Source organism: Larimichthys crocea, chromosome XVI (genome assembly GCF_000972845.2).
Source record: "Larimichthys crocea isolate SSNF chromosome XVI, L_crocea_2.0, whole genome shotgun sequence".
NCBI classification, from domain to species: domain Eukaryota; kingdom Metazoa; phylum Chordata; class Actinopteri; family Sciaenidae; genus Larimichthys; species Larimichthys crocea.
Window position 1 is genome coordinate 7,896,230 of NC_040026.1, and position 205,969 is coordinate 8,102,198.

Sequence of the window (205,969 nt, forward strand, 5' to 3'; positions counted from 1 at the left end):
TAAGAGTCCATAACACACATTTCTGTACCAAGCCACAACTCGGCTGCTGAGATGAGGGACTGGTAAAAACACAAGGGAAGTTAAAGCTAATGAGATGGTTTAAAAAAAACTAAAACACGAGGCGTCTGTGGGGAAGAAGACAGAAAATAAACTTCAGCATGAAGCCAGCTCAAGGCGGCCTCATCATAAATACTGCATAGTTATTGTCTTGTCTGAGATTCTAACAGCTGATACTATAAGCATGACTTCAGCGCTCTGTCAGCACTTTGTAATGTAATATGCCCCTACATGAGGCCTCTATTTCTCTTTACTACTGTAACATCTTTCTCCTTTTTAATGTGTTTTGGTTTGTCAGAGACCAGACTACATAAAGACTCTATAAAATCTTAGTGTTGGCAGACATTTAATATTTTCTTATTGCTTTAGAATGTGGGACCAGGACTAAAGGATGTCTGTGTGAAAATAAGTTATTGTTGGTAAGAGAAACGATTTAAGCCATGAACATGCACTGTCTTGGAGAGCAAGATAGATGAAACCTTTAGTGGTGTTTATTGCTTAACATAGCAAGGATACTGTATAATGGTGCAATATCAAGACGTTTCAATATGCTCAAGGAGTCTGAAGTCCTTACATGGTGCATTTGAGATCTATAAATTATGGCTCCCCTGACTCTGTATGTGTGTGTTTGTTAAACCCTCTGTTATGTCTGCTACTGCATTCTTGTAGAGCATCTGTCCCAGGAGCGCTCTCAGTTTACATTTATAATTCACAGAGAAGGCCTGTTTTAATATCCCTGTTCATGGTATTATACAACAAAAACAGACCCTGTATCAAGTGCACACAGACAAACCATGGACTGTCTAATCTATACAAATATTTATATAAATTTGATATTTTTCTCTTAGAGTGTAAAAACAGAACAAAATATTGACTTCACGTGAGAGTTCTTCACAGAGAGGTTGCTCAGACCTCTCACTGCGCTCACAGCTGTCAGTCTGGGTTTGTTTGAGTCCGCTGGCTGTCAACCAGACACTGAGTCAGAGCCCCGTTGGCTGACTGGCCAGCCTGCTTCTAACAGCTGCACACATCTGGGCAGGAATACACACTGCAGACACGGTTATGTGGAGTCAGAGAATCCTTGTCGAACAGTGGTTGCACTATGGTCTTGAGCCCATGTTTTTTTTCTGGTAAACAGAGCGACACACTAACATCCTGACCACCGCCTTAAACCAAATCCTGCTAGAAGTGCAGTAAAGCCAGCTTCAGCATTAGCCGGGGACAGTGACTAATACACTATTGTCGTATATCAATTCATGCTATCTGTGTGTTTAAAATAAGTTAGTTTTGGTTTTATACTAAAAGTACATGTGCACAAGGCAACACATGCCAGTCAGGAGTTAAAAGAAACTGTCAGACCATGCCTGTAATTATTTGTCTTCAAGATTTCTGAAAACCATCATGACGACATGTGAATGCTACTGTGTGGGAGGTCTGTCTAGGATATCAATGTGTTTTATTGTGTGTTCTCTAAAGATTTATAAGTAAATATATAAATTGCGTGTGGCTTTCAAGCATAATGACCTCTCCACCCCTCGACTGTTTAGTACAGACAGTACATTTTCCAGTCAGCACAGCTGTCAGCCACAGCACGCACCTATAAAAGCTGTTCCCGGACAGGGACGTCTTTTAAACCGGGCATTTAAACAATCTGTGCTAACAGCTTTGTGGGGCTGTACTGGCATAATGACAGGCCTAACATGTTGATGTTTAGCAGGTACCACACTTATAATGAACGCCACCTTAGTTTTACGTGTTACCTTTTGAAAATGTACTAAGTAGCACTAAACGCAAAGTTCAGCTGAGCCTGATTGGACTGTCACAGGGGACATTCATTCATGTTTCATGGAGAGCATACAATTTGTCAGGATTCTTCTTCTGGGGATCAAGAATGTCTGTTCCAGTGTCTAACATCTAGGTGGCTGAAAATATTGATGTTTTTGTTACATTAGAACGAGCCTCATATCCAGATGCTGCAGGTCCTCTTCTAATAGTCCAAGTTTCTACAGTAGCCCAGAATGGACACTAATTTCTCCTTCTCGCTAAGAAGGCAGAGGGTCAAGTGAGGGAGTTCCAATAAGCTACCCCACTAGGTACCACAAAATCCGAACACTTGACCTTAAATCCATCCGGTTTGTATTTAAATTGAGATATTTAAATCTGGACTAACGATGGTGGACCCTTGGAAGTGCACCCTTCTAGCTTTGAGGCCAGTTTGACATAGTGACCAAACATGTAATGGTGTCAGTCAAGTGATGCACACTGGCTGGCCCAGAAAGACTTTTTCTTACATTGTGAAAGAAGCGACTGTGAAACTTTGGATATATATTTTTGTAAAACAATTAGTTTCACTATGAGAATTTGATCAATTTGGTCCGATCACGTTATCCACATGCAAGTTAAGAGTAGGGCTAATCTGGAATTAATTGCTCGGCTTGCACACAAGTCTGTAGTGTGCTTGCTATATGGGAAATAACTTTGACTTCATGCGCCACTGAGCCCCATCTCCGAAGCTGTATCCAGTTATGTTTAGACATCCGTGTGGTGAACCAACAATCCTCCAACGCTGGTAGCATGGCTAAAAATTGCCAGATGTAATTTATGGGGTAAGACTCTTTACATGCATGTAAAATCAGCAAAGTAAACACAAACATCCACAATTATTGCATCAGTTCCTGCAGAAACTTAATTTTATTCCAAATGAGATTTTGAAGTTGAAGGATCAGAGAGAGAAGACACATTTGTTACCAGGTGGTGAAAATTTGGACTGATGGTTCGTCAGCGGCAGCAGACGTGGTGTGTGTGTTTGTAGAGAAGCCAAGTATGTGAGAGGTCTGGGTGGGCTGCGGGGTGAGACATTAACCTCTCCTTGACCCCATAAGAAGAGGATTTGGACTTAAAGTGAGGAATCTATGTGAAAGGTGAGATATCTTTCTCTTTTTTACTCGCTTTTCTTTAAATATACAAGGGGCCACTCTTACTCACCCAACTGTATGTGTAGGCTGGCACCATGGAGACTGAAACAGGCATGAGTAAAGGATGAAGCTCACTCACAGTTTCCATCATCTCTCTCTTTAAAACTGGCACCTCTCTGCATGTTGAAGTGATGTCATATCTGTCATAAATCCATTCACGAATAAAACTGAATGTAGTCCGCACAGGTTGCATGTTGAGCTCTATTTGCACAGGATACTATTAATTTTGAATCTTGCTTCAGATCCAAAGTGCCAGCAAGAACTGCTCTTAAAATCAAACATTGAATGATTTATGTCTGAAAGTGTTTTTTTAGCTTAGCATGTCTACAGTATATGTTTCCATGGTTCCACTGTTCAGACCCTCTTCAGGGTCAATTTTTATGCTTTATGGTGTATTTGATGTTTTTATGTAAGTGACTTCTGTCGTCTTCTACATGCAATATTTGACGCAACTAAGGACACTGTGTAAATGTAATAAAGTGCCCTCTGTTTCCAGAGGAACACATTTATTTATGATTTGCAGCTTTGCATGGTATTAGAATTAGCCAACATGAGTCAGGTAGAGTCAGGAAATCCTGAAAAAGTCGTTATATAGTCTGTATAAACGATGTAAACCATGACAACTGTGTCTTCCCTGAATCCATCTTGTGCGATGCACTGTCCAGAGTTCATCAGTCAATGTCCAATCTGGTGAACTCCCTCTCTTTGCTTCTTTATCTCTCTCTTAAGTGTTAATGTACTTTAAGTGGCCAATTATTTATTTAGTTAGTGTGTGTACACCTTGGGTGTCTCCCCCATAAAGTGGGGGAGGGTCTGGAGAACAGGAGCATCCATGAGCAGAAGGAGGGGCGCCTCAGACCAGAGTGTATATTAGACCCTCACAATCAGGGTACGTTACCCACTCCAGATCATCGGCTTTGCTCTCCTTATTCTCCTGCTGGGTCTAAAACATTCGGGGCTTTTTTTCTCCCCCCCTCTAGGTCCACATGATGGGACAACTACTGCTTCAGAGTGTGGTGATCCTTTGGCTTGTGCAGACGGCACACACAGGAGGTGAGTGAATGCAGGTGAAGGCCTCTGCTGGGAGACAGTCATATCTGAAATAATCAGTGGCGGACGAAGTTTCCAGAGACTTTATTTTTAAGTAATATCGCACTGTAAAAAATCTGAATGAAATGTAATGAACATCATTGCATTGAAAATGTGTAGTCAGGAAAATGTACTTAAAGTTTAAAAGTGGAACAAATCAAAGATGATGTCAAAGGATGGCAGCAATCTTTACTTTTGAGGTTGATTATAACCATGACATCGTCAGAAAAAACACAATGAATCAGTTATCAAAATAGTTTTTTGGCAGTCAACTTAATTAAATAACTGACAAATCATTCCATCTGTAATTTTAGATGCAGTTGGTAAGCTTAATTTGTAAACTATCTAGGAACTACAGCTGTGAATTAATTGTAATGGAGTAAAAAGTACCATGAAATTAAAATACTCAAGAAAAGGACAAGTACCTGTACTCATCTTATTATAATATAGACAATAATGTAAAAACTATATCATCTTGGTGTTTCACATTAGATTAACCTATGTGGGATGTATTTTGTAAATTAAATATGTGAACTACTTTCATGACTGAAGCCATGAATCAGTAAATTTAAGATAGTCAGAGCCTTGTGGAAATGGTTTCAGAAACTAAAGTCAGCATGTTAATTAAGTCAAATTGGCCAATTTAAAGAGGAAATTCAGCTCTGTAGTGTATTTCAGGGATGGAATGTGTATCCTTTATGCTCTGTAGTCACTGTGGTCAGTTATGTCTGGTGAAACACAAGTTATGAGCTGACATACGGCCAACGATAATTATTTTGTCTGTTAGCTGGCACTGAGCTCTCTGTGTCAGTGTAGTTCTAGTAAGACTTAAATGATGGCTCTGTGTTGACATACCATGTTTCAAAATGTTTTACAGGATTATGTCAGAAAAAACAACAACAAATATACAAAATATGCATCCCTGACATCGCTTTAATTGAGAATGTCATTGAAGTATCAAAGTGCAGAAATCTTTGATTCACCAGCTGCAGTACTGTGTGTTTCTGAAGTATATTATAGAGGTTATATTAAACTACAACATCCAAATTAATAGCGCATTATCATCATTTCTGTACTAGATTACTCTTTTAATGAAGGGCCCTTTCCAAGATGTTTCATTCTCTACTCTAATAATTGATCATATTTATACAAGATTTTAAAATACTAGAACTGTTGAATTAGGAAAATGATTACACTCCCCTCTTAACAAATGTGAGTATGTTTCAACAGAACAAACCGTGCAAACATGCAGTGTATTTGTATATTATGTATATTGTTAGGGTTCTGCATGAAACTACATGCTCCAGTCTCGTGCAGTAAAACAACCGGCTGAGAGTCCTGAAGAGATGAAAAAGAGATGAGACAAATGTCTTTCAGGTGCTCGGGTTTGCCTGTCAAATTTCAAACGATCATGTTAAACTGAAATCTTAGCAACGCTCGCTGCATAGCTCTTACGGACGCTCGACCCTCTACCAACTTTTCTTGCGATGATGCGAAGCAACTATATGTTCTCGGTTTGTGAAATCAAAGGGAGCTTGACTTTGGTGGCAGCAGCAGTCTAAATTTAACATCTGTCTGTCAGAAGGAAAGAGAATAGTTTTACTGCTTGTACACAGTCACTCCATTGACTTCTGTAGATTGAAGGCTGGGTACTTCCCAAAAATGTTCACTAGACTCACCAGGAGATTGGACTAAGTGTATATGGAATGCATGATTTTAATTTGTATGAAAATTATTGAGGTATGGAGCAGGTCTAAACTTAATGTTTCTCTTTTTACAAAAGCAAGGCCCCTCCTGAGTCTTATTAGCATATTCTTTAGACCCTATCCCTGACTTATAAAAAAAATACAACACCTTCTCACCAGTATTTAAAACAATAAAACCGCTTTGGTACTTTGGTTTTTTTTAAAGGCAATGCAGAAATAAAAGCAGAGCAAAGTAATAATTCTTATGTTTTTACAATTATACAGGAGCTTAAAAAACACATTTTATTAGGATTATATGTGACAAACTACTCAAACTTGAAAGTAATAATTTTCACTAATCACCACTGTGCACATTATAATTGATTTATTAATATAAGATTTATGAAAAATATAAATCTCCAAGGTCCTAAGGTCAGACTATAGTTCCTTCAGCAAGAAAATAAAAACACATAACCATCATCTCTGCTGATACTTTCCTGCTAATCATTTTTGTACAGTCCCTTAACAAACTCAGGCAGGCCTCCAGGGTGTTTCTATTCTTTCATATAGGACTTAAAAAAGGCACATGGCTTCTGTGGAGAAAAATGCATTAGTAAGTAGTGACGAGCACAAAGCTCTGAAACAACAGCGAGTCGGTATCTTAAATACCTACAGTCCATCTGCTTTTGCCATGTCCCACTTTTGTAAATCATCAATCACTGTAATAATAGAAAAATGCATCTGAATATCTATACACAGCCTCTTAAGTACTCAACACTTTATCATAGGCATTGAGGGTTAGGGTTACTACATTTAGGATATTCTATATAAAGATGTGCATCATCTAATGCATGCATAAATGCATCTATATACATCTATGATCAGACATCTGAGAAGCTTGTTATTATATTTTTTTTTATGGGAGCTATGTTGTTGTATGGATTTATCTTTCTGAGCAAGATGATAAACATTTGACTTATAAAACTATTTTCAGACTTCATCAGTGTTTGTTTGTGGGATTATTTTGTGATGACTGTAGATCCTGTTTAGGTAATATAACTATTAGGTTGAGGAACTCAAGGACAATTTTTTATTTAAATGTCCTTTTCGATATCCTTTTATTAATATGTTGCAAACTTTTTCTGTCCTATATAATAATAGTACCCTGACAGTAGTTTTAAATGAAATGTTCTGTGTTTTAGGTTACAGCGCTGCCTCCGGAGTGTCCAATGGACACGGGCCACAGCCTAACGGTAAATCCACCACAATCGACACACTTTATTATCTTTGTCCTTATATTTACATAAAAGCATAATGGGATGATGATCATATGTGGGATTTCTACACAAGCCAAAGCTGTTATGGTCTCTCTTTTTTTTTTTTAGGAGGGAGACCTCAGAACGGTGGAGGTATAGGAAGAATGCTGATGCCATCAAAAGGTAAATTAACAGCAAATCTCTCCAGGCCCCCATCCCTGGAAATATTTTGTTATTAATTCATTCCTTTCTAAGGTGTGGGTCAGGCAATGGGTGCACAAAATGGATACGGTGGATACCCCACGAAAGGAGTAGGTGAGTGATGACAGAATTTAAAACATTTAAATAATCTCCCATACAATCAAATTTAGAGGTTATTCTAACTACAATTTATTTCTCACCATATATTGAATCTTTTTAAGGCTATGGAGCAGCTGCTGGTGTGGCTAATGGAGGAGGGGTGAAAGGTAAGTTTAGTCTATTTTAGCAAAATACCATTTATCACTTAAAGAGATACGATACAGATTTTTGGGTTATGTTTTCTCATCTTGTTTTTAAGGCTATGGAGCAACAGCTGGTGTAAACAATGGACAAGGTGGCCAACAACAAGGTAGGTCACTATGTTGACCTGACTTTACTCTAATATCGCTCAGCTTTCAAAAAGTACAAGATGTATATAAGATTTATGTTTGTAAGTTCAGTGTAATATCTGCGATTAATGAGATTAATGTAACATCTACCATTAGGGTAGATGTTACATTAATCTCTCCACCGGTTTACATCTGTTGTATTAATAATTCTGAGTTAACTTAATGATCAGAATCATAGTAATGCTATATAGTCATTGATCAATATAGTCAGTGATCTTTCTTGCAGGTTATGGTGCTCAAGCTGGTCCAACCAATGGACAACAAATTAAAGGCAATGGTATGAATCACATCTTCTTATTGAGGACACACACACACACACACACACACACACACACACACACACACATACTAAGTAACAACTACACTGTTACATCTAAATGTCTTTGTTTCAGGCTACGGTGCACAAGCTGGTGTATATGGCGGACAAGGAACTAAAGGAAATGGTAATTTAGATCTGAAGATGTAAAGATGTACCTGATGTGTGAATTTTATAGGCACCTACTGTTCTGTGTGTAGATTCATTCAGTTCCTCTGTTTACTAGGCTATGGTGCTGCAGCCGGTGTTTCTAATGGAAATGGAGCTAAAATCAATGGTAATTTCTGAAAAAGCTAAACTTTAAATCACTGACATTTACACTGTTCAATTTAAATATTCTTTGTGTTTCAGGTTACGGCGCACAAGCTGGTGGATACGGCGGACAAGGAACAAAAGGAAATGGTAATTTAGATGCGATTTATAGATCAGAAAGATGAAATGTTTCAAAGTTTCCAAACCATAGAAATACAAGTTCAGACTGACATACCGTATTTATTTGACAGCTCTTACTGCTGGGGTCATGAAAACATTGGGTACTAAAAATGATCATTTAAGAAAGCATGCAGCAGATGCTCACACAGCCTCTTTAACCTGCAGGTTACGGAGCTCCAGCTGCTGGAGCACCAAATGGAAACGGAGGCCGAACGAATGGTAAGTCCAGAGTTTCAATCATTTTCAATCAAGGCAGATAAGCTGCTGTATGCACAGTACATGAATGCCGGAAATGAGGTCATTTTACAGTGATGCTGCAGAGTCTTGATGTTTATTTCTCAATTTTGTTTTTCAGGTTATGGTGCAGCAGCTGGTGTTCTGGGTGGGAATGGAGCCAAACCCAATGGTGAGCAATCACTGAACTGAAATTATTCTTTGTTGAGGTTAAGGACCCTAAAACTGATCTTGAGGTCTGACTGTACTGCGCTGTGTGTGGATTAATTAAATTCCTCTTTTATAAATAAAAAAAAGTGGATGTTAACAATGTTTTTCTTCCTTCATGAATGGTGAAAAGTTTTTATTAAAACAAACTTTAAACGACCCCAACATACAACAGTATTAATATATCCTCATGTCCCCTGTGTGTTTAGCATGTTAGTGAAGTTTGTTTGGACAGTGAGCATACACGTTACAATAGATGGACGGCAGCAAAGTGGAATATGCTGTTTATAAAATGTTTAAGTCAGAATCATTGTTTTCACTAACTTGACTTAAATCTCTGTATGCAATGTGTCTAATCCAGGAGGAAATCCAGCAGTTTTACCCGGTGGAAATGGAGCTAAATCTAATGGTAGTTTGCATCTGTTGTACAAGTTATTTCATAAATATTCACTATAATGAAGTCATGCTGTGATCTTTTTAGGATATGGTGCTCAAGCTGGCCCGACCAATGGACAACAAATTAAAGGCAATGGTATGAATCACATCTTCTTATTCAGGACACACACACACACACACACACACACACACACACTAAGTAACAACAACACTGTTACATCTAAATGTCTTTGTTTCAGGCTACGGTGCACAAGCTGGTGCATATGCCGGACAAGGAACTAAAGGAAATGGTAATTTAGATCTGAAGATGTACCTGATGTGTAAACTTTATATGCACCTACTGTTCTGTGTGTAGATTCATTCAGTTCCTCTTTTTACTAGGCTATGGTGCTGCAGCCGGTGTTTCTAATGGAAATGGAGCTAAAATCAATGGTAATTTCTGAAAAACCAAAACTTTAAAACAGTTTTTTATTTAGACAAGTAAATGTGATCACATCGTACACGTTATGACATTAACATTAACTACTCTTTAGGTCAAGGAGCTGCAGCTGGTCCATCCAGTGGCAATGGGGCAAGACCAAATGGTAAGAGATGGAAAGAGGTTACATTGGACAGCCTGAAACTTTTTACATTTTTGCATCTGTTTTTACAACCTCAGCATGTCTCTGTGTTTAACAGGACAGGGCGGAGCTGGAAGTAAACCTATGAAAGGATACGGCAGACCACCTTATGGGGCAGGTAACTCATCTTCTGCCACCTTGTTGTCCCCGTAATCATATTCACTTTGACACAACATTGATACATGATTCTGTGATTTATGGTCCAGGCATAGGGATTGGAGCCTCCAGAGGTCTGGGAGTACCTCAGCTTGCTAGAAACCAAAGGATGCAAGGTGAATGAAGGACATGACACATTACTGAAGCCTCCACTGAATACACCAGTAACAGTAATGTCTTTCTTCTTCCAGCATATGGTGGTAATGGTTATGGAGCTCAACCCATGGGAGGTGAGTCAGTCATTGCTATCACTTATTGTTTAATATACAACTTATGGTGTGTGAATTTATACATGTACACTGTATTTATAGGCTACAATGGTGGTTATGGTAGTGCTGGTTTGGGTCTCGGATCTCGGTATGGAAATGGAGGGATGAAGGGGCCAAAGCCAGGTAGTATTCTTACTGTGACAATTATATATCCTTGAATTTAATTATCACAGTTCATTGAACCGTTCTGACAACTCTTAAAATTTCAGGCAATGGTGCTGCAGCTGGTGTGAGCAATGGACAAGGTGCAAAACCCAATGGTAAATCTATAAATTATACACAATACAATATATCACATCTAATAAAAAAAAAAGACTGACAGGCCTCTGTTAAGATCTAAATTTAAAATAATGTGTTGTAAAATTAAAAGGTTATGCTGGAGCCAGAGCCCCTAATGGAAATGGAGCCTTACCGAATGGTGAGTAAACATACAGGAAATCTGTTATTTTTTATCTCATTTACAGAATGTGGTTAATTATTCTTGCTGTTTGTTTAAATATTAGGTTATGGATACCCAAGTGGTGGAGCCAACAAACCAGCAAAATCAGGTAAATGTGTGGACACAATTATTACCTTCTCAGCCAGGTGAGCTATGGCCAATGGTAATAGTCAATGGACTGTGCTGTAATATAGCACATTTCTAGTCTTCTAGAAAAACAATATGTGACTTCAATTCAAATTAGAGAGTGGATCTTTTTGTGTAAAGAAATTAAAAAGTCGTCAGCATAACATCTTTACTTTTTTTTTTTAGGTTACGGAAATGGGTACGGTGCCAAACCCAATGGTAAGACTGTCTTGTTCAAATTGTATTTATGATTCAAAATATTGTTTTATTTCATCTCAGTAATTTGATGGATGGGTTACAGGATATGGAGCCACCAGAGGAGGCGCAATGAGACCCCAACCAGGTAATACCTGCAAACATCACAAAATGGAGTTATTAACACAGTTACAAGTATAAATGTAATATAAATGTTTTTGTCATGATTTGTTTAAGCTCAAGGTTATGGAAATGGAGCTGTTCCCAACGGATATGGAACAAAACCCAATGGTAACTAATCATATTTTGCATAAAAGGTGTCTGGTCTGTTTCAGTGGTACGGTATATTTATGTAATGTTATGTTTTACCCAAGGTTATGGAGCTGCAGCCGGAGCTGGAGCTGGTGTTCCCAAAAGTTATGGAGCCAAACCCAATGGTACCAATCTGTTAAAATAGGCACCTTGTATACAGTAATACATACGTTACTACTATTGAATATGGAAGATTTGAAATGCCCAAATTAAAATTGTTATGAGTTAGCTGATTTTTTTCTTTTTGGCACTGAGGAGAGGCTCTCCCCCCTCCTCATGAAGTCTTTATGTGCTGCTTTGCCTTTAGTCTATACTGTCCTCTGCTGGACAACACTGAAATGCAATACGCCTCTTTATTTTCTGTATTGTGATTGGATGATTTTATGTGTGATGGAAATTCATGGCTTAAGATACGACTAAATAATTGTCCCAGTAACATGTGTTTTTCATTTAATTATGACCGTGAATTCATGCCTAAAAAGGAAATATAGATAACAACATGTATTGTATTTCACTTTACATCTTTTGCACCGTTACTCATTACTTGTTCTATTTTCTCTGAAGGTAATGGAGTTAGAAATGGTGCCACACTAGGAGGATATGGAGGTATACACCTTGATAAGTTCCTACTTTCTAATGTCAAATATATTATTTATTATTAGTCCAATTTGTGTCAAAGTTAATCCTGTGAGGCTATTGTCACGGTCAATATATACCTACCTTTAACAGTGCCTGCAGGATACGGAGGGCCAAACAGAGGCTTAAAACCTCAAACTACCAAAGGAGTTGGAGCAGTGTCACCTGGTGAAGGTGCTAAAACACTCAGCACTGGTAAGAATGATACATAAATACGTATGACACATGCAATTTTTGTGAATAATGATTACAGGATTTAAAAGTTTCTTTATGAAAATGTGTTTCATAGGTTACAGTGGTCCTGCTGGTGTACCTAACGGACATTTGGCCAATACTGGTAAATGCTCCTGTACATGTATTTGTTTGTGTCAGCTTTATCTCTCATATGTCGTTATGTTCTCTGTGCTTTTTGATTTAACATTTTCGCCCACATATTTTTGTTTCTTAGGTTACGGCATGATGCCGAATGGAAAGGGTGCAGGTGCGTCCAATGGAAAGGGCCTTAAAGGAGGAGTTCTCTCTCTTGAGCAGCCGAGTGCAGCACCAGTGGAGGGTGCTACACCTCAACAAGCAACTCGAGGTGCAGCACCTGCTGCCCCAGAGCCGACCAGTGGTATCCTTGTTATGGTGACGCAAGAGAAATATCAAAAGCTGCCTTCACCTGTGCCACAAGGAAAAAGCTACAAACAGACACCACTAATCCCCCAGGCTACACCAGAACCAGCACCAGCTCTTCCTCAAGGCAAAGCCCTAAAGCCTGCACCGGAGCCCACACCAGAACCAGCATCCATGGGTTCAAGAGCAGCCACATCTGGATCTGCATCAGGAGTTCTCCAGGTTAACCCAGCACCAGAGCCAGCAGCAGCTCTACCTCAAGGCAAGTACCCTGAACCTGAATCTGTACAGTGTTGTGCAGTTTGTCTAATCACTGGTTCCACTATTTAACACTAGTGGAGCTTTACTTGTTTGACCATGTCGTCTTCAACCAAATCAATTAATAACTTTAAAATCACTGTTTGATTGTCCTTACTTTAAAAGATCGCTCCCCTGATGAGGTGAGAGAAAAGATCTGCTCTGTTAGACAGAGCTGCATGTATGTATTTATATCATAGTAGACAAATAATGTTTGTGTCCAATCATAGAACAGATAAATACAAACTCTTTGTTGCTAGCGACAATTCAACACTTAAAAAACATGTTTTAATTCTCATTGGGGTTTTTTTTATATAATTTTCTCTGTCTTATGGCTTTAAATAAAATAAAATAAAAATAGCCAGACACATTTAACTTTTAGTCGAATTAAATTCTTAGTTTTCAATGGAAAACATCAGATAATACTGGGTTCATATCTCACCGACTGTAGCAACAGAATTAAAATTAGTATACAGAAAAGCATATGCACATTTCATATGCACTTAGTGAGTGTAGTTATACTCTGTATCTAGATTGCTTTGTTTAGCATGTTTTGCACTGTTATAACGTTAAAATGAAGTGGCAGAATGTCACTGTACTGTTGATTGAAATGTAAAAATGAAGTGTGTACTGTATGTTTGCAAACATCTCTCAAGTTTGTTTGCTGCTTTGCTGTGTGTCACTGAGAAAGTAACCACTGTATTACATATTCATGTTTTATTTTTTGATAACAGATATTGTAAGATATCACACTAATGACTCTGTGGTCTGCAGCTGAAGGCGACAAAAGCCAAACTTTCCATTATAAAGTCTTGGTAATTTCCACAGCATTAATGTGGAACATAATAGAGAAAAGTGCTGTTCTCTTGAAACATAAAGCTCAAATGAATGTTTTTATGATTTTTTTTTCCTGCTGCCGTAGTTTCATAGTGTTTGAATCTTTAAAATATCAAGAATACAAACTATTCCGTTTTCAATCACTCGGCCTCTCAATGCATAATATAATATATGATATGTTGCTCTTGAATTTGTACTGTAAATGCACTTGTACATGCACAAACATGTTGAATCTGAGAAAAAAGAAATTTAACTTGGAGGCTTGTCATGTGGGTATTGTGTGTGTATATATATGTAAATGTTCATGAAATGTATGACCTCTAGGTTATGTGACTGGAAGCACTGTGCCTGAGCAAAATGGTGCAGAGGCAGATGTTCTTTTTGGGGTAGACAGCACCAGTGAAGGGGATGCTGCCCCTGAGAGCACCAAATCCCTGAAAACCAAAGCTGTTCCAGAAACAGTGGCAGCTAAAGGTATGGGGAGCATCACCCCTGAAGAAACACTGTCTGTAGGGGTGCCTGAGGTTGCACCAGAAGAAGCTAACATCAAAAGTCAACCTGAGGCAGGACCTGACAGGCTCGGGGTCAAAGGTGTCCCTGCAGGAGAAACTGGTTCTACTGGTAAACTAAATGTTCATCTGGGTGTGTCTAATAGTGTTGTATTGCATGGTGATGATGATGACTCAGTCCTGTGTTTGTCCTAACTTTAAGTCTGTTGCAGAATTGTGGACATGATCACTCAACGTGTCTTACACTGCAAGATTTGTGTTGTTTTAATGGCTAGGATTCAGTCACACTTTTAAATGCATTCTCACTATCAATATAATAAACTATCTAGACCTATTAAGGTTGATCATGGAGGCATAATGACATAAACAGAGTGAGAAATGCTAAATGTCAACTGGGGAGTGAATCCTAGCCAGTGCTCCTGGTTATATTTGTCATAGCTAGACAGATTTTTGTGTAGTTTTGTGTGTTGCATGCTCTCTTCAGAGTCGTGTCATAAAATGACCATTAACTTGTGTTCACTTGTGTTTATCTCTAATGTTGAATCTCTCACCCAACTTTGTCAAATTGGCAAATAGGCTTATTTGCTAAGAGTTGGACAATAAGATTAAACCACTCTCACATCACAACTTTGTCGTTTTTACACTTAAAGTTTTGTTTTCTTGTTGCCTTTGGGCCGATCCATGTAAGATGTCCCCCACATTTACAGTTTTTATGCTAAGCTAAAATAAATGTCTCCTGACTGTAGCTGCATATTCACCTGACAAATATGAGAGTGGTTGATCTTCCCATCTCAGCAAGAGAGCAAATCAGCGTATTTCCCAGAAAGACAAACTATTCCTTTTAACATTTGGAGCAGGTTGAGAATTAACCAATTCACAATTTGTCTTTTTCTAGATAGAAGTGTTCAGTGTGTCACCTTGTCGTGTGGTCCTTGTGATGAATATGATCTTCTATTCCTATGAAATTCAATGTTGTGTTGTGTGTACATGGCTCATTTTCAACAAAGTCTTGATCTGTCAGTTTGTCCCTCTGATTTTCAGAGAGTGCAGGAGGAGCTACGATCTCCAAAGGACAGGGAGCTAAAGCAGCCAAACCTGGTAAACATTTGTCTTTTTTTTCTTTGAACATGAACTCATCTGAGAGCTGAAGGCCTGTCTCAAGATGAACTTTTCATGTCGTATCATCAGTTCACAATTTTATTTATCCAGTACTTCGGTTCCAAAACTGACACTGATGAAATATTTGCATGCCAACATGATGAACTCATCTTCCAAAAAGGTACAAACAGATTGGAAGAGTCCAAATATAAAGCAGCTTTTGTTAGTAGATTCAAACACAAAGTTTCAGGAACATCAATAACACAAACTCGTGTGTTTGGTGGTTGATTGTTTGGTTGTGTATTTATGTTTGTTTGCTTTAAAATCTTGATTTTTGCATGTTTTCATCGGTTTGCTAGACTGTGGACCGTCGGGAGTACCAAATGGACAATGGATGAAAATTCCACGACCTGGTAAACTAAGAGCACTCTATTTGAATACTGCTGATGTGTATGGCCTTTAAGCCACCATGTGACAAAATGATTAGCATAGTTTCAGTGGTCTAATAGCATACAAAAATGTGAATCTGTACTTTTACTACACGACAATGTTTTTTTGAATTGAAGGAAGCAAAAACTTTATCCACTGATTGTAGATTTGTAACATTAGCTTCATCACTACCTTGATTTGAATATTAAACACAGCAAGTCAAACTAAGTGTACACATTGTTTTGTCATTTAAGGTTATGGAGGTTATGGTAATGGAGGTGCTGGAGCATCCTCTGGCACAAACACAAAAGGTAATTGTACACTAGAGACTCCGTTCATGAAATAACAATGTATTTTGCGTAGATACAAGAATAATTATTGTTTATATTATTTATGATTGTTTTATTTGTTTTGAGGTCTTGGAGCAGGAGCCGGTCTTCCAAACGGATATGGTGGTAAACCAAACGGTAAATCTTCATTCTCAAACTTCATGTGTAGGACATGTTCACAGTGGAGCATTTTGCAGATGATAATTGAAGCCTGCGGCAGATTTCATCATTATGAAAATGCAAGAATAAATGCAGTGACTGCAATGTGATATTGTGTCACTGTTTAGGATACGGTGCCAGTGCGGGAGGATATTCAAACGGAGGCGGAGCTAAAGCAAACAAACCAGGTAATTGATTGTTTGAGCAGTTTTCTTCTGTTGTCATCAACTAGTTTCAGAACATACTGCTGAGACCTTTGAGTAAAGCACACATTTATCTAGGCACATAACATCTTTACTTTGATGATGTGCACTGACACAGACGAGAGAGTATAACGTCTGAAGTCCATGACGTAAAACTCATAATACTCCAATAATGCCACTGAAACTATTGAAATGAGATGGTAATTATTTATTTATATAACTGTGTTTTACTGTACTATAAAAGTGAAGGTAAAGGCCTTAATGAAGTTCCGTTTATTCAAAGGTTATGGAGCAGGAGCCTACCCTGTCCCTGGACTTATCAATGGATATGGAGCTGGTAATCTTTAATATTAACATAAACATAATTTACAGGGTTACAAGTATGTGTTTTTTTTTTCAGTTTCATTCACATGTCATTAGATTTTCAAAGTACATTTGGTTTTATGTGTGCAGGATTTGGATATCCTTATGCAGGGAAACCTCAGCAACCTGGTAAGTCTTTTTTTTTTTTCTTTGTTCATCTTCATAAGGATCAGGAATAATTCATAATAATTTGAAGTGTGGAACGTGCTTTAATAATTGTTCTGTATGCTCTCAGGTTACGGACAAGGAGCTTACCTTGGAGCTGGATATGGAAATTCATATGGAGGTGCATTTCAAAAGGATAAGCTTTAAATATTGTGTTTTAATTCAACATGTAAGATGATAGGTTAGGCCTACAGTAGCTTTGTGAATTCTGATTTTAGACCATCAAAAGTTGAATTCTGTCATTTTCTTCAGGTAATACAGGTCTGGGTGAGGCAGGAAAGTCTAAATCAGGTAGGCTTCAGTGTTTACACTAACTTTATTAAAGAGTTCATAAATCAATATAACACATTGAGTCTATAAATTATATGATATATTCCTGCAGTTGCCACTGTGTTATTGTAGCCATTTAGCTCAGCCTACTACTTTAGTTTATGTTTGGTGACGATTTATGTCCTTTCTGCAGGGTATGGAAATGGTGCTGCTGTACAGCCTGACTATGCAAGTAAGTATCATTAGGACATTTTATTCAGAAAATCTCATTGGTAACAATTTCATTCATGTGAATGTCATTTCTGTTTTTTTCAGGTCTTGGCCAGGGTGTACCTGCTGCCAATGGCAAATCAGGTATGAGACAGGGAGCAAGTGAGGGAACACATGGGTGAAATATCAGACATAAATAGTGACACAGCAAAAATAATCCACCATCATCCAACCTACTGCTCATTCTGCAGGTGGGGCCAAACAGACTCCCTACAATGGCGCACCGATCGTTCCTGTTGGTTTAGATGGTAAGACAATGTCATCGTATAAAAATATGATTTTAAAATGTGTGAACAGTAAGATTTTACCAGTAAGCAGAATCATCTCTAGTGAAAAAACAGAAAAGTAACACTCATTGATATTGGGTTACAGAAATGTGTTTTGTGTCCAAAAACAGACATAAATGTGAAAAAGGGGCAAAGTAAGAAATTAAAAACTAAAATAGGATTGGTTGAAATTTAAAATGCTGGTATGGAGCACATTTTGAGCTCCGTGCCTTAGGCAGCAATAAATCATGTCAGTCTATTTTAGTGCATCTAAAGCAGCAACTAAGGAGTAACTCATAAAATTCGTTGAAATCATCTTGATATTTCAGGGCCAGTTTGTTGGACTATCAATGTGTTTGCCTTTTAACTTCACTAATATGATCATTCTGATTTCAGCCTTGGTCTCAATACTGTGAAGATGTTAGCAGCATATTCATCTCAAGGTGTAAAAGTCAACAGATGCATTACACAAACATTTCCTTTGTGCTCATGTAGGTGTGAGCCAGTTTGAGCCTCAGTCTGCTGGCCTTGGTCCAAATGCAAAATTGGGCAGCAAGTATGGTGGTATGTAGAACTGTGTCTTTCAAATCTGTAATACCACTTGGCGCAGATAAGAAAACATTTTGGTTTGTATGGTTTTTCTCTCTCAAGTGCTATTCTTTCCAAACTCCTTGTCCAACCATCATTGTTTGATTCTGCATTTCAAGAATGACACAGAAAGGACAAGAGTCCACCCCCGTTAGTTGCCCTTTTTTTGGCACCACTGGAGAAAATGATGTGCGTCTAACTCCAATCGAATGCTGCACACTATCCTTCGCCTGTCCTTTGTGCAATACTACTAATATGAAGGGCAGCTGCCATGCCCACCCACGCTCAGTGGTTGAGGGACATCATGTGCTGTCTAGGCCTTAAAAAAATCCGATGTAGATGTAACTCAGACAAGAAGTGTGAGGATCTTTCCTGAAATACAAATTGAACACTTCTTTTCTTTTTTGTCTTTCTGTTATACAGTCTGAGCCAGTCTATCAATTTCTAAACTCACCTTCTTTTATTTATTTGATTACTTATTCATCTTTCTTTTTGTTATTCTGTACAAAACCTGACTTCCAGCAAAGTCCTAAAATACTCCAGGAATGACTCTTTTGGAGTTCTGGCTTGTACATGGAGCTGATGAGGAGGAAAGGATTATTGAGATAAGACTGCAGGAAGTGCTTCTTTATCATAGATCTCTGCAAAACGCTGTAAATCGTTCTATATGTTTCACACTTTGCAAAATGTGGACATTGTGTAAAGAATGTTTGTGTATTTGTGCTTAAATTAAAGGTTAACACAAATATTTAAAGGACAAAACAATGTGAAATGCAAACACACCAGAACAAAAACTGTCTTCGATGTTACAGGAATGGGCGGTTTGCCTTTTGGTGGCCAGACACTTGGAATGGGCGCAGAGAAAACAAACGCCAAGTACGGTGAGTGCTTGTCGATCGTATCATTCCACTGTGAGGTAGCATGGGAAGTAAATTATACTGAACATTTATGGCTTTATGAGTTTCTGGCTAATAAAATCCTGCCTCACATCGATGTGCAGAACATGTGCCATTTAAAATAGAAATCATAAACTGGTTGAAGTGAGTTTATTTCTCACTCAGGTGCCAACCGACATTATTCTCTTCTCACTCGCTGCTCACTCTGATTTAGGCATTGGTGGGCTGCAGTTTGGTGGACAACCCCTCAGTACAGGGACGAATGGTGCAGGACATTATGGTATGTCTGTGTCTTATTATTGAATGCTTTCAGTCTGTTTTTTGTGGACACTGTATGTAAGTCTTCATCAAAACTGTAAGTTAATTTATTTGTAATCTATGTGTGCTGATTGGATGTATAACCAAAGTTTCTGCTTATACTGTAAGGCTCATTATAACTCACAAAGAATCATTACAATCACGTGTGGCCAGTTTAATGAGTCCATGTTTCCCAACTGTTTGTCTCACCTATCTAGGTCGTTATGGTGGAAGCCCCTATGGTGACGGCAAATCATCTGGAAAATATGGTGAGTCATAGAACAAGCAGCATGTTGCATTTCAAAGTAATATGAAGTACCACAAGTAACATTTAAGTGTGTTTGTCCAAAGTGGAAAGCAAACCATCTAACCCTGACACACTGATGCACTGAACTACAAGCTAAAGCTGTTGATGATATTAATTAAAAATACTTGCAGGTGGTCTTGGTGCAGGCACGGGAAGGGATGCTGCAACTGGAACATATGGTGAGCGTTTGCTGTGTCTTAGCAGCCATTCTAGAAATGCAGACTCTGTTTAGGGTCCATTTTGAGAGGTCATGTCATCATTATAAACTGTTTTCCCTCCATCTCTGCTCAGGATATGGTGGGTTCCCCAATGGTGGGCAACTTGTTGGTCTTGGCGGTAATGGAAATATACCTGGCAAATATGGTGAATTATTAACTTTTATTATCTGTAGTTTATGATTTGATTTTTACAAACAGTTCTTCTCTTTAACCTTCCTCTTTCTCTATGTCTTCCTCTCTTCTGCAGGTTATGGAAGAATGCCTCATGAAGCTCAACCAGCTGGACTGAGCCCTGAAGCCAAATCTACTGGCAAATATGGTAATGACCTAAAAAGTTTCACATTTTACTACTGGCAAATATGGTAATGACCTAAAAAGTTTCACATTTTATTTGATAATTGCTCTATACTAAGTTAAGTTTAGCTGGTTGCTGATAGTAGCTTCATATTTATTATGCAAGAAGGCTAATAAAATATTGGAAACTGCTACCCTCCGTCCACCGGTAGCAAATCCACATAGCAGGAATTAACATGTTATATCTTGTTAGTTTAGTCTGTACAGGAAACAAAGTGTAAAAAGGACATATCACCATTTTATGAGGGTCATTCATGTGCTAGACCAGTGGACATGACAGGAAGTTATTCCTCAGCCCAGAGCCAAATGCAACAGTGATTTGTCTTCATGCTAAGATAAATTACCCAAGGATGATTTCCCAAAATGTCGAACATTTCTTTCAGTGATTTGTCCATGGAAAAGTAACCATACTTTTCTTCCAGGTCTGTCTGGCCTACAGTACCAGTCTGAATCTGTTGGACTTGGACAGAATGGAAAATTAACAGGCAAATACGGTAAGATTCAGCAAACATGACACCTACCTTCTAACTGTCGTTTGTTCATTTATTGGGTTTAACTTCTCTTTGTGTTTGCCAACTGCTAAGCTGGTGGCGACGTTCCCTATGCACCACAAACTCTTGGTTTTGGGAGTGAAGCAAAGTCTTCTGGAAAATATGGTAAATTCCATCATTTTATGTGTTCTTTTCATAACAATCATATTCTCTCTCTGCATTTAATCCTGTTCACTAAATGGTTTCACGTCAATCTCTCAACAGATAACCAGGCGCAGCCCCTTGAATCTGCATCTGAAGGCAGATCTGGTGCAGAATATGGTATTTTGTCATTATTGCTTCTAATTACCTGACTAGTTGGATTAGAAATGTGTAAATAAATTGTACATCCATCTATTTTTTTGCCTAGATACAGCTGGTTTACCTTATGAGCCCCTGCCTCTTGAGCCGGATTCAGCTGGAAAATCCTACGGTGAGTCAGGGAACTGTTTAATGTGGTAGTCTTTATTTCTGCATGGTTGTGTTTTTTGTGTGTGGCTCCACTGCATTCAAGCAATGTTTCACTGTCACTTTCAGAAAATGTGGGCTATATAAATGGACAAGTGCAGCCAGAAGGTAAAACAAGGAACATGTTTCATCCCAGAATTTAGACAATAACACTGAAATCATAGTTTGCAGTGATACAGTTTGTCTTTTCTGCTCTCCCTCCCTAGTTGTTGCATTTCCTGCAGCTCCCAATCCCAGCTCCACCCTTGCATACCCCTCTGACCCATCCTATCTGCCTGTGGAGTCCTCCTTTACACCTGATGTGGCGCCTGGTGCAGGTGTGGAAGACCTGCCTGATCCTGTGGGCACTGCCAGCCTCACCCTTGACTCCGCACCCGCTACAGGAATAGGGGGTGTGTTTGAGGCGCCTGAGCAACCTGATGACTCACTTCAACAACAGCTGCCACGTCAGATACACATTCAGCAGCATCTCAAGCTGCATTTTCACCAACAAGGCAAGTCCTGGGGAGGTTAAAGTACTGCTATTTTATTATCTAGATAAAAAATTCACTAAAGGTTGCACAATCTAAGGATAGCCGGATATAGCTGGCAGGGTGAGGACGTTTAGGTGTCATGTTGTAAACATGTATGATGTGCGAAAAGGAAGATTGTCTCCTCATAAGAACATAACTTTTTTTCCTTTAAATACATTACTACACATGATTTACATTGTTTACATTTACTGTATACTGAAGTCCTAAGTCATGCATTCATACATTTTATTTCCTGTTTGCTCGTGTTATTTCGAGTAATGACCTAAATAAGTTAATATAAATAAAATGTATGAATGCATGCCAGAACTCCCCTTCAGGTTAGTTTATCGTAGCCCTGAAAAATAAAGAAATCACCCAGCAGATTTGGAACTCTGCAAGAATGTGAATGTTTGTATTTCCCAAAATATAAAATTATTCCTTTAAATTTATCATGTTGAACATAAAAATCCAGGTAGGTGAATATAAATGAGATAGATAGATATGAAGTAAAGCGTGTGCATAACAGCATTGTTTCTTTTCTTTCTTTTCAGGAGCAAAAAATGGCAAATATGATTTGAATGGCTTCCTTGGAAATAGTGGCTATCAAGGTGACTGACCGAGATAAAAAAAAAAAAAAACTGACATGATTTTCAGTTTGTTATATTTTTCTCAGCCATCCTACTCATGTATTTACTGCATTGTTTTCTCCACACAGGTTAACCCCGCCGACAACGACAAGCATAATCTCTATTTCTGCCGTTGTATATTATTTTTGGTTGTACCCTAATTGTATATTATTTTTGTGTTTGTAAGTCTAGCGTAAAGACAACATTTAGACATTGCTGAGTTGTTAGGTTTTCTGTTTATGTACTGTATTATGTATATTTTAATGCCTTAACCGTTTTTGTCCTGCACTTACTGTTCGCTGTACAAGCAAAGAATTTTGTTTGGATCAGCCAGTTTTGCCTGATGTTATCAACTCAAAAATAATCCTGTAAAACTAATTTATTTTGCATGGGAAAGGGTTTTTTACTACTTGTAGCAAGCATCAATTTATGATTGTACAGTATTTGATTGAATAAAACCATCACTGAATACCAACAGTGGAAAGCTTTCTTCCCCAGATCGGTTATGCATGCACATAAACAAACATGGGGAATAGGAACAGTCAGTAATAACATAATGGGAAATAAAGAATACATTCACCATGACTTTGAGGTGTGAACTAGTTATGAGGCATGACAAGGAGCAGCTGCTGTAGTGCATTTGGCTTTTTGTGAGGATTACTCCAGCTTAGGGATAAGAACACTTTGCTGATTGGTCCAACTGAAAGCATGCCACTTTGCCAGTTCAACAGGTTGCTTGCTTGGAATTACACCTGTCCAATGATGGGTTCAAGTACCAGAATTTCCGGCTAGTTGTGGTCATGACTGTGCCACAGAGTACAGAGCGAGCGTGCCCTGGTTTAGGATGTAAATAGTGAGGAACCTGCGCCGTCAACTAAATGTAAGGAAGTTGTGATGGTGCTTTACAAAGGACCGCGGCTGCTGGACTTTGCAAAGACTCCTACGCACCTTCAGTTCAACAAATATGTCCTGACAGGTTACAGACCTGTGTCCACGGTTCAGGAGTGCCTCTGGAGCCTCTTCTACATGCACAATGAGCTGGGGAACATTTACACCCATGGTAAGTCCAGAAATCGAGTGTGCATTGGCCTCTGATTGCCTTGCTGTTCTTCATCAAGGAATGCACTCTAGTAAGTAGTCAGTCTTATAGTCTTAGTATAGTAAAATATATCTTCAATGTTTGTCGTCTTTTATCCATTTAACTCATGCTGTGTATGTACAACCAAAACAGGACACACATATCGACTACTCTCACTTATGGCCAATTACAAGCATACTTGCCAAGAGTGTGTAATGAGGATATGGGGTATTAACTGTAATCTGTCCCGGGAATCCCTGCCCTGGAAATATCCTACTGTTAACAAGGTCTTTAAAGGTGTGTAGTTAGCTGACACTTTGCTGTAACTGCCCATATGTACATCAGGTGAAATGCATCCTATAGCTATTTAGACATTTGTGTGGAGAATAATGAAAATATGTAAATTATAAAATGTGTTCTTTTGATATGAGATTTACAAATCAAACCTGATTTTAAGTTGTACGCACAAGCAAAGATGGAAATGTAACGCATGCATACTTTGAAACACCTTGAACTGTTGAGGGCATCTTCTCCATGCTCCATTTTCACCTTGGCTAACCCATAAGTTCATTAAGACTAACACTCTTACGAAGGGGAAGCAAAGGGCATAAGCTTCAGTGTGTTGCTCGGGTTTCCTCATGCACGTAGTCCACGTTTCATGTTGTTCCTCCTAATAAAGAAACAAATACAGGAACCACACACAGGCAATCTAATTCCTCATTTTGCTCTGCATAAGGTGAAATTTAATTGAACTTGCTTACTATGAAAACAGATCATAAACCTACAACATGCAGGCAGCATCAGCCCTACAAACCCGCAAACCTTTGGTCATACTGAATGAGTAACTGTCTCTAACAATAAAATACTCGTATGACCATTCATTTTAATTTCTTCCTTTAACTCTTCTCATCTTGTTTCTCCCCTATCCTCTTTTCTTTTCCAACTTCCAATTCTCCGCTCACCTCAGGCATCCCCTTTTTCCTTTTCTTGGTGCTGCTGCCTTTTAGTATCCCCTGGATGGAAGTGGACAGCTTCTGGATCTGTGTGGTCCACTACCTGGCCTGCCTCTGCCCCACCATAGGCTCTGTGGTCTACCATGTGTTCATGAACCATGTGGGAGGCGAACATGTGTACGACACCCTTCTCTCCCTGGATATGTTTGGGGTTTGCCTAGTTAACACCCTGGGTAGGTCGTTGATGCTATGTTGTCTGTTTTTACCTAAAATTTTTAGATTTGTCACTGAGTGCAACGTCTTAAGTCCAAGTCACAACAAAATCATCTTTACTCTATACTTTCTGGAGCTTTAAACCACAGTCTTCATTGGTTTATGGAGCTGGCTCAGTTGTCACTACATGATAGAAAGAAAGCTTGAAACAAGCTAGTGGACTAGTGGAAGGTTCTGTCAGCCTACTTTTGCCAAAGTCAGGAATAAACTTTCACACCAGTGTTTTTTACATCTGTTGAGGAAAGTCAAATCTTCATAAACAAATTACAAATATTTCTCATCTCTCAACTGTTGACCATTAAAACGACGATTTGAAAACCATTTGAATATTTTCCTTTCACAGCTACCTTAAATGAATAGTTTGACATTTTGTGAGTGAATTTGATGTCTTGCCAAGAGTTAGATGAGAAAATTAATATCACTCGCTTATTTGACCCTTCAATATGAAGCTGGAGTCAGGAGATTGGGGAAACGGCTAGCCTGGCCCTATTCAAAACTATAGAGCCCCATGTATCTATTCTTATTAGCACGTATCTCGTATATCTTGTTTGTTTGATTTGTACAATATGTAAAGTTTAAAAACAATAAATGGTTTTACCGGGGATTATGGGACTATTTTTGCTGGCCTGGAGCAGTGACTTCCTGAAGTCTTGTAACAAACACTCCTCAAGGTCACAGCTTTCAGCCAATAAATAGTCAGGCTTTTGTTAATCTTGGATAATAATATCCTTGACAACAACCAGGTCAATAACATCTTAGTTTAAGCGACATTATCATTAACCATTAATTAACCTTCTCTCGTCACCAGGGGCACTTCCCATCATCTACATAACTCTTCTTTGCTACCCTGTCGTGCGACAGGCTGCCTTGCTGGCCTACATCCTCCTGTCGTCCTACGGTATCTACTGTGCAACCACAGCCCGGACCAACGTCCTGCGCCTGCGAGCTTTCCTCTGGCAGGCCCTGTTCCGCTTCACCCTCTTCCTGTTCCGGGTGTACGGTAGTGGGGTGGGCAGCCCAAACTCCCTGCGTCTCTTTGTCATCATGGACTCATTGGCTGTACTGGGAGGGCTGGTCAACATTATCCAGGTCCCTGAGCGCTTTAGCCCAGGCTTGTTTGACAACTGGGGCAACAGCCACCAGATAATGCATGTCATGGTCATTTGCTCAATTATCTATCTGCACTGGGGCACACTGGAGGATTTAGCCTGGATTAAAACCTACCAGTGTCCTACAGAGTGAAGTTCATCAAGTACACACATCACACTCAAGACTACGCTGCTTGCTGATAGAGATTTAGGATTCAGTGAGGCAGGAAGACTAAAGTATGACAAGAAAAAAGGCGAGCTGTTTCCAAATGCACTTTAGTCTATCTGCTGAAATTCTTCGCAAGGGAAGTTTGCAATTAGACATTTTGCCAGAGCAGAATAAGAGGAACCTACAGTGTTGTAACTGTGGGATTAATATATTAAATTAAAAATCCTGAGCATACTTGATTTTTAGTTTGTTGAAATGCAGTAGTTTTGGGTCATATTACCCGTAACCAAAATAGTTTTTAAGTTAAAATATTGTATGTAATAAATGATATATTTTTTATATCTTGTTTTAACTCGTGTTTCATTCATGTGATGATGGTTCATGAGACAAAGTAAAATAACACAAGAGGTTGAATGCTTCTGTTGTTTAATTGCAAGAGATACTTTATATTGTATATACACTTGAAAAGAAAAATCACATTTTTTTCTATTGCTAAATGTCAAAATTGAACTTATCATTTGGACTTGGCAATAAATGTTACATTCCTTTTTATTGGCATTCAAGAACTTAGTGCTTTCTGGCATTAGCTTAACCTGCACCTTTCAAAGACACCGTCACCTTCAAACCAAAAGCATAGATTAGAGCCTCAAAGAGGTGTGGATGTTGCAGAGTTGGAATATTTAGCTTGTAGCACAGCAGCAGTCAATGCATTCTTGTGTTATCTGAAACACTGGACGAGCTTCCTTTTCTTTTCTCCCAATAAGAGCCATCTGATTCGTCTCTGGTCTCTGTGGATCAGTCATCGTCTGAGCTGTCGTCCTCTGGCTCTGATAGGTCGGCGATGGGAAAACGCAAGACGGCAGCCACTCCGCTCAGCTGAGTCAGTTCTAAGGAGGTCAAGATCAAAGTTAAGGTCAAAAAGGTGTAGTGTATGTAGGATTAACAAAACTCTCAATGGTTTTATGACTTACGTTCACCAGACACATGAAGGCTTGAGAATATTCTGTATGAGAAGAGAGAGAAAGCTCATGAGACATTCTGACAATTCTCACTGAATGTTAACACAGTCAGTCTTTTGAAATGTAGTTATTGCTACCTGACGTTGCCGCCGTTGTCTCTCACGTTGTCCACCAACCGAACGTAGCGACTCCTTGTGGGGACATCCTGATGTCTGGACGTGGAGACAGAGAGCAGATTTGAGTATCCCTGACTGTGTTTTTACATCTTAAGCAATCCCTTGTCTGAGGGCATACAAACAAACGTACCTGAACAACAAATCGCTTATCAACAAGGTGTCGATGGCGAGGGCGTCAGCAGCTCTCTCCACATGAGCCACTCTGAGAGAATGCAAAGATACAAAGGTCGTTGATTATCAGTCCAAGTGAATGTGGACTGACTGTTAGCAGTTCAGGACCGCCATCGCTCACCCATAGAAGGCTCTGTCAGGCTCATGCTGGAGCATCTTATAAAAATCTTCCAGGGCTTTCACCTCTCCTGCTGCCTGAAAGACAAACATGAATACTAGTAAAACAATAACCGGATAATCGAGAGCATTTGTTAAGAGGAGGATGAATACAACAAGCTGTATAATTACCTTGGTATCGGAAAGTCTGCTTGTCACAGTTGGATCAGAGAGGATTTCTGCAAAACAACAAGAATTTCACTGGGTTTTCACCTCGTGATGAGATCTAATTGTTTTAATCTCAGAGACCATCCATCAGCTTGTACCTTTGAGTGAGTACTTATGACCTGATGATGAGTGAACCAACATGAATTTGGGTCGATTCTCCAGCAGGAGCTTGTTGTCCTGTCGCACCGCCTCTTTATATAGGTAGGTGATGAACTGGTCCTTCACAAACCCTGGACTGGCAACCAGGATGCACTTTACCACTATTAGAAGGCAAGGAAGAGAAATCAAAATTTAAACCTTTCAAATGTTTAATTTAATCTCTTCAAACAGAAACAGTTGATTATGTGGCAACAATAAAACCATAAAGGCAAATTAAAAAACAGAGAAGCATCTAACACAAAACAGGAACATAGTGTATGTGTGTACGTGTGTGACGGCAGCACTACCATCAAAATTGATGTGGCGGAGAATCGCCTGCATCACGGCCTCGTAGAACCTCTCCAGCGCCTGTGAATAGAGGAACAGATAGTTTGACATCTGCCCACGTTATTCTTTTCAGAGTGCTTCTTAACCTTAAGTCTTTATCCAATAACATGTGTTGCAAAAGGACGGGGGTCATCTAATAATCAGAGGTCTCCGGGCCAACACACAACCTTGACTTCACTCTCCTATCAGTCTATCCATGATACATTTGTCACTTGTTATGGCTGTGCATTTACATAAAAAGCTGACCTACCTTCTCGTGCTGAGTGCAGCTTCCTCTTCTTTTCCGAGGAATGGTGACCTCCACTTTCGCACGAAGCAGAGTCATGGCGGGGGTTACCAGCACCAGGTTGGCAAGACCCTCCTGCATTACCACAGCTGCCACGTCCGCCTTCTGGGTCGCATCACATGCCTGCTCTAAAGGGTAGATGAGGCAACGATAAATAGAACGTGTGAGGTACTTTGCGAAGTTAGCAACAAATCTGTTATCACAAATTTTGAAAATTGTGAAGGAATTAGTACTTAATGCCTGCACTTGAGTTTTTGTAAAACCTTTAAAAATCTAAATTATTGCAGTGAACATTACAGCAGCGATGATTCAAACATATAAACCCCATTTATTAGTTAGGACACACGTACATATCATGATACTGTGGCCTGCAGTTAAAACAACAATTGTAAAAGAGTCACTGGCCAATCCCAAACTTCCTTAAATTACAGCTAAACAGTACACTAAAATGTGTTTACGATGAGAAGATGCAGGAATATTGATTATTATTTGATCAACGCAGCCTAGTTTGACAGTTTGACCTGCAGATGCAACAACCAATGAAAGCAGCGTATAAAACTGTCCTCATAGAAACTAAACGGTTGTGATTAGACCGACCTGATCCAGGACGGGTTGGAATTCAGTTAGAATAGAGGGGAGGCCAGACTTATCGACCAGAGCAAATGAAACATGAGATCAACAGATTCGTCTGGTTCCCAGCCCGGATCCAATCTAGGATTCTTACAGCAAAAGAATTTAAATAACTTACAAACAGCTTTTAACCTTTAAAATGATCTTAACTCTTCAACATCTGTAAGCAATTTTGTCACATTTGGACTTGGCTGTGTTGTTTGAACCACATTGGCTCACTTCACAATTTGACAGAAAGAGGCCATGGTCTCTGTTTTGTCAGAGTGAAAACATGCGTATCTATTTGTCCGAATGCTGAAGTTGTTGCTGTTAATAACAGAATCAAACCTATTGTACAAAACAAGCCATGTGGAAAGTGACGTACATCATCAAAACAAGCAAACTTCTCCAAACATGGAAAGCTTTGTTTGAACACTAGAGCGCTCGTTTCTATGGTCTGAGTCACTGAGTCAGCAGAGAAACATGCTAATCACACTTTGGTGCTCATCATATAACCGCTTTCAGGGGAAGTGTTAGCAGTCTGTTTGGAGTGTGAGCAAATCTGAATCAAATAAAAAGGTATGACCCTAACATGCAGTTTTATGGATATATGCTCAGATTTTGGCAGCTGAGTGTGCAGTCGCTGAAGCCTGTGAAATTCTGTCTGGTAAACAGAGCACTTATGAGTCAATCTGATTAATGTTTACAAGTCCTGGTTGGCGTGTACGTGGGAAGTGTGAGGTTAAACGAGCCAAACACAGGACTGAGACAAAGTGAGATGTTCTGCTGTGATTGTTCCGAATAAAACAAACTGAAATCTCAGTCCGATGTCAACAGTAGAACCTGCTTACCAATTCTATCCAGCACAACACTGTCCCAGCTCTTCTTAGCCAGAGTAAACTTCCTGTTGAGCTCAAGCTCAATGGTGTGGTAAGCCCCCATCTGATGAGCGAAGAAGAGAACATGGTCAGCTACTTGTGTTAAACAGAAAGTAATGAGACAAACTGAATCACTGTCAACTTTTCACTGGAGAATAAAAATGACTCCTGATTAGAGACGATCTACATGTGTAATGATCGCTAATCACTCCAAAACATTACTCTAGCCCTTCTGCTCTACTATAAAATGTCAATAATCAGAAATGTGACATGACTGCAAATATCAAGTTGCTTAGACATCTCAGACCTTGACATACTGGTTCTCCTCTAAGTTAGTGCCCTTTACTCTCAGCTGGCAGGCCTGTGAATCAAAGTCGATAGTTTCCACACATAGAGTCAGAGTCGTCCGAATTCTGGAGCTGCCCACACTTCCAGTAGTGGACTCTGTCTGCACCTTCCTGTGGGAAGAAGGGAAAAGGGACTTTGGTAGCGACTCTGATTGACAAGCTCTCGAAATACAGAGTCAGAAAAAGTGTGATATTTACAAAAACAGATTGCTAAAGAGCTTTACTGGGGTATTGGAAACATTTCCATACAAGCTTTTGTGTCATGGAAAGGCATTGATTGAGCTACAGTTCAATTTAGAGTCCTTAAGTGCTAGTTTTTTTTTAAACAACATAGCATCTGTGTGTGTTGGGCACAAAGTAAATGTGTTACATGTAAATAAAAATTTCAGTTGCAACTCTTCCATTTGAGATCTGTCAAGTTACCGCACAGTCAACCTGTGTAGCCGGTTGTTTACGTTAGGTGTGTTAAAATCTGATCAGCAGTTGTAATGAAGCTGAAACTTGAGTAGCTTGAACGAAGCAAACAGGCCCAGAAATATGCCACAAATAAGCCAAAAATCCTTCTCCGTGAGGCTGGAATACTGTCAGATAGTTGGATGATGTGCGCTACAGGACTTCACGGCCGTCACCTTTATGCGGCAGTAGCTTGGCGGTTACCTGATGGTGGAGGCTCTGAGGCTGTCCCCTACTTGCAGCAGGTTGTAGGTGTGCCACATATCCTCGGCCTCCTCTGGCATCAGAGTCACCTGACTGAAGAAGTGTAGCCATTAATAAACCACCCTCTGAGTTCATGTTAGTGATTAGAATCAGAATCAGAAACACTTTATTAATCCCCGCAGGGAAATTGTTTTTGTTACCGCAGCTCCCCGAACGGTAAGTGAGATAGTGAGTGGTGGCAAGAAAGCAACATTAAGAACAACAAAACACTATATACACATGTATAAATAACAGTTAAATAAAACCAGTAACAGCAAAATAAAAAAACAAGTAACAGTGAATGCAATATGTAAGTCTAAAACCTTATAAAGAATTTAGTCTTTGAGAGACTGTACACAGAGAGAGAATAGACACTGCATGTATAAAGTGCAGTATGCATGCATGAGAAAATTGCCAGGTAGTCAGGTGTGGTTTTGCTTATCCCCCCTCAAAGAAAAGTTGTCAAACTTCTATTAAAAAAGCCACACAGATGGCACAATAACACACTGGAGTGTAGTGTACAGTAACACACAGTTGTGTTTACTCTTGGGGGGCTTCTCCTGCTCAGTGAAGTCACACAATTTAAGCTCGTACAGCTATATTTATGTTAACTACAAATAATCTAATCTTAACATCCCCTACGTATCTACTGCTCAGCTGAATATAAGTCACATTTACCAGGACTAAGTTGACACATGTACAGTCAGCTGTAAAAATAGCACGCTGGTTAGCATGTTAGCATTTAGCTATCGCCAATCACTCACCCGGCATTATCTTTCTCAATGTCTTTATGGAGCAACTTCATAGTGAGGCGTCTGTATAATATTAACCAAAGCTTTATGAACGTAAAGCGGGTACGTTAACGTTGTATCCGAGCCGGAATCATGTTGTATCTTGGTGAATTAGCGAACTAGCTAAGCCATCTTTCAACTTTGAGAATGAATCGCTCGCTGCGTGTTGCCAGGCGATAGGACATTGCGTCATGCCGAAATACGTCGTCAACTCTCCCATCTTGGTCACTTCCGTGGGTGTCGCTTTTACTGCGCAACAAACACAGAGTGACACAAAGACGTTTATTTGAGTAAATGTGAACAAACACGGTTCATCTCGCATTATCTGGTGAAATATTCAACTTAGAGCGAGCGAAACATTAGATATACCCGACAACGGTTGCCCCCCTTTTTTTTTTTTTTTACATTGTGGTTTGAGATAAGTAAATGCTGAACGACGTTTGAAACAGCCAATCAGAGAGGAGAGAGGCCTCCTCGATTACCGCCTTCTTGGTGAAAGCAGCCAATAGGAGCGCGGCAATCTTCTACCCTCTTCCGCTCGAGCTTGCTTTGAGCTAACGCTCGTCTAGCCCTTTTTTTTTGGTCGATGGCATGGTGCTAGCAGCTACGGCAGATACGTTTTTATCAGCAGAAAACACGAAGGTTTAAAGCGGATTAGGGCATCTAATGGGAAATAAGTAACCAGAGCGATTTTCTAGACGTACACCGACAACAGTTCAGTTTTTTAAGGTTGCCAATTCTGCCCCAAGGTTAGCTGAGCTAGCGGGCTAACGGTAGCCGATTAACGCTAAACTAGTCGGAGCTGACGGTAACTCGGCGGTTAACAGTCGCTAACGTCTTCATTTAGTAGGGATTGTTAGAAACCGATCGAGATATACAGGAATAGCATGGCAGAAGCCGACAAGCTGAACATCGACTCCATCATACAGCGCCTGCTGGAAGGTAAGGCTCGATATTTATTCACCGAGGTAGCCATTTTAGCTAACAGCGGGCAAGACAACGATAGCCGCCGATGCTACGTTAGCCCGTTAAGTTCATCTCTCTCTTTTTTTTTGCCTCTCGCCGACGAAAACACCGGATTTAATTTAATTTAACCGCTCGGTTATGTTTGAGCTCGTTGCAACAAAAATAAACCTTGTATCGTTCCCGCTCAACCCCCCAAAATTAAACACTTTAGTTCAACGTTGTGTATTTTGTTTTACTCTGCCCGACAAAGTGAGAGACGTATTGTGTCGTTAACCGGGAAAAAACGACGGAGAAATGCATTTCTTTAGATACATTTATCGTCCCCTTTTTTTAAAAAGAAAAATTGGGAATTAAACAAGATTTATTTTTCGTCCTAGCCGAGTCGAGCCGGGTGTTTTTGGACAGTAAGGTCAACATGTAAAATAAATGCATTTCCAGCTGTAAATATGATTGTATAGAAAGTATTTCTGCTTAATATTTACACCTAAACGAGTTATACTTGCAGGGCGGGCTCAGATGTGTACTTTATTTTAAAAAAAATTTAAAAGTCCACATTTCAAGTGAAGTTTAATTAGATTAACGAGTGCAAATTAAACATACGTTTTATTTGTGTTGGGATTATGATCTCTGAGATGATGGAGGACAGAGTTCATGAAACACTCCATACTAACATGTCCCATTTAAAACATGTAGATGTTTTACAGTTGCTCTATCTTGCTCAATTTCAACACATTTTTATGAATTTTCTTCACTCTACTACTATAGTAATGTCTGCTGTGTTTCTGGTTCTTTTGATTTCAGTGTGATATATTTTTCACTCCTTGCATTTTCTCTCTCTCTCTCCCCCTCTCGCAGTGAAAGGCTCCAGACCTGGCAAAAATGTTCAGCTGACAGAGAATGAAATCCGTGGTCTCTGCCTCAAATCCCGGGAGATCTTCCTCAGCCAGCCAATCCTGCTCGAACTTGAGGCGCCCCTCAAGATTTGTGGTGAGGCTTACGTGTGTGTTCTTTAGACCCGAGGGAATTCTCCAGTCCGGTTGCATAGCATTTACAAACACACTTTAAAATGGCTTGTTGTAGCTTGCAGTGCTGGACTGTTATGAGAAAGCTTACCATTTTAAATTGTAGCACACACACACACTCTTATTGCAAGATGCTAAAGGCAGTTCAAAGGATAGTCGATTGAAGCAGTTTAAAGGGAAGTGTGCAGTGCACGGCTGTGACCTTGCCACATAATTACAGAACCATGAGGATAAACTGGTAATATTGGCTTGCTACGGCACTGGCATGCTTGTTTTGCACACCCAGGTCTCCCTGGAGTTGCCCTCCTGTGTCATACTGCTGATGCCACTTAATGGCATAATACTAGTTTAAAGAAACGATCTGCACATTTGAGGAATTGCCCTGCAGCGAGAATAGTGTGTGAAAAGTGTTGTTTTTAATTTGCAGCCAAGTGTTGTTGTACCTCTATCCAAGTCCCTTAGCTTTTGTTGTGCACGCACACAACAGCCTGATAATCGCACCTTTGACCAACAACGTCGTTTCCATTCTAATGCTGTTTGTCTCTCCAGGTGATGTTCACGGGCAGTACTATGATCTGCTGAGGCTGTTTGAATATGGGGGCTTTCCACCAGAGAGCAACTACCTGTTCCTGGGGGACTATGTAGACAGAGGCAAACAGTCCCTGGAGACCATCTGCCTGTTGCTGGCGTACAAGATCAAATACCCAGAAAACTTCTTTCTGCTGAGAGGAAACCATGAGTGCGCCTCCATTAACAGAATATATGGCTTCTACGATGAGTGTAAGTCGTGAGGAATGCATACGAATAATGCTGCTCTACACGGTCACCAGCACTTTGCTTAAAATGGAGTCCCGGCCTGTAGGAGCCTGTTGGCTTTTGATGGTGTAATCAGTGATGTTCATCTAGATGCTTCAAATATAAAAAACAGTTTTTAAAATAAGTAGACAAAAATTATTAAAAAAACGCACCAATGTTTTTCTTTTTATACGTCAGTCTGTGTCGACTCCAAGCATGCAGTACATTGTTTTTAAGATCCCAGTCATTTTATGACGTCCGTATTGTAATGATTGTTTGATCTTGCCTGATGATAATCAGCTCGATGGGCGCGTTTCACAACATGTATTTTGGAGTGAAGACATAGACGCTTCTCTCTTTTTATGCGGACCACACTGTCTAACCAAAATAATGCAACATGCCCGCTAACCATCTGTTCTGCCATCTGTGTTTTTTAAAGATAATCAGGGGGCCAGAAACTAAGTTATTGTTGTTGGGCTGCATCAGTCCTTTACAAGTTTGTTCGATTTGTGTTATCAAACATAAAAAATGTGCCTGTCACTTAAATTATTTAAGTGTAATTATTTAGTGTGCTCAGAAAAGCAATGCAAACGTCGTTAACAAATGAATCCGAGAGGGAGCTGTTTCTTTAAACCTGTTGAGGAGATTGAGTTATTAGTGTTTTAAAAAAACAACAACAACGTAGATAACCTCTCAGTACACGAGGCTTCAGGCTAAGAAGCACGATCAGGCACTAGTGATTAATCACATGCCTCTCTCAGCTATGCACAGATGCAGGATTATGTAAAAATTTGTGCCTGAAGTGATGCAATACACGCGGCTGTTGAGGGTTTATTGGTCTTAAGATTAGATTGTGACTAACGTACATGTGTTTTTTTTTCCTCCCACAGGTAAGAGGCGATACAACATAAAGCTGTGGAAGACCTTCACCGACTGCTTCAACTGTTTGCCTGTCGCAGCCATTGTTGATGAGAAGATCTTCTGTTGCCATGGAGGTATCCTCATCAAACAGTTCATTGGGCTCCTATCCAGAGCGCGCACACAAAGTCGCCTCTTCACTGTTGTTACTGTCAACACAATGGTCACAGACCTGCAGGACTGTGTGGGATCTTAATTTCTCTGTTAAAGTATGTTTATATATTCCTGCTGCGTCCTGCAGCCATTGCTATAGAGCACATTTTTATTTCTCATCACACCTGTAAGTGGAAAATAGTACCAGGCGTTCTGTCAACACATTTAGTTGTTTCTAATCAAAAGTGCACAAGATAATATAATGTATGTGAGCCGTTAATACAACCAGAAATTTTACTACTGCGATTATTTTTGCCGTTCTGCAAAAATGGCATCATAAAACAGACACATGTGTTCAGACAACGTGACACCAAGAGCCAGCCAGTTATCTCATGTCTATGAGACCCACTAGACAAAATATGTAAACACAGGCGCTGATAATCATGAGGGGCAAACACCACCTCCCACTTCGAACATATAAGATTACGTAAGACGGAACACACAGACAAAATATATTGTGTGTTTGCTAGACTTCTATCTGCTGAGCGTGTTGCGTTCACGTTAATATAACTCTACAAATATGGTTGGTTTATAGATTAAACTTTTTTCAAACATTTGTAGGTCTGCCAGTAAGGATGATTTTCTAATCAATCTGCACATTCTTGTTTTAGTTTTCAAGCATGTCAGACAACAAAACCGCAAATCTCCATATTTTAGATGCTGTAAATGTGGAATATTTGGAGTTTTTTAAATTAACTTTAGAATAACTTTCTGTAAATGAATCGTTTTACGATCGTTAAAATGATCGCTCAGGTTTTCTTCTGGGTTTACAAATGGCACAAGTAATCTAAATAATATACTTCTCTGTACTAAACATAGGTTAGCTAATGTATTTGAAAAGCTTTTTTTATTGTTTGTTTAAATCAGCGTCTGTTGCTGCCGCCGACCTGTAATTATCCCGTTCAGACGTTTAATTTGGCCTGAGCTGCAAAGAAACTCATACTGCAATCATGCTGACCTGCTTTATGTCAGCACATGTGATCTATCATAATAATAGTAAATAATTATAAGCGACACGGATGCAGTAATAGCCCAGTTTTACACATGAGATACAGAAGACTACAAATGTATAGCAAAAATAATATGATAGACATGCTCTCGGGTAGCTTGCATCTCGTTTAGCTCTAATAAACCTTAGAGAGAGGCGGCTGTGTTTGTGTTTAGTGGGTGTTTTTCTGTGAAACAACAAAGACACTGAATTACAGTTCCTCTGCCGTCATTAACATTGACCTGTTCTACATTGAACCTCTCCAGGCCTATCCCCAGATCTCCAGTCTATGGAGCAGGTCCGAAGGGTCATGCGCCCCACTGACGTGCCTGACCAGGGCCTCCTCTGCGACCTGTTGTGGGCCGACCCGGACAAAGACGTGCTGGGCTGGGGAGAGAACGACCGCGGTGTCTCCTTCACTTTTGGCGCCGACGTGGTCACAAAGTTCCTCCACAAACACGACATGGACCTCATTTGTCGGGCCCATCAGGTCAGTGCACAACCTTGATTTTTATAGACAAAGATGTTTTTGCAGTAGAAGTGAAGGGCAGTAAATAAAACGAGCTCCAAGCCCTCTCAGCTTTACACCTGGGGCACATAGCACACACTCATTTCTATAATTTCTAATAGATCGTCAGCACACGCTGAAACGTTGACTGCATTTGCTGTGTGAACAGCCTGGTTTATTCACACAGCCTGTCCACCGCCTTTGTGTCCATGGCGCAATAGAGATGATGACCTAGTTACATTAAAGAGGGCAAATGGTTATTAGGTCTTTCATTCTGGCTTTATTCTGCACTATTTTTGTGTTGTGAGGTGTTTTTTGTTGTTGTTTCTCATTTTTACAAACTCCTTTTTTAGTTAAAGGAGGGTTAGCACAGTTATGAAACAAGGTTGTCCAGCTGAATATGAATATTTGAAGAAAAGTCTGCTGAAATACTCGGATAGCCCTCTGCCACTTCAGCACAGTTGGAGTCGGCACAGTTTTACTGAGGCAGTTTGAGTGTAGAAATGTTTTCATGATGCATTTTCTTGTCGTAAGCCCTTTTTCTAAATATATAATACTCTAAATGTATTGCTCTAATTCTGCATCCAGTTCATTTCATTCAGGCGAGAAAGGAAAGTTTTTCAGGAGAGTAATTCACCCTGTCTTTGATCTGTTTTCAGGTGGTTGAGGACGGATATGAGTTCTTTGCTAAGAGGCAGCTGGTGACGCTGTTCTCAGCCCCAAACTACTGCGGTGAGTTCGACAATGCCGGAGCCATGATGAGCGTAGACGAGACCCTCATGTGCTCATTCCAGGTAAGCAAGAGATCAAGCCAGACCTCTCCTGAAAAATCACAAAACAACAAAACGTTTCCTCCTGTTGAATTTTGCCCAGTTTCGTCATCTTTGTCTCCCTTTTTTTTTTTTAAACAGATTCTCAAACCTGCAGACAAGAAGCTGTTCTATGGCGGCAGCGGTGGCATGGGCTCTGGTCGCCCAGTCACCCCCCCAAGGAAAGCTAAGAAATGACACCAGTAGTTTGCCCTCGACCTCCGAACCCATCCCTCCTGCCCTCTCTACCTCTCTTCTCCTTTCTTTCACCAAACAGCCAGAAATCAAACCTTATACCCAGGGCTTTTTTCCTTTTTTATCTGTACTTCTTAAAACATTTAATGTTACGAATTGTCTGAGTGAGTGCGTGCGTGCGCGGATGACAAACTCGTCTGCCGGTGAGCATTAAAATCATGTGTGCACGTGTACATTTTGTGTGAGAGTATTAGAGGTTTATACTTTCCCCTCTCTCTTACCACTCTTCCCGCGGAAAGGTTGAAACCACAGTGTCTGTCTGTACAGTAATTTTGACTGAAATGCAGGGTTTTGGGAGACAGTGGGAGATTGCTGGCATAATGAATTTAGCAGCAAACCCCTGCCAGCAGGTGATATGTGTGTGTACTTGTGGAGGGGGGGGAGTATTTTGTTTTCCCTGTCCTCTGTACTGTAAAATCTCAAACACAGGTGTGTGCATGTGTGTGCGTGCGCCGCCTGTGCGTGCAGCGGTCTTGCCTACCTGATTGTGGCGTGTCTCGGTATCCTCGAAACAGGAAGGAGTACGTCAGAGCAAGCACACGCTTACCCACGCACACACATACACACACGTGCGTATGACTCTTCAGATTCATATGAGCCAGAGCTGTAAAAACCCCATACAGTTTAGGTTTGTACAGATTTGATTACTTGAAAGAGATTTTTTGTGAATTCGTTTTGTAGTCTTTCATCAAGTTGACCAATAAAGCGAGAATCTGAGCTACAATGTCTGCTAGCTGTTGTTATTGTATTGTGTATCGTGTAAATGCAGATTTGTAATGAATTCCCTGTAAATAACTTGTTTATATATCTGGTTATACCGACCCTTCACGGCACAGATGTAGCCTGTGATTGAACAATTTATAGGTTTGAATTGAACAAACTCGGTGCGTCATTATTAAATCTGTTTACTTCCTGTTTCTTTTCACAATGATTTTATGTTTTCATAGCAATTTTAGATAAAACGTGATGAAATAAAAACAAATGACATGAAATGAATTCAGCCATTATTAAAAGTAGTATAACGAAACTATTTTAGAATAAGTTGATTTCTCAAAATATATTTGCTTTTTTTATTTTCACTTTTGGTTAAGCTGTATATTTTGTCTATGTAGTTATATGATCACTATTTAAATATCTATATACAGTATTTAATATTGTACACTTTGGGTCTCCACAACATTTTTAAATTAATCAAATGTTTTTAAATACATATTTTGGTCAAATTCATAGAATGGAGTTTGTTGGAGTCAGTGTTTAGTTACGTAAATTAACAAAACTTGATATTTCTAAGTTAAAACTCCACATAGGAAAACTTTCAAACGCAATAGACAAGAATTTCTTAAAGAGATTAGTCGTGTAAATTACTTTAAAGAGCTGCCCTGTCATACACCGTCACTAATTCATCAAAGCTTCAGTTCAAAGATCACTAAAATAAGACATTTAAATGTATAAGACATTCACCTTTCCTTCTCAAACAAAAAACAAACCAGCTACAGTCATTTCTGTCATTTATGTGAAGTCTCTGTTGGATTTGTTCGACTGTCCACAGGGAGGTGCTGTTGAGCTCCTTTGACTCCTCCGGTCAGGTGATCCACAAAACTATGAGACAAATACATTGTTGAGCTTTGGTTAACAAAACACTCGAGGTTTTACGTTGTGTTATGTTTTCCCAGGACCAGAGTTAGAGTTTCATAAATGCTGCGATTTATGGTGTAAAACAAAAAACAAAAGTTATAGTCTATTGTTGCATTAGCTGTGTGTGTTGTGTAAAATCTTCAATCAATAAGTTGGTATCAGATAAAATAATGTTTTAAAAAAATTAATGTCCAGCTTATGTTGCTACACAGTGACTGCTGAAAACGCTATGTACCTTTTATGTTCCTCATTCTATTTTTATCAAAATGGGATCCTGTTTCTTTCTTAGGCATTTCTCTGGCTCTTTGCATTCATTCGTCATCCTGTCATCAACACCCTTCTTCAAGGCGCTCTGTCTGTCATTTGCTTTTTCTTTTACAGGACAGTTAAGGGGTTTGAGTTTCAAAAAAAAAAAGGGAATCTTTTTTTATGTAATCCTCTGTCCTGTAGGTTCATATGAACATCTCTGTTTCTAACAACATTTCAGAAGAATTTAAGAAAAAGGAAATTATGAAACTGTTTCATATCCTGATGCAGAAACCTTTAGTTTACCTTTACTTACTCTCTGTGCTTAAGATGATGTGGTTTAAACTGAAAGATGTTCATGATGCACAAATATGTAGGCCGTAACTGTGCACCGCTTCTGACAGAAACCACATTCTCACTGCACAACTGCTCTGATATCCGTCGGCCTTCGGCTGCCCGACCTTTCTGATTCTGCAGCCCTCTGCACATTTATAGCTTAAAGCACTTAAAAGACTTAAAGCCACCCTCGATTCTCACTTCTCCAACATTATTTGTTTAAATTTAATATTGCTCAGTGTTTCTTGAGGGGCTCAAATGTGACCTTGTGTCTGATGTGCGTGCAGGTTGACTGTATTCAATACTGTTAGAAAATACTCCAAGTCCATTTTTGCGGTTGCAACACGCCTCTCAGACATAGCTATCAACCCAAAAATAGCGTCTTGGTTAGATAAGAGTACTCCAAATAGACAAGACATTAAAGATGTAGGATAAGAGTTCATCTTTCAGATGATACTAAATACTGTACATACTCCTATACTCCTATAGCTATGCTGACCTCTAGTACCTCAGTTGACTGCTATAATGAAACGGCAGAAGGATTTTGTTCATGTACAGACCTCTAAAAATACTGTGTCAAATCTGTGCAGCCTGTCTTTTTGGAAAATGTATGCAAAATGTTTTTTATTTGTAAAGTATAATCCTATAATAAAAGATTTATTGCTAGAAAATCATGAATATGTTTTTATAAGGGTGGAATCACCTGAAAATAAGAATAGCTGTGTGTTTGTTACCTTTTATATCTACAGAGGGAGTGGGTCCTCCTCCAGACTCTGTTGTTGCACCGTCATGTTTCTACAGTAGCCCACAAAGGACAAACTAGACACTGGCTCTGGATACGACCTTGTGCAGCCACCGTAGTTCATCCTTCGAACTAGGCAGGAGAATACGTGAATGAGTGTTAAGTTGGTTGCAGTGTGCAACTTCACCTCTAGATGCCATTAAATCCTACACACCGGACCTTTAAGGGATGGAACTGTGTCAGTAGACTTAAAGTGTGGCCTAGAGTTCTCATGGTTTGAGGGCTTGATTTTATCAGACATGAAAGAAGGGAACTCAAATGATTGTGAAGTATTTTTACAACCTAAAAACAACGACTCATGTAAAATTACTCATCCAAAATAATTACTTCAGTCAGTAGCTACTGAAAGAGGAAGATAAAGGTAAATAATTAATTAGTTTTACATATTCATCTATTGATTAGATGTTTAAATGTACACCATGACAATTTTTTTTGTCTTTTTAGTATGCTAATGAAATGTCCATGGCTACATCGACGTCATTAAATGAATAAATGGATCGTGGCAAGACAAATGCAACTAACTAACTAGTGTAGGGGGTAAAAAGTATGCTGCATTAAAACTACTTCAACTAGTAAACCCCTTATGTAACAGATCAAACATTGCAATTTGAATATAAATTCTGCTGTTATGTGAATGCTGAGTCTTCAGCAAACATCTCGTGGATGTCTCTTAAATCTACTGTGCGCTGATTGACTCGAAGCAGCTGTAAGTCAAATCTGCACCGATCTGAGTTACCCAATAAAACGTCTTCCGTCTTTGCCAGTAAATTAACAACACTGGCTTCTAAAAATGCAGAGCCAGCCATGTAAACGACACCCCCATCAGTAAAATGAAAGCCACTTTTGATCAACGGGTTCACTTTCTTCCCGGCTCCCCCGTGGCTTATATAGTACAGCCCTAAGTGTGTGGAATGGTGTGAACAACCAGGAACTCTTTGGGCCTAAAGTACCACATGGATACTGATGACGCTGTGGAGTCAAATGTGACCTCCAACACATCTTCTTTTCTCCCGATAGATGAAATTTAGACTTACGAGCCTGAACTAAAGGTCCAGCATTCTGAAATAAAAAAGCTGCAAAGCTGTCGTGGTGCCAGGCCCAGCAGCACAGTGTCACCTGCTCTATTTATATCTCGTGAGGAATTCTGGATTCAGAGACTCAGCTGCCACTTCTATTATTACTATTAGCTAATGCTGTAACAAGTACCCAGCTAACACCAACACCGTAGCTCCTTTATCCAAAGCCTTATTGCCCAGTACTAATTATGTCCTCACTGTCAATAAAACATGTAGAATTTATGTTTGGGTGCTCTAATTTATTTGGCAAGTGCATAAAGGTTTGCAAGAAATCTCCAGATTGTGAATGCAAGACGGACTTGAAGTCGAGTTAAGATGGTGCTCGGAGCTGGATGGATGATGACAAAAGTATGATGTAGTTCAGCAGGACATCCTGAAATGTGCAACCACCAGAAGGTGCTGTTAATGACAATAACCTTCTTTAGGAAATATGCCCGTCTTTCCTGGCTCCACGGTTTTAAGTGACAAATGTCGCCTTGTCCCTCTCACTTTGCTTGTGCCGTGCAAGTCAGCAGAGACCGACTTAGTTGTGTAAGATAGGCGTGCGTACGGCCGCATTACCGTAGCACTTCACACTTGTGCAGAACTGGGAACGTGTACAGAGTTCACAAGTGGAGGAAGGAGGGCTCAGTGAGTTAAGTCTGCACATGGTGATCCCCCAGCCTGGCACGAGGGCGTGGCATGTTAGCGCCACGGTTATAGCTGCACATGATGGGTGTCCCAGCTTGCAGGGGTTTACACTGTAGTAGTTCCATCACCCGCAGGCTACTGACACTTCAGAGATAGACAGAGGCGGGAGATGGAGGGAGAAACCTTATCCTTCTGGGATATTGAGTTAAATGTCACTGCTCTACCCTGAGGGAGACACTGACAGGCCGACCCCTATCACAGCCCCCAAATCTCAGAGGTCAACGGCTGCACAACAGCTGAGGCCCGGAGAACGGCTGGGTGAAACAGAGATGGGGACACTGGTAGAACAGAATAAGAATAAATGTTTCAGCAACATGTCCGGGAACAAAAAGAAAGTTCACATAACATAAAGATAGTGCCAAATTTGACTTGTAGCTGTTGGGCAAATTATTACTTTAAAGTTAAATGAAGCAGCATATCTACATGTTTGGTTGTCGTGTAGCTATTTTACTAACTGTAGTGTGAATTGTGCACGCTCATCATCACACTAATCATTCTCTTACCATCAAACTAACTCACTATATACATGTACACACAAAATTAAAACTTCAAATAAAAACATGTTATCATATGCAGCCTAAATGTTTATATAATTATCCAAACATTATATAGATTGTACACAGCTTAGTTGGTTTAGTGCCATAAATCTGCTAGTGCTTAAAATATGCATTAAACTATCTGCTCTGGTTGGTTACCACTCTCTTAGATAATGTACTGTACCTTTTGGGAAAGGAATTGACCCCCCTCCAGGAGGCCACGGGGCCAGGGTCAGTTGGCCACCAGCAGCTGATTGGAAACATGAAGGCTGCCACGAAAAACTTTCCTATTTTAGAAATTCCCTGTGTGAGAACAGCAGAAGCTCGTGTTTGTGTTACAAGGAGCTAATAATGTACATACTGTAAATATGCACTCATAGTCTAAACGGTTATTTAACAAGTGTTGCAAATATCTGTGGTTTAGATCACAATAAAACTAACCATGTCCTATATCTATCAACATTTTAAACTAGACAGACTCGCTTACAATCCATGAACGTTCTAGTGACCAGAGGGTCCGTCCTTCAGCCGGGCGACCTGAGTTAAAGCCCCCCTGCTGTCCTTGAGTAAGTTAGTGAGTCTGTTTAAGGGATGCTTTTATTCCTTTATCTATATTTATTTATTCTTTCTGTGCATGCAATGCCAATCACAGGACATCCATTGATATTGTAAAAAGGTACAAATCTTGAAGAAAGCAAACAGGCTTTTTCATATCTGTCATCATAACAGAAAAAAAAACATTTTACATGTGATGAAAATAAATCATATCATGTCAAGAATTAACCATCAACAGTTCTTTAAGCTAGTGCAGGGGCGGTCCCTAAAGCTCACTTTATGGTTGTTCACACCATGATGTGAGTCACTGAGGTCATGTAAATCATTATGTTCACAGGGCAGTTGTGAAAATCATCACTTGAACTATGGTGTAACTTTGTGTGAGCAAAATGCTTTAGAATTTAGGAAACATTTGAGGACCAGATGTGTTGTTATTTAGATGCCCAAATACAGTCAGTGTGCTGCGGGTGTTTTTCTGTCACAACTCCCTGAAGCAATCACAGGACATTGCAGAAGGTCACGTCATTAATATGTCTCAGTAAAGTCATATTTGTCATATTTTATTGTTACTTGTTGAAGTATAGATCTTCAAACTGTCGGTGAATACACTGTATCTCAGAGAAAAAATTCTATTGTCTTTATTTTTGTGTTTCGGCCAAGCAAACTTTGACGGTTTTTTTTTTTTTTTTACATTTTCTCCCCATCAAGTTTGTCGCTGCCGGACACATTATAAGTGCCAGTGACATCCAAATGAAATCTAATAGCGAAACCAATCATCAATGTACAGATGGCTGACACAGAAGGATTTTTTCTTGGAGCAGTTTGACCAAAAATAAACTTTTGAGAATGCAACTTCTTATGCAATAACTGCCATTTTTTTGGAGCAAAGCCTGTTTCATACTAAAAAACAAATTACACCGTGGCAATGCACAAGATAACAACACATGGCAGTAATAAATAGATTGCAGCAAAAATGTGTCCTGTAGCTGTCAATCATGATGAGCAGTGACCACTGCTGTTCTCATGGCATCTTGAATTCCTGTCTACAGAGGACTCTGCACCACCCAGCAGTCTGTTTACTGCGGTTTACTGCTGTTAAAACAAATAATAAATCAACACAGTTGGTGTTTGATGTTATGTTTTATATTGAGTATATTAAGTTTTTACTATATGAAAACTTAGTGGTCTGTTGTTGCCAGAAACACAAAATATTCAGTCAAATAAGAGAGAGAGAATAATCAAAAATCAAGTTACCACACAGATTTTCGGATAATTCAAGTTTTAAAATTCTATGTTCTTACTTGTCAATAACAAATTTCAATGCTCTACATCCACCACAAGAGGCCATTGTGCCTCACTCAATTACAATTTGTGGCTGCATCATGTCGTGCATCCACATAAGCTGTGCCATATTTCCCCGCTGTCTTCTCTTCCTCATAAATAAAGAGAAATAAAACTTGATCCTCCTGGGGCTTTTCCTCTGTGGTGCGATAGGGTGTCAGTCTGGCTGTCCCTTTGAGATTCCTATCCCCTAGCGATCATTCCTCTACTGCACTTTCTTCTGTCTTTTATCATTGGCATGTCTTACTTAACAATGTTTATCATCAAGTCTGGTGTTTCCCTTAGGATAAGTGGTTACTGGCTGTGCAGAGCTTTGGCTAAATATGCACATGTTGGTGATGGTAGATGATGCAGTTCTGATTTCAGGTTTTGATGTGAGAACTCCATGTCTAAATGTGCCGACATGCCTGCCCCACGTTGTCCTTGTAAAGACGCCAGCTAATTCTTGATACTTAATTATTGGTTCACCATGTCCCTTCTTCAGTCTCTCACTCTGTTCACTCCTCTCTCTCTGGCTTGGCCACCTTCCTCAGCAGAAACCAGTTGAGCCGTCACTCAATATGCTCCCCCCTCCTCCTCCACTCTAGATGATCTCCTGTCTCACTCTCTCACCTTCTCCCTTCGTCTTATTCCACTGACCATGCATGTTCCAAAAACAGATCTCATTTTCATCCACAGTGCGACCCCCAACCCCCTCCTTCCCTTAACCCCATGTAGCCCCCTTGCACCACTCTCCTGCATTACCTCCTTTCCAAATCCAAGCCTTGTCCTCAGCCCCTGTCCAAGCCCACCATCTCACCTCCCCATTGCTCCACCTCAAGCCCTACCCGTGACCACCCGACCCCCCCCCCGCACCCCCCCACCCCACCTTGTCCTCTCATGCTGGAATTTGGAGGCGTGTGTCAGTGGGGTGTCCACCAATCCTGAGCCCTTTGCTGGTATAAAACCCTGAACATGTATGCACTTATTCGCTCTTTCTGTCAGACCAGCACTCTTGATAAGGAGGGTGCCACACTTCTAGGTGAGGGTGGTGGACCAAGGGTAAAAACTGCAGAGAACATCCAAGAAGTAAAAGAGCGCGGATAGGTACGGTTAGACGGGAAATCCCTTGTCTATCCAGAAAGGATGGAGAACGCACACACAAAGCCGCCGGGAGATTGCCTGGCTTACTTCGGGGTGAATGAGAACACTGGCCTCTCCCCTAACGAGTTCAAGAAGAACCTGGAGAAGTATGGCTTTAATGGTGAGAGAGCGGGGCATCTGGGAAGGGGTAGGGGGTTGGGGGGCTACTGAAAAAAGAAAGACTCACAAAGTAACTGTTTGGTAACTAGGCCACATAGAGAAACTTCAGTCTTCACAGTTAAAGAAAAGATCTGAGTGTTTGCAATCAACCAGGTACTTTTGCTAGGACAGTTCCTCCAAGTGTTTTCCTGAGTCAACACCAGTGGAGTTGATGGGATACTTGTTGGGTCAGGCTGGGTTGAGTTTTTTGCATGTGATGCTTTTTTAGAGAGGAGTTGCAACAGCTGGTAGAAACCCAGAGACATTGAGAAGCAGAGACTTTGAGGGCTTTGAAGGGCTATTTAAAGATAGCCAAAGAAGATGGCTGGAGAGCGAGAGAGACAGGTGATGGCTCAAGAAGCTTCCTGGGTGATATATGGGGTGGGGGGTTAACAGGAGAGATGGATAATTTTAGGCAGGGTAAAAAGGGGAGGTCCTTAGATGGATTATGACTAAATGACCCGTGATATGATTGCTAATCAATAACCGGTGGAATGGCAAATTAGAGCGCAAAGGCTCTGTAATATGGTATTATAGTTCAAAAGCAGCAACATTCTTGTTTTCGCAGCGATGTCTCTGTTGCCTTGGATCATTTTAATGAGCTGCTGTTAAACATAATGTTTTATTTTGTTTGCAAATTAAGGAATTCGTACTCTGCGTTGAGGGTTAGGAGGTTAGAAGTCAAAGGAAGTTGAAAAGTGTAAAAAAAACACACAGGCCAAAGATCTTCAGGTTCATTGTAACTGTTCTTCCAAAGTTTTGTCGAAAATGCTTCTCAGTGAGCGCCATCTTGCTTTTGTGAGCATTTATCAGTTTAACTAACCATTCTTTCTTCTCTCTTTTCTGTCTTCGCACCCTTTCTCCTCCGTCACCTTTGTGTCCAACTCCAGAGCTGCCCGCTGAGGAGGGTAAGTGTTTATCCTGCCACATTTACAAAATATGTAAAGAACTTCCAGACAGCTGATTTGACCCAGATGGGAAGACTATCGTTAATACTTTAATCTGCCCCTCATCTACAGAAGGGTTGTAATAAAACATGCAGGCTGCCTTTTGATTATATGACACTCACATACTAATGACAGTTTAGATTTTAACCATCATCTTTGGCAACAAAGATCACAAATCCATACTATAAACACTTCCCTTTGCATAATCACATTTATATTTTGTGATAAATTATCCACTGATTCCTATTCATTCTTTATCTCTATGTCTTTGTCTCTCTTAGGTAAGAGCATCTGGGAGCTGATTGTTGAGCAGTTTGAGGACTTGCTTGTCAGGATCTTGCTGCTGGCTGCCTGCATCTCTTTTGTAAGTAAACAAGTGTTAAAAAAAAAGAGAAAGCATCAGTAATTTTAAACTGTGGTTATTTCTGTCATGTTCGTTTTAAACTCAAATAGCAGTAGTAGGATTTGTAGTAGACATAATAGTAGCAACAAATTCCACAAGACGCAGACATCACGTGGGATCAGACACTTCACCTGACCACAAATCAGTTTTCTCACATTTACATTTATGCCACAATAATCTCTGGCTCTTTAAACATTCTCGACTGCCATCTTGTAACAGTTAGTCAATTGCATTCAACTTTAAAAGTGTGCTTCATCACTTCTGTCTGGTCACTTTGTCCAGATAACTTAACCACTCTACCCCTCTATGTATTTTTGAGGACGACAACTTGAGAGGAGGGAGACAGATTGCGAGGGCTTGTAGGAGGTGTATTAATTCCTATGCCCAGCTTTCACCCCTTCGGGCAGCTGTCATGATGGCCTTAGAAGGCGAATATTGAGGAGCCAGTGAGAGATGGGGGTCAGGGAAGTATAGGGGGGCTGAAGGGTAAGGGTTTATTTTAAGGAGAGGAGAAACTGAATCCTTCGGGAAAGGTCAGGCCTGAAGGAAGGAACGAAGGACCTCCACAGACAGAGGGTTGAAGTCGGAAGGAGCATAGAGTTATGGGACACTGAGATCAAGTTTATATCAATTATGTAATTATAATATAACGCACAAAAATACCATCAAAACAGGTGTTAACACATCTATACAATCACCATACCTTTTTTATTTATTTTTACACGTTATTTTCTACTGTGCTATGTGGCATGGCAGCCTGCACAATCCCTAAAAAATGTCTCTTATTATTCAAACTTTACACTTCATATAGTCTTTTCAATCAGGCACAATGCAAATATATAGCACAGTGTTAGTGTATTTGACATACATTGAGCAGAGGTTCATGTTGTTTCTCAGGTCCACTGTCACTGATTTGCTCTGTTCCACTCTGACTTCAGGTGCTGGCCTGGTTCGAGGAAGGTGAGGAGACCGTCACCGCCTTTGTGGAACCCTTTGTCATTCTTCTTATCCTCATCGCTAACGCCGTTGTTGGAGTGTGGCAGGTCAGTGACCAGGCTCGGCACGTTGCGTAATTAGACATGATGACAGAAAGCACACAGGTTCCAGCTAGTGTCATGTTTTCTACACAGACGTGGTTGCACAACTGTAACACTATCACTTTTACAGCTTGGAAGCTCAAAATAGTTAGTGGGCCCTCTAAGGTTGCTGTTATAACAGAGAATAAATCCTAAATAAACAACATTATTCATTTAACTTCAGTTCCAGAGTATGTAGGAACTATTTTAGCACTTATTTGCAGGCTGAGTTTATGTTTTGACTGCAGCGGAGCAGGTGATGGATGATTTACATCATGCAAGTCATGCTGTCCTACATGTATTCCTTTAAGTAATTGGCACTGCTGTCAGGCATCAGTATGCCAACATTGTTATTATCACATCCTCGCCAAGTGTCAAAATCAGCTGCTTCGTTTCTGTTTTTATTCATCGACAAACAGAACTGACTTTGGCAACCTGCTATTGGAACATTCATGCTGTGCGTCCCAGATCAAATTTGATGATCACAGCATGTACTTTTCCCTCACTTTCTATATGAACATGTATATTTATCGGAACAAAAAGACAAAATACAACATTTGGTATCTTCAGATGGAATAGCGCCCATCAGATCATAGATCTGACCTACTCGTGTGTCATCAGTAGGTTGTGTATCAGTGTGCAATGCCTCAAAGCCCACTAGAGGACACTGCGAGTGCCAGGCCAAGGTCAAAATGAGTATGGTTTACATTGAGCCAAGGGTAAACAAGCGTTGACATCAGTTTGTTGTACGTGTGCGTTAGATTTTTTTCATTTTGTTATTTCAGCTGACGCCTCTTTATTTATTTCCGACCTTTTAATGACTGTGTCTTTCCCTCTGTGTGTGACACAGGAGCGTAATGCTGAAGATGCCATCGAGGCTCTCAAGGAGTACGAGCCTGAGATGGGCAAAGTCTACCGTTCTGACAGAAAGAGTGTGCAGATGATCAAGGCCAGAGAAATTGTCCCTGGAGACATTGTGGAGGTGTCCGGTAAGAAATGTTCAAACAAGATTGTTCATTGGTTGGTGTCTCTGTTGACTAAAGGAGAAGTGAGTTACTGTTGAGGGTAAAGACAAACAGACACAAATTCAGGATATTTGTGTCTGGTAAAGGCTGATAGCAAAGCCTTGTGTCTTTTTAAGGCAATGTGAGCATGGCGAGATGGAGTAGCACTGCTGTGAAAACATGCTGACTGGAGGAAAGCAAAATCAGGAGTATAAATACCCTCACTAGCACCTGCCGCACCTCTTCTCCCCTCCCTGCCATTGCCCACTTCTGTTCATTTGTCAGTGTACACCTGTTGCCTCTCTAGCTGGCTGTCCCCACCCCCCGACCATGTGCAGTTTACTTTCATTGGGCCGTGCATGTGTCGGTTTAGGCTCTGTCTCATTATGAAATACAAATGGATTAAGAATAGAAAGTTATTCTAAGCATTTGACTCCAAATTTGGAATAACCTCTTTGTTTAATGAATTCACTTCAATGTCATGGAGGTGCAAAAATAATTAAAAACAAGAAATTTCCTTAGAGAAAGTAGTCTGCAAATAAACACGGCCACCATAGCTGCTTTTATTTAATGTTTTATGAGTAAATAAAAACAATATTTATGCATTCTAAAAATAAAAAAAATAAGGATTTATTTTAATCATGACTTTTCTTTGATTTCCACAGTTGGTGACAAAGTCCCCGCTGACATCAGGATTGTTTCCATCAAGTCCACCACCCTGCGTGTTGACCAGTCCATCCTTACTGGTGAGCTTTCAAGAAAACTTAAATCTGCCTAATGTGTGTTTTTTCTGTCTTTTATCCTTCTGCAGTTTTAAGTTAATTTACTGTTTTGTCTCTCTCAGGTGAGTCTGTCAGTGTGATCAAGCACAATGAGGCTGTTCCTGACCCCAGAGCTGTCAACCAGGACAAGAAGAACATGCTTTTCTCTGTGAGTGCCTTACAAACATCAATATTTTTATTTTTTTCCCCCACTCCTTACCTCATTTTTCTACCAATAACTGTTTTCTTACCTGTCTCTTCTTCTTTTCTCTGTAGGGCACCAACATCGCTGCTGGCAAGGCCATTGGTGTTGCTGTGGCCACCGGAGTCTCCACTGAGATTGGCAAGATCCGTGACCAGATGGTCGCCACCGAGCAGGAGAAGACCCCTCTGCAGGCTAAGCTGGACGAGTTCGGCGAGCAGCTGTCCAAGGTTATCTCCCTGATCTGTGTTGCCGTCTGGGCTATCAACATTGGCCACTTCAACGACCCCGTCCACGGTGGCTCTTGGATCCGTGGTGCCGTCTACTACTTCAAGATTGCTGTCGCTCTGGCTGTGGCTGCCATCCCTGAGGGTAAGGGAAGCACGCCATCAAACTGGAAAGTGACTCTTTGTTCCTCCGCGGCTTGTTCATCACGCTCACAGTTTTCACCAATGTCTCTCAGGTCTGCCCGCTGTCATCACCACCTGTCTGGCCCTTGGTACCCGCCGTATGGCCAAGAAGAACGCCATTGTCAGAAGCCTGCCCTCTGTGGAGACCCTGGGCTGCACCTCCGTCATCTGCTCCGACAAGACTGGCACCCTCACCACCAACCAGATGTGTGTGACCAAGGTGGGTATCAAAAGTTATTCACACTCTAAAAGGAAATTGTGTTGTCGACAGTTTGTCTACAAAACTACCTTGGACACAATTAAAACTTTCTTCCTTTCCTCTGCCACAGATGTTCATTGTCAAGACTGTTGATGGCGACCATGTTGACCTTGATGCCTTCGATATCTCTGGCTCCAAGTACACCCCTGAGGGCGAGGTGTAAGTTGTTTTGTCCTCAATTCAAATCCAGCATCAGTCATAAGTGCACATGATGTACAAGTCTAATTTTTTTGTAATTCTCTGTTTCAGTTCCCAGGGTGGTGCTAAGACCAACTGCAGCGCATACGACGGCCTTGTTGAGCTGGCTACCATCTGCGCCCTGTGCAATGACTCCTCTCTGGACTACAACGAGGTGAAGTCATAAAGACCTGCAGTATATGTACTACTCCAGAACCTTGAGGCCTTTGCACAATTTAACCAATTCTTTCCATCGCCCTTCTTTTCTCCAGAGCAAGAAGATCTACGAGAAGGTTGGTGAGGCTACTGAGACCGCCCTGTCCTGCTTGGTTGAGAAGATGAATGTGTTCAACACCAACGTGAAGAACCTGTCCAGGATTGAGAGAGCCAACGCCTGCTGCACTGTAAGTTTCCTGCTTTTGTTGCCACACGTTTAGGATAATGTGTTGTTGTGTAATGTGTTTAATTAAAGTCAGTTTGTGGTGAAGTGAGTACCTATCCATTTAAAAAAAAAACATTTATCTCTTTGTTCTTCAACAGGTGATCAAGCATCTCATGAAGAAGAACGTCACTCTTGAGTTCTCCCGTGACAGGAAGTCCATGTCTGTGTACTGCACTCCCACCAAGGGTGATGGTGGCGCCAAGATGTTTGTGAAGGTAAGTTTCTGTCTTGCTTTCCTCATTCTCACAGCCTTTGGTCAAACACTCTGAAACATTCAACATAACACAAAACAATCGTCCCATTTTCTCTTCAGGGTGCCCCCGAGGGTGTGATTGACAGGTGCGCATATGTGCGTGTTGGCACCACCCGTGTTCCCCTGACCAATGCCATCAAGGAGAAGATCATGGCTGTTATCAGGGACTGGGGTACCGGCCGTGATACCCTGCGTTGTCTGGCTCTGGCCACCCGTGACACCCCACTGAAGATGGAAGAGATGAACTTCGAGGACTCAACCAAGTTTGCTGATTACGAGGTGAGAACCTGACAGACTTCACAATGAAATATGTGGATACAGCTAGTGAAACCTTTGATTTAAATGACACCATCATGTTTCTCTCCTCAGACTGACCTGACCTTTGTTGGCTGCGTTGGTATGCTGGATCCCCCTCGTAAGGAGGTCACTGGCTCCATTGAGCTGTGCAGGGCTGCTGGAATCCGTGTCATTATGATCACTGGTTAGTAATATGAATGGCGTGAATCATTTGTATCTACAGTATGCAAAGTCTAAAACATTATTCCATGTGGTGCAAAATATTTGTTTTACACGTCAGCAACATCAGACCAAACTTCCGTATCTCTGTATTTCAGGTGACAACAAGGGAACCGCTATCGCTATCTGCCGTCGTATTGGCATCTTCTCCGAGGAAGAGGATGTTTCTGGCAGAGCCTACACCGGACGTGAGTTTGATGATCTGCCTCTTCACGAACAGTCCGAGGCTGTGCGCAGAGCTTGCTGCTTTGCCCGTGTGGAGCCAGCCCACAAGTCCAAGATCGTGGAGTTCCTGCAGGGTTATGATGACATTACTGCTATGGTAAGCATAGTGTACAACCAAAACTTGCCATAATACATGTAGTACTGCATGTGTGGAGTTTGAGAGCGATTTAACATCCTGTTCTCCCACCCCAGACTGGTGATGGTGTGAACGATGCCCCTGCCCTGAAGAAGGCCGAGATCGGCATCGCCATGGGCTCTGGCACTGCCGTTGCCAAGTCTGCCTCTGAGATGGTCCTGGCTGACGACAACTTCTCTTCCATTGTGGCTGCTGTTGAGGAGGGCAGAGCTATCTACAACAACATGAAGCAGTTTATCCGCTACCTCATCTCCTCCAACGTCGGTGAGGTCGTTTGGTGAGTGGCGTAACATATTTACGCTCTGATCCACACTTAAACGCCATCTTCCTTTCTGTGTCTAACCACGGCTCTCAACGCTCTCAACAGTATCTTCCTGACTGCTGCTCTGGGTCTGCCCGAGGCTCTGATCCCCGTCCAGCTGCTGTGGGTCAACCTGGTTACTGATGGTCTGCCCGCCACTGCTCTGGGCTTCAACCCCCCAGATCTGGACATCATGGGCAAGCCCCCACGTTCCCCCAAGGAGCCCCTGATCTCTGGCTGGCTGTTCTTCAGATACATGGCTATTGGTGGTATGTAGAACTGAATTTGTGTGTTTCAGATTTTGTTTAAATGCAGAAAAAACACTTGCCTACACTGATGCCGTTACCTTTTCTTCCAGGATACGTCGGTGCCGCCACTGTTGGTGGTGCTGCCTGGTGGTTCTTGTACGATACCACTGGCCCCCAGGTCACCTACTACCAGCTGGTAAATAACTGTCTCTCTTTCATTTTGTCCTTCACAAACATTCACATGCAGACAGTGAATAATCTCACCTTTCCTCTGTGCAGTCCCACTTCATGCAGTGCCACGATGAGAACGAGGACTTCGCCGGCCTTGACTGCGAGATCTTTGAGGCTTGTGCTCCCATGACCATGGCTCTGTCCGTGCTGGTCACCATTGAGATGTGCAACGCTCTCAACAGGTAATTTATTTTGAAATGACAATAGATTGGGCCACGAGTTCTGCTTTTAATGAAACACCTTAGGTAGCACAGACATTTATACTCAGAATTTCCTTTTTTCTTCTTCAAGCTTGTCTGAGAACCAGTCTCTGGTGCGCATGCCCCCATGGAGCAACTTCTGGCTGCTCTCTGCCATGACCCTCTCCATGTCCCTGCACTTCATGATCATCTATGTTGATCCTCTGCCCGTAAGTCAGACACCAGTGCTCCCTACAGTTTGATTTAAGAGCTGCGTGTGTGAATCTCCCGGTTCTAAAGATTTTATTGAAGTATCGTCCTAGTTTTTGTTGTAGTTGCTTTCCACTGTAGTTTCTGACTCCCACTCTTTTCCTCCCTCACCAGATGATCTTCAAGTTGACTCATCTGAGCACAGATCAGTGGATGGTAGTCCTGAAGCTTTCCTTCCCTGTCATCCTCATTGATGAAGTGCTGAAGTTCTTCGCCCGCAACTATGTTGAGAGTAAGTAGCCTTGCAGTTTGGCACGTTCATTCTAACATATTAAAAAAAACAATGATGTACCTTATTTCCTAAAAAATGTAAATCAGTTTGAATCACTTTTGATTCAAACTTTTGATTTGAAGCTGTAATATAATTTGAATGTAATAGTGTCATCTTCGTTTTTTTGTTTTTTTTTGCTAATTCTTCATTAATATTTTAACTTGTAATCTTCCTTCATCCTGTCATTTCATCTCTTCATCTTTCTGTGAATCATCATAAGTTCCTAATGCCTGTTTCATAATGCCTTGATAATCATTCATCTCTCTCTCCTCTCCTATCTCCATCCATCATTAACTTACTTAACTCTTTTTATTGATTTACAGACTAAATTCAGTCAACCCACCAACTTTAGCCTGTAACTAAAGCAAGGTATACTGTCACTATCACTGTGTGGTTTGTTGGTTTTGTTATGTTGCGTACGTTCCTACTGTATTTCTGATGACTCTCCTGTTGATGTGGAACTCTGGGTTCTCCCTGCTACATAACGATGTAATTTAAAAAAAATTTATCCAACATCTGCCACAAATTGGACAAGGTGGCACGATGACTAACAAACGGGGAGATCTCTTAGTACTGCTGTCCTCCTTTGAGCTCTCTGTTTATTGTCATTTCTGATGTTGTACCGCCTCAGATGGTAAGTTAATCATCTCTGAGCTGCTGCTGTCAGTGTCAGTTGTTTCTGTCACTTTAAATGGTCGGTGTCCCACAAAACACTTTATTTTAACCCTCCCATTTAGGATTAATAAGCAGCACATACATACACTGAGAAACATATTATATTGTAGTTGTAAGCAGATAAAAACTTTTCAAGTGTTTGATGTAGTTATCAACAGATTTAACTGTTTACCTGTGAAGCAACCATAACTGGATATTGATAAAGTAGAATAGTATAAGTAGATAGTGAATGACTACATAATACATCACAGTTGTAATTATCTAAGATATGTCTTAGGAGAAGTTAGAGTATATTTGAAAATAATGTACATTAATTAAAACATAAAATATCTTTATATTGGCTTGTAACTACACTATAATGTGTTTAGAGTTTATTATATGTTTGCATACAGCTTATAAACGTCGTGCCATGCTGTTCATACAAATCAAATAGTTCTTGCTGGAAAATTGTGTTTTCTGTAGAGGAATCTAATTTTATTCCATTTATTCCATTAAACTTACTCTTTATTTTCACTTTGAGGGCCGGGTAGTTACAGTTTATCCCATTTAATGATCTTTATCACTGGGATTAAATTCCATCCTGTGAATAACACCCTACCTCCCAAAAAGTTAAAAGTACTCTGTAGCTCTAAATTTGAAATTTCCCAGACTAGTTTGACCCAGGCCTGAGCTCTTTACATGTTCCTCTCATGTAAACACAACAATAGTATTGCATTGCTCCTCAACTGCTGCCTGCAGTTAAAAAGCAAAATGGCTTCCTGCTGTTCCACTACTGGCAGTAGCTTGCAGTAGTAGACAAGCGTCGGCTAAATGACTAAATGTAAATGTAAATGTTGATGGCATCATGCTTTTTTATTTGTGCGTTTAGTTCCAACGCGTTTGTTTAATTTGTCAAATGGGTCATTGTGTCATTGTGTTTCCATTTCTGAAATATTTTTCCCCTTTATGATATCAATTTTCTCTTCACCAGGTACAGAAGCTAAATAGACATGTAGAAGAGGATCTTAAGGGTTGGAGAGAAAGAGGCGGCGAAGAGAGGAAGGAGGATCAAAACCAAAGAAGGGAGTTTCTAGTGAGCCAACCAGTAGAAGAGAGGAGAAAACACAGGAAAATGTACAAAAAAATATATAAAAAAGAAAACAAAAAATCTACATAAACATAGCCTCTATATGGGGAAGGAGATTGAATTAAAATGAGGGGTAGTCTGTCCCTGTCGATAAAGTATTAAAATATTTAAGATTTTATTCTAAGAAATAAAGTATGTATTAAAAGTGATTTTTTGTTAAACTTGGATATCCTCAGCTGTTGTGTTTTTGTGTCCTCTGTCCATTTTCATATGATTGACTTTCCAGCTCATTATTTTTATTCTAGCCTTTGTTGCTCGTGTCTCGTGCAGCCTCCCTGCTTTGGCTGGGCTCTGTACAGTGTGGTGTAGGGTTGCAAAATGACTTCATATGGGCAGAAACACCACATGCCTCCAGCTGCCAGCGCTCTCTATAGGCTCTATGCAGTCAGTAGACTCTGTTGGAGGTCTCATGACATAAAATGGGCATGTCCACTCAGTCACAACACTTTTGGTCTTATATATTGTTTACTTGATAAGCTGCAATAAAGTGATGATTACAAACTAATGTGTTTGTATTGTGGAGCACATTTGTATTGATCATTTAATGGTTCTTCGTATCCACACATTAGGTGATTACAGTGATTACAGTGAGTCAAACAAATTCATCTTCAATCATTTGGTTTTTAGCTCAGGTCAAATATTCAGACAGCATTTCTGCCCTCACAGTGTCAGTTTATCAGTCTTTGGTTTGCAGAGCTGCATCAATTTGTAAATCCCAAAATCCATTAGATGAGGGTCCTGAATGGTATGTTGACATCTTTCATTTGCTCTTCATAATCTTCATCAAACATCTTTGATTGCTCGGGTGTGAAATGGTTTGTCCAATCACCTACTTCACCTGTAAAGAAAGAAAATACAGAACAATGATTTATAAATTCACAACATGTTGTAACTAGAAGGTTCTTAAAATTATTATTATTTTCCCTAAAAACATCAACTTGTTGAACATTGAACTTTTTTTTGATTTCACAATTAATAAGCCAATAATTTTCTGATTATTTGATTCACAAAATGTCAGAGAAATGCCCATCATTATTGATAATACTACAAAATTAGAAAAACAACAACAAAGACAACAAATTAGGGACTTGAATAATTATTTAAAAGATAAGACAAATTACAGAGGCAAAGGCAAGGGAGCCAGGAACCTCTAGGGGGCGCTACTGTACTGTACAAAGTGAAGTTTGACAGAATGATTGATTGAACTGTTTTATTATAAGACACTGATAGAGTTTTGTCAGTCCTCCTCTCTGTGTGCTGTGAGTGAGATGAGATGTGACACTGTAAATCACTCAATCCACATCACTCATCCAACATTTGAAACCTAGAGCTGTGATGATTTGAATCTTTTGGACAAGACTAAAGCAGATTGAAGCACCTTTTCTCATGAAGGGTGAGATGGAGTGATCAAAAACAGGTGCTGGGACGCAGGAATAGTTGGCCATCGGGTTCTCCTTCATGTTCTTAAATGACGTGAGCTCCACAATTTTATTGATGACCTCATCGGAGACTGACAAGTCCATGTACTTCATGATGCGCTCCACTTCACGCCGAGGATTCTTGGGGGAGTAAACATGATGACAGGAGTTTTGCACAACATACTTACTTACTTACTTGTAATACTGTATGTTATAGAAAGGTCCACGGGTTCTCCTTACCTCTTTCATGTCTTCATAGAAGAGATAAAGGATATTCCTCTTCTCTCTCTCCACCCAGTAACCTTTCACATGGTCATACCAGGAGCCCCATGACACTGCATAAAATTCAAGGAACTTTAAAGGAAACATTACTCCCAAACAACATTATGTAAATCATCCATCGTTTCTTAAATCTTGTTTACAGTCCACATAGTAGGTGGTGGAAAATGCCTTAATAGGATTGTTAGTGAGACAATTGTGTTATAAAAAAAATAGGATTACACACTTCTCTTTATTGATGTTTTACCGAAACTGGCAGGGTAAGGTAAAGTTCAGGTTAATGTATAAATAGAGGGATTCCAGAACAGAACAATGGTCAGAAACAGGTCAGAGAGGTGACATCTTGATTGGGGACATACTGGCTACGTCATTAGGGGATATGTTGAAGAAAACTGTTTAGAAGCTTTATATGCAAATTGTCTGTTGACAATTTACAGGGGTTGAGACAGCCCATTTTTAGAATATGTATAAGAACCAACTGTCAGAGCTCCTCAGTGAGCCTTTTTCGTAACAACTTGCAATTAATGATTACTCTACCAGCACGTACCAGGAAAATATCTGGCTCTTTAGTTGCTAAAGGCTCCACTATGTTAAACAGATCTGAAAAAAGCTACCTGATGCAACAAAAAATGGCGATATGAACCAAAAACAATAAAGTTGCTGTTGGAAAAAAACAAAACAACGAGCTGAAAGAGGCAAAAAATGTTCTGCAGAACTTCAGCTTATCTCTAAATTTACTGCTACTATTTCACAAATCTGGCAACCCAAAAGATGTTACAACTTATAAACAGCCGTATCACACAAGTTTGATATACTTCCTAAAACCTGAGCTTTTGCAAAGGGTTCTCAATTATACAAAAAACAATATACATATATTAAAGTCTCAGCACAGAAACCCTGAAAATGCCTATGTAGCAGCTGGTTTATTGATGGAAATTAGACACCAAAGAAGTATAAAAATACACCAGTTGAAAATCTGAAGGAACAGACTGGCATTACCATCACGTTACAGCAGGGTGCTGCTAATTTTGTCATAGTCATCATGGGAGAAACTCATTTCTCTAAGGTGCATTTCACTTCTTTTTTTTTTTTTATGTTTTCATGGTTAGCAAAAATACACTAAAACCTCTGGCTGGAAGAAAAGATAAACAAACAAACCAAAGCTGGTTAGACGCTTTGTCTAACAGATAAAATTGTTTAATTGGGGGTAAAATGACTCTCAGGAATGTTATCTACTTACATTGTCCTCGCATGAACTTTTCGATGTAGCCGTCCCAGGGCCCTGGCTCAGGTTGAGTCAGATTCATACGATCAAAGTGGTAGTAGCTCACCATGTTGTCTTTGGCATTGCGTGCCACATAGATCACCTATGGCGGGGTAATATATAAAAAGGGATTTAAAAGAACAATAAAGAGAATGGATAAGCAGTTGTATTGCATTGTATTATTCACCTCTTACCTAATTTACGTGCATTGTATCACAAACCTTTTACCCTATTAACATCATTTACTCTTCAGTGTGCTTAAAATTCACTGCAGGATTTTGCTCTCAGGTGACACATCGAGTCTCACCTTGCACTTGTTTTCCCAAAATCCAGGAGGCACCAACTGAAAAGGAAGATGTGTCTTTATAACTCTTGGTGGATCCCTAGTCTTCAGAAGATCAAGACCTAAAATATGAGTTCAGGGAAAAGAACATATACATATGAAAGAGTTGCAACACATGCCATGTTATGCTTATATATATCCCACTCTATCTAATTCACCAACTTTGTAATTTCCTATTCCAGTTACTTTTTGAGAGCAAATATCTGGCAAGTAAAACATAGCACAGACATCCGCCCACCTGGAATACAAATATGCAGGTTACATCATCAGGGTGTAACTAGAGTGGACTGGCTGTATGGCAACAAACCACAGACACAATATTGCCAGAGCCACCACACTGAGCTTCACAACAGCTCTTCAGGGTGACGTCACAGATACAAAGTCCATGTTTTTTATTGTCTATGGCAGGGGTGCCCAAACTGTTCCACAAAGGGCCGGTGTGGCTGCAGGTTTTCCTTCCAACCAACCAACCAACCAACCAAGAGCACACAGTTTGACCAATCAACTCTTTGAAGACTGAGATCAGTTGATTAAATAAGTCAAGTCTGGTGTGCGGCTGTTTGGTTGGAAGGAAAACCTGCAGCCACACCGGCCCTTTGTGGAACAGTTTAGGCACCTCTGGTCTATGGTGACCACAAGACCCCAGGAAGTCACTAGTCCTGGCCAAGATGCTTTTGTTTTGTACAGATGATATAATATGGTGAGTAGGGTTTAGAGGTGGTGGTCGGAATACTTTGTTACCATTTATTTGGACAAAGTTAAGCCAGCTGCTTCTTCCTGTTTCCAGTTTTCTTTATGTGAAGATAAATCGTTGCTGGCTGTCAAAATGTGATACTGTTTCTTTAAGTCTAAGCTGCTTCCCTCAACCCCATAGGCAGCCACTTCTAGGAAAATAACTGATAAACCAAATGACCGCTGCCCAGCACCAAACAGCAGAATGACAAAGTTAACGATTAGCTAAATACAAAAACAGTTAAACAGAATCATGTTGGAAAGTGTTTGTACAAGAGGTGTTCAGAAGTGAATTTTCTATGGTTAAATACACCCATTTACTTATTCTGATATCTTTTTTGCAGTTTGTCCTCTTATGTGAAAATCTACATTGACTTTTTGATTGTTTTGTTTTTTTCACCCATGGAAACTGCAGTCTTTACACGGTGCCAAATTTAATCCGTCACTCAGGCAATTTGGCACTGAAGGAAATGTTTATGGGTTAATAGCTTATTGACCCTGATTCAGGCTGAAGAAACAGGCAGTTATGAAAACATTCTTCCAGGAAAATGGATTTGTGTGTTCTGACATTGCTGACACAAAATGCACTCGAGGTTAGTATTTTAGTAGTAGTAGTTAGTATTTAGTAGTATGTATGTAAACTTGTATACACACCTGAGGGGATGGGTGGGGGGGAGCATATCTCTAGGAAAGGAATGCGGACTGGTGTCGGGGCTCGTTTGCAGACCTCGGCATCTCCGTTGTGAAGAAGCAGGTCAACTATCTCCTGGGTCCATGTGGTCCCTTATGTCCCCAAAACACAAATGAACACTGAGTTGAATGAATAGAATATATTCCACGTTTTGAATCTAACCAGATTTGAGGAGAAATCCCAATCTAAACTTGCACCAAAATGACCAACACATTAACTCAAGCCCTCAAGAAAAGCTCAAAAACTTTCTGTTAGTTTTGTTCATACTTATATCTTAGCATGTTCTCATCAAGCCCACTTATTGAGCCCATTACTGTTTATTCTACCACCTATTCTATTACTGTTTATTTACCACCATGCACATGTACATGACTCTGCATTTTGCTTCTTTTTGCACTTCTGGTCAGATGCTGAACTGTATATTGTTGTTCTGCAATAAAATGAAAGTTGAATCCAAACTAATTTTACAGATATTTCATATATGACCCACTTGGAGGGTGTTAGTTTTAGTATAGTATTATATTATTATATCATTATGCACCATATTTTAGATATGATTATCACTCAATGTATGCAACAAAATATCTTCAACTGATATAAAGAAAGTATACAAAAAATGAAAATGAATGAAAGTAAAAAATACATCAAATTATCAAATTTGTACTAGTGTAAATGTGCCTAGTTCTCTGAAATGGACAGTAACAGAGCTTCAATAAAAATACATGCACACACAAGAACATTTTATGTCCAAAACTGATCTGGAAGCAGCTGTTTCAATACCTGCTTTGGGGTAGGTGGCGATGAGCAGGTCTGAGGGGTCAGGACAGAAAGCCCAGATGGAGTCCCAGCTATTGGCGATGTAGCTCATGAGAGGAACTCCTCTGATCGGGATGAGAGGAAAGCGAGTGATGGAGGCACCGGCCTTTTCAATAGCCTCGCTGTAGGTCAAGTCTTCCTTTGACATGGCTGACACTGTCAAAAGTTTACTTGAAGAAAATCAAAAACTGGAAGGCAAAATGTTGTCTGTGAAATGGTTCAAGTGAGACCAGTAAAGTGGTTTTCTCTTGGATGTCCTGTCTTCTGCAGCTCCTCCCTCAGATGGCACAGTTGATTTGCTTTTGTACACTATAAATTCCAAACTGTGCAAATCTCTTCCCGCTTGATTGTCAGGCCCACAGTCACTGTGTATACATCCTCATTAGTCTTTCTTTATCTCCTCCTTATGTCCTTAACTGCTGCGTCCAGGTTTCCTCTCTTCTTTGTCAGACTAAATCCAAAAACAATCCTTCCTGAAGTCCCAGCTGAAGCCTGAATGCTTCAGTGACTCTAAAATGTGTTTCTTTTCTCCCTCTTTCTATCTTTGTAACTTGGCTTGTCTGAGTGCTTGTACCAGGTCCTTGTCTATCTGCAATGACTGAAAAATTGCACAGACAGGACCTACACTAAAGTGCCCTTACGTAACATTCCAAGTTACGTATGAATTCCACTTTTGCTCCCAATACCATCCTGTGCTTCTGTAATGTGAGGAAGGAACAAGGGCGGGTCTTAAAAGCGCTCTACACACACCACAGAGAGGCAAACTATAATCACACACAGAGAAGAACGACAGGGGCTGAATGAAAACAGTTTCACACATGCTGTTTCGTGTTTTTTGCTCTCTTGCCAAAGAATATATTTGTATCACAGTGAGAGGCTTCAATTTCTTTATTAAAAATAAAAACGAACTTTTTTGGGAGAGATTGCAGAAACAGATCTTTGGACACAACAGGAAACAGGACACAAATGTTTAAAGTCAAACCTAAACGCAGTAAAAGATTCAGATTCACAGGCTCCTGTTCTGTATGCTGAGTTTAACCAGAAACAGATGTTTAGGATTTACATTCCAGGATTTCCACACTCAATATCCTGCGAACAGCAGAAACAATATTTTCACTGAAAATAAGCCCAGCTTGACTGTTTCACATACAATGACGCATTCAACAATCGACAGAGTCCTCTTTATAATTCAAAGGACTCTTTGAAAACCTGTCTGCACAAACCCATTGTTAAAGATATTTCAAGCGAAAGAAGAAAAACAGAACGTTTAGACTTAAATGTGAACGTAGATTAGAGGGTACACAGTGTCCTGGTGTTCAGCTTTAACAGAACAGTAATGACGTGAAATTACAAGAGTTTTGTAAGAAGAATGAGCAAGTGAGATAACATGACCACATAAAGCTTTCTTCACTTCACTGAATCATGAGTTTGTTTGAGGATAAAGTACAAAAGGCAGGTTTTATAACGTTAGGTTTAGAGTTTATGCAGCATTTACATCAGCATCCTCTAGTTGACTGATTAAGAATTACTCTGCTTTATTGTTGCTCTGGCTCAGTTATTTCACTAATTATTTTACATTTCTTCTTCTTCTTTTTTTTTAAACATAATGACTGTTTTATTTACTTAAATTGAAAACTGTTAAGTGCCACACAAAACCAAAAGAGTAACTCTCGTACAGACAGACCTAACACTGCACTCACTGCTGTGACTGATGTGCTTTTAGCTTATATGAATCTTCTACAGATACGTGAAAACCTTTGTTTCCAACCAGTAGTCCCAGACCTGAGAGATACCAACACACAGAAAATAAATGTAGATTAATTCTTCAAAGTGAATGGAGAGGTTTTAATTATTTCATATACATTATTCCATCTGCACTATATACATTTTTATATTGTTTATTTCATTTGTGGTAGCTATATCTTTACTGAGTGATAAATGCACATATCCTCATACTGTCTGTCATAAAAAAAATCAGGGTTACACAGCTATTTAGATGTTTTAACTTATACGATGTTTGTTCCTATTTTTTACATGTCTTGAGGGCACTTCCCTTTATTGCTGTTTTACTGAGACTGGCAGGGTAAGGTAAAGTTCAGGTTAATGTATAAATAGAGGGATTCCAGAACAGAACAATGGTCAGAGAGGTAACATCTAGATTGGGGACATACTGGCTACTCATTAGGGGATATGTTGAAGAAAACTGTTTAGATGCTTTATATGCAAATTGTCTGTTGACAATTTACAGGGGTTGAGACAGCCCATTTTTAGGAAAATGTATAAGAACCAACTGTCAACGCTCCTCAGTGAGCCTTTTTCTCTGTAACCCCTTTAGGGGGTTGCACTGTGAAACGCTCCTCTTGTACAAGAACAATAAATTCAACTTAAACTTTGATGTTTTGAATCCGATCCTCCTTATTTAAGGTTTTTTCTTTAAAATTCCCGTAACACTGTCAAAGAGAAGAGTAATAATTCTAGTATATTAAGGATTTGAGGAGACAAACAGTCCCTTGTGTAGCTAAAGAACAAACTTTAACCCGACTGTGGGGGTAACTATGTGACACAACATGTACTAGGCTGGTTTGACCAAAGTGCTTTACATTTACACTAATACATAATGCTGGGCTGTTCATTTGCCTGACTGAACCATACATCTATTGCTGGGTTAAATATTACCCATGCACTTATATTACTAATAATAATTAATGATTAATGTACAATAGGTGTATTCTATAGAGGGTTAGGGTTAATTATTACATTGTTACACAATATAAAGAAAAAGGGGGCACTGTAAATGTACATGTATAGACATTTTATAAGTTAAGTTACACTTAAGTAAAAATAAATATTCTGTAAAACACTTTTTTTTTTTTCAGATTATAGACATTTTTTACAGCCCAAAGCAACACTGGATTTTGTAAATCTCAGATAATCAAAAAGCAACAGTGATTTTCTGCTCAGATCTAATGTGACTCACAGATTAGTTTTCAGTATGGCCAATATCATATAAAAAGGAAATGTGATACATCTGGCATTCTTACCTTAGACAAAAACAGGTTTACCAGGTTGTTTTAAAAAGCATCAAGTGTCAAGATACTTTCTTTTATTCACCTTAAGCATACAGTGACCCTCATACAGTATTTCTGCATGTCGGTATGACTGTTTACGTGTTTATTAATACCAGTAAATACATTTTTATGATCTGGTCAATGGAGATATTAAAACTTTTCTAGTAGTCATGCAGCCACCAGGGGGCATTTTACAGCTGCAATCTGTATAAACGGTTTATGAATAAACATACTTATATGCTATAATAATAATTGGTCAGTGAATTAATCAGATAAAAGCTGTGACAAATGCTCAGTTTCATAAGTGGCTTTAAATTCTCCACCTGTTCATACAAAGAAAACTACAATTAATTATTATTTTTACACATAAAGGTCAGTTTGCTTGTCATGGTTACTCAGCTTGTTTTCAAATGTTTGGCAGGAAACTTGCATTATAAATGTGGAGCAGGGAGTTTGAAAGATGAAGCCATTTAACTTGCAGCGAGTAATAAATATAATATGTATAATTTATGATTGGGAAATAGCTTTTCATGTGCATTTGATTTGAACATGTAATAGGATGTTTATCACTTTCTCTCTCTATCATCATGTCCGGTGATAATTTATGAAATCCCTCCGAACCACGTTTCTTAAAGAAAAACCTCAACTACCAATATATTTAAGACCAGCTGAACCTTCATTAATTCTATATACTTTGAAGTCATTAGTTGATGAGTAGGAATACAATTCATATAAATAACATAATTCTGGTGGAAATATGGCTCGCCTCGTAAATGAGAGGTAACAAAACCAAAGACAAATCAAATTATTCGATGTGACATCTGAAGGAACATTTTGTTCACCTCTGATTGGCATTCACTGCAGTCTGCAGCCTTGCAGGGTGCTGCTAATCTCATCATGGCCACTGAGGCATACTAAGTATCCAGTGAGGAAAAACAGTTAAGTCAAGAAATCAATGTATTTATTCACAGTGTCATGGATCCCCAAAGTTTTATACTAGAGGCATTGTACAAGCAGGAATAATATGTTTGATTGAAGGTAAGATGACACCCAGGAATGTGATTTACTTGCACTCTCCTCACATGAACTTGTGGATGTAGCACTCCCCCTCAGGGCCCTGGCTCAGGCTGAGTAAGATTCGTACAATCAAAGTCGCTCACCAGGTTGTCTTTTAGCTTGTACGCCATGTTGATACCATTTAAACATGATCAGGGGATTTACCCAAACTATAGTGAGAACAGGTCTCTTTTTTGTTGTTGGCATTGTATTGTGAAACTTGATAACTCTCTGAGTAACCATTTTATTCAGAGGATTAAAACACAATACATACATGTGGGTGCATGGATATGAAAGGTTGTACATTGACTACACAAGAGTCGCTGCTTTTCCATCATCATACACACTTATATTTGTGCAATTCGCACCTCTACGGAGTCCAGAAAAGCACACAGTATCTTAGGATATTTACTGTACAGCTAGCAGACGTACAACGTTACTCTGGATAAGATACTCTGGGGAAAACAGGAGTGGAATAATGTATGTTAAAAGCAAATAAATGCACTGATATATACTTAAGCATAACCACAGACAGAAATACACAAGTGAGGGGATGGTTGGTGGGGAGTAGATCTTGAGGGAAGGCCTGTGGAGGAGTGTGGGGGCAGACATACTAACATTTGTATATGTCTTTATCTTTTTTAAACCATAATCTTTCAATAACTTCTCCAAATGTTCTTGTATCCATTGTATTGCGCTCAGTTTTATGACACAAATATACCACAATCCAGATGTTTACACATGAGGAGAAAATAAATATTTCAATTGAAAACAAGTTCAGTTGTATCAGGAGGTCAGTATTTCTGCAACAACTGCTACAAATTATGGCACCCCTCTGTGCAGAGAGAGGAGACTCATTCTGTGTACACACATAACTTGCACTGACAGACCAAGATTGCACAATGTACATTTTTGCACAAGTTACTGTTCAAGTTACTGTACAGAAATCTATCTATCTATCTATCTATCTATCTATCTATCTATCTATCTTGACTAATTGTTGGGACGAATGTCTTTCTTACTTTAAATTTAATTCACAGGGTCACTCTTATTCAACCCGACAATCATTAGAACTTTATCCTCTAAGGTTTCTCATGTGCAGAGGTCAATTTACTATCAAATTTAGGGGTACTTATGTAATTATTATAATAAATAATATATAATAAATATCTATCTATCTATCTATCTATCTATCTATCTATCTATCTATCTATCTATCTATCTATCTATCTATCTATCTATCTATATTGCTAATATTGTTATTGTCATTATAACAGGTTGTTGATGTTATACACATGTTTTTTCTATTATCAGTTTGTTATTACTTTATGTATGTAGTTATATTATTCTCTGTATGCCAATTTTATGTTCTTTATAACTGTGAACTTTCAACTATAGGTGGAGGCTTTAAATAAGCCCATCTGGGTTTTCTGCCTCTCCCTGCACTTTACATTATTTGTTATCTTTGTCATTTTTATTTATTTTCATTTTAGCTGTGCAAAATAAATAAAACTAAAAAAAAAATTAAAAAAAATCTCTTTTATAAGTTTTACGGTATTTTCGTCCTAGAAACGGAAGTAGCCATGACAACTTCCTTGGCAACGACAAGAGGCTTGCTCTTCGTTGTAATCATATGTAGCATGTTTAGCTGAAAGTATACATGAAAAACGCTTTCTGAATCGCTTACTCACATTTATTCGTTATTTCTATTTATTTATTTTGTCGTTGGACGCACTCGTCGTTCTGACATTGTAATGAGAAACGTTGGAGGGCTAATACGAGCTTAAGTTTGGCAGCCAGGCGGTCAACATGTCTCCTTGACGAGATGAGTTGGTGTCTTTCACTTCAGGTATTTATCGTGTTGTGTGGATGTCTGGCAGACGCGGCCACAGAGTCAGGGGTAACTTCAAGCTCTACAAATGGGGAGCCTTTCAGCTCAGCAACCCCTGCTCCGGGCGGTAGCACCGCGGACTCCGCCGGTGTGGGCACCACAGAGGCGGTCACTCTGGTCTCCACTCCGGCCTCCATGGAAACCACGATGCTGACTGTGACCGAAGCTCCCACTGTGGCCACTGACGCGCCCTCAGCAGCCACCGTGCAACCTGTGGGGACTTCAGGGGGTAACATACATCTGCCTCTTGTGATTTTGTTATTGGAAACAGCTTCATGAGCTGAAACTCACCCTTGTTTCCACTCTGCAGCAAGTCAGCCTGGTGCCGAGGTGCTAATGTTATTTACATGAGCCCTGAAACTGTCTTCTACTGTTCATACAAGGGGTAAACTTCAAATCAAATCAACTTTATTTGTATAGCCCAAAGTCACAAAGTACATTTGCCTCAGAGGGCTTTACAATCTGTACAGGCAGTGACACCCTCTGTCCTTAGACCCTCGGTTTGAGTGAGGAAAAACTTGCCCATAAAAAACTTTTAACAGGGAAAAAAGGTGGAAGAAACCTCAGGAAGAGCCACAGAGGAGGGATCCCTCTCCCAGGACTGACAGACGTGCAGTAGATGTCACGTGTACAGGACAGATCAACACAAACATATCGTACAATTACAAAAACTTGTCATCCTAATTTATATTTTTAGATCTATGGCTGCCTAATCCTATTACCTATCATTTTTAGATTTTTTTTTCTTGGTAATGTAGAAATAATGCTTTTAATAATATATCTATAAAACAACTATGTTATTCCTCAGGCTTAAAGTAGTTTGCTTTTGACAGTCGCCTACTGTAATAGCTGCTGAATTTAAGATGCATATATGGGACACTCTTAATTAGAGTTTGTTTAAAGTCAGGTGCACTGAAAAGGTCAAAACATAAATATGGATTCAAGCATGCAGTCAGAACATTTTGGCTATTTCCAGTTAGATCGAGGTTGTTTCCAATCAATCATCCCCAAAAAATGTGTACACACACACACAACATCCTGTTATTTTACACAAACTAAACTTGTCCTGACTAACACAAGCATTTTCTTTCTGTTATCCAGGTTGTCTCTGTGATTTGACCCCTGATTTCTGTGACATCGGCTGCTGTTGTGACACAGCTGATTGTGGTGTCGCGAACTTGAGCACTGTCTTCACCGGATGTCCACAGAAAGCCATGTAAGTGTGGTGCACATGCTCTACATTTATATAGCACATTAAACACACTGTTTGTTCCGTTTGTCTGTTTAAATTCTTATTTTACAGATCAGGAGTTTGCATTGAGAAATGGCTGATGTTCAGGGCTAACGTGAATTCATCTCTTGTCACCGTGACTGACTCTTTGTTTTGCGTCCAGCGTGAAGGTACGTAGATGTAATGAGAGTATATTAATTTAAAACCACTGTAGGATTGTTCTTTAAAAATCAGTGCTGTCACCAGGGGAATCACTTATGATGTTAAAATTAATTCTACGAGAGTGACATGTAAATTTCCTCCACTAATGTTATACCTCTCACAACAGATAATGTACCCCGGTCCCTCCCAGCTCTACCCAAGTATCCAGCTTTATCGGACTCGTACCACTTCTCACCACCAGCACCTCCAAGCAGCAGCCACAGCAGAGGTTTCTACAGGGTAAACACATCACAGTATTGTATCTAAAATATTAACAGTAATAACTTTCAGGATTTTAGAATACTAGACAGTACCAAAACGGAAAAACTCAAATGCTTATAAGTCTCTTCGTTTTTGTAGGCTGATGATGTCATCCAGACATATTTCTCCAACTCGTCTGTGCGTGGTCTCCTTCGTCAGCCATCTCCAGGAGCTGCTGCTGCGTTCTGTATCAACCGCAACCCTGCAAGTAAGTTCTCACCAAATAAAACACAGATACTTCCAGGCAAGTTTTGTGTCAGGAAGCCCCTGTTATCCAGGTTATGATGCCCTCTTTTGTTTATCTTGTAAATATACAACCTGTGTTACCATAAGTGCAGTATATTATGCTTGAATATCACAATCATATTAAACACTTTGACCCATTTTTCTTCTGTTTTCCTCTGCTTGCAGAGTTCTTGAGGTCTATGTCTCTGTCATGTACCCGCATGCTAACTCCTCAGTCATGCACCACGGACCCAAATCTCAACGCCGGCTCCTACTTCTCCAACATGACTCTGATCAAGGTCAGTGTATCCGTCTGCACAAAATGCTTTTATGTAGATAATCGCTGGTGAAAATCTCTCAGCAGATCGGCTAACGTCAATATTTTTTATTACAGGTTCCGATAGTCGAGACGGCACAAGTGACTTCTGACTTTCTGGTAAGTCACTGACAGCTCAAAAACACACGACATTAGTAAAAACACTGTTGTTTTGTCCTTCAAATGCCTCTCCATCTAACAACATCCATTAAACAGTATGAAAAACTATCTGTAGCATAAAAACTGTACTTGTTAGGTGTCAAGGCCTCTGTGAAGATAAAATAAAAGATAAAATAAATGTAATTTAAAGATAGATGTGTCTTTTCTACCAAAATAAGAAGGTGAACTGACTCTTGTTTCAGATCCCAGTTACTCCGCTGTCTGAATGGTCTGCACCAAGTGAACGAAACAGCTCTTGTATCAATGTGGTGGAAAAGGTGAGTAGATGAAAAATTGGTGATTTTTCCTTGATTCCTAAATCACAGATTTATCAAATTAATCTTTTCCCGATTCTTCCACAGGTGGAGTTTGTCATAGGATACACAGGCAGAGGGGAAATCACTTATGCAACAGTGAACGTGGTCTTAGCTGATGTGAATCCAAATCAGCTGCTGTTGCAGACGCACTCTGTACAGTTTCAGGTAGCCCGCTAAAGCCACAGATGTCATCACTAAATGAGCTACAAATTCAAACACAAAGATTAACGTAGTTTCTCTCTCCCAGCTGGCAACACCCAACCCCACTCCAGCAGGTCCGATCCCAGCAGTCGGACTTAAATTGGGATCTCCTGTGCTTGGTCGCTTTGATGAACAAGTGAAGCCTGTATCCTCACAAACAGCATCATGAACTTCTCTTGAAGTCAAGTCATTTAGCATGTTTTGAGTCCATCATACATTACGGTTCCTTGACAGCGAGTTAGCTGACAACAATGGCGGTGTCACAGAGTGGGGAGTGTTCGTCTGACCCCAGCAGACGAGCACCCATCCTCTTCACACACAACACCGTCACTGGCTGCACATTCAGGTGAGTCTACACTATTTTGCTTCATCTTAGGACATTTCTAGTTTTAACTGATGAAGATAAGTGATGTAGTAGTGAGTTTATTCCATCTTTCTCTCCATGTGCTGTTTAGTTCCCAATCTAGTGACTGTTCAGAGCTGCGTTCCCAAATTTACGGGGTCTTGCAGGGACTTGCTACTCCTGATGTGATCGCTATGAACTTTGGCTCCCAACTGGACTGGACTAGAGTCATTACCCAGGAGTGTCCTGTCAGACTGCAGGTACAGCTAAAGTACTTAAGAAAGAAAGTTTAAGAACTTTGAGTGTCATGTTTTTGGGTTATCTTACCCAGTGTGAACCGGTGTACAATAGGACTTGAATGTTTTACAAACTATATTTGGGTCTGCAGGTTTTTTGAAAGACTTTTTGTTCCCTCTCTCAGGAATCATGTGTATCAGGCTGCGTCCTCCCGAAATCTCTCTCTATTCGGGTACTGTGGGCTCGCCAGGGTCTCATAGACCTTCCCCAGAGCTACATTTTGGGGGCTAAATACCTTTTCCAGTGTCAAAATGTCAAGGTAAGCCAACTTTATTAATTCTCTGTTCTGAACACGTTTCACCTCTCTGAAAATATCTTTGTCTTTGTCTTTTTTTCCCCCCCAGTGTCCTTTGTCCTCTATGGTTCTAACCACTGAAGTGACATTTGTCGACACTACAGTTTACCCAAAACCACCCAGGGGCTTGCCTCAGCCTAGCTGGAAGTTTCCATTTGGTTTCTTCACTAGAGGCACTGCTGAGCTGGACGGGCACATTGTAATTAACGGAAGTAACAGTGAGAAGGTCACATGGAGTTTAATGCTGTTCACAGTAATGTTACTAACAGGATTAGAATTCTTCACCAGGTAGTCAGATCGCTAATAGTGGAGCCATTAGGGAACCTTTGAAGTTTTATGGGTTTTTTGCTAAGCTGTAACAATTTAAAGCACCAGCCAAGTTGAGCAAAACATCAGAATGGTAAAACGCTTTAATTTATTCTTTTGTACATTTCCAGGAATAAACTTTTACATTTTTACAAGACATTTTACGAGTCATCATTTCACCGAGGTAAAGATGTGTTTCTTGCACGCGGCTCCTCGTCCTCCCTTTGGTCTGTTCGATATCTGTGCGGTCGTCTCTCCTTTTGTCCCGTGTGGCGCACATAGTTGAGAAGATGGACGACTGCAGCTGGAGTGATACCTTGCAAACGTGTAGCAGCTCCGAGCTGCATGATAAAATACAATATTAGTTGCATATTGATTTTGTTCTTTTATGTAACAGCACAAAAGGGTATTGGTTTTGAACGTGCGGACTTACAGTGCTGGGTCGAACTCTGTCCAAAATCTCTCTGACTTCTTGAGACAGAGACACCGGCAGAGAGAGATAGTCTATGTCTTGAGGGAGAGACATGTTCTCCTCCCTTTGAATTCTCTCAATCTCTTTCCTCTGTTGCTCAGAGTGAGGCCTGTACACAGCTAAACAACAAGATAAATGTTTTATTGAGAGAACATGAACTGTTAAGGCAGCTTAAAAGAGACCAAAGCAACATTTAATACCCTACCCTCTATTTTGAGTCTTTGTGAGAACTCCATGTAAGGTGAAAGGCACTCTGGGAAGGCAGATGCCATTGTTTCAAAGGACACATCATTGTACTGCAGGATATCCATACCACTGAAGAAAGAGGCTGCATATAGTCAGAACCACATATAGATTGCACTTCAGATTGTACCCTGACATAAAATACTGTCACTCACGTTGGTACGTTGTTCTTGGTCTCGCTCATCGGGATATCGGGCATCTTTTTCCTCCAGATGGAGGGGGACAGAGCGAGAGACTGAAGGGCTGCCAGTGCATCCTGCAGACTGTCCCTCACTCTCACGGCCTTCTGATAGCGAAAGGAGGAGACACATCCCACCTCCTCAAACCCTGACAGGGGGGAAAAGTTTATGAGAGAAGACCTTACATGACTCCACTGGCTGTCTTGCATCCTGATCGTACAGCGTTGCCTACCTTTCAGAGTGAGGCGAAGGTCAGCATTGTCTGGCCTTAGAGTTGTTCGAAACTCTGCCCGGCTGGTGAACATGCGGTAAGGCTCCGTGACGCCCCGACTCACCAGATCGTCGATGAGAACACCGATGTAGCTCTCCGTCCGAGACAACGCCACTGCAGGCATGGAGAGCGCCCAGCGTGCAGCGTTCACCCCCGCCCACAGGCCCTGCAGAAACAAGGTGACCTCAGGTTTGACGAGTTTCAGTTGTGGGAGTCTTTATTATGCAAATTAGTATAAAAGGGTAGTGACACAACTAGATCCCGACACTTACCATGGAAGATGAATACACCTCACCTCACCTCCAAGTGCAAACAGCAACTACCAGTAAGACAACCAACTCCCCACTCTGTTACCAGAGTAACGACTGCTGCTCAATTAAAATGTGATTAAGACTAAGATTAACATATCACTATTCTGAAGAGGAAGACTAAAAACTGGGATAAACAAATAATGGATATAAATCTACCTGTGCAGCAGCCTCCTCGTACCCCGTTGTTCCGTTGATCTGACCAGCCAGAAAAAGACCCTGGGTGCTCTTCACCTGCAGGGCAGGGCTCAGCTGAGTGGGACACACAAAGTCATACTGCACGCCATAACCTGGAAACCACCACCGCCCCAAGAAATAAGACGCATTTAGATAAAACTTTACTGTCAGATCTGTTAACTGGAGGCAAACATATATATCAGGCAGTGTACCAGGTGTGTGGATCTCAGCTCTGTGCATGGCGGGGATTTCTCTAATGAGGCGGAGCTGCACGTCAGGGGGCATGGTCATGGACAGACCCTGAGGGTACAAAAGGTCAGAGGTCATGCCTTCAGGCTCCAGCCACACCCGGTGACTGCGACCCGGAAAGCGAAGCACTCGCGACTCAATGGAGGGGCAGTACCTGTGAGAGACGACGACTAGAGTTATTACTTTTAAGTTTCGGACCACACTTCAACAATGTCTACGTTTATATTGTGCATGTGTTCACCTGGGACCCTTGGTGTCTTGCTGTATGTGACAGTTGAGATGAAGACTCTCCTTCACCACTCTCTCTACACCAGGAGTAGTATAGGTCAGGTAGCAAGGCAGCTGCTCCTCCGGCTTAAGAAGATTCAAAATAAAGCACTCAGTAAGATTTCAATTAAATGATATAATGTAGAAGTCCTTTCCATTTTTTCACAATTTATACTGCTGAAACGATGAAGCTTTTCTGCTTAAAAAAAAAAAGTAAAGTCACATAAACTTTACCTTGCAGCGTGTGTGTGTGTTAAGGAAGCTGAACGGAGTTGAATGGCTGTCAGGGGGGTGAAGCTGAGCCAGGGAAAGGTCTACAGAATCCTTCACAATCCTGGGAGGGGTACCAGTCCTCAGCCTGCCTGTCCTCAGTCCCAGCCTCTCCCTCAGTGTGTGGGACAGTCCAGCACTCGACGGGGCATCTCCAATCCGCCCCCCGGGAGATGTGGTTTGGCCCATGAAGAGGGAGCCAGAGAGGAAAGTACCAGTAGTAAGAATGACGGAGCTGGCTGAGATGGGGTGGCTTTCATTTGCTGAGAAGATGCAAAGTTATAAATTGAAATTTGTGCATTTTTCAGTAACAAAGGTGCATTTCACTGATACATTTGTTAGAAATTAACATGCAGATGGTTTGGTTTTCTACTCAACTGACTGAGGATACAAGTAAAGACAACTTGCCACGATTTTTAAGAATTTAGGATAAAAAGTTATTTGTCCCCTACCTAAACGTATCCCAGTGACTCTGTGTTGTCCAGGCTCCTCTGGGTTTGGTTCTGTTACCAGCAGCTCCTCCACTGAACCCTCTAACACTGTCAGCCTGGGAGTGGACAGCAGCTCGGACTGAATTGAGTAACAGCAGGCAGACACATGGTTAATGAATGATTTTTAATGCATCCAGAGGCAAAAAGTCTGTTATTCTCTTTTAAATCTGTGTACCTGAATAAATTCACGGTAGCGCTGGCGGTCCAGCTGGGCCCTTGGGCCCCACACAGCAGGTCCTTTGCTACGATTCAGGATGGAGAAATGGATCCCAGCCCAGTCTCCTGCTCGACCACACACCCCATCCAGGGCATCTATCTCCTTCACAAGCTGGCCCTTCCCTACTCCTCCCAGAGATGGGTTACAGGATAGGGCACCTAGAAAGAAATAAAAAGTTCTCAGTCTAATTGTTCACATCATTATGTGACCACAACTTTGCACATCTCAAAATAACTATTGAGATGGACAGATTGCACAAAGTCCTCTCACCAATGGTGTGTATTTTCTGTGACACCAGGAGTGTCTGAGCTCCCACTCTGGCTGCTGCTGCCGCCGCCTCGGTGCCCGCGTGTCCGCCACCGACAACAATAACGTCATACTGCTGTCGGGCAACATGACTGGCTCTTCTGGAAACCTGCACTAAGAAACTCTGCAGAGGGGGGAGCTTCTTTGTCAACATGTGAGATGCACACCTGTAGACGGAAGATACAGAAATGTGGATATGATGGCTTTTTTAAGTTAAGTGGAACTTATGTGATACCACGATCAGATATTACTCCAGATTTTATATTTAAGGTGCTATTGTACCTCATTAAGAAGGGCAAAATAATGTAAAGCAATGAATAAGAAGCCGTAGAGGTTGCAGGATTAATGTCTCAAGCAGATATTAATATATTAATATTACATATAACTTCATTCATAAAGTTTGGTTTACTTTACTAATGTGAAAACTGCTGTATAATGTTGTTTTTGTGACTTAAAAATGAAAAATGAAATTAAAAAAAACTACTAGTTGGATTGTGGGAAATGTAGGCTTGAATGTTCCTGAAGCTTGATTCATAGTAAGGACTAAAAGTCACATGATTTGTCATCTCTGATGCTTTTTGTGAATCCTCCAACTGTACTCCAACTTTAATTTATGAATGACCTACATTACATGTTCTCTGGATTATCAACGTGTCACTAAAATCCAACATAGTTTACAAGAATTCAAGTCGAGTCACAGCTGTGGGAGATTTTGCAACAGCGTGTAACTCACATACTAGATTTTGTACGCAATCAAATCGCCTCAAATATTGAAGATACTTACAATTTCGCCAGCTGACGAACGAGGTGTTGTGCTCAATTTCAACGCTGCTGCCAGAGAAGTGAGTGAGATTTACGGAAAGAGCTAAAAATCCTTGAGAAAACACAGAGATGCTGCTATATAACACAAACGCTCTTTGTGGAGGCTGCCATGCTGTCTGCAGCTTACAGCCGTAATAGGTGGTGTATAGACGCACTGACAAAGTCAGGGTCAACTCGGTTGCTTGGTGAGGCATTGGCTCTCAAGTCGTAGATGAATTCATGAATGAAATTTAAAAAAATAAATAAAAACAAAGCAAGAAACAGCATGTACATGCGTAAAATAAAGAAAAAGGTGATACTTTGTAAACAAACCACTATTGGTGTTTTGTGTGCAGACTGCCACGTGTACAGCAGAAACCACGCATTTCTCGTTCACATCAGAGATAAATCAGGATCAATTAATTATCCATTGAACGCACATATTACTCCACGTACGCGCGCTCACTAGTAGGTCAAAGGCGTGCGCGCACGTCAACGCCCCCCTCCCCCCTTTCCAGCCGGTTTCCAGTCAGCCCCGCGCGGATTGAGTCAAGTGAACCTACCGAGAGGTGGTGTTGACCGACCGCAGCAGGTTTTCTAGCAAGAAACCTGAACAACAAACAAAAAAAAATCTAACTTCCTAAGGCAACTGACAGTAACGCTAGGACCTTTATTTTTACACGGAAGGGTCAGCGGTGCCGGAGTTTTTTTTTTTTTAAGGCGACGCGGCCGAGAGAAGAAAGTAAATCCCGGAGGGAGAGCGCCAGAAGTGAGCTAATGCTAACTCAGCTAGCTGAATAATTATACCCGAAACTCGTGTAATTTTATGAGTCGCTTCATTTGACACAACCACTGTGGTTACAAAGTAGGTAGTTAGGTGGCATCTGTTGTGTTATATGCTACGTTTAATTAAAAAATACTGAGGTTTTGCCTTTACTACATTTTAGGCCACAAGCGACTCACTTAGCAAGATTAGCTACAATAGCCGGTCTTATTATTGAGGTTACACCGGCTCTGCGCTGCTTAGCAACATCACATCGAGAGGTGTTAGTGTTTTATAAGTTAGTTTACTCTTGGTACTGTCTAAGCCTTGTGCTTCGCAATGCTGAAACAACAGCAGCAACCCGGCTCGGGCGGGAGAAAAGCGTCTAACGGAACCTCGGGCCCCGGTGGTATGTCTTCCCCAGTCAGCGGCATCAACAGCGGCAACAGGACACCGGCCGGGAGGTAAGCGGGTTGTGTGTGTGTGTGTTGGGGGTTCCCTGTCAGGATAGTCCGAGGATTGTCCTGTGACTTAGAGGCCTACCGGTTAAAGCGCCGTATGCTCAGTGGGTGTGTCTCGGAAATAAAGTTTATCTCCAGGCCAATAAGATTAGTCTATGCTAGATTGACACTGCTCGTAAGCCAATCACAACCCCTTTTAAATTTGAGGACAACTAACTTGAGGTGGGTTCAAGTTTGGTGGAGGCAAATGAGCCGAGAAGCGATACAAAGTTTATCTGGCCTGTCAGTGCAGTGATGTTTAAATCATGTAACATTCAGCGATAATAAGACTTTGTAGCTACAGTAAGTTTAATATAGGAGCTGTGTGACTAACATGGAAGAGATTTTATGGCCACCACAAGGTCATATCTAAATCTGTGAGATCAGTGTGTGTGTGTGTTTACTGAAGTCTAGTTTCACTCTTTGTTTTGTAACCGTGAGTGTGACTGGAAGTGACACCATCACATGTGCGCAGGGTACATTCAAAATCCAGGTTGTTCATCTAAAAAAATGATGAAGCTGTCACTTTTGCTTCTTTAATAAATGAGATAAAAATGATGTGATCCACTTTTAAATGTGTTTTTGAGATGTTTGGAAGTTGCGATATTGAAAATTATGCCACATAATTACCTCACTGAATATCAGTTCACATGCCTTTTTAGCTCAAAGCCACAAAGCTGGAGCCTGACAGGATCTGTACAGTATAAATTCATCCACGATTGATGATTTATGCACTACAGATACATTTTCAGTGCTGTAGGAATGTTGATTTGGGCTCTGAGTAAGCCTGTCAACATCTTTATAATCTGGCTGGATGTGATACTGCCTTGACAGGCTTTGAAAACACGTTATACTCCTTTTTTACTTCTAAGCTGATTAACGTGTTTCAACTGTTGCTTTTCCCCACAGGAATCGAACTTCTGCCAAGCCATCATTCCAGTCATCTCCTGTGAGTATCAGTGATCACGGAAAGGAAACTAACACACAGCATTTTGTGTTTATTGTTAAAACCTTATGGGTTATACCAAAATATATTTAAATCACTTCACCTCTTGCCTGTGTATTTAGGGTGCAATGACAAACATAACTGTAAGATGAGAAATCAGCGTTTTGTCTCAAGTGATCATGATTTTAAAACGTGATGTTTTAATCCTGTGTAAAAGGTTCTGTATAGAAACTTATCGTGTGTTTGAAACTGCAATCAAATGAAATCGGGAAGCAGGAACGAACCTGTGACATAAGTCGATATCATTATGAAACAAATGTTGCTTAAACTTGTGGTCAGGAGAGTGCGTCATATGTTGTTTCCTGTGAAAGGATGCTTTAGGAGTTTTCTGTAAATCAGCTGCCTTTTTTCATGTAGTGGTTACCACAATATCATAATAACCTTATCAAACCATGTTCTTTTTAAAATGACACTATTTTTCCCGTCTGCAGGTCTTTGAGGGTGTGTACAACAATGCCAGAATGCTTCATTTCCTCACAGCTGTCGTGGTAAGTCATTTGGCTTGTTTCAGTGGTTCTTCTCAAACCAGGATGATTATTCCAGAAAACCATGAATCACCCCGTTTGACATGACCCATAATGATATAGCCTATCTAACTTTGCTACTGTACAGCTACCTTTAGTTAATGATCTGCCGAGTCTGTCACAGGTAGGGAAGGGTTAGGGCAGCCAGCCGAAGGTCCTGGTTAAAATCCTTTTTCCACCTGACTGTAAAACGAGCATATATATCACATTTGTTTGCAAAGAGGTAGACTGCACATCCTGTGGCTATATCTTTGATATGAACAGGATGCAGTGTACAAATTATGTCTAATTAATCAAAGATGCTGTTCCCATTTTGGATTTATCCTTGACCTAGTTTGTTTCTTACTCACTTTTCTGGGTTTTTGACAAAATATTTCTTTCTTTCTTTCTCTCTCTCTCAGGGTTCCACCTGTGACATCAGAGTGAAGAACGGCAGTGTATTCGAAGGCATATTCAAGACTCTAAGTTCTCGGGTAAGAAGCTCCTGTTGAGCACACAGGCACGCCCTTCCTTCTTCCAATATAATAAAGTAATGCAGCAATCCGGTCACTATACCGGTAAACTTGTGTCAAGGACTTTTCTTCAGTTGTTTCTGTTCCGTCCTAAAAATTGCTGCTGCCTTTCCAACGTTTTTGTCCGTAGTGCGAGTTGGCCGTGGACGCTGTACATAAACGCAGCGAGGACGAGGGTTCTACGTCGGCTCCGCCGCGGAGGGAGGACATTACAGACACTATGATCTTCAGTCCCTCAGACCTAGTGACTATGATCTGCAGAGACGTTGACCTCAACTATGCTACCAGAGGTACAAACACACGTCGGGGTCGTGGGGAAAGAAAAATAACTAAGTTCTTCACAGACCTGCAATGTATTTGTAGCAAAGACAAAGTTCCTCCTGATGAAGAGAAGCTGGCTTTGTGTGAACGCTAAGAGCAAGAGATTGCTCGATTGACTAGCACTCTTGATTTGTAGTAAATAGTCCTTCAAGTGCTGTAAATGATGACAAAGTGCATGGTTCATGTAACAAGGAGTAATGTATCTGTGTTAGACTGTATGTTAGACTTGACTGGTTTGTATTGCCCCATGTTCTCGTGGGAAAAACGGAGAGAAAATCATTGATTCCAAGTCCAGGCTCCAGTTTAATGGTTAAAAAAAAGCAAATGATGGTGGATTTGTTACGTAATTTGATAGTTTGAAATCTGGCCCAAATGCAGGCTGCAGATAAATCTTGCCAAAAGGAAATAATGTTTTTTCTTTCACATCTTTTGTATCAGACACCTTCACAGACACAGCCATCAGCTCCACCCGAGTCAACGGAGAACACAAGGAGAAGGTTTTACAGAGATGGGAGGGAGGAGACAGCAATGGAGAGAGTTACGATCTGGAGAATGATGCAGTGAGTCGATCTGTCTCTCTAACTCGCACACAAAAACGGCAACAACAAAATCTAATTATATAAATACCTCTCAGTTACTGCATCACTTATTTATTTGATTAATGAAACCTTGAATAATTAACTGTTACTGTACTAATAACAAACATTTGTTTGTGTTTTTCTTCAGTCCAATGGCTGGGATGCCAATGAGATGTTTCGTTACAATGAAGTGAAATATGGAGTTACGTCTACATATGATTCCAGCCTTTCCATGTATACGTAAGTTACCGTATGGATGCTTTCAGAAATGATTGATAAATTATTCTGACTAAGATAAGACAGAAATTGTAGAATTGGGCTCACGTGGCTTTTTATTTGACTATTTCTGTCCCTGTCTTTAATTTTAATTTCTCTTAATCCCGCCTTCCTCCTGCTGTCCAGCGTACCGCTGGAGAAGGGCAACTCGGAAGTCTTCCGGCAGAGGGAGGCACGTGCTGCTCGCCTGGCCAGTGAGATTGAATCTAGCCCACAGTATCGCCATCGTGTCGGCCTGGAAAATGACGAGGGCAAAAGCGAGGAGGACAAGTACAGTGCTGTGGTGCGGGACGGCGGCGATCGTGAGAGGGGCCGCGAGAGTCCTCGTGACAGAGAGCGCGAAAGGGGGCGAGACAGTCCCGGAGCAGGAAACAGGTAGGAGGGAGGGGGGGCATGTAGACAGTAATGTTAGTCAAACTATTATGCAGCAATGTGAACAACAGGCCTTTTTTCAAAGCATCACGGTGAGTCAGCATGATCAATACCACTATCCTGAAACTAAAGCATCTAACCTACGTGTGATATGTGACAAAAAAGACCATTCAGTAGCCGTTTGATTGGATCACACGTTGGCTGAGTCGAAGATGTTTCAATTTAAAGTTTTCGTAACACTTTGAAAACTTCTTGCCAAATTTGACTTTAAATCCGTGGCTTCAAGTTTCATTTTTGACTGAAACCGCAGTTGACTGAACAGTCTAATTTAGAGGCTGTTAGGGAGCTTGCAATCCTTTCACATAATCAGTTCAAGTAGACAAGTTCAATCTGCTGAAGAACATTGTGTGATATGATCAGAAGCTCCAGGACTAGAGAATTAGGGTTACTAAAGGGACTTTAAAGTGAGATTGTCTTGTCTTCTACTGTTTCAAAAATCAGGAATGAACTTCACCAGTCAGTTTGGATGGTGTAGTATTTCTTGTATCACCTATACGTTGCCCCTGTGCGATGATGAAGTGATGTATCCTCTTCCTCTTTCAGGGAGGGCAAGTACATTCCATTACCTCAACGCCAGAGAGAGATGAACCGGGAGCGGGAACGAGCTGAGAGAGGTCCTAGCGGGCCTTCACCCCACAACCGTCTAAGCGGCGGTTATCGCTCCACACCTCCATCTTCCTCTTCCCCCAGACCTCCACTGCCTTCTGCTACTGGGCCCCAGCCCGGTGCCTCCCCCTCAGAGAGAAACAGCCCGTTGTCAGGCCGAGGCGGGGCCTACGCTCCCCACCACCCCCAGGGTAGCCCAAGCCCAGGCCCAGGCTCTGGCCCTGCAAGCCCGTACACACCTGCCTCACCAGGAGGACCGGCACCCACGTCAGCCTCCACTTCCGCTGCCCCATCCCCAGCCAGCCCTCCTGCCTCACACGGACACACAGTCCCTCATTCCCACTCACTCCCACACTCGCTGTCTGAAGCTGGCAGGCCTCTTAATGGAGGTGAGTGTGTGAACGTGTCAGAAAGAGTTTTAGCAGCATCTGTGGGTGTCTGCTAAGCTAGTATGAATCGTGAAACACTATATAACACTTTTTTTTTTCGTTTGCCTTATAGTCTCTGCCAGAACATCTCCTAAAGCCCAAAGACCCCCACAGTCGAGCAGAACAGTCCGCGCTGCAAACTCTCACGCTCAGTCCGCAGGTACATTCAGTCTGCAGCTGTCATGAAGTCCTCTTTATATTTTCAGTGGATTTTTCCTAAAACTTTTGTTTTCATGTCCTTGCAGCTACTCGCTCTCCTAAATCAGGCCCTTCCCAGGACACGCCTTATTTGGACACATCGTCCGTCTCCCTGCCTCCCCAGAAGACGTCTGGCCCCGCCCCTCTCTTCCCAGTCGATGGTACGCTCTCACTTCTCACCTCCCTGTTGTATCATTAAGAATTTGAAATCCAAGTCAAAGTAATTGTTTCTGTCTGATAAGGAGTCATGTAGTGAAGATCTAATGAAGCGCTACAACTAATTGGTTTGTCGTTTGTCTCATGTTTACAGTGAATGAGATCCTCGGAGCAGCTGCGATCGAACGCTCAGCCGAGAGCCCGAGCAGCACGGAGGAAAGCAAGAATAGTAAAGGTGTGAGCTAAACACTGGAAATAAGTCTTTTAATTTGGACACCTGCATCAAAGGACATACAATCCGCTTGTGCTTTTTTTGACAGTGTGCGCCGAGTTCACAGTTTTCAAATGTTCATTAACCTTTTGTTTCCTCTCTCCTCCACCAGCTCCCTCAGTTCAGCAAAGGTCGCAGATTGAAGAGCTGCGAAAATTCGGAAAGGAATTCAGGGTAAGAGTTCAGCTGGCTTTCCATGAAGCGTGAAATGAGAAAATCTGTGACTAATCAAGAGGCTGCGACCTGAGACATCACTGATGTTAGATGACTTCCTACAAAAAAATCACTTATGGCTAATGCACTTGGTTGTGACCATTAATGTTTCATATGAAATTAAATACTAATTATTGGGTGCTGATGTTCAGCCAGGACGGTATGCTACTGAAGGGGTGTACTCACTTTTAATCAGACATTGCTACTCAAGGACCTTTGCATTGTGGCTATTGGTCCCTCACTAGATGTGGTGTGGTGTTTCAATCTTTATCTTCCTCTTTTTGTCAGCTCCAGCCAAGTGGAGGCAGCTCGAGCTCTCCCAGCTCTCCAGCAGGAGCCACCCCTCCTGCCGTCAGCGAGAGCGTCCCACCCAGCGCGGCCAAACCCTCTCCATCAGACGCTCACCCCGCTTCAGAGCCCAAACCTCAGCCTCCAGCTCCCAGTCCTTCCCAGCCCCAACCTCAGCCTTCGCCAGCACCTGCAGAGGACCCCACCAAGGACGCAGCAACTATACCTGGAGCCACAACAGCCACCACCTCAGCACCCATTTCAGATAGGCATTCACCGGCCGTCCCACAGCCAGCCAGGACCCCAGGAAGCGACGACGCCAGGTCTGACACGACGGAGCGGCCGGAGGGCGTGGCAGAGTGAGTTTCAGAAAGGATCATTGTAAATTATTTAAATTCTGCTTACTTATAGCAATATGATTGTTATTTGTAAACATTGTTTTTCTCTTTTTTGGTCCCCTAGCCAAGTGAAGAAATCAACCTTAAACCCTAATGCTAAAGAGTTCAACCCTATCAAACCTCAAATACCTATGGTAAGCCAGTTAATTCATTCAAGACATTAATATTTTATCTTTGCACTCTTTGCTACTTTACTAAGTTTCCCTCGAGATATATAAAGGTCTTAAAGTTAGACTGTAGTACATAGAGAGCCCTTCAGTAATGTGATGTGTAGATCATGGAGTATATTATAGTAGAGCTAGGGTAAGTAGATTGTGTAGAGAGATGTGGTAAGTGACATGCAGATTTACCTCTTACTGTATTACCCTACAGACGAAGCCCAACACTGCGCCCACCCCACCTCGGCCAACTCCTCCAAGCCCAGTGGTCCTTCAGCACCCAGGCGGTCAGGGCCCACTCTACAACACCCCCTACCTCTCCTATATTCAGGTACATGAACCAAAGCTCCAAAGATGCTCATATAATCATAGAATACCACAAAGAAATCTGAAATTTGTAAGATTATTCGTCTTGAAAAATGATTGAAATAGTAAATCAGTGATCAAATTGTACATGAATTGTTCTAGCTTCAAATGAATCCCTCTTGTCTTGTGTTGACTTCTTGATTTGTCTTTCAGACTCCACAAATGTACCAGTACACCATGGCATCAGTCCCCCAGGGGAAATACCCCAGGACCAAAGGTACCTGCACCGTTACTTTTCTCCAGTGCTGTATGTCTGTGGACTTGTTGTAAATTGCTTCTAAATGAGAATCTTTTATCAAAGGCTTGAAATGCACCTCACAGTACGTATCGCTGACACTAAAGCTTTTCAGTTTCACTTCAACATGCCTTTATCATTGTCCCTGTACCAAGAGGTGTTGTGTATTATAGAGGTGTCGTACTACAAAGTACCAGATTCCTGTAACTTTCAACAGCGTAGTGACACCACAGTGACTTTACAAAATAAAAAATAAAAACATCCTTTCGCTGTAACTGTATCTCTGTTTTTACCTCCATGTTTTTGTCGTCTTGATAATTCTTTGCGTCCACCAGGCTCAGTCGTGGCTCAGCGGTCTGACCATGGGACTTCAGCGACCCCCATGTTACAAGCTGCAGCGTCAGCAGCTGGCGCCCCGCTGGTAGCATCCCCCTACCCTCAGTCCTACCTGCAGTACACCCCACAGCAGTACGGCCAGCAGCAGGTCATGGCCATGACACCCTTCACTGGACAGGTATGATATCTACCAACTAGACCCGTTTATAATCAAGGTTTGAAATGGTCAGCAAAATGTTTGCCGTGGCGTAACATAAGGAAGCTTCCACATTTAAATATTTAAAAATTGTCCAGCAGATGTACCCCACCATGGTGCAGGGTGGAGCCAGGATCATAGGTCAAGGTGGGGGTCCTCACCCACCAGCTGTGGGACCTCCAGGAGGCCCCCAGTTCCCGTCACAGGGGGAAGGACCTCAGGGACCACAGCAGGGCATCTACGGTAAGTCAGAGAGGTCAGACAGTTATCAGTATAATATAATATTATAAAAGAGTCACATGTAACATCATCTCTTTTTCTGTGTAGCTCAACAGTCCTTCTCCCACCATTCGGGTGCAGTTCATCAGCCCCAGCCCTCCAGTACCCCGACAGGCAACCAGCCCCCTCCCCAGCACGCTGCACCTAGCCCTGGACAGGTAAGAACACAAAATACACCAAGACACTTTATTTTTTCCCCGAACCAGAGGCGAGATCTGACAAAGTATCCAGACTTTTCTGGATGAACTACATAACATAGAAGCCTCCACCACAACCAGACAGCTGAAGTTAGTTTGCCAGTATTTGTAACTGGTTTTATACTTGAAAAACAGTTTTACAGTGTTGCTTGCTTGTGGACTGCAAATGGAGTCACAGAGTGCAGAAACGCACAAGAGGATGTGCTTGTTTAACCCGGCCTTCAGGTCCTCTGAAGGACTCCTTTTTTGTAGGAGGGTATAACCTCTGGGGCACAGGTTTTGTGATTTCGTTTATCTCTTAACATTTTGGTGTTGTGATCTCTTTCAGAATGCCCAGTCAGGCCCACAGCCCCAGCCTTTGTACCACTCAGGTCCCCTGTCAGCACCCACCCCACCCAACATGCCGCCTGGCCACACGTCTCCACAGGGCTCTTACATTCAGGGCTACAGCATCCACCAGGGAAATCCACTAGCGTATCCTCTGGGACAGATGCAACAGGTATGGATCCACAGTGCTGCTGCTGCTGCTGCTTTTCCTCAAGTATTTCTCAAATAAAACTCAAATTTTGTGTTATTTGGAAACTCAATTAGTCAGTCAACTGTGTCACGTCCTCCCCAGGCCCACATACAGGGAGCCATGTCAGGTCCGCACCACTCAGGAGGCCACGGTCAGCACCAGGTCATGATGTTACAGCACCCCCCTCAGCAGGGCCCAGGCTCTGTGCCTCAGCACCCCCAGCACGGACCTCAGCAAGGAGCACACCAACACTTTTACATAGGACATCCACAAGGTACGAGACATAACCCCACATACCGGTGACTCATATTCACTTCCTGTGATGTTGAAGTATAGCATTTATAGATCTCGTTGTTCTTTTACCTCCCACAGCAATGCAGGTAACACACACTGCTCCCTTCCATCCGCCTGGAAACTAAACTCCATCTGCCCCCTCCCCCCTTACCTCCCAAACTGTACCCAGGAATGAGCCCCAACATCCCCACTGCCTGCTGGATGTGAGGCCCAGACTGAACGTGACTCATAGAAAAAAAAAAAAACATAAAGCAAATGGACAGGATCGTGCAGAGGAGAGAAGAGGACAGGAATAAAAAAGTCTCACAGCACCTTATGCTTCTGCTGTATTGTTCATCTGTAACAAACCTCGGCGTCAACCCCAAGACGAGGACCTTTTTTAATGCTAATGATGAAGGTGGCAGACGACAGCAGCAGCGTATCGCCCCACCCCCCCCTGCTGCCATCCTGCTCTTCTCTCCAACTTCTCCCCTTTTCAGAGACATGAGGCACCTCGCTGGGCGGACCAGTCGGAGAGGAAAAGACACGGATGAAAAACAGCAGCAGGCACTTTATCTTCCAGCAATGTGTTTTTAGCCTGGTGGGGTTTTGTAAGTACCATGACACAAATGGGAAACAGACTCTCACGGGATTCTCATGAATACAGCATGAATGGAGGGATTTGAAGAGGAGGGGGATTTTTAGCAAATCAATTTCTTTCTTCCTTTTTTTTTTCTTCTTTTTTTTAACTCGATCTTGTAGTTAAAACCACCCCCTTTGCTTCTCTTCTCTTCTGTAGAAAAATATAATTAATAATAAAAAAAAATGGACAAGACAAAAAAAATAATAAAAACAACAATGACCAAAAAATAAAGTTTTCAACTCAACTACAAAGATTTGTTTGTTTAAATTTATTGCAGCATTAATTGTGCTTGTAAGTATCGCAGTCAGTTCTGCTCTGCACTGCATGAAGTAACAACTACAATGAGACACAACTTTTTATTTTTCATTAGACCATAACGAGCGCATTTAATTTGAAGCTCGCTAAGCAGCTGCTGTTATGTCAGAGAGACAAAATGAAGTAATTGAGTCCCAGGGGACTTTTTTTTGTATTCTCTACACATTCTCATTAGCTTGGATTTGTTACACTCAGTGGTTTAAAAAAAAAAAAAAACTGCATGTTCATTTAAAATGGTCACTAGGGGGACCCCTTTTAATACAGCTGAGGCTCAGTGCCAATATCACAAGGCACACAGTTCTTGTTGTGGCAGAATGACTCCTCTTTGGGTTAGTGGGACACTGCTTCACCTTCAGGCAAGTATGACACCACGCTTTGCTTATGTGACAGCACATTAATATCGATGTACTACCAAGCGTACCAGCTAGTCTACGTCATTGTGTCAAGAGTCCACGGCCTAGTTTCCCCTTCACTGCAAGTTGTTTGGACACCCTCTGTCAGTACTGCAGGCTTTGACATCCTTCTCAGTGTGACAGGGCGTAGAGCTGCTCTGCGCTACGCTCCAGCCGGTCTCTGTACTCCAGGTTTGAGTAGTTGCCTTCAGGGACCCCCTGGGTGCCGTAGAGGAGACCCCAGCAGCAGGCGGCGATCACTGCTGTGCTGTCACTGTCGCCTGGGAAGGAAGGAGATGAAACAGAGAAGAGAGCAGCATGAGCTTAACTCCTTTGATGACGCGGAACTCCATAGTGTTTCTGTGTTTAATTAATGTAGATCTTTTTTTAGGTTTAAAGCTGCTATAGTCTCTTTCTGTGCACATCCCCTCTGCTCCAGAGCTTCTTCGTATCTTTTGAATTTATTTTGGTTTTCCAGCCTGCAAACCTGAATGTTTTGGTTCAGTCTCTCAGTGTTACCCACTGCACACTCTAGATGCTAGATGTTTTCCTCAGAAATCAGTTAAAACCAAAAAGTTAAGAGGATAAATATTGGACTTAACATCCATCAATGAAAATACTAATGAACTCCGGTGAGTTGCTTTGTATCTATGCTCGATGTGTAAATAGGCAACTGGCCGCTAAAAAGTTGTTCTTTCAAATTAAAGTGAGACTAAGTGACTTTTAAGGAAGAAAAATATACAATACAAAAACACTTTCATAAGCAGAACTATTTTTTTTTTACACTTAACCAATTAAAATGGTCTGGTATGGCCAGTAACTTTTGTTAGCTATTGTAAATTTAAGAAAGATAATGCGAGCATTTGTTGGCTGTTGTTCAGAAAAGGTTTTTATGGTCTTGATACTCTCGTTAAACATCTATCATGACGTGTTTATGTAAGTTAGGAACTTACTTTCTTTTTGCATTTAAATTTTTTGTTACAGTAAATGACACGTGTTGCACATCAGTACAAGTTCCCGCCTTGCACAGATAGAGCTGTCAACTCAGTTTTTTGCAGAATTTAACCTAATGACAAAAAGTGCGTATTAATCACAATAACTGAAGCCGTGGACAGCTCTAACACTTGGGCCAAATCAGAACATCTGCTAGGATGACTTCAATTTCCAAGGTTCATAAGAAGATTTTTTAAAATGTCATCCTTTGTTGTAACGACGACTTGTTCACTAACAGCCGCATGAACGAAGTATCCTTTACACTTCATTTGTGCCACCATTGCAAAGCTGCTCCTGTCCTCAATGACAATGACGGATGGAGACCAATTAGAGTTTGGACCATTAGTCCATATGGCTTGCCTGAGCAGGAAGTGGCACGACTAGACGAGAAAGACTTTGGGAAGACACCTGTGTTTAAAATAAAGAGATGAATGTATGCAAAAATGCAAAAAGATGTGAAAATATTAAGTCCACCTATGATATATGTAGACATGCCAAACCTGAAGGCTGGGTTTTGGCAAAGGACTAGGCCTAATACTAAATCAGCCTATATTTAGGTATAAAGTTTATAATCTTTAGGAATTAGAGATTTGGTAAAGGTCTTGTAGAATTAAGGTTAAAACAGACTTCCCTGTCAGCCTATAAGATCCATTTTCTGACCTCCATGGAAGCCTGCTCTGCTCATCAGCTCTTCCCAGTCCGAACCGGCTCCCAGCAGGGCGTCGAGCGCTATCATGGGAGCGTCGTGTCCGCTGCGTCCCGCCCAGCCCGACAGGCTGAAGCTCTTATAGGCTTCATCTCTCTCCGCTGGGCTGTAGGAAGAGGGAAAAACCGGAGGCCCTATCCCGTTAGAGATGCCTCTGAAATCCAGGTACCTGTGGACGGAGGTAAGAGTTTCTCCTGACATCTGCACTATCCTCCAGAGTAATGTGATTCTCCAGGAGTGACAGAAGCAATGAGTCATTCCAAGGTTTACAGACATCCTGATCATATCATATCATTTTTACAGTAAATATCAGGTGAAGACAGCTGTGTATGTCAGTGATTATATATACAGCATGCGAACACACACACGAGCTCAGTGCTGCTGACCTGATGTGACATTTTAGTACAAGCCTCCTGTCATCATTGATGGCTTGAGACTAAAATTGCTGATGCTGGGAGCCTGAATTTGAACAACAAGTCTGATTTCATACCACTGCCACTTGTCACAGAAGTAGCCCCAGTCTCTCTCTGTCTCCTCGACAGCGTAGCCTCGACCTTGAACAAAGTTCTTCGCTATTGGACAGGCCTCACTGAGCAGGCCTAGACCCCACGTCGTGATTGGCCTGCGCTGGATGGCGTACGCTGTAAAAAGGGCCGATGCTACCGCTCCCAGGAAACCGGTGGGGTGAGGATGGGTCATCCTGCCTGTCTCCACGGCAACCGCCACCAAAGACAACAGCTGGTCAGGCTTTGGATACCTGGTGAGAGCAAAGTAATTAAGTCATATTTAAGGAAATAATCCTACAGCTGAGGAATTTGTTGAAGCATTCTGCTGTAGTACAAACAATGTTTACAGTAATTACTAATTTTTATGCTTTAATTGACGCCATGCCACGCCATGATTTATTTACTGGCTCCAGCTAATGTTTTCACTCAAAAACTCTGTTATTTTTTTTATTATTTTCTGCTTACTGATCAAAGAATGTTATTATAAATTATGTTTGGATGAGAGCAGCAGCTGTAAATTAACCGTGAAATGTTCAATGTCACGTTTTCTACGGGTCTCTGGGTGACCAAAATAAATTGCAGCGCTGCCACTGTTTTGTGCATCAACATCCGAAGTGATCCAGCCTGAATGTTTGTTTGTTTTTTTACTACCATTCAGAAACAAATGAATCCCAGAAACTAAAGCTTGTTTTCACTGTTTCACACCATTAGAAATTGAATATCTTTGTTTTTTTTTGTCAATTTTTGGACAAAACTAGATATCTGAAGGTGTCACCGGAATAAACAATAAATCTGGAAACCCTCATTGATTCCCTAATTTCTTTTTGTGAGAACTTTCTGTGGGAGGAAATGCGTTCACACACAGTTACTGTCTCTGTTCCTACCAGATCATGGGCGTCCCTCCCTACCTCCTCTCTAAGCACTACCAACAACTGGACATGCTAAACCATTCCCTTCTACTGTAGACCACTTGAACTTTTTGCTGCACTAAGATGTCTTTGTCGCACTGTACCGTGATTATATCCATTTGTTGTGAAATTGTAAAAGCTAAATGACTAAATGAAATACAGGTTAGGAACTTCAGTGTTATTTTGGACTCTGCCCTTAACTTTGAAAGTCAAGTTAGTAACATAAGAAGGGCAACTCTTCTTCACTTAAACATAATGAGTGAGAGGATTTATATATTGCCTAGAAGTGCCTTTATTTGTTAGGACACCTAATATTTGATAGAAATTGATCAAATATTGCATAGATTTGTACCTGTACCTGCTCAGAGACGGATACTACAAGGTCATTGACAATAAAAAATGATAACCACACTCATGGAGAGCTCAGGCAAAACACAGAACATTGTAACTGGAATGCGTAAAGGATGAGTTATTATGTATTTATTCTCAGGACAGGTGTCTTACCTGAGGCCAATACACATGGACCTCATGGCTGCTCCACAGCCAGTCCCCTCTGGGTTATAGGCCACTCTGTAGCCCCCTTCCTCTCCAGGCTTCAGCTGGGAGACTCCTAAAAGAGCAAATGAAAAGTTAAATCTCTGCCATTGCTACAAATTAATGTGATATAATTACATGTCTCACCCAGCATGCTCGAAGGCCCTGGTTTCCTCCCGTCCATGTCTTTCATACCCTCCACATATCGTGCAGCCACCTCATGCAAGAGCTCCTCCCCCGTCTTCCCTACGATGGAGACAACATGTTCAAACCGCAGACGATTAAGTCCGTATTAAGGTTTTTAAAGACGTAACACATCTGTTAACAAGGCTGGTTGTTTGCTTTGTCACAGTAAAGGTCAAGTGGAATTTCTACCAATTTCCTTCCACTCATGCGGAGTCGTAATAGAGCAGCAAATCAAGGCAAGACTGGAGATTAGATTTAACCTTTAGTTGGAGCTCATGAGAAGGGGAGGGTGTGGTGCGTGGCCTGATGAAGCCTCATCAGAACGCCACATCAGATAAATTCAATCAATTCCTTATTTGGAACGAAGGAGAGAGCGAATGGGTTCAATGTCATTTGAGCTCACCAGTTGCCAGGCCTTCAGCCGTTGCCAGATGCAGAACCGTGTCATCACTTACGGGCCAGTCTGGGAGCTCAGCCTTGATGTTCTTTAGACCGCCGAGCTCCTTCAGCTCCTGCAAGAACAGGAAATTTTAAGCTTTATCACAAACTTAACCCATTAAGTTTTATTTAGCATAGGACTTACTGTCCCACAAAACCCTATACAGGATCCCTGAAGGCCAAATTTTGTAGTATGACCTCTGTTTCTATGTTGGCCCTCCACTGACCTGGTGAATAACAGGTCCCGACTCATTGTACTCCCACAGCTGGTTCCTGTATCCTAGAGCATCACCAACACCACTCAGCAACATGCCTGCCTTATAGTGCTCCAGTGTGGCAGATCTGCTGAGGCAAAACAGGCAGAAAGTGACTATTATCCATGTGTTAACAAATATTATGCCACTTTCAAAGTGCTTGTCAGAGCCATAAGCAAAGTAAGCAACTAAAAGAACCCTCAAACCAGAAAATTACTAATGCAGATGCATTTTTTAACGGCTCATAAACTGCTGAGGAGAATCTGTTTTATTAGATTTAACAAGATCATTTATATTCTGTACAGTAATTTCAACCGAAGCTGTGGAAAAACAACAGTAACATCACTAATGATGTCTTTCACTACTGCTCTGGATGAAATTAAAGCATACTGTGTGGTTATAGGAGGCTCAACAGCCTGATCTGCTGCTGACACTTTGATGTGGGAACTGCACTGAGGTAATATATAATATTCTGGAAAGGTCTCACAGTGGGGGGAGATCAATATGTTTAAAGGAAGGCTTTTATCATTTGTTGTTATTAAAGTCTTCATATTTGCAGTTGGGGATCGAAGATACAGTCTAAGGAAAAGTAATAATGTTCAGTCCATGAAAACAGCAATAGTGCACTCTTATATAAAGGTATCCACCATTTCTGGCCAGTTTAATTTGTAAATTTGTGAAGTAATGTCAACATGTTCTGACCATAAATGTAAAAAACATATAAGCAAGTCAGCTTAAGCATTAAGTTACTTCCTGGCTTCATATATTGAGAGTTCATTTAGATAAAACGGTGCATTTTGCTGCAGGAAAAACCCTCCGTGCATTTGCACCCTCACCGGTTCATTGCTGGGCGTCGTTCCCCGAAATAAAGCTTCACCAGGCGGGCACACGCTGAAGTTGACACCGGGGCTGTGAACTGAAACGCTGCGCACCAGATTTACTCTCTAACCTCTTGTTTTGTTGCAAGTATTAACTCGGTCCCAGCTTAGACAGAAGCCTGCAGTAAACAAAAAAAGCAGTGTTTATTCACTAAAGTTATTTCTACTTTCCAAACTTAAGGCAGCAGGTTGGACTGTCTGAAAACAGCGGAGGCTAAAAAAAGACGACCAAGTAATTTTAGACTTTTCAGCTGCCAAGATGGAGACACAACAGGACAAATGGTCAATCTTTACTGAAACACCAGGGTAATTATTGACAGGGCTTTCTGTCTGGAACACAGTGTAAACATGTAACAACAAACTTTGTCATTATTTATTTAATTATTAAATTAATATCATATAAAGCTCTACAAACGTAAAACAAAGGTATATGCTCATACTGATGATGAAAAACTGAACAGCTGATGTGATGATGGAGCCACATGAAAGTACATCCATCATTCATCCTATGAATATGAATGTCTGCCAGATTTCATGGCAATCCATCCAATAGGACGAGATATATCAGCCTATACCATACATAGTATAAAATATAGACGGTGCATTGTGACATCCCATATGTTTGGTCTTGGCTCTGCTAAGATAATCTAAAAATGGACAAAGATGTGGATCATCTAGGGCGGTTGCTTAAACAAACCACCTGTTATGGCAACCATAGTCAATTAAAGAGGGCACGCTGGTAATTATGTATAACTTTAAACCTTAATATAACCCGAACAGGAGAGTTATATAGAAATTCAGACTCGGTACAGTTGTCATGAATGAATGAATTATCTATAGAGACCAAAGCAGTTTTTTGTACCATCCCATAAACATGTTTAATTCTGCTGTGAAGCACTTTAATATGGGGGCTTATGGAGATGACTCAGTCTGTAGCCAGCTTCAATTGGCCGTTTGATGAACTTCATGGAGTCCAGTGTTCATTCTCTGAAACATTGGTATGATCAGCATCACCAGGCCTCAGGTTATATTTGCCATACAGCTCCATTCTAATGTCACCATTTTGAGTCTTGTATAATATCTATTTTCCTCACTTTGTTTCCAGTTGTGCCTCTTGTAGCCTTTAGATGTGTCACTTTTTCCGTTAAGAAGATTTCTTCAGCGATTATTAGCCATTAGTCCTTTGTTGTTGTTGGTGCAACCTCCACCCAGTTCCTTGTAAAAGCTTTTTTACTTGGTGCTAACACTATTTTAACCAAATATTTGTCACGTCCCATTACACTTTTTTCAGAGAAATTATAGAGCTAAAGTACCAAACAACTCTCCCAGCATTTTGGCATCATTTTTGATGTCTGTGTAACTGCGTACTTTCAGATTTTTTCAGTAGAATTTCCTCCATGTCTGTGTGTTGGTGAATTTATGGTATCTTCCACATCTTCATCTGAAATGTGTATAGTAAGCTATTTTTTTTTCATTTCTCATTTTCATTCTCTCAACTCTCTTTCTCTCTGTTGTTATTCTGACCAGATGTTGAACTCTGAACACTGTGTAACTGGATAATCCAAAGCAGATCGCAGCCTGAGTCGAGTCCCTCCTCTGCTTCCCGCTGTTGTCATCTCTACACCCAGGTGAGATCAATACACTTTTCAGTCCAAGTTCAACATGAATCTGATGATGATTTTATCCAACAGAGGATGTTCATTTTGGGTTTAAAAATGTCATTGTGAGGGCACTTGTCATGCAAAGAGGAATGAACCTTTAGCTAGATTTGAAATACTGGTTAGGACTGATGCATCGTTGGTGTTAAATAAAAACATTTGAATTGTTTTTTAAATGAAGTTCCATAACAAAAGTTCTAGAGCTACAGTATGTGTCACAGAATTGTGGATTAATTTTTAATGGACGGATTAGCACAGATCAGGTCTCATATTACAACACATTACAATAATTCTCTGTAAGGTAAGTCTACAACCCTGAACATACACTCCCATTCTTTCCCAAAGTAAAAAAATCTAAGACTGCAGACTTCTTCTGTGCGCACAAATGGTTTATTTCTCTCAAATGTATTCAAAATTGTGTTAGTGAGTATTTCTCCTTTGCCAAGATAATCCATCAACCTGACATGTTTGGCATATCAAGATGCTGATTAAACAGTGTGGTTATTGGACAGGTGTGCCTTGGACTGGCAACTCTAAAATGCAATTTTAGCTTTAGAAAAAGGTTCATTTATCTGGCGCTGCACTTTACCTATTTCACATAGGACACATAGGAAGCCAATCAGAGGCAAAGTAGAGCAATTGGTGTCTGTAGCCTTGTGTGAAATACCTACGTACAGGCAGTGTAGTATCAATCTATTCTATAATGTGTATAATGTAAGTAGTAACTTTACATGTTGTCTACTTAATTAGCCACACAATTTTCTACTCTTAATGACACTTAATGAGATGTTCAAAGATTGTTCACTCTTTATTATTCTGCTGAGATTTACAGCCAACCTTGATATAACGTTAACCTATTTAACCGGTGTGGCTAAAAAGACAAAAAGGTTTTTGTTTAAATCATATTTGTTCTTGTTCGCAAGGAACGATTGAGACTGTTTTTGGCACAAATGTGTGAAGCTTGTGTGAAAACACGAGAGACATTGTGGGGACAAATATCTGTTCACACAATGACATTATAGTGGAACAACATCAACGCTTCCCGTTTGGGCACGAAAAGCCATATTATCAATGTCAACCATTACATTTCAGAGTCAAAGAGTTTTTTTCTTTAAGGTCTGGATAAGTACAATAAATACAGTGTTACAGAAATGTGTGCGTGTGCTCTCCCAAGATTGTGAGATCTGACATGAATACACTGTACATTTTATTGTAATCAATTAAAAACAGTCACTTTCAGAATTGAAATGTAAATTTTTGAGGTTGAATGTTACAATATTGTGATATTGTACAATAACTCTTGATTTCTTTGATCTGTTTAGACAAAATGGACGAAAGAGGAGATGGAGTGCATGTCGGTAGAAATCGTAAGTACTTCCTTGGTTCATCATTGGTTAGTTCTGATTAAGTAATTTGATTTGGACGAGGGTCAATCCATAAGTGCTGATATAGAGAACACCAGCACCGGGACGTTCTACTTTACAGATGTTATGAAACTGTGGAGGCCTTAAATAGCTACTCACTCCATGTAAGAAGGAACTCTACCATGTGTCCATCAGTCCAACAGCTGTCAGACTCTTTAACAGCAGCATGACTTCATGACTTTCTTCAGCATGACTTTTTTTTCTCTATATTTCTTTCTTATCAACCTTTTGTATATGAGCTACTGAGATTTGAGTGAATTTCCCCTGAGTAGGATCATCAAAGTCAATCTTATCTTAACATCACTTCCTCTCATGTGAGGTTGCTTAAATCCAGATCTCACTGATTTACATTTACTGGGCTGATTTACAACTTAATTAAACTGAATGATAATGTTAACTGAATTCTCTCACTGATCTTGCAGGCCCATACATTCTCCTGTATTTTAACTCAAGAGGGGATCAAGCAGTGCCCAATGAGCGTCAAGCTGGACTCCCTGTCTGGTTGGAATTTTTCTTACGTCATGATTTGGAGGAGATTGTTTTAGCTATGGTCAATGAGTTGATTAATGAAGAAAACAATAACAACAACAATGAAAACAACGTTGACAATGCTGGGAACAATTAGAAGATTGATTTCTACAGCAAGATAAATGATTTGTTATGACAAACTTGTTTGGATTGTTTGGACATCATTTGATACAGATTTAATTTGTTCTGACATATCTGACACTTTGTTATTAGGTTATGGATTTTTAGGGTTGGTATGATAGATTTATTCAATATGGACTATGAGTTATTAGTAACGTTTGCTACGTTTGTTAAAATACTGAAGTCTACTTTACAGGAATAGTTTAACATAAAAGAAATTGGCAATTGGGGCAAACAGCTAGCTCGCTGTCCAAAGGTAACAAAATCCACCTGTTAGCACCTCAAAAGCTTACTAATTAACACAGTGTATCACATTTGGTTTAATATATACAAAAACTAAAGCTAAGGTAAACAACTGCTTTTGTGTTGTGTGTGTGATTGTTAATTGTTAAATTGGCTAGACAATGAATATTTGCTTGTTTACTCATTTTCAAATTTGTTTGTTCACTTATTATTCATTGTATTATCTTTGCCCCACCAGACACTGTTTTGGTCCACTCTCCATGCGACTTTAACCCCTACCAGGAGCCTGCCAGACTCAGATTTTGTCTTCCCTGGTTTATGTGCTTCTAAATATGTAAATATGCTACGTAGTTGAATTGTTTCTCTTTTAGCTGTTTTAAGGATCAGAAGTTTTATTTTTCAAATCGACCGGATTCTCTGTAGCGATTCTTCCATGAATCTAAATTGAAAACTAGAATTGAAAACACTGATTAAACAAGTTCATTCAATCGTCATGTAATGATTCACCCACAGGCAGGACAGCCTGCATGGAGGGTTATTAATTACCATTGAATCCAGAGTTCAATAGGCCCTTTCCCTGTGCCAGCGATTACAGATTAGATAGCCTGCAGATTAGATCACAATCACACCTATGCAAGGCCAAATTTCTTCTTTCGACCGAAATTTGGCCTGGTCAAGGTCTACATACAGAGGCTCTCACATATGAATGTTGTGGAAGATTAAACCCACTCATGTGCCTCATTTTTGTATTTAGCCCATAATTACATATATATCTGAAAACTACATCTCTGATTTCACATACATGGTGCAGGTTGCATCCACGACATCTGTTTTATAGTCCCCTGGGATCCACATGTGATCTTTGCGTGACACAGAAATTTAAACTTAACCGGAGCAGTTTGTGCAGCAGTTTGGCAATGTGAGAATTAAGACCATCGTTCCACCAGAGGACACAACTCCAAGTTGTAATGTCGGCAGGCATCCATCCCGCTAACATGCTCTCGAGCGAGACACGGCTGCTTTGTATCTGACCCAGTGCTCTGACCTAAAGGTGGAGGGAGAAAAGTGAAAAGAGAATTCTCCTCCAGGGATCAATAAAGCATTGCATTACATTAAAATCAAGTTTTGTATCCATGGCTGGTATTACATGGCTCCAGGATCTTCCCTCCACAGGGTGGCATGGTTTCCCTACAGCACACAAACAGTGGCTTTGAAACAGACTAGATGATTGACGCTGGCAGCTGGTGGATCCTGATGCCAGACTGTGATTCCCAATGGCTGATGCGCACGGTCAGTCTTCGCTACCAGATGATTATCATCAAAGGGAAAGTGCAGATTGTGGAGGGAGCTGAGGTATCAGGAGAGAGGTGGCCTGGAGGCTATTTGTCACATGAGTTGTCTAAGGCTATAAAGGCAGATGGCGTGTAGAGCCCGAGAGAGACACATTGGTGTAAGTGGTGAAACAAATGGTCCATGTGCAGATATGCCTGGATGGGTGGAGGAGTGTGGCAGTGCCTCACTATGTGCGGTTGAGTATGAGTGCTTCAGAGAAGATGAGAACACGTATGACTGCATCATTAATTTCAAATAGATCTCACACTGAGGCTCTTGGCTACTGACTGAAAATCTCACTCCAGGTTGCTCCGAGCCATATTGATTACCTGCTAACACCCTGAATTAAAGAAATAGTTCAATATTTTTGGGAAATTTTCTTTCCTTGGCTACAGCCAGCAGCTGGTTATCTAAGCATAACGGACATAACAGCCAGCTCTGTCAAAGAGTAAAGAAAATATACCTACAAGCACCTATAAAGCTCAAAAATCAACACATTATGTCTTTTTTTCAGTCTGTGCAATAACATAAGTGTACAACCAACACATTGTAGCTTTTCCAGGTTGTTATGTGCCCGATTAAAGTAAACCTTGGAAGTCAGTTCGTCATTGTGAGATGAATTGATGGCCCCGCTGCAAGAAATAGTACAACACATAACTTCCCATAAAACCTGCACAACCTGCCGATTTTTCATTTCAGCCTTTGTAAACAAAGTAGCTGTCAATTTGTGATGGACAGACATGAAATAGGTTTTATCTAATTCTTGTCAAGAACACACACAATGTTTCCTAAAATATGAAACATCTTGCAACTTCTATGCATTAGATTAGTTTTTGTTGTGCCTGAAATCAGCAGGGCTGTTTAGTGTCAGCTTTCACACTTACACCTGGAGAAAACACAGTTTCACTAAAAGCTGCTTGAATTATAAATGCATGTATTTCCTGACTCTTGAAAGTATTCCAGAGTCAGCTGGAAACAGGATAATGAAGAAGCCCATTATGCTGTTGCACTGCAGCCAAACCAAACAGCATCAAAGATATCTCGCCACTGCTAATTATCAAGCCAGAGACATTTCTCCTCATGTGATTATAATGTTTTTTAAATTGCCCCCTTCGGCATGGTTGAGCTTCAGTGTGCAGCACTGCTTCTCCAATGGGGTGGTTAGTTTAGTTCTGCTTGATGACAGGAAGAAGGTACAGTAAGCTTGACCGACCCTGACAAACTTGCTCCCAGGTTGCCTCTTAGTGATGAGAGATGGTGGTGGGGGAGTATATCACAAGGGCGGTGGGGTGACGTGTTGGCAGCCTCGACTGCCTGGAAGGAGGATGTGAGATGCAGCGTTGCAACTAAATCTAACTCCTTTCTCCTCACTGGGTAAGATTCTCAGTCCATTTACTTTTTCTCCAGGTCTTCCCAGGTATTAAAACATCAATTTATCTTTGTTTAAAGTAAAAAATGATCATTGATGAATCATTTTTTTAATTCCCAAACATCCACTTTTTCCAGCTTTTTTCTATATTTGAAGAAATTTGAAGACATCACAGTGCAGTCTACGAAATGAGTGCCAGTGTTGATGGTGTTTCTTTTTTTGCTGTTATATTTCTGTTTTTTATTTTTTATATTTGAAAAATGTTTAAAGTATTATATAAAATAATAAAATACCAGCCCTAATATGGTTAAAAACATTGTGATATTTAGTGATCTCTGCACTTTCTTTCCTACTCCTACCCCTACTACTGTCAGAGCATACTGGACAAAGAAATGGAGCAGACATCTTATCATCTCTCCCTGTTGTCCTGTCCCTCATCTAGCATCATAACCCCTCCTGTAAAGCGGCTCTTGTCAGTAATGGCATTACTGTTTACTGTTGGGTCCCATGTCAGTTAAAGAGATGGTTGGGTGGTCAGAGGAGGAGTGAACAAGTGTCCATCAGAGTACAACTTGGAGCTACCAGCGTCATTCTGCTTCCCCCCAGAGGCTCCCTCTCAAAAATAAATAAATAAATAAATAAAACCCTCACAGCCTCTTCACCCGGCACCCCCCATCCACACCCTCACCCCCCCCCACCCCACCCAAGACGGGCCATGATACCCAAGTGCTATTACAAGTTCCAGTGTTGCCTAGCAACTGGCTGGTGGATTACAATTGGTGATGTACATGGTGGAGATTTAACACTGTTTATGGGGGTGTCAGTGTGTGCATGCATGTGCGCGTGCATCAATTTGTGTGTGTATGGGGTAAAAGGAACTGGTGTGTGTGTGTGTTTGCGTGTATGACGTGAGTATGTGTGTGTGTGTATGTGTCACCAGTGCCCTATTTCCCCTGCAGCTTTTAAGCAATAAACTGTAAACTTGCAGTTTCACAGTAGTGATTATGAGAAAATAGATCACCAGGTGTCTGCCCAGTAAATCTTTGGGCATATTCAATTTCCGTGCTGCTGCTGCGATTGCAGGTTGATTTCATTGGTGATACACTTTAAAGCAAAAGTTTGGCGTTTTGGGAATTGCACAGAGTTACGTGAGGATATTGATACTGCTGTTATATTTGTCTGCTGGAGATGAAGCTACAGCCAGGAGACAGTTAGTTTAGCTTAGCATAGAGACAGGATACATGGGGAAACAAGGTCTCATGAGCTGCCAGTGCTCCTGCACTCGCCTCCTCTGTCACACTGGGATTCTTTACTAATGATAGCCTAAGGCTTATTATATTTAGAGGCCACTAAAAGAAAGAAATATTGACTAAACTACAATATTATAGAGTTTAAAACATATACTAAATATAGACAGTCAGTTATAGATATATAGATAGGCATTAAGCACAGTTACAAATATCTATGATATCAATTTTGAATGAGATTTTCTTTCTTCTGGAACAAACCCCAGAAGTTCTGGTTTCACTTCAATTCTCTGTGGGGGGTTGTGTGTTCAATATTTCCTGGCTCCGAGTCATTGCCAGGCACTCAGCTGATACTCCAGGATGTTATCAGTCCCAGCCAGGAAACAGTCCGGCACATAACCCCTGTAAAATGATGAATTTTAGTGTTTTCACTGTGTTGTTTGGTACAGATCAAAAACACGAGATATAAGGTCTTAATTAGTGAGCTTTACTGATGCTGGAAGGAGGATTTGATGCTAAGTTAAGATAAACGTCTGCTGGCTGTAGCTGATATGTAAGACTATAAAAACATGAACGTCATATCCGTGACGTCACCCACAGGTTTCTGAAGAGTCACATGTGAAGTTCTATAAAAATTCAACCTCAGTACAGTTGTCATGAACTGGAAATTAGCTATAGAGACCAAAACAGTTTTTTGTACCAGGCTGTAAACATGTTTATTTCTGCTGTGAAGTTAAGCATTTAAATATGGGAGCTTATGGAGACTGACTCGTTCTGCAGCCAGCCTCAACTTTGGGCACTTGCACGTTGGCATCGTTCACAGCCATGGAGGTTGCCGCTTATGTGGGAGTGATATCAATCTTCTCATCTCTCTGCCCGAAAGTAAATCATTTTCCTCAGATTTTTTTTTAGCCATCAAAGAACATTTATTTGTTTTGTCAGGTCCTCCAACTTATTGTGACATTAATCCTAATTTATAAGAGCACTGCTCTTTATGTCAGTCTGACTCAGACATTTGGGAGCTGCTTTGAAAGCAAACAAGTGCACTACTGTATAATGAAAGGTCACTCTTGAAGGTAATGTTCCAGGCATCACTTAGTTTTCATCTGACAGACCTAATTCAGTTGTTTTTTAAAAAAAAAAAAGCCATTACTGCTCGGACTGGAAAATTAAGAGTAGATGGTGTTTTGTTTTATCTTACTCTCACTTCAGACGTCCTATTTTCTCACCCTAAAATTAGACTCTCAATTGTTCATCCAACAGATGGTTAATAATAGATGAGGGTGAGGTGTAGATGCAAAGGAAAGCTGATTGTGCAATTTGTAAGGAAAGGTGTGAACGGACGGGCTGCAAATCTTGTCGGTGAGGAATATAATTTTCAGACGGCTTTATTAGAATATTCATATTAATGTATGAAGAAGATTTTTAAAAGCATTGTGAGAGTGAAGGAGGTGTCCCTGTCCCTGATACGTAAAATCAATATCTCAACAGAGCCGGAATAACTTCAACAGTCTTCCCAGTGATTCATTCCCTAGATGATCTGTTTTCTGGTGAGGGCCTCTCTTATTCGTACATGCAGTCTTTTTCCAGAGATAAAAAAGACAATTTAAATTCCCTGAAACGACTCTCGGTTTCTGAAACGGTTATTGACAGCCCATCTCTTCTTCTTCCAGTCCCTCAATATTCACACTTTCCTTTCCTTCCTCCGTCTGTTTCTTTCTGTTATTCATATTCATAATTCATTAACTCTGCACTTTCAAACACTTCAACAGCGGTGCTGGTTACAGCCCTGAGCATATGTCATATAATAAAGCAGACAAATGATTAGGAAAAGCAGATCATCTCATGCAAACATTTTGTTGATGTTTATTAATCATGTTTTACATAATTAGCTTCCTCGCCTGTTACTCTAGAGTCTGCCTGCCTGCGTTTAAAATTAGCACGTGTCTGATATTTCCATATTCATCTCATCTGATCACCTTCTGATTATAGCTTCAAACTGAAAGCTGTTTAAATCCTCCTCCGTTATCTTCAGTCATACAAATAAACCCAGACATGAATATTGTTTTACTTTCCAGATAAAAACGCAATTAGCATACATGTGGTTAATGAAAAGTTTATAAAAAGCTGTGCTCGGCCACGAGCACTTCAAGTTTTGAATCGTTTCCAGTGTCGTTTGAAATGATACAGCTTGAAGACTGTCACAGTTTGAGAGGCTGTTCGGCCGTGGCAGACAGCCACTTTTTATATAAAATATTCAATAAAACTGTTTTTTTCTTTTATAGCCAATCGCTCCTATCGTACAATGACATCATGAAGACTGCAAACCAACATTAGCCTAAAAAAAGAAATCTTCATTTTCAAATGCCCTTTCAAGCATTTTTGCATATCAATGTACTTTTAATAGAATTCAGTTGTGAATGTGGCTGGCTGCACATCACCTGAGGCTGGATATATGCACTTTTGAATGGAGGGGGGGGGGGGGGGGGGGGCAAGTCAATGCCATGCTCCCGTTTTTCAGGGAACATTTCAGCACTTTACACTTTAGCTCAGATTTAGACATTGCTGACATGACAGCTTGTCAGCTTGCATTTTGTATGCGAATGTATGCAAAACTGTGTGAGATTTAAACGAAGCAGGACTTGAAAAACCTCCAGAATATATGAATATCATGACTGATATGTGAAATACATGATAATGATACTGTTAATCTTCATTTTATAGTGTTTTATTATAACTGCAGGGGCTAAATGACATTTTAAACAGAGCACTGACGCCTTCACGACTGCAGCTCGAGGCCATTTGGAATAAAACATCTGTGCTTAGGATGTAATCAGCTACCAACATGGTTATACTTTATATATATTTTTAAATGTATATTAATGATTGAAGAGCATTTTTAAAAATAAAACATTTTAACAATTAAATGCATTTGCGCTTCATCACTCTACAGCTGTGTCCCATTAAAATTAAAACTACTTCTTTATACAGGTTTAATATATCTGAGTTGTGTGATAAATATTTAATGATCCTCACTTAATATTTTAAAATCTTGAATTCATAAAATAAAGGATTGTTAGAGAGAAAAAAATATCACCACGAATGAACCATGGAAAAAAAATAGTTAGACTCCCTCCTCTCTGTAAAGCAGGACGAATATGAGCACTGCATGACTCAACAGGTGCTGAAATAAAATAACAACCTCTCTGAGAACACAAAATAAACGGCATGGTGAGTCCTTCCAAACGTTAAATGTTGTAATGGCAGTTGATAGCAAACCAATGACAGTAATAAAGAATGGACAGAGCCTGAGTGACGTCACCCGTAGGTTTCCAAAGCACCGTTTTGAAGCTGAAAATATGCCATGTTGGATGTACTGCTTCTCCTGCCTCCCAGCTAAGGCCTAACCTAAGCCCGGCCGAATGATAGCTGGGTGCTCAAATAAGCCATCTGTTGTCAATCAAGCGGCCACACTGTTAATTATGCATAACTTTAAGCCTTAATATAATTTGAACGGGTGAGTTTAAAAAACAAAAAATTCACCCTCAGTACAGTTGTCATAAACAGGGAAATTAGACATAGAGGCCAAAACCATTTTTTGTACCAGGCTGTAAACATGTTTATTTCCGTTGTGAAGTTTGACATTTTAATATGGGGACTTATTGAGACTGACTCACTTCTGCAGCCTATGTCAATCGGCCACTCAAGGAATTACAGTTTTTAGCACTTCTGCATTGGCTTCATTTCCCAGCACCGGAGGTTGCCACTTGTACTGAACACTATCTGTTTTGAATTGATGCTAATAGGCACCGAAGGCGCTGACCACGAGTCGCTTAACAGTGAAGGACTAGTGTGTAGGAATTAGTAGCATCATGCTGTATAGTTGCAGATTACAACCTCCTTGTATCCCCCTCCCCTTTTCTTTCTAGCCGTGAAACGCACAAAAAACACAAGAGGCCCAAAGTAGAGCCAGTGTTTAGTTTGTCTGTTCTGGGCTACTGTAGAAACATGGTGGACTTGATATAAAAGACTCCAGGACTCTTAGATTAAAGGGTAACAAAAATATGCTTCCTATTTTATTATATACTAATGAATTTATATTCAATGTCACCCTTGCCAATGTCAGTCAGTGATTGACTCAAAGTAAAATAAAAAGGGCACCAACATGCACAAAGTCATGGTGCATTTATGATGGAAAGAAAACCAAACCCTTTTCTAGTATGGAGTGAAGTCTATATGGCACGTTGGAGTCAACGTGATGCAGTGCAGTAGCCTGTAGACTGCCCTACATACTGTCATTGTCCCCCCAGCTCACCCAAGAAGAGACCAGTGAGTCAACCTCTACCATGGGAAACACCAACCCAGAGGCTTGAAGCTTAAGTGAAATATTTATATAGCTCAGTATTACAAATCACAGATTTGCTTTCACAATCTGTACATGATAGGACACGGCCTATCTTTATATCCTCTATTTGTATAAGGGAAATCTTTAAGGTGTCGGATTTAGTGGCATCTAGCGGTGTAGTTGTGGATTGTAAACCCTTCCACTCACTCAAACATGCATGAAAAAAGCCCTATCTAATGCTAGTGTTTGGTTTGGCCCTTTTGGTCAACTGTAATAACATGGCAGTTCAACATGGTGGATTCAGTAGAAAGAGGCCTTGCATTGTCTGTAGCTATAAAAGAACAATTTTTATTTTATTTTCACATTTCTGCCATATTCTGTGAATACTCTAGACCACCCTAAATCTCACACACTCGACCTTTAACCTGGAAAAAATGGTCCCAGGACGGACAGATATAGATGTCGTGTCCAAAAATGTTTTATTCCCTTTTAAAAACTGAAAGATTCACACACAACAGATGTAGAATCATCCTCAGGTTTCTGTTGTGACCTCTTGGTGGTTCTCGAGTTTCAGGTTGGACAATACTGATAAATCAGAGTACAAAACAACAAACAAACCTTTTCTTTCTAAAATCAGTGTTTCAATGTGTTTTAAACAGACAGTTATACTAGGTGACTATGTAATAGTTTGAACTTCAGTCATTTGGGGGAAGGTGAGATGCTATTACTGCCCACTAAGGCGGGGGCAATGACAATAATCTTTAATAGCTGCCTCTCCTCAGTAATTTCCTCATTCAGTTCAATAAAAAAATTAACAAGCTGAAACAGCCTGTGAAGATTATGTTATCTGTCACAGCCTGTGGGTTTGTATTAGGGACCTCCGTGATATTGATTTTGGTAATATAACACTTTATCTAATAAGTGCTAAAAATGTGTTTGCTTATGGAAGGTGTATTAAGACATACAATACACTTACACACTGCATACGTAAACATACTACACACTCACATCCCTTTAGCGTGTGCACATCTAAGCGCAAACATGCCTGTAGTGTGGATGTAAACATTATAGGCTGCAGGGTTCATAAGCTGCTGCACACTCATCTGCACATGTCACAGTCGGTCATGCACTCATGTAAACTTCTCCCTGCCCTCCATGACTGTTCCAGCTGCTCGTCTCCATATGGCAACCAAGGCCACTCGCTGAATGACTCCGCTGACAAACATCTCTTCGCCGCGTGTCTGCTTATCGCCGGGCAACATGTTTTCCTTGAGGAAATAAATAAATAAATAAAAATAACTGAAAAAGTTATATATTACATTTGTTGCTGTCCTTTCATTGGAAGCAATTGCAATATGTACTTGCATGAGTGGACATCTAATAATGTCTCCTTTAGTCAGAGACTGTCGTGTCTCCGGACATGAAGCTCCACATGAGTTCGAAAAATAGAGAAGGTAACTGGGACAACATCCAGGATGATTTGCAGTGAGTAAAGTCACATTCTATATGTGGTAATATAATACAAAGCTCATTTTGATGTTCAGTTAAAAAAAAGCACATGCTTCAGGCTAATAAAATCTACTGTTTCCATTTATTGTTTCACACTGTCTGTCTTGACTGGACTTATGAAGCAATATCATAAAAACATGTCCGTGTTTTTGCCTTGAGCGTTTTCTTACTCTGTATCTTTATGAATTATCTAATGATTCGATGAAATAAACAGTTCCTCAGGTAGCCAGGATGAAATTATAAATTCACTGCTGCGTACCCCTCAGCTTCTTACAGACTGACTAGATTCTCTCAAGTGATAACATTTGAGTGAAGTGTTTGGTTAAATGAGTTTTTAATTTTGAAAATGAACACAACACAAACACTAGAGTCAAGATTTTAATCCACATGTTCTTGTCCTCCTTTTTCAGACTTCCTTCTCCCTCATATACAACTTTAATATTTGTTCTTTGGATGCACTTTTGTCTTCTATCTGTCACTCCATGTTCCCCTGCGTTCCCAGTGTCACTACAGCTGCTGTATATCTTTCTTCAATGTTGCTTTCATTTCTAACATAAAGGCGTGCTAAGATTTCTATTTCACATGTTTATGGGCCGGTGAGTCATGCATTGCATCAGGGGTAGCTCATCTCAATGAGTGATATATATTGAAAAAGTGGTGTAGTAGAGTGCAGTTGGAAGCTTGAGTCCTTTTCATTCCCATCGGTACATGATGACCTTGCACAGAGCTTGCTGAGCTTTAAAGAAAAGAGGACCTTGGAGTTCTCTGATTTCTTTTATACTGCTTGCTTGTGCTCGGTGTGTTTTTACAATTAGAGGACGATCTAAAAAGCACAGGGAAAATGTAGCATCTAAAAATGTGATATTCTCGTTTCTTCTTCAGTTTTCTTATCCATGATAAACTGAGCTAATAAAGTAATATTTAATTAATAACACTTAAATATGTGATTTAAATGTAGCTTAACTATGTAAAATCATCAACAGATGACAGTTGTTAGTTGAGGTTAGTCAGTTAATGTTTAGCAGGACTATCTTGTGTGGTGTTCCTTTTCTTTCTCCATTATGACAACATTTGGCCACCTCCTTATTTATGCGATAAATAAACTCAATTACTAAGATGATTTTTCAATTTCAGTAGCTGCAGGCTGGTAAAGCATTCTCCCCAGCTAGCCAAACTGTTTTTTATATTTTTCTTGTGAATTTTTTATGATGTTTTTCCTCCAAAATTACACACTCTAAGGTATAAATATCTTCAGATGTCAAAAAGTCTGATTCTGGTCGGTTTTTGTGCTTTGGCTTGGTAATGTAGTTTGGCTAATACGTGCAAGATTTATTTAAGGAGAAAAGTCAATTTTAACATATTAAGTTGGGGGTCACAAACGGTTAATTTCCTGCATTCTGGTATATTTGTTTGCACCGATTTGTACCTTTTCTGCACATTTAAGGTGGAAATATTATAATTTAAGGTAAAGGGTGTCAGAAAATAATGAAATATAATGTAGTAAGGCTGTCAGGCATTCTGTATTCTTCTGTAGATAACTGAGTCAACACACAAAGGTAGGATTTTCTCTTGAGTCCTAATATTAGACCTCCTCCTCCTTTTCCCCTCTGGCTCCTCCATAGTTATCAACCATGCGTCGCTGCTTCTTCTTCTTTCTGTTTTATGTCAGTTTGCCACCATTGCTTTTGAGGTTGCAAACTGCCTTAGCTGCCTGTCAAAATAAAAGCCCTGTGCTACTTTTATAAGAAATGCACATGTTCTAAATAATGAGCCCCCTACACCCCTCGAAATAGTGTATATTGTAGTTACTTTGCACCCTGTTGATCTGCCTGGCTCCCAATCTTCAACATGCTGTTTTTGTTGTTGTCTTCTTAGTGTATTAATGTATTTTTGTCTTTGTAAACCTGTTCATCTTGCCAAAGGAATGCAGTTCATATGAAATCTGCGTGAAATTGGCTATAATCATATAAGGAAACATAATAACATTGCATATACTGCATTTATATTTAACCGAATGCATAAATTGCATGTGTGACATCCATTTTATAACTGCTTAGAGAGAGACCATTGCTGTCAGTGTTTGTCATCTGTGTGCAACCAGGCCGACTGGTCATTTGCTGATGTCATTTGTTCTTGTCAGTGCCATTGTGGACCATTGTGTTGTGGTCAGCTGTTTTCACTGAAGCACTAGCACCCGTCCCCGACATAATTGGTGTGGAGAGAGCACGTAACGACTATGCATTTATAATGAGGAGATTTTCAGTTCTCATAAACAGGAGGCAGGAGAGCAGAGATATGGCAAAGAGGAGGAGGAGAGGGGAAGAGGGAGGGAATAGGAAAAAAGCCCAGAAAGGTGAAATAGGGATTGAAGGGTCTTTTGACAGAGTTGGCGGAGTGGTGGCTTTAAATTGCACTGTGTGTGTGTGTTTGTGTGTGTGTGTGTGTGTGATTGCGTAAATCTGTGTGGCATGAGCTGTTTGTATGAAGAAGTGGGAGTCATCTGTCTCTGGAGGCTTGTGTTAGTTATACTGCTGTGTTAATGCATCCATGCATGCCTGTGCCATGGCATCAATTTAATGGAAACAGAACATACATGAGGGTGTGTGTGTGTGTGTGTGTGTGTGTGTGTGTGTGTGTGTGTGTATTGTGTGGCAGAGAGAGAGAGAGAGTGAGAGCTCTGGAGAGGGGGGCATGAGATAAGAAAGAAGAGAGACATGAAGAACACCACCGAACAAAGACATCAGACAATTTTTGAAGATAACACACAAAAACAGCAACCAGTAAGTCTCTTCAACAGCCTGTGCTGTGTGACAGCTCCCTGACTCCTCTTTTTTTTTTTTTTTTTTTTGGATAGACGGACAGTTTTACAGAGTGTGGACTCGACACTGAAAGAAAACAGAGAGAGGGACAAGTCAGATAAAAACAGTCAGAGACACAGAGAGAACACCAATTTTGTCCCTTCAATAGACCCAAAGGGGAAATAGCATGTTTCCCCTTGTCTATCACTGACTCAAGAACCATTAGCTTAATTATATGGAGGAACTGAGACTGAAGAGACTGTGTGTCTGTGTGTGTGTGTGTGTGTGTGTGTGTGTGTGTGTGTGTGTTTGAGATAGAGACAAAGATTTAGACACACTGTATTAGTTTGGAATTAACACAGACAGAAAGATGGAGAGATTTAATTAAATGCCATATTTTTTTTTTAAACCTTGAAATTAACACAAACTCAGACTCTCATTTCGGGGACACAAAGCAGGTCCACACAAGGTAAACCATTTCAAAATGTTAGGGTGAAGGCTTGGTGATCATTAGTGTTAAAGTAATGTGACATGATTAAAGAATATTTCAACATTTTGGGTTGATACCACTCTCATGTCTGTGCATTATTCATTTATTCATATGCAGCGAGGACCAGGAGGTAATTATCTTAGTTTAGCATAAAGACACATTTGAGAGTTGAGTCTACCTTACTGCTGGAGAAGAACATCAGTATTAGATAGTGCTGCTTAAACCCTCTGTTAAATGTTCAAAGCCACATCTGGTCCATTACCCAAAGGGCTGTAAAGGAAGCTATGGGCTGGAACTATTTAGTGCAGTAACAACAGTTTATTCACTCAGCACCTTTTTGCAGCCTCTCGGGCTATTAGCTTGTTCAATATGACCGGTGAGCATTGGTTTTGGTCTGTAAACATGATGGTACCAATACTGGAAGACTTCAGGAAGCTGGGCACAGTCCCTCCCTCCCACTGTTGTTTACCAAGTAATAGATCTAGCTCATCTCGACTCTCCATAAAATTGAGGAAAATGGTTAATTTATGGATTTTAAACAAGCAACAACTTCAATGACTGTCAAATCAAGACAATGCAGAACTGCAGTTCCTCAAACGTCCACTCGAGGCTGGCTACAGAACGAGTCAGTCTCCATAAGCTTCTATGTTAAAACTTCACAGCAGAAATAAACATGTTTACAGCTTGGTACAAAAAACAGTTTTGGTCTCTGTAGCTAATTTCCCTGTTCATAACAACTGTACTGAGTCTGAATTTCTATTTAACTCACCTGTTCAAATTATATTAAGACTTAAAGTTATGCATAATAAACAGCATGGCCGTTTTGATTGGCAGGTGGGTGCCATTACAGATGGCTTAGTCCGCCCATTATTCACGTCTTTCAATTAACCATGAGGCATAAGAGGCAGGACCACCAACACTGAGGCTGCCAAAGCCACCACACTCAGCGTCACAACGGCTCTTCAGAAACCTGTGGGTGTCGTCACTTATACGGCATCCACTCTTCATACTGTGGGTGGTTTCAAACAATTTTTTTGTCAATCAGCCTAATTCACACAACTCTGGCAGAATATTAAAAGCAAGAAAACCTTTCTGAAGCAGTGGGTGTAACTTAATTAATTCAGTTCAAATAACCTAATTTGCTGCTGCTTCTGTTGCATATTTGTAGCAAATGAAGTAGAGCAACCTGCGTAAAGCAGATTTTAATCAGATTAACTGAGTCCATTAGTGTAAATATTGGATTTCATTTTGGTGTATCATGAAATACTTGGTTGGTTGGGATTTGTTGACATGAAAAAAAAATGTCAGCCATCAGCCTTTAAGGTCAGAAATGAGTGAAAGACAATTTATTGTCCTCCTAAGTGACAAAAACAAGTGTTTGTGTATGTGTGTGTGTGTGTGTGTAGGGTGATGGAGGGGTGATGTGGGGGAGGGTGGGAGGCGAAACAGTCACATGCACAACAGAATGTCAAGGAATAACTCCCCTCTGCCTGTCCTCCCTCTCTCTCTTTCTCTCTCTTCCTCTTGACTCCCTCCATCCTCCTCCTCATCTTCCTCCTCCAGCATGCCGCTGTCCTCTCTCCCTTCCCCTCTGCTCCCTGTTTTCATATCAACTTGAACTATTCGTGCATTTAATTTTTAATGATATGCGTGGAGCTCTCTCTCTCTCTCTCTCTCTCTCTCTCTCTCTCTCTCTCTCTCTCTCTGGCTCTCTAGTTTCTGCTCCTCTCTTCGCCACCTGTTAGTTAGTCTCCCTCTCCTCTCCGTGCTGGAATCCCCTCTTCTTTTATGAGGAGTTTCACACTTGCGCTATCAGTGAGGTAAGACAAGATCTTTTTTTTTTCCATTATTTCATCCTGAAAATCTCTTTTGTGATCTGTTATATTATTATTATTTTGCCCTCCTTCATTTCTCTGCATGCAAAAACACCTTCAGGCAATGTTTCACACCTCTTCTTTTTAAAAATATATCCCTTCCTTCACCTTCAGTCTCTACATTTCTATCATTAGATCATCACTTTTCTTGCCTGTTTTGTTCATGTGTGTGTGTGTTTTTTTTTTCCTTTGTTAGCCGCATCAGAGAAATTAATAAAAAAATGAAAAATGCAGCAAAAATCAGGCAGTGAGACACACAGATTTATTCTGCATCATTCTCACAGAGGAGGCAGGTGCAACACGTGGCAGTCTGTTTTTCCATCTTTTTACATGCTCTTTCACTTTTTTCTGTCACACCTTTTCGACACGCAGACACACACACACACACACGCACGAGACACCGCCGCTCACACACACATGGAAGTTTACTCATCCCTTCGCTTGCCTGAAAATAACTAATTGACAAGTGCGCACTGTCACTGTGGTTAGCTATAAATGATATGCTGACTGTCAGGCTCTAATGAGTAGCTACAATGTGCTGCACTGTACTGTACCATCTGCCTGTCAGCCAGTAGCTTGTTATTTAAAGGTGAATGGAGCCAGCCGCAGGGGCCCCATTGTATATAGGACACAAGAGAAGAAGAAGAAGAAGAAGAAAAGCAGCCGAGAGCTAGATAGGAAAAGAGAGATGCTCACATGCCTACAGGTGGAATCATGGTGTCTGAGGAAAACTGACTGAGTGATAATGACAGAGAAATAGAAGCAAAGAGGTAGATTATTGAGCTGGAGATGAGAAGGTAGAGGAGCAGGATTGAGGGAGGAAGAGTCCATGCTGTGATGTGACTCTAATTTAAAGTGAAGGAGCCGAAAGAGGAGGAGGGGAGGTCGCATAACGTACAAAGATATTCCTGACTCCCGGCTCCTGGCAGCTTCTTCCTCCCTCTTAAAGCTGGAAACATATGTAACCTCACAAATATATGTACAAGGGGGGCATGCAGGATATACTGAACCGTATGTGGTTGCATAACTAACAGCCAAGGGGCTACTGTATGTAGGTTCTGTGGACAAGTTGTGCCATTATCTTGTAGCTTATAGGAATTATGTAAAGTTGATCGGCCTTGTGCTCCAAGCCTATAAAGAGTCATGTATGTAAACGAGGTTCAGCACGTACAAATCTGTCAAGTGCGAGATGAAATCTGTACCTTATTATTTCAAGTGTGTTGCCACGATGATGAAAAGAGAAGATGAGAGAGCTTCCAGCTGGCAGCATGAGAGCGATCAATCATGATCTCACTGTGAGCTCCTGATTCCCCCGCGAGCTGTGAGCCACCAGGCCTGTGAGGCTCTACATGTGCTGCTACTGCTGCCGCTCCTCCTGCTGCTGCTGCTGCTGCTGCTGCTGCTGGTGCTCTTGCCTGCTCCAGGACTGGGAGGCGACATCTGCCAGGACTGGGAGGCGACTGACTGACTGCGCACATCATATCAACAGTCATTCGCTCACGGGCCTGCAACAGTTGCATAGTGGAAGCGATGAATTAATGATCTGACAGAAGTGTGTATGCGCGTTTGCTGACATGCTTGTGTGAATGTATTGATCATTCGTGTGTGTGTGTGTGTGTGTTCTTTGAGGGATTATGCGTACTCAGAGAAACAATCATTATCACAATCATCACAAGTTAATTAATCTTTTAATCAATTCTGGCTATAATCATCTCATCACAGGGAGTTTCATTAACTTGTTTTCACCTTCTCTTTAATGTGTTGCCATCCTCTTAATTTAAGATTATTTCTTTTTTTATTGTTATATGCCAGACTGGAGTGATTTATAGCTCGGGAGCTGTGATAAGCACCACTTCATTCCCTCTCTGTCCACCTTAGATTTGAAAAACAAGAATCACTGTGTCTTGTCCTGAAGTGCAGGAGTCTGAGGTTATCTATGTGCTACTTAAATGAGCAGTGATGAACTCTGACCAGTTGTTCAGTGCTTTAGAAGTCATTAATTTCGCTATTGTGGTTCTTAATGGCACCAAAATGGCTGCGGCTGATTTTCAAAAGGCAATATGTCCATTATGTTCCATTCGATAGCCAATGGTCTGTCAAAGTCCTTTCAGTCAGATGAGTCGGGGAAGTTTGCAGGCTGGCTGGCACACTGCGGCGGTGTTTCAGAAGTTTGTTTCATCTCCAGCCAACGGAAAGCTGGATGAGCTGTGGTGTGTATCAGCCACTGTTGTGTTCACAGCAGAAAGACTGGACCAAACATGACAAATGACCCTGGCCGGCTGTAATTTTGCTAAAGGTCAACAGTCAGAGGCAGCAATTTCAGAGCAATGGGCGTCATATTGACTTTACCCTCATGACTGAAGGGTAGGAAATTAATCTATTTACAAGTTTTGACCCCACAAACAGAAGTGAGAGGAAAAATGAGAAGTAATTGAGGTTTATGGTACAGCGGTTTATATTTACAGCCATTAGAGGAGGTGATTTAAGAGAATGCAGATGCAGACTAACATCAGCATTCATGATCACACATTTTGAGCAGCTTAATATCTACAGCAAATGTGATGCTATTGCCAAGCAGCAATCTCCTTTTCTTGGAAATGAAGCTAATGCGGAAGTGCTAAAAACTGTAATTCCTCAAGCTCAACCTCACAGCAGAATGTTTACAATCTGGTACAAAAAATGGTTTTGGTCTCTAAAGCTAACATCCCCGTTCATCAAAATATTCACCCCCAACTGTGATTCTTGATTTACATCTTTGCAAATTAAGATTAACAATTAAATTTTGGGTCAGTCAGGCTCTGTCCTATCTTTATACTGTCATTGGGGGGAAAACAAACAGCCTGACTCTGTCCAAAATCCACATACCAACACTTCAAAATTTGACATCTTATAACTTGTTTTTTCTTTTAATCTGCACAAGAAATGTAAAAGCAATTTCTTGGCTGGTGCATCAGCTTTGTTAATTAGTTTGGTTGTAATTACCTGACAGACATTAATGAGGTATCAATCTTTGAGGTATAAAACGTTGCACGATTTCATCAACAAAAAATAGATCTAGGATCATCCACTCCTCGAATGACTGGATAAACATTGTTTGTGGGGATTCATTTCAATCCGTCACCAGAATAAAGTCAATATGGCTGCTATCCATGACTGTTTATTTCAACCTCCCTCTCTGAGTGCTGAGGTTATCATCATTTTGATATTTCTTCATTTGATAAACTTCAACTTAGAGACAACACAGGGGAAGTGCAAATATTCACAGTGCAAATATTCACTTCTCAGTTTCAATTGATTAATGCAGAGCGAGCAGAATGGTGAGGGGGGGGGGGGGGTCTGTTTGGTATTGAGGACACAACGCCCCCTCAGGGCCTTCTGTCTTTAGAAAACAAAAGATGTAAGATATTTGTAATCCACCCCCCTCTTTTTTGTATTTCGGGAAGAGAGCAGACACATCAGCCTTGTGGTTAACGCCACTCCCAGCTACCACAACTTTATATAATCAGGACTCCTCTCTCTCCATCCAAATGTACTAAAAAGTGTTTCAGCCTGTAAAGACGTCATCCTGTAATTACTTGTCTGTCTACAGAGGATTGTTAAGCACTTTAGATGACATGCATGCCTTGATGGCACACACACACACACACACACACACACACACACTTCCATTTCATCAGGGATGATTAGGATTCGAGGGAGACCCCTTATTGTCCATTATCTTTATCCTCCCGGATAGGCTTGAGTTTATTCAGATGTATTCAATTGAAATGCAAATTTGTGCACATCCTCTGCTGTATTTTGTCGTCTTATGAGTAATGTCTTTCTCTTTAGGAGTTCTAATTATGTTTAAGGAGGTTTCAGTGTGAGAGCAGATTCAGATAAATGCTTCCCATCACAAGTTCTTCTTGGTGTGGTGATATCTCAGAGGTTGTCAGACATAAGAAAATATCTTATGAATCGCAAAGCATCTCAATAGGCTCACCTTGTTTCACTTGAAATAACAGAGGTGAAACTGACAACAATACCGGTAGAACAATGATAGATGTATTCTGAAATTTCAATTGCTGTATTGCAGAAACTCTTCCTAACTCCTATTCCATCTATCTCGGTCTCTTCTAGCCCTATGACTGTGCGAAAAGGAAAAAGTTTAGCCATCTCCATCCAGGAGCACATGGCCATCGACGTATGTCCGGGCCCAATCCGCCCCATCCGTCAAATCTCTGCCTACTTCCCTCGCCTGTCGCCCACTTCCTCCTTCTCTGAGCCGCTCTCCCCCAATCAGATGGCAGCTCCCGCCACGCTCAGCCCCAGCAGTGCAGGTCAAGGTGGCGGGGCCGCCGGAGGTGGAGGAGGAGGAGGGGGAGGGAGCAGCAGCCTGTTGTCACCTCTGTTACCAGGGGCGGCGGGCGGAGGGGGCTCGCTGTCCGCCATGAGCAGCATGGACACCTCCATTGAGATCGACAGCTGTGACAGCGATGATAACAGTGAGTCACCTGGAAGTAATTACCTGGTTTGACAAAAGCTGATTTGACTGGAGAATGAATGAATGAACACAGATGTGGATTTGGGAGAAAAGGCCTCAACGCTCAAAGAGACCAAAATTGACCCTTTCACTATGATACTGCCTTCCAAGCTTTACGTTCTCGCAACAGCAAATATGCAGCAATGACAGTGACACATTTACCAGGTCCAAGATTTACAGAATATGGAAGAAATGCCATATAATATTGTTGTTTTTGTAATCTTAGAATGAGGCAAACTAAACACTGACTGTAGATGGCCTCTTGCATTTTGGGGCATTTCTCGGTCACCATAGTTTGTCCTTTATTCTATGAGAGAGTGTGTGGTGAGGGGTTTGCAATCAGCAACTACATCACTAGAGGTCCTTTAAAAGGAGAAGCTTTTAAAAGCCACTTTAAAGGAATAGTTCTTATTTGCTTAGCAAGAGAGTGAATAATATTTTCCAAACTGTTCAAATGTAATTGTATGAGTGTCTACATTAAGGTTTTTTCTGATAGTCCTGACATCATTCTGTATATAATGTAATTAAGACATTGGCTACAAGCAACTACCAAAGTAACACACACATTTTTATCATCTGTCCTCCAGCCTCCTTGGGGACACTCGAGTTTGATCTACTGTACGAGAGAGCCACCAGCTCTTTACGCTGCACAGTCCTGAAAGCAAAGGTAAGGTACTGTTTGTTGGTCTGTTCATCACTTTAGGATGAAATTATCAACAAGTATTTGATGGATTGCCATAAACATTTTGTAGACTTCCATGGCGTCCTCATGTTTTGTAATGAAATGTCTCGATAATATTTATACTTTGTGTAAGAAATGAATTACCAGTAACCTAAAGCTGCGTGTGAACAAACTTATGTACTCAAAACAGCAGGGGTATGTATGGAAGTATGCACCTGATTGTGAACACAGCACATAGTAACATTATATCGACTAAATCGCTGTAGATTCTTTAGTCTTTTTTTTTTACCTTATAACATCATTAAATTAAACTTCATTTAAATTTTGTAACTATATACAATCACTAATTAAAAATAAAAGCATGCTGGCCATGAGCCAAAGAGACCCAAATGATGTGATGCGCGGGTTGATCCAAATTGAGCGGGTTCCCGCGGACGACCGTCACGAGTCACTAAACAATATTTTAATGATATTCGGGTCGCGGTCGGTCGGATCGTTTGAAATAAAGATGCCGAGTAAAGTTTTGTAATTTATGTAGTAGACAAAATTTTCTGTGAAATACACAGATTTTATTGGCTGAATAACTGCCGCGAAGAAACTGCATTTTAATAGGCTACTTTCAAATGAATATAATAACTCAGTAATGCCAGTTTTAAGTTTAAGTTAAGTTTAAGTCGGTCGGTGCAGGTCGATCAAACATGGACCCGCATATCACTGACCTGTTCATATGGCAGGTAACCATGAAAATTTGGTATTTTTTGCTCAGTATTCAATCTGCAGTTCCACAGCACAAACACAGCTGAACAGCTTTTTGTTTCACCAATTTAAAACAACAAACTCTTGATAAGTAATAGTGTAGTGTGTAGTGTCACTAGTCAACCGAAACTGTCCAATTAAAAGCCATCACACTTCCTCACTGCCACTGTGCATGAGATTCAATTTGTAAATGAACCCTTCACCTCTCAGCCTTGTAGTAGTTTAACAATTCATTACTGCTGTTGGCAGCTTGCACAATGCTGTCCACCAATTATTTTATGTCCCTGTCTCATATCTTCATCCGCCTCCGTCTCTATCAGGGTCTGAAGCCGATGGATTTCAACGGTTTGGCCGATCCTTACGTCAAGCTGCACCTGCTGCCGGGAGCCTGCAAGGTTTGATTTTATTATCAGAACTTGGTTCTGTCCCTGCATTTATTCAGTCACCGTTGCCGAGGACTTTTAAGGGAATATTTAACTCTAGCTATACTTTTGAACTGCTGTATGAAAGTGCAAGTCGAGACCTGTAAATCTGCACTAAAAGAAAACAACCTTCTAGCCAGGAATAAATTAGTTTTCCTGTTGAGTTTGTTTGCTGTTTGCAGATCTGAGAAAAAAAGGCTTTGAGTTATGTTATTATTTTTCATCTCCTCTCTGCTTTGATGCACAGGCTAATAAATTGAAAACCAAGACTGTCCGCAACACGCTGAACCCCGTGTGGAACGAGACTCTCACCTACTGTGGAATCACAGAGGAAGACATGTACCGTAAAACACTCAGGTAAATGTTTGCTGTAGAGGCTTTCTTTCTATTTCTGTCTCCTTCACTTCCTTCCTCTGTTCTGTCCTGCCCATCAGACCCTTGCTTACAAAAGATTTCTTATCATCTATCTCAATCACAGAGTCTTTTGCTCCGGTTTAGAGGATTTTATCCTTTCTCTGTATCACTCTCTTTCTATCTCCCGTAATCCTTTGATCCACCTTTGTCACCTCACTTTTGTACCAGCCTGTCCTCACAGCTCTCCTGTCCACTAGGATCACAAAATATCTCCCCTCTCTCCTCCTAAAACGTCCCTCTTTCTTTCTCTTTCTGTCTTTCGCCCTGCCTTTCTGTACAACTTGCAGTGACAGATTGAGGTCAGACTAAGCACCGCGGGGTGTTTTAATTTCATTGACCCCCTCCAGAGGTGATGAAAGCTGCGAATTGTCTCTGCCTGTGACTAAAACTTTGCCACGACACACGTGGGAGTGGGATTTAAATAGGATCGACGGTTGATCTCTCCGGGGAAATTAGAGAAACTGGTCCTACAACTGGCCTCCGACACTGTGTTAAATCAGCAGAGGCGTTTAAAAGATCAGAAGTTTAACCTACCAAAACGTGTAAACACACTGATGTCATTTGAAATGAAGTACAACATAACTTGACTATGTTATACATAAAGTGTATATTTTAAAGGATTAACCATAAATAATATTGCTTTTCATTCACTTGTTTGTTGTTCTTCCTTGGCACAGTCATTTTAAAACGCTACCTCTAGTGTATCTTCAGGTTTAAGCAGCAGAAAATATTTAAGATATCAACAGTCCAAATTTGGTGTCAGTCCCTCATAATTTAAGCGAAAGGATTTCTTTCCCAGAGCTGATTTGTTACTAAATGTCAACACATAAAATATGGGCAGAAATCCATCAGAGAAAAGGAAAAGTTTTTTTTTTGACAGCACCTTATTTCAACCAGAGCTCCTCAAGATAGCAACCAAAAGAAATAGCACATTTTGAAAGGACAGAACTTTTTCAAAGGTGGAAAAACTCCAACCCTGTTATTGATTCACCTCCAACTTCAAACAAGCAGCTGCAGGCAACAGAAGCAGGTCTCAGAAAGTAAATTTATATGTTGCAGTTGTGTATTTATATTTCTGTGTGATGACAGGAAGTCATGATTCAAAGTCCTTTTTATGTATTTTTACTAACAGTGTATACGCCATTGGCAATTACCTTTTGTACAATAAGAACCAAAGTCTATGGAAGATCATTCCTGCCAAGAAAAGAAAAACAAAATAGATAAAACTGAGATCAAATCTATGACTAGGCTTGTCATGAATATTTTCATTTTTTATCATGTCTATTGTTTCTGGCAGAAATGAGATTATGTAAGAGCCAGTATAAAAGGTGTCATCACCCCAATTTTCCCATTGAGGATAAATAAAGTAAATCTTCTATCCACCTGCCCTGCAGTGGCAGTAAAGCATATAAATGGACTCTTGAGCTGCGTACACCATCAGAATATGTTTTACATGTCTGACATGGACATTTAAGTCCGTAACACCAGTGTGATTAAATGTATTACAATCTTTTTGATGTACTAGGAGATGTAAGCTGTCACACTGACAGTAAAATATGTACATTACCGCAGACTGTGTAACGACAGCCTTCCATCCGTTTCACAGTATAATGACTCTGTGCTTCACACTTGACGGTTTGACCTATTGTATGCTCACTTACCACTCCATCCTCAAGTCCTTTTGATCATCGCTGTCCTTTGCTCATCCATCTTTCTCAGCTCTCTCCTCTGCTTTTTCATCTTTTTTTTTTTCACCCACATCCTATCTGGCTTTCATTTCTTTCCTATTTTTGCTGTTTTTCTTTTTTTTTTTTATTCTGATGGTTCAGTGCTGATTTTGGCTAATAACCGGTAGAAATTACCTCTTGTGGGAATGCCAACACATCTGGTGTCCTCAGGCAACTGGCCTCGTGCACCTTCTACATTTCTGCAATACAGTGTTTTATTACCGTAAATTGAAGACAGCAGGTGACCACGACGTTTCAATCCTGCGGTTATGAATTTGAAAGTCAAAAAAGAAGTCAGCGTGGTAGTATCTGCACCTCTGACAGATTGCATTTTGTAGCTTCCTTTTTCTCATTGCATGTTTTGTATTCACATTTCGCAAAAAAAAAAAAAAAAAAGCAGAAGCAATCACACTGGATTTCAGTTAGCTTGTAGCATACCAATTTTCCATTTCTGCCTATATGCGTGCGTAGATGCATGCATGAATGATTCCTCGCGGGTTTAAATAAATTCTTACATTTTTATCTCTCCCTCGCACCCACGTCACTTCATCCGTCACTCGGCAGCTTTTGCTTCCTCCTTCTCCTCCTCTGTTTTGCGGCCACCCACTTATGCATTTCAGCTGACGCTGTGACAGGTGTAAATCTTTGCCAGGACCATAAATATGGATTGAATTAACCTTTCGTGATGCACTTTCACACTGTATCAATTCCCCTGAGAGTGAAAATGGTAATTACTTGTACACTATGTGTATACAGATGCTGATTTATACACAGGTGATTCTTTTGACTGTGTGCTCTTTAATTCAGGTCGAGTTTATGTCAACAACTTCCTCTCCTCATTATAATGTTGCCACAACATTAGGAATGATTCAATGAAAACTAACTCTCTCTCAGCCTTATTATTCACAGCTTATTCATGTTTCCCTCTTTCTCCATCTTTGTCTCTCACTTTTACATCCCCATCCTTCTCCTGTCTCTCACTCCCAGGGTGTCCGTCTGCGACGAAGACAAGCTGACACATAATGAGTTCATCGGGGAGTCGCGGGTTGCCCTGCGTCGCGTGAAGCCTGACCAGACCAAACACTTTAACATCTGTCTGGAACATCCACCCCCTGTGAGAAGAAGGGAGAGGGGGGCTGCAAGAATAAAAGGGAGGCTAGGAGAAAAAAGACTAAAAAGGATTGAAAGAGGAATATGAGCGCGTATTAGAGAGATAAATGACTTGATGGCACAGTAATATTCAATATATTAAGGCTTCCGAGAGGGATAAAGGAATGAGGTGAAGAAGGAAGGCAGGAAATTGTTGATGCCCCAACAGGGAGGCGTTAAAATGACGATATTTAATAGACATACAACACACCTGGGTCTCACATTATATAAAACACCAATGTGTCTGTGCCATCACTGTAGCATCGTTAGCAAAAGCGATGTACAGTTAACGTGACATTTGAGAGCAAACGGCATTTTTTTACTGTTAAATAGCCACATAATCATTTACAGCAGGAATCCCTCAAATTATGGGTTAATACAACATAATAATTTAACAGTTAATGGCACTGCTGAGGCTACCTTGAGCTTGTCACCAAACCCTTAACTGCTCCCAGGGTGCCGCTTCATAGTTGCCCATCACTCCACCATCTTTCCACATTTGGCACAGTCTTTATGTGCAGAAATTAAGAGCTTAATAGCTTAATACTTCTTCTTCTTCTTCTTCTTCTTCTTCTTCTTCTTCTTCTTCTTCTATTTTCCACCATCATCATTTTCACCTTCTTCTTGATCAGCCAAATAACCTTTGGGTGGTGAATCAGTGGTTGAGGGAGGATAAGACCAATTATGTTATGTAATGACCCTCTTTAGCCCAATGGTGACAAGTTCAATCAAAAGAAATTACAGTGTATAATGTACTTTATAAAGGACAGACATCACATGGGAAGAAATATGTGGACCCTCAAACTAAAGTATGTAGACCCTGGAGCATAACGCCCAGATGTGGTTGCTGAACATGTAATTCTGCTGCCATGCCAGCCTCCTCTCTTCTAGGAAATATTTTCCACCAGATTTTAAAACCTGGCTGCAGGGATTTGCTCATATTCAACCACAAGCTTTAGTGAGGTTGTGTGCTGCTGTTGAGCGATAAGGCCTGGCTCTTCGCCATTCAGGTTCATTCAAAAGAAGTTGGGTGGGGTTGACATCAGTGCTCAGAGCAACCAGGATCCTCCACACACATCTGGAAAAACATGTCTTTATGTATCTCATATTGTGAACGGCTACATGTTGTGCATGAACTACGGAAGTAAACAATATTCTTGCATGATGTGGCATAAAACTCCCTTCATTGAGACTCACCTAACAGCCCCAGACAAAATCTGCCCAAAGGTCAGCGGTGTCCAGACGGGTCCTCTGACATAACTGAGATGATTCGTGTCTGAGAAGACACATTAGGTAAACAGAGGGCAGAGTATCACATCTGTTCTTATAGACCACAAATAGCTTTTTGTGCAGGCTAAATGTCAGCTGGGTCACATGTGGAAAAAGAGTACGTAGAGATTGAGAGAACAAAGGGAGACGAGTAGAGGGGGGCCGTCGATAGACAGAGAGACCAAGTGAGGGAGATGAGAAACAAATGGATTAAAAAATAAAAGTGGTGGAGAGCAGGGGGTACTTGTGTGAAAGAGAGGTAGAGAGGGTGGAGGGTTTTTGTTCTTTATGAGTTGGAAAGGCCTGTTGGTATTAGATTGGTCCTCTGAGGCTGGTGGCCACTCTGCGATCAAACACTAAAGCCCCTCTGTCATCCTGCGAATCAGACGCTGTGTCAGGCCTGTCATTTTCAAAGTGGTTTCACCCTCGACTCGATACATTCATCCCTCTCTCCTAATCCTTTGCTCCTTTAGCTTACTTCTACAGCTTTTCTGTCTGTCATATCCCCTCACTCTTTTTTTTTTTTATCTCTGTCTCTTCTTTGTGTCTCCTCCGCCTCCAGCTGCCTTCACCAACTGCGATGAGCACGGCCCTGAGAGGAATCTCCTGCTACCTGAGAGAGGTGAACTAAGTTTTTATACGTTGGTCAACATGATCCTCACTCTGTCTGTCTGTGTGTCATTATACTGTCTTAACCTATATGAAATTACATGGCTCCAAATAATATCCTAAAAGTCTGAGAATAACCCTGTTATTATTCATCAAGTTTGAAATTAGCTTTACCATCCTTCATTTAGTAAGTCTATGTACATGCAGTTTTTTCCAAAATACATTAAATTGGTTGAAAAATAGTTGCTGAAAACGTGTGAAAAGACTTTAAATGATATATTACTGAAAGGTGGAGTTAGAGGTTAAAACTGTTTTTCACCAGTTTTCAGTCCAGGATTTTGTGGGCGGTCCTAAAGGGTGGCTTGATGACACGTTAAGGCCACCCTGAGCATACCCCTGCACCTCTAGCAGAGAGATAGAGATTATTTTATCTTGCTGTATTTCAAAGTTAGTCATGTCATTTTCTAAACTCACCTGACACGTTTCAGTCACTTCAAAATTGCAGCTCGACTGCTCCCACGAGTGGACATGGCTTCAGCTCATTCAGCGGACACGCCCCCACAGTCCCGGAGCTGAGAATACTGCTCATTTTTACCTGATTTTGACACCTAATTTCATAAACTTGTCGATATTTTTAATCATCATCAATTTAAATGACAACAACTCCAATAATTAAATGAATCATTTAAATTTGTCAGGCATAACCAACATTCACTGGTTCTTGCCAAATGTCAGCGAGGTTTTGCTCGTGAAAATACAATTTTGCACTGTCATTTTATAAACTAAATAATTGCTAACTTCTAATGTCGTCTCTTCTTGAGATGCACGTTAAGATGTGTGCGCAACAAAGCGTTTTGTTCAAGGCATCTTTAAGTTTCCATTTATTTCCATAAGACATGAAAATCAATAAGCAGCCTCGCTTGAGTTATGTAATCAATTTATGCTGACACTAATTTGTTGTTGTGAGGTTATTAAATGCAGCGGGCTACATTTCAAATCAATCGGGGATTAAACAGGATAAGTGAGTTTGATTTGATGGCCGTCTTAATCTAATATATACTGTTTGTATTTATGTCTTCACGTAATTCTACTGCCTCATGACTCACTTAACTCATCTATTGGTCATTAACCTTCTGTATTGCTTTTTAAAGCCTATGAATTCGATCTTTAAATTGTAAGAGGAAGGCTTTGAGATGTATTTCTAGTATTCATTATTTCTTTAAAGCCCAGTCTCAGAGATGTTCTCAGTACCTCCTTTTTTTTAGACACAGTGATGACTTTTGAGCCAATCCTCTCATTATATATTGGATAAATGAACAAAGAGGCTAAGATGGAGTCCTTCAACTCGATTCAGATAGTGGCTTCTGTGTTTCTCACCATAGTCGCGGTTGTTTAATGCGTCTGCAGATCGTCTTGGCAGTTCTCTCGTCTTGCAAACACACCCACAAATTTATTCCTTTCCCTCTCGTCTGTCACTGTGTGTGGCTGGCTCCACATTGATGTCTGTTTATTTCCACCTCCTTAATGAGTTGTTCTCTATCGATCTGTGAAGGTCTGAGCTGTTTCAGTAGCAGATACCTGGTGCAAATTATCCTCGCTAATTTCAAGTCACCTACTCATTCATGGCAGATGGTGAACGGCCCCGTTGGCAGTAATGATGATTCCAAAAGAGGAAAAAAAAACACACACAGACTAGGAGGAAAGAGGAAAATAGGGAAGAGAGAATTATAAAAAAAGAAAGGTGGCAAGCTGTTGAGACAATTAGAGAAAGGGAAGGCGGAGCACGGAGGAGCGTGGAGTATTGATCATCCTGGCTGTGTCCACCTCACGCCTGAAGATAAGACTTAATGAGAGATGGAGAGATACAAAGGAGAAGAGAGACGTTAAGTGAAAAAAATACAGTAGAGTGGAGTGATGGAATCCTTTTCACATTAAAATTACATTGGAAGCAATAAAAAACAGAGCCTTCTTCCATTTTCTGTGGTGAGAAACATTGTAGAAGACGCACCTGGAGTGATGAAAATCCAGAAATAGCAAACGTGTGCCTTTCCTATAAATAACATACATGTATTGCTGCTGTTGGCCATGAGAGTGAGTCACGGTCCTGTGAGAACATTGTCTTCCCCTTCTTCACCCTCTGTTGCTGCTTCGTCGCTTTCTTTCATCTGTCACTTTGAATCTACTCTGTTGTTCCGCTTGTTGTCAGATGCTTTGGTAACAGTTTGATCTTGTCCACGGAAAATACTTGAGCCACGAGCGACAAAGTGCATTAATATGACTTTAAGGTTCGACCGAGACGGGTCTTTGCCATCGGATCGGCTGCACTCATGTTTATAATAATGTCAGCGATAGCTGTGTTTGTCTCTGAGCTGTGGCAGATGAACTTAAATGTTAGATGAAAGACACCGAGCTCCTTAGGTGTGTACGGATCTGAGAGAAAGAAGAGAGATGAACTGCAGCACAGAAAAGGACACAAAGTGCATTTTAAATCTATTTTGTTTAACCTTCATTTAAATGGGCAAGAACAAATTCAAGCAAGAGCGTGTAACTAATACCCATAAACAATAAAACTCACCCTTTCTCAGGTCAATGCGGTCAAGGTTTTTTCAGCTATAGTCTTAGTTGCTTTGCTATGACCAGTAGCTTTTAACTTTTAGATAGATATTGCTGCATAATGGGCAGTGAGTCATTTTGCTGCTTTCCTTGACAACTCCTTGACTCCTTAACAGTTATGCTATTAGACCAAAACCAAGAGGTCTAGATAAAGTGTCACGTTCTGGCAGAGTTTGAGTTATTTTATTACATACTGATTATGCCATTTGTCTGCAACATTGCATGTTACGTGTTATAATCAGATATGGCAGGTGAGTGAAGATCCCTCTATGGGGAAACTTTTATTTTTCCACACAAGTTTTACATATATAGGCCTGGTATACAACCACACACACACACACACACACACACACACACAAATGTGGAGACACAAATGTGGAGTGATGGACAGCCACGTGGCAGCACCCTGGCAGCAGTTAGGATGTGTGTGCTTTGCTCAAGGACATCTCTGCAGTGCCCAGGAGGTGAACTGGCACCTCTCTATCAGTCCACATGTGGAGCGTGGACTGATAGTTTGAACTGTCCAACCTCCTCCAAGTCCTTATAAACTGAGATAGTTTTGAGCGTTCACAAGCTTTTGGTCTATAACAAATGAAAGATAAAGAGAACAGTAACAGTGGTTGGGTCTAAAAAAAAAAACATGATGCCTATGGACTCAAAAATTTTACGCCCTTGCAAAACTCTACTAGTGTTACTCGGCATCCATCCTGTCTCTTGTGGCGATAGTGGGTGCTGTTAAGCAAAAGTTATATGTGTTTGCTTTGATTTTTGCCGTGCTGCTGTAGGAAGAACAGCACTGTATTATGTATTTATGTATGCATCAATTGATCTTCTGGCCTCAGTGAACAGCATTGACATATCGTGACTTTATTAACTTGATATGGTGAGCGTGTTAGCAAGCAGCTGTAGCTTATATAAATATCGAACAGACACAGAGCAACATTAGCATTCATTTAAAGTTGTGTTTGAGTTTACAAGTCCAATACTTCTGTTCTCAGAGTAAAACAGTAAATTTGTGGGTCATAAAGCCAAAAACAATATGCTGGTAGTGACTAAAGAGCCTCATAAAATTGAAGTGAACAGCAGGGTTTGTTGATAATCCTCTGAGGGCTCATCACTCCAAGAAACGTCTTTTACATTCAGTCATTAAATCCATTGGTGAGATAATAAATATTGATTACAGCAGCTTTAAAGAACAACTTGAATATGATTGCCTCTTTCATCAGCAGGTCACGGCCTCTAATGCCTCATTTTCAGACTTCCATTTAACCTCGCCCAGTTAGGGGACCCTGGGGAAGCAGCAAAAAGCATAAAACACTGTACTAGTCACGTAACATTACAGTCATATTGCACAGGAGAAACTCTGCTACAGTGCAAGCACATATAAGTCATATTTACACACAATAACACCAAGCAAAACTAGAAAACTGCATTTCCTGTGGAAAATGCGGTGTGGATGCCTTCTGCTGAAATGCCTGGTGCAAAAATATGAAAGGAGCTGAAAAACAGTAGAATATTGTGATAAAGTTTGAAGTTTGAATGAAGTCTGTAGCTATTTGAATGTTTTCTGGAGCATAAAGTATGTGGGAGTTTGAACTCAATTTTAAAAAAGCATGAATGGTACAAAATTATTCAAATAGACCTTGTAGTTGCAGAGATATACTCTACTCATTTTGGGTATGTCGATTTCGAGCAGAGGCCTAAAAAAAGAGGCTGAGGCTTAAGAGTCAAACAAGTCAATAATCTACTAATGCAGCTCACAGACCTTTTTTCCTTCCCTCTTGTCTCCCCTCTTTTCTCTCAGTGGGAGACTGAGCAGCAGAGAAGTCTAGAGGAGAGAGGCCGTTTGCTGCTCTGCCTGCAGTACCTCCCCCCGGCGGATGATGGCGAAGTGAAGGGCGTGTCCAAGGAGAGGGCTCGTGGCGGGCTATGCGTGGGAGTCAAACGCTGCGCCCACCTGGCAGCCATGGACGTCAACGGCTACTCAGACCCCTACGTTAAAACGTGAGGATGACATGCCGTGGTGTTTTTTTTTTTTTAATTAAATAAAATGCAATAATTTTGCTATAATTGGGCACATTTTTAAAAATTATATCCACATGACCTATCCATCTCCATCTCCACCTTAATACCTGTGTTGCCCATTGGCTCATATTGACCCCATGAATCACCTTTTGTCGCCGCTCATGAGTGACAAATGGCTGGAGTTAACCCTGCATAGGGTAATGGTGACAAATGAGGATAGCTTTCACACAAGTGGAAGCAATTGTGATATATATATATATAGCTCATTTATCACGACAATGGTAATAGTGTGTGTGTGCGTGTATTGACAGCCTTCAAAACGGACTGAAAGTGACATGATCTAATGTTATGGGCGCACTGTATCACTGTGGAGACGGAGTTGGGTGCAATTGTTAGTGTCATAGAGGTCCTTTGGAGTTTCATTACTCACTGATGAAAGAAAAGCAATATAGTGTGTGTTACTGTGTGTGTGTTTGTGTGTGTGTCAGGGAGGGCAGGAGGGTCCCTGCGTTGAATGATGCCCTGTGACAGAAACCGGACAAATGAGCTTTAAAATCCCCTCTTCTTCACTCAGCGCTCGACTGATTTCTGGTCCTGGCTATAGGGTTTTTTGAGTAAAACGCTGAACAACATCTCATCACACACACATACAAACCAATCTCCTGTCTCCTTTTCCCATCATGCGTTAAACTCAAGTTTTTTTTTTGTACAGAACCTACGCATACTTCTATCACACATCCACACTAACACACATCACGCACCTTGTTTCATTTTGGATGCGTTCTTGTGTCTTTGCCCTTTGGCGGGAGATGTTTCCCAGATGCTTTGTTGTGTCTGAGAGCGTGTGGGAACATACGCTCTCCAAGCTGTGGGTGGTGGGTGGAAAGCAAATGTGAATAGAGATTTTGCCACGCTCCTTCCAGCTGGCTTAAAAATATCCTGAGAATTTAATGACACCCCACGAATGGATGCTGAGCTTTTTCAATCTGTGCTGTGTTGGTGAAGGATTTACTGATCTGTCCTCACTCTCACACATGGTCCATTTTTACAAATAATACACATAAAACCTTCATGGGAATAGTTTGACATTTTGGAAAGTACGTTTAGTCACATTCCAACTTGGAGATAGATGAGAAGATGGATCCTCCTGTCCTGTCTGCACAGTAAATATGAGGCTAAAGCACCGACATCATATCTGTGATGTCACCCATACGTTTCTGAAGATCTTTTCTGAAGCTCAGAGTGTGGTGGTTCTGGCCGTCACTATCTTGGCAGTCCTGCCTCTGCTGCCTCCCGGCTAATCCAAAAATGCGCAAAGATGTGGAGCGTGGGTGGACCTGAGGCGGGCTGAATAAAGCCTGGTTGCTCAAACAAGCTGCCTATGATGGCCACGCTCTTAATTATGCATAACTTTGAGCCTTAATATAATTTGAACGGTGAGTTAAAAAAGAAATCTGCCTCGGCACAGTTGTCATGAACAGGAAAATTAGTTATATAGACCAAAACTGCTTTTTGTCGAAAGCTGTAAACATGTTTATTTCTGCTGTGAAGTTGGAGATTCTAACATGGGGGCTTATGGAGATTGACTTGTTCTGGAGCCAGCCTCAAGTGGCCGTTTGAGGAACTGCAGTTTTCAAGGGAAAACAGCTAGCGTGGCTCTGTCCACAGGTTAAGTAGTAGACTGATTTTGTTACCTTAGGATAGAGCCAGGCTATGCTGTACAGATATGACTCTCAGCAAGACAGTGAATAAACTCATTTCCCACTATATCAATCTACTTCTTGAAGTAAATACTCGATCTGAATCATCCATCAGTGAAGAAGTCACTAAGAATGAAGTAGAAGTCACTGAATCACTGAATCTATAAAGTATTGACAGAAATTCCAGAGGGAGCATAATGATTTTCTGTATGCATGAACTTACTCTGACCTTTGTGCAGTCATCACCGGTATTTGCAGTTACTGTACCATTAGTGCTTTACTATTCCTTCCAGCAGTACCACAACCTGTGAGCGATAATGTGACGGTATCACATCCCTCTGTCTCAGGTACCTCAAGCCAGACGTTCATAAGAAATCCAAGCACAAAACAGCGGTCATAAAAAAGACTCTCAACCCGGAGTTTAATGAGGTAAGTATCCATGTTTGTGTATGTGCATGTTGCATAACTGTGGGAGCGGGAAGCATATTCACAGCGCTTGAATGTAAGGAGACAGCTCATTTAGTCCTCACAGACACTACACTGCATGCAAAGTCTCTGCAACATCTTTGTAAGTCAGTCAATTACCGTTTGCATATAATTATATGCTGCCTCATTAGTGAGCTCTTTAGAGGTTTTTAGATGAAGCAACATATCCGTGTTAGGTGTGATCTTCTGACCTTTGCTCTCTTTGTTTTCACCCAGGAGTTCTTCTATGAAATCACCTTCTCAGAGTTAGCCACCAAGACGCTGGAGGTCACGGTGTGGGACTATGACCTTGGAAAGTCCAATGACTTCATAGGTGAGCTGACAACACAAACACGCTGGCAGCTAATTATTTCCTGCCGGTGCTTTTTGGGATTACTGATTAGCTGGCTGGCTACTTTATTAGCAGTCTAATAATGTTGTACCCCGTGACAGATGTTGCAAAAGATATTTTAAGATGCTCTCTATTATCTGCTATCATCCGAGAGCAGCACTGCGTGTAATTTGCTGGGTTTAGTTGCCAAAAGGGTGTCAGTGACTAAAAATGAGCTTTATAATATAAGAGAGCTCATTTGCTCTATGGGTGGGAGCATATAATTACATCTGCTCCTGTTCCACTTTAAATAACTTTTTTTTTTTGGTAACTTTACTTTTTTCTGGGATCTTTTAAAGTTAAAGTTTCTTACAGTAGAAGAAGATTAAGTCTGGTGTTATATATATATATATTTTATCTTCAACAAAAATCAACAGCGAGTTAGTTCATCTCTCATAACTGCCACATGTGCTCTTATCGGCACTTGCTTGCTACTGGAGATCTACTGTAAATCTTTGAAAAACAATATAACGTTGCTCAAACTGGAGGATATAGCACATTTGTGAACTTCTCTCTGTTGTGGGTATATACACATTTTATGCTCTAGTGAGTATTTCTCAAAATAAGCTGGTTATGATGGAACATGTCACGCAGTACAACAGCGCGGCTCGCTCATGTGTTTTTGATTGTTTTGGGATAACAATGGATAACTCTGTGACACAGAGGAAGCGTTGTTTACACAGACAATACTTGTCAGGTGGATGAATTTGTTGTTGATGTTGAAATGGGATTTGTTGACATGTAGAAAACATAGAAACATCAGCACACTTGGCTAAGTGTTTTATTGAAAGAGAGTACATGCTTCCTTTGAAAGAAATCCTTGAAAACCTTGAGAACCTTGAAAGAAGAACATAGGTAACTGAAAGTGCTTGAATTTATATAGTTTGTGCATGAATAGAACTGAAATTCTTTCGATAATTTCTTAATGTTGGCTACGTACTGCTGTCTGCATGTGTCTCCTGTCTGTGTTAGTCCTCATTGTAAAAGTGATCAGCATAGTATCAGTAATGGTCCTTGAATTTGAAGGGAACAGGGCCTGGAAAGTCCCCTAAAAGTCCTTGAATTTAATGTTTAAGAAGGTGTAAAACCTTGGTATTCATAAATGTTCATGAGTAACTGACACTGGAACTGTGGATTCATTCATTTGTTCATTTTAGTCTGTAATTTTCACTTTTCCCTTCTAAACTAATCCGGTTTGAACTAATAATCTTATTTGAAGGTCCAGTGTGTAGGATTTGGTGGCCTCTAGTGGTTGCAACCAGCTGAATAACCCTTGCCTCACCTTCTTTCAAGGCTGTATGAAAAGTTTACAGTGCCTTTAAAAAACATGAAAGTATTTCGTCCGTTCTGGGTACTGTAGAAACATATTGGACTCTGTGTAAGACTCCTGCTCACTCTAGATATAAAAGATTTATTCAACAAAGATTTAGCGATTAAACTACTACAACTAATTAAATACCTAAACATATTCATATATTAAAGTTGTTGTTTTTTTTACTTTTATCATTAAAGGAAATTAACATTCTTAGCCCTTTAGGTCTTTAGCCCTCATTTCCATTTGAAACTAAAATTAATTTCTGTCTGTAAGTAATTACACTAGCAATAATGGAAAAAACAAACCAACCCACACAATGTAGAAGATTTTCTATAGACCAAAAAGGTGCAGCTGATTACGCCTACTCTTTTTTACAATGCACAAATGATTCAGCATCAAGAGTAATATCTGACTTTGTTTTTTGTCTCTGTGCTGGTTAGGCGGTGTGTCCTTAGGGTGCCACTCACAGGGAGACACTCTGCAGCACTGGATAGACTGTCTGAAGAACAAGGGCAAGAAGGTGGAGCGCTGGCACACGCTGACCAACGAGCTGCCCGGATCCTCGCTGCAGGAATGAACTGATCCTCGTCCACTGTTCTGACACTGGAGAGACTGACCTGACGACTCAGGATGAGAGACGTTTCATCGCATGTTCTGAGGATTTTCTGCATGAATATGATGGATTCATAATCCTGCTTACTTTGTGTCATAGATGAGACCATAATTCATAACAACATACGCAAAAGGGGTCACATTCAGAGATCAGTACTCTAATCTTGGATCTAAATAGACCTGATGCAAATTTGGGAAACCGTCCCTACCACAAAGCTGAGAATTTTCATAATCATATTCATAGGGATCCGTGTCCCTTTTGTGGATTTAATATCAATTTAAATGCTCCTCTGCGCTGCTCCAAAATGGTTAGATCTCAATCAACAAGAAAAACTCAAATTGGGCAAAAGAAAATATAATGAGGGAGAAAGTTGAATCATTCTGCAGCTTGTCCGTTGTGTCAGGTTTTCTTGCTCTCATTACATTCAGGCCTGTTATTCTCATTAACTGCTAACATTAAAGCTCCTCATCCGTTATGACCACATGACCATCTCACAGCGCACATACCTCTCCCTCGCAATAATGTTTTGCCTAATGCTTCCGAAGATTTCCAAGTGGTCTTACTGCTGTCAGACGTTTTGTATCTATTGGTCTGATGTCCACTGGATTGCCTGCAGACAGCACAACCTAATAAGTTAATTGGTTCTTCCATGTTGTTTCTTGCATGTTTTGGTGTTGATGGAGCTAAACTAAAAGACAAATGTGTACCAGGCTCTGCTGCAGGATGAAATATTCATCATTGTGTTGTTCCCAATTCTCCTGAGATGTCTTGCTCTGATTAACGAAGAGATTGTTTTATTTACTTCAAGGGTAACAGTTGTTTTTTTTTTTAATTTACGTTGTTCACAGTTGTTTAATGTGTCAGCTCTGATATCACTGTGTCAGTTTCTTGTCGGTGACACGTTGATGAACCTAATTTTCGCTTCACCATCCCTAATTCTTATGGAAGAGAACAGAGGTGTAATTAGGAGCAGACTGCGTCGTGGCGAGCTGTGCATGGTCACTCAGTAAATAAAAATCATCAGCCTTTTGTTGAATATCTAAATTACAAATATGAATGGTGTATAGAGCACAGTGTTGTCTGAACTCTCCATGGCTGCTGCTTAGCTGTGGATTGCATTAACCAAGCCGCAGGTTTTTATCTGTGCTCGGTCTCATGTGGTAAAAGAGGCATGCTGAAAATACCAGTGGTGTTCATATGTAAATATATATTGTGTTTCACTTGCTTTGGATGTTTGTCTTTTGGAACTTGAAGTGTGCATGATTGTTTCTTTTTTTTTCATAAAACATTCATATTGATTGATTGTGTGCATTCTTGAATTTCTATTATATTTGCTCAGTGGTTCCAAAGTGGCCTCTTCCACTCTCTGTTTACATATGGCTCAGTGGCAATAAAGCCAACACTGCCACCTAGCGTTCAGAAACTACAACTCCAACCTCTTCTCTAAATAATGTGAGCAAAACAGATCCAGCAGGTGTGTCCAAGGAGCTCAGAGACACAGGTGAGAGAAGTGTTGGTATAACACTTGAACCTCACACTTTCACTGTTGTGTAAACACCAGATATATGATGCTGTAATTGGCCAAGGCCAGTAATGGCTTTAATTTAAACTCTACTGAGTACATCATGTTTAAATAGAAATGTCACATTTATAACATTGACATATTTTAATCTCTACAGCTATAATTGATTTGGTTTGAATTCCTCTCTGTGAAAACTTCAGTTGGTTATTTTGAGCGGTGCAATTTCACAAACTGGATTAATGTTGAAGTCAGATAAAAAAAAATAGAGTGTGCAAAAGTACAAAAAACTAAATTAAATTCGAACTTACTGTGTTAATCAAACTTTTTTTTATTTAGACACCAAACTTCAAGATGAAAACTTCGGGACTATTTCAGGCAGATTAATTCAGTTAATTTAATTTCAATTTCAGCTATCATTCCTTTTTTATTAGATTTGAATGTTCTATCTCTATCTATCTATCTATCTATCTATCTATCTATCTATCTATCTATCAGTGAAGTCAGAGGTCAACATCAGGCCATCAGGATCCTTCTGATAAACACACTGCTGGTCGTCAAACTGCGAGGCTGATCGACAGAGAGTCTGAGTCAGAAGCGTCGGGACAGAGGCTTAGTCTACATTTTAAACAGAAGGAAAAACACATGCAGCTCTTTGCAGCTGTGCAGTTTCTGATTATTGTGCATTTTCTCGTGTAGCCCGAGCGGGAAAGAAGCTCTTTGTGAAATCAGAGAAGGCTACTACTGTTTCATCTTAGTCACTGTTTGTTCTCCCTGTGCTGACAAACACCATAGACGCCTGTCCTCTGCAGGTCCTGTCACTGGATTAGCACGTTTGATACTGGTGATAATACTGATACAAATGCACCTATAATGATAATGACACTTTTATAGAAATTCACTGCACTTCATTGCACAATATGAATTCATAATATTACAATACAGGTAGCATTAGCGATAAAACACAGAGGTCAGTCAGTGTGTGGGTTCACTATTTTGTTCCACAGGGAAGACATTCATGATCCCCAGAGGATGACCCCCGCTGACTCTGGTGATCCTCTGACTTTTCCTCTAGCGCCACCATGAGGTTGACATTTGTGATTTTGAGTGACATATCTTCACAGCTGTAGCAGTAACATCCATGCCTGCCTCAGGATGAACTGTAGTAACTTTGCTCGTCAGTTGTCTTTCATCCGTCTAATACTAATAATACGTCCAAGGCAATACTAATACGTTATGACCAAAAAATTCAAAACTAACATTCCCATCAGCCTCAGCTGTACTTGCCTAGTGCTAATTGGCAAATGTTAGCATGCCTCATTCAAGTCTTAAAGTGATCATTTAGATTTTAAAAGTTCACAGTGAGAAAATTTAAAGATGCTAAACTGGGATTACACACATACACACACTGGCTGAAACTTGTGAAAAGTATGTGGTTTTGTGAAGTCATTTTGAAAATACAGAACATTGCAAAAGTCCAGGTCCAGATGTAATAAAAACATGTTTTTGCTGATAAAAAAAAAAGATCTAATCTTTGAAAGCTGCAGGACTGTTCGAGGATCTAAAGTGAGATCTCTGTAAAAAAAAAAATGAGAGAGGACATTTAAGGACAGAGAACATTCATTTATCAACCTTTCTGAGGTGGATCTGCATCTAAAAACAATACAAGAGATAACCAGCTAGTGATAAAAATGTTTAATTCAGCCATAATAATCAACAGTCTCAAGAGCTGGACTAACATCCAAAAGAAGATTTATGAAAATGAGACAGAATAAGATGCAGACAGACACTAATATAGCCATCAAACAAAACAACAGTTGTTATTTTCGCTCAGGGGGGATTAATCTAAAATCCAGTGGTTTAGCAGCTTTTTTATTTAAACCCAAGCTGTGTCTGTATGCAGGGTCATGCGCCAGCATCGCTGCTGAATGAGAAAACACATAATGAATAGCGATGCAAGATACCGAGAGCTCACCAAAATGGTGAATCTCAGCACCAACCTGTCTGGTTATGATTCTAATAAGCACTTATTGAGCTACTGTTAGTGACTCTATTAAAAATGTTCTTTTTTTTTTCAAGCAATAAAACTGGCAGCTTAGTAAACAATGAAAATGAATGAATGAAATGAAAGAAAGAAACTGAAGATAAAAAGAGGACTAAAGACCCCACAGCATGGAGTCCCTCTTGGATACACAGACAAATTAAGAGCCTTTATAGAAATATTATAGTGATATTTCACCTAAGACGGACAGAATCCACCCTGTGGTGAGCAGACTTCATTAAAGAGCCGATAATGAGCACATTACTGCCACCTAGCCAGGACTGTGATGAAAAGGTAGCAGCTAGCAGGGGTTGCTGAAGTGTGGCAGTAGGTCTGTACAGTAATAATGGGCCAAACATGAGCCTGAAGCAAACTTCACGTTTCAATTAAGCCTCATGCAAATATTATAAAGGTACTTAATTAGAACCCAGATCATAAGTAGATTCATGACTAGATTTTCTAACTTAAATTACTTGTGACACATTTTCCACATGCTCATTAGTGTGAACACTTAGTCACAGTTAGCTCATTCTAAAGTTGGTAAAACTGCATTTTTTGGGGTCACACACACTCTAAGCTTGGAGTGATTTAGGACACAAACTTCATTTGGAGGCGTTCCAACACAAAATGTAACACATTTTAAAGATTTTAACATTTTTAGTTAGTCAAACTCTTTATTTGTTTTGCCTCTCAGGTCCAGATCTCTCTTGTAAAAGAGTATGAAGGGACACACATCCATTCACATCATTATGTGTATGGAGAAGCATCACAACTGTTCGGTGGCAACAGTGCATGCTAATTACTAGATATAAAGCACACTACTAACAATGTGTTGGATTTTACAGGTATTTTAGAGACTTGACACTGGACAACACAACCATACCACAGATGTTTTATTATAGATATATTTTATATTTTTTAAATATTTATATCCTTTGCAAAAGTCTGTTCTCTCCCAAAGATCTGCTCTCTCTATGGGCCCACCCACCGCACAGGCCGTAGAGGATCTGCACTGCCTGCACAGTCTATATTTACACCCCTGCAACTGTTCCTTATATATACATAGATATATAAATATATGCTTGGTAAACTCCCCAACTGACCTCATTTTTGTGGTTCTCTGATTGTGTAATTTATCAACATCTATGCAGTATGTAAAGAACTAATGTGATGCTGGTCTAAAAACAGGTCGTGCTGCACTCGGATGAACTTGTTGCCCATTCAGGTGTTGAGGAGGATTTATGAGGCGCACGGTAAAATGCAGTTAACTTAACATTGATACGTTTTCATGTAAAAAATTGCTGAAAATAAATTATTTATCATTCATTTGTCTGTCGTTATCAAAGCACTCAATGGCAAATCAGTCACCGCTGACAGGTTGCATTAAATATTAATTAAAACGATTTAAGAAGTTTGATGAAAGCCTGGTTTTACAGAACAAACACAACATCCTGAGTGAAAGCAGCCAGCGAGGCTCTCTGCTAGGGGTGCAGGGGTATGCTCAGGGTGGCCTCAGCGTGTCATCGAGCCACCCTTTAAGGACCGCCCACAAAATCCTGGTCTGAAAACTCGTGTTTTAACCTCTAACTCCTCAATGTATCATATAACATCAAGTCTTTTCAAATGTTTCCAGCAATTCTTTTCGAACATATTTAATGTGTTTTGAAAGAAATCTTCATGTTATTACTAAACCTATGTGTTTTCTTTCCCTCTATGACAAGTCAAAATGTCTTCGCCTTTCTATAACAGACATTTTACCTAAATTCATAGCAGAAAAAAGCACAGATAAAAAAAACTTCTGCTCTATTTAGGCTTTTAAAGCTATTAGTTCCACCTGTGCTTTTCTTGCTATGACGTGTTAAAATGTAAACTGTGAGTGTATCCCAGTTTTGGCTGTTTCTGACAACTAATGTGTCAGATTAAAGTGACGGTCACAGAAAATAGTCAGTGGATTTGATGACAGCAAATGGAAACAGCCTCTGATTGTCGAATAGTAACTGTGTTTACCACACAGATGTTACTAAATAGAGTTGACTAGATTCTTGAAGTGAGACTTTATTTCATACTCGTTCTCTGATCTTGAAACTTTCACTGTCGTATTAAAAAGAATGTTGTTGAGTTTCAACAACAACTAATTCTTCTCTCCAAAATTGAAAATCCACAATAATCCATCCGAGCATTCATTCACACAGATAATGATTTTCTTTCAGCTCGAGCTCTCTTTCCAAATTAAACAGGCACTAATAGAACAGCATCGCCACAGGTCAGTGTATCTCATTATGCTGTTACTTGCTATGCGGACTGACAGGGGTGATCATGATGGATTCAAACGCTGCCAAGTTGACTCATAGCCTCAGTGTTTGTATGACCCAGCTGGATAATCCCTGACCCACTTACGACATCTGGATGTCACCCTGTCTGATATGCTGATCCCCCGACCGAGCCATACTCTACTGTATAGCTACTGTTAAATTAGCTGAGTGCAAAGAAAAATACCTTTAGCTGTCAAAATGCTAACATTGGTGAGGAGGAATTTGCTGGTGTCAGGCGTTCACTTCTGCTGCTGTAGTTTTATTTTTTCACCGTGAGCTCTGTGTGATATTGTCATGTTTATGTTATGTGTGCAGTATTTTATGAATTTATTATTACAACAGAGCACTCAATTCACGTCTCTTTATTCTTTAGCAAGCTCCTAACACTACTTTTATTATCATTTATCAACGATGCACATGTGGCTGTTATTGGGACAGCGGTTAATGATTATTGTCTCCATTTATAAGTTACATATTTGATCTATTAAACATCAGAAAACAGTGTTTGAAATGTATTTTTTTTTTCTGAAATGTTATGTTTTTACCATTTGGGCCACCATACTCTTAGAAAATGTACTCAAACAATGAATCAATTATTGAAATAATTGCAAATTTTCTGTCTTGACTAAGTTATGGTGTTGTTAATGTATGAGTTGGCCATTGCGGTGCAGAACATGCAACACTGTTAGAATCACAAAACAACATTTAAATGTTCATCACTGTCAGTTTGGATGTAAAAATTAAAACTACTAACTTTTCTTTTTCTTTTTGACATTCTGAAAATAACCACTCTTGTTATGAATGCTCATAAATATGAAAAAGGAAAGCCTGAGCAGCACACAGTGATAGCTGCTTTGAGGATTTCAAACCCCGTAGAGAAAAAAAATAAATGTTTCGCTTTGATTTAGTTGAAGTTTAGCTGAGTCTTTACTTCTCATTACAGTCGATCATACGGTGCATTTCCTTGGCTCGAGGCCTCTCCCTTCAGCATTTCGCCCTTGCTGCCGTCTCCGCTCCACTGCCTGACAACAGCATGCGCTTTCAATCCCTGCAGTTTACACACACTATCACAGCACGCCCAACTACATTAATACTTGCCCTTATTTATTTCTTTTTTTATTTATTGCAGTTGCTAAATCCCAATCTCTTGCAGCAGCTAAGCTCTCTGGATATCTCTGACTTTTGACAGTCCTTCTCTCCCAGGACAAATCTCTCTGATCTCCTCTGCTGCTCTGCCATCTCTTCAAAACAACAATGAAAACACTTTGCATGCATTGTGTCTTTATTATGAAGGTGCTGCAGAAGTATAATATTCCAGGTGCCATCTTATCTTTGTAATTTTCAACTTATATCATCATACATTAATAAAAAAATCGACAACATGCCAATAACCACAAAGATTATAGAAGCCCGGTGGTAATACAATGACTGTCAGGAGGCTAGTCGACAATTTCTGTGCCTACGTTAGATCATAACTACTTAATGCTAACTCATACCAACTAGAGAATTATCACAATATTGAGATTTATATCTGCAGAATACATCAACTGTTGATTACAATTAAATGTACATATCAAGTACTAACAAAGGGGAGAAAAAAATGCCATATTAATCATTACAGAAAACTGCAGGTGTCAACTCGTGATGAGAAACTGTGGCGTTTCTGTACATGATTCAAAATCCAGGAATGAAACCTAGGAGTTTCAGATCACAGTGAGAATCACAGGTAGATAAAGATTAGAGGTTAGTTCAGGATACACAGGAAATTCAATTATTATAATAATATTAACAATAATAGTAATAATGATTAGAAATTTAGTTCTATTTATATACCACACCCAGAAAACCAGAGTCCAATGAACTGGTTTTGCAAATTAACCATCCAGAGACAACATAACGGGCATATATTAAGGTGTTTGTTGCTGTTTCAGGGACAGAAAATGTCAAAATCCGTCTGGTTTTGAAAGTACGAGCTTCCCTGCGGATGCAGACTGAGGCTCCCAGCCACAACTTTGACTGCAATCACAAGCTATTTAATTTGTTAAGCAAATAATGATGCCGATGCATACAATACTACCACCGTCTGTCAACTGTGGCACAGTACTTCATCCCATCCCATTACGAAATCGTCTCTCTGTTCCAAAATGATGTTTTACAAACATTATCAAAAGATCAGGTTATAGATGATGTGGCATATTTAGCTTCACTGTAAAATGAATGTATCTTTGCTACAGTAGGGTTTTTTTTTGTGTGTGTGTGAACATGTACCCTTTCCCCAGCTCACAGTGGTCAGTGGTGTCGAGCAGATATACAGTAAAGGTGCAGCAGAGTGTTCCTCTTTACAACAGCAAGTCTGTGATCAGAGTTGGGTCTTTACAAAGCAAGAAACTTTCCCTCTAAATTCTTTTTTTGGCACATTATTTTTTTCTTGCGGTGATGACTGTGCCTTCTGTGCGAGACTTTCCATAATCCCTTCCATTTTAGCACCCATAGCTAGTCCTCGGTAAGCCTCTTTTTCATCCTCTTTTGCCACCGATACACTCAATCTCAAACACAAGATGTACGGCAGGAAGTCATGAGAACCACACAGAGGAGAGTCTGAAACAAAGAGGACACGTGGCGATTGAAAGTGTTTCGTCTCTGTGAGGGAATTGGGTGAATTTCTGCTCTGTGATTCCAAGAGGGACACAAATCCCAGAGCCTCTCCACGTGTCCAAGGCAATTTAACGGCAAGCTGTAACTGCTATCCTGTTGTTGGTGCGGTGAAGGATGGACTTGGCAGACATTTTGTTGGGACTTGAAGGTGTGAGGCAATCCCGCCCGGTTTCACATTCTGTAATCACCTCCACTGGTTTTCTCGTCCAACTTGTCCGAGTCGGTTCTGCAGGTGATGATGGGATTCTCAAAGAGTTTGTGTCTTTCTCAAGAATCATTCTGAACGTGTTGACCAGTGTACAAAGGGACCGATTGGACTGTCTACTCCCTTCTCCATCTAACATCAGATGGACAAAACCCTCCCTCCCTCCCCCGACTCAGAGCAGCAGCATTTGCATATTTTATTTTCTTCCATTAGCAAAAGGGATTTATATAGACTACAGAAATATAAGTAAGCACTGTATATCGGGTGCATATTTGTCACACATCCAGGTAATGACTAGGCGGTAAAGATGGTGATGCAGGTGCGGGCCAGACGGTCAGTTGCCTTATCCAGTTTCATCATGGGATGAAACTCAGGTTTTCACATTTACTAAAAAAAGAAAAGGAAGCGTATTAGTTGAAGAGCTATATATTACTGCAACTTAATATGGATGTATAAACTTTCACAGGCCACAGAGGACAATTATATAACGAGAAAAACAAGGATTGTTGAGTCCCAGAGCCCTTAATCTCAAAATGTGTGTACAATTGCTCTCCCAGTCGTTAAGTTAATTAGGACCTCTCTTGGCTTAACGAGACCCAACAGGCTGAGACTGTGTGCATTGAAAAACAAAGGAGAGATAAATATCAGCTTGAACTTAGGTTAAAAGACAAAGAATCATTTAACTGACTGACCCTTCGTGCTTATATTTAAACATACAGTACATAAAGACAAATACTAGCCTCTAATAAGTCACTAAAAAGTAAATCACTGATCTGTTATCAGAATACTTTTATTTGCCAGGTGCAATAAATGTACATTGTGAGCACGTCAACACCTTACACACTGACATACATTATCTATATATTTATATGTATATGTATACATATGGTACAGGGACAACACTTCACATTTTGTACAAGCAAAACAAAGGCAAGGCGTACAACAACAAACAGCAGACTACACATATCACTCTACAGATACACACACAGCAATCTGAGGCATGCAGTTGGTTACAGCTGGAGGCCGGAGGCCGACCTGTGCAAATAGAAAAACATGTCATAAAATGTAGATTTGACTGATGCAAATGTGATTAATATGTTCTGATCTTTGTCTAGCGTTGACAGAGTTCCTAAAGGCTAAAGTGCTGCAGTGTATGAAGATGTGTGTAACTAATGCAATGGGAATACTATCAAGTGATTACAAGTCATATTGTGCGAAATATTGTGGTAGAATAAACGGCGACTGTAGCAGGTTTTTGGGCCCGGAGGATCAGGATTGAAGAAAATCAGGAGAAGTAAAAAGGGTGAGGTTAAGGTTTAAAGGTCAGATTTGGGACACTCACTAGCCAGGTTGACAATGCAGGCGATGATAATGACCGTCCCTCCAACTAGTGACACCATGGAGAGCATCTTGGCCACACGTCCCAGACGCACGGCGCCATCCAGGTTTCCCTGTTCGAGACTGTTCTTGGACTGGGGAGGAAGATTGGACCATCTGTTAGCTTGGGTTATAGTTTAAAAAAACACTTTAAAAATAGAAACAAACAGTCGAAAATAACGAGCCAGACAGAAGGTCCTGTTCTTACCATGATGGAGTAGACAAATCCCACGATGTTGATGGGCCAGACGGGGCAGAAGCAGGCCAGCACGGACAGGAGGAGGTAGTCTTTAACTTTGGTCCGGTCCAATGGTGGGTTCGTGGCGATGCTGGAGTGGCGAGAAAGCGACGGCCTGGGCGAGAAGGCGGTGTAGCCAATGGAGCTCGCCCTGCTCCCTTTCCTGGTCTTGCCGTGATGGGGGTAAGAGATGGAGTGTTGCCTTCTGGGAGGAGAGGAGATGACTGGGGACGTGCACTCTGCAGGTGCTGCATGGATCCCATTACCTACACATGAGGGACAAAAAGGACAGGACAAATGTTTGAAACGCTGGAAGAGATAAATGTGTGTACTCTCCCAGGAGCCCTTTGTGCACTAGAATCTGACTTGCCCCAAATGAGCCGACTCAGCAGCTGCATCACCCCTATACACCGACCCTGCTGCCTTACTATAAGGTCAAACTAAGTCACTTACTGTTCTTCAGCTTCTCGTTGATGACTATGACCAGCTCTCCTTTAGATTTGCTGCGTGGGGGCCTCGCGCTGGCCGGGCTGCTGCTGTGGATGAGTTGTTCACCGCTGGCTGCTGATAGGCACGGCTCAGAGATGGGGGCTTGGCTCGACAGAGAGGCATCCTGGTCCAGCAACTGTTCCTCCCCTGGCCAAATGGCGGGACATGGCATCATGTTCACAGCCATGCTGACATCAAAATGAAGCCTCTGTTTGTGGTCCAGTCCTGTTTGTGCTGCCTGAAGTTACACCTGGGGGCCAGAAAATGGTTTTAACCATCTGGGTAAACAGAAGCTGCTCCCTCCCATCTGCTCAGGGACTGTAGAAAAATTATTCAGTTGGGTGAAAAGGGAGAGAGTTGGGTATTCTTTTGCTAACCTCATAGTTACATTTTATTTAATTGTAAGATAAAACATTTACACAATTCATTTTGTAGAAATATAAGGAGGAGGACAACAATTGTGTCAATATCAAGGGTTTAATTTCCTCATCAAAATCAGCTAGAAGCTAATAAAATCAATGTTTATCTTTATTTTTATTAGTGATTTAGCATTACATTTCTAAAAAAGACTTTTTTGCCTCTTGACAGAAAACATAGCTACAGTAAATGAGTTGAAACATGTTAAACATCTCACAGCTTTGTTCAAAAGTAAAGAGTGGCTTGAATATTCTGTAAACACGATGCATGATTTTATTGTTTTTACACAATTTTGGCAATAACCAATTCAATTTCTAACTTTAAATCTGGATGCTATGTGAAAATGAATCAATTAAAGGAGGAATTTCCATGGATGCTATGTGAAAATGAATCAATTAAAGGAGGAATTTCCACTGATTTCCACATCAAAGTCTGTTTTCAGGTCTAGTGAATCGCTATATATAAAACCTTTTGAGGCCTCAGGGGGAGATACATGAAATGTACATTAGCTGCGAACAGCATAACACACCGAAAACAGCTCTTGAGGTGCATTGTGGGTAATAAAGGAAAGTTTTGACAAGGAAAAATGAAAACTGTAATTAAACAATTACTATTTAAAAAATGTAAATGTAATGTAACTCTGCCTCTGTGTTATTAGTTATTAAAATATTAAAGCTGTGGTTTAAATTAGAGTATACCATAGTAAAATGATTGTTCTGTAATGTCATATTATTTAGAGACATTAGGAGGGGGTGTTGTGTTTCTATTTGGAAGTCAAGAGGGATGTCCCTGCTTCTCACTGATAACTTTGACACAGTCCCTAAATATATATGGTGCTTTATCTACATTATTGTTTTGATCCAGGTTCATTATCGGGATATAATGCACTCTCATTCAAACATTCATCCTCTTTTTTTTTATTTTTATTTTGCATTTCTTTTTCATTCCTCCTTATGTCACGATGAATCCTAAATAAAAGGTAAATGTTTGGGTAGGTTTGTTTGGCTGTAAATCAGGCATTAAATCTTATATCAGGTGACAGGTAATAAAAAAGAAAAAGAAAAAACAGGTCACAAAGACGTGAGGAGTACAAAGGCATGGAGGCAGGTTCCTTTGAAACGATAGTAGCGGCCATGGTCTCCGTGCAGGTGTGTACATACCATTATTCATGATGTGTACACAGGCATACACTGGCATATGGTGGTACAGAACAAAAGGTTAAAAGAAAAAAAAGGGCAGAGGAGGAAAAAGGATGAGGACAAAGGAAAAATGCTCGGATAGACGAGTGGAGGAGGAGGAGGGAGGAGGAGAGCTGTTTATTAATTAGCTGCTGCTGGTTTGGATTCAGTGGATGAGCTGCTACGATGATGATAAGCAAAAATAAAAAATACACATGCATTGAATTATGATGGACAAGATTAATGCTGTACACAAACACACAGGTTGAGATGATAAGTCAAACTGACCTTTTTAGTCCAGCGTCTGTCTCAACACAGCCGGAGCGTTCCTTGTTTCGGCATCGTGGTAACGTTTATTCTCAGGTGGTGTCCAAACAAATTAAATTAAAAAAAAAAAGCCTCAGACGAGACCAAACATCTCCTCTAAAGCAACAATCAATTCACAAAAAACAGGTTTGACTAAAAGAAAATCCGATAATATTCCTGTTAAAGCTGGAGGAGCGGCTGGGGAGGGGGTTGTTGTGGCGCCTTGTTCCAGCGCAGTGTGCCGGATGGATGGATAGAGGGATGGAGAGGGAGTCTCCTGGATGGCAGGGTGGATCACAGAGGAGGGGTGTGTGTGTGTGTGTGAAATGAAAAGTGAAATCAGCCAGACTACGTGATGTGAGGAGTAGGAGGGAGGGAGGGAGAGGAGGAGGGAAGGGGGGCGCACGATTAGAGCATCCTCCTTTTCTCACATCAAAAACCCAACAGTGAACCCGGTGATGGAGCTTCACAGATCTCCACCGCAGAGGACAAGGGATCACAAATAACCCTAATTATGTTTTCATATGTGACAAGAAGAAGAAGAGCTCCTCAGGGATGGGATGTGACTGATCTGAGAGGGCATTCAGGGTAAGGGTAAAACCTCATGTGAAAGTGTGTCACTTTTATTTATGATCATGAAATAAATAAAAAATAAAAAAAACACTCAAACGTTCAATGACATGTGAGACATTTATTAAAAAGCAAGAGTGCGCCATCAGCTGGATCACGGTAGTAACTACAAAAATATCATAAAAACAAGTATAATTACGAATAAAAGCATCTCAGTATATACACAGACATGTCAGTGATTTAAAAAAAATATATAAAAATTAAAATCATTTCCCCATGGCGCTCAGGAGATTTGCCTGAAAAAAAAGAGAAAAGAAACATTAGCAAGGAGTGAAAGCAAGGTCATAAAACTTTATTGATCCCCTGAGGAGAAATCAGTACAGATAGAGAAAATAAAATATGAAGACCGACATAAAACTCAAATTACTTAACATATGCTATTCAAAACATTAAGTACAGCTGAGGCTGGAGGAAACGTCAGATTTAGTTGAAAATTCAAGTATTTTATCTGGATGATGGTGCTGTATGAACAGTCAGGCCATAACTAATAATTTACAAACCATTCAGTTTAAAGATATTTCATTCATAACCACAAATGTCATCATGGAGCTGCTACTGAAAGTCAGTTGCTTTCCAATATCTATAGGACTTACCGTGTTTTCATTCACCCAGTAGTTGGTAAGATGTTTTAGTATTAAGCAAAGTGCTGGAGTGACTGACAGCCAGTTATAGAGCCGTGCTGCTACCACGGGTAAGAACAACTGTTTCATTGAAATCCTGGCTCACCTTCATGAAGGAGGAAACTCTTTTTTCCGTCATACTCTCGACTTTTTCCAGATCTTCCAACTGCAAAAGAAGTCACATGAGGTCACTGCCAGTAAATGAAAATCTATCAAACACTGAAGGCGGGAAAACAAAGACAAGAGGATGTGGAGTTACACGATTAAAGAAGTTTTCTCTGCTAACCTTTGTGAAGTGACCGTGGATCTCCCTCCAGCCCAGGATTAGCTTCGCCTTCTTGTCGCCGATCTGTTGCAGACCCTTCAGCTCTTTGAGGGAGCCCGAATTGAGAACCTGCAGGATTTTCTGTCTGGACTGCTCCAGCACCGATGTGTCCAGCTGGGACTCCCAGCCATCATTCATTATGTTCTCTTTGCCATCTGGAAGCTGAGAGAGAAGATAAATACAGTTTAATGACTGTACAAATGCCCAATGGCATTTCAGACAACAGAAATCATAAAAGCACCTGATGAGATTCATTTTAACAGTCAGCCTTTATTTGCCTAGATTGGTCTGGAAAAGTTAATTTTAGCCTAATAAATTTGAGATCTTACGGGAACTGTCGAGTCAAAAAACAAATTGAAGCTAATGCACTACGTCAGCTCCTTTCTGATGCTTGCAATTCTGCAGATGTGTCGAGCTAAGCGCAGCACAGTCGAGGCTCGGATGCTGACCTCAACCTGGTCTGAAAGCTTCCTCTCTTTCTTCTTGACACAGACGGACTGTTTCTTGACCACCGCAAGCTGCTGAAGAGGCTGGAGCTGCGACACTGATTGGGAAGAAACCACATAAACCATCAATGTTACATTCACCTAACAAGGAAAATCTTCAACACAGGAGAACTCGCTAAATTGACAACCAGATTTTGAAGCCAAACTGTCCAAATTTTAGATTCTGTTTGGGGTTTAATGTTGTAACAAAGCCAAATGTGTAAGACGGGTACCAAAGAAAGTTTTATGGCTCAGTCTCCACGCTGCTGATGGGTGTAAAAATAATTCCTCCTCATCGTCATTTGATACATTCTGGCTCCTAGATTGTAGACTAAGGTTTTGTATCTTATTGCAGCTCTTCCGTAGTGAGTCAACATGAGAGAATTAGTGAGTGACATCAGCGACAGAGCATAACACAACATGACAATAGTTTTTCTTTGGGACAATTTAAAAGTCAGAATCGGTTTAGTCTTTAGTCTTAATGTGGTGGTTATTCCCATTATTTGCCACTAAATAATGAGTCAGTTCATTCTCACAACCTGAATTTCAAATGTGAATCGATGCAATTTAATTTAATTACAGCCTTTTGTCTCTGACCGACCTTGTAGAGGCTGAACCACAGCCTGCTGCTTATTGGGTTTTGTGGCGGTTGACTGTTTTCTTTGCAGAGGAGCCACGTTGTTCTTGAAGGCGGGCTCTTGTTTGGACTTTTCTCCAGCCAGGCGACTGAACAGCACGGCCTTGCTCTCAAACTCCATCTGCTTCTCTTTGAGCTCCTGCAAATAAATAAACATATCGCTCAAATATCCACAAATGAGTTAAATCTGGTGGCGTTGGCAAGTGGTGATGAGACAAAGGTTGGGCGTGGTTTTTATGCCGGGCTACATGCACCCCCCTTAAGTTTTGATGTAGGTGTGTCATCACCTGGATCTCCTTGCGAGACTGGGCCACATCTTTCAGCATGCCGAGTCTGTCTTTGTCCTTGCAGCTCATCATCAGCTTCTCCAGAGCTATTAGTCTGTCCATCACTGACGGTTCTGAGAGACTGAACGAGACAAACAAATCAGAAGGGGTGGTCGGATGGTCAGGGGCTTTGAAATGCACTTACAGGTCAAAAAGGCTGTTGCCGAGACTCATGGCCCAGACAGACAAAACTAATAAACAGATGGCATGAAAGCAGTGCTTGTATCTCTCCCAAACAGATCCCGGTAGGCACAGCAGCTGTAGCCAATGGGAGCGCTGCAGAGAGTTGCATTCAGCACAAGCTATAAAATCTTGGCCCACATTGCTTTGAGGCTTTGGGTTAAGTGGCTGCTGTATGGATTGAATTTGATGTGGTAGCTTTTGGGTGGCTGTATATGCATTTTCTTCAGTCACACATCAAAAGGTCCCTCTCTCTCCCCCCTCTGTGTGTGTGTGGTATTTAACCTGTGAATGTGTCCAGAGGGCGAGGAACCATCATGTTCGGTTTTCCTCTCCTCTTTCTGCTTCTTCTTCTGTGGCTCGGTGCCAGAGCCTCGTGCCTGGTGGTCTTCCCTGGCTCGCTTCACTGGAGATAAAGGCAGCGGGGAAATTAACAGTTTAGTATTCTGTGCAGTTCGGCAGTGCCGTTTGTGGAGTTCTCTAGAGTGTAAAGCGATTCAGATGGAAAGATGGTAAGGCTGCATTGCAGTGCCTGAGTTAAAGACAAGGGGAAAACAGCATCAGGGAAGTACAAAGGCGACGCATTTGGAAAAAGAATGAATCAAACAAACAGCAAACATTTAAATATTAAAAAAGGACAATCATCATGTCCAGACACATCCTCGAGACAGCTGGCTGTTTAATCATCCTCTGGGATGTGACATGGGTGCCCCCTATTGGCCTCAAAGTCTGTCAGAACTTCCTCTTCTCCCCCCAGTCTATTCATTTCCATACTAACAAGCCCTATTGGGGAAAAGAAAAGTGCATTTCTCACCTGGCAGCACAGGCACAGCCACAGTTTCACGGGTGAAGGGCTTGTTTACAATGAGTTTGGATTTGGCTGCAAAGTTGAGTGCACTGAAGGTATCGAAATAGTATTTGTACTCAGGCGCGATATTGGTGATCATGACGGAGTGTGCCGAGCCGCCCAGCGAGTCCTGTAGCAGCCGCGTCAGTTTACTGTCTCTGTACGGCACACGGATGGCAGTGCCCGAGTTAAGAGAGTCCACAACTTTGCTGAGAGTGAAGAGAGACAGGTTGATGGCGCCGCTCTCCTTCAGACGAATGCCCTGGTTTCCTGTGCGACGGTTGTCCTCAGATCCGGCCAAGTCTACCAAGTACAGCTTGCCTGTCTGTTGTCTGCGGGGAGGGGCGCGCTGTGTCCGGACAACCTGGATCATTGAGATAAAGATTTGAGAAGTGGCAGCGACACAGAGGTCAGACATGGTGGAGGGGGACAAAAGAGAAAAATGAAAGGTTAGATGAAGCAGCAAGAGACATTTATGATAAATGTGATACATTAAAAAGGAAGTAAGAATGTTAAACAAGGACAAAGTTAGTCAGAGGACAACCAGTTTGTTTCTCTCCATAGATATCCCAGAAAGCCCAAAGTTTGCTAACGGGAGTGTTGCAGGAGAGAATTGATTTTAGCACCAGCTACCAAATTCTGGCCTACCGCTCAGAGGCCACAACCTGTTTAAGATGCTGTAGGACTGTCCACCCATGCACAGATCAGTTAAATGAACATAAAACAGCAACTCATGGACGAAAACATCGGGAGGGAAGTCTTCCCTCAAGAGTTGATCAGATTACATATCAAACCTTGATGAGGAGGATAGCGTGGCTGCGGCTGGAGCGCTGGTTTAGTTTGGTAGAAGCTGTAGTACGATTGAGGCTGGCGGGGACAAAGTGTTTGTCAAAATCCGAGAAGGAGTCGATGGTTGTGTGAGTGAGGCCAGGGATGAGGATGTTCTTGTCTTTGTCCTCTCTGATGGGCAAATCCTGGGAGCTTGGCGAGAGAAGATCGAGCACCTGAAAGAGCGAGAGAGAAAGAAACATTTATAGATTGCACAACATCAGCAAAGAAACTATAAGTTATTTAGATAAGAAACAAGAAGAAGCACAGATCTTGGTTAAAAAAAAAAAAAGCAGCAGCTACTGAAGTTGTTAGAACGTGGAGAGAAGTTTAAAGATATGTGGGGAGGTGAGCACAGCACCTCCCTATAAGGTGGGTTTGAATTAAGATGAGAGCAAGTCAGTCAGGTACAGGAGTGCTTTCTTTCATTCATTAGTGCTTTGGTTGGGTGGAGACTGGTTTTGCCTATGTCATTTACATGATCATGAGTTTGTGCTCCATTTAAAAAATATATATAAAAGGTAATTTGTGAGTTTTATTTGTTTTAATTTAAACACCCTTTCACCCTGAATCAACTATTCTCCTTTCTAACAAATCTGTAGCCGACCAATTTCTCAACAACTGAACAGGAAATGGCTCCTTTTGCGATAAACATGCAGACGTGTTACTATGCTGAACAGATGTTTGACAGACTGTCTCGTGAATGGCAGACATAGCCCCCTAATACCGAATTTTGACAGTCTATGGCACGGGGTATAAAATAGACCGTTATTAATCTGACAACTCCTTTTTCACATTCTTAACCATAGACAGAAAGCAAGAGAGCTACTGGGTGGGTCACACTATACGGTCTATAAAGCCAACCATACATACCTTCTCATTGTAAATCTCTAAATAAGACATGCCAATGCTGTAGTCCCATCCTTCATCCTCCTTCTTAGCTTTGACCAGATTAAAGATGGCACGAACGGCTCGGGGGATGACACCTGGCTGCTCTGGACAGCCCAGCATGGTGTGGGTCTTACCTATGGAAAGGGGCATTGTGAGTTAGCTGGAAAAGGGTTGAAACATCATATACAATTATATCATTAAGAGATTAACTGGAGACTGGATGTGCCACGATTATGCATCTTTAAAATGCACTTAATAATCAATGTACAAGCCAACAAATGCATTATGTAACATACCGGCTCCTGTTGGTCCATAGGCAAAAACGCTGGCATTCTGTCCGTTCAGTATGTGTGGCAGTGTGGGCTTCACTGATGAGACGAAAACCTCTTGCTGGGTGGTTTGCTCACCGTGAAAAGCGTCAAAGCTGAAACAACATCCAGAGCACACAAAGTTGAGTTTTAGTACCTCAACATGCACATGACAGGGCAGCTGCTGAAAATATCAAAAATGAGCCCTGGTATCACAAGGTTTGCTGTGACCAGAGTCACTGACATAAAAACATGTGTTGAGCTACGCAACAAATATCTCTGCAAAGAACATCACATGCATCTAAACACGTTCTTGCACACAGAGACTTTTACTCTGATTTAGCTTTCTAATAGTTTTGGAAGTAGTAACTGATTTCGATTGGTTTGATTGGTTGTTGTTTGAACTTGCACATCAATATTTTGTGTTATGACCTGTTCTGTGTTTCAGTGTTTATAAATTCTATCGCTAACAAAAATCTATTTTTTTTTACATTTTCTTGAAGAAAAAAAACCTGAAACTGACCCATAACACCATAGAAGTTACTATAGTTACTAATTTTAAAATGAAACAAATATATTAAAAAAATAAAATAAAAATCAAGCATTCATTTCAGAGATGTGTTCTATACCTCTGAGCAATATTCAAGTAACACAACAACCTTTTATTTATGATTCTCTTTAGGTTAATTTCTTTTTTAAAAACTGAAATAGAGACTGATTAATATATATACATACATACATACATACACACACACACACACACACACACACTGATTAAAAAAATGCCCAGAGAGCCACACCAAAAATATTAAACCCAACATTTTCATGGATAAGGAAGCCTAACAAGGTAACCAAGAGATGACAAAAATTGAATGATAAGTTATTGTTTTTAGTGTATTTTAAAGCTGATTTAAGACACCGGGGAAGGTAACGGAAAGCTAACACAACAGGAAGGTTAAGTAAAGCCACTGGTGGACTCGGTTCTGTTGCTGTCTCTGATCCAGAGATGAGTTAAATCATGCTGAGGACACTGACTGGTATTTGACTGATTCTGTGGCGTTCCTCCAGTTGACTATCTCCAGGTTCTGGGAGTCCAGGCCTCGTACACACGGTCCCTCGTCTTTCTCATCTTCTTTGCCCATGCAAGGTCGCAGGCGAACAGCTACCCGAACCCTGGTCGTCTTCTTGTGTGATCCATCTGACACCGCCACACGCTGAGCCATGTTGGAGCTCCTGAAAACAAAAAACAAAAAGGCCTGGATCACATCACAACATAAAGCAGGTTTACTTAGCGTGCCAACACATGCTGTTTTACTTTATGGGTGAAAAGTGGCAGGTGAATAATGCAGATTGTTAACAAATATGCACAGATTAACCTCATAATAAAAAAATAAACAATAATGAGCAACGTTTTATTAATCAACGACAGCTTCCCTCGGCTAATAACAAGCTAAGCTAACTAACCGTAGTTAACGTCTCTTACTTCTCAAACTAGCCCAGCTAAAGACGGTTACTTCTTCACTGAGTGTATGACTAATGTTTTATTAAGGCTTACCTCTATTATTTCCTGACTCCTTGACCAAAACCTTCGTTATTGTCCGAGTTTCGCCTTTAGCAACATCGCGAGCGTCGTCCTTTAACAATGGCGCTCGAGCCTCCTGCTCCTAACCGAACACTTTTCAAATGCAGAGCGCTGCGGCCGGAAGCTGCCGTCGACCAATCAGAAACACTGGCGCCTCTTTGACGTCCAGCGTCTAGTGATGGGAAGTTCGGTTCTTTTCAGTGAGCCGGATCATTTGACTCAGCTCACCGAGAAGAGTCGGCTATTTCGGCTCCCAAACGACTCGATGTTTTATCACTTATACCAGGGATGTCCAAACTGTTTTTTTAAGGAGGGCCAGATTTGACATGTGAAAATGTCTGGGGGCCAATACTAACATTGCAATTTTACCAAATCTAAGCCAATCAGGTATCAACAAATCTAAAAAACAATTCTGCCTTTCTTTCACATCTGAAGTCAGATAACAAAGTATAAAGTAATAATAATAATAACAACAACAATAACAATAATCATAGGCGCCTTCCTGTCACCCAAGGACATCTTACAATAAATGAGAGTAGACAGCAAATAACAGAAGCAAATAAAAAGAACCATAAAAGTAGTATCAAATTACAAGAATACAACATTAAAAACAGGTTAAAATTGATTCTATGCAATACGTTAAACTTGCATGAAGTTAATACAAATCTTAACCTCATCTTCATTTTAAACATGCCTTATTATGAGTAATAAGTTATCATTAAAGTTTAAAACGTCACTCTTGCTCTTCTCTTTCACAAGATCATTCAGAAAGTAATAATTATGTGTCACACCTACAGGTACACATCAGCAGTTATGTACTTAAAGGTCCAAATGCTTCATTATGTCAACCAAAAAAGCCAAATCTGGCAACCATACAGTATCTAACAATCCTAGCAGGCCATAAATAATCTAAAGATCAAGCTGCGGGCCGCATGAAATCTTGCTGCGATTGGCCCTTGGGGCGGACTTTGGACATGCCTGACTTATACCTTTAATAATTCAGCCAAATTTAGTGCTGTTTTTACCCGTGATTTATATGTGTATGCATCACTAAATTATTCATACATTCTTTGTACTGAAATATTAAAAAGTAAAAATTACATTTTCTAATACCAACAAAATGCTGTATTTGCTGTGTAATGCTGTGTTATTTTCATTGCATTTACAGACCATTGTAACGCTCTGAAACCACCCAATCAATGCACTAACCTCTCTGCTACATAAAGCAGATAGAAAAAATTAAGCATAGAAATAAAACAATAAATAAATATAAGAACGCTAATGTCACTGCATGTACATAGTGCACCATAATACTAAAAAACAAAACGGCTCATGGAAAGGAGCTAGCTCCCATCATTCACTTAAAAGAGTCGGCTCTTTGAAGCGGCTCGTTCACGATCGACACAGCACTACCCGCGTCCTTATTTAGATTTATTCATACGTGTAATATAGCAGTCAACGCCGTGCTTTATGATCATATATGTACACATTTTAAAGTAAATAATTAAAACAAATAATAAAGCTGAAGATGTGTTAACTCAAATTCAGCACGATTTGCATTCAGCCCTTTGTGCGATTGCGCAGTGCGCAGGGAGTCGTGCCAGCAGTAGATCTCTATACACTCAGCTGAACTGCTGGCTGAGCGGGCGCCGTTGATGCGACCTATCCAGGTGTTGTTTAATCAGCGGGCATGCGCAGTACAGCAGGAGCAGGCACATCGTCACACACAGTTGTTCTGGTCCAAAATGGCGCTATGTTTACGTCCCTACATAATCGGTTATTATCCCTAACAGGTCTCATGGCGAGCTGCGGTGCTTTCATTCACAACATTTAGCTAAAACACCAGACCCACGACAATAAAGCGGACGGTCGGTAATGACAGTTTAAGGTATGTTATCTCTCGGTGTATTCTGCAGTGGAGAAATAGCTGGCGGTTAGGCCTGACGTTAGCCAGCTAACTTAAGTTAAGTCAGATAAGGACAGCATGACTTTATGTGTCTTTGTTGACTGTTTGTCTTTAAGCAAAGTTAACAGCTGTCATTGGGCCACCTGCTAAATGTTACAGGAGTGATATTACCTCCGACAAAGCTCCTCTTACCTCAGGTAGCCTGCTTCTACTTACCTGCAGTTGTTTTAAATTGTCTTCATGTGCTCCTGTTTGGCAGATCTGTGGCTCTAAAGTTCACCAGCAGCGGGAAGGATGCAGGCTGAGGCCACAGACTCCTCACTGACAGAGGGCATAGAGGCTCTGGGTGTGAAGGACGCAGAGAAACCTGCAGCAGGCAAGGAGGAAGAGGACAACACAGAGCAGCAGGACACGGAGATGACTGCTGCCACGGAGGAGGACACGACAAGCAAGGATGAAAAGGGTAACTGCATGAAGAAACAGAAAGAAAGAGACAGCACATGAAAGTCTTAAAGTCCAATTTACATGCACTGATGCATATCTAATGTGACAAAACCAGAATGAGTAATGCAGGAAATAATGCAGTGAATGGTTGGTAAACTATAATTGCATACAGATTTTTGCAAGCTCGGTATATAAAATATAAAATATGTGCTCATGTCCAGGAAAGTGTAAAAGAGCAGAAAATGTAAGACCACAGGGTGTAACTGCAGAAAAGGTAATGAAATAAATATAAGAGTAGCTCAGTCTGTAGGGATTGGGAGTCCACCAAAGTATGGACTATCTCTGCACATTTGCATGTATGTCTGTGAGCCCTTTGTGTGTGTGTGTGTGTGTGTGTGTGTGTGTGTGTGTGTGTGTGTGTGTGTGTATTTCAGACCTGAAAAAATTAATTTTCCCCTCGAGGGCTCAATACAGAATCTATTCTGTTCTATTTCTATATGTAAATATGAAATTGGTAAGTGTAAGTTAAGTGATATCAATCATGAAAAATCACAGAGCAAGTTTAATTTAACACTATGTGTCAGTTTAAAGTAAACCCAAGACAACACTGACAAGAAAAACTGTATTGTTTTAAAGCAGTGTTCCTCAGTGTATATAATAATAGTACTAATAATAATACTAATAATAATGATGATATTGTAATCAAATCTTTGTTTTGTTGTTAAAGGATCTAAAACATATGAACGAGTGCAATATGTATGATTACTCTTGTTTTGACTTATTTGTTTGTTTAAAGAGTTTTACCCTTTTTAATATGCAATATGTGTAGTACTGTAAAGAGTTGTGTATAAACACAATATAATTTATCTGTAGTAATATATTGTCAAGTTCTACTGTTATTCCTGCCTTCCTCTGAACGTACATCTTTCTCTATATTTTTGCTTCCTCCTCAGATGGAGACGGAGACGCGGTGGACGGCGAGGCGCACAAAGACGAACCTCAGGCAGACACAGCGGTGGATGGTGAAGAGGGAAAGCAGGCTGCGGTAGTGGACGAATGGGAGCTTGCGTACAGTGACGAGGAAATGGAGGACCCTAAAAACTGGATGCCCCCTCCCACTGAGATTAAAAGACTCTATGAGCTCCTCGCTAAAGGGGAGATGTTGGAATTGGACTTTGTGCCCCTTCCTAGGAGGCCTCCTACGCCTGAACATACCCCCTCACCTGAAAGAGATGACGAAGAGGAGGCAGCGAAGGACAGGGAGAGGGAGGAGAGAGAGCGCAAGTCAGTATTCATATTTCTCTTAATTTAATCTCTGGTTTGTTTACAGCGACTGTATATGAGAAGCCTCATTATTTTTGTTTCCAGGCCTCCAACTCCGACTGAGTTTGACTTTGATGAAGAGCAAATGCAAACCACTCCGAAAAATGCCTTCATCAACAGACGCAGAACACCAGGTATGACAAGGCAATAAGCACTGAGATGAACTGCATAAGCCACATTAATCATCTACTATTAGCTGTTCGCTGTTGGGTTTTATTAAATTCTGAAACCACAGTAAAAGTGATGGTTATGATCCATTTTTTACCTTCTTTCCCAGGATCTTCATCCCGCTCCTCTGTGAAAAGGGAAGCTCGGTTGGACAAAGTACTGTCAGACATGAAGCGCCACCGCAAAATCGAGGAGCACATCATGCGCACTGGTCGAGATCTCTTCAAGACTGAAAAGAAGCTGGAGGAGGCTCTGTCCCCGAACAGCCAAAAGGAGCGGGAGAAGGAGAGGGAACGAGACAGCAACCCCAACACCATCTTCTCCCCGAGACAGAGGAGATACTGAAGTATTAAGAGATGAGGACTTGCCCAGAGGCAAACAAGGCCAAGAGCTTTTTCCGAGGCTTTTTCAAAACTTGAATTTTTTTATGTAACGAGTTTTGTATGTTTTCTATGTGTGTTTTGTATATTGGCAATAAACATTTTAACCCTGGAGAATGTTAACTGATGTCAAATCAGTTTGCACTAAAGGTGGGTGATGTGAAGAATCCTCAGTAACAGCATACGAGTCAAGTTAAACTAAGGTTTGTGAAACTTTATGGATTAAATACGATATGGCTTATTATCCTATTCATGCAAAATTTATATATAAAGCTGAATTTTGTACAGTCCTGCTCATAATTTACATTGCCCACAATGACCTGGTAGCAGTGTTAAAATGTGGCGACGTAAATGTAAGATTTGAGGTACTTTACTTCTTCAACTTAATAGTTCCACTATATTTGTCTGACACCTTTAGCAGCTTTTAGTACTTACTTTTGAGATTACAATTTCAATCTCATGAACACCATGTATCTGAATGTTCAGGATAAACTGAAGGATTAGGTGTCCCTTTATAAGTGGAGAAACATTTCTACTTCTTAAGATAAGAAACTGCTCAAAAACCATCTTAGATTAGCTGAAAACTGCGTTGTCACAAAGCTTTGACTCTTTAGAGATACATGGTTCTTGCAGGGACAGTGGTACTACAGACATATCATGATCATACAGAATATGATTAAACTACCAAACAGTGTGTAAATAGTTAAAAATAGCTCAGACATAAGCACCCACAGCAATAAAACGCATCATACACATTAATGCAGCAGCTGCCCACCTCATTATGTACACCGCTATAATCCAATGTAATCCAATACAACTATGCAAACTCCACACAGAAGGGCCCAGCTAAAGTTCAAACCAGTAACTTTGTTGTGAGGTGATAGAGCTACCCACTGCATCACAAAGAGATTTATTAGACATTATATTGTCTCAGTATATATAATTTTGTACCAACCCAGTGTGCAGGGATGGTGCTGGGATGGAGTTTTGTCACTGCTCATCCTCATTTCTTCATTCACAGTGTGTGTAATACATTAAACAGCCCATTAAAAGCCTTCTCATACTTTAAGTAAGAGGATCATCTAGGCTCATCTAGTTGGTAAAATATTAAAATCATTCTATAAATTAATGGATTCTGGTGCCCTCTTGTGGTTCACTTTCACCCCATGATGGAGCAGCGATATCTTAAACTAGGTTTATGATTTTAAAATAAATACTATTTTTTATTGTCAATCAACACTTAAAAAAAAGAATAAAGACTCAAGGCAGGCTCAGGACAGAGAAGTATATTTTAGCTAAGTTTGAGTAACAATACAGCCTTCACATAAGGCTCAGAAGCATATAGTATAATATGTATGCATAAATATGCATTCAAAACCACAAACCAAATAAATAAATAAATAAATACTTACAAATAAATAACGAGCATTTTGTGGAATATACAGTACATCAGTTGAAATGTTTAGTATTGTCAAGAAGCAGTACCTTATGAAGTTATGGAACAGGGGAATGGATATTCTGTGTTCAACATGCCCACAGTTGTCCAGATGTTTTGGCACACGCTGCCCTGTCTTTATGGTTTCTGAGCTTTGTTTTATTTTTATTTTTTAGACCTGTTTCCAGGACAGTGAAGCTGCTTGAAACAGAGATAAAATAATAAAAACTAGATGTTTTTTTTGTTCGTAGAGGGTTCAAGGAACCGGTGGCTCAATGTATCAAAGTAAATCATACAATTTTAAAAAAGGTTTAGACAAATTATAGTCTTGAGAATGGTTAAAAAAATATAAATCAAAACAAGTTGCCATGGACAAATGTGCTGCATGTCAATCACAAGGGAATGCTCCCCTAACAAGATTATTTGTCACTTTTGTTTCCCTTCAAACTGCAACATCAGAAGTCCTCGAACAAAGCTAGGAATACTGAAATCTCATCCATCACTTATTCCAGCCAATCAAATGGATATTTTGAGAGTCACATCAGCACTGAAATTAAAAAAAAAACAAAAAAACAAAAAAACATGTAAGTTCATTAAAAGTGTCTGCTACTGTGCATCACTCCCTTGAATGCAAAATATTTAAAAACACTGTGATATCAGGAAATGGAATGAGGTCATATCTACACTGAAACAAGAAGCGCTGCCATAACGTTTGGGGGGATGTGGGGGTTGTTTGCGTTACACTAAGCTGTGAAACCGTGAAATGTTGTTGTTTGAATGCTGAAAATGCCATTGTTTAAAAATGATACAGAAATGAGACAAAAAAGGAAGAAAAAAAAAAAACAATGTTGACCTAATACTGACATGGGAATAAAGGACAATTTTACATTGGCTATGTACACCCGTCACATTTTTCAGTCTGAGGGAGCCTGTTCCTTCTCCTCTGAGGATAAAAATGAATTAAAAATATAAAGAAACTGCAAAGAAGTGTGGGTAGGGGGGGTGGGGGGGATAAGGCAGCAGAATACAGTCTTATGAGAGTATCTCCCTTCTAAAAAGGTGAGTCAGTCTGCAGGTTGGTTACATTTTGTTAGAGTGACAGTGACTACATAGAGGATACAGATAATAAACACTAACAAGTCAAAATACTGCTTAGCCGGGATTTTTTTCTTTTTGTGAAGGTCTTCTTCATTACTAAACTGATTCAGGCCTTCCATCTACAGCAAATGTACTAACATACAATATAATACATTCCTATTTTCCCGCTCTTCCTATACCGTGAGGCAGAGAGGACTGAATTTGTTCTACATGAGGGAAATAGCCACCTATGCTCACTATACATCCAGGCAAATTCCTCTCGGGTCAGTGCATGTTCCTATCTGTCACAGTGCCTGATGACATCTTTAAATACTGAGTGCACTAACACTCTTCGTTCCCTACAAACCCAGAAGCTGAAGTAGACGAAGGCCAGCAACCAAACATTAAGCTGTTAATGGAGGTTTGACTGCTGGACAAAAACACTTCAGCGCTATCCGAGGCCATCGTCTGTAGCTTTTTCTTCATATTGCTACTTGTTTCGAGTCTCGCTTTCCCCTCATAAGCTCTCCTGTCATTTACATACTCATTGGTACATTCGCCTTCCTTTTCCCTCCCCACCCACCCACCCCGAGCCACTCGTCTCAGTGAGTGGCCAGCTCGGGCTCTGTGGAGCGAGCGCTGTAGCCGTTGGAAGGCTGGGGCAGTGTGTTGCCATCCGTCTGACGGTCCTTTGCTGCTGCTGCTGCTGCTGCCGATGTGCTCGGACGTGGTCTCTGAGAGCGCGAGGTGCCCGTGAATAGTCGCAGGGCGCCCCTGCAAATTAGGGAGAACCAATAGAGCTGCGGGGCCATGAGCAGAGCGGCGCCGAGGTTACAGTGCCAGGGCACCCTCAGGGGAACCATGTGGAAGGGAATGGACGCGTACCTGGATCCAAACAGAGACACAAAGGATTTTGTAAACGCACGGCGTTCTGAATCCGAGTTAGGATCATGTGGCTGTGCGAGTTAAGAGATCCGAGCTCAGCGTGACAGCAGCACATGAGAAACCAGAAGACAGAAAGATAGACATACCTTCCATAGACGTAGTAGAGGTAAGGGAAGAGGAGGACTCGACAGATGAAAAAAGTGATCAGCATAAGAGCCCCATTCACTTTGTGCAGGAGAGTGTGTTGCTGTTTGTACTGAGAGTGGGAAGAAAAAAATAAATAAAGGAGAGGTCGATAGAAAGAGAGAGGGGGGGGGGGGGGGAAAGAAAAGCAAGCAGTACAGTTTGGTGAAAGCTGACGGTGTTAATATTATTTGCCATTGTTATATCGGTAATATTAACATTGTTATATTTAAGAACATCCGCATGGACTCATCAAGTGGTGATGGGAGAGCAGAGGATGCCATGCAGCTGGTTGGTTTCTACAGGAGGCGGTGAGGTGCAGCTTTTTTTGTGTTTTACATTCTCATTTGTTTACAGACTTAACTTTTTATCCTCAACAGTTGACCTGCTTCGGCGAGATAATGCCGAGGACAAGCTCACACATATTCCTCTAAAAAAAACAAATATTACTGGTAAAAAACAGGTTTACCTATTCACTCGTCTCGTATCAGAGAGTTACATGGCAGCCCATCAATAAACACGCCATTGTTTCTTTATTCTACAGATATAAAGAGGGCGGCTCGACGAGGCCACAGCTTTTTTAGCCCCCGCTGCTGTTTATCACAAGCACTGTTGTCGTGGAGGGGAGGGGCAGGGTGTTGAGTGATGGAGGGTAGAAGGACAAGCTGATATTGTATCTGCCGAATATCCAGTCTAAATGCTAGGGGCTATATTCAGAGGCTAACAGCTGTGGGAGCCCCAGATGGGGGACGAGCAGAAAGCAACATGGGTGGGGCCAGGGGAGGGGGGGGCAACCTTCAACACTGTACACACATCCAAACAAATACAGGGAGGAGGGGAGGTGCAGCTCCTACAGTGTGTATCCAAGCAAACTGTTTTACCGATCAGTGACGTAATGATGTTTCTGACAGTGCTGTTGGTGTAACAGACTGTCAACAGGAGACCATGAGCATGCATGCATGCATGCATGCTGGGAATATAATCTCCGTTGAATGAAAAGGGGGGGAGAAGTGCAGAAGAACTTTAGTGTGACACATGCACGTGTAACAAACGCATGCAAATCTTCTCCAAAGCTACATCGAGACGCTTACCTGGATGAGTATTTTTCCTAAGCAGACAGACGGAGTGCTGAGCTCGGCCATGAACATTACACCCTGGAAATAATCTCCCTTTCCTTGTCGCCAGAACTAGAGAGAGTGAAAAAAACACAGAGGTTGATTATTTGTTGAGAATGCAATTTCAGCATTGTTCCTGAGATGTAGATTTGAAACAGACACAGCTCTGTGAATAAATATCAAGCTGGAGAGAACAAAACGTTTTGAAGACTTAATTCCAACGTTCCCGGGGTCACAGAAACGTTTTAACGGTGACCTTTGCACCATTTAGCTTGTTTTAAGATACCAATGCGATCGAGTAGCAACTTCTCTCAACAAGAGGATGTTCAAACCTGCCTGGTTTTAACTGGATTGGTTTAATTAGTTTAAGTAATAAATGAGATTATGACACTTCTAATCCATGTGTTTACATGCACACACACACACACACATATGTTGCACTGCTACAGCAGATATATACCTAAAACTATTTAGAGCTGCAACAACTTGTCGATTAAAGAAGAAAAACAACCAAAGAGCGGGCTGTTATGTATAGATCATTCGATGCCATACTTTCCCCTTGTCTCACTCAAATCTCAGCCCAGCAGAAAGAGCAATGTGTGACAGTTACCACAGAGACGGGGAAGCAGACGGTGACCATGACAACATGGTGCAGCACCATGAGGAACTCGCGACGCAAGTAGCTGATCAGCGCTGAGCTCATGTGCTGGGGTGCTGCCGAGGCCTCCTCGTGCCCTTTGACCCGGAGCTTGTACCAGTAGCACATGAACATCGCGTAGATGTCATACACGAAGTAGGGAACGGCAAACATGATGTAAGTGCAGGTGAGCCAATGCCTGTGGAGAGAGGAGGAAGAAAAGCTGGCTTTAAAAACAAACAAAGGAGAGAACAGATATCAACCACGACACACATGAGCAAATAATTCAAACACAATGCAAACATATTGGGCTGTTACATGACATATCTAATGAAATCAGTGCAGTTACCACCCTCAAAAAAAGAACAGCTCCAGCTCTCATCTGAATTTACAACCATCTAAGAAAGGGATTAAACGCTTGGGGCGGTTTTAAGGAGGAAAGAAACTTCAGGGATAGCTGAACTAAAAACTGCTTACACACCCTTAAACAGCACCTTAAACTATGCAGCTATGTATCGAGGCGTGAACATCCAAGTTAAAAAGGTTTGGTTTACATTTATAGCTGACATATGACGAAATCTGAAGTCCAAATCTGGAAGAGCCTTTGCATGATGCATCTTAAAAACTTGGCAATCACAAATCCAGACAGCAGAGAAGGATGGGGCTGATCGAACGCGATGGGAAAAGATTCTGACGAGCGTTTCTTTGACTTACTGGTCCTCGATGATGTCCTCGCAGGAAGAAGCAATGATGTAGCCAGCTGAAGAAGCCATGACTGCCTGAACTGATGACACCAACCTAGGAGCAGACAAGTGGACTTCTCATTAGGCAGTGTGGCGAACAGCTTTCAGTCTAGTTAACCCGCGGTTAAGAAGGAAAGTAGCGCTTTTACACAGAAACAATTCAGCTGCAGTGTCACACTGCAGTGAAAGCGGCTCTGCATCCATAAGTTAAGATCTTACAGAAAGGTCTCACCTTGCAGATACGATGACTGCATCTCCTTCGCTCCATCTCAGCGCTGGGATTGACTTCAAGCATTGTTTGGACAACAAGAAAAGGCCTGGAAAGAACACAGACCCAGCAGCTAAGATGGTCAGCATGGTCCCCGGCGATCTGTCTGAGTGGCAAAAAGTTCAGCGGTGCAATCTGGTCCTTGAGATCCGTCGCTCTGTTCCCCCCTCTCTGTACATGAAAGAACAAAACAACAAATCGGTGAGCAGAACGGCTCGCGCCGATCTCTACAGTGGCAACTCCCACGAGTATACATTTGGCTGCACTTAGTGAGATAACAAACACAAGCACGCTATCAAAGTCCAACATATGTGGCAACGTAGAGCTCAACCTTTACTGGAGATAAAGCGCAGGAGACATGGACAGTGAGCTTTATATTGATGTTTAAAGAGGGGCAGTACATGGGATGGGCTATATAAATGCTGAGCACAGTGTCAGGGGCAGAACATCAGACAGAAGGCCTCTTTTGTGCAGCATGCTGCTGCTGCTGCTGCTGCTGCTGCTGCCCCCTCCATCCATCTGATCACATTATAGGCGGCATTCACTTTGCCCATTTATTCCTCGGGGCGACCATGTGGTACATCCATGCGGTTTAAGCAGTTTGCTTACACTAAGACTAGCTGACTCATTAAAAAGTTGGGAAGTCCATTAGCAAAATACGCATTGCGCTATTTTTAAAAAATCCTCAACGTCGAGAAATATCGACACAGGCAACGAGGGCTTTGCTTGGTGCTCATAGTTCCCGGCAAACAACGTTAGCTCACCTGTCTGACTAAACTAAACACCGGCCAAGCTTTGGCAGGTAGCACAACAAATAATGCTGGAGGTGGACGAGTAATTAAACTAGCACAGTACTAATGTGCCAAACTGTTGTGCAATTAAGTCCTAAGAGTGCACACTTTGTCATATATATATATATATAAATAAATAAACACACTTGGTTACGTTTTACATGAAGCCATTCATAAATAAAAAAAACAGCTAGTTAAGCTACAAAAATAAGAGTAGATAGCTACAGGTAACGCTAAAAAACTAACCAGCTTTGTTAGTTGGCAACTTGTTAGCGAGGAAAAACTGGGTCAAGCGTGTAGTTTGTAACGAGCAAAGAGACGACGCTGCTAAACATTAAATGTCATCCTCCGTCTTCAAGCATGAGCAAACTGTCTGCGCCGATGAATCCCCCCTGCTAACAATGACGCTAACACCGTTAGCACCCCCCATCATTTAAAAAGACTGATGTAGCATTAGCACTTAGGCTCACTTAGCAACCAGATTCAAATAAAGGTAGTTAGCGAGGTGATGACACCCAATACACAACAGCTCATGTTTGAATGTGCCACTGTCCGTGTTGGTCTCCACATTGGTGGCAAAGCTGTGTCGGCGTTAAACCGGTTTGTTTGTAGCAGTTAGCAGTTAGCAGGCGAGCTAACCGTGGCTAACAGGCTGGAGGGGGGGGGGGGAGTTTGCACATGTTCAGAATCAAATGTGGAGGATGATGAGGAGAGAGAGGAAAAATAAAATGTATTTACACAGATAATCTGCAGAGTCCAAAGTCAGCGGCCAGTCGAAACTCGTGTCCTGCAGAAAGCGTTTGACGTTAGAGATGTCCCGGGGGTCTCCGCCTCGATGATCCGCATGTTTATGTGGCCGCTTCAATGTCTGAAGGGTAGCGGCAGCGAGCTACAAAAAAAAAAAAAAAAAAAAAAAAACGCTAGCTTGCAGCAAGTTAGATCGACATCTAATGTGAGGGTAGCTCACTGAGAGCATCTGATCATAAAACAAACTGGTTGAAAGAGGAAAAAAAACAATAGAAAAATCTGCTCCAGGTAACGTTAGCTGCTTCCCTTCCTCTATGTCATCTCATCTGTCTCTCGACATGTAGGACCCAGTCAGTGCTGCTGCCTCAGCTTCAGCTTCAGCTTCGCAGATGCAACGTTGACTCAACGCCGTGGACTGCTGCGCCAGCTTATTCCTACAGGTCCAGCAGGCAAGCAGCTCATGACATGACGAGAAATTTGCACCAGTCATTTCACTGCATTTTTATTTTTTTTGCAAACTGTGTTTTTGTTGTTTTGCTTTTTAATGCAGGGAAATGTTGAATGAATGCATCTGCATTCATAGTTTGCAATATTCATTCATAGTTTCTGTATATGCAAACAAAAGGACTTTGTGTATACCACTGTTAAAATACTTAAACACATCCAGATAGTTACCCAGCTCATTAATACCATTTATCTGTTTAAACTTAGAGAAGTGTTTATCTCTGTCAGGATGTTCAATTGACCTTTGAATGGACCTGTATTGACAAATGAACAGATGAATCAATCCTGTATATTATCAGACCTGCCTGGTATGTTTGTAGACTTAGGGTCCTCACATTTTGCAGCCTTGGAAAAACAGTGACATGTTTATAGGTTTGCAGATTACATATCAGTCAACATCAGTCATCAATCATGCCACACTGTCCTTAGTGTTTAGGGAATGTTAAACTGTAACTCATATTGTTTCCACAGCTGGAAAAATCTGCTGCCTGTGACCATTTTTTCCATTGTTTTGTAACTTAAAACGGAACTCAGGTCAGCAGAATATCTCGTTTTATACTGCCATCTATACAGTCTGTGATAAGTTACTCAAAGCTTGTTCAGGGAAGTATTAAAAACCTAATCAATACAAGAAGACAGAAGCATGTACTGCAAATATGCAACACACATTTACATGGCATACATATATGCCAATTCTGGGTGAAAGAAATACAAATAAAAAAACATTTAAAAGCAAAAATTGCAGCAAAGTGCGAAACTTGAGTGAGTTTTGTGTAGTGTAAGAGAGAAAACATGAGAGAAAAGCTTAAAGAAGGAAAGCAAAGGTTACAAATTACTGTAACTTTAACCTCCTCCATCGTTGTTCTGTTTAAGTGGTTTAAGTGATAAAGACAGAAAACCTATGAAATGTGTATCTTTAATACTGTAATTTAAAGTTCAGTGCAGTCCAGTATACTTCATTCTTACATTCTTCAACCAGAATTCACTTGGACAATTTTAAAACCAGCACCCAATTTAGGTCCAGGAGGCAGATTCTCCTAGAGTAGCCTTAAGAAATGTATCTGCCTGTTAAAAGGAAGTTTTTCCTTGCCATCGGCTTGCTCATGGTGTCACAGCTTTAGTCACCAGACATACAGCCCTGAAGTTGGAACAGCAGCAGTCTTGTCTTGAGTGTAAAATTCAATTAAACGCTTCATACATTTACCATAAATTATAAAGACACTAAAAGCTGAAAAGAGGATTTGTCCCTAAAAAGAAACAGAGCAGACGTTAAAGGAAAATCCACCAACCTTATTTTGTGTTTAAATGTTTATGTGCATCTACTTTTGTTAGTGTTCTCATATACTGTAACTCCAGATTTACTTTCAACAATCTGTAGAGAATATGTCTGAACCTGCTGTGTTGAGCTTTACAATACAGTGATGCATGACATAACAAGTCTGTCAAGTCGAGAACAGCAAGAGAGTTGTGTTCATTATCAAACACATAGCCTGTTTCTGCTGCATTCCTTTGCAAAGTGTGCAGGAGCTGATCCTTGCCTCCAGAAATAAATATATTCTTGACAAAAAACCTTTTCAAAGTAACTGTGCAAGATCCATGTTGATACAAAGTCACATTGTCCACATTTGTCCAGTTATTCACGAAAAACTCTTCCACTAACAGTATATATAATATAGTTTTATGGGCAACAGTGTACATCCTGCATCCAGCCACTGGTGCAGTTAACTGAATTCTGTCTTTTTAAATATAAAGTTACCTATGTGTATGTATGTTATGTTATGTATTTATTCTTTGTTCTTCCTCTCCTTCTTCATCATCATATTGTCTGTTTTTTTTTAGTGTGCTATGGACCTTTTCTTTGAACGTCCTTAATAGTTATTATTTAGTTATAAATCATAATTGTGTGTGTTTTGTAGCCTTACTATTACGTTTTGATCAACAGAATCACATCATACCGTACATGCTGCTGCACATCCAGGGTGAACGCCTGTGTGTAAGTCGTGGATGTGACGATGAAGCTGTGGTGTAAAAGTGATCACATGACAAAGAATCGACACAGGAAATTAAACCTGTTTACTCTTTTTACTTTAAATTGTCCAAATTACAAAATAATAACATGAGCTCTACTTCATCTACAAAATAACATAATATTTATGACTGTAGTAAGCATCATTGATTTTTTTTTTTTTTTTTGCTCTAACAACCTTTTAGACATGCATACTGTTGAGAAATATAAAAATATAAATATAAATACATCCCATTAATATTCTTAATGAATCCATGACTAAGATTTGAAATATTTCATCATAAAAGAATTAAAATGCAGTTGAGTACGATAAGGCATTAAGATGTATCACAAGAGCTGTACAGAATCCTAGAGTAGAGGTATTATTTTTTTCTTAGTGTAATGGAGAAAAACCTAAAATTAACTTTTTCTTTTTAATAAATCACTACTTTTCTCAACAGGAAGAACACATTTCCAAGAAAAGAAAAAGAAAAAAAAATGGAACAAAAGGAACAACTCTACATATTTCAGGGTAACATATTAACACAAAACTGAAAAAGCACTCCAGTACAAAACCAGGATTTGTTTACAGCATACCACGTGGTGTTGTCAAACTCCCATTGTACTTCTCATTTTGCCTGACTTATGACTTTATAAGCCCTTTCGCGACACCACATCACTCACAATATAACTCAAAGCAACCGAAAATATCAAACGGACAAGCGACCATTCTTCATATGATTAATGTAGAACGATAATGACTTGCGTTTAGAAGATCGTGTGCTATACAGAGTTAAATGACTAAATCTAATGCATAAGTTTCACTCATTGGACTGGTACATAGAGAAAACAAACAAAAAAAAAGGACTATGGCAATGACAGATACAATCAAATGAATGGCCAACAATGTTAAAATTTTCTGAATAAAATCAACACTTTTTTTTTCTTCTTTTAAATAAATATTATCGTTTACAGCCAACTAACTCGGTGGAACTGCTAAAAGTTTCTTTTGTCATGACAGCTCCCTAACGATAAGCATGACTGAGCGAGCTTATTTTCATGCAAAAGGTAGTTTTCAGGTGCAAGAATTGCCATGTCAGAAGCTGAAAGTGTTGATTAGCAGTTTCTTTTCTTTTTTTTTTAAAATTATTATTTTTTTTCTCTTTAATGGCCCGGATCCAGAGAGGAAGACTCAGAGCAAGAAAATCCAAGAAATCTCAAACCCATTTTGATCCTCGCCGAATCAAACAATAACAATTTAAGGTGCTTGACACTCCTGAACGCAACTGTATTCTTATCTCTGTACCATTAGGAAACAAATGAACAAGTACATCCCACAGGTCCATACTGACCACGACACGTATGGCCTCCTGTCCTGATCTACAAAGAGCCCTCTAGAGACTTATTAAACTGGCATTGCAAAAAAATCAAATGTTGATTTTAGTGAACAAACGAGCTAACATGCTAGAAGAGCCCTGACTTACGCACACCCAAACACACACAACTTCCCTTCTAAAATGTGTTTCTTCATTACTCTTACGTGTTCCCGAGAGCTATTCTCTCACCTACTTCTTAACGCAAAGCCATTTGGATTCTTAGTAAGTGAGCTGCAAAATGGAGGTAAGATCAGAGCTGGTGTGAGATATACAGTACTTGGTGCACTTGCAAGAGAGCAGCCAATGCTAGGGTTGAGGGGGAGAGGGGGGGGGACAGAGGGAGAGGGCAGAGAGGGGAGAGTAATACAGTAGATGCTCACAATACCACAGTTTCATAGGAGTCTTAAAAATCCACAAGCGCATTCGGGAATATTCGGACAAAACACGTCCACGTTCGTTGTTAGTGTTGCTGAACGTGCTGCATCCACAAAGGTCCCTCCTTCCATGACTTCATTGCGATATTAATACAGCTCTTCCTCTGTGATGCTCCAGCTCTGCAGCTCTGAGGTGATACTGCCCTTGAACGCTGACTGGTGTTAATCTGCACTCTTTAATCCTAACCTTACCTATAAGTGGGGACATTACAAAAGTGGAACTGGATCAGCATCTACACGTTAACCTTCTCTAACCTTGCCCTCTGTTAAGGGACTGGGGTTATTATTGCTGAGCTCTCTACTGCTAACTGTGGGATTGAGGCGCTGCAATGCTAGAGCAGTCTGTGACGAGCAGGTCCACCACAGTGTTACCGGTGACGTACACAGTAGGCGCTGTCACCATGTTGCTAAGGGAAACAGAGCTGCTGGCAGCCACATTAGAGGTGATGGGGCTCGGAGCGCCTTGGTTGTTGCTATGGGTGCCCATGTGCCCTTGGAGCTGGGTGGGTGTCTTGCAGTGGACGCCACACAAGTGGCAGACGAGTACGCCGCCTGAGGCTGTGCCACCGAAGCCACCCGGACTTTCTTTCCACTCCTGACCATGGTGCTTCTGGGCATGGACACGTAGGTATGTCAGTGTGGTGAAGCCTGATGGAGACGGGAGGAAAGGGTGAATATTACAGTGATAAATGTTACAGCACTAAGCCAAAGAAAGCAATAAATGATCTTCCCTATGCAAAGTAGATGACACAGTCCACATGTGATGTAACCAATGTGGTAAAGACAGAGGTTTAAATCACAAAAACTGACCTCTAAAGACCTCCAGAAGAACAACCTCTTAAAACATGACTGTAATGGATTAATGAATGTGTCTCGTATCTTTAAACACATAAAATAATCTTGCATTTTACACAAAGCTACAACAAGAGGTTAGAATTACAGGTTAAACATGATACAGATGTTTTGGCCACTTTTAAAATTGACTCTGACATTTAAATATCCAGCAGATATGGAGCAAAATATTCACGATTCATTTGAAGTGAAGTGTCTGTCCTCCTGGGGAATATAAGTGCAATATTCAGTCTGCTTTTAGCTCTGGTCTCCTCAAGGAAATATCTCACTCTTTAGCAGATAAATCTCCACTACAGTATGTTTGTCACTAACTTTCTCTGCCTTTTTCATTGGGAACAACTGCCTGTTGTGACTGAAGACGACTAAAACAGTAAAGTTACTGGCTCCATAGAACTGAAAAACGCAGAGTTGAACATAATTCTCGGTGGGTTTATTGCTATGACAGGTCCCGTTCACAAAAACATGTCGTGGTGTTAATAATAACAATTAAAAATATTGATGACAGCAGCTTTAAATTATGGCATCTGTACTTACTGCGGTTACAGAGATGGCAGGCGTGGTGCTGTGATTGGTTGTGCACCCTCATATGATCTGTGATGTAAGCAGCAGACAGGAGCTTGCCACAGATGTGGCAGGGGACCTTCTCCTCATGGCGAATCATGTGCGCACGCAAACGATCCTTTGTGGCAAAGCTGGACTCACAGGTCTGAAAAGAAAAAGATGGAATCAATGAGTGAATATAGAGAAATGTATAAAGGCAAAATATTGTAGACTGTGGTATGTTAACCTTTACTGTTTGAAATTGAAAATCTGTGCACAAAAAGCAGCTCCACTATGGAGAATAACCTATATACATACACATGTACATGCATATACTGTATGTACAAATATAGTGTACAGTACGTGATGAAGTATGTTTGTCATGCTCATGTAAACGTCAGCTTTCGAGCAGCTGCATGTCAACAGAACAATAACACTACAATTATAATGAGATACATGCTGCGTAAGCTCTGTTTTTAGATAGGCGTGTACTATATTATTTAGAGCGGTTTCTATGGCGATATTCACAATGTTCATTTGCTCATGTCAACAGATGAGGCGGCTGAAGGCACAAATAAAAGTGCAGCAAAGTAAAAGACCTCAACCTTAAATCATCTGGAATGTGTATGGATGGACTAAAAAAAAATAAAATAAAAAATAAAAATGCTGTGTACAGCTGCTAGAGGGTAAACATGACGTACCGGACATTTGAAAGGTCGCTCCGAGGAGTGCACCTGTCTGACGTGACTGTTTAGATGGTCGGGCCTTGGGAAAAGAAGAGGGTCAACATATTAGTTTTCACACTTAAATTGAAGTTCCCCTTTTCTCTCTTGGACTGGCATCAAAAACTGATGATTACTGAAGAAATCTGGCCAGGTATCAGCTGATTAAGAAAAACATACATACAATAATAATACAACATAATATAATAATAAATATATAAATAAGATTAGAAATTCAATGCACATTTCCAATAGCTGAAGTTGAAAACAAAAGATAAATTAATACAGCCAGGTATTTCTCTTACTTGGTCCTGTATGACCAGTAGCATATAGTGGCTAATGTCCACTAATATTGTACCTGTCCTTTAAATAAGACTTAATTTCTTGATTTCACATTGTAGAAAGTTAAGTGTACGCTAAATATACTACAGCCGGTGTTTCGGTTTAATCCGTGACCATGTTACCTGGCGGCCGTTAGCTGAATGCATGTAGCTGTTGAAATAGGAAGAGCCACAGATGCATTCAGCTGTCTGTCATCAGTTAACGTGGTCACCTGTTAAACCAAAACACCAGCTGGCTGGCTGGCAATCCTGACAATAAAGTTATGTCACCTGGAGAACGCCTTGCCACAGTGGGGGCAGACGTAGGGTTTTTCCACACCACCCTGGTGGGAGCGCACGTGGTGGCTCATGCGGTCCTTTCTCTTGAAGCGCTGCTGGCAGATGGGACAGGAGAACGGCTTCTCGTCCGAGTGGGACAGTCGATGGCGGTTGAGATGGTAAACGTCGCGGAAAGCCTTCCCGCACGTCTCGCAGGCGTGGTTCTTCCTCACCGGGTTTGGGTTGGGATTTGAGGGCCGCTGAGGCAAAACAGAGAAGCAGATAAAGACACACTACAGAGTTTTTCTGCACAGATGTACAGACAAAAATAAACATTACTATTCTAACATTTGTATATGTTTGTCGAAAACATGCAAATGCACACAGAGGTGTGTCTGATTTGTACCAAAGTCATCAGCTGATTTTGCATGTTAGGTTAACTACTTCCCACTGGGGGAAGCCTATCTGCTTTCACACTGTTTGTGTTACAGAGAACATGCAGGGGAGCATGGGGGGGGGGGACTTCAAGCACACTGTTTCTCAAACTGGGGACCAGTGCCAAACACTGGAATTGAATTTACTGATCCCTGAGCCAATTACTGTACACGGACGTTTTGTCAAATACGAAGCAGGTGACACACAGTAACTGCTTGCGAGTCTCAAACAGTAAAACAAAGCGGTGGTTTGACCACCCATGTGGCGAGGCAGCTTAAGTAACAACATGCTTGAAGGTTTGGGGTTGACGACAGCCATCTCCACAAGGCCCTGACCCACCTGTACTGTCGCCCCTGTGGCCATGACGACAGCAGCAGGAGGCGGAGCATGGGGGTTAACACTAGCCATTATGTTTCGCATGGCAACCCCTTCACCATCCTGACTACACAGGGGAGGCTGCTGGGCCCCAGCCAGCACGCCGGGAGGGGCGAGGGGGGGAGGTGCGGAGAGGTGTAGCAGGGAGAGGGGAACAGTGGGCCTCTCCACCCTCCCTCCGGCCCCCACCGCCATCACCGACTGGGCCGCCACCGCCACCTGGCCGGCTGCTCCCTCCTTTGCCCCCTCCGCCTGCTCTCTGGCCCTGTCCTTCATGCGTACCCCAGTGTGGACCGACTGGTGCCGCCGCAGGTTGTAGTTGTTCTTGAACTGCTTGTTGCAGATGGCACAGATGTGGGGCACGCGGGCCGGCCGAGACACTGGCTTCACTGGACCACGGGGGAAGCGGGAGAGAGGACAGAATGAGAGAAAGTTGTTCATTTTTAAAAAAGGGTATAGTATATAAAGTAGGTAATTTATAATAACCTCAAGGCATGACTTTAGTAGGAATATTTAGCAGTAGGGCCAAGGATATCTAAGTTAGTATCAAGTAATTATGTGTCATTAAACGCTGGCCGAGCTATGAAAATGAAATATCTAGTTCCCATTCAACGATGTTTTGGTGATTTGCAGGTTAAAAGACATCTAAGAATTTCTGCTGAAATGACTTGAAAAATAATCGACTGAATAATTTTGATTACTGACGAATCGTTAGTCATTCACTGGCTTCAGCTTCTCAAAATTTGTTGTTTTTCTGTGTTTTCTATCATCGTTAACTGAATATTTGAATTTGAAGATATCCTGTGATGTGTTTAATTATTACAGTAATTAAAAACAGTTATATGGAGGGCTGCAACTGAGGATTATTTATTAATTTGGTGAATAAATCTGAAGAAATTCTGAAAAACATCCACTATGAGCCCTAACTATGAGACATCTTCATGTTGCTTGTTATCCAAAATCCAAAGAGATAAATTTGTTACAGAAATCAAGAAGGAAAATCAGTAAATATTCACATTTAAGTCACGGAAATCAGCCAACTTTTTTTGCCATTTTTGTTTTAAAAAAAAAAGATGATTAATCAGTCAACTTTCTGTCAACTAACAGTTTCAGCTCTAATATTCATCTAGTTTCATTAAAAACATTTACGGTTAAATGTGTGAGGAAAAGCAGGTTTTAATAAAGGTAACCACACCGCCTTTGTTAAACAAATTCATCTAAACTGACAGTGTCGATTGCTCATCCGTGTCTGAATTTGAACAATCCAATTTGAGCGAGTAGATTTTTTGGATTTGAATTCAATTAAAGTGAACTATTTCAGTGATTTCTCAGCAGTGGTTAAACATATTCAGCTGTGCATTACATTCAAATCTTTGTGGTCATGATTTGCTTCGACATTTCCTCTGTCTTTTTTCACCTGCAGATCACCAAAAATAAAAGCCACCTTGCATGACTTTAACACTGGATCTGAATTATCCACAAATTATATGTTTTCCCTGCTGGGGTGAAGAGTGCAGTGCAGTGTCCCCTCACCGGGCAGGGGTTCCTCACTGAGGGCAGCAGTGTCCACAGTCGAAGGAGGCTGTGCTATGTGCTCTGTGGGTGGGGTTTGGGGAGAACTCGTATGCACGGGCATGAGCTCTGATTGGAGGCTCCCCTCCACTTGGTTTTGGGTGGGAGTATTCTGGAGAAGCAAAGTAGAAGAGGCCATCACCAAATGTAAACACAAGTCACAGCATTTATCTTGAAGGTGCTACGGTTTGTAAATGCAAGATGTGATGGGGAGGGCTTTGCAAGGACTGCTGGATATACACGCACACACTCAACACTCACACAGAGAAATAAAAAAAGAGACGCCATGACCAACGAGCCTACCTGGAAGAGAAAATTGCTCCAAGCAGCATCCATTTTGCGCCACAGCGATGGAGATTATTAAGTCAGCTCCTGATTGAGATCGGGCAGAGCAGCCTTTGCATGGTTTTGATCGGGGCCCAGCGGTGATCGAGGCGCAAACAGACAGCCTGTCCCTGCAGCAGAAACGACGGGCTTCTGGATACTCTTTTTTTTATTATTATTTTAAAAAAACGGGATTAAAGTCGTCTGCAAAAATATGTTTTTCTGTCTCGTTGAGGTAGCCTAATGCTGTCCATTATAAAATGCACGCAGCTGTTGACTAAGCGCAGGCTGCAGCGCACACACAGGCAGTGTGTGGAGCAAAGGCCTGCTTCTCTTTCACTTTGGTTTCTAACTTTAAATTCATCAAAAACGGCAATCTCACTAAATCAAACGCCAATGTCACACAGAGAAAACTGCTTCTTTCAAAATAAACCTCCAAAAAAAAACAACATTTAAACTATTTACATTATTTTTTTTTTGTAGCAATAAACATAAACCATTCTGCGTGAGATTAATTTTTTTTTTTTTTTTTTAACGCACTACAACAAATATGGGTTATAACACACGTCTCTGGTAGCTAAGCAGGTCATGCTTTGTTTTTAATTTATGAATCTATTTTTCCGATTTCCTCCAATAGGCCAATCGGGTGTTTGTCGAAGCCTCGTTGTTGGATTCAAGCCCTGACCCCGGCGAGCGGCGCTCTCGCCGGGCCGCAGCCTATCGCTCCACCTCGGCCGTTCAGCTGCGAGGATGTCATCTTTCTTTTTTTATCGCCCGCTCTCCCTCCTCCCTCCCTGTCTCTTTCTTCCTTTTCTTTTTTAATTCCTCTTTCTTCTCCCCCTCCTCTCCTTTTCTCGCACCGATATGTCCCACTTGCTCTTAAAGGGATAGGGTTTCCTCTCATTTCCGTCTCCCTCGGTGGAGCCCGTCCTCTCCCCTTCCTTCCTGGGTATTAGTCGGCCCACATTAAAAAGAAATGCCTTCCTCGGTCCAGCTGGAGCAGATCTGCTACTTCAAGCCCGCAGGAGGGAGAGAGAGAGAGAGAAAAAAAAAGCCGGAGTGACTTTCCATTAACGGAGAGATGACAGACGCATCTTAAAGGGAAGTGCGCACAGAGCCTCCCAGTCGGCCTATAATAATGATGTCAGAGTCAGATATAGTACACAGGAGCACACACACACACACACACACACACACACACACACACAATAGATCACAAGAGTGAATGAACACACACAATCTGTTTAAGGAAAACACATTATGTGTGTCCATGTATGTTCTTAATCTTATTTATACCTCCAAGTAATGAGGTATAAATAAATGATAATAAACATCTATAATATAATAATAATAATAAAAGAGCTGAAACAATTACTGGATTAATCAGTTACTTCATAGATACATAATTTATTAAGCTGAGTCAATTTTATTTTAATTTACTGCTCCCAGCTTCTCAAATGTGAATATTTACTTTGACTGTTAGTTAGACAAAATAAATATATGTTATACATATATTACCATGCATTATCATATGTTTATAATGTTTTGTTGTTACTTTTCTGACAGCCCTTTTCATTTCAAAAACATATTTCACATATATGTATATCTTTATACATATACGTATGTATCCATACATACATATATACGGACCAAATGATTAATCCAAGAAAATACATAGAAAGATGGAAAGAAATGAGCAATTGAAGTAATCTACGGCTACAACTAATCATGTTATTATGTTTATAATGTTTTGTTTGTACTATTTATGCACCAAATGATGAATTGATCAAACCAAGAAAATAACTGATCATTATTATAATAATCTACAGCTACAACTAACAGTTATTTTTCTCATCAATAAATCTGTTCATAATTTTCTCTATTGATCATTTGGTCTATAAAATTTTAGTAGTAGTAAAAAAGAAAGTCCTTATTTTGTCCCACTAACAGTAAAAAACTAAAAAATGACAAAAAGACAAAGAAAATCAGAAAATATTCACATTTAAGAAATGTTTTGGCATTTTTATTTAAAACAAAAAGACTTAAAGGACCAGTGTATAGGATTTAGTTGCAGATTGCAACCCCTTCATTTCACCCGAAATGCCCAATCAATAATCTGTTTGGTTTGTCCGTTTTGGACTTCTGTAGAAACGCGAATGTTCATTTGGTTTGTCCGTTTTGGACTTCTGTAGAAACGCGAATGTTCAATGTGGCAGTCTTTTAAGGTAACAAAAACATGATCATTCTTTTCTTTTTGATAATAATTTTCAGGTGTTTATGCACTAATGAAAACAAAGTTATTAATATAATATTACATTTCTGCCATATTCTGTAAATAGAGCCCCTGAATCTGACACACTGGACCTTTAAATGATTCATTCATTACCAAGTTAGTTGCAGACTAATTGTCAGACGATCGACTAATCGATTAACCGACTAATTGTTCCAGCTAGTTGCAGCCCTGTAATAAAAATCATAATAACATCAAGTACATCAAATCAAGACGAGTTAATGTGTTAATATCAATTTATTATCTTTTTTTTAAATTACTTTTTAAAGCACCCCATTTCTTTTCCAATACATGTGTTAAGACCCTTCTTCCTTCTCCACCTAAAGCTTGGAATTGCTTGATTTGAATATTTAATAAGGATTTCAACCTCCAACCCCTTCCCACCATTTTACCCCCACCCCCACCCGAAAACTCTGCAAAACACAGATGAGCCTGCGTTGCTTCTTCGTCTTCTTCGTCTTTCATCCGGGGCATGATGACGCAGCTTCCTCGCCACGACCTCTGACACTGACAACAACCCGTCTAAAAACACTACCACACTGATTTCCCCAACACAAAGGCCGTCCCATCCCCGCCAGTCTTAGTTTATATAAGGAGTTTATGCATGCACTGAGATTCCAACCAAGCATAAAGTAGTAGGTTATACAGGGAATTGTCTTGAGCTGGTGTTTCTGAGTCATACAAACAGCAGGGTGATTATCTTTTTTCTTTTTTTTTTTCAAATAAAATTAAAAAAACCCAAAACAAAACAAAAAAAGTCCAGTTATTTCCGATCTCCTTCAAGTAAATGACCCATAATAACGGAGAAAGGACCTTCAGAAACTCATGAAACACTGATTGGTGTCTTTCTTTTCTGAGGACAGGCTGCTGCGGTCACCACTGCTGCAACTGCACATCAGGATGCACAATCAAAGCAGCTCAGTCGACGTCCGTCCTTTCACTTCTTCTTCTTCTTCACACACTTCCAGCTTGTTGCGCTGGTCGCATGCTGCACCCTTCAGCAGTCAGATTATCAGCTAGGATTGTGCAGGTCTCTCCATTTCTTTCTTTTTTTGTGTGTTATCTCCATGCTTCCTGTGAGAGGTTCTGTGTGGAAACTCAAAACAAATAAATAAATAAATAAACCAGCATTTACATTCCAGTGCCCGATTGTAAAAATGTTTTTTTTTTGTCCTATGAGAGTCCAGAGGAGGAGGGTCAGAGTTCACGTGAACATTGGGGTGTTGCTGTTGTAGGAGTGTCTTTTAAAATTCAATTGTTTTTGTCTAAAAAAAAAAAGTGGCAATATAACCAGACTGTACCGCTCGACACACATACATAAATCATTAACAATTATTAATAATAACCCCTTATTAATAATCATTAATACCTTGAACACACACCATACCTGACAATGCAACAGTTTTTTTTTTTATCATCTATTTTTTTTTTTACAGTAAAAGTGGGCCCTTTTCTTCTCGCAAGAAAAATGTGAACATGATTACAACAACAATTACATCAGGATTAGTTATGGTAATATTGACACCTATAGAAAATGCAGTTGGAGTTGTCGCTCTAAATCTTGAATTCAATACTCATTTGAATATATCAAAATTACTATCATTATCTTTGTTACTCTATAAAACCAATGACTTGTTTTCGTTTTTAATATTCCCATAAATATGTACAGTAAAGATCAAAAATGTGGGACGAGTGATCTTAAATGCCGGTGAAACTTGGACAGGTACGGTACAATTCAAATGTGTTTGGTCATGTTTACAAATGTTTCTTTTCTTTTTTTTTTGTACATCTATCTCATGCATTGGAGTGACTCCCGTAGACATCTATGTTGTTTAGATACTCAATATGTCATGGATGCCGGAAAGATTTTTTTTTTTCTTTTCTTTCTTTCTTTTGTATTTTGTACACGTCCGCACAAATGTTCCTCCTCATCCCAACTGCATTTTTAGAACAGAGTCTCTTGCCTTTACAAACATTCTGCGTATTCGCTTTGAAATCATCTTGCAGTCATCAAATAAAAATTTTGATGGCACGACATCCCTTTAAGAACCCCTTAAAGGCATTGGTGACGTTCCAAGCAACTTGTTTTTGTGTTTTTTTTATACACTTAATACAAAAAAATCAACAAAAACATCAACTGTTGTAAATCAATAAAAAGTGTTTTTTTTTCCCCAACTCCCCAGCACGCTGGAGACTTAATTAAACTCATCTTTTTGTGATTCTCCCCTTTTTTCCTTTTCCGGAGCAGGTTACGAGTGCTTGCTAGATATATCTGGACACTACAGACTACATACAAGTACATACACAATGCAAAAGAAACATAATTTTCCTTTTTTCCTCCCCCCTGTCCTCTCTCTTTCTCCATTCCAGCATAGAACATCATAGAAGAAGACATGGCTGCTGTCCCTCTTTCTGCAGCTCTGGGAGGAAAAAACAGGCAAAATATCCCCTCCTTTCACACTTCCTGTCTCACTTTTATACAGGTGGTAACAAAGATAAAAACATTAAACACAGACCTCCTCTTTTTCTAATCTAATGTCACCTTAATCCAGTGGTATTACAGGTGGTTACATTCCTCCCTCCCTCTTGTATACCTGTGAGAATGGGAGAAAAACCTCTCTACCCACCCTGAGTCTAAAGAAGCAGGAAGCAGCTCAATAATGCCAGTTTGTCCTCTCTTTGCCTCGGATGTTGACTGATCTCTTTGCCTTTCTGTGCATTAAGAGGGAAGGGTGATATCCCTAAATCCTCTGCTTTTCAGCTACTCTAAGAGATCAGCCCAAGAAAGGACACAAGGCAAGGTGGCAAGCTGAGAGTATTGAGATGCAACCTGTGATAGCTACCCTCCTAAATCACTGCTACCATCCTGTCCATACTCTTCCTTCTGCCGTCTAAGAGTAGGAGAGGTGGGAGCCGTTAGAGATGTGTGATGTGACTGAGGTGCTTCGGCTCAGGACGCCGTCGCTGCCCCCGGCTCCTCCAGGCCCCCCACCGGACGCCGTCCTCCTCAAAGGCTGGGGGCTGTTCCTCAGGGCCATCAGGCTGGGGGCACCGCGCACGCCCAGCCCGCCGCCACCGTAGATCCCCCCCTGCGAGGAGGAGGAGGAAGAGGAAGAGGAAGATGGGCCGGAGATGGAGGGAGGGGCAGGCGGCGGGGGAGGTAGCATGGCCAGGGACTGAGAGGAGGAGCGTGAGGGCAGGTGATGGGAGAAGGGCAGGGGGTGTGGGTGGGCCAGGTCGCCACCGGAGCCTCGCACTCCGGCCCACTCCCGCTCCCTCTCCTTCTCCCGCTCCCTATCTCGATCCCGATCCCTCTCCCGTTCGCGGTAGAGCTGTGGCGTGCTCTGGTGGTGGTAATGCTGGGGCAGGTGGTGGCGCTGGTGATGGGAGGAGGAAGAGGAGGAGGAGGAAGAAGAAGAGGCGGAGGAGCGGGATGAATGGTGCACCTCTCTCCCATCCCGCCCCAGCCCCAGGGCCATTCCGAGGCCATGGGAGGAAGAGGAAGACTCGCTCCTGCGGTCGCCTGCTCCACTGCCGCTGCCGATGCCGCTGCTGCTGCTGCTGCTGTTGTGGCTGCGGCGGGAGTGCTGCTGCGGCGGCACGTTCTGCGGGTGTATGCCGTGGCTCCAGTGGCTGCCGGAGCGGGAGCCAGAGGACGGGGCATTGGAGTAGCCCTGCATGGGGTAGGCCTCGCTGGGGATCCCTGTCAGCGCCATGTTGCTGAAGCCCAGGCGCAAGCTCTCTGAGTCGAAGGACTCGATCTCGCTGGCCTGCCGCTCCAGGAGGGTGCGGATGCGCTCTGAGCGCTCATTCTGCAGAGACAGCATCTCTTCCTCGATCTAAGAAAACAGCAGGAAGAAAAAGGGTTATTGAAATTGTATTATTACATTAAAATAGTTTCCTAATCCAAGATTCATGATTTTGCGTTTGAAAACAGGATACTCCCTTTAATTTTTGTAACTATGGAGATTGAAAGCTCCAGGACATCTACTGATTAGACATTAATCAGTAGAGACAGCTGTTTCCAATGTCAAAAATGAACTTTAAATATCAGCAATCATCAAGAAGATGACGTGACCACGACTAAAAGCTCCAGCTGAGCGGATATTGTGGCGCCTTTAAAGGTGCTCTTGTTGTCGAATGCTATAGAGGCATCATGAGCAGGATTTGTCAGTTGCTGTTTGGAAAGCCATTTATCAAAGTTGGCTCCTTTTCAACAAGAAAGAGGGAGTGAGCGAGAGGTTATCGAGCGAGCTAGAGCATGAATGAAGAGAAGGAGCCATGTTAATGAGGACAAAGCAGTGAGTCAGATAAATTAAACGTTATTTTCTGAAGGCAAAACAATATGAATCTTCCAAAAGCTGAAACTCTTTATTACATTTTAAGGAGCTTTGCTTTGTGATTGACAAAGGACACTAACCCTTTGCTCCAACAGGGCGCGGCGGATGGACACCCTCTGCTCCAGGTCCTTGACCTCTCTCTCATGCTGCGTGTCGGTGTGGATCTTGATCTTGCTCTGGTAGGCGTTTAGCAGCTCCAGCTCCTGCTGCAGCTGCATCCGCAGCACCTTGTACTCCGCTTCCTGGGTCTCATCCAATCGCAGCTAAGAGCGGAGGAAAAAAATAAGGAGGGAGTGTCATAAAAAAACGATTTGGCACGATTGTATGGACTGTATTGTGCTTTAGTGTTGAAGAGGAAAGGTTTAGAAAGTTTGACAAACACGGAGAAAAGAGAGGGAGATGCACAAAGGAGAGAGAGAGCAGAGGAGAGTTTTGTTGAGTTCTGGTGTAACTTTGATCAGTCTGTGCCTGCTTGTGCTGCATTCAAGAGGATGAAGTGAAGTGAAACATTATAATCTGTAATATTAAAGAAAAATGTCAGAGCTGAGTTACTGAGAAACTAAAATGCATCAAGCAGAAATACTGTAGGTAGGTTTGTGAACAGGATATGAAACACTACAGACTATTTATTCAAAATATTATTTCAAAAAAGATGTGCAGCAAAAAAATCTAAAAATATATGATATATGTGATCCTGTGACCCGTGTGATGTGTGTCTTAAAGCCTCGCTCCAGGAAACAGTTTTAAAAGACAATCTTCATTTAAAACATATATTTGTTTTCCTGACCTGAGGATTGGGTTTAATCAGTGAGTGGGAAACCTTCCCACAGACACTTTAACCACAGCATGTGTAGATGTGCAGACAAACAAGGGCAGCTGGGATTTGGCTTACTGGGCTTACATGGCATGCGGCCATGTGAGGTAATTAAAGTAGCACAGGGCATTATGTCACTGAAGGGAACGAGACGTTTTGTCACTCACATCATGTTCCTACTATTTTTCATTCATTTAAAAGCCAGGGATTTGTGTGTGTGTGTGTGTGTGTGTGTGTGTGTGTGTGTGTGCACTTAATGGGCAGTGGATGGGCCATAAGGGACTGTACAAAAATTATTTGACTATTTAAAAAGCTTGATGGAGTGTGACTCAAGTGCTGTACTTTAGTGCAAATTTGAGGTACTTGTACTTCCCACGAGTATTTTAACAATCCATGTGAGGCTTTGCTACTTTTCCTTTTAATAATTTGAATAATTTGAAAACAATTTACACTCAATATTTACTTTTAACCCTCCGCTTGACTGAGAAGAAATCTCTATCAACTTATCACCTAATATCTAAACTAAAACTTTCAAGCTTAATGTGTAAATGTAAAAAAAAATCACCAAAATCACACATTAGGAGTGGAATTTGTTACTGTATTAAGTTATTGTAGACATTTATGTATTTTTTAAAACAAGAGCTACTAAATGCACGGTCTTGGTGACAGACTTTGGCACCAAAATATTTTCACTTCACTCCATTAGTAACATGTTGGATTATGCTGAACATGCATTATATCAAATATGAAATCAACAAAACACATTTAAATGTACTAGTTGTGTTATGATGCACCAACTCTCTACCAGCAGTAATCATGTCATTTTGAAGTAGAAAATAAAAGCATGATACAGAGACATGCATTTTTTTTCCTCTGCATATGGATATATGTATTTTTTAAAATGTTTTTGTTGTCTGTTTATTTTTCAGTTAATCTTATAAGATGCTAATAATATTTACATTTAGTCATTTAGCAGACGCTTTTATCCAAAGCGACTTAACAGAAAAAGGGAACAATCAAGGTATAGTGTGATAAGAAGCGTTAGTGCAGTGCTAGTGACAATTCTTAAGGAGTAGATTTGTCATGTAGTACTAGGAGAGAAGGTAATCTCTGAAGAGCTGGGTTTTTTAAAGGTAGAGAGGGACGCCCCTGCTCTGGTAGGAACTGGTAGTTCGTCCACCAACGGGGAACAAAAATGAGAAGAGTTTGGATTGCCTTGAGCGAACAGGTGGCAGAGCCAGGTGTTGCTCATTGGAGGAGCGCAATGGTCGTGAGGTCGCATATGCCTGTATAAGGGCGTTCAAGTAGGCAGGTGCAGTACCGGAGACAACTTTGCATTAGCGATTTGAATTTAATGCAAAGTTAAGTTATAACTTTGTTAAGACAAAAAATGTCGTCCTGTTCTCTGAAAACAATCAGACCCTCGATTCTGCAAAATAAAATAACATAATAATAATAATATGTAACACTTCCCATTTTCCAACCCAACAATAATTTCCGCACAGTCCCTAAAAGAAAAAGGAAAGGTTTATCGCAGTTTGCTGCCCTCTACATGTCAAAGTAGTGTTACATGTGATCTTCATATACATGTGTATCACAGGTCATGTAACGTTGGATTGGAAAGATAGTTTAAGTGATATTTTAAAGGGAAAATTTGTTTGTTTACATGTCAAGAGACGTGACTTCAGTCTGTAACGGTTAGGGCTGAAGACTACAAGTTTGAAAACAGTGATGTGTGGATTTAAATTGGAGTACTTTACTTACTAACTGTGGTTGAGTTGCATTGTAGGTAATGTATGCTCCGGGTTTTGTTAAGTGAGAAGAAAGTGTGCAATAAGAAAGATTTTGACCCTTATTTTTTTATCTGTCCATCTTGGGACTGTCAGTGTCTGGCTGAACCTCATTCTTTTTTATTCCAATATTTATCCTCTGAACTAAGATCGACTAAGGTCTAATTCAATCAAAGCTATCATCACTGCCTGATTTTTACTCTCTGGAGGCAGGACAGATAATCATTACTCCCAGATATTCAGGGAAAAGGATGTTTAGGAAAAGTTTTAGACACAGGACTAATTCTAAGGAAAACACATCATTTGGTATAAAACTGGGAAATGTGGGATTAGGTGGAGGTTAACACTCAGGGACCAGGAGGAGACTTGCTGGCGGACTGGCAGGCAGGCAGGTGGGTGGACGGGCGGGCAGGACGGCCCCCAGGCCAGGCACAGCAGTGGTGGTGTGGTGCGAGTGTGAAGTGAACGACGTCTCCTTGCCTTACTCACAGCCTGTGTGGACAGCATATCATTGATGGAGTGGTCATACTGCTCGGCCAGGATGGCCAGCTTACGGGTCTGCTCATCCTTCAGCCTCTTCAGCACGGCCTTGTGGTCCGACTTAGGCGTGTTCTCCAGCAGGTGGTTGCGCAGCGCCTTGTACTGACGGGTTTGGATCTTACAGGTGTCCTGGAACTGACGCTTAATCTGTAGCTCTTTAGACTGGAGGAGAGAGAAGAGAGATGGAGGCAGCTGGGCTAAAGTGCTCCTGTGGTTTTATAAATGAACATGGTGATGGATGTGTTAAATAGAGAAAATTTTATTACACAGAGAATTTTTGTACGTACACCATTAGTAATCACAACTAAAAGTATAAATACCTGTCAAATGTTGAATCTTTGCCAGCGACACCATCACAGTCACAGACAAGTTCGTACACATGCACACTCAATTTGCCTTTATTCTGTACATACATGTAATTTTATCAGTGTCTGCTATGTTTTTACTCCTGGCTGCTTCATTATAACGGTTATTGTTCAAGAATTTTGTAAATGCAGAATCTCTGACCTTCACCGGCAATTAAAGACATTCATTATACTTGATGTTAACCGAACAGAGTATAAAACGATCTACTTTATCTCCAGTCTCCAAATAGAAATGTGAAAGGCAGTTGGATATATTCAGATATATTCTGCTGTTAATACTTATATATGGTGAATTTAAGGTGTTTACTGACATTCTTACGCTCAGTTTCAGGTTAGTTGGTGTGATGTGCAACAAGAAGTGTTTAAAATTTTGTAACAGAATGAGTATAATTCTTAATTATGTAAAAACAAGTGATGAGAAGATATATATAAGAGATGTCTTATAGATAGATAGATGACTTTATTCATCCTTGAAGGGAAATTAGGTCTTACAGACAAACTGAAAGGCCCAATCAACAGTTATTCAATCTTAAAGGCGTTTTCATGCATTTAATTAAAGGTTTGACCTGTGGATGAAATAAAATATGCCTCGTGTTTGTCATGGACAAATTACTGACTTGAGAAGTTTAAACCCATTTTTTTAGAAATATTCCTCATGTAAACAGAAAACTTGAGAACTGAAAATCATTTCTGATTTGGATTGTAAATCGTGTTATAAATATAAAAAATGTTTCTATTTAGACACTCCGTACTGACTAAGGATTAAACATTTTGACTAGGAAAGCTTGAAACAAATGATTTTAAACAAGTACCCCTTACTTTCATGGCCTCAAAATTAGATTTTTGATTTGGCAAACGTGAATTTGAGTTAAACAGCCTACTTGTGAAGCCTATGGATGACTATATACCTGCTAGGTAACGTCCTTAAAAACATAATTTAACCTTATATGATCAGAAATAACCTGCCGGTATTTTTAAGACAAAGGAAGGGGCACAACAGATGACAACAGAAATAAAATGTGTGATGATACAGGAGGAATGATGAAGAACCAAAAAGGGGATTTTTTGATATAGACTGGCTGATAAATATGAGGAAAAGGTAAACAAAAAAAGACATGAGAATAATGGAAACAAAAATCATAAAAACAAACAAGACAATGATTTTCACACAAAAGAATTTATTTTTTTTTGTGTAAAGAAAAATCTGGAAGTATGACAAAATATTTTTTATCCATGCTTGCGAGCACGCAGTCATACAGTACGCCAACACTCATGCAGCTAAAATGAGAATAAAAAGGACAAAACAACTGCCAAACATAATGCAGTACTAATTTGATAAATACTGCATAAATTAAATATATATGTAGAAAAAAAAAAAAACTCAAGGTGATACAAACTCTCACGACGGTGTCACAACAAAACAGAATACAAACATGTAAACATACACAGAAGAACAGGAAATAACTGATAGTGGAACACAAATAGAAATCAATGGCAAATAAATTACATTCAAATAAAACAATGTGTGTCCTACTCTTTTGTTCCCCCCGGGTCAAAAACAGTTAAGATCGAGTTTTACTACTCTGCAATATTCCTCCATGTTAAATGGCTCAAAAGCTGTCCTTCGCTGACATCAAGGGCACGACTTCGTACATAAAAAAAACAACATCTATAAGCACTTTATTCATAACCAGATTTCCTTTGCACGTATGCAGACTTTAAAACCCTTATACTCTCAGTTTTATGTGTCACAACTGACACCTATATTTGGTTCATTTGACTTCATTCAATTATACATCAGAGCATCCTGGTGTTTAAGTCCTCAAATTTTGCGAGCGCGTGAGATAAAAAAAACAACAAAAAAACGGCACTTTGAATTGTCAAGTCCTTTTTTGGTCCGACTGTAGTAAACGATTAATTGATTGGCTAATCGACCAAAGTATCGGAAACTTTTTGAGCACAAAAAAAAAAAAAAGGGAGTGAAAAAATGCCAAACATTCTCTGCTTCCAGCTTCCAGTTACAACAGAGGATTCGCTGCCTTTCTCTGTTAAATATATCAACATAAACTGAGATTTTAGGTTTTGGTTGAACAATACAAGATATTGGAAGACATCACATTACACTTTGGGCATTTTTTTCCCCCCACAATTTTTTGACATTTTAGCGGCTAAAGCGGATTCATCGTGAACGAAAATAATCATTAGCTGCAGCCCGAAACTTTGGGGCAGTGCAAAATTAAACAGATGTCTTATTTCTGGATCTCTTCTCTTCATATGATAGTCTCAATCTTTAAATTTCACATTCAGTAGTTGCATCAATCTTTGGACTTAATTTTTGATTGCATGTCTCAAAAGATTGTCTATATGGCTTCATATAAAGCTACAGTGAAATATTAAATAGTTTTTTTTTTTAATTATATCATACTTTTATTACCACTACGATTTTACGATATATCACTTCACAACTGACTAGTAACATTTGTGCAAACAGTTGTAATTAGGCACTCAAATGGTATTTATATGATTATTTAGGGGGGAAACAGCTAAATGTTTACATGGTAAATCATAATATTATTGCATAACATGCAATAAAGGTAATATATATCTAACTAGGATCTGAAAGATAACGATTTCACCAGCTGTAAATAATATCTCAACATTAAACAATGAACTGGATAGGCTTAAAGTTGTGGCTAAATGGCCCTAAACTTAAATTTTAAGTCACATAAAGTAAGACCAGCTATTTTTTTCCACTTCGACCTCTGAACATAGGAACTGTACTTCAAAATGACATCAGATGTTCTACAGTGGTCCCAGATATTTCTGCTTTTATTGCACTTTCATACTGACTGATAGCTAGTGTTCAGGGTGATGTTAGTGAAGTATTTGTTTTTATATTTCACAGTATTCAGCTTTGGGGAGTAAAATTATAGCAATGCAGCTACGCAACACTGTAATATTTGTTCTGAGCACTGATATAACAGTGCGCCCTGTGAAGTAAGACCACTGATGAAAGAAAAACAAACGATTGCACAAAAAACGGTCTTAAAAATAACCATAAAAAATATTTGTCTTACAAAATAAGAGCAAAATAATAAAATAAAGAAACTTAAAAAAGAAACTTTTACAAAAAGCACAATAATGAAATGATAACTGGATCACTGGGTTTGGGTACAGTAACCGTGGGTACAGCTGCATGCTTAGGTTTGCAGAGCCCACTGATTCAATAGTACGGCCTTCGTGCATGCGTGTTTGGATAAGCTTCGACAGCCAAAATCACTTTCAGCCAGAGCACACAGATGTACGCATGAAGAAATGTGACCAAAAACCAGTTTGGGAATCACGTAACGAGAGAGACATGTGGGCCCAAATCAAAGAGACAATGGGTGAACAATGAAACACACTCACTCTCTCTCTCATACACACTTCCCACTCTTTCCTTTAGTTCGTCTCACACTCTTGCTATCTCCACGGCCGGATTTTCCCCCTGACAAACCTCCCGGATGAAGTCCGCCTCAACCCACACTCCCACCTCCCCTCTTCGCGAAACATCTTCTCCCTCTCTACCCTCCTCTGCCTTTCCCTCTCTCTCCTCCTCCTTTCCCTCTGCCTCCGATCTCTGACCTCCTTGGGCAGCAGTCGGGGCAGTCTGCTCGGGATCTCCTTCTTCAAGATGCCCATAGTTTGGAGTTTGACACAGACAGTGAGTGGCAGCTTTTTAAGAAACTGTCTGGCTAGTTTCAGTACTATGGTGTTGGCTAGGTCTGCCAGAACCCCAAGGGGACGTCTACTGAAACGCTTCACCCAGAGAAGGCCCTTGGCCAAGGCAGAGGTGTTGCTGCAGCGAGCCTGATACTCTAAAGGCAAGCTCTTTAGGGGGACTGGGATTTTAGACTGCCGCACTCCCCAGTTGCGCCCAGCTTTGGGAAACATCTCATAGAGGTTACGCTCAGCCATGCCGCCCAGGACTGACTGGCACATGGCAAAGAGAGGACGAGGCAGGCGGAAAAGGACGCGCATGCAAAGGCGGTTGACTTTGCGGGGTGCGTACTGGAGGAAGTCACGGGCTGGCCTGACAACCAGCACCACCACCAGGTAGAGAGAGAGGAAGAGGGAAGGAGAGCTGAGGAAGGACGCCGAGATCAGAATCATGGGGATGTAATAAATCCCCAAACTGAAGGAGAGTCCTAAACTGAAGAGGCCGCTGGCCCAGAGGCTGAGCGTCAGGTAGGTGGAGAGTGACAGAGAGCAGCAGGAGCGAAGGAAGAGGTACGAGAAGAAGAGCGCCAAGAAGGCGAGCTCGGCGGAGAGAAGGACAGAGGCCACCGATGGCAGAGGAGGAGAGCGACGGAGGGAGAGGAGGAAGATGGAGAGGAGCAGCAAGGTGAGGTTGGAGGGCTGGGCGGCAGCAGAGAGGGAGAGGAGGAGGCAGATGGCGTGAGAGAAGAGTGAAGGTAGAGAGGTCTGGGGAGGGGGAGGGGGAGGAGGGGGTGAGGTGGGTATGGGCTCCAGCTCCTCTGGAGCGTGGGGGAAGTAAAACTCAGACAGCTCATCGATGTCTCGCTCACGGTGCCGTCTCTTTTCTGGGGACAGGGATGATATGAGCTCTGATGGACAGCCATCGGCCACGCCTCTGCCCTCCTCTTCTTCATCCTCATCAGTGTCTACAGTTTTACCGTGGTCATCCTCGTCCTCCCACTGCACTCCTTCAACTTCCCTCACCTCTGTGCCTTCCTCACCCATTTTCCACTCCTCTTTCTCACTCTCATCCTCCCTGTCGTCATTTTCCTTTGGTTCGTTGTCCTCATCTACCTCGTCCTTCCCTTCAACCAGAGGGACGCTCACACCCTCCACCTCCTCTTCTCTGAATTCCAATACTGCTCCATCAAACTCATCCTGACCATCATACTGCTCCTTAGCGACCACCTCCCTCTCACTTTCTAACTCACCAACCCTCTCATCCTCTACTTGCGTCACCCCCGCCTCACTGTCCCCAGGCCCCCCCGCTGTCTGGCTCTCTCCCGCTTCGGGAGACCCCTGGCCCTGGGTGCTCTCACTCACTTTGAGGCTCTTGGGCTGTTGGCGGACCTCCACGGCGTGTTTCTGACGCAGCTCCTGCTCACGCCTCTTGTTATACTCCATCTGGTTGGTGAGCTCCGTCTGGTGCTGCGTGCGGATCAGCTCGGCCCGCGTATGCTGCACCAAACCCAGCTGGCGGAACTCCAGCTCCTGGGTGGACTCGTGGTGACGCAGAAGCATGGCGCACTCCAAGTCCTTCAGAGTCTGCTTCTTGTTCAGCTCCTGGAGAAGAAAAGGGATGATGAAGAGGCAGAGAGGAAACAGTTTTCTGCAGACTATGCCAAAGTATATTTAAGTAGCTATAAGAATAATGTACTTATGAGTAATAAGTACATTTCTTATATACATACCTACATTTTAGATATTGCAAATACATTTCTTGTACTCAGTGTATACTGTATTATTCACAGCCAATTTTAGCAATTAGAGGTAGTTAGTGGTGTTAGTGGTTAGTAGAAGTGTTGTAGTAGACTATATTCAAAAACTGTTTTATCTTTTTAATGTTTAGCTATTCCCAAAATTTGTATTTAGATATGCAAATGATATATTTTATGTGTGTCTGTTAAAGTTTCAAATAAAAACATGTAGTCATGACGACTTGAGACAGCTCTTACAATGTTGGCAAAGCCCAATAACATGAACCCGAAGACGACTTTGCTACCTGCTAAAAATTACTCTGTCTGTCTCTGTTATCAGTTGTCCTGATGGACAGTGAGTCCTACTGGCTGCTTAAACTGTGTATTAGAGGAGAATTTAATTACTGATCCAATCTTGACATACCAAATCAATATATGATACCTCTCGGAGCAGATCCTGCTCCAAATTGTGGCGTGCCAGCAGCATCTTCCTCTTGTACTGGCGACATTGTAGCTCATAATACTGTCTCTGCCGTCTCAGCAGGCCTGCCTCTTCCTCTGCCTGCAGCTGCTGCAGACACTCCTTCTGATGCACCAACCACTCTTGTTTCTCTCGCTTTGGCGTCGACTGGTTCTCGTTCAGTTCCTTGAGGGAAAATAAATTAAAGTTGGTCAGGATAAAGTATGATGCGATGATGATTTCAAGGCTGCTTGGATGATATAAGCACCTCTTTGAGCTGCTCCTTGCGTTGTCGATACTGCCGTTTCTGGGACTCTAGCAGACTAGTCAACTCCTTCTTTTGCTGAGCCAGTATGTGCTGCTGGAACTTCTTCTCCTCAGTTAGGACCGCCTTTGTCTGAAAAAAACAAACTTATTAACATCAGGGTTGTGAGAAGCACACAAGCGACACATTCATTTCAGTCCTGCTCCACCGCCTCACCTCCTTCTCCAGGATAACCTGGTGCTTCTTGGAGAGTTTCTCTCCCTCCATTGAAAAGCTGTTCCTCTGATTCTCCAGCTCTTTGTCCAGTCTCAGCTGGTGCTCGTCCATCTCCGCCTTCAGCTTGTTCTCCAGGCCCATCAGCTGCTTCTGGTGCTGCCGCCGCATCCGCTTGTACCTGTGACGAGACACAGAGGACAAAGTTAGCTAAAAAGGAAGACGGTCGAGGTCTCGAGGGACGCGTCACAGCTGACTTTTATTTCTAACAAAGCTCATTTTGAACTTCTAAAGCATGTATACCAGACCTGGTTCACAAGTGCCACCTTACCCAGACATTTGCTCTCTCAGGGCAGACCCCTGCTCGTGCTCCTGGATCTGACGAGTGACGAGCGAAGCTGTCCTGATGGTAGCAAAATGGTCTCTGCCTCGACGGCGCCTCCCTCCTCCTCCACCTCCTCCTCCCCCTCCACCGACGCCGCCGCCACCGGCAGAAGAAGCTTCTCGTTGCGAGTCAACCTCTGGCTGATAGGGATCATCGTAGATGTTGTCGTGGCTCTACATAGTTGAGACCAACCGGAGAAAGAAAAAGAAGAGTGAGGGAGAGTGTGTTGGTCTTTTAACTAAATGTCATCCTACTAAGACTTGAATACACTTTGACCAGTTGTTGTTGTGATCCTAAAAACTTGAATCTTTGGTCTGCAGTGTGCTGATTTTCTTCTACTCTGTAGGGGGCAACACTGACATATCTACTGTGCATCTAAACTGGTGCTGCTATTACTTCTGATTTCCTGTGGGTGGTGTAAAACTGCATGTGTGTAACTTGACAATGACTGAACAGCTTCCCACATGGACCATCTGCATCAGTATATACAGTGTCAGAGTTTGTTACACTGACCAGGGGCTTGTGCAGGACGGAGCTGTTGGAGGTGACGGTGTGCTCTCCCTCCTGCATCATGGCCATCTCCCCGCTGTCGTCAGAGCCGTCTGCCAGGCTGTTGACTGAGCTGCTCTGGGAGCTGGCGCTGATTGACATGGACGGCAGAGAGTGGGAGCTCTCCATACTGTTGACTGTGCCGGTGCGCAGCATGTACTGCTCCACATCCTGGTGGAGAGGAATAAGAGGTTTGGTTAAAGCAGCTTTTGGGGGAAAGACGACACTTTAAGGACGGTGATTCTTTACTTCATACAGTGTTAGGAGCAGGTGTAGTCGTGTACATGAACATGCTTATCCTCTCTAAGCACATAGAGTAAAAAAATGAAACATATGAAGAGTGACACGCGGCCAAGTGCAGCCCCACATTCTCTGAATTCCTCCATTTCCTTTTGGGGGGGGAACAACCAAGTGGAATTAAATGCTGATGGAAACAAAAGCCTTTGTATAGAGAGGAAGGGTTCCTGAGTTCACAATATATATTCAAAGGTTCAATACAAAGGCAGGATGGTTACTAAAACCAGCTTCTCCCCCCTCACATACCCCGATACGTTTCTTCCCACCAACTGTGCCGCTACGAAACAAACTCTGTTATGCGGTGTGACTGGCTTTTCCAAGAGAGGTGTGAACAAAAGACCACTAAACACGCTCTTTCATAGGAGTCTTTGTGAGTGTGTTTTCAAGTGTCCTAGTTTCATGTCTGTGGTTAGCAGGAAATGCAATACATGGCAACACAATGCGCCACGTTGAGGCAACGCAAACTGGTTTCATTTTACAAAAATCCGACGATTCAGTGCAATGCACTGTGACGTTTAAGTCGGGATCCTGATCCTTAGACTCGGTATCAGTGCTGACTTAGGTTCGGTGTTGGCTAAGATAAAGCTGAACACAGATCCTTTCATCACTGTGCAGCTCTGCTGCGTTTTGTCCACTTCACCTGCTCTCATTTATGACAGCCGGCCTTTACAGTGCGAGCATTTTGTTCGTATATGCCAGGGAGAATTGAAGTGTGTGAACATGGTGCAGTGACTCACAGTTCTGACACCTAGATGAGCAAAATACACAGATTTTCTAAATTCGGACTCTTATTCTAACGAGCAGAGTACAAAACATTCACATACTAGCTGGTTGTTTCGTCTCCGGTGCCGGTTCACTGCCGTTATCGCTCTTTAACATTAATTCTGTGAGTAACTACATGACCGGCCTAAATAAAGCTGTCTGTTACATCACTATAGGCTGCAAACTCCCACAGAGTGATACATCTTTCTCTAGTTACTTTTATTCATATAATATCAATAATTTAAGCTTATAAACTTTATAGGATCTTTAGTATCTGGATCAAGTAGCTTGTGAAAAATTAGATGAGTCAGATTAAGGAGGCTGCAGCTGTTGTTTCAGACTGTCGGATACATATTTCATTAACATTGAAGTATTGGCTCTGACTCTGGAGTGAGTGTTGAAGCACTCAGAGCAGGACCAGGGTCAAACTAAATTCATCAGGACAATCCCTACTACTTTAAAGTGAACAGAAAATGAAGCTGAAGTCAGCATTCATTCCATCAGTCACTGCGTTTGTAAGTCTTTTTAATCTTCGCGTTTCTTCCTCCTCCTCCTCCTGTCTCATTCTTACCTCTTCCTCGTCACCTCCTTCTGGTGCCGGACCATTGTGTGCCTCATGGAAGAGGATTTTCTTCATCTTCCGGTACTGAAGGTTGTCCAGCTCGCGGACAGCATCCTTGGTGCGGGCGATCAGGTCCATTACAACCGTCATGGGACGCTCTCTGCATAGGAAATGGTGCTGGGTGGATGGAAAGGTGGAGCGAGCGGAGGAAAGAGATGGACAATTCGGTATTTAAAGGATTCTGAGATCAACGTCCAACATGAAACCTTTCATTGGCTGTGCACCGTCGGTGTGTTTACACTCACTCAATTGACAAAAATCTGCTCAGATTAGTTCCTATGTGGAATCATTGTTGCGCACCAACTAAATCTACTTCCTGATGGTGACCACACCGATGCTCACACATCACACCTCCACCATTTCCCTTTGATATTTCCCTTTGAAGTTCAAGTGCTCGGCAAATGATTTGTTTCCCCAACAGCAATGGGCTGACCCACTCGTACGCCAGCGCACGCTTGAGCCAACAGCGACAACAACTGGAAAGAGAGACTGCTGTAGGATTCATTAAACCAGAACCCGCTGATGGTAACTCAAGAGGAAGGGCCGCGCTTTATTTTACTGCACTACATCGACACTTTAGATTTCCTTCTTTCTTGATCACAAAGACGCTCTCTAGCAAACAGAAGATCACAAACGTCTCTGCTGGCCTTCATGTACGACATCAAACAATACTTTCGACAGGTTGTACCTTGAGCAGCACATCAGAGGTAGGTCTGTCCTGGGCGATCTTCTGCAAACAGGAATCCACAAAATTGCGGAAATAATCCGACCTGGAAAGGATTACGAAAAATGTCATCATAAAAAGCATCAATGTGATAAATTACGACAAGTAAAAGCAGCTTGTAAGTGTTGCTGAAGTCAGGTCGTCATTTTTTTACTTCTCTTAAAGCTCCATGTGCTTTTTTCATCACAAAATATTAACTTTTAATTTTCTCCCCCCCAGTTTTGTAGTTTATTATTTGTATTCATTATGTCACAGAGCGTTTGGCTTAAGTACTTTAAGATATGGCTATTCTAACAGCACACAGAGACATGTTGTGTGTTTTGTTTATACTGAATAATAATGATAAAACCATTGTTCATGGCATGTGATTCTCTTACACAAACTATAACGAATCAAAACTTTAGTCAGCCAGCATCTGATGAAATCATAAATTTAATCATTCCTTCAAAATCACTATATTCAAAGAACCTCAATAACACTGGGAGCTCTTTTCTAAAAAGCAACATTTATAACATAATCTCAAGCAACGCAACTCAAACTCATGGTGCAACAAAAGGCTTATTTGCCTAGAAGAAGGACAGAGACGGGTTAGGACCAACTCTCACCAGTGATTAGACTGCAACACAGGGCTCTCATTCTGGGCGATGTGGTATAAGGCACTCATAGCATTCATGTTGAACAGAGGAGGCTTCCTTTCCGCTAGAGAGTGACAAAGCACGACATAGCGTGACAGAGACAGAGAGTGGCAGATAAAGAACAAAAAAAAGAAGAGAAGGAGAAAGCAAAGAGGAAAAAAAAAAGGTTGGATGCTTTCGGCTTTGTTAACACACAAAAACACAATTGTGGAGCATTTTATGGCCGTCTCTTACCCAGCTCTATGCAGGTAATGCCAAGTGACCACACATCCACCTTCCCGTCGTACTGACCCTCGTCCATGGCCAGGATCACCTCAGGGGCCATCCTGCATGGAGGAGAGGATACAACAAAGCAAGTCAGCCATTTCCAGCCTTTTCCCTTTGATCCTGGACCAACAGTGAACACCACCACAAGCCTTCCCAACGTCTACGTCACATGAATAGACACAAACATTATGAAGGTTAGGCTGCCTCGTGTACAATAACAGCGACCTGTGGCTGATGAATGATGAAATCTGACACCACCGAGAGAGACATGCAGGTAGTTCAATAAAACACATAACACTCAAATATGTAAATAAATATCAGTGTGTCGATGAAAGATCAGTTTGTGTTCTGCTGAATTGAAGTTTGACTTCACTCTGCTGCATGTTTTGAATGAATTTGAATCGGATTTTCCAGACGCCACACCTTGTTGAAACCTTCACAAGTGTGGCAATACATGAATCACAGCCCGAGGCGAGCAGCCGGCTATTTGAAGCCTGCTAAACCAAAACTACCCACATTACTGGATCGCATTAGAAGTACGAGGAGAGGAGTCTTTCCTTAAGTATTACTTTAATATGTTCTCTGAAGTAAAAGTACATTTCACTTCACAACTTAATGATTATATCACTTATGATGTCATAGCTTGGCAGTGGCGGAGTCCGCTGTTCCCACACTGTATCCTAACCGCCTTCATGCACGCTGAAGGGATTCAAAGAAAACAATGCATGCACGTAATCCAGTGTAAATTTATCTCATTGATAACAGTGGAGCTGTCTTAAGGAGTGTTTGCTGCCCACAGACTTTTTGGACCTGTAATATATTTAACCACACTTGCTGCTACCATGGTAACCGAGACTGAACTCTTAAGGATTACAACTTTAGAAGATGACATATGAACATACTTGATACTTTATACTGGTCTTAGGCTTGATGCTGGATCAGAATTTTAGTTCGATTCGTACAAATCCACTAGGACAAACTGTTCTCAAATCCACTATCAGATGAAGAGGATGACAGCGTCATGAGTCAAAACTTTGCCGTCTTACCAGTAAGGTGTTCCCACAAAGGAGTTGGCTGGGGCAACAATGGAGGCAGAGCCAAAGTCTCCCAGTTTAACTTGGCCTGGCTCTGTTAGCAAGATGTTTCCTGCCTTCACATCCCTGAGAGAGAGACAGAGAGAGAGAGAGAGAGGAATGATCAGATAAGAGAAAATGACTAGTCAGGGAAAATTGTGAGGAAGACAAAACAAATAGAGAGACATAAAAATGTATTGTTATAGGCTGGGGAGCAGCACAGTGCACTAAAATGTGCTGCTGCACAGTGTTTGAGCACATACACCATTGCATAAGCTTATCTTAGGCGGCACAGTTTGTGCTTTCTCCCCTGTATTTGTTTTGTCTCTTGTCAGAAGTGTGGGCGAGGAGAGCAGAATAGATACAGATAGTGAGAAAGGGAACGGGGGGTTACCTGTGAATCATGTTGTGAGAGTGAAGATACACCAAGCCCTGCAATGCACCATGGGTTATGGCAGCTATTTCCACTTCCTGGAGGGGTTTCTTGTGGACTGGGGAGCAGAGAGGGGATTATCAGGCATTGTTTTTGTGAAATATAAACGGATTATTATTTTTTAATTACTCCTTTGTCTCTGTTCTTTCCTACTTACCTTCCAAGAGGTCAGAAGCTGAGCCCAAGCAGTACTCCATCACCAGCTAGGAGAGACAGAGGGAGCGTTAAACCACATGCTATTTTAGGGAGGCCGAACCCAAGAGCACAACCCAGGAGCACACTTTACTATTTCCACAATTGACCCGAATGTAAAGGGTTTTTTGGACTCGAGGCACTTTTCCCCGAGAGTTCAGTACAGTTATTAAAGTGCGAGAGCTGACGTACTAAAGGTGCAGCCCAGAAAAACGTCCTTCTGTCCGAAGCAAACTACTTCACGTGGTAAGAAGTTGAGTAATTCTCCTTTTGCTTGCCCTTAAGAATGCATAGTAGGAGCTCATTTCAGGTTTGTTCTTTTATGATTACATGTGACAAATACATTTGATAAAAACATGCTCAGGGAACCAAGAACCTTTTGAGGAACTCAAAAGAGCTGCGTTTCGACCAGAGACTAAAAAGGTTTCCTGTATGATACTTCCAGGCTCTGCAGGTTCAGGAAGTTTCATGGCAGTCTGATGGTAGACCGGCAGCGATTGGTCAAAAACACAAAGGAAGTACTAAAGCGCCACTAGTATTGATATTAGTACGAGGGGCCGACCTTTCTTGTTGTTTGCTATGGTTAAAAACAAATTCAGGCTTTGTTGTTGAGAGAGTGAATGAGACATAGGAGAAGAAAGCGAGTGAATCTTGATTTGATAATGGGGAAATAAATAACCATCAAACATTCAGCAGATCGTTTACAGTGGAGACAGTCCTTCTGGAGTTTCTCTGTCTATTTTTTTCCATTAATTCAAACATCAAGAGTCATGTGACAATAAATACAAAGAGAAATATGACTTATTTTGTGTGCCATCAGGACCAGATTAACAGCATTAACGTCCTGAGACGTATACATAATAACACATGTCATGAATGCGACACAGGTGCGTAACCTTCCACTCACCCATGCTGTGTGCTCTCTCAGGTAGCAGCCGCGGTACTCGACGGTGTTTGGGTGGCGCAGCTTCTGGAGGAACTTCACTTCCTTTACGATATCCTGCCATTTCTGGAACATATACAGAGATCAGTGATGAGCAAACCTGACTGATCTTACGTCTGCAATATAGATGAAGGATTGGAGGGTTGCCAGGTCCTACCTCATTGGACTGTTTGCCACTATAGGACATCTTCTTGATGGCCACCACCTCATTGGTGCGGATGTCATGGGCCTAATGTGGAGAGGTGAGGGACAACAGACAGTCTTATTTTAACAGTAGAGCTACCTCTGCTTTGTATTTCTGATAGAAGAACCAGTTTCAGACATTTTTACATAAGATCCAACAGAAAAATCACCATTACATAAAACAAGGATTTCTGCTTAGCCTCCTCTCCTCTCCTCTGCCCTCTTCCGTCGATCCCTTCACCCATGACTAGCTCCTTTTCACCCTTCATTAAACACGCATTTTCATCCACCACTCACGGGTTTCTCCTTTGTCCTTGACTCGCACCATGCTTTTAACATTTTCCTTTCTCCTGCCACCTTTCATCTTCAGCTGATCGGTTTATCCACCTCGTGTTCTTATCGACGGTACCACCATCACCACCACCACCACTTTCCCTCCTGTCTCCTAACAGAAAACATCTCTAACCCACAACGTCACTCTTACCATCGTCTGTCAGCTATTCTCATTTGTTGTGATCAATCACTTCAATATATTTTTTTACAAGCTCAGAGGAGTTTGCAGCTTGAGTTAGTACAACTATTGCCCAAACTAAATGGGTTTTTTTTTGTATTTTTTCACTGTGATGTCTAAAATAGTGACATCTGGAGTCCGCCCATTTTCAAATCACTTATTTTGTGTGAAGCAAATCAACACTTTTCAATAAAAATGACTAATATTTTGATAAACGAAGTCAAACTCAAAAGTCAGTTTTGTGTAACGTCAGCAATGTCTCGATCTAAAGAACAGCTGAACAAGATTAATAATCTAAAACAACCCACCACTTAGCTCCATATCCCCGTGGAGGGCATGATATGAACATGAATCAATACAACAAAACTGTCAAAAGTGCTAACGGGCAGAGGAAAAATCTTTCCATGATTTTAAAGCAGACCACAAAAAAATCTTGGCAGTGGTGCACGAGTGTACATGACTACAAACAATCATCTTTGCCATCATATTTCATACATGCATTCATATCAGTGTAGGTTAGATCATCACTAAAACTGAATAAAACAATAAAAAGACCTGTTTATAAGTTCCCGTGCTTGATACATATTCAAGTCAGATACAATTCTGCACTGCATACAGATCAAATTTTCATAGTACATCCATATCAGCAGGCAGGCTGACAGATTAAAGACGTACAATTTAGACTGATTAGAGGATACCAGTGTCACACATGCCATATCTGAAAGAATTACACTTGATGCAAATGTGGCCACTGCTGCACATAAAGTCTTTTGTAAGCCAGAATACAGAGCACTGTAGTAACTCACGAAGTAGACCGCTCCGAAGCTCCCATGGCCGATCTCCCTCAGGTCTGTGAAGAGCTTTTCAGGATCCTCCCTGAAGAAAAGCTCAGCCACCTCCGGGTCCTTCAGGCTCCCGGCCCGCACACTCGACGGCATGGCCAGCGCCTGGTGAGTGTGGAAGAGACACAAAGGGGTGAGCGTCTGTTATTTGGAGGGATTACTGACATTCGTGTTGGAAACATGAGCCGCCTTGGAAACATGGATACTGACTTGTGCACTGCTGCAGTGCATTTGCACGGAAGCCCAGTGACTCTCACAATTAGCCTATAAAAGGAGCACCTTTCTAACCTCACTTATATATTATTTATATTACATATGTTTACATCAACGCTGATTACACTGTCATGTCAAAGAGTGGCTGGTTCCACTGAAGAACAACATGCTGCAGCTTGTTTGCTTCTCTACTCCGCAGGCTTGAGTCACTTTAGTTCTTGTGTTAAAAGTACATTCTGCTCTGCATCTGCACGTGAACCGTCCAAGACTACAAACATGGAAATCTGTGTTGGCTCATACGGATGGAAAATATCAAAGTGCCCATCAACTTTGAATGATCGTCCAACCCCACCCACCTATTGTTTCATCCATCATCGTGTAGATTTCAGTTTCTGCAGAGTCAGTTGTGAATGAAGAACACCTGTTTTTGCACTGCGCTGTTTCCAAATCAAAATATCTTATAACTGCAGATGCAGCAAATTAATTGTGTCTTTCATCCTCCTCGTTTATGGTAAACTATGATTCAAACGTACACGCATAACACTTCAATGAATGCTAAACAAAACAATCCTCTCCGGCAATGACTGTTCCTTCACCACCCGCACACTCGACGGCGTGACAGAGTATATCTATGTGTGTGTGTGTGTGTGTGTGTGAAAGCGGTCAACCAAACACAATAAAAAGGTTAAATAATCAGGTGCACTTGACAATTTGTCGGTAAGATAAGTTATTTAAAAAAGCAAACTTTGTTTGTTTTAATATTCTATCGAGCAGTTACATGTACAGGTTTAGATTAGGGATGAGCACAGAAAGCCGGGCCTAAATTATTAAACACCACAGATCAATAAGCTCCGTTATCAGTCCTTCTGTCAGTATCGCAGAAATTAAGACATTCGTCTAGGACACATTTTGGCTATTTTCAATCCAGAAGACAGATTTCCATCTCTGCGTGACGATTGAGGGGTGGGGTCACCTCTCTAACAAACAGACGAGACCTCGCTCTGCCCTTCTCTCTTCGTGACGACGGAGAAATGAAAGCTCAGAAGTGTGGTTACACTTCACTGGAGTTGATGCGGACAATGATCACTGTCACAATTGCAACAAGTCTTTGTATGTAAGGGCGGACACGGGAGCAACCTTAGACATCAAGCGAAATAACATCACATACAGGCAGAAAAAGCTACGGGGTTAACTAAATCATACAAACACGGCTTCATTATTAAAAGTAATCATTGACCAGTTGATTGTTTAGCTGTAAATACGAGTGAGTTCATAAATTCAGTGTGAAATGTTCAGCGCATCGTCCAAACTGTTTAGAAATTCAGTTTCAAAGCACTCAGGGTCTCCTCTGGACACTCGATCCGGGCCGACGGAGAGGTCATGTCAGACGGTTAGCCAACGTTATAGGATATCAATAACATTTAGGCATCGTAGTCGCTTTGTTACCAACACACGACGAGCGTATGGAGTAAACAAGTTTGCTCATTTAACAACCTGGCCAGGGTCTGATTCTATCTTTGTTTTTTTTTCTCCTATAAAAATTACAAAAAGAACCGATATGAGTGCCATAAAAGTATCGGATCAATAAGCAGTATTGGTCGGAGTAATGTGATTCCCTGGTTTGGATTTGGTTGGTGATTCACCTCATTAAATTGCAAGATTTGCAATGTGACCATTGCACATGATTACATTACAGTGTTGATGCTCAAACAATGCACTGTTCAGCCCAACACAAATATATCAGTTTAACTCATGGGGAGAATTTAGGACAAAGAATAAATAGATAAATGTGACTACATATCAGCCGATTAACAATATGTTAATACACATTCCCTTTGATTTGTTTGAGCAGAACATTTTACAGCATCAGCCAAAACTGCCAACCGGTTTATCAGGACCATGATTTGCTTACTTTGTACGTGCAAGCCTGACAAGTTTTACCTTTGTTTTTTTGAAGCGAGTGAATAATAAGAATTTGATATCTCTCTGAAAAAGGTCATCAGAGGTTTCCTGACCAATTATGCAAATAAGGCCACGAATAAGGACGTTGATGATGGGATGCGTCTACTGGGTGAGATATTAAAAGGATGAAACCTTTGATTTGATCATTTTTGTCAGTGTGGTGACTGTCAACTTCTAAAAATCTAGCACGACCGATTATATGTTGTCTTCAAAACTGTATTCATTTCATTCATTTGGGACGAGAAATCAGAATTGATTACAGGATCAAAAGTATTGGGGGATTATTAAATCACTGCAGTGTGCATGTACTAGATGTGTGCTACTACAGAAAGCCTAAAAAAATGCATCAGTCACAGTATTTTTTAAAACAGACTTCACATTGTTTTGAGAGTTCAGCTACAAGAAGAAGAGTATACACTTTTTATCCTGGTTCGGTCTTTGTCAGATTTTTTGCGATGGTTGTGCACCTTGGTTCGGTCTTTGTCAGATTTTTTGCGATGGTTGTGCACCTCCAAATATAGCCTAAAAGATATAGAAAGTCACCACTCATACAAGATATATATGTGAATTGTACATATAGTATGTTTGTAAAGGTAGCTGCAGCTGCTCGTTTGTCCGGTTAACAGCCTGGCACCAGGTATATATATTATGGGATATTTTGTCATGAGAGTTGATGTGGAAACGGTAAACACACACACACACACACACACACACACACACACACACACACTCCATGTTGTGGTCAGTAACAGCTGGGCGCCTGTGTCAGCATTTCAAAACACTTCAAATGTCTTTAATGAGACATGTTTCTACTGTGGAAGAGGAAGCATGTGGTTCCCTTTGAAAATGAGAAGTGCTTTAAATCTTGCAACCAAGCCTATAGAAAGCTTTATTATATTTATTTAAAGATCCCACCCATCTCATAGTCAAACACACAGCAGTGCTACAATAATGTGGATTATCTTTATAACCTATACATGCAGATTTACAACCTTGGGCACCTTTCAGATAACACATTGCACATTGTCTGATCAGACAGAGGGGTGTTTATTTAAATAGGTGCTTGCCATCATCATCATGTACAGTACAGTACAGTGTGCAGCTCAGCTGAGCAAGCCCAGAGATGGGCTTTTGCACTTGGCTGGTCAATTAGGCTAATCTTTTTTTTGCTCTCTCTAAAGAAATGCACCACATATATTCAACAACAACAACAACAACTGGCTGTGGGGCTGTTCAAAGGCTGCAGGCCAACAACAAGCAATGCACGTCAATGTCAACGTCTCCATGATGTGAAAATCAGGTAGTTACTGATGCTCGCTGCTCCTTTCCTCCCCCCTGCTCCTGCACACAGAGGCAGGAGAGGCGCATACAGCCGCTTCAGCATGCTGAATGATTTATAACATGTCTTACCGTGGCTTTTGGGATCCACTGTAGCTAGCTCTGGAGCTAGCTGACTGGCCTGGCTGGAAAATATTGCTCTCACTCCCCCCTTTTTCCTCGGCTCTGGTGTCTATTCAACACGAGCAAACCACATTGTGCCCGTCGACGCTTTTCCTCAAACCCCTCTCCATCCTGATGCTCCCAGTCAAATGGACAGCTGGCGCGTCTGCACGGCTTGACATGAGTAAAAAAAAAAAAAAAAGATTTAAAGTGTGTGACAGCTAGCTGACTGACGCCTGCCAGCTAAACGAGAGAAAAACCAAGAGGCTAGCTGCTGTTAGCTCACACACAGGCTAACTAAATAACGTAACGTCAGGAGCTGCCCTGACGCGCTTTCAATGGGAAAATGCTTCATTAATTTCCACCGGTCCGCTCCGCGCTCCGCTGCCTGCTGTCATTACGTTAGTGCTGTGGGCGCATTTCATCTCCAGTTCGTGTTATCCCTCATTTTGCTCGACTCTCATCCGTTTTTGTTCAGGACTTCATGATGGCGGAGCGGGGCGGGAGCCGAAAGGAAAACGGAAGTGCCCTTCTTCGACGCTCCAGATGCGCGTAAAGGAGCCGCAACGACGCGCCCGTGTGGCCGAAGAGCTCCGTCAAAACATCCGCCGAGGGTTTTAGAGCAGGGGGGTCCAAACTTCTTGTGAAGTGGGCCAGATTTGACAATGTGAAGGTGCCCAGAGGGCCAACACTAACATTTAAAAAATTAAAAAATGACCAATCAGAATCAGAATCAGAAATACTTTAATAATCCCAGGGGGGGATTATTTTTTGTTACAATACTCCAGTATACAAACAAACAAAAATAACATATTGTTATGAGAATTTTTAAGAAGAAGCCTTAAATAAAGAGGACTGGATTCAAAGTATCAAAGTTGAATTTACAAGAAGGAGCGTTTAACAGTGCAACACACACTAGGGTTACAGAGAAAAGGCTCCCTGAGGAGCTCTATCAATAGGTTCTTGTACATTGTTCAAAAAATTTGCTGTCTCAGACGCCTCCCCACTGATACAGATAACGTCATAATATTCCTTTAGTTGGTTTACTGCTCAGTAATGAGCACTATATTTTATATCCACATCATGGTACTCCCCTAGCCTGTACCTCCTGTCCTTGTACCACTGATTTATAATTGTCCCTCCCTACCAGCCTCAGTAAATCAGAGGCCAACTAAGGGAGACATACAAAGAACAGGACAGACACACACTATCTGTATGAGTTAAGACATCTGCACCCCAGTATAATCCTAATATTTATAACACATATGTAAACAAGTAACAAAAAAATAAAATAAACTATATACATATTAAAGGTATATAAAAGATCCAATTTACAGTTAAATAATGTGCATACCATATTAGTGTCAGATTACAGAAGGGGGTGAAGATGATGGTGTGTATGGTGCTGCAGGCAGATGTTGGGTTTGCAGAGGGAGGAATGTACAGGACAACTATGATGACATGCAGGATCTCTCTCAGCAGATAGTATGGACAGAGTCCAACGGCTGCCAGGTCAACAGGTCAACATCCGGGCTACAGAGCTGTTCTTTGGTTGTGATGTGACAGGTACAATCCCGGTCGGCCCGGACAGTGTGGAAGCCATCAACGGAGATTGCCAGTCTGTCTCAACACTGTGGTGGCCAGGGTCGAAGAAACCTGTTGCTGCCTTCCTAGACATAATAGATAGCTGCCGTTGACGGTCCAATCTGTGTAAACATCATCATCAGACATCTGTGTCTCCAGACTAGAATATGTTGACAATAAGACCTCCATGAATAAAAACATTCTCTTTGACTAATTCTGAGCATATAGTATTTGTGGTGTTATCTTGGGGTTTGAAGTCTATCCACCAGCACGAGTTGGGCAGAATGTGA

At 41.0% G+C, this 205,969-nt stretch overlaps 17 protein-coding genes and 1 long non-coding RNA gene across 40 annotated transcripts; 9 read left to right on the forward strand and 9 right to left on the reverse strand.

Annotated features, from left to right (window-relative positions):
* The first annotated feature begins 3,948 nt into the window (after nucleotides 1-3,948).
* On the forward strand, nucleotides 3,949-23,170 carry cmn (calymmin). Of its 7 annotated transcripts, none has more exons than XM_027289608.1 (59): nucleotides 3,949-4,085; nucleotides 7,009-7,059; nucleotides 7,192-7,245; nucleotides 7,318-7,377; nucleotides 7,485-7,529; nucleotides 7,622-7,672; nucleotides 7,939-7,989; nucleotides 8,105-8,155; nucleotides 8,255-8,305; nucleotides 8,380-8,430; nucleotides 8,626-8,679; nucleotides 8,816-8,866; nucleotides 9,263-9,310; nucleotides 9,383-9,433; nucleotides 9,537-9,587; nucleotides 9,679-9,729; nucleotides 9,831-9,881; nucleotides 9,976-10,035; nucleotides 10,124-10,189; nucleotides 10,265-10,303; nucleotides 10,385-10,465; nucleotides 10,552-10,602; nucleotides 10,713-10,760; nucleotides 10,846-10,890; nucleotides 11,094-11,126; nucleotides 11,209-11,250; nucleotides 11,340-11,393; nucleotides 11,477-11,539; nucleotides 11,979-12,020; nucleotides 12,144-12,245; nucleotides 12,340-12,387; nucleotides 12,499-12,927; nucleotides 15,350-15,406; nucleotides 15,766-15,819; nucleotides 16,090-16,146; nucleotides 16,252-16,302; nucleotides 16,452-16,511; nucleotides 16,810-16,863; nucleotides 16,980-17,018; nucleotides 17,125-17,175; nucleotides 17,307-17,345; nucleotides 17,518-17,556; nucleotides 17,640-17,678; nucleotides 17,786-17,842; nucleotides 18,356-18,424; nucleotides 19,261-19,329; nucleotides 19,559-19,624; nucleotides 19,860-19,910; nucleotides 20,080-20,127; nucleotides 20,240-20,245; nucleotides 20,414-20,485; nucleotides 20,943-21,014; nucleotides 21,105-21,176; nucleotides 21,276-21,332; nucleotides 21,421-21,483; nucleotides 21,588-21,626; nucleotides 21,725-22,012; nucleotides 22,582-22,638; nucleotides 22,746-23,170. In XM_027289608.1, the coding sequence occupies exons 1-59, from the start codon at nucleotides 4,019-4,021 to the stop codon at nucleotides 22,748-22,750; spliced, it is 3,723 nt and encodes a 1,240-aa protein (XP_027145409.1). In that variant the 5' UTR covers nucleotides 3,949-4,018; the 3' UTR covers nucleotides 22,751-23,170. The 7 variants fall into 7 exon arrangements, with proteins under 7 accessions (XP_027145409.1, XP_027145406.1, XP_027145407.1 ...); XM_027289605.1 differs by having other exon boundaries at nucleotides 20,240-20,311; nucleotides 22,746-23,169; XM_027289606.1 differs by having other exon boundaries at nucleotides 12,144-12,224; nucleotides 20,240-20,311; nucleotides 22,746-23,169.
* A 374-nt stretch (nucleotides 23,171-23,544) lies between these two features.
* LOC104926889 (progestin and adipoQ receptor family member 4) lies at nucleotides 23,545-26,363 on the forward strand. The gene is made up of 3 exons (XM_010740847.3): nucleotides 23,545-23,716; nucleotides 24,702-24,920; nucleotides 25,769-26,363. Exons 1-3 carry the CDS (start codon nucleotides 23,551-23,553, stop codon nucleotides 26,200-26,202), a joined length of 819 nt encoding a protein of 272 aa, XP_010739149.1. The 5' UTR covers nucleotides 23,545-23,550; the 3' UTR covers nucleotides 26,203-26,363.
* A 263-nt stretch (nucleotides 26,364-26,626) lies between these two features.
* pelo (pelota mRNA surveillance and ribosome rescue factor) lies at nucleotides 26,627-32,349 on the reverse strand. The gene is made up of 13 exons (XM_010740846.3): nucleotides 31,914-32,349; nucleotides 31,111-31,203; nucleotides 30,414-30,564; nucleotides 30,080-30,170; nucleotides 28,584-28,747; nucleotides 28,294-28,354; nucleotides 27,946-28,107; nucleotides 27,812-27,858; nucleotides 27,645-27,718; nucleotides 27,483-27,554; nucleotides 27,314-27,388; nucleotides 27,189-27,220; nucleotides 26,627-27,104 (listed from the first exon to the last, which is right to left on the reverse strand). Exons 1-13 carry the CDS (start codon nucleotides 31,952-31,954, stop codon nucleotides 27,013-27,015), a joined length of 1,155 nt encoding a protein of 384 aa, XP_010739148.3. The 5' UTR covers nucleotides 31,955-32,349; the 3' UTR covers nucleotides 26,627-27,012.
* Nucleotides 32,350-32,499: 150 nt separating this feature from the next.
* On the forward strand, nucleotides 32,500-39,078 carry ppp1cab (protein phosphatase 1, catalytic subunit, alpha isozyme b). The gene is made up of 7 exons (XM_010740844.3): nucleotides 32,500-32,882; nucleotides 33,762-33,893; nucleotides 34,478-34,708; nucleotides 35,614-35,718; nucleotides 37,049-37,272; nucleotides 37,950-38,084; nucleotides 38,202-39,078. Exons 1-7 carry the CDS (start codon nucleotides 32,828-32,830, stop codon nucleotides 38,295-38,297), a joined length of 978 nt encoding a protein of 325 aa, XP_010739146.1. The 5' UTR covers nucleotides 32,500-32,827; the 3' UTR covers nucleotides 38,298-39,078.
* Nucleotides 39,079-46,526: 7,448 nt separating this feature from the next.
* atp2a1l (ATPase sarcoplasmic/endoplasmic reticulum Ca2+ transporting 1, like) lies at nucleotides 46,527-57,131 on the forward strand. 2 transcript variants are annotated; one of them, XM_027289612.1, is made up of 24 exons: nucleotides 46,527-46,814; nucleotides 47,743-47,760; nucleotides 48,081-48,163; nucleotides 49,141-49,245; nucleotides 50,129-50,267; nucleotides 50,948-51,028; nucleotides 51,127-51,212; nucleotides 51,320-51,617; nucleotides 51,709-51,875; nucleotides 51,985-52,073; nucleotides 52,164-52,266; nucleotides 52,364-52,495; nucleotides 52,632-52,748; nucleotides 52,847-53,065; nucleotides 53,156-53,267; nucleotides 53,401-53,624; nucleotides 53,720-53,940; nucleotides 54,031-54,233; nucleotides 54,323-54,408; nucleotides 54,492-54,625; nucleotides 54,735-54,852; nucleotides 55,007-55,124; nucleotides 55,487-55,532; nucleotides 56,809-57,131. In XM_027289612.1, exons 1-23 carry the CDS (start codon nucleotides 46,697-46,699, stop codon nucleotides 55,489-55,491), a joined length of 2,976 nt encoding a protein of 991 aa, XP_027145413.1. In that variant the 5' UTR covers nucleotides 46,527-46,696; the 3' UTR covers nucleotides 55,492-55,532; nucleotides 56,809-57,131. The 2 variants fall into 2 exon arrangements, with proteins under 2 accessions (XP_027145413.1, XP_010739144.1); XM_010740842.3 differs by lacking the exon at nucleotides 55,487-55,532.
* A 25-nt stretch (nucleotides 57,132-57,156) lies between these two features.
* Nucleotides 57,157-63,186, reverse strand: sult1st6 (sulfotransferase family 1, cytosolic sulfotransferase 6). The gene is made up of 7 exons (XM_010740841.3): nucleotides 62,472-63,186; nucleotides 61,655-61,783; nucleotides 60,233-60,330; nucleotides 59,902-60,028; nucleotides 58,623-58,717; nucleotides 58,343-58,523; nucleotides 57,157-57,802 (listed from the first exon to the last, which is right to left on the reverse strand). Exons 1-7 carry the CDS (start codon nucleotides 62,653-62,655, stop codon nucleotides 57,690-57,692), a joined length of 927 nt encoding a protein of 308 aa, XP_010739143.1. The 5' UTR covers nucleotides 62,656-63,186; the 3' UTR covers nucleotides 57,157-57,689.
* A 5,011-nt stretch (nucleotides 63,187-68,197) lies between these two features.
* Nucleotides 68,198-72,829, forward strand: LOC104926883 (tectonic-3). The gene is made up of 14 exons (XM_010740840.3): nucleotides 68,198-68,751; nucleotides 69,624-69,738; nucleotides 69,826-69,923; nucleotides 70,082-70,194; nucleotides 70,315-70,423; nucleotides 70,627-70,739; nucleotides 70,835-70,876; nucleotides 71,119-71,193; nucleotides 71,278-71,397; nucleotides 71,480-71,578; nucleotides 71,676-71,779; nucleotides 71,889-72,036; nucleotides 72,198-72,332; nucleotides 72,418-72,829. Exons 1-14 carry the CDS (start codon nucleotides 68,457-68,459, stop codon nucleotides 72,658-72,660), a joined length of 1,809 nt encoding a protein of 602 aa, XP_010739142.3. The 5' UTR covers nucleotides 68,198-68,456; the 3' UTR covers nucleotides 72,661-72,829.
* mto1 (mitochondrial tRNA translation optimization 1) lies at nucleotides 72,761-77,349 on the reverse strand. Of its 3 annotated transcripts, none has more exons than XM_027289613.1 (13): nucleotides 77,259-77,349; nucleotides 76,909-76,998; nucleotides 76,089-76,291; nucleotides 75,777-75,976; nucleotides 75,563-75,680; nucleotides 75,075-75,373; nucleotides 74,815-74,927; nucleotides 74,307-74,727; nucleotides 73,801-74,005; nucleotides 73,545-73,716; nucleotides 73,352-73,461; nucleotides 73,108-73,265; nucleotides 72,761-73,015 (listed from the first exon to the last, which is right to left on the reverse strand). In XM_027289613.1, exons 3-13 carry the CDS (start codon nucleotides 76,276-76,278, stop codon nucleotides 72,851-72,853), a joined length of 2,151 nt encoding a protein of 716 aa, XP_027145414.1. In that variant the 5' UTR covers nucleotides 76,279-76,291; nucleotides 76,909-76,998; nucleotides 77,259-77,349; the 3' UTR covers nucleotides 72,761-72,850. The 3 variants fall into 3 exon arrangements, with proteins under 3 accessions (XP_027145414.1, XP_010739141.3, XP_027145415.1); XM_010740839.3 differs by lacking the exon at nucleotides 77,259-77,349 and having other exon boundaries at nucleotides 74,307-74,437; nucleotides 74,537-74,727; nucleotides 76,909-77,246; XM_027289614.1 differs by lacking the exon at nucleotides 76,909-76,998 and having other exon boundaries at nucleotides 77,259-77,346.
* A 128-nt stretch (nucleotides 77,350-77,477) lies between these two features.
* LOC104926881 (ataxin-2-like protein) lies at nucleotides 77,478-87,839 on the forward strand. Of its 5 annotated transcripts, XM_019273108.2 has the most exons (24): nucleotides 77,480-77,694; nucleotides 78,043-78,152; nucleotides 79,098-79,137; nucleotides 79,626-79,682; nucleotides 80,120-80,191; nucleotides 80,361-80,520; nucleotides 80,990-81,111; nucleotides 81,278-81,369; nucleotides 81,532-81,780; nucleotides 82,381-82,832; nucleotides 82,945-83,031; nucleotides 83,117-83,230; nucleotides 83,380-83,460; nucleotides 83,609-83,670; nucleotides 83,998-84,356; nucleotides 84,451-84,529; nucleotides 84,768-84,884; nucleotides 85,073-85,136; nucleotides 85,490-85,668; nucleotides 85,785-85,929; nucleotides 86,014-86,123; nucleotides 86,491-86,661; nucleotides 86,782-86,953; nucleotides 87,052-87,248. In XM_019273108.2, the coding sequence occupies exons 2-24, from the start codon at nucleotides 78,100-78,102 to the stop codon at nucleotides 87,096-87,098; spliced, it is 3,084 nt and encodes a 1,027-aa protein (XP_019128653.2). In that variant the 5' UTR covers nucleotides 77,480-77,694; nucleotides 78,043-78,099; the 3' UTR covers nucleotides 87,099-87,248. The 5 variants fall into 5 exon arrangements, with proteins under 5 accessions (XP_019128652.2, XP_019128649.2, XP_019128653.2 ...); XM_019273107.2 differs by having other exon boundaries at nucleotides 77,478-78,152; nucleotides 87,143-87,839; XM_019273104.2 differs by having other exon boundaries at nucleotides 77,479-78,152.
* Nucleotides 87,692-93,986, reverse strand: adprh (ADP-ribosylarginine hydrolase). 3 transcript variants are annotated; one of them, XM_027289617.1, is made up of 8 exons: nucleotides 93,664-93,986; nucleotides 92,801-92,918; nucleotides 92,539-92,647; nucleotides 92,097-92,195; nucleotides 91,920-92,025; nucleotides 90,492-90,758; nucleotides 89,956-90,107; nucleotides 87,692-88,583 (listed from the first exon to the last, which is right to left on the reverse strand). In XM_027289617.1, the coding sequence occupies exons 1-8, from the start codon at nucleotides 93,669-93,671 to the stop codon at nucleotides 88,435-88,437; spliced, it is 1,008 nt and encodes a 335-aa protein (XP_027145418.1). In that variant the 5' UTR covers nucleotides 93,672-93,986; the 3' UTR covers nucleotides 87,692-88,434. The 3 variants fall into 3 exon arrangements, with proteins under 3 accessions (XP_027145418.1, XP_019128656.2, XP_019128657.2); XM_019273111.2 differs by having other exon boundaries at nucleotides 89,956-90,170; nucleotides 93,664-93,985; XM_019273112.2 differs by having other exon boundaries at nucleotides 89,956-90,170; nucleotides 92,801-92,915; nucleotides 93,664-93,984.
* Nucleotides 93,987-94,811: 825 nt separating this feature from the next.
* On the forward strand, nucleotides 94,812-98,055 carry LOC109141108 (uncharacterized). Its single transcript, XR_002042660.2, has 4 exons — nucleotides 94,812-95,127; nucleotides 95,233-95,333; nucleotides 96,686-96,730; nucleotides 97,210-98,055. It is a non-coding gene; the product is annotated as an uncharacterized LOC109141108 (long non-coding RNA).
* A 14,425-nt stretch (nucleotides 98,056-112,480) lies between these two features.
* LOC109141103 (double C2-like domain-containing protein alpha) lies at nucleotides 112,481-134,578 on the forward strand. Its single transcript, XM_019270318.2, has 11 exons — nucleotides 112,481-112,588; nucleotides 116,762-117,126; nucleotides 117,752-117,831; nucleotides 118,923-118,997; nucleotides 119,272-119,381; nucleotides 122,153-122,279; nucleotides 124,146-124,205; nucleotides 128,610-128,809; nucleotides 130,878-130,959; nucleotides 131,233-131,329; nucleotides 133,142-134,578. Exons 1-11 carry the CDS (start codon nucleotides 112,557-112,559, stop codon nucleotides 133,276-133,278), a joined length of 1,365 nt encoding a protein of 454 aa, XP_019125863.1. The 5' UTR covers nucleotides 112,481-112,556; the 3' UTR covers nucleotides 133,279-134,578.
* Nucleotides 134,579-140,450: 5,872 nt separating this feature from the next.
* On the reverse strand, nucleotides 140,451-146,512 carry prrt2 (proline-rich transmembrane protein 2). Of its 2 annotated transcripts, XM_010740832.3 has the most exons (5): nucleotides 146,034-146,508; nucleotides 144,115-144,400; nucleotides 143,632-143,927; nucleotides 143,389-143,518; nucleotides 140,451-142,433 (listed from the first exon to the last, which is right to left on the reverse strand). In XM_010740832.3, the coding sequence occupies exons 2-5, from the start codon at nucleotides 144,335-144,337 to the stop codon at nucleotides 142,417-142,419; spliced, it is 666 nt and encodes a 221-aa protein (XP_010739134.1). In that variant the 5' UTR covers nucleotides 144,338-144,400; nucleotides 146,034-146,508; the 3' UTR covers nucleotides 140,451-142,416. The 2 variants fall into 2 exon arrangements, with proteins under 2 accessions (XP_010739134.1, XP_019128643.1); XM_019273098.2 differs by lacking the exon at nucleotides 140,451-142,433 and having other exon boundaries at nucleotides 142,818-143,518; nucleotides 146,034-146,512.
* A 210-nt stretch (nucleotides 146,513-146,722) lies between these two features.
* Nucleotides 146,723-153,854, reverse strand: kif22 (kinesin family member 22). Of its 2 annotated transcripts, none has more exons than XM_027289615.1 (13): nucleotides 153,684-153,854; nucleotides 153,164-153,384; nucleotides 152,117-152,244; nucleotides 151,803-151,954; nucleotides 150,896-151,105; nucleotides 150,069-150,465; nucleotides 149,540-149,660; nucleotides 149,036-149,156; nucleotides 148,713-148,887; nucleotides 148,076-148,170; nucleotides 147,588-147,788; nucleotides 147,408-147,467; nucleotides 146,723-146,917 (listed from the first exon to the last, which is right to left on the reverse strand). In XM_027289615.1, exons 2-13 carry the CDS (start codon nucleotides 153,349-153,351, stop codon nucleotides 146,888-146,890), a joined length of 1,878 nt encoding a protein of 625 aa, XP_027145416.1. In that variant the 5' UTR covers nucleotides 153,352-153,384; nucleotides 153,684-153,854; the 3' UTR covers nucleotides 146,723-146,887. The 2 variants fall into 2 exon arrangements, with proteins under 2 accessions (XP_027145416.1, XP_010739133.3); XM_010740831.3 differs by having other exon boundaries at nucleotides 153,164-153,361; nucleotides 153,684-153,853.
* pagr1 (PAXIP1 associated glutamate-rich protein 1) lies at nucleotides 153,294-158,043 on the forward strand. 2 transcript variants are annotated; one of them, XM_027289618.1, is made up of 5 exons: nucleotides 153,294-153,410; nucleotides 155,876-156,079; nucleotides 157,014-157,344; nucleotides 157,429-157,517; nucleotides 157,661-158,043. In XM_027289618.1, exons 2-5 carry the CDS (start codon nucleotides 155,911-155,913, stop codon nucleotides 157,894-157,896), a joined length of 825 nt encoding a protein of 274 aa, XP_027145419.1. In that variant the 5' UTR covers nucleotides 153,294-153,410; nucleotides 155,876-155,910; the 3' UTR covers nucleotides 157,897-158,043. The 2 variants fall into 2 exon arrangements, with proteins under 2 accessions (XP_027145419.1, XP_010739132.1); XM_010740830.3 differs by lacking the exon at nucleotides 153,294-153,410 and adding an exon at nucleotides 155,395-155,598.
* Nucleotides 158,044-159,202: 1,159 nt separating this feature from the next.
* On the reverse strand, nucleotides 159,203-166,274 carry tlcd3bb (TLC domain containing 3Bb). 2 transcript variants are annotated; one of them, XM_010740829.3, is made up of 7 exons: nucleotides 165,804-166,274; nucleotides 164,239-164,445; nucleotides 163,978-164,061; nucleotides 163,237-163,462; nucleotides 162,603-162,698; nucleotides 161,475-161,584; nucleotides 159,203-161,328 (listed from the first exon to the last, which is right to left on the reverse strand). In XM_010740829.3, the coding sequence occupies exons 2-7, from the start codon at nucleotides 164,361-164,363 to the stop codon at nucleotides 161,046-161,048; spliced, it is 924 nt and encodes a 307-aa protein (XP_010739131.2). In that variant the 5' UTR covers nucleotides 164,364-164,445; nucleotides 165,804-166,274; the 3' UTR covers nucleotides 159,203-161,045. The 2 variants fall into 2 exon arrangements, with proteins under 2 accessions (XP_010739131.2, XP_019128642.1); XM_019273097.2 differs by lacking the exon at nucleotides 165,804-166,274 and adding an exon at nucleotides 165,312-165,527.
* Nucleotides 166,275-169,868: 3,594 nt separating this feature from the next.
* mazb (MYC-associated zinc finger protein b (purine-binding transcription factor)) lies at nucleotides 169,869-176,659 on the reverse strand. The gene is made up of 7 exons (XM_019273124.2): nucleotides 175,530-176,659; nucleotides 175,188-175,338; nucleotides 173,937-174,043; nucleotides 172,857-173,104; nucleotides 172,225-172,288; nucleotides 171,518-171,689; nucleotides 169,869-170,779 (listed from the first exon to the last, which is right to left on the reverse strand). Exons 1-7 carry the CDS (start codon nucleotides 175,560-175,562, stop codon nucleotides 170,436-170,438), a joined length of 1,119 nt encoding a protein of 372 aa, XP_019128669.1. The 5' UTR covers nucleotides 175,563-176,659; the 3' UTR covers nucleotides 169,869-170,435.
* A 1,399-nt stretch (nucleotides 176,660-178,058) lies between these two features.
* On the reverse strand, nucleotides 178,059-204,691 carry taok2b (TAO kinase 2b). 4 transcript variants are annotated; one of them, XM_019273092.2, is made up of 20 exons: nucleotides 204,066-204,690; nucleotides 200,445-200,585; nucleotides 199,102-199,173; nucleotides 198,909-199,010; nucleotides 197,967-198,012; nucleotides 197,771-197,867; nucleotides 197,350-197,463; nucleotides 196,271-196,362; nucleotides 196,007-196,100; nucleotides 195,366-195,447; nucleotides 194,627-194,794; nucleotides 192,961-193,167; nucleotides 192,394-192,620; nucleotides 192,066-192,243; nucleotides 191,853-191,981; nucleotides 191,549-191,770; nucleotides 190,751-190,990; nucleotides 185,274-185,486; nucleotides 182,261-182,443; nucleotides 178,059-181,679 (listed from the first exon to the last, which is right to left on the reverse strand). In XM_019273092.2, the coding sequence occupies exons 2-20, from the start codon at nucleotides 200,574-200,576 to the stop codon at nucleotides 180,732-180,734; spliced, it is 3,546 nt and encodes a 1,181-aa protein (XP_019128637.2). In that variant the 5' UTR covers nucleotides 200,577-200,585; nucleotides 204,066-204,690; the 3' UTR covers nucleotides 178,059-180,731. The 4 variants fall into 4 exon arrangements, with proteins under 4 accessions (XP_019128637.2, XP_010739129.3, XP_019128635.2 ...); XM_010740827.3 differs by having other exon boundaries at nucleotides 191,567-191,770; nucleotides 204,066-204,689; XM_019273090.2 differs by lacking the exons at nucleotides 178,059-181,679; nucleotides 182,261-182,443; nucleotides 185,274-185,486 and having other exon boundaries at nucleotides 186,848-190,990; nucleotides 204,066-204,691.
* Between the last annotated feature and the right edge of the window lie 1,278 nt (nucleotides 204,692-205,969).

Bases quoted from the DNA above. Each gene is read 5' to 3' on its own strand.
- cmn (XM_027289605.1), top strand. From the start codon at position 4,019: ATGATGGGACAACTACTGCTTCAGAGTGTGGTGATCCTTTGGCTTGTG. The intron at 8,306-8,379 runs GTAATTTCTGAA...TTTGTGTTTCAG, and splicing joins AAATGGAGCTAAAATCAATG to GTTACGGCGCACAAGCTGGT. The intron at 22,013-22,581 runs GCAAGTCCTGGG...CTTTCTTTTCAG, and splicing joins GCTGCATTTTCACCAACAAG to GAGCAAAAAATGGCAAATAT.
- LOC104926889 (XM_010740847.3), top strand. From the start codon at position 23,551: ATGGTGCTTTACAAAGGACCGCGGCTGCTGGACTTTGCAAAGACTCCT. The intron at 23,717-24,701 runs GTAAGTCCAGAA...CGCTCACCTCAG, and splicing joins GGGGAACATTTACACCCATG to GCATCCCCTTTTTCCTTTTC. The intron at 24,921-25,768 runs GTAGGTCGTTGA...TCTCGTCACCAG, and splicing joins TTGCCTAGTTAACACCCTGG to GGGCACTTCCCATCATCTAC.
- pelo (XM_010740846.3), bottom strand. From the start codon at position 31,954: ATGAAGTTGCTCCATAAAGACATTGAGAAAGATAATGCCGG. The intron at 28,748-30,079 runs GTAAGCAGGTTC...TCTACCCTTTAG, and splicing joins TGTTGTGCTGGATAGAATTG to AGCAGGCATGTGATGCGACC. The intron at 27,389-27,482 runs GTACGTTTGTTT...CTCCACGTCCAG, and splicing joins ATAAGCGATTTGTTGTTCAG to ACATCAGGATGTCCCCACAA.
- ppp1cab (XM_010740844.3), top strand. From the start codon at position 32,828: ATGGCAGAAGCCGACAAGCTGAACATCGACTCCATCATACAGCGCCTG. The intron at 33,894-34,477 runs GTGAGGCTTACG...TTGTCTCTCCAG, and splicing joins GGCGCCCCTCAAGATTTGTG to GTGATGTTCACGGGCAGTAC. The intron at 35,719-37,048 runs GTATCCTCATCA...GAACCTCTCCAG, and splicing joins GATCTTCTGTTGCCATGGAG to GCCTATCCCCAGATCTCCAG.
- atp2a1l (XM_010740842.3), top strand. From the start codon at position 46,697: ATGGAGAACGCACACACAAAGCCGCCGGGAGATTGCCTGGCTTACTTC. The intron at 51,876-51,984 runs GTGGGTATCAAA...CCTCTGCCACAG, and splicing joins ACCAGATGTGTGTGACCAAG to ATGTTCATTGTCAAGACTGT. The intron at 53,066-53,155 runs GTGAGAACCTGA...TTCTCTCCTCAG, and splicing joins CCAAGTTTGCTGATTACGAG to ACTGACCTGACCTTTGTTGG.
- sult1st6 (XM_010740841.3), bottom strand. From the start codon at position 62,655: ATGTCAAAGGAAGACTTGACCTACAGCGAGGCTATTGAAAAGGCCGGT. The intron at 60,331-61,654 runs GTGTGTATACAA...CTCATATTTTAG, and splicing joins CCCCCCACCCATCCCCTCAG to GTCTTGATCTTCTGAAGACT. The intron at 58,718-59,901 runs GTAAGTAGATAA...AATTTTATGCAG, and splicing joins AAAGTTCATGCGAGGACAAT to TGTCATGGGGCTCCTGGTAT.
- LOC104926883 (XM_010740840.3), top strand. From the start codon at position 68,457: ATGAGTTGGTGTCTTTCACTTCAGGTATTTATCGTGTTGTGTGGATGT. The intron at 69,924-70,081 runs GTACGTAGATGT...CTCTCACAACAG, and splicing joins GTTTTGCGTCCAGCGTGAAG to ATAATGTACCCCGGTCCCTC. The intron at 70,195-70,314 runs GTAAACACATCA...TCGTTTTTGTAG, and splicing joins ACAGCAGAGGTTTCTACAGG to GCTGATGATGTCATCCAGAC.
- mto1 (XM_027289613.1), bottom strand. From the start codon at position 76,278: ATGTTGACAAAGAAGCTCCCCCCTCTGCAGAGTTTCTTAGTGCAGGTT. The intron at 74,728-74,814 runs GTGAACACATGC...CGTCTCTCACAG, and splicing joins CAAGACACCAAGGGTCCCAG to GTACTGCCCCTCCATTGAGT. The intron at 73,266-73,351 runs GTAGGGTATTAA...CTTGTTGTTTAG, and splicing joins ACAAAGACTCAAAATAGAGG to CTGTGTACAGGCCTCACTCT.
- LOC104926881 (XM_019273104.2), top strand. From the start codon at position 78,028: ATGCTGAAACAACAGCAGCAACCCGGCTCGGGCGGGAGAAAAGCGTCT. The intron at 80,192-80,360 runs GTAAGAAGCTCC...TTTTGTCCGTAG, and splicing joins TCAAGACTCTAAGTTCTCGG to TGCGAGTTGGCCGTGGACGC. The intron at 84,357-84,450 runs GTGAGTTTCAGA...TTCTCTTTTTTG, and splicing joins CGGCCGGAGGGCGTGGCAGA to GTCCCCTAGCCAAGTGAAGA.
- adprh (XM_019273111.2), bottom strand. The intron at 92,648-92,800 runs GTCAGTGGAGGG...CTGTTCTTGCAG, and splicing joins CGGGACCTGTTATTCACCAG to GAGCTGAAGGAGCTCGGCGG. The intron at 88,584-89,955 runs GTCAGAAAATGG...CTTCCTTCCCAG, and splicing joins CAGAGCAGGCTTCCATGGAG to GCGACAGTGACAGCACAGCA.
- LOC109141103 (XM_019270318.2), top strand. From the start codon at position 112,557: ATGAGGAGTTTCACACTTGCGCTATCAGTGAG. The intron at 117,832-118,922 runs GTAAGGTACTGT...CGTCTCTATCAG, and splicing joins GCACAGTCCTGAAAGCAAAG to GGTCTGAAGCCGATGGATTT. The intron at 119,382-122,152 runs GTAAATGTTTGC...TCTCACTCCCAG, and splicing joins ATGTACCGTAAAACACTCAG to GGTGTCCGTCTGCGACGAAG.
- prrt2 (XM_019273098.2), bottom strand. From the start codon at position 144,337: ATGGCTGTGAACATGATGCCATGTCCCGCCATTTGGCCAGGGGAGGAA. The intron at 143,928-144,114 runs GTAAGTGACTTA...CCTCATGTGTAG, and splicing joins CAACGAGAAGCTGAAGAACA to GTAATGGGATCCATGCAGCA. The intron at 143,519-143,631 runs GTAAGAACAGGA...CTTCCTCCCCAG, and splicing joins GATTTGTCTACTCCATCATG to TCCAAGAACAGTCTCGAACA.
- kif22 (XM_027289615.1), bottom strand. From the start codon at position 153,351: ATGGCTCAGCGTGTGGCGGTGTCAGATGGATCACACAAGAAGACGACC. The intron at 148,171-148,712 runs GTCGGTCAGAGA...CTTCCCAATCAG, and splicing joins TGTGGTTCAGCCTCTACAAG to TGTCGCAGCTCCAGCCTCTT. The intron at 146,918-147,407 runs GTGAGCCAGGAT...CTTTTTTTTCAG, and splicing joins GAGTTTCCTCCTTCATGAAG to GCAAATCTCCTGAGCGCCAT.
- pagr1 (XM_027289618.1), top strand. From the start codon at position 155,911: ATGCAGGCTGAGGCCACAGACTCCTCACTGACAGAGGGCATAGAGGCT. The intron at 156,080-157,013 runs GTAACTGCATGA...CTTCCTCCTCAG, and splicing joins GACAAGCAAGGATGAAAAGG to ATGGAGACGGAGACGCGGTG. The intron at 157,345-157,428 runs GTCAGTATTCAT...TTTTGTTTCCAG, and splicing joins AGGGAGGAGAGAGAGCGCAA to GCCTCCAACTCCGACTGAGT.
- tlcd3bb (XM_010740829.3), bottom strand. From the start codon at position 164,363: ATGCTGACCATCTTAGCTGCTGGGTCTGTGTTCTTTCCAGGCCTTTTC. The intron at 164,062-164,238 runs GTGAGACCTTTC...GTCTGCTCCTAG, and splicing joins GCAGTCATCGTATCTGCAAG to GTTGGTGTCATCAGTTCAGG. The intron at 161,585-162,602 runs GTAAGCGTCTCG...TCCCACTCTCAG, and splicing joins TAGGAAAAATACTCATCCAG to TACAAACAGCAACACACTCT.
- mazb (XM_019273124.2), bottom strand. From the start codon at position 175,562: ATGGATGCTGCTTGGAGCAATTTTCTCTTCCAG. The intron at 174,044-175,187 runs GTGAGGGGACAC...CCCGTGGTCCAG, and splicing joins CAGTGAGGAACCCCTGCCCG to TGAAGCCAGTGTCTCGGCCG. The intron at 173,105-173,936 runs GTACGCATGAAG...GTTTTGCCTCAG, and splicing joins ACCAGTCGGTCCACACTGGG to CGGCCCTCAAATCCCAACCC.
- taok2b (XM_019273090.2), bottom strand. From the start codon at position 200,576: ATGCCGTCGAGTGTGCGGGCCGGGAGCCTGAAGGACCCGGAGGTGGCT. The intron at 199,011-199,101 runs GTAGGACCTGGC...TATATGTTCCAG, and splicing joins GTGGCAAACAGTCCAATGAG to AAATGGCAGGATATCGTAAA. The intron at 190,991-191,548 runs GTATGTCAAGAT...TTTCTTCTCCAG, and splicing joins AGGTATCATATATTGATTTG to GAGCTGAACAAGAAGCAGAC.